The sequence below is a fragment of the Haliotis rufescens genome, unplaced genomic scaffold, assembly GCF_023055435.1.
Source record: "Haliotis rufescens isolate VD_foot unplaced genomic scaffold, xgHalRufe1.0.p SCAF_26, whole genome shotgun sequence".
In the NCBI taxonomy this organism is placed as follows: domain Eukaryota; kingdom Metazoa; phylum Mollusca; class Gastropoda; order Lepetellida; family Haliotidae; genus Haliotis; species Haliotis rufescens.
The window spans coordinates 3215037-3460000 of record NW_025963957.1 but is presented as its reverse complement, the minus strand read 5'-3'; the positions used below and the strand labels follow the sequence as shown (position 1 = coordinate 3460000).

General features: G+C 41.2%; 2 protein-coding genes and 1 long non-coding RNA gene across 10 annotated transcripts; 1 reads left to right on the top strand and 2 right to left on the bottom strand.

The window, feature by feature from the left end:
* The first annotated feature begins 1564 nt into the window (after window positions 1-1564).
* On the top strand, window positions 1565-36884 carry LOC124115242 (cyclic AMP-responsive element-binding protein 3-like protein 1). Of its 3 annotated transcripts, none has more exons than XM_046476160.2 (10): window positions 1565-1971; window positions 26083-26254; window positions 29717-29998; window positions 30834-31015; window positions 31863-32006; window positions 32375-32433; window positions 32684-32752; window positions 33103-33199; window positions 34241-34430; window positions 35269-36884. In XM_046476160.2, exons 1-10 carry the CDS (start codon window positions 1873-1875, stop codon window positions 35649-35651), a joined length of 1677 nt encoding a protein of 558 aa, XP_046332116.2. In that variant the 5' UTR covers window positions 1565-1872; the 3' UTR covers window positions 35652-36884. The 3 variants fall into 3 exon arrangements, with proteins under 3 accessions (XP_046332116.2, XP_046332115.2, XP_046332114.2); XM_046476159.2 differs by having other exon boundaries at window positions 30819-31006; XM_046476158.2 differs by having other exon boundaries at window positions 30819-31015.
* A 12602-nt stretch (window positions 36885-49486) lies between these two features.
* On the bottom strand, window positions 49487-228300 carry LOC124115238 (diacylglycerol kinase zeta-like). 6 transcript variants are annotated; one of them, XM_048402440.1, is made up of 29 exons: window positions 226408-228300; window positions 163851-163956; window positions 148722-148805; window positions 136424-136498; window positions 113522-113578; window positions 109807-109875; window positions 103493-103525; window positions 101913-102065; window positions 101122-101366; window positions 99685-99859; window positions 92653-92723; window positions 85889-86031; window positions 85352-85407; window positions 83896-84032; window positions 82592-82700; window positions 81597-81796; window positions 80133-80254; window positions 78291-78370; window positions 75247-75328; window positions 74477-74729; window positions 72258-72338; window positions 70281-70361; window positions 65050-65171; window positions 64573-64610; window positions 63580-63700; window positions 63303-63339; window positions 62055-62154; window positions 60712-60779; window positions 49487-52852 (listed from the first exon to the last, which is right to left on the bottom strand). In XM_048402440.1, the coding sequence occupies exons 1-29, from the start codon at window positions 227232-227234 to the stop codon at window positions 52822-52824; spliced, it is 3756 nt and encodes a 1251-aa protein (XP_048258397.1). In that variant the 5' UTR covers window positions 227235-228300; the 3' UTR covers window positions 49487-52821. The 6 variants fall into 6 exon arrangements, with proteins under 6 accessions (XP_048258397.1, XP_048258396.1, XP_048258398.1 ...); XM_048402439.1 differs by having other exon boundaries at window positions 60716-60779; window positions 226408-228299; XM_048402441.1 differs by having other exon boundaries at window positions 60716-60779; window positions 80133-80233; window positions 226408-228296.
* LOC125383703 lies at window positions 205917-209001 on the bottom strand. Its single transcript, XR_007222867.1, has 3 exons — window positions 208607-209001; window positions 207169-207225; window positions 205917-206063 (listed from the first exon to the last, which is right to left on the bottom strand). It is a non-coding gene; the product is annotated as an uncharacterized LOC125383703 (long non-coding RNA).
* Window positions 228301-244964: the final 16664 nt, after the last annotated feature.

Below are 244964 nucleotides of genomic sequence, written 5' to 3'. Positions count from 1 at the left end.
GACGGGCGAACTCTTTAACCACTAGACTACCCCACAGCCCCGATACATACATGTAGTATATTTTAGTATACTTTGCAGTTATAACTAAGAAGGATCTATGACCACCTTTCATTAGATTAAGAGCCAATCTGTCTCTGATACACGGTGCGGATTCGTGTATGAGCAGAGTCTGCGTGCGAGCGTCCATGTGTAATTATCGACAGGGTAAATGGGGACGTTCCTCTCTGTCATGAGCTGTAACATGCTGGGTTCTGGGACGCGTGTAACGCAATGCCTACATATATACGCTACTAATGAGAACATGATGCACGTAGTCTAATAATACTGTGTCCTTTGCAGTACGACCATATACTGTTTCTTTAACGCCGCACTCAGCAATATGACGGCACTCTGTAAATAATCGAGTCGGGACCAGAACATCCAGTGATTGACATCATGAGCATCGATCTACGTAATTGGGATACCATGACATGCATCAACCAAGTCAGCGAGTCTGACCACCCAATCCCGTTAGTAGCCTCTTACGACAAGCATGGGTTGCTGAAGAACAATTCTAATCCGGATCTTCACTGGGTGTAGGAATAATATAACACACCATCGCATTGTATCTGTAATCAGCATTGCCGTTACTAAGTGTCGTGAAAAAAGATAAGACCTGAATATTTATTGTGGTGCCCCTGATCCGTCCTAACAGACTGCTAATGTCGGTCAGGGACTGGCATGCACATTAGACACGGGCATACATAGTGAATGAATAATTATTAAAAATCGCCCACCCCATGACACTGTCTGTAAGTTATATACGGCTCCACCTTTGATAGAGATATATATTTATCTTTCCGTGGTTCTCATATGTCAAGTGTATATTAAAATATACCTGACATATCTGATTATTCCATCAAAAGTTGAGTCGTATATCTATCAAACACAAAATGTACAAATGTGCTCCGTTACAGTTGAGTCGTATATCTATCAAACACAAAATGTTCAAATGTGCTCCGTCAAAGTTGAGTCGTATACATTTAACAAACACTAAGTGTATATTTTGTTAATAAAACATTAGTCAATGAATATATTTAAACCAGTTTCGGTATGTTCAGTTGTCATACATACATATACCAACAGTGACATTGGGAGAGGGACGTTGGAAATCACATTTTACTGGAAGTGAAAGCCACGATCTTACAGGAAAGCGACAACTGTGAATAAGATCATTCCACTCTTGAAAGAACAGCAGTGGGGCAGTGAACAAGTTAACTTTCGGAAACACTCTCTCAACAAAGTGTGCAGCGCGTCCTTATCTGAGCAGGGGGCGCCTGGGCTCTGACCGCAAAGTGAACATGTGGTTCTCCAAACCAAAACACTGAACATGTGATTGTGGAGTAGAAATACTATTGTTACTAAATATAGCCCTGTTATGTCATGTGACCGGGTTTATTTGAATAGGTTTCCCGCGATCCCGCTCTCTGATTGGCTGAAATATGTTGAATACTAACGTGTCTTACGGGTCTTGGTAGCTTGATATGCATATGCATTAGCTCTGTTATTTACGGAAACTCCACAGTTAAATTAAATTACAGCTAGCTCGTAGTACTGTTTGTTCAGAGCTATATCCACAGAATCATGCATAAACCACCGGTTGGTGAAGTCTGATCAATGCGGCCACAGGTTGTCGGGCTCAGCCAATAACTGGTGTTTCGGCGACAGTCTGCCTCCGCGGATGTATATTCTCAAGTGTGTGCTTCGGTTCTGCCTTTCAATTCGCCCAGCGAGCACGAGAGAGGACGGTGGAATTTTGTTTGAGAGGGTTTTGCCGGCACCGACTATCCCTTGAGGCTCCAAGACCAGTGGTCACCTCAGGGACTTCCGACCATGGACGTTCTCTACGGAACTGATCACAAACTTGGCGATATGGAGGATTCGGACATGACAGATTTTCTTGACAGCGATATGTTCAACACCCATTCTATGGTAAGCTATGATGAAATCGGGCATGGGTTTATGAGACACTTCCATATGTTTTCTTCAAACGTCGTTTTGGGGGGTAAATTTGGCACCGAAACACTCCAGAATCGCCCAGGTGGTATTCTTGTACATTACGGGTATTAGTTTATGTCAGTAGTTTTGTGTTGTTTGAAACGAGAAATTGTGTTGAAAACATGGGCCATGTGATAGCTCGACGACAAGCCAGTGCGAGTTGGGGAACGCCCATGTGTTTACAAAGCGGCTTGCATGCATGACCGTCTTCCTATTGTATTGGACGTGATTCCAAAGGGGTTGTCATCCCCCTTTCATCAATGGGGTTTACATACCCCGTCTTTCACGCAGGGCGTTGTCCCTCATATATAAATGCATATCTAAAAAAGCAACCCACAGATTTCTCCGGTCACGCAATTGAGTACTTTGAGTGTGAAAGCACCCGTCTATCATAAATAGACCCATACAAACTCGCTTCGATAAGAAGTCTATTATAAGAGTAATCGAAAATGATGCCGCTCATTATGTGCAATTTGAAAAATGAGCAATTGATCACATGTCATATCACGCTGGTTTTATGTTGAATTAAATGTAACTGTATGTGTAATAAATTCTGGGATAATTATCCGAAGGTATTTTGATTGATATGTGACACGGAAAATAATGATAGTTTTCAGCGAATGATATAAAATAATGATTAATGTAATAAACTTTCCCTAGTTTTCATCTCAGGGTCGGAATAATTGATTATAAACACAGTCTTCACCATGTTCACAACGGTGTTGTTGTTTTTTTAGCTACAGTTGGCAATATTGTAAATAATTCATCACTTTCCATTGTGTCCCACTTACTCCCATGTGCTGTAATTAACATGCAGACTTTCTAATTGTTTTGTTAATTACTAGAGCAGACAAATAATAGAGGATGTAAAGAGTTGATCAAACAAACACACCACTGACTTCTGGGTGTTATTTTAAAACACCAGTAATACTTTTTTGTTAATGCAACAATATGTTTAACTATACTATAGAATATACAGCTTCATAAGAATAGGATGTGGGACTTTTTTGGTTCAATTTTGTTATGTTATAATATGAACTGGGAAAGGTTTCAGTTGAGGAAGACTGTTTACAAGTTACAACAAGTTCCTGATCAGGGAATTAGATGTAGGAAGCATCTCCACACTGTCGTGGAGTTTAACCCTGTAATCAGTGTCATCTTGTTATCACCGGGGTCACAACTACAGCAGTGTCTGACCAACTGATAGTTAGCAAGATTAACTCCATAACACTATTGTATTGAGGGGACTTAACATAGGGTTGGCAATACAAGTACCAGACTTTGAAACCCAGAGCAGTATAAACTTTGAACTTGTTGCAATAACTGTTGTGAATGGAAAGTTTGTGGTGATCTAATCTGGAGTCTTATCATAAGTCCATGTCAACACCTCCCACCCACAACCCCTCTTTCAAATACACCTTCCCCCCCATTTGAAATTTCTTAATTTGTCATTTCCAGTAAGGTAAGTTGTAAGGTGTATATTATCTACACAGTAAGTGAAAATAAAGTTTTCAAAACATACTATAAATGTCATGGAGTGTTTGTAGAACCAATAAAAACATCAACACGTTAATCTAACCTTACACAAACAAGTTGTTGTCAAGCTTGACCCACTGAAAGTTAAGTACTGCTAGACAATCACTGTTGTTAATAGACATGGAAACAGTAAATTGTCTCATACCTATCTATATTGTAACATACAATAATGTTTATCTTTTCATTGTCCACTGTTATCAGCTCTGAAGTGTAACAGTTGGCCTGGAGGCTATAATGTCGTAACACATGGGTGGAGACTGTCCTTAATACCTGACCCCTCAGGGTGGAGTGGTGATTGATCCTTTTGTGTGTATCCTTACTGTCTATCTTGCCAGAATGGTATGGTGCCTTTAAAGCTATTGTTTAGTGATTATATGCAATTTATGGCTGGAATGTAACAGCCTCTATAGACTGTCCACTGTTAATTACCTGTCTGCAGTGACCATTTCATTGGCTGGACTACTGACCACTGTCATAAAACAATACAGGAATAGGGGATTTATATAAAGGATGCTGCCTGCTTAAGGGACTTTCTTTTAGTGCTGTGGTGGACTGAAAGGTGCAATGGATATCAATATGGATTTTGACAGTGATACAGACTCGATTCACATGGTGGTATGTAGACGTAGAAATAAGCATCTTACGTGAGATGCAAACTGCAATATTTAACAGAATATTGCATTGTGGCTTTTTGAAGTTGGAGAGATTGAAATATTAAATATATTCCATCAACATTTTTGGTCCCTCCTTGAATGGTTTAAGTAGTGCATTTTTTAAATTGGCAAACCTGATTTTTACATTGTTTCACATTTAACATATTGTATGTTTAAATGAAATTCATATTATTTCATATTTGGTGTGCCATGTCAATACATATTAGGTGTTGTTAAAATACCCATATTATCTATCATAACACTGAGAAGAGGGAAAAGCTCTCACAACTCGATGCCTACCATACATAAATATATAGGGACTGGAAAAGTACATTCTATACCTGTGCGACTAAAAAAATATATTCCACAATATTCATAGTCACGACTTCTTTTATCTCATTTTTTTTTAAAACAATTTAACAGAAACGTCAATGGAAGTTTTGTAAATATCACTGATAAAATTTATAAAAACCCAACATTTTAACTAAAGTTAGAGGTAGTTTTCATAAAGAACACTGTGTGGGATAACAGTTTAAATAAATATTCTAGTTTCGATCCAGTGTATTAGACAGCAAGAATACAAATATTGTTGAAATCATTCTGTCGTGTGACTTTAAATATTAACTCACTCACTCACTCACTCATTCTGTCGGTTGTAACTTGTGTAGGGGGTTTAGGCTGCATTGTGTATTGAACACTTCATCGATTTCATCTTACCTGGGACGTCTCTAGCGGAGAGGTCATAAAAAATACAGTGGCATTGTTAATTAGTGGACAGTGCTGAATAGGGATATAGCTGGTGCGTTGAGTATCGACCACGGTTCAGGACATGTGCTGAGAAAGGCTGGCACACCACGCTCTGACATTGTTTACAGTCGTCTCATAAGAATTGGTCCCTTTCATATTTCATAGGAATAGAGACATTGTTTAATGAAAGAATATTTCACTATTCTTGTGTAGTTTACAGCTGCAACTTTGTACTGCTCTGTTTCTTCTATCCAACATTTAGGAAACCAGTGAATGTTTGATAGTAGAGCCTGGATTTTGTAGTTGTAGGTTTAATGTTTGATTATATTGGTATATACTTCTGTGTCTTGGGAATAAAATGCATTTTTTAACAGTTATGCATTACATACTGCCAAATGGATCATATAAAAGGAGTGTTTTATTTATCCAACCCCAAACATGTAGTGTCTCGGTGTGTGGAAGTTCAGAAATCAAGGGGCCCCTAAGTAGACCCTCAGCACAACACTTAGACTTGCTCCAAGGCTGTACTGAAAGAAAAGTCCATGGATGTGTAGTAATTCTATCCTCCTAATAGGCAAGTCTAAATATATGGACAGTAAGGACTCCAGTCTCTTATAGGGAAAACTTGTTTTTATTATTTACATAATCTAGCAATTATGATTTATGATTTAATCTACTAATATTGCCTTAGAGACTTGTGCAAGTCTACACAACACTGGATATACAGTTGTCCAGAGGTCAAGATGTTGGAACTACCCTTCTATCGGAGTTGACAGAAGGGCTTGTCTAGTTCTGGAGAAACCAACAGGTTTCTGTCCAATGTCAAGGCTGTCTCCTTCAGCTGTTTTCACTTTCTCCCATACCATGCCTGTATCCCGGTCTGGCTGCATCGTGACTTGTAAATCTGCTGGCCAAGCAAGTCAGGGAATCGTGGTTTACTAGCTTGGAGACAGTGTCAGGTTACATCTGTTCCCAAATATCTACCAATAAGAATGTCACATTTCAAGATTGCATTATAGGATTGGTTGAAGCTGAACCAACACAGTGTAAAAAGTGGGTAGTATTGGGTGTAGGAATTTTTTTAAGCGTGGGAATAAGCTTGCAAGATTGAATGATGTAATTCTCAAGGCTACAAACTTTGTGATAACAAGGGGTCATCATGGAGCATATATTGACTATTATTACCAGTATTGTGTACATATTTATAACACCCTAGTATTGTGTACATGTTCATAATGCCCTAGTATGAATACATATTCATAACACACTAGTATTGTATTCATATTCAGAACAACATAGTGGTGTATATCATAATGCTCTAGTATTGTAAACAAATTTATTATTCCTAGTGTTGTATATATTGTAGCATTACCCCAAATATCTAGTTATTTTATGAGCTGTGCACTAGTAGGATATAAGGTGTCTTATTACCCCAGTACAGCCCACATCAAAATTTCATAAATGAAATAGATACCTCTTAATGTTATTTCCAAAGTTGCCTGTTTCTAATTATTGGGCTTTTCCCATATTGGGCATTTGTCATCGTATCCATTTCATGTTTTCAATCTCAGCTTCAAATTTCTCAAGTTGAGTGAAAAGTTACTCCTGAGGGGTCTTTGTTGATCCGCTGAGGAAGGCCACAGGTCACAAGGTCAGAGGTCGACAGACATGGTCAGTGCTAGTGTTTGTTGGAATGGCCTCTCTGCAGCTGACACAGATGCTGATAGCTTATCCAGAAAGTCATAAATATAAGAGTTGAATCAATGGAGCCCCAACAGCTGTGAGGATGGTAGAGGTGTGGACATTGTGGTCCAGCCCTCTTATGGGGCACATACTGTTGCAAGAATATCAATGTCAACATACGACATCTTTGGAAAGAATGTTACTCACAGACTGTAGAATTACATTGAATATGTTGTACAAAACACCCTCATAGGCCAGGGTGCAAACATTGTACATGCATTATAAATTTGGCACATGTAGGTTGCAGTACAATCATGATTGAAAGTGGTTGAAATGGCTGATCAAAACATACTGGAATTGCATCAGAAAGAACACCAAGCTTGACAACAATATGTTTCTGCTTGAATGCAAAGGAAAGAAACACCAAGACAGTTGTCATTTTCTTTTTAAACAAGTAAAGAAATACAGTTTGCAGGAATTTTTATGAGCGACAGTCGTCTGGGAACAGAGTTGGAAGTAAGTGCCTGCCCCTAGGCCTGTTGCAGGTAGAGCTCGAGTCAGCCCATAGTTTCACATTTGTATGGGTGCTTATAGCCTGCAGTAAATTAACGTGTGGATTTACTTGTCACAATCAGCTGCAGTTTTTTTAAGTACGGCCTGAATGGTTGAGTCAGGTTCTGCAGCTTCTCAGGTCTGTGGGTCTTGATGGCAGCCTGGCAGTCTTGTAACTTTCAAACACTGCCTGGGAAGCAGTTTTTGTGTTCAGACATTTTACAGTGGTCTTTCTGTTAGGAAAATGGTGGACTATTTGGAACCAACGTATGAAATATGTTTACTCATTTATTCATTTATTATTGACTAGAACAACAGTTTGAGCAGTGTCTTCAGACATCAGTGTAATTCTGGCAAATAAATGTAGTGTGGAGCTAAAAGGAAATAATATACATAATACGAGATTATTCCCTCTCAGAATAATATAGCTGAATAAGATGAATAGTGACTACTGGTTCCTATGTAACAAGGATGAAAATGCCACCAAGGTGTCAAATCAGGAAGCTCAACAGGTTGTCCTGGTTAAATTAATATCAAATAAAAGTTAAATTTAATTCCCAGAATCGGCAACATCTTTAATTTAGAACAGCTGCAAACTTAGACACGATCCCAGCTAACAACCGGGCAGTAATTAGTGCAGGATTTGGTATACTGACCATAGGAACAAACCAGCTGTTGCTTGCCGGAACTACTTTCACTCTGACCTCATGAATATTCATGAGATGGGTCACTCAGCACACAACCTGTTAACAGTTTTCTCCAGAATATTGGTGTTGATATTGCCTTCCAAGACTGCTGGAGGCAACAGACATGCAAAATAAAATCTGTTATCAAGTTGTGTATTTCTTTTAAAAAGTAAGAATGAATTAAAAAAAATTGCGAGTATATTTTTCATGAATGTTTACATTTCTCTGGGTTTGGGGTGGTATGATATGTGACTCAAACTTTGAAATTTTTCTTTTATTAAACGCATGTAAATTACATGTAGTTTAGTGACCTAAGATTTAGAGACCGCTTCTAATGACATTGAGTGCAGAGTCGGATCAAAACATGAACAGTTGTGTTCAATCACGTTTCATGTTAAGTAATAATGCATGTCAAGATGTCATTCACCAATACCTATCAATATAGGAACAATATATATTGGAAAGTCAAATTCTAATTAATCCAAACTTTCATTTTGTTTATTACCTGAAAATCCCATGACAATGTACAGAGATTAGGTGTATTGCTATGCTGTTTAAGAAAATTAACTTGGCATGAACTGATAAGAATGTGATATTTTCCTAACCACTATGGCTGTATTGTATGCACCTGTCAAGATCGTGGTTACAAAGTAGACACTTTATAACTGTTCGATCAATGTTCTAAAATGGGTACGTCTTCTTTAATTTTATCTTCTTCGAGGAGTTGAATGAGATTGTACCTTGAGGGGTGGACCGCTCACTGAGATAACGACTATCTTTGTCCATGCATTTAGCCTAAAGCATTAATAAACCCTGTTTCATTAAGTTTTCACGACAAGTTGTATTTTATTGATCCTCTTGACAAAAAAGTAACATATAAATTGTCAGTTTTGATTTTGATTTTGCGTATGCTTATGATATCTGCTTGATTTACAGATTAAATTAACAGGCTGTAGATATTGAAGTGTTTGTTTTAATGTCGGCAAGGTTGAAGTCTTTATTCTCAAACAACCATCTGAGAAAGTGTTCATTTGTTAAGCCATATTTAAGAAAAATGAAATTGAAATTCAATGTTTCTTATAACGTAAGCTTTAGAATTATACTGTAGTATTATTGAAGCTGTTGATTTTTTATCAAGCAGTTGAATATAAAGTTATGCAGTAAGGTTAGGTTCACCAAGAACTTGGGTTGTTTGAACCACAGCAATTTATGTCTATATACTACTCAGCCTTTAATTGTGAAATTTGTGTAAATAAAGAAATATGAATGTTCCTGAGTAAGGTGGAGTAACATACCCTTTGGTTGTGTAGTTACAGGGTGCACAGTTGGCCGATCTGATTATGCCGATTCAGGTATTTAGCCAAAATCTTGAAGCAAGGGATTCAACCAGTGTTCTATATTGTTTGTTGTAGTTAACATATTTGATTGATATATTTAATTTGTTTTCCTATGGTCAACAAGGGCACCAAGTCAGATCGTCAAAGTGTCATCAGCTTATTTGTGTGATCCAGTGAAGTAAACAAAGACTGTTTGTAGTGAGAGTGATGAAGGCTAGTTATGACCACACTACAAATAATTGGACAACAAGCTGTTTACTGTACATCTGCACCTATATCAGAAGACATTTATATTTATTTGAACAAGCAGTCCTTGTTTGATGGGGAAGTAGCTCTCTTGTTTACAAATCATGAGCTGATTGTTATGTAGTTGCTGAATTAACAAGCCCTTTACTTCGCCTTTTGAACTAGAAGATAAGTAATTTTGGAATAATTCATACCTGGTTTTATTTTTAATATAATGATTGTAATGTGGGTGAGTGAGTATGGTTTTACACCGCTTTTAGCAATATTCCAGCAATATCACGGCGGGTACTCTAGAAATGGGCTTCACACATTGTACCCACGTCAGAAATCAAACCCGGGTCTTCAGCGTGACGAGCAAACGCTTTAACCACTAGGCTACCCAACCGCCCCTGTAATGGGGTATGCAGAGTTTTTAGTTATTGTATGTTGAGATAGATAATGATGTTGAAGAGGAAAAGTCCAACAAATAAACATGTTGATTAAGTGACCTTTTAACTGATTCATTGTTGTTGGGTTGTATGATTGATTAGCATGTCAAATAATGAAATGTTATGAAGACAAGTCGCTTATTTGATGTGTTTGGTAGATATACTGTCATACTACATTCAAGACTAAAAAGTAAAATAAAATATATTCTGTGACCAAGGATATATATATATATATAACATACTGTCCCCATACATGAGGTATGGTATACCACACGCTAGCATGTCATATCCAGATGACATATGATATATTATCCCCATAGAAACATAGTATATTATAGTACATCGTGGGATATATAATATATGAGCTAGGGTATTATATATGACATACTATCGGTTGTTTATCGGTGTCCGACAGCAGATTTGTATGAGAATGATAGAAAGTACTAGCTGACAGAACGAGTTTTGATCACGCAGATCATCAGATAGTTGATGTGTAGAGAGCTGGTCTCATGGCAGGGACATTGTGACAAGCGCATGTATTGGTCTAGTCATTCCTGGGGCATATGTGCATGTGGTATGGGCTGTAGGTTGGCGTGATTGACAGATGACATGGATCACAGCTAGACAGATTAACTGTGTGTTTGTTTCCTCATGATTTATTACACTGTTCTTGTTTCACCTGAAGAAATGTGAGTTAAATGACCTTTGATTTTGATGTCAGGAAATATTGGGTTTGCTTTTACAGTTGTATTCTCTTTCTGTTTGTCATTGTATTAGGCAAAAAAAGAGAAGGCTTGTTCTCAGACACCACCCGCATCTTCATAAGGTCTGCCGCACGTTTTGTTTTTATTTCCATTTTAAAAAAAATACAAAAATCCTAATACTTAAACACAATGCAAAAAAATATATGAAAATGGAAACTAAAACGAAATGAGCAATGAACTTTATGCTGATGTGGGCAGTGCCTGAGAACTAAGACTATTAGCCTTATGGGTGAGCGTTTTTCATATATTTATAGAAAATCTTGCCCAATGAAATACAAAGAATAAGACATTTTAATGCATCTTTGCATTTTGACTGAACATTAAAACTCGGAACTCAAATCTTAGAGTGTGGGATATTAAAATGTTTGGATGGTTTAGACAAGTGCCTTTATAAGCGTTGTTTTTCATGTGGAATGCAAGACACTTGCATTCCACATTTATAACATCAATAATTCCTTTGAATATCCTATCTCTGTTAAATTCCTTATTTAGCTTTCAATACACTATAAAATCTTAAGATTTTTCAACAGACGTTCTCGTTACTGCCAACTATCTAATTAGTTTTAAGGTAAACGCTATCTTAAGTAAACAATACATTTTCTGTATTTATAACATTAATTTTCATTTGTTCATATGACAGACAGTGTAATATATCAAGGGTATAAATCTTCATGTACACCAGTTGGTGAATATGTGCTCAGTTAACAAACCAGCATGTTTGTTATTTATTATATGATTGGACATACGCAGTACCTTACATGTAAACAGGTCAAAGGCTTGTTTATCTGCCTCGATACTCAATCTTATCATGATTAGATGGGTAGTTATCAAGATATGAACTGTGGTCCATCTGTGGAGCCTGCTTGGGCATGACCTGAGAGGACCTGAGGTGGAGGGCCTGAGGTGCAGGGCCTGACCTGAGGCAGGGCAATGAATCAAGACGTGATGCATTTTACCCTTGAGGGGATCAGTCTGATGTCTGGATTAGCGTGAAATATGGATACAGCACAGCAGGCATTGCTCGTAAACATACCGGGGGTTGCTCACACAGAAAGATAATTTTTCAAATATTTTTTATCAATTTTAGTTTATTGTTATCATGATTATAGCGTGAATATAAAGTTGATAGATGCCAAAAGTTATCTTAAGATCATCAGTACCTCCAAAAATAATTTTGCATTTGAAATTGTCTCAAAATAATCTGTGTCTCACAATCATCCTTTTTTTTTTACAAATATTAAATTTGTATAAGTATTATCATTAAACTAGACACAGATTTCATTTGCAAGTGAGTGAATATAGGTTTTATGATGCTTTTAGAAATATTCCAGCAATGTGACGGTTAGGGACACCAGAAATGATCTTCACATTGTATCCATGTGGGGAATTGAACCTGGGTTTTCAGCATGACAACGCTTTAACCACGAGGCTACCCCACTGCTGATTTCCTTTGTGGAAGAGTCTGTTTGAGTGCATGTCACAGTGGGCACAGAAGACGTGAACCATGTAGGCCATCAGCAAGGATGAATCATTGTGACACATAAACCCCACAAGGTGATTTTCTTACAGTTGCCTGTAGATGGAGATATCCAGACACTTAAACTGTGACATCAGGGCTTCTCCATCAGTGCTGCAGAGTAGGAAATTGGTTTGGGTGTCGTTCTGCCAAAATCAACATTCCTTATAAGTACCTCCATTTGCAAAGGAGTGTTTATTTGGATGGGGGATGTAGATGGTTAGTCTTGGAAATGGAAAATTTCAAAATCTCTTTGCTTAATTGTCTTTTAATATATGCAAAGGGATCCCAGAGATTCTTGTCGCTATTTGAAACTTAAAATGGTCCGGATTTGCCAAATGACTTTGCAATGTATTTAAGGGATTGTTTCAGGGTCTGTAGAGCAGACAGGGTCATGGATTGAGGGGTGTAGTAATGGGAGGGAAAGGGATGGTATTCAGAAGTGTTCTGACCAGTGTGTAAGTGAGGCTGACATGGACTGCCAGGTACTCTGGAGTTTGCCCTCCTCTCAGGCCCCATGTTGTGTAACGGCATGACACAGTGCACAGGTCAGGGGTCGAAGATTGCAGCGGGATGTTGTGTCTGCAGTGCCTGCACCAGGTGACCCTTGCAGCGCCACCTACAGGCTTGGAGCAGAACTCAAAACAAAGACTCGGAGGAAGTGTGGGCTGGGGTGGGTAGGGATGGGGGGGTGGGGGGAAGTAGTGAGTAAAGAGAGTAGTTTCCTCTTTTTACTGTAGATTTATGCTCATGTTCACCAGAAATTTATCATACAATGAATATTTTTCCCTTGGTGTTATTACTGTTATTAGTCTGTTACCATGGTTACACTTGTATATAGGTTGGTGCCAAAACACATGTTTATCTTAAGAAAGACACATGTTCTCTCTCTGTATGAATCATTTGGTGTCTCCTGTGGCAATCAGCTGTAGATAGTCATGATAATGACATAAATAGATGGCAGTTGTGGGTTGATAGCAAGAACAGGATGACAATATGCATACTTGAAGGAGGCTATTTTCATTTGTTTATCAGCACATTATCTTTAAGACTATTAAGTTTTACTCAAGTATTTAGTGTTTGGATTAAATAGCATCACTCTCACTCACTCACTCATTCACTCGTATCTACTTGTCTATTCATGACATCTAGGACAGAAACTGATCATATTGTCTGGTTAGATATATCTGATAGATATGTCATACTCAACTGGTTAACAAAGCAAGTTAACACATTCACAGTTGTCATTGTTACAGAGAAATAATTGACGTTGATGAAAACACTTTTCGAGTGAATGAAGGATATGTGTGACTAGAATGTATTGCCATGATTTCTGATTTACTGATTTCCGGTTAAGCTGCTGCTTCTAACATAAATTGCAAGATATTTTGGTCACATGGCAGTGCCCCCTGGTGACGTTATCTCGCACTTAAGACTTAATCGCAGACTCTACAATCCAACTGTCACTGTGCTTCTCCTCTAGGACAGATTTCCTTCTTGTTGAGAATTGTGATAAGTGTCACCACACCGACAGTGTTTGGCTAACCAGCAGTCTGTTTGGTAACAAATTGATCACAAATGCCTTTTACTATCATTAATTTTATAGTTTAAAATCTAAACATGTGAGTCAATATGAGTTTGACAGTTTACAATTGGGGCAGAGTGACCAGTCAGGGTAAAGCGCGCCCCATGATATAGCGCCCTGTTTGTTGTATATTTCCTGGGGTATTGATCTGAGAGTTAGGAATATCACCTCTGAGTGGGGAAACAACTACATTCCAGTGGTGATACGTGATTTTGTGAGATACGAAGAGGTCATTGACGTTGATCGTTCATTGTTCACAATATCAATCACTGCATTGTCGTTGATTATTTACAGTGGAATATTGCTGAGTGTACATTAAACAACAGACAAATATGTCGTATTATTGTTACTTGTGCTGTTACTATATACTCTGACATTGTACTTCATTATTATCGTTACTGTATAATAATGTCATAATGTATAATGTGTTTAGTTTGTTTCTGTTCCCACTCCCTGGTGGGTGTACATGTACATAAAACATTTCTATATATATGAGAACTAGCTATTTGAAGTTGTAAATGCAGATAGTGATTTTCGGCATGAGTTATTGAGTACTGTGTTAATCAGGTACAATAATAGAACATTTGCCAGATAGTTTTGTTTCCCTGTGCAGGATGATCACCCCAGGAATGTGGACGTGCATGCACACACGTACTTTCTCCTTCACCTGGCATGCAGGGAGGGAGCAGGTGTGTTTGTAATGAGTGTTGGCCCTAATCTCATATATTTCAAACTTCCAGAATGGCATGCATCTGAAAAATCTCATACATAATGATTTCTAAATAATTCCAGCAGGGATAAAGGGGTCACGCATAAACGATGGAAATTAGGATTGTTTATGAATATGTGGAAACGCTCATTACTGCTGATGTGCAGTGATGTCACATGCTATTTCAATGAAAACATCCTCTGAGTTGAATAGGATTTACATTGAAGAAATACCCGCATAAGGCTTTGGTGTTCTCTATAGAAACTAGAATGTTGTACAAATAATGAGATACATTGAGAATGTAAGAAAAAACTTGCATTGTGGAGTTCTGATTGAAATAATCCCCAGGCTTGTTTAATGGTAATATTGCTAATTTTATTATTGCCTTTCTTGAAAATGTGTGATGATTTCTGTCTAGAAAATTGTGATTGTTGTAGATGATCTGTAGTCAGTTTTACAATAAGATTATGTTAAGGACATTTATTTTTTTGTATTAAGTCGGGTAGCCTAGTGGTTAAAGTATTATATTGTTTGTTGTGCTGAAGTCCCAGGCTCTCTCTCTCTCTCTCTCTCTCTCTCTCTCTCTCTCTCTCTCTCTCTCTCTCTCTCTCTCTCTCTGTGGATAGTTTACATCTTTTCGGTGATGATAAATTTATGCAACATCAAAGGTGGAGATATAGATATATAGGTATGACGTATGTGAAAACGTGAATATTCGCATAACAGCCCTGTGGAATATGTCTCTTTGTTGCCCTGCAACAGGTGTTGAAGAGTGGGAGGGAATTAAAAGTTGAAGTTCGGAACTGATAGCAGTACCGGTTCATGAATATTCATGAGGCATAATACTAGCATCATTTTTGCTGATTGGGCACTTTGCTATTTGCTGTGTTATAACGTGGCTGTGTGTAGTACACAAGTTTTAATCCACGGGAAGTCATGTTCAAGACCAACAAAACCACAACATGCTTTGAAACATGACTAACAATCATGAATAAAATTCTACATCATTGTAACCATGGTAACATTTGTAAATTGGGAATTAACTATAACACTAAGTGGATGTTGATGCTTCAAAAGATTCTTGGTTACAGACATGTTTGAATTCTTGTTTCAATATATACTACTCAAAAGAAGTTAAAGAACACCCGATTCTTCCACATTACTGTAGTTAATCTGTCTTGGCATGATAGATTGAAGACTGTAATAAGAAAGAAATGGGTGTTCTTTAGCGTCTTTTTGGGTAGAGGCGCCGCTATTAGCTGTGCAGAGCTGCGTCCCTTGGGCACGCCAGAAACCTTTGATTGTGGGTTCAAATCCCGGTTCCCCCCAATTATGTTTCTAGGTTTGTCAGCACCATACCCGTGCTCATGTGTTTCACCGAAGTGGTAAACATCCGAGACCTGCATCACTTCGGGCTTTCCTCCCCCATGAAGCTGACACGCCATGATATAACTGGAATAATGTTAAAAGCGGCGTTAAATCCAACTCACTCACTCACTCACTCACTCACTCTTTTGGATGGTATAGTTTTTGAGGCTTAATTATCATGACTTGTATCTCTATCTGGTGAAAAAGTAAATTAATTCCCTGACCAAAATATGTTGAGGTTTGGACCTCAGCATAAGAGATTGAGAGGAGACAAAGAAGGGCTTAGATCTGACCTCCTGGTGATAACTGCAGATAGGATTACACACAACATGCGGGGCCACACTTGTTGATGGAACCAGCAACACATGTCTTGGACTAGTGGAGATGCTATCTCAGGGTCTTTTACAATGTGTTGAGGGTTTGGAATAAGGATTTCCTTTGTTGTGCTGATTTCATGTTTGTGTTGTCATTGAAGAGTTTTGTTATCAGCCGAACTAGAATTGCTGGCCCTGGAATGGGGTGGGTTTGGATGGGTTTGGATAGGAGGTTGACATGGCAGGATGATAGTTGATGGTGTACCTGATACATCATGACTTGGCACATGGTATATCTTGGCATATGGAATATGATGGTTTATCATTACATTGGTATAGCATGGTATATCATGGAATTATGGAATACAATGTTTTACTATTACATTGGTATATCATGGTTTATGGAATGTGGGACATCATGGAATATATGGCATCTTCTGGTATATACATGGTATAATGGTATATATCATGGTATGATGGTGTGCTGGTATATATCATGGCATTGTGGTATATATCATGGTATGATGGTGTATACATGGTATGCTGGTATATATCATGGTATGATGGTGTGCTGGTATATATCATGGCATGATGGTATATATCATGGTATGCTGGTATATCATGGTATTCACTACTCATGTCTTGGTCTTTCATGTTGATAGTAGGTGTTCTGTGATGGCTAGGCATCCATAATGACAATGACAGATCGTGTTTACACTTGGAACTGGAGCATAAGAATAGCATCTGAGAATTAGTGTCACACCTGGAGTCCATCACTTGTAGTGGATGGCAGGCTTGGTGTATTTAGGTTGTTTACGTTTACTGGGGGAAAAGAGATCATCTATACATGTTGAGTACCCAGGTCAGGTAGACAAGATTCTGGATTGTTTGTTTCTTGTTGTTGAAGCCACATTCGGCAAGCTTCATCATCGGGGTACGATGACATACAATCAACCAAGTGGGTGACACACAATCAACCAAGTGACCGTGTCTGACCACCAAATCTATCAAGTCGCCATGTACAAGAAGCATTGGTTGCTGAGACCTATTCTAACCTGGAGTCCCCATGGACTTGAAATATGGGAGGATGTTAGAGGCGTGGGTTTATTATTGTCCATTGGTTAAAGTTTTTTTTGTTACAACAGGAAGTCAAAAAGACTAAGTGGGTGGCTGGGATAGAAGGGGTACATATAACAAAGATCTTTTCAATTCAAATTGCACAATTGTGTGTGCTTATATTGTCTGTTTGCACAATCAACTGTGGGATGGTCTCTGTGAAAACCCTGACGATATCAAGGATGTATGCAAACATACCCGGGTGTTGAGTTGTGACGAGTATTATGGAGATGAAACCGGGTAGACGGTTGAGGTGCATCCTGGTTTGAACTGTTATCTGTCAGTTTGACCCAGTTTGTGCTTGTTGTTTGGGATTAGGGGAATGTAGGATTCACGATGGCCATCCATCTGTACTTTCACTGACCTGAATTCTGAAGATACCAACCGGCTGATATACTGATTGTAAACATGGACATTGCTTACAGCTTTGCAAAGCATAACACCTTTATTTGAACAAAATAGATCGAAATATAAGTTGTTGTGTGTCACTAAACAATTTCTGTTCATCTTATATGTGCTTATAAAGATGACATTGTTAGAATGTACCTCATTGATGCTTAGTACTGAGTGGCATACTGATTTTTCATGGAATGTCACACAATAAATTACTTAGGTTAACTTATCTTAACCCCATATATACTGAAGTGAGTGAGTGGTTTATTGTGTCGTTCTTTGGAACATTCTAGGAAAATCATGGCGGGCGGTGCAAGAATGGATTTCACACATTGTCCCTTGTGGGGAATTGAAACCAAATCTTTGGCATGGCACTTTTAAATCATTCCAAACAAATGCCTCTATTTGTAAATGTGCCTATATTTATTTCCATGAGTATATGTCTTCATTCCTGGGGATGTTTTAGTGGAAGGGGATATTCTTATGGTCCCCAATTGGTTGAGCTTATGGGAGGGGGTGTAATGAGGGATGGAGTTGGCAGAGGGGGGGGGGGGGGGGGGAGAGGGATGGGGCATAAGGACAATTGATGCTGAAGGCAATGATCACAAGAAGATGAGATAAGACACTTGCTTGAGGTGAGAGTTTAGTGTCTGCAGGCTGAGGTGCCCCGAGATGAGGATACAATAAGGACAGAATATATAATTGTAGGGCTGTTTACAGGTGACATCTTTGATAGGATTGTTTCAACATTGCTCAATATCTGACGTTATTGCAGTCATAGTGTACGATTAATTGTGTAAAAACGTTTCAACTTGAATGCATTGATAGTGGGACCTTTAAATAGCCTAAGATTAACCTGTGGGCCCCAGAAGCTGTTTTTGTGCCTCCCAAATGGACTTGATGAGTGTTTAGATCTGTGCGACTGAGTATAAGTCACACACTGTGAACCCAGGGTCTGTTGACTCTCCGGTTCTTCTTTACTGTAGGTAAACTCCTGTTTACCCAGACTCTTATTTGGGGGGGGGATGAAGGAGGGGGGACGTGACTCTCTATCAACCATACAGTCCATCTACCAGGGTGGGAGTAGGTGGACATTATTTAGATAGGCGGAGTTCAGTGGAAGAGAGTTAATTTATCATGACATGTTAACACTGAAATAAATCATTAATACTAGATACTACCATTGACATATGTCTTAGTTTTACGTGAAGAAATTTGGAATTGATGCAAGGGGTAAATTGGGAATTTTGTGACACATTTAAATATGTAAGGGGAATCCCCCCACCCCCCACCCCCAACCCTCATTTGAGGAGTGAACAATTGACAGGGTTATCTGTACAGGAAGGAGTGTGGTTAGCCTTGCTCCAAGGCTGTACTGAAAGAAAAGTCTGTGGATGTGTAGTAATTCTTTCCTCCTAATAAGCAAGTCTACATATGTGACTCCTATCTCTTATAGGGACAACTTGTTCTTATTATTTACATAATCTAGAAATTATGATTGAAACTACTAATTATTGTCTTAGAGACTTGTGCAAGTCTAGAGTGTGGTGTAAGAGAGGGTATGCATTCATGGTGGGTGGGGACAGGGGTGGGGAGAAGGAATGAGGAAGTAGGGACAACTTATTGAATGACCTGTTAGGACTGTTAGGTTTTTAGAAAAGAAAATCTATGGTTGGCATATTTAGGGTTAAAACCAGACTACATATGCTTGCATATGACTGAGTGTGGGAACTGGGTCAAAAACTTGTTGCTAGGGAGACCCACTTGTTGCTATGCATTTTCATCCACATGACTGAAAACAATGGAACCCTGTAAGGCCCATAATCATCAACACAATAGGATTGTTTTACTGGTGGAAAATTTGGCGTGAATGACATTGTAAAAAATATACACATTTATTGATATAGGCGGGAAAAAACTGTTAGGCAAACAACAGGACATGATTGTTTGTGTTTACTATAGACAAATATATTTCTGCAATGTTAAGTTTGTTGTATTGAACATGACCTCTGGCAAGCTTTAGTAGCATGTGGAACATGTAAGTTCTTTGACTGAGAGTTTATTTGCCACAGCCCCAAGACTGAAAACAAACCCTGATTGTAACTCAAGTCAGCTGTTGGACTGATGCAATCTGGCTGGGCTGCATTGTCAGGTCACATGTACATGATGTAGGGCAGCCTGAACTCTGAAACAGGCAAATGATGTGCGTTATATATTGAAATAGTCAAGTGATATATTCCAGGAACTAGTTATATATTGAAATAGTCAAGTGATATATTCCAGGAACTAGTTATATATTGAAATAGCCAAGTGATATATTCCAGGAACTAGTTATATATTGAAATAGTCAAGTGATGTATTCCACTAACTAGTTACATATTAAAACAGTCAAATGATATGTTCCTGTAACTAGTTATATATTGAAACAAAAACAATTATGCATTCCATTAACTAGTTAAATTTTGGAACAGTCAAATGATATATTCCAGTAACTATATATATATAGATATACAGATATATATAATGTCTGAAATAGAAATTCAGTTTCACTTGGTAAATGTTCTTAAGCCTTAAAAGTGATGAGTACAAGTTTAAAAAGAATGTTTAGTGTGTGTTGAGTTCTAGGGCTAAAGTCATAAACCGTTCACTGTCAGGTGTCAGTAATGGCAGAATGTCAGATCCTGATTGTTCCCCGACTTCCTGATAGATCATGACTAACACCCTCTTTTGTTGTTGAACAACATGACAATGGATGATGACACCGGTATAATATATACACCATATGGAATATGTACATCATATCAACCATGGGAAATAATATTGACATGGGAAATGACATCACAGTCCCTGAATGTCTGATCTAGATGCTTGTTGTGCAGCAAATATACCTACACCTTGCTGACCCAATGATCTCAGGGTAAAACAAAAGTAATCCTACTGTCCTTTGTATGTTGCTAGATAATAAATTTTATACTTCATCTTAGATAAGAATATAACAGGAAAAACAATATTTAACCTGCACTATTTTTCACAGACTCCTGTTAACCTTGAGCAAAATATGTTCTCATTGTATTCTTTCCCTAGAGGTTGTAATAGTTGATAATGTTACATTTACCATAACCATTCATGGTCATTTTGAGATCATAATTGATTATACGTCATCTTCATTTTCCTAATTCTAAGATAAGAGATAGCTGAAATGAGATATGTTCAATTATTCAGCCATGTTGCTAGGCTGAGCTTGTAGCTGGGAGATTTTGTGAATAGCGACAGTTGTGTTAGGCGCTTTTATGCTTGTCACTATCATACAAGACGGACAGTATATTATCATGAATGTAGCATGTACATATATCAACTTGTTACTATTTGTTTAGTGTAGCCACACAACAACGCGTCCAGCAAGCTTTAGGTGATGGCGTGCAAGATCCATCGAGTCAATTAATAAAATAGCCTTGCTCTAATAGGAGATTGAATAAGGGTGGGGTGGGGTGACAGATTTAAACTTAACTGCGAAAGTGTTATCCCAAATATAACATTTGTTGCAGATTAATTTTAGTCATATAAAACAAAGAAGTGTTCTTTAACTTCTTTTGAGTAGTATATAATATCCCATATATTGCTACTGGTCAATAAAATATATAAAAAAATATTAAAAAATGGTCTTTCCTAGAAACTAAAGACGAATAAAGAAATGTATACACTCTTGCACATTTCCTTTCCCGCATAGAAATACGTAGATTATTCTGTTTTCTAGCTTATAAATGAGATGAGAGGAAGACATTTTTCAAAACAACATCCGGTGTCTTGTGAAATACGCAAACATACTTGGTTGAAACACGCAATCCTGCTGGACAAAACGGGTCGGTTGACCTCATCGTACATGAACATTAATTGTATCTGACATTGTTAAGGAAATAAGCAAAGTAAATTCCTCCCTGGGATGATCTCGATTGTACACATTATTGGATTTCCTGAAGACGTTTCCTTGTGCGGGGACGTCAACACCCCGCTGGTGCGCGTGTAGGCCACAGGAAGGTGGTCAGTTAGACAACAAGTGATGCTGTTGACTCATGGTACATAACCATTGTTGTATATTCAGGTATTACTTAATACTGCACCAAGATATATACTACTCAACATTGCTAAGGATCAAAAGAGTCATCTTTAGTAAAAATTGTGGTCCTTAGCAAATGTTGAGTAGTATAGTTGTGTGAGGGACCGGAATCAAAACACTAGCATTAGTGTTAGTTTGGTTATTATTTAACATAAAAATTAAGTTAAAAATACGAAAGGCTGCTTTGTGTTAAATGATAATTTCTGTTTACTGTATATGTTGAAACAAAGACAAGTGAATAATCACCAGACTAGTTTTTAGTCATGTTTTTATGTTGTATTATTCATAACTCATTTAAATAGTGTTATATTAAAAATATTCAAAAAGTGTTCATTATTCATTTATACTACCCAAAGGACCATGTCTGACTGCAGATGGCTATTGTGGTCCTTGGCGAATGTTGAGAAGGATATTTGAAACCGACTAAATTGCTTGATTGAGTAATGCCGAATTTAGCACCAGCAGTTTTCTGCATTTGCTCATCATGCCAAAGACCCAGGTTTGCTTCCCCAAATGGGTACAATGTGTGAAGCCCATTTCTAGTGTCCCCCCGCCATGGTATTGTTGGAATATTGCTTAAAGGGGCGTAAAACCACACCACTCATTTCAATTATTTCAATTTGAACGACTATTCACTAAAGTGATCCAGTTTGCTTCTGTTTGAAGATAAGTAATAATAGGGGGACTGAACTGGCCTGTTACCATGGCAACTATTCTGGACAAGGCACACTAATTGTTGATAGCAACAGCGTCGGTCACACCTTGTAGCCACTCAATCCTTAGTGGCCGTTGTTGCCAGCAGTGAGTGAGTGAGTGAGTGAGTGAGTGAGTGAGTTTGGTTTTATGCCACATTTTAGCATTTTACCAGTAATATCACGGCGAGGGTCACCAGGAACGGGTTTCACACATTGTACCCATGTTGGGAACTGAACCCAGGTCTTCGGCGTGATGAGCGAACGCTTTAACCACTAGGCTACCCGACCGCCCTCAGTGAAGAGGACAGGGAACTGATGGTGACCCACAATCCCCATTGGTAAACATCAATAACATGAGGCATGAGAGGTGGATAAACAGCTTTGCCAACACATTTCATGGTTTAATATCAAGTTTAATCCTTAGGAGGTTAAATCAACACTATGCAGTGACCTTATATAGTGAAAACACAGCGTCTCCATGCCTGGAAGCAATCAATAGTGTACCAACAGTCATGTCTGTGTAATTTCAGTATTTACCGTGTAGAATGACTTCATTTGAACTGCTATCTGAGTCTTGTTATGCCTGCTTTTTAAACATTAAACCCTCTGTGAAATTTATGAGGTTGATATTAAATAAAAGATATACATGGACATATTGTTAATTAAAGCAATTTCAAAGGAAGCGTTTTTATGCCTGTTAATTGTGATCGATACAATGTTTACTTTGCCTGTTTACTTTGAATCCATTGACAAAGTCTTAGTTTGCACATGTATGGTAAATCATGGATATGTTTGCTTGACCTGGCTATGTATTAAGGAGAAGGGGTAGTCTAGCGGTTAAAGTGTTTGCTCATTTCGCCATGTGCTCTGGTTTCATTCCCCACGTCAATGATTAACCCTCAATTTTTTTTTCTTCATTGTCGATCCTACATAATAGCAAGCCTGTTTCCAACAACATTCTCACTGCCAGGGTCTCATCCCACAGCGGGATTTTAGCGCTAAGACAGTTGTAAATATGTAAGTGCTATGAATGTCTGAACTCCCTTACATTCACTTTGACCAATGGTAGTACTAGCATTACAAATTCTTTGTAGGGTCGGCCATGTCCCACAGAGTGATCTTAATGCTAAGATGATCGTAACTCCCATGCTTTAACACTGACTTATGAAGTCGCAGCACTAAGATCACAATATAACATCTTCATAATTACCAGGCTCCAGAGCCCTGGTCTACAAAGCAATCTTAGCGCAACAACGATCGTAGCCAATGTCGAAGCATCTTAGCGCTACGATCGCTTTTTGGAACAGGGCCCTTGGCCCTGAGATTTATGAATATCTTATATGGCGGTGTGAGGTTTACTGTGTACAATGACTCTGTAATTGGGGAATAGGGGGCAGTCACGTTTCTCAAGGAAACAAACTTGCAACAAGTTCACCAACAAACATCTGAGGGTTGGCCCTACTGCCATTGATCATTAGCGCCGACTCACAATGTCAAGAACCTGACCCAGTCAAAAGCTTTTACCTACCAACACACATGGAGAAACATGCACACGCTTTGTCGTAGACACTTTACACTTTTTCATTTATTTCCTGCTTCTGTCGTGACAAAATCTGACTTGAAACTTGAGATCTGGTTAGAGGTGAAGAGCCTTTGCAGCAGATGCTAGTCTCCCAGAAACTTTCATTTGGGAAGCAGATACTTCAGGGGTCCATGTTGTCAAATTACTATGTTTATAGTTAAAAAAAAGGTGTGTGTGTGGTGTGTGTGTGGCGTGGCGTGGCGTGGCGTGGCACGGTGTGTGTGTGTGGTGTGTGATGTGTGTGTGTGTGCGTGTGTGTGTCATGGCGTGGCGTGGCCCGGTGTGTGTTTGGTGGGCAGGGCATGGAGTGTGTCTGAATGCCAATTTTCCCTCCATATGATGTGGTTTTGGTGTGCCAAAGCAGTGGTTTGTTGCAAGAGCAATGATCCACAATGTCAGGATTCAAACTCGTAGTCGGAGCAGTCACACACTCAGTTTGTTGTGATCTGCGTGATTTACTTTGTTTGATTCCAATGAAATGGCCGGTTTTAATCATTACGAAGCACACTTGAATGAGTCTTGTTTGTAATTTGTGTAGCTGTTTCTATTTAAAGTGAGTACATATTCCATAGTCTGGTTTTCGTTGGTAGGTCTGTGAATCACTTTGACTTTTCTCCCACATTAAACTGACAGACATGTAGAAATGAAAACCTGTTTCGTAAGCGGCATTAAACCCAGGTCACTCACTCCCCCGCTCACACATCCATCGAGCATGACTTGCCCTACATCTGACATATGTAACATGGAACTCGAGACATGCAAATAGCAAGGGAACTCATTTCCGCCTCAAGTGGTCTCCGCCTGCTGTAGAGTTGGAAGGAAACCTTTTTCCTGTCCAACAAAGTTGCAAGTGTCTCACAATGTGCAACATACCACTGTCACTAGTCGGTCCCAGAGGGCCATAAACAATAGTCAAACACTCTGCCATTGTTTGCATTCTATAACCAGGCTCGGGATTTGGGAACATTTTAAAAGTTTAAGAATTGGCTGAAAAAGTCAACAGATGCTGGAGGGCATGTGTGTCAGTGTGATGCTAGAGGACTAGGTCACGGTGACACCGGGGCTGCATGTTGATGGGGAATTGAAAACACCATGGGTGCATTGGAGAAACCCAAGCTCGTTGTTATGTGCATTTTAGAAACTCAAACTTGTACACCACTCCTGATAAGGTGTTTTTGAGGGAAAATCGCTTTGTCAATGTGATGAAGACTTTGTGTTTATTTCGGTTTGTAACTTCAACAATGAATTCCACTGGTGATGTTTGGGAATATATAAGTAATAATTACAGAATGGTACGGATGTATTCTGAATTGCATTTGTACTCATACTATAGGTTCATTTTGTTACACTGGCCCTTCTCCTACATTAAGCTGACATGCTGTGACACAACTGGAATAATGTTCGTAGTGGCATTGAACCCAACTCACTCACTCATTTTGTGTACTGATATTGTGTGTTTACTTTGTTGTTCAGGCTTTTCGCACTCATATCGACCTCTCATGCTGTGGTATACCGTTCTAAACGTTGTTAAGCTCCCGCCCTCACTCACTTATTTTGTTCTATTTATACTATGGGGTTATTCTGTTTTACTGATACTGTGGGTTTGTTCTGTTTTACTGATACTGTGGGTTTGTTCTGTTTTACTGATACTGTGGGTTTGTTCTGTTTTACTGATACTGTGGGTTTGTTCTGTTTTACTGATACTGTCTATTTTCGGCAGACCTATTTAGGTTCTTGTGTTACACTTGAGTCATCCCATCAAATATAGAATAAAAGCAAGTGAATATGCTGTGTTACTAAAAAATGCTAATTTTGAACATATTTTTGTTTTATTTGTTGATGCTTTTATTTTTATCAAGAACTTTAGAAAAGAAGAGAATTGCTAAGTGAGCCCTGACAGATGTAACCTTCCTATTGGCACACTGACAAAGAAAGTATTGTGAAGAAAAACAAAAACAAATTGGCCTGGTGTAATATTGATAATGTTGCACATTTATGTACATGATGTATGTTTGTTCCAGGCCCCAGACAACTACATGGACAATGATTGGCTCAGCTCTTTCTTTGACGACCCAGTACTTAATGACAAGATGATCACCGATGCCGCCCAACCCCCGTGCATCAAGTCCGAACACAGCTACTCCCTGAATGACCAATCTCCAGGATCACCGCTCGGACTTGCTAAGATTGAAGGTGTGTGCACTCGGCCGTTAGATAGGATGATATGAATTGTTAAGGGGAACTAATTAACAGCAGAAATGTAATGAAAGTACCTGTTTTGACAAAGGGGACAGAATATAGGTATGGAAAAAATGGTGAGAATCTGTTGATTCTATTTCCGGGGCAACAGGTTTGAGTGATTTGAATGTTGGTAATGGTCTGGCCTCAGTAAGATATGATGTCCGCATTGTCTAGTGCGGAAGAGACTTGGAGTAATACTGGGCTAAGTGTTTGTGGGTTAACATGGACTGGATAATCCAACTTCGTCAAATACAGGACCTGTTAGCTTTCTCACCTAGACACAGTTTGTGTATTGAGTCAGAATAAACAGAGATGAGGATTGCGTGAAGGAAGAAGACCCCAAACTAGAGGAGAAATACTCTAATTGTTGGCCCAAGTTCAAGACAACTTTAACCTCATTCCTCCTTCAAGATATGACATTTTTGTGAATGTATATATATTATATTTTCATGAAAATGACATTGTTCTGTCAAGCGTTGCCTTCATGTCTGTTACATGTGTGTTTTACTCATTACCCTATCTAGGGCATGTGATAAAATCAATATGCACCAGCAGTTACATAAAGTGTATATGTGACAGTAAATATGTTCCCCTTGAACATTTGTTCTGAAGGAATCAAGTACCAGGAGTATTGGTCCCTGTGGAACAATATACCCGTGATCAGGACTATTTCCTTCCCTCAATTTCTACATATAAATATTTAGTCCCTCCAGAATGTTTATACCTAGGACCAATTCATCAGTCACGTATACATAGCTGCTGTAGGCTTGTTAGTCTGTCTCCCAGACCCTAAACAATAAATTAACAAAATGAATCCAACTCATGTCAAGTCTAGATTGCCTTACCTGAAATTAAGCACTGTTCTGGGCTCCATTTGGATTTTATGTTTTTATTTGTAGAATTCATGAAATGTATTTTTAATAAGATAAATATATTTCTGGGACTAAATGGGTCTACAGGATGGTGTGTAATGTTACTCTATTCTCACAGTTCCCGACATGGGTACAATGTGTGAAGCCCATTTCTGGTGTTCCCCGGCATGATATTGCTGGAATATTGCCAAAAGTGGCGTAAAACCATACTCACTCACTCACTCACTATTCTCACAGTCCCACATTTCCAAATATTCTGAAGATTTGATGACATTTGTCTTCTGAATTTCCTCCATATAGTATTCCATTGTTGCAGACAGTACACATGGTGCCGATTCCAATTTCCTATCTACAAGTGTGAATGTAAAAATGTCGTTGAATCTAAATAACATCTGCAAAGATTCTGTTCCCAATATTCAGCATATGGCTCTACCTGAATGTTTAAGTGAAAATTCACATGGTCAGCAATTTTTGATTATCAATGTTAGACAGGATGCAGTTAGCAGTGGATAAAAATCTTTGAATACACGCTATTACCTGTATTAAGTGACAGCTGTGTACAGTGTTTATCATTATTGATTTTAATGGCTTCCTGCAAGTTAGATCAGTTTACTCAAACAATACTAGCACTTTACCTGTAGCTGACACTAGGTGTTGTCATATACTGCCCAGCTTTCCAGAGGGATGGACTATTCAGAACAGAGTCACAGTGGCCTAGTCATCAGTGTCAGAATTCGTTTTACAGAGTTACATCCCTTGTTCTTGCCAAAAAACTCTGATCATGGGTTCAAATCCTGTTCAACTTGATTATGTTACTAGGTGAATCACTTGACACGTCTTGATATAACTGAAATAATGTTCAGAGCTCACTCACTCACTGTAACTGAAGAGGACCTAGTGGGATTGATTGCTTGCAGTCAGGGTCAACACATCTTACAGTTTTAGTCCACGAGTCCTTATAATAAAACGTATATCAAAACCCCTTAAAAATGGCACATTTCTACTAGTTCTTATGATACCTTAACTATTGGGCAATTTGGCAAGGACTATAGGACTAGTGCCAATGTTTAACACTGGTGATATAACAGGAATACTGTTAAAAGGAATACTGTTTGTAGCAGTATACAGTAGGTTTGTATCCCTATGAACAGTTGAGTGGTGTGTAGTACTGGACTGTTGGAGATAGATGTATAGAGCCCATTGATTGGTAGTATTGATTTTGAACAGATGGATAAGGTAATAACAATACAAGCTAGTTATTGAACGCATAAAGCCTTGATGCATATGTGGTCCTGTCTAATTTGGAAATTCCTTCATATATATAAAGATTACTGGGTGTAATATATGTATTTATATGTTACCAAAGTATTTCTGACCAGTTATTTCTATCTGGTAATGTAATAAATGACAAGTGGCGGAAATGTTAGAATCGGTCAATTCAAAAGATCCATGAGTGATTCAGTATAACAATACAACATGCTGCACCTATATCCGCAAGAAATGTATGTGTGTTTCTATTCTGCTAATTTTATGTCACATTTATCACAGATATACAGTTTAATCTTTCCCCACCCCCGTACAAGTTGTGTAGGTGAGGTTGGGATGCAACAGGTGGCGGCGGTGTCTGCCATGTTTGTTTGCTGATTGTATGTACCTAACAACTGCTTTTAGCTTTCATGAATAGATATAGACGCCTAATTGGAGATAATTAATGAATCATGTTTAATTTAATGTTTCATTGGGTATATTTTACTAACAGATGTTTGACTTCAGAATATGACTATTAATTACTTTATAAAAAAACATTTTAAAATAAATTAGATTACTATGGTATTAAATTCCAATCTGTCACAAAATTAATAATCAGAAGAAATAAATTAATTAATAAATCCATTTAAATTCTTTTGTCTTGGTGTTGGTTTCAAGGACTTCTCTGGGAAAATGTGTATAACTTCTGTGAATGTTACAAGAAATAACAGCTGGTATTAAAGCATTCTGTGACCTAGCTATTCTAGCCGGACTGCCATATCTCACATTGCTATGACACAGTTGTCACAAGCAGGTGTGGAGATTAAGTCCTGGGGTGTGGGTAGTTAACTGGTTACAGCACTCGCTTGTCATGTGACTACACGTTTGATTCTCAACATGAGTGCTATTGAAAAAGCTTGTTAATGTCGCAGCCTGTACGAGGCAGAACAGGTACCCATTAACCCCCAGTTAGTCGCCTGATCCTGTTAGTCGCCTCCTACGAGGAGCATAGTTGCCTTTTACAGGGTTTTTTCTTCAAATGTTTACATTATGATCCTTTTTAATATGCAATATGCACCTGTTTCAAATGAAAAAGTATATTAATATTTAAGGGTGGTGGGGTAGTCTAGTGGTTAACACATTTGCACAAAATACAATCAAAATGGGTTTGATTCCCCACATGGGTAAAATGTATAAAACCCATGCTTGTTGTTCCCAGCCTTAATATAGCTGAATTAATCCCAAAAGTGGCATAAAAACTCACTCGCTATAAACATTTATCCTTTTTTTTCAGACATTGATTCCGACTTCATGGGTTCCCCAAATGCCCTTGACCTTTCACAGAAGTCCTTCGGCAGCGCTGGCAGTCCATCTGTGATTGTTAAACAAGAAAGCATGGACAATGACCCCTTACTTACGTCAGCCCCTAACACATGCACCACCACCTCCTTTACCAAGCAGCCAACCATTGTCCTGGCCACGCCAACGTCCACCATCGCCCCTGATCAGCCCGTGTTTCCACAGATCACAGTCAAGCAGGAGCCACCCGACACGTTCGACATCTCCGAGCAAACTGGTAGGCATCATAAAAGTTCTGTGTAACATGGATGGCGCTTGATGTTCACTTGGTTTCTGTCACCTATGAAATGAGGGGCGGTCGGGTAGCCTAGTGGTTAAAGCGTTCGCTCGTCACGCCGAAGACCCGGGTTCGATTCCCGACATGGGTACAATGTGTGAAGCCCATTTCTGGTGTCCCCCGCCGTGATATTGCTGGAATATTGCTAAAAGCGGCGTAAAACAATACTCACTCACTCACTCATTTATGAAATGGAGAAAACAAAGACTAGGGGGGCAGTTTATGGAGCTTATGGGATCCTGTGATCTGATTGGTCAATATTCATATCTGAAATAATCAGTAAATATTGATAGCTGTTGTGGTTAGTCAATATTTATATGTGACGAGTGTTAATAATGATACCTGAAATTGAAAATTTATTATTTATACCTATTGTGTACAGTTGATTGGAAATTTATTATTATTTATTTATTGTAAATCAATGTTGTATGAATATAGTTTTTTAATATTGGTAGCTATTGTTTTTAGTCAATATTGAAATACAATGATGTTGAATATGTTGATAATCATATTCCGGATGTTAATGTTGCTATATTTGTTTTAGTTAATGTTGCTATAATGGTTGTAGTTGATAATTCTATAATTGTTGTAGTTAATGTTGCTATAATTGTTGTAGTTGATAATTCTATAATTGTTGTAGTTAATGTTGCTATAATTGTTGTAGTTGATAATGCTATAATTGTTGTAGTTAATGTTGCTATAATTGTTGTAGTTGATAATGCTATAATTGTTGTAGTTGATAATGCTATAATTGATGTAGTTGATGTTGTTACAGTAACAATGGAGCAGATTATTCTCCCCCCAACACCCCCAAGTAGTGCTAGCAGTGACAGCGAAGGCAGCCAGAGTCCCCAGCGATCAGCGCCCTCTAGCCCCATCCGCGGGATCAGCTCATCCCGCCAGACTCATCACGTCACCTCAGCCAAGGCGCTGTCACAGCCTCTCTTTGTAAATCCAGTAAGTTACTGTAAGCTAAGTGTACATGCAGCAAATAAATAGCACCGCTTCCCTCCCCAAACTCCCATGAGTGATCTTTATCATAACGTCGGACATCTTGAATGTTGAAGGCATGAAATCCTTGCTACTATTTTGTCGCTGATGATAATATTGCATAATAGATTCTTGAGTAACCTAGTGGTTACAGCATTGGCTTGTGATGCTGGAGACCTGGGTTCGATTCCAGTGCCCTCCGCCATGAGATGGCAGGAATATTGCTAAAAGTGGAGTAAATCCCACTCCCTCACTCACTCCGTGATCCTTCTGTATAACGCATGCATTGTTGCAAATTGCCCAATACTATGCATCTACTAATGCCATTTGCATGTGAATGAATTCCTGACAGCATGAGAGTACTGCCCTGATAATGTGGAGAATGTACTACCTTCCTGCCAACAACTGCTATTTATTTGCATACATGCATCTTAGTTCACAGTTTAACTTAACAGTATCCACCTTTCGTCTTTGACCTTTGTAATGCATGCCTCTCATTTGTAATTATCAATATTGTTTATGGTAAAAATTGTCAGACATTGTTTAAATATTTAATTTAACAACATTATTTAATGATTTATACTTCCATAAAGAATATTTGGGGTTTTTGCTTTTACTTTATCTATTTCCATCAGTATTTATTTTGTAATGCATGGTCATACAATTTCACCAGTAAAAAGAATTCAAGTATACTCTAAACTTAATGTTACTTTAAAATGATGATGTTTAAAGTATCAATTCAAATCATGAGTATTATCTTGGAAAAAAGTTCTTTTGTTAAACTTTGTTGTTGACAAAGCATATATTATTTCAGATACCTCAGTCGGGAGTACTGATCCTCTCTGAGGAGGAGAAACGCACCCTCGTTTCAGAGGGTTACCCTATCCCTGGTAAACTGCCACTCACAAAACAAGAGGAAAAGAATCTGAAGAAAATCCGTCGAAAAATAAAAAATAAGGTACATCTTTGCTAAAATTATTAAATGTCTCTCTGGAAAGCAAAGGATTAAAATAATTAAACTATCAGGTTAATTTTAGAAATTGTAATCAATCTGTTTGAAACCACCTTCAAATTAATTGACTCGATTATTTGCAGGCCACTGTCATATAGCTGAAATATTGCTGAATGTGGTGTCAAACAACAAAGAAACAAAATGGTCATGCTGTGTGCCTGGCCTAGACTTGATTATCTATGAGCAGCTGTGTATAGCTGACCTAAGGCTGATTGCAAGCAGCTGCGTCATACACTTTCATTATTCTTTGTTTCTATGGTTTGGGATATATGTTTTAAACAAAATGATGTTTTCATTGATAACACTTTTCCCAGATCTCAGCCCAGGAAAGCAGAAGAAAAAAGAAGGAATACTTAGAAGCATTAGAAAAAAGGTTTGTTTGAAGTTTTTCATTCATTGTATTTCTTGTATTTATAAAATGGAATTATTAACAAATCTGCTCAAGTTTTGTCGCTTTAGCCAGAGAAAGAAGGATTTGAAATAGGAGCAATTACTTTGAAACTCTGACAATCGTGTATGCCAAGATCGATACTTTGGCAAGATTTGCCAATGTTGAAACAGAAACACTTACTTGTATGTTTGTAACGTTTGTGGCGATTCATAAACATATTTCTTTTTCACAGGGTTGAATCGTTTAACCAGGAAAATACTGACCTGCGGAAAAAGGTTGATTCACTAGAGAATAACAACAGGTAAGTTGTTGTATAATGTATAGAAGTTTGTACTGTATTGTGGTGACTGGCTGGATATATGCACTAGGTTGAATGGCTAGGACATATGCATAATGTGTTGAATGGCGAGACGTGTACTATGTGTTGAATGAGCAAGCAAGTGATGGATTTTGCTAACTGGACGGAACAGTGTTTGGTTTCTTCATTTTCAGTGGAATTAAAAACTAATTTGTAAGATGTTATTTGCAAAACTTTACAAAAATGATACCTTTTTGGTTTTTTTTGCACAATTCTGCTTTGGTTTCATCATTGCCTGATTTTTCTTTTGTTGATTAATGGCAGGTATTTTATATATATTGTTTATCTTCCAGGTCACTGCTGGGTCAGCTGCACAAGTTACAAGCACTTGTTTCTAAGATGCCACGCCCATCAGCAGCATCTGCAACACAGACAGGAACTGTTCTCATGGTTAGTAAGAGTTACCTCCCTTCTCCACTTGCCTTAACCATTCCTGTCATAGAAGACATAACCGGATCTCATGTGATGAGTTTGTTTTAGGACCTATCTTGAAATTTCGCTAAATGAATTATGTATCAACTTATTGTATCATAATCTCACACTGCACTGTTGTCCTTTTGGACTGAAAACTTATGCACAATTTCTTTTAAATGCACATTAAATTTTACAAAGTTACCTTCTGTAAAATTTACAATTCTCTCTAGATTGACATGTTTGAAAAGCAGAGTTCTTATATCTAACAACAGATTTAAGGAAGTCTGCGAAATATTACCATGGCAACTCAAAGATATGAAGAATTTATGTCCATAATTGTCATATATTAATGTAATTTGACTTTTTTATAGTATTCTTTAGTTCTAAAGAGTTCCCATGGTGATATTGCTAGTTAATGTGAATATTTTGGGTACAAGGTGAATTCCATCCTATTTGTCCAATGGTGGGCTTTGCTCCCTGCAAACATGGTATATATGAATCAACCAATCAAATGTTTCTTTCCAGCAGAGTAACTGAACACAGTAATAAAAAATGTTATTTGGGGTTTTATTGAAGAAGAAAATCTTTTGGTATTGTAAAGTCTTTTGAAATTTAATTTGAAAGTTTGGACTAGAAAAATGTCAAATCATCAGTCTGACAACATGTCCGACTTATCAGACATAATGCCATTATATAGAGTTACTGCTGCTAGAATTGGTAAAGCCAGGACTGTGTTCTATTGGAGGCTCTTGCAGGTAACAGAATGTGATTGTGTTGGTTCATTATGGTGATGGGACATGTTACAAGGGAGCTGCAGCCATTATCAGACAAATGGGACAATCAGTCCAAATTCAAAACTCAAACTACACAAGCGTGGTCATTTTCTAATAATTCATACCTTTACCAAAAGTTTTCATCCAAATTTTCTTGGAAATCATTAATGTAAGAAACTACACCAGGAAATTAAGTTGCAAGCAGACACAAGTATCTGACTGTCGGCCATCTTGTCTGCTGCAGGTCCTTGTTTTGTGCTTTGCTGTTTTCCTGGGCAGCTGGTCTCCCACTTCTCTCAACATTGGTTATTCTCCGGGGGCTCGGGCAGTCAGTCCCGTTTTCCTGCAAAAACCAGATCACATCCGCCCGACACCTGACCATGGGCCGAGTATTGGCAATGCCAAGGTCAATGGCGACTATGCCACACCCAATAGTGAGTTATTCTGCATGTGTGACGTATTTGTCATGATGGGAGATAAGAAATGGATGATTTCTCAAAACCTCAAAGTCCTAAAATTGATTACCCCTTGTAAATTGTCATCAGTCGGAAAAAGATGGTTCAGTGTTGTGTGGCAATGATAAATCAGTAAGGCATACCAGTAACGTCAACATTGATTGCCTCATCTGGACCTTCTAATAAACATTTCGGTAAAAGTAAATTGCTAAAAATCATTGAATAAACATTTATATACTACTAAAAAGAAGCTAAGCACATCCGATGTTTGTTATGACTGTTTAATCTGTCGTACCATAGCAGATTAATTATAGTCAATTGAAAAAATTGTGTGTTCTTTAACATCGTTTGAGTGGTATGATTTAGATGCCCTCAGGTTTTACGTCTGCATCCATCTTATCTCCCACTGAATATTTTGGTGGAAGATGTACAGGTTGATTTGGTGATGGTAAATATCGACTGTTAGTTTCATGTGTTCCTCCTCAATCTTGTCTTTCCTTAGCATTGGGTCATGTGTTCATCAGACACAAGGAAACGATGTACTTGTTTCATAGGTGATTGATCATATATGTCAGTCCATACCAAAGCTTAAAATTATGATTAGCAAAAAGATCATTCCTACAGCAGGTGTGTTATTATTGTTGCAAATTTTTTCTTGAATATAAATTTTGAAGGTTATATCTGTAAACATGTCCGAGAACATATGACCCTACAACACTAACAGTTTCAATACTAATAGTCTTGTATCTAGAATAAGGCTTAGCCTCTCGTGTTGGAATCTTAAACAATCTCTATAATTCAATTTTTCTCCCAACAGTGAAATCGCGAATGCTGTTATCTGTGAAAGATGATCAAGAAGAAATGTTGAGCGAGGATGTCCGTGCCTTTTATCCGTGGGACCGCTCATGGTGCTACTCCGGACATCGGGCAGAGGAAGAACACGGCGAGACCAACAAGCCAGCCATCAACAATGCCTCTCCCGAGGGGGACTACACACGCCAAGAGGAAGTCGAGGTTGAAGCTTCACAGAGTCCAGACCTGCCCGTTCTCTCCCTGCCTCGGTCCAGCATTAGCCGAGCTAATGAAACGTACGAGGAAGACTACCAGGCCATAATGCACCCTGATATCGCAGTGGCTCCGGTTGACCTTCGGTCCATCGAGCCCAGGGGCAATCTGACCGCCGAGATGGAGACTGCCTAATAACAACTTTCGTGACGACTGCAGTACTTGATTACTGCCAAGGACGATGTATGTACAGTATACATACACAATTTGTCTCATAATGGTGGCGGGCTCGTTTATCCTTGAGGACCAAAATGATGGCATCTAATGAATGTTATGTATTCATACACTTCATTGTCAATTATTTAATGAACCAGTACTATGCTATGAACTGTGATTCTGTGGGCATTCACGATGTCAGAATATACTAGAATGTTTTAGTGGCATTTAGAAGATATTTGGAAAAAAGATCTGTTCCTTTTAAAAAGGTAGATTCAATACTTTCAAAATTGTCCACTTATTAACACATATTTATTTAAGAAATCCAAACAGTTCAAACATAAATGTTTTCAATTTATGCTACATACATAGTATGGAATTGTTTTGATTGGTCGTAAAGTCAACAGTATCTGTGAGCCTCCTTCCATGAGAGTGGACGGAAGGGAGACAACCAGGTTTATTGTTGATCAGTCATATTCTCCCTACTAAACATCGCTCATGTTACACTGTCATTGGCGTTTTAGAAAGCATCATCGCCCTCTTTTTACCCATGCATGCATCCTAGTTATGTAGAAATACTCACATCGTGGTAAGAATGTTATGAACAAACTGCATCCACATTTTCATTTTTTTTAAATCGTTAATCATGGCAAATATTACGTTTTTAGTTTCATTTCATTCTCATTCATTTCTTCAATGAATGAAGCGTTTGTTTTGTTTACTTGTGACGGAGCGTCGCAGTCACAATGTGCTAGTAATGGAAGCAAGTATTAGGCCTGTTTCCATGGAAACCAAATTTGATAATTTTATTTTTGAATGTTTTTGTACATAGTATGAATCTGTGATTTGAAGGGGTAGACGGTTAGATACCCCGTCAATGTGAGGGGCCCTTGAGGGAATATGCATATATAAATAACTGTAACTCCAAGTTCCCCTTGCATAGCTGGACTTGGGGTCTCTGCAGGGGGTCCCGGCCATGCTGTCGGAAAACCTAGTCAGTGTAAATATTTATATCTCTTAGACAAAGACAGAGAACTATTTTTGTTGACCATTTTCTGGTTGTGGGAATATCTGCAAGGGCCAAATTAATGGTACATATGCCTGTTGTTGATTATATCTCCAAATGAAATTCTCATTGTTTTACAGAGATCTGTAAATTGACTCCAAATCATAAAATAAAGAAATAAATATATATATATATATATACATAAATATATGTCTGTTTTTGATTTACTGGATTCTAGAGCATTGAGCATCTCCAGACTCATTAAGTCTAGTGAGCAGTTTCATGTTGATATAGACTCATTAAGTCTAGTGAGCAGTTTCATGTTGAAATACTCATTAAGTCTAGTGAACAATTTCATGTTGAAATATACCCGAAAGAATTTCCCCATGTTCCATCCACATGACATATACCACAACCCTTAATTCCATCTACATGACATACAACATCCCTGTATTCCATCCACATGACATATACCACAACCCTTAATTCCATCTACATGACATACAACGTCCCTGTATTCCATCTACATGACATACCACAACCCTTAATTCCATCTACATGACATACAACATCCCTGTATTACATCTACATGACATACAACGTCCCTGTATTCCATCTACATGACATACAACATCCCTGTATTCCATCCACATGACATACAACATCCCTGTATTACATCTACATGACATACCACAACCCTTAATTCCATCTACATGACATACAACATCCCTGTATTCCATCTACATGACATACAACATCCCTGTATTACATCTACATGACATACCACAACCCTTAATTCCATCTACATGACATACAACATCCCTGTATTCCATCTACATGACATACCACAACCCTTAATTCCATCTACATGACATACAACATCCCTGTATTACATCTACATGACATACAACGTCCCTGTATTCCATCTACATGACATACAACATCCCTGTATTCCATCTACATGACATACAACATCCCTGTATTCCATCTACATGACATACCACAACCCTTAATTCCATCTACATGACATACAACATCCCTGTATTCCATCTACATGACATACCACAACCCTTAATTCCATCTACATGACATACAACATCCCTGTATTCCATCTACATGACATACCACAACCCTTAATTCCATCTACATGACATACAACATCCCTGTATTCCATCTACATGACATACCACAACCCTGTATTCAATCTACATGACATACCACAACCCTTAATTCCATCTACATGACATACAACATCCCTGTATTACATCTACATGACATACCACAACCCTTAATTCCATCTACATGACATACAACATCCCTGTATTCCATCTACATGACATACCACAACCCTTAATTCCATCTACATGACATACAACATCCCTGTATTACATCTACATGACATACCACAACCCTTAATTCCATCTACATGACATACAACATCCCTGTATTCCATCTACATGACATACCACAACCCTTAATTCCATCTACATGACATACAACATCCCTGTATTCCATCTACATGACATACCACAACCCTTTATTCCATCTACATGACATACAACATCCCTGTATTCCATCTACATGACATACCACAACCCTTAATTCCATCTACATGACATACAACATCCCTGTATTCCATCTACATGACATACCACAACCCTGTATTCCATCTACATGACATACCTCATCCCTGTATTCCATCTGCATGACATACCACATCCCTGTATTCCATCTACATGACATAACACATCCCTGTATTACATCTACATGACATACCACAACCCTTAATTCCATCTACATGACATACAACATCCCTGTATTCCATCTACATGACATACCACATCCCTGTATTCCATCTACATGACATACCACATCCCTGTATTACATCTACATGACATACAACATCCCTGTATTACATCTACATGACATACCACAACCCTTAATTCCATCTACATGACATACCACATCCCTGTATTACATCTACATGGCATACCACAACCCTTAATTCCATCTACATGACATACAACATCCCTGTATTCCATCTACATGACATACCACATCCCTGTATTCCATCTTCATGACATACCACATCCCTGTATTACATCTACATGACATACCACAACCCTTAATTCCATCTACATGACATACAACATCCCTGTATTCCATCTACATGACATACCACATCCCTGTATTCCATCTACATGACATACCACATCCCTGTATTACATCTACATGACATACCACATCCCTGTATTACATCTACATGACATACCACAACCCTTAATTCCATCTACATGACATACCACATCCCTGTATTACATCTACATGGCATACCACAACCCTTAATTCCATCTACATGACATACAACATCCCTGTATTCCATCTACATGACATACCACATCCCTGTATTCCATCTTCATGACATACCACATCCCTGTATTCCATCTACATGACATACCACATCCCTGTATTCCATCTTCATGACATACAACATCCCTGTATTCCATCTACATGACATACCACATCCCTGTATTACATCTACATGGCATACCACAACCCTTTATTCCATCTACATGACATACCACAACCCTTTATTCCATCTTTCTGGTGTCCCCCGCCGTGATTGCTGGAATATTGCTAAAAGCGGCGTAAAACCATACTCACTCACTCACTTTATTCCTTCTATATGACATACCTCATCCCTTTATTCCTTCTACATGACATACCACATCCCTGTATTCAATCTACATGACATACAACATCCCTGTATTCCATCCACATTACATACCACATCCATGTATTCCATCTACATGACATACCACATCCCTGTATCCCATCCACATTACATATACCACATCCCTGTATTCAATCTACATGACATACCACATCCCTGTATTCCATCTACATGACATACCACATCCCTGTATTACATCTACATGACATACCACAAGCCTTTATTCCATCTACATGACATACCACATCCCTGTATTACATCTACATGACATACCACATCCCTGTATTCCATCTACATGACATACCACATCCCTGTATTACATCTACATGACATACCACATCCCTTTATTCTTTCTACATGACATACCACATCCCTGTATTCGATCTACACGACATACCACATCCCTGCATTACATCTACATGGCATACCACATCCCTGTATTCCATCTACATGACATACCACATCCCTGTATTACATCTACATGGCATATACCACAGCAGTGCCTCCCATCTACATGACAATGTAATGTCTCCACCCCAGGGGGTCGGTGAGGGAGGACGGGGAGTGGCAAGCTCTGTTTCATCAGATCATCCCTAACACCAGATGGCGCTGCAAAACCCACCTTCTTCAAGGACTTGCACGTCTAAACACCACCAAGCTGTTGCCTCTGACGCACATCGCTGTAGTGGGTTTAACGAGACTACATCGGATACAGTGTATATAATGTCACCGGAATTGATCAGTAATCAATTGTCCCAGGGTCCAGTAGCTACATGTATTCAGCTTGTCATCTTCATCACTCACAGCTGTCTGTGACAAGCATTAAACCCTCAGACACAACACTAAAACACCCAACACCTAGACTTTATGGAGGTCAACTTCTATATTATAGGAACACAACGGAGTATATGCTTACTCCTTCATCAGGTGAATGAGGATGTATTGTCAATACTTCATGTAACAAAGGCATGTTTTTATTAAGTACACGTTATGCGGTTTTCAAAATAGAAACGTGTTCAAAATAGTATTCAACTATGAACAGTTCAAATTATTCCATATCTCTCATCAATTTAGGTTAGACCGCCTCCGTGGTCTAATGGTGGAGCGTCCGCCCGGAGAGCGGAAGGTCCGGAGTTCGATCCCCGGCCGCGTCATACCAAAAGACCTTAAAAGATAGTACTTGTTGTTACCCTGTCTGGCGCTCGGCATTAAGGGGCTAAAACAAGTACTGGTCGGCTCGGAGTCAGTATACTGTGTCTGAGTGGGGTATTCATGTTAAACTTGCGGCATTGTATCTCAGTGAGCTAGCACTATAAATCGGCATCAGTCCGGTCTAGTACAAGCAGCCACACACACACACACACACGTGCATGCACGTCGCTATATCAGAGCAATACTCTTGGACGCGACGTTAAACCCCATTTCACCTCACCTCAATTTAGGTTAGATATTCAGTCAAAAACTGACACGTCAAATTACACACGGACCATGCTTAAGAAACGTATATATCATGCTGCAACTACCGTTCTCATAGATATCCATTAAAAGTGATGTATTTGCACTAGACACAGTGATGGAATAGCATGTCCAGAAACGTCCCGCACATCGTTTTTGCAATTGTGAGTGAGTATGGTTTAACGCCGATTTTAACAATATTCCAGCAATATCACGGCGGGGGACACCAGAAATGCATGGGCTTCACTCATTTTACCCATGTAAGGAATCGCACCCGGGTCTTCGGCGTGACCACAAGGCTACCCGACCGCCCCGAGACAGAGACAGAGACAGTTCCTACCCACGTAACGGTACAAACTGGTAAAGTAGAGTGGGGCTTAACGTAGCGTCAAGCATATTGCACCGTATTCGACGTAATAATCGCCCCGCTCTAATAAGCACCCACGGTGATATTTGCTAATATATTGGCTAGTGAACAATCCCAATTAGCACCCCTTCCGATTGATCAATGTACACAAGACTTATTTAAATTAAGTTCTGGAAAAATATACTGTCGTACATAAACATTTCAAGCTGTCAGCATAAACCACGAAATTTACGATCTTTCAACTCTGTTGTTTTTTACCAAAATAATATTCTAATAAGAGCCCCTATTTCTAATTTTGAGAGCGCCCTGAATGCTTATTATGTCGAATACGGTAAGTGGTTGAATTAATGCCCACTAATTTGAGTTACATCAGAGAGAGTAGGGATAGTGAGTGGGAGTGTCACAGGTCGTCTCTGTTCCACCTCTATGCTGACAAACCAAGGCTCATGGCGAATGCGAATACCGATGGCTGTGACCTACTCATGCTATATGCCATCTTCATTATGCGCAGTGTGTTCATGCGTATGAATGTAATGGTATGAGTGCATTGTTTTGAGTGAGTTGGTTTAGCGCTTCTTTGAACAGTATTCCTTTCAAATCAGTCAATTTAATGTGTGAGGAAAGCCCGAATTGATGCAGGTCTGCGACGTTCACAACTTTGATGAAACCAACGAGCACGTGTACGGTGCTAACCAACCTAGAAACATAACTGCCTGGATTCGAACCCACGATGATGAGGTTTCTGGCGTGACTAAGCAACTCTGCTCGGTGAATTGCGGCAGCTTAAACGACGGGGCTACCTGTCACAGTTTTGAAAAAAATACTGGGTCACAGCTGACATCGCACCATCAAGATACCACCAACTTGGAATATGTTAATATACACAGCTTGGTAATGACGCAGGACAAGTCTATCCCACAAGGCCTGAAACTGTTTCTCCGCAGATTGGCATAGTCTCGACTTCCTAACTGGTTTTGCACATTGTATACTCACCGACAAAAGAAACACGAAAACCACACATATTGGTTAATATATAAAGAATTCCTCATTTTCAAGAGATTTTAGATTTTAGATTGGCTCGATGCACAAACGACATTCATGAACGCATCACATTTGACGTCATAGATCCATGACTCGAGATGCACCATTTGTCTCGTGCAGGATTAGCGTGATATGTTTTGAAATCACGTGCAGCATATCGTGATAAGAATACAGACACTCTGAGGTAACACTTGACTGATTGTGAGTTTTGTCATTAAGTAGTACACATGGAAACAGGTCTTCTTACGAGGGCTGGCTGAAAAGTTCTGAGCCTAACTGTGAAAGACCCGTACCAAGTCGATGGTTTTTATTTATTTCTCCACATAGTCCACTTCCAGGTTTACACAGTTTTGCCAGCTGGATGCTGGTCAAGAAGAAATTTTCTTCACCCACCCTAAAAAAAGACATTCACAGCGGAAATGACGTCATCATTACTAGGAAAATGGCGACCGGCTAGTTCCTTTTTCATTTTGGGAACCAGGTGGAAGTCTGACGGGGCCAAATCGGGTGAATAAGGGGGATGGTCAATGAGTTCGAAGCCACAATCATGCATCGCTGACATGGCAACCACCGATTTGTGAACAGGAGCATTGTCTTGGTGGAACAGGACTACTTTAGTGAGCATTCCCCGTCGCTTAGCTTTGATAGCTTCAGGCAACTCTCTCAGTAGGTCAGCATAATATCTTCCATTGATAGTCTGGCCTTTTTCAAGATAGTCAATCTGCAGAATACCCTTGGAATGCCAAAAGACTGAAGCCATCACCTTTCCAGCAGAAAGAACCGACTTGGCTTTTTGGGGGGCTGGTGATTCCGGATGCTTCCATTGTTTAGACTGAATTTTGGTTTCTGGTTGAAAGTGATGAATCCAGGTCTCATTCATAGTTACAAATCGGGCCACAAAATCATCGGGATCTGCTTCAAAACGGCATCACGGGACGTCAGGAATCTGACACGTTTCTGATCCGCTGTCAAGAGCTTTGGCACCCATCTTGCAGAAACTTTTGTCATTCCCAACTCGTTGGTGATAATGTGCTCAACCCACTCTGGAGAGATGCCCAAAACACTGGCAATATGTCGAGTGGTCAATCGTTGATCAGCCATCACCATGTCATGCACCCGGGTAATGTTTTCCGGAATGGTTGCTGTTGAAGGCCTTCCTGGACGCGGGTCATCGTCAAGGCTCTCTCTGCCACGCTTGAATTCCGCAGCCCACTTCTTTACAGTGGAAAAGGAAGGGGCATCATCCCCGAAAGTGGAGACCATGCCAGCATGTATCTGTGTTGGAGTTAGCACTTTCAGTTTGCAGGTACTTGATGACTGCCCTATAGCCAGTTTTTTCCATTTCTGGTGATTTCAATGGGTAGGTTCACAAGATGGTCTGGTACAAAGACAATAATAACACTACAGTTGCAGTTCTTATGTCTATGATTCATTAAATGATTGTACTTGTTGGTGGCAAAAGTTTGTTTTAATCCGATTGAGATATCCCACTTAGGCTTAGAATTTTTCAGCCAGCCCTCGTAACGTATATGAGTGAGTGAGTTGGGTTTAATGCCGCTTTAACAGTATTACAGTTATATCGCGGCTTGTCAGCTTAACGTGGGAGGAAAGCCCGAAGTGATGCAGGTCTCAGACGTTTACACATCGGTGAAACCCACGACAAACCTAGAAACATAATCGGGGCGAACCGGATTGGAACCCACAACCATAGGATTCTGGCATACCCAAGGGACGAATCGCGGCGCCTTATACGTCTGGGCCACCCCTGCCTCCTCTTAACGTATATACGTCTCTATATGTTTCTATGGTTTGCGTTTCTTTTGGCGGTGGGTATATTTTGATTTTTGTTAGAGTACATTTAGTACAGCGAAAGATACCAAGGGAAAATATCTGTAGTACAACCCCGACCAACCAGACTTATTCAAAGTCAGTATACAAATCTAAATAAATCAATGACATTTATTCTTAACATTCATGGCCGAAAATATGGGCTAAAGATTATTTTCCCTGTTTACATTAGCTGTCTCGAGATTGAATCTACTTGACAGGCACTCCCTCAAAGAGCCTGTCATCTGTTATCCCCTCGATTGGACTGACACCAGTACTGCCAACACCTGGTGTCCAATATGTCCGTTAGGGAGCACCATGTGTACAACGAACAAACAACCCAGGTAGAGACGTATAGGTAATCAACGGTAGCCTCGAGCTGTGTATTGACTACCTCTTGACAAAACGGGAACAGCTGGGTTGGTTGGTTTGTCGTTTAACGCCACACTCAGCAATATTCCAGCTATATGACGGCGTTCTGTAAATAATCGAGTCTGGACCAGACAATCCAGTGATTGATATCATGAGCATCGATCCTTTGGGATCGATGACATGCTTCAACCAAGTCGGCGAGCCTGACCACCCGATCCCGATAGTCGCCTCTTACGACCAGCATGGTCGCATTTTACGGCACGTATGGGTTGCTGAAGACCTATTCTACCCCGGATCTTTACGGGTCGGGAATAGCTGGGAGAGAGAGACCGGCGTGTGTTACAAGATTTGTGCTGTCAACAAGGCCAGCTCAAACGTCAATGCTGATGTCATACCAAGAGATGTTTAAATATTGTACTTGTTTTTACCCAGCCCGGCGTTCGGAATTACGGGGATAAAACAAGGATTGATTTGCTCGGGACATTGTGTCTGAGCGGAGTATCCACATTAAACCCTTAATGTACAGGCATGACAAAACATTGTGTCAATCAATTAATCATCTCTTTTTACAGTTTGTATTTTTGTTGTTTAACGAGGGCAGTCGGGTAGCCTAGTGGTTAAAGCGTTCGCTCGTCACGCCGAATACCCGGGTTTGATTCCCGACATGGGTACAATGTGTGAAGCCCATTTCTGGTGTCCCCCGTCGTGATAAGGCTGGAATATTGCTAAAAGCGGCGTAAATCCATACTCACTCACTCAGTGTTGTTTAACGCCGCACTCAGCAATATTAAAGCTATGTGACAGCGGCCTTTAAATAATCGAGTCTGGACCAGACAATCCAGTGATTGACATCATGAGCATCGATCCACATAATAGGGATACGATGACATGCATCAACCAAGTCAGCGAGCCTGACCACCCGATCCCATTAGTCGCCTTATTCAGTGTGAAGGCGACTAGAACATTTATGAAATAAATCGGTAGTGGTTTGTTTGTATTTGTTTAACGCCTCACTCGGCAATATACAAGCTGTATGATAGCAGTTCGTAACTAACTGAGTCTGGACCAGACATTCCAGTGATTGTAAAACGAACCATGTTGATGTGGTACGATCACACGCTGTCGACCAAGGTGGAGAGACTGACCAGTAAGTCGCCCCTGACGACCAGCATACTATACCAATTCAAACCTGGAATCCCCAAATGGCATAGTGTCATTAAGCACCAAACATAGCGTTTCTAAAGTTATACTCTACAAAAAAGGAAACGCAAAAGTGATTTTAGATGTATATTTAATATATCATATAAATAATCAACAGATGGTAATCGATTGTTCACATATCATTGTCATTGACATTGGCAAACACGGAATGTAGATTTTCAAGGTGAAGGTCATCTGTTCTCAATATCTTGTATGGCCACCATTAGAGTCCAAAACTGACTGGATCCAGGTCCAGTGGATGCAATCATATCCCGATATGTGGCCTGGGGAATGTTTACCCACTTTGCCTGCATCAATTTTCTAATATTTTAATACCATGAGTTTGATCCTATCTGATTAACTTAGGATGTGTAGTAAAGACATTACAAGCATGTAATATAAAAACATACTGGGTCAAAGACTTGATCACATATAGATTTTATCATGAATTTCATGAATCAGTCTTTTTCACTTATTTTAGCCAAACCTATGTATTCAGAATGTCAAAAGTCAAGAACATACGAGTACAAGCGCAATGAAGAAGAATAAACAAGTTATCAGCCATTTGAATAAATCTTACAAGTTTCAAATGTTTCTGTAAATTATAAAGTTCACATTTCCAGGGGGCCAAAATGGCCCTTATGGCACCCGATCCTTTCAACAGTGTACCACAATGGACAACAATGAATGTATAATGTATAACATTGTATGGCATTGATGTGTGGTTTTCCAATTGCTTCCCCAAGGCTAAAACTTTCACGTTGATCCTTTCATAAAAATCATTCACATAAGTAAATGAATTGTTTCTACAAAAGTGGTTAAACTACAGATGCAGACACATCTTCTGGTCTTAGAATAGGTCTTCAGCGGCCCATGTTTGTTGTAAGAAGCGACTAACGGGTGATGCATGTCATTGTATCCCAATTGCGTAGATTGATGCTCATGATGTCAGTCACTGTCAATGTTATGTATAAAATTTGAGATCATCTTAGTGCTAAGGTTGCTTTGTGCAAGTGGGTCTAGGTCTTGTGTTGATAGACCTAGGATTATAATCAGTATTTATCTGACATTTACTAACATGACAACAAATCCTTAGCTTTGTGGTTTTACATCACTGATGCTGATCTATCGAAGCCCCAGTATAATCTCCAAATCTTCCAATTCTGAGAGTTGCAACACGGTAAGATGAATTACCTTTTCCCTGTACATAACTCTCTCTCTCTCTCTCATTGCCATCTTCAACATTGCATAAGGAACTGTCGTGCGTTCGGCCATGCGCAACCCTGCTCCCTCTCAGTAACCTAGATGTCATTCCCCAATGATCTTTTCCCTCCCTCCAGTAGGTGATTTCTCTCCCTCCCCTAGATATTGACTCTGCCCTAGATGTTTTCCCTCCCTCCCCTAGATATTGACTCTGCCCTAGATGTTTTCCCTCCCTCCCCCAGATATTCACTCTTCCCTAGATGTTTTCCCTCCCTCCCCTAGATATTGACTCTGCCCTAGATGTTTTCCCTCCCTCCCCTAGATATCCACTCTGCCCTAGATGTTTTCCCTCCCTTCCCCAGATATTCACTCTTCCCTAGATGTTTTCCCTCCCTCCCCTAGATATTGACTCTGCCCTAGATGTTTTCCCTCCCTCCCCTAGATATTGACTCTGCCCTAGATGTTTTCCCTCCCTCCCCTAGATATTGACTCTGCCCTAGATGTTTTCCCACCCTCCCCCAGATATCCACTCTGCCCTAGATGTTTTCCCTCCCTCCCCTAGATATTGACTCTGCCCTAGATGTTTTCCCTCCCTCCCCCAGATATCCACTCTGCCCTAGATGTTTTCCCTCCCTCCCCTAGATATTGACTCTGCCCTAGATGTTTTCCCTCCCTCCCCCAGATATCCACTCTGCCCTAGATGATTTCCCTCCCTCCCCCAGATATTGACTCTGCCCTAGATGTTTTCCCTCCCTCCCCTAGATATTGACTCTGCCCTAGATGTTTTCCCTCCTTCCCCTAGATATTGACTCTGCCCTAGATGTTTTCCCTCCCTCCCCTAGATATTGACTCTGCCCTAGATGTTTTCCCTCCCTCCCCTAGATATTGACTCTGCCCTAGATGTTTTCCCCCCCTTCCCCTAGATATTGACTCTGCCCTAGATGTTTTCCCTCCCTCCCCTAGATATTGACTCTGCCCTAGATGTTTTCCCTCCCTCCCCTAGATATTGACTCTGCCCTAGATGTTTTCCCTCCTTCCCCTAGATATTGACTCTGCCCTAGATGTTTTCCCTCCCTCCCCTAGATATTGACTCTGCCCTAGATGTTTTCCCTCCCTCCCCTAGATGTTTTCCCTCCCTCCCCTAGATATAGATTTCACACAACAGATGTCCTTCTGCCCAAGGTGTCCTCCGTCCCCTAGATGTTTTCCCTCCCTCTCCCAAATGATTTCACACAACAGATGTCCTTCTGGCCAAGGTGTCCTCCGTCCCCTAGATGTTTTCCCTCCCTCTCCCAAATGATTTCACACAACAGATGTCCTTCTGGCCAAGGTGTCCTCCGTCCCCTAGATGTTTTCCCTCCCTCTCCCAAATGATTTCACACAACAGATGTCCTTCTGGCCAAGGTGTCCTCCCTCCCCTAGATGTTTTCCCTCCCTCTCCCAAATGATTTCACACAACAGATGTCCTTCTGGCCAAGGTGTCCTCCGTCCCCTAGATGTTTTCCCTCCCTCTCCCAAATGATTTCACACAACAGATGTCATTCTGGCCAAGGTGTCCTCCGTCCCCTAGATGTTTTCCCTCCCTCTCCCAAATGATTTCACACAACAGATGTCCTTCTGGCCAAGGTGTCCTCCCTCCCCTAGATGTTTTCCCTCCCTCTCCCAAATGATTTCACACAACAGATGTCCTTCTGGGCAAGGTGTCCTCCGTCCCCTAGATGTTTTCCCTCCCTCTCCTAGATGTTTTCCCACAACAGATGTCCTTCTGCCCAAGGTGTCCTCCCTCCCCTACACAATAGATGTCCTTCCACTCCAAGGTGTCCTTCCTCCCCAAGATGTTTTCCCTCCCTCTCCTAGATGTTTTCCCTCCCTCTCCAAGATGTTTTCCCACAACAGATGTCCTTCCACCCCAAGGTGTCCTCCCTCTCCAAGATGTTTTCCCACAACAGATGTCCTTCCACCCCAAGGTGTCCTCCCTCTCCAAGATGTTTTCCCACAACAGATGTCCTTCCACCCCAAGATGTTTTCCCACAACAGATGTCCTTCCACCCCAAGGTGTCCTCCCACACCGAGATGTTTTCCCACAACAGATGTCCTTCCACCCCAAGATGTCCTCCCACATCGAGATGTTTTCCCACAACAGATGTCCTTCCACCCCAAGGTGTCCTCCCTCTCCAAGATGTTTTCCCACAACAGATGTCCTTCCACCCCAAGATGTCCTCCCTCTCCAAGATGTTTTCCCACAACAGATGTCCTTCCACCCCAAGGTGTCCTCCCTCTCCAAGATGTTTTCCCACAACAGATGTCCTTCCACCCCAAGGTGTCCTCCCACACCGAGATGTTTTCCCACAACAGATGTCCTTCCACCCCAAGGTGTCCTCCCACACCGAGATGTTTTCCCACAACAGATGTCCTTCCGCCCCAAGGTGTCCTCCCTCTCCAAGATGTTTTCCCACAACAGATGTCCTTCTGCCCCAAGGTGTCCTCAAACACCAAGATGTTTTACGGACAGGAAGGAGAGATACGTTTCACAATATCCCCTCACTTCTGAGGGTCCACCGAATTACCACAGCCAACCCCAAAGTCCACAAATATAACATAACAACAAAATCTTTGCAGAGGTTTATTTTTGTGAGGGATGGTTCTTATAGTGATTGAAACATATGGTCACCATGGCAACAACAACCAGGTGACCGAGGCCAGTGAGAAGCAGTTTGGCACATCCAGATAGGTGAAGTGAATCATCGGAGGAAGGCAAACACTGTGGTGGTCCTCCTAGTGCAAGTGTACTCTGTCCCTCACACACGCCAGGTGAGCTTCAGTATATAACACAATCAGTGCATCTCCAGAACTCTCTTACAAAAAATCTTTAAGAAATCATCACCCATGCCATTATAATGGGCACAAGAGCACAAAGAGAAATTGTTCTTGAAACTTTAACTAACCATGTCTGCCATTAGTACAAAAGTCAAATTGTTTCCCAAAATTGTAAAAATATTTCAGCACTAGTATGTAAACAAATTGAATATTTATTTACCTGTAAGTTTGTAATTCTGAATATTAATCACAACCATGTGTGCATGTTCCCACAGCCCTGTTCCATAAAGTGATCTTAGCGCTAAGACAACTGTAAATATCTCAGGACATAGCTCTAAGATGAACGTAACTCCCATGCTTCAACACAGACTTACGAAGGGCCCTGTTCCATAAAGTGATCTTAGCGCTAAGACAACTGTAAATATCTCAGGACATAGCGCTAAGATGAACGTAACTCCCATGCTTCAACATGGACTTACGAAGGGCCCTGTTCCTATGGCCTGATGTGTGGAACATGACCCTAGTATTTTAGTCCTAAGATACCATGAGTATATTCTATATCAACTGCTGTATCTCAAAGGGTTGATTTTCAGAAAACTTACATAAAAGCTAGGAACCTGTGCTCATACAACTGGCCTAGAGAATAAATATGGTATTATGCAAAATATTAATACTTTATGGTCAAATATGGGAGTTATATCCACTGTTCTAATTTTGTATAGTGAAATATAAATATTGTAATGTATAAATTAAAATTGTTCCGAATAACCACTTTTTTTAGTTTAAGATGTCTTAATTAAGAAATTCGTGAAAGAGTAAGATCATGATATTATCAAACATGGTAAGTACACAGGAATATTACAAATCTGATTAAATGTCGCTGCAATAACATATTTAGATGAAAAAATAATGTAATAAATACAAAATAGTTACATATGGTATTATGTGCCTCATGGAAATGTCAATTGCTCTGTACATAGTGGATACATCCAATCAGAAACCAGGACACATATGATTGAACCATCATTATCAACAATCATCCAATCAAATATCAGAAGACAAAAGGCTAAGCAACATGCAAGGGGTCACCATGGTACCAGCCCTAGATCTCAGATAGGTGACATATGATTGGTAGCATTCATTATTGGTGGATGCTGATTGGATAACTCTGGACCAATCACTGTTGAGGTCGTGGCTAGTGACAAGTGCGTGACTGTTTACCCAGCCAAATATGGAAGTGTAATAACAAAGTGCCAATGCCAATCATTCCAGATGACTGACACCCACCATCACATTATACATGATATATCACAAAGTAGAAATACGCATCTCAGATAAACAAATACACATTTTCCGCAGTTCATGCATTCAACCCTTCAGAAAATCCACTGAGTAGACAATCATTAATTGTACAAATAAAACCAAATCATTAATCAAAGTCAACAGAAACATTCTGTAATATATCTAATATTAGAAACCAGTAATAATTGCTTTTAAAAAAACTGTATCAATATGGTTATGTTATCCCAAATTCTTGCAGTCGAATCATAAACACTTATCAATACAAATTACATAATGCATGATTCAGAAAATCAAAAAATCGAAAATGTTGTTTCTAGACGAGGAAAATATCAAAATGGGAATATGATACTGTTTGGAAAAATATTTCTGATTTTCTTTCTAGACTGAATTATAATCAACTACTGCAAGACGAAGAATAACAAGTTGGGTAACACACATTTTGGCTATATTACACTTAACGAGGCACTTGGTAGTGTTAAAATCATTATTCAGACATTAACAGTGCGCTAGGTACTGTATTCCTAGAGAATGAGGAATTGTCTTCATAAAATCATGGACATTTCAGACAGAGAGCTGCCTTATAATATTACTTGGGGTGGGAATACGGCTCGCACATCAGATCGACGTGACAAAAACCCGACGAGAACATGTGACAAGACTACACTACAGGCGAAGCCTTACAGACACATCAGCATATATAAACAAGTGCGATGCCTCGTTGAAATAGATCAATTTTGTAATTTAAGAACCAATCAACTGGTTGTCAGTTCTGATATACTATACGTATAAAATAGTAAAACTGTCAATACGCCAACCAAGATACCCTGGATGAAACATTGGCTAGAATAACAAATACAGCATAAATGACAGTCAGCTGTTCCAGGAGCATTTAATAAAAATAGTTTTTTTTTAAATGTTAAAAAATGGGTAAATCTTAAGTATTGAAAACCGGTGTTGAAATTGAATAAAATGGAGCTCCTTAAAGTCTGATACAACTTGAAGTCTTGCACCTCATCATTTACCAAAACGTCCCATCCTGATTAATGCTGAGTCAGCTCTATTTAAACTGGCAGGGAATCATAAAAAAAGAAAAACAGGGTTTTACCTAAACACGAAATAAGAAAATTAATGATAAAAAAACCATGCATGTTTTAAGGTTATAACTTTCAAAGTATTCACTGTCACAGGTTATACATAACTGATAAACATGAATAAACATGAATAAACATGAATAAATATCAACAAACAAACAACCATCGGAATTCACCCCCGTGTCACTGCTTGGGGGAAAGATGTGGAATGTCTGTCGAACAAGTCATCCATTGACACCCAACACACAGTTGCACAAGTTGCACATTATACAAAATAAAACACACAACAGGGAGCTGTACAGTTTATAAAACAGATAAACACCAATCAAAATTGTCATAAGAACCCCATCAAGGGGCAACAAGGAATTTGATTGGTTCTCTAAATGTAGGCTAATGGAAAAATATATTGCATATGGAACAGTGTTTCTCTTATGGTCCACGTATAGGCAATCACAGTTGAAAAAGGGAGGATCACGTGATCCTACCAAATATGTTCTTACTCCATTTAACCTGCATTCAGCTGTCAATATTTAGGAACGAGCTGTACGAATGCCAGTTGAGAAATTCATCACTTGTCAGCACACACACATAACACTGGAAGAGCACTGTGCTCCACCAGTCATAGCAGGTTTGGTTGCCATCTTTGGTTGAATGACCTTGTTGTCATGGTGATGGGGTCATAACCTTGATAACAGAGGTCAAAAGTTGAAGGTCATACTGCTGTTTCCTGATCCTCAGACACAACTAACTGGAAGTGTTCTTGGTCTGAAACATGTCAATACGTCATATATATATATATATATATCTTTTCAAATGTCACTGATCTCATCAATTTATCATCTTTGGTTGTGATACCTAGCTTGCATGTTGTTTGTGCACTTTTAGAAGTTATGAAATTTATCAGATGTGTGGCGATCGCTGGTGCATTTCAACAGTTACAAGTTTGGGACTTATTACAACCCTAAATGATTAAACAGTGTCAATCAATGATACAGCTCTTTATTCACTATGAGGTGAGGTGAGGTGAGGTGAGGTGAGGTGAGGTGAGGTGAGTTGAGGTGGTGTTTAATGTTGCATCCAAGATTATAGTGATGTGCATGCATGTGTGTGTGTTTGGCTGCTTGTACTAGTCGGGACTAATGCCAATTTTATAGTGCTTGCCCCTTAATGCCGAGGCAGGTTAACACCAAGTATCTTCTTTTAACGTCTTTTGGTACGACGTGGCGAGGGTTCGAACCCCGGACCTTCCACTCTCCAGGCGGACGCTCTACCACTAGACCACAGAGGCAGTCTTATTCAGTATTAAGGCATAGGCACACTGACATTTATGACATAAATTGGTAGCGGCATTAGCTAAATGATGGCGGCCTCAATAAGACAATCCAATGGCTGATATTATGAGCAACAAACCATACCGTCAGGGTATGATGACAAGCAATCAGCCAAGACGCTGAGTCTGACCACTCGGTCTACTAAGTCACCTCTTACGACCAGATCCCCCGGAGATGGTATGTAAGTCCATGTCATTCACAGTATATTTATTACTACCACGTTTTTAATCGCAGAATATATGTTCTTTTAATTCGGCTAAATTGACAATAATCGCCAACCAATGAAGGGATGGTGTAAATCCTGCTGGGGTCCATGCAGGTAGCAAAAGTACTGTAAGTCCCCATGGACCTTAGCGTGGTGATCTATCTTCAGTTGTTGGCGATCTATAGCCTGTTTTTATATATTTTTACATGCTCTCTAACTAGTTGTATGTAAATCTGTGATATTCTAGTTATTTTACTGCCCTTCGTCGGCAGAATTTTATACAGTTTAAAATATATTGTTAATGTCAAATTTTGTTTCGTCACGATATGGCTGAAATATTGCCGACGTGACGTTAAACTTTAACTCACTCACTCTTACAACCATCATAGGTTGCTGACGATGTATCCTAACCCAGGGTCCCAGTGGGGCAGCTATCACATAGAACTAAGCTGGCAACTGGTTGCCGTTGTCAGGGTATGAAATGACACACAGTCAGGCAAGGCAAACAAACTTGTGTTTCCGTGTTGTAAGTACAGGGATATAAAAAACATATATTTGCATCTTTTTCTAAATTGCAAAATTGGTCACAGAAACATTATGACCATGTGATTTAACATTTCCATGAACAAGAGAAATGGATGAGTTATCAGAAACACCATTACATCTTGGTATAGCCTTATGTGACAGGTGAGTGTGGTCAGCAGTCATTGTAGCCAACCAATACCCACTGCAGGCAACCAATACCCACTGCAGTCAACCAATACCCACTGCAGGCAACTGATACTCATTGTACCCAACCAATACCCATTGTAGCCAAATAATCTTATTGCAGGTAACTCATACCCATTGCAGGCAACCGATACCCACTACAGCCAACCAATACCCAATACAGCCAAGCAATACCCACTACAGCCAACCAATACCCACTACAGCTAAGCAATACTTATTGCAAGCAAGCAATACTCACTGCAGCCAACCAATACCCACTACAGCCAAGCAATACTTATTGCAAGCAAGCAATACCCACTACAGCCAACCAATACCCACTACAGCCAAGCAATACTTATTGCAAGCAAGCAATACCCACTACAGCCAACCAATACTCACTGCAGCCAACCAATACCCACTACAGCCAAGCAATATTTATTGCAAGCAAGCAATACCCACTACAGCCAACCAATACCCACTACAGCCAAGCAATACTTATTGCAAGCAAGCAATACTCACTGCAGCCAACCAATACCCACTGCAGCCAACCAATGCTTATTGCAGCCAACCAATACCTACTGTAGCAAACCAATACCCATTGTAGCCAACCAATACCCACTGCAGCCAACCAATACCCACTGCAGTCATCATTATTGACAAGCATGGGCTACGGACATATTCCCAAGATTCCAACACGGGACAACACAGACTACATAACTACCAGATGTAGTGCTGACATGTGCAACTGGGTGCTGAAATTTGGTGATACCTTTTAGGATGCTTTGGGATATTTGAACACATAGGCTGGGAGATGACAGTGAAAATATAACTATAAACTAACAGACACACAGACAGATAGAATGAGGAAGAAGACCCAAGACTTAAGGTCATTAAGACTAAATAGAGATTTGTTAAAAGCTTAATGCCGCACTAAGCAATATTCGAGCTATAGGATGGCGGGCTGTAAATAATCAGTATGGACAAGTCAATCCAGTGATAGATATTGTGAGCAACGATCCATGACGTCGGGTTACGATGACACAGTCTACCGAGTCACCGAGTCTGACCATCCTATCCATTACTTCGCCTCTTACGACAAGCACAGGTTGCTGGGGATCTAGTCTGACCCCACGGGATCAAAATATACAAAACTATTTCTAGTTACACTGTCGCTAAATGTGTGTTGGCTACAACTAAATAATCATGCAAGAACTTGGTGTGCCACAAAATTAACATACCAAACTCAAACCAACAAATTATACAGCAAGAGCATAAGAAGGGGGAATAAACATAACGACATTTGAAATAGGGGCACTATAGTAAGAGGCGGACATTATTGGAACATGCTAACTGGCAAAGCTGGGAATCAAGCAGGAGATAGCAGTCCTGTCAACATAGTACTGTCTGATCCATGACCTCACTGCATGTAGTGTCATCTGTCATTGGTCTGTGCTCCAGTTGGTGTCTTTTCACCTGTGTCTATTACTAGGTCAGTCAGTCAGCAAGGTGGTGTCTTGTCATCTGTGTCTGGTACTAGGTCAGTCAGCGAAGTGGTGGCTTTTCATCTGTGTCTAGTACTGGGTCAGTCAGCAAGGTGGTGTCTTGTCATCTGTGTCTAGTACTGGGTCAGTCTGTCAGCAAGGTGGGGTCTTGTCATCTGTGTCTAGTACTGGGTCAGTCAGCAAGGCGGTGTCTTGTCATCTGTGTCTAGTACTGGGTCAGTCAGTCAGCAAGGTGGTGTCTTGTCATCTGTGTCTGGTACTAGGTCAGTCAGTTAGCAAGGTGGTGTCTTGTCACCTGTGTCTAGTACTAGGTCAATCAGCAAGGTGGTGTCTTGTCATCTGTGTCTGGTACTGGGTCAGTCAGTCAGCAAGGTGGTGTCTTGTCACCTGTGTCTGGTACTAGGTCAGTCAGTTAGCAAGGTAGTGTCTTGTCATCTGTGTCTAGTACTAGGTCAATCAGCAAGGTGGTGTCTTGTCATCTGTGTCTGGTACTGGGTCAGTCAGCAAGGTGGTGTCTTGTCATCTGTGTCTGGTACTAGGTCAGTCAGTCAGCAAGGTGGTGTCTTGTCATCTGTGTCTGGTACTAGGTCAGTCAGTCAGCAAGGTGGTGTCTTGTCATCTGTGTCTGGTACTAGGTCAGTCAGTCAGCAAGGTGGTGTCTTGTCATCTGTGTCTAGTACTGGGTCAGTCAGTCAGCAAGGTGGTGTCTTGTCATCTGTGTCTGGTACTAGGTCAGTCAGTCAGCAAGGTGGTGTCTTGTCACCTGTGTCTGGTACTGGGTCAGTCAGAAAGGTGGAGTCTTGTCATCTGTGTCTAGTACTAGGTCAATCAGTCAGCAAGGTGGTGTCTTGTCATCTGTGTCTAGTACTAGGTCAGTCAGTCAGCAAGGTAGTGTCTTGTCATTTGTGTCTGGTACTAGGTCAGTCAGTCAGCAAGGTAGTGACTTGTCATCTGTGTCTGGTACTAGGTCAGTCAGTCAGCAAGGTAGTGTCTTGTCACCTGTGTCTAGTACTAGGTCAGTCAGTCAGCAAGGTAGTGTCTTGTCACCTGTGTCTAGTACTAGGTCAGTCAGTCAGCAAGGTAGTGTCTTGTCATCTGTGTCTGGTACTAGGTCAGTCAGTCAGCAAGGTGGTGTCTTGTCACCTGTGTCTAGTACTAGGTCAGTCAGCAAGGCGGTGTCTTGTCATCTGTGTGACTGGTACTAGGTCAGTCAGTCAGCAAGGTGGTGTCTTGTCACCTGTGTCTAGTACTAGGTCAGTCAGTCAGCAAGGTAGTGTCTTGTCATCTGTGTCTGGTACTAGGTCAGTCAGTCAGCAAAGTGGTGTCTTGTCACCTGTGTCTGGTACTAGATCAGTCAGTGAGCAAGGTGGTGTCTTGTCACCTGTGTCTGGTACTAGGTCAGTCAGTCAGCAAGGTGGTGTCTTGTCATCTGTGTCTAGTACTGGGTCAGTCAGTCAGCAAGGTGGTGTCTTGTCATCTGTGTCTAGTACTAGGTCAGTCAGTCAGCAAGGTGGTGTCTTGTCACCTGTGTCTAGTACTAGGTCAGTCAGTCAGCAAGGTAGTGTCTTGTCACCTGTGTCTAGTACTAGGTCAGTCAGTCAGCAAGGTGGTGTCTTGTCATCTGTGTCTAGTACTGGGTCAGTCAGTCAGCAAGGTGGTGTCTTGTCACCTGTGTCTAGTACTAGGTCAGTCAGTCAGCAAGGTAGTGTCTTGTCACCTGTGTCTAGTACTAGGTCAGTCAGTCAGCAAGGTGGAGTCTTGTCATCTGTGTCTAGTACTAGGTCAATCAGTCAGCAAGGTGGTGTCTTGTCATCTGTGTCTAGTACTAGGTCAGTCAGTCAGCAAGGTAGTGTCTTGTCATCTGTATCTGGTACCAGGTCAGTCAGTCAGCAAGGTAGTGTCTTGTCATCTGTGTCTGGTACTAGGTCAGTCAGTCAGCAAGGTGGTGTCTTGTCATCTGTGTCTAGTACTAGGTCAATCAGTCAGCAAGGTAGTGTCTTGTCATCTGTGTCTGGTACTAGGTCAGTCAGTCAGCAAGGTAGTGTCTTGTCATCTGTGTCTGGTACTAGGTCAGTCAGCAAGGTGGTGTTTTGTCATCTGTGTCTGGTACTGGGTCAGTCAGAAAGGTGGAGTCTTGTCATCTGTGTCTAGTACTACGTCAATCAGCAAGGTGGTGTCTTGTCACCTGTGTCTGGTACTGGGTCAGTCAGAAAGGTGGTGTCTTGTCATCTGTGTCTAGTACTGGGTCAGTCAGTCAGCAAGGTGGTGTCTTGTCATCTGTGTCTGGTACTAGGTCAGTCAGTCAGCAAGGTAGTGTCTTGTCACCTGTGTCTAGTACTAGGTCAGTCAGTCAGCAAGGTGGTGTCTTGTCACCTGTGTCTGGTACTGGGTCAGTCAGAAAGGTGGTGTCTTGTCATCTGTGTCTAGTACTGGGTCAGTCAGTCAGCAAGGTGGTGTCTTGTCATCTGTGTCTGGTACTAGGTCAGTCAGTAAGCAAGGTAGTGTCTTGTCACCTGTGTCTAGTACTAGGTCAGTCAGTCAGCAAGGTGGTGTCTTGTCACCTGTGTCTGGTACTGGGTCAGTCAGAAAGGTGGTGTCTTGTCATCTGTGTCTAGTACTGGGTCAGTCAGTCAGCAAGGTGGTGTCTTGTCATCTGTGTCTGGTACTAGGTCAGTCAGTCAGCAAGGTAGTGTCTTGTCACCTGTGTCTAGTACTAGGTCAGTCAGTCAGCAAGGTAGTGTCTTGTCATCTGTGTCTGGTACTAGGTCAGTCAGTCAGCAAGGTGGTGTCTTGTCACCTGTGTCTAGTACTAGGTCAGTCAGCAAGGCGGTGTCTTGTCATCTGTGTGACTGGTACTAGGTCAGTCAGTCAGCAAGGTGGTGTCTTGTCACCTGTGTCTAGTACTAGGTCAGTCAGTCAGCAAGGTAGTGTCTTGTCATCTGTGTCTGGTACTAGGTCAGTCAGTCAGCAAAGTGGTGTCTTGTCACCTGTGTCTGGTACTAGATCAGTCAGTGAGCAAGGTGGTGTCTTGTCACCTGTGTCTGGTACTAGGTCAGTCAGTCAGCAAGGTGGTGTCTTGTCATCTGTGTCTAGTACTGGGTCAGTCAGTCAGCAAGGTGGTGTCTTGTCATCTGTGTCTAGTACTAGGTCAGTCAGTCAGCAAGGTGGTGTCTTGTCATCTGTGTCTAGTACTAGGTCAGTCAGTCAGCAAGGTAGTGTCTTGTCACCTGTGTCTAGTACTAGGTCAGTCAGTCAGCAAGGTGGTGTCTTGTCATCTGTGTCTAGTACTGGGTCAGTCAGTCAGCAAGGTGGTGTCTTGTCACCTGTGTCTAGTACTAGGTCAGTCAGTCAGCAAGGTAGTGTCTTGTCACCTGTGTCTAGTACTAGGTCAGTCAGTCAGCAAGGTGGAGTCTTGTCATCTGTGTCTAGTACTAGGTCAATCAGTCAGCAAGGTGGTGTCTTGTCATCTGTGTCTAGTACTAGGTCAGTCAGTCAGCAAGGTAGTGTCTTGTCATCTGTGTCTGGTACTAGGTCAGTCAGTCAGCAAGGTAGTGTCTTGTCATCTGTGTCTGGTACTAGGTCAGTCAGTCAGCAAGGTGGTGTCTTGTCATCTGTGTCTAGTACTAGGTCAATCAGTCAGCAAGGTAGTGTCTTGTCATCTGTGTCTTGTACTAGGTCAGTCAGTCAGCAAGGTAGTGTCTTGTCATCTGTGTCTGGTACTAGGTCAGTCAGCAAGGTGGTGTCTTGTCATCTGTGTCTGGTACTGGGTCAGTCAGAAAGGTGGAGTCTTGTCATCTGTGTCTAGTACTACGTCAATCAGCAAGGTGGTGTCTTGTCACCTGTGTCTGGTACTGGGTCAGTCAGAAAGGTGGTGTCTTGTCATCTGTGTCTAGTACTGGGTCAGTCAGTCAGCAAGGTGGTGTCTTGTCATCTGTGTCTGGTACTAGGTCAGTCAGTCAGCAAGGTAGTGTCTTGTCACCTGTGTCTAGTACTAGGTCAGTCAGTCAGCAAGGTGGTGTCTTGTCACCTGTGTCTGGTACTGGGTCAGTCAGAAAGGTGGTGTCTTGTCATCTGTGTCTAGTACTGGGTCAGTCAGTCAGCAAGGTGGTGTCTTGTCATCTGTGTCTGGTACTAGGTCAGTCAGTCAGCAAGGTAGTGTCTTGTCACCTGTGTCTAGTACTAGGTCAGTCAGTCAGCAAGGTGGAGTCTTGTCATCTGTGTCTGGTACTAGGTCAGTCAGTCAGCAAGGTGGTGTCTTGTCACCTGTGTCTAGTACTAGGTCAATCAGCAAGGTGGTGTCTTGTCACCTGTGTCTAGTACTAGGTCGGCCAGCAAGGTAGTGTCTTGTCACCTGTGTCTAGTACTAGGTTGGCCAGCAAGGTGGTGTCTTGTCATCTGTGTCTAGTACTGGGTCAGTCAGTCAGCAAGGTGGAGTCTTGTCATCTGTGTGTAGTACTAGGTCAATCAGCAAGGTAGTGTCTTGTCATCTGTGTCTAGTACTAGGTCAATCAGCAAGGTGGAGTCTTGCATCTGTGTCTAGTACTGGGTCAGTCAGTCAGCAAGGTGGTGTCTTGTCATATGTGTCTAGTACTGGGTCAGTCAGTCAGGAAGGTGGTCTTGTCATCTGTGTCTAGTAACGGGTCAGTCAGTCAGGAAGGTGGTCTTGTCATCCGTGTCTAGTACTAGGTCGGCCAGCAAGGTAGTTCTTGTCACCTGTGTCTAGTACTGGGTCTGTCAGCAAGGTAGTGTCTTGTCACCTGTGTCTAGTACTGGGTCTGTCAGCAAGGTAGTGTCTTGTCAACTGGGTCTAGTACTGGGTCTGTCAGCAAGGCAAGGTGGTGTGAAGGCAACAGAAAAGTGCAGAGTGAGAACACTTACTTACTCTGGAGGTAGGCCGCCAGGTCCTTGTCTTCGGCCTTCTGGGCCTGCTGCTGGGGTGTGTTGCCCTGTTCAGAGTGAGTGAGTGAGTCAGTGGGCTTAAAACTGCTTTTAACAATATTCCTGTTATATCATGACATCATCAGTATAGATACAGATTTATACCATGATTTTGAAAATAACTTGATTCTAATTGGTCAATCAGAGGTTATCTATTCACAATAACCACCCTCTGATTGAAACTGCCGATGTGACAGCCGTGAAAGCTGATATTTACAGAATATGAATTGAGTGTTCTGTTCCAAATTTATTTTGGTGCAGTTAAATCTACAGGCAACCTAGCTCTACACTAAAAACACAGTATGTTTATCTCCTAATTAATACATCTTTCATTCCAACTAGGCATGTCAGTATCAGAAATATAAGTTGTTTTAGTAATAATATTCATTCTAACAGTTTATTGTAAAATATATGAGTTGCACCTTTCACCCTTTCACTAACCTATAACCAATTCTTTGTATGTGAGACACTACCTACTGGGCTAACCCAAGACTGAGAAGGAAGTAGGACTTTGGATGAGTGCGTGAATTTGATTTAATGCCATTTTTAACAGTATTCCAGTTATACCACAGTCTGTCAGCTGTGGGAGAAAAGCCGAAGTGCGCAGATATTTATCACTTTAGTGAAACCTACAAGCACGGGTATTGTGCTTATCAACCAAGAAATATAATTGTGGTGATTCGCTTGTCCAAGGGATGCAACTCTGCACAGCGAATTACAGCACCTTGAGACGACTGGGCCACATGTACTCGCAGATGGACCTTGAGAACTGCCACTATCAAACATAAAGGAGACTTGCCAACCTGGGCTCTTTCAACAAGGCAATCTTAGAGTTAGACTATTGTTACTCTCATAATTTAACATATCTTAGACCATCTTAGCAATAAGATCACTTATCACCCAGGATGCCGTTGTACAAAACTGTCGTAAGTTCGCTCTGTACAACGGCACCCTGGGTCATAAAGTGATCTTAGTGCGATGATGATCGTAAGCCATGTTAAAGTATGGGAGTTAAGATTGTCTTAGCACCAAGATCGATTTGTGGAATACAGCCCTGGGCCATAAGCTGCCATCTCGACTCTTGAAACCCAACCTAAATGATACGCCTGGCGAAAGGCACCCCCCACACTAAACAGGATATTCTGACCATTTCCTGGCAATCTTGTTACAATGTTACAGTTACATCCCAATTATTTTGACCATGTTACAGTTATGTAACCTGACTCTAGACTTGGACTAGACCATGTCTCTAACCCTGCACTGTCGGTGAAGCTATAGCTCACCTGATAGTCTGTCCTGGTGAGGGAGGCACCTGCGTCCACTAACATGTGACATATCGTCCTCCGCTGGTACCACGCCGCCTTGTGGAGGGCAGTCTGACCTCTGCAACAGGTCAAGCACTTAGCATCTCTCTAGTCATGTACTGTATTTGATGACTTACATTATCTCTTTAATTGTGAAATGCAAACCTCAGCCATTTTCCAGCAATATCACAACTGTCTGTGACATGCATCAACGAAGTCGCCTCTCACAACAAGCATAGTTGCCTTTGACGGCAAGCATGGGTTGCTGAAGACCTATTCTACCCCGGATCTTCACGGGGGAGGCAAGCATGCATTGCTGAAGACCTTTTCTACCACGGATCTTAACGGTGGAGGCAAGCATGGGTTGCTGAAGACCTATTCTACCCTGGATCTTCACAGGGGAGGCAAGCATGGGTTGCTGAAGACCTATTCTACCCTGGATCTTTACGTGTCAACTGGCTGTGCAGTGGGCCACACTTACATGTTAATTATGTTTGCTATAGCATTATTGGCCACCACAGTGGTACATGGAGGTTACAGGTTGATTGAAGCTGTGTCAAATATCACAATCATCAGCAAAACATAAATCATCATTGGGCAAAGAACATACTGCATGTGAAATGTCATTAAGATACATGCAGAAATGGCAGAGTTAGGTGCAAAAATGACTTTCTATTAAATTTAGTTGCCATGTTGTCCATATTTAAATCAGATCCGAATACTGTGAGCATATTTAAGAGTTACCATTACTGGGATAATTTACACAAAATTCCGCTTCACAAACAAGAGGTTTTAGAGGAGACGATGAAAACACTAGAAAAGTGGGTGTCATTTGTGAAGGTCAAAATATGTGAAAAATGTATCATATGTTATCCCACACAGCTAATACTTTATACAGTTTACCCCTGCACAGCATAAACCTACTACATATGCAATATCATAATGATCCATGCAGAAATGGCTGACTAAGGGTTAAAATTGACATTGTATATTGACACATGGCTGGCAAGAAAAAACATGTTTAAAATCAGACCAGAATTATTTAAGCAACTATCAGAAACACCACAGCTGGGAGCGCCCATGCAAAGTCTCGGCTTCACTGCGTTATAGTTTCAGATGAAATATCGGTAAGTAAAATGTAACAACGGAAATCAGTCCATGACATACGTTCTTTTGACATTTAGCCAGGTGAGCTTAACATGCACATATTAACACTTGGCAACTTACTTCTCATGGTCAATCATATCTAATATCACAGGTGGTGCTGCAAGACACAAGAAAAGAATAAGAAATCAGTTTCATTTCAAATTGAAAGTACTACAAAACACTCAAGCAGTAGTATCTTAACACTGAATAAATCAAGTCATAGTTTTCACTGGATAATAATTGGATCTATGAACCTGCATACAATAGTTACTCTATAAAACATGTAAACAAACATCTCTACAATTGGAATGGTCACGTTAAAGATGATTGACTTAGGGTAATCACATCATGGCGTTACCGTTCTCAATTAAGAACTTGACAATTCCTTTGTGACCGAAGCGGGCAGCGTGGTGAAGCGCGGTCATCCCGTACTGGTCAGTGGCTAGAAGCTCTCCGCCACGCTGGTATATCTCCAGCAACTGCAACACAAACACAAAACACTCATTGTTTCCATTTCCGAGTTTCATCTCCCTATGTCATAACAACACCTTCACTTGGAATCATTTCCTTTGATTGTTGTTTAACGCCGCACTCAACAACATTTTCTTGAAATCTTTGCGAGTTTGAAAATGTATATTTTAGATAAGTAAAACACTCTTGAACTGGACATATGAACAAGAAAATGCATTGGATTTTAATGGTGTCAGATCTGTTGACTTCCATGCAACCAAATTCTATGTTTAGCAGTTGTGACTCCAGCTAAAAATAAACAAATTTCTACATTCTACTCCTCATTTTGATCTCTAAAAACTTGGCATAAGCCCATCAAATAACATGGCAACTGTTCTGGCCATGGTGCTTCACTTGTAACAGCAACAGATCTGAGCCTGAATCATATATCTTACAAGTCTGGCTCCAAAAGAGTGAGTGAGTGAGTGAGTTGGGTTTAACGCCGCTTTTAACAGTATTCCAGTTATATCAGGGCGTGTCAGCTTAATGTGGGAGGAATGCCCGAAGTGATGCAGGTCTTAGACGTTTACCACTTCGGTGAAACCCACGAGCACGGGTATGGTGCTGACAAACCTAGAAACATAATCGGGGCGAACCGGGATTTCTAACCCACAATCATAGGTTTTTGGCGTGCCAAAGGGGGATGCAACTCTGCACAGCGAATCGGGGCGCCTTAGACGACTGGGCCACCCGTGCCCCCTGGCTCCAAAAGAAATACTGATTCCTACAATATTGTAGTGCATAGTGCATGGAATATAATGCTAGGAGCCAGATGGCTGGAAAATATCAAACTTTGAGGGCTGACCAGGAAGGTGAGCTACAGAGAGATCACATGACCTACCTTCTGAATCTCCCCTCGCTTAGAGGCATCAATGAGAGCTGAAAATGAGAGCAAAAATTAAAAAAATAATAAATAATAATTGTGTCTTATCATGCATCTTTCTAGGACCCTTCTGCTAGCGTGAGGGGTTCAAGACATAAATAAGGCTGTAAGGCTACAATGAATTAATTCTGACATTTTCATCCAAGTGTTTCAGTTGTCAAGCAGAGGCATTACGGTATATATTTGTTTTCAAACCAACTGTTCAAGGCATCTTTGTACATTAGGTGTCGCTGTTGTGTCACATGGTGCACAAATATCTGGTAGAGCAATGCACAACTGTACATGGTGTATTTTATCTAGGAAATACAAAAGTGAATACACATAGCAACTTTCCGTCCTGAGAAATTTGGGAAATATACAATCACGTGAGGTATTTACAGTAGGATGTTTGAGGATGAAAATAAATTAGTCTGGCATTGTATTTAACTAATTTACATTTGTCTAGCGGTGTAATGGTGTGGGTTCTTCCCTCAGCGGCTGCGGTGGCACTCGACACCGTCGTGAAGTGAATATGCTTCGCTTCCGCCACAGGGGAGTTGGGGGATCCTGGCTCTGAACTGAAAAAACCGTCACTGAACATTGAAAACACACATTGTCTTATGTTAATGGATAAACACAAAACAGTGAATTAATAATAGGAGTTAACAAACAATTTAAAATATCACATTAAGAAATGGTAAAAGTTCTAAAGGTATGAGATACTGTATGAAAAATCAAGAAACATTAATGTTTGACAACAGTCAATAGAAACAATTCTAAAAATTAATAGTTTATTTTGACGCACTTTCATGTTCAAATTGGTCTCATTCTTATTAGAAATGAACAACCTTTAGTTTATGTATTGTAAATCTTGACACATATATGGGCATATGACACAGAGGAGTATTGAAGCTAGTCATGTTCATGCCGTTCAAGCAGAAATAGAGCCACAAACACGAGGCATGCAGAACACGTCACCAAAATCAAAATACAACTACACAGAAATTACAGGAAATGTATGAGAAACTTTACAAGATCCAACTTGAGAAGCAAAATACAGCAGACAGGAATATGATAGCAGCACAGGTCTACAGACGGCAGAAGCATGTCAGAGCAGGAGGGTCAAGTAGCGCGCATACCATAAACAATTACTTGCTTGACATGTCAACATTTCATTGAAATTAAGAAATGGTTGTGAAGCTTGATTTGGAATCTAATTTCTTTTTGACAAAATATCAAATAAAACTTCACTTTCCAGTTCTATGGATCAAAGTATACAAGAACATTTCCCACAAGGAAACTATTGGGGTGATGGCGGAGGGGGAGTTTTCATTTGATAAAGTTTGTTGGACAATGGAGCAATGGACAACAGATAGGAAGAGGCACTAGGAAGAGGCACTAGAACCTCCTTAGATGTGAGTAAATCTGGTGGAAATTGTCATGAAAGTTATCATATGTGTTCATGGTATGAGAAGTTGACTTTGTTCATTTCAAAACTTGCATGTTTTCGACTGATGACAACCCAAAATCTATAGGGTATAGTTGTGTCAAAAAGGTTGATTGAAAGGTTTTCAGGAAATGATGTCCTAATATTTGAACGTGAGGAAGTCCCTCAGGTCACGAAGTTGCTCATGGCTACGAATTTCTCCTGAAATAAGAAAAATGAACACTTCTCTCATTTTACCCATGTAGCAGTAAGGATATGTTAGTTGTCCACCGTTTGAACATAGTCAATAACTTTCTCACCGATATCTCAAATTTTATTGTAAATAGTGTTTTTGTCATTTCCAGAGGGCCCAAAAAGGTTGTTATCTTACCTCGTCCTTTATTGCCTAAACACCCTAACTTATTCCTGATATTACTGCATTGTCTCTTGTGACCACCATTACAGTTGTAAAGGTAGGCAGAGACACTGTTTTCAATAATTACTGTAAATCGTGAAATTTATGCGAGCATGAATTAAATGCAAAAAATGGTAGTGGTCTTTGCTCGCATTGATTATACATATATTATATCTCGAAATGACTATCAACAAAAAGATGGCCTTACTTCACATTTTGGATAGCAGATACACCAACTTGGACATAAAAGTAAATTTATATTGAGTTTCAGTTTTTGCTTGGGGCCAGGAGTCGCATTAATATGGAAATGCATTATTACAAGATTTACAGTAGTTGTTTTCAATAATGTTGAAATGTTTCCTTGATTCTGCTGACAAAGCATCTTTACAGCCCACACCCTGGATGCAGTAAGCCATGCCACCTCAAGCCGTGTGTCAACCACAACAACGTCAACACTTGTGTATGTGGAGAATCTCAAACCGAAGCAAATCTTCTATGTCCCATAGATGTGCATGTTGATGTGTTCTCAAGTGAGTGAGTGACTTGGGTTTAGTGCTGCTTTCAGTAATGCAGTCCTATAAGGTCCTGAAGGATCTACACCCCTCCTCTGTATATATCCTACCAGTGGTTGGTTGGTTGGTTTGTTGTTTAACGCCGCACTCAGCAATATTCCAGCTATATGACGGCGGTCTGTAAATAATCAAGTCTGGACCAGACAATCCAGTGATTAATATCATGAGCATCGATCCACGCAATTGGGATCGATGACATGCATCAACCAAGTCAGTGAGCCTGACCACTAGATCCCGTTAGTCGCCTTTTCCGACAAGCATAGTCACCTTTTACGGCAAGCATAGGTTGCTGAAGACCTATTCTACCCCGGAATCTTCACGGGTCGTATCCTACCAGTGATAATAATCGACGTGACATAGGGTGTCATACCGGTAACAATATGAACAGACTGTGGCACATAAACAGTGAAAAGCAGAACATTAGACCACTGGACCACCCACACCCCTTAAGTACGACTCTGCATTGAACTCAGATACACTATAATCCATATAATGAGTGAGTATGATTTTACACTGCTTTTAGCAATATTCCAGCACTATCACAGTGGGGGACACCAGAAATGGGCTTCAAACATTGTACCCATGTGGGGAAACGAACCTGGGTCTTCAGCGTTATGAGCGATTGCTTTAACCACTGGGCTACTCCACTAACCTACATGATGAAGGCTGGGGGACAGGTCTCCCTTACAGACCCAGAACATATATTTAATAAAACACTTCCCATTCCATTCCCAACCCCTCTAGGAGACAGTACCCATTAAATTAAAGAGACTTGAGGGTTCCTTAATACTGATTCCTTAAAGAGTTATCTATATTTACACCTATACCTTATTTCGGGTCAAGTCTAGGGGTCAAGAGATATTCAGCTATTTACCCAAAGTTTGCTATCTGTTTCAAATTAAGTTTTACTCATGGGAAACAATTAAAATTAATTGCAACAAAAAGAGATTTGAACCATTTATCAGCGGATTGTGGCATGGCCAAGGGAGGCAACTCTGTACCTTAGACTACTGGGCTACTGTAGCATTAGTTCAAGATGCATAGTTCTAGGATTGGGAATTGGCAGAACTAGTGATTGAGGGACACCAGAAATGGTAAGCCTGTGGAGAATTTAACTCAGGCTTTTGGTGTGATGAGCAAACAATGTTGCTTGTCTTTTTTATAACACTACACTCAGCAATATTCTAACTACATGCGGACAGCCTGTATATAATCCAGACAATCCAGTGCTCGAAATTGTGAGCAACAATCCACACCATGGGGATATGATGTCAATCAACCAAGCCACCGAATCTGACCACCCGATCCAGTTGGTTGCCTTCCAAGACCTGCATAGGTTGGTGGGACCTATTCTATGCCGAAATACCTACAGGGGATAACAAGCCTGAGGTACTGGAGACATTCATTCTGACCCCTAATCCTTACAGGATGTACACTGATGGAGCCTTGTTCAAGTCCAGGACCCAATGCCCATCGCCTCTTGTGATGGGCAACAAATACGTAACTGGCTATCCTGCCCCAACAAGTGAGGGTGGACATTTATACTGCAGTAGATACAGTTCCAGATATATCACAGCGGCCATTAAATAATCTAGTCTGACTCAAACAAACCCGTGGCTGACAGCATGAGCAATTATCAATGCTGTCAGGAAGGTGGCACATTGTAACCACTTGGCTCTTACAAGCATGGGCTACTGTATTGAGGAATCCCATGGGGACATTGGACAATCCAGCCAATCAGATGGGAGTCATGGATATATCAGTTAATCAGATGAGACTAATGGATGTATCAGCCAATCAGACTGGAGTCATGGATATATCAGCCGATCAGATGCTTCTATTAACCAATGACATATAGACTAATTCTAAAATAAGAGATATTGGTAGGTTCATAAACTTTGGTAGCAGTTTGAGGACAAGTATTTATGCCTCGTCCACACACTACCAAAAGTACTACCCATACACTGCGGCCATTGTGACCATCTAATCTCCATTTCATCAACGTTTTCTGAAACACTTGTGAAGAAGATACTGTTTGATGCCACAGTCAGCAATATTCCAGCTACATAACAGCAGCCTGTTAGTGTTCAAGTCTGGACCAGGCAAACCAGTCGTTGAAAAAATGAGCAACTACTGAGGCAGTCAGGGTATGACATCCCACCATCAGCCAGGGACGCCATTGTAGCCACCTAATCCTCACTGAGTCTGTTGTGTCTGTTTGTTTGCACTCAGCAATATCAAGCTATATGACAGCTGCCTGTAAGTAAACTCAGGACTAGTCAATCCAGTGATTGATATAATGAACAACGATCAAAGCAGGGGACACACATTCCATTAAGTAACCTGGAATCCCCATAGAGTTTGACTTAAACGACAATGACAGGGTACTGGAACAGACTCAGCCCTGGAGAGACACACTGACTTGTGGGTAATGCTGGATTCTGGGTAATGCTGAATTATGGGTAACACTGGGAACAACACAGAGATGAAAGTATCCACATCATGAGAAGAGGGGTCAAAGGTTACAATAGGAAAGTCGACAACATGGGGGGAGAGGTTTCACAATATTCTCAATGACACAGTTACTTCTAAAATTCTTCATTTCAGCACGGTAAAAACAAGAAGTTCTACCATTTACCGTGGATCATAAACTAACTTTGCCTCTTAAGAACTTTCATTGGCTAAAATCAAAATCTCAGTAGAAATAATAAAGATACAGATTTTGTTATAATATCTACAAGACTGTTAACTGAAACAAAAATTCCTACACTATGCAAACACTAGACAGGCATTCTAAAATTAAATTCTGTACATTAGTGTGATAATTAAAGAAACCGACAAGGCAATTAATTTTAGATAACACATTCTAATGGGCACTAGTTACTTTCACCACCGTAAAAGTAGACAATATAATCTCTATAGGAAACCGTGCAACATGAGATATGACATTGTGTATTGTAAGCACCGTACACACACCACCTACATCAACATGGGTGCCTACAGAGTACCATTTCTCCGCACAAGTCTGTACATGCCATCCCATGCCTATCACAATATCATCTCAGCTACTGAGGAATAACCAAAAAAGTTTCAAGATTGATAAAAATTATCATTTCAAATAAATGCCTTATTAGAAATATTGATAAATTATGTCTAGTTGTTTTTTCATTATATTTTTTTTTTATCAAAGATGGTACTGTATATAGTTCATGGTGTGGTATGACACGAAGTGAGAGAGAACTGTGGGAAGGTAGCCATTTTGTTTTGTGCGGACCTGTTATTGGAGCCTGGCGGGGGCGGTACAAGTAGGTTCTCTGTGCTTTCCGGGCGTTGCAAGGGCAATATTTCAGGGCATCTGAGCACATCAGTAAAAGGCAATATCAGTGAATGTGTTCAAGTGATAAACACACTTATTAATCAATCATGAGCCAACAAAAGCAGTCAACATTCAAAAACAAAACACACTGTGCAGTTTGCTCTGTGAATTACACAGTCATAGATTTGAACATTTCTCCATTCTATTTTACTTCTTTGATGTTGATAATAAATGTTCTTTCATTATTAGAAATTAAAATACTGTCGCTGAAGGCAGTTAATTAATTGAAAGTAAACACATCAACTAAACATGGCAAATTAAATAATGAAATTAAATATCTCAAATATACACTGCACTTTCTGAAACCCTTTATTGAAGTTCAGCGATTTATAATTCAAGAAAATATAATCATTGCCATCCTAACCATCCCAAATCCTTAAAATGTTTACATTGTAAAATTGAAATCATTGAATACGTTTTTTCTAAAAATGATTCAGAGGGAATAACTTCTAACACTAATCAACATGACCTATTGACCCATACATTTGTTATTTCACACTCAGCTAAGGCCACAACAAAATAATTATTTGTATTTAAGAAATCTTTGAATCATAATATATTTACATGCAGGTTTTCCAATCACTCTCTAAGCCTCAGCAAGAACTTAACTTCTTATCCAAATTATTCCGTCTATTTATGAGATATTTACATACCAAAACCGAACATATAAGCCATCTTCAGTCTTGGAAAGCAATAATTATTGTCATACAAAAGTTTTCAATAATAAAAAATAAATTCCTCCTTATCCACACTTTTAGAAGACGATTTGTGGAACAAATAATAAAACTTGTTGTGGCCTTATATCTAGGTTATCTCTAAGTGGAGGACTGAACTTTGAAATTACAAGAGTGAGTGAGTGAGTGAGTAGAGTTTCATGCCGCGTTTGGCAATATTCCAGCCCTATGACGGCAGGGGAGACCAGAAGGGACTGATATATTGTACCCATGTGGGGAATTGAGTGAGTGAGTGAGTATGGTTTTACGCCACTTTTAGCAATATTCCAGCAATATCACGGCGGGGGACACCAGAAATGGGCTTCACACATTGTACCCATGTCGGGAATCGAACCCGGGTCTTCGGCGTGACGAGCGAACGCTTTAACCACTAGGCTACCCGACCGCCCCTGTGGGGAATTGAACACTGGTCTTCAGCAGCCAATGTTTTAACCACTGGGCTGCCCCACCTCCCTTGAGCAAGCAAGGGCAGGCGATACAGACATATAGTGGAACACAGAGACTATATAAACTTTAATTTACACATGAAAAACAGATGGAAATATTAAAGAAGAAAAGATTATACTTAATTTAGAAAAAATGCTTTGAGTAAAGAATTCAGACATAAAAATGCTTTCAACTTTAGGAGATTGTATAAATGATGGAATCATTCAATTAATAGCTAGCATTGCATAACATGTATTGTTGAGAAGTGGGCGAGGGAATTATTGGTAAAGAAAGCAAACAGCAGTCTGAATACTAAGAGGTAGCTTAGCCCCTCAAAGTCTTAGCATGAACTCAAAACAGAAACAAAATATCAATTAAATAATGAATTCATAAATCTATTAAAATCAAATGAAAATAATTTATATTCATTTTTCATTATTGTTATTAATCAAATTACATTATAAGTCTACCTGTATCTCCCTATGAATATGATAATCAAAAATTAAATAATTTCAGGAGCTAGAAATTTAGTTTTGATCGGGTTAAATGTTACTGAAAATATATTTGGAGACTGGGCTCTATGCTTGACATGTGTATTTCTAGTCTAGGAGAGTGAACTATTCATGTGTTTGTGAGTGTGAGGAGGAGTTATCTCCCCTGGACCAGACTTGAGAGGTGCTAAACTGGCAGAAAATAAGCTGCAAATATCATGGACCTGGATTTTGCCGTGTAGCGGCTACGGTCAAAGCTCTTCATTCTCTCGGAGTGGGAATATGAGATTTTCTTGTTTTTCCTCCTGTTTAGATGGAAAGAAGGAGTGATTCTGATCAAAGATGTCAAGGTGGAGCAGGAAAACTAGTACTTAAAGACCTTCGACAGATTTGAAGTCCTTTGCCAATAGATTGATACACTGATTACGATAAGAAAATATATTAGTAGCTATAAAAAATAATGCAATAGTAACATCTGACATTAGGATTGTTATGATGTTGATTGGATGAATTAGATGAACTAGATTGGTTTCTTGGCTTACTGACAGTCAACTCCGCATATAATCAAGTGAGTGAGTGAGTTGGGTTTAATACTGCTTTGACTTGGGTGAGTGAGTGAGTGAGTATGGTTTTATGCCGCTTTTAGCAATATCACAGCAGGGGACACCAGACATCACACATTGTACCCATGTGGGGAATAGAACCTGGGTCTTCGGCGTGACGAGCGAAAACTTTAATCACTAGGCTACCCCACAGCCATGCTTGGACTCGGAACAGTATTTCAGTGATATCAAGTCATGCCAGCTTAATGTGAGGGGGAAGTGAAACCCTTAGAATCACTTTAAAAAAACCTAGAATCACTTTAGGGTGAATCTGGACGAGGGGATGTTTAGTAAGTACAGTAAACTACGGTTATAACAAACTCAAATAGGTCACTAAATTTAGTTTGCTATAATCGTAGTTCATTTTCAGCATATATACAGCAAAAGGCTGGGACTAAAAAACAAACAGTTTGTTATATCCGTCAGTTCGCTATAAGCGTGTTCGTTATAAACGTAGTTAACTGTATGTGAGGGTCAGCGGCCTTGAACAGAATTTATTCATGTCGTGACATGTCAGGACATGTCGAAGTGATTCAAGTTGTAGACTTTTACCACTTGGTGAAACCCAGGGGTTTCCAAAGATATTAATCTGGGAACACAGCCAAGGGACATAACTCTTCATTGCAAATTATTGGATCCTAGACCACTGAGTCAGGAGCCCACTTGTGAAGTGATCGTAGCACTACAACTGTTGAAAGTCTGTAGGACAGTCCTCGCTCATGATCACTTTGTGAAACAGGATCCAGATTTATTAAGGTGATTTCAATGTAAATAAATACAAATAAAGATGAATTTTACTTACTTTTATCCCTTTTAGAAGTATAGAAATTTAATGGAAGGGACACCAGGAATTGACTCGCAAACAACATCTCAAGTGACCTCACCCAGAAGAGCAAACACTCAACCACAAGGCTAACCTACTGCCCTCCATCTTCCCGAGGCAAGCTTGTCCACTAGCCTATATCAAAGCCTAGTTTCTACCCTTGCCACATGAAGACCACTTTTCCTAGCTCGACCCTGGTGCCACCTCGCATAGATCACGAATTGTGCCTCTTGTGATGAAAACGCGATATCCAATCAGATCGCAGTTCTTATCTTAGCTTCATATGCCACGATATAATCGATCAGATAACGAAAACATTTACGATTTCATCCAACACAAAAACATAGGCAATAGTTGGGGGGTTTAAGGATGAAAAAACATTCGTGTCCACAAAGACAGGCAGCGTTAAATCACACAAACATGTACCAGTCATGGATGTTGATTTTGTGAAACGTTCTCTGATTGGACTATCGATCTGTGAGATAGTCCAATCATATTTAGCACAGGAAAGTGGGCTTGATGTGGCAACGGTGGAACAAGACTTTGATAAAAACACTAGTGGATTCTCTTGGCTCGGGAAGCTGACTGCCCTGAGGAGAGTCTGACTATATCCGAAGTTGACTGAATATCCTTGTTTTATTGTCATGATCTGATACTGAACCACAAGCCTAACAATATTTCAAGTGTTCTGTAAACCAAGAAACAAGTCTGTTGTTGTCAACACCTATCATTAGATTCTGATGCTATATCCACAGTATGCTTTTTCAGTGTATGAATGCATATATAGATACCGATGAGCTAACATGTTGGCACTAAAATCAATCATGACAAATACGAAATAAAACTGCAGCTAGAAACTGGTACACAGCTAAGGTGAACTCAACCCTCGTGTGAGAAAATAAATAACGAAATGTGTTGTATGTGAAGCCAGTAAAAACATTCCAAATATATAAAATAAATTTAAATGATTTATATTATGGCAGCCATTAAGAAAATCTCAGCTAAGTTGGCAACTCACTGGCAACTCTGTCGTGGCGACTTGGGTGGTGTGACTGGCAGAGAGAATTTGAAAATGAGATCACCATCTTTTGACGTCTTGGAGTTATTGTTCTCAGTGACTTCTAATGACTTTTCTCCATTCGTGGCCTTGACCAATGAGGTTGGTGAGAGGTCAGGGTCGAGTATATACAGGTCTTCTGATGAAATGTCAGTGATGTAATGAAGATTCTCCTGTGCCCGGTCAATCCGAAAAAATCTTTCTGCAGTAGTTGCTGCAAAACAATATTCCCAAACAATTTTGTATGTGATACAAATTTAGATGAAAATCAAGAGACCAAGAGATCAATTATTAATACCAAATGATCTATTCAAATAATATAATAAAATTCACAAACAATACAATGAAATAAAAAATATATAATATTTGTTACTTAGATTTTATTATTACAAAACCGTAATGAAAAATTCATTATCCGTAAATAGTAATTTAAACTACTTTTGTCAGGAGAGTGTGTCCATTGTTGTTAATTCTTACAAACAAATTCCCCACAAAATAAAAATATTACTTGTTTAAAAAAGGTAGCAGTGACTTATTAAGTGAATAGTGAGTTCAACCTATGTTTGTGGGGACAGTTTGTCATTCAGCAATAATTTGTAGCCTTATGAAAATTCACCTGACAAAAATATTTTATTGTTTTAAGAAAGGTTACAGTGTTTCTATAAACCAATAATCATTTTTTTTTGTGGCCTTTGTGTACAGAGTGATTCTGAGAAGGAAGATTCACTCACAGTCTAAGAAGCACCATTTCTTCGAGAGTTTCTGCAGTGACTGGGTAGATGTGGGTGATGCCTCCTCACCATTGTGGAAATCCTGAAACAGTCAACAGTGGTTACCATGGTGACGCATGGAATGGATATGACCTCGACCGTCATCACCTTGGCGGAACCACTATAAGATGATTGTAAAGGGGGATGAGGGATCACAATGGGTATACATGTTAGGGCAAGTATTTACTGGGTGACCGCCAGCACACCTGGGTGAGTCAATTTATCTTTATATTCCTGTGACAAGGATTGGTGCTTACACTATCAACCACTAGTCTGCCTACAACAAGCCTGATCACACTGGGCAGGCAAACATGACTGCTGCAATATGGCTAATAACTCACTCACTCACTCTAAAGGTAATATAGCTGACAACTCACTCACTCACTCTCAAGGTAATATAGCTGACAACTCACTCACTCACTCTCAAGGTAAAATAGCTGACAACTTACTCACTGTAATTAGGGGTGAAACGATACAGCAAGGTCACGATATGATACGTATCATGATTCATAGGTCAGGATACAATACGTATCGTGATACACATATTTAATCGAATGGATACTTTTTGACAATAAATATTTCAAACTGGTTCAAAAGGAAATGCTAGCTGTAGACACATGTTCGTAATGGCTATATTTAGTGGTGAACTTGAAACGCTATTTACAACGCATTTTCCTATGTCTGAATCATAAAAACGCCAGGGGTCATGAAATGAGTAGTAAGTCATAGCAAGTGTATGTCTAGTATCGATACAAAGAAAAAAGAATTGCGTATCATATTGTTACATGAAAACTCAAGATTCATCAGTGCACCGATGTATCGTTTCACCGCTAACTGTAATATGGCTGACAACTCACTCACTCTCACTGTAATATGGCTGACAACTCACTCGCTCACTCTCACTGTAATATGGCCGACAACTCACTCGCTCACTCTCACTGTAATATGGCCGACAACTCACTCCCTCACTCTCACTGTAATATGGCTGACAACTCACTCACTCACTCTCACTGTAATATGGCTGACAACTCCCTCACTCTCACTGTAATATGGCTGACAACTCACTCACTCACTCTCACTGTAATATGGCTGATAACTCCCTCACTCACTCTCACTGTAATATGGCTGACAACTCCCTCACTCACTCTCACTGTAATATGGCTGACAACTCACTCACTCACTCTCACTGTAATATGGCTGACAACTCACTTACTCACTCACTCTCACTGTAATATGGCTGACAACTCACTCACTCACTCTCACTGTAATATGGCTGACAACTCACTCGCTCACTCTCACTGTAATATGGCTGACAACTCCCTCACTCACTCTCACTGTAATATGGCTAACAACTCCCTCACTCTCACTGTAATATGGCTGACAACTCACTCACTCACTCTCACTGTAATATGGCTAACAACTCACTCACTCTCACTGTAATATGGCTGACAACTCACTCACTCACTCTCACTGTAATATGGCTGACAACTCACTCACTCACTCTCACTGTAATATGGCTGACAACTCACTCACTCACTCTCACTGTAATATGGCTGACAACTCACTCACTCTCACTGTAATATGGCTGACAACTCCCTCACTCTCACTGTAATATGGCTGACAACTCACTCACTCACTCTCACTGTAATATGGCTGATAACTCCCTCACTCACTCTCACTGTAATATGGCTGACAACTCCCTCACTCACTCTCACTGTAATATGGCTGACAACTCACTCACTCACTCTCACTGTAATATGGCTGACAACTCACTCACTCACTCACTCTCACTGTAATATGGCTGACAACTCACTCACTCACTCTCACTGTAATATGGCTGACAACTCACTCGCTCACTCTCACTGTAATATGGCTGACAACTCCCTCACTCACTCTCACTGTAATATGGCTAACAACTCACTCACTCTCACTGTAATATGGCTGACAACTCCCTCACTCACTCTCACTGTAATATGGCTAACAACTCACTCACTCTCACTGTAATATGGCTGACAACTCACTCTCAATGTAATATGGCTGACAACTCACTCGCTCACTCTCACTGTAATATGGCTGAAAACTCACTCACTCACTCTCACTGTAATATGGCCGACAACTCACTCACTCTCACTGTAATATGGCTGACAACTCCCTCTCTCACAGTAATATGGCTGACAACTCACTCACTCACTCTCACTGTAATATGGCTGACAACTCCCTCATTCACTCTCACTGTAATATGGCTGACAACTCACTCACTCACTCTCACTGTAATATGGCTAACAACTCACTCACTCTCACTGTAATATGGCTGACAACTCACTCACTGTAATATGACTGATAAAGCACTGTAATATGGCTAACTCGCTCACTCTCACACACACATTAACAACTTTTCAGCAATAACTTATACTTGAATTTGAAATTACTTTGATTGAGGTAAGTTTATTTCTTGGACCTGTAGGAACTATGGGTTAGAATTGGTCTCTAGCAAACTACACTTCTCATAAGAGACAACTTAATAGATTGGGCGGTCAGATTTGGTGACTTTGTCAATCATCTGTCAACCATACCAATTTGATGTTGTTCATAGTATCAGTCACTAGTTGGGTCCAGACTAATATTTACAGACAACCATCTCATAGCTGGATAAACAACAAACAAACAAACAAACACACCCTAATCATCAACAGGACCCGTGAAGATCCAGGGTAGAATAGGTCTTCAGCAACCCATGCTCGTCGTAAAGGGCGACTAACGGGATCTGGTGGTCAGGCTTGCTGACTTGGTTGATGCATGTCATTGTATCCCACTTGCGTTGATAGATGCTCATGATGTCAATCACTGGATTGTCTGTTCCAGACTCGATTATTTACAGACCGCCTTCATATAGCTGGAATATTGCTGAGTGCGGCGTTAAACAACAAACAAACAAATTATCATCACCAGGTATTTTTAAACAACAAACGAAATGAAACAATTGTTTTTGTCAGACAATGACCTACCAGGTTCAGCTTGTTGATTTGTTCTCTAACCTGTTCCAGGTCGGCGTTGTTGTCCACGATGATCAACCCTACTGGAATAGCTGGCAAAACAAACAGTCCACATGCCGTGGTAACAAGGGAACACCACATACAGGTAGGTACGTTACGTGAACTTACGTCAACCATAACCACCAGCTCCGCCTACAGTTACATCTTAAACTCATCACAAAGAAGGCTCACTTTATTATCATTGATGTGAGAATACTTAGGTCTTTACTTATATTTGTCTGTAGTGTGCTTTTAAGCACGTGTTGATATTAAATTTCGACGGGTAAAAGTTATATTGAGTTAGTCAAAGAGTAAATAACACATGTATGATAAAATTGTTATAGCATAGTTGTTTTAGCGTAAGTGAAAAGCACATGCATGGGTATTAAAGGACTATAAAAACCATAAGCCAAGAATGTATTTCATGATTATGTTTGAAAATTACTGTGGTTGCATATTATCATTCAAAAATGAAAAATGTGTAGGTGACTTTGATTACAGGGTAACTGATGAAGGTATGTCCAATGCTTACTAGGTCTAGTGCCTAATATACACCAACAAGTGACAGGGTTGCAGCCCAGAGTCTAGTGCAAACTGGATGAGGCTAGACATGCATGTGATGGGGGTCACGAGTTGGCTCAAGGTCAAGGTCAGGGTCAGGGTCAGGGTCAGGTCAGGGGTCAGTCCCAATGTCCATGCAGAACCCAGGTCACATTGTTTTCATTGGTATGTACAAAAAAGTGAGAAATGAAATACTTGTTTTTATTGCAATGAGAACTGGTGTAAGAAGTGCAATGCTTTTGAGCAAACTTTTATTTACTAGTTTGTACTTTTTAAATGGGTCTTATATTATTTGGAAGTTATCCCCCTGACCATAGTTGTCTTGACTGCACTACCAACACAATCCTCTTACAAAAACCAATAGACTGACAGCCATGGTTCTCCTTGGAGAACATGTTACACCATGTTGTTAGATATGGATATATAATTCACACAAAAATACACCTTGTGTTTACAGATGTCAATGCCCAATAACCAAATTAATAATTTGTTAAGCCTTAATGTGTTAGACTGCACTCATTACACAGGTCCAAAGTGATGTCACATTGTCAGAGTATGGTAAGACATTTATCTGAAACTAATATACAATAATTTTGTGTTACTTCAAGATACGAAATATCTGCTATGGAGAGACCATAAGGCAAAATATTGCACAAAGTTGGCAATATTGATAGTTGGAATTATACATAATTTTTGTATCCCAAACAGAAAATTTGTCATCAATGTGCCCTGGCAATGTAACACGTTGCCCTGACAATGTAACACGTTGCCCCGGCAATGTAACACGTTGCCCCGGCAATGTAACATGTTGCCCTGGCAATGTAACACGTTGCCCTGACAATGTAACACGCTGCCCAGACAATGTAACACGTTGCCCCGGCAATGTAACACGTTGCCCCGGCAATGTAACATGTTGCCCTGACAATGTAACACGTTGCCCCGACAATGTAACACGTTGCCCTGACAATGTACCACGCTGCCCAGACAATGTAACACGTTGCCCCGGCAATGTAACACGTTGCCCCGGCAATGTAACACGTTGCCCCGACAATGTAACACGCTGCCCAGACAATGTAACATGTTGCCCCGGCAATGTAACACGTTGCCCCGGCAATGTAACATGTTGCCCTGACACAGGTCACTGTTGGCTATATGGTGAGTCACAATGTATGTATGGCTAGCTAGAGGATTGAGGAGGCCAAGCTGCAACCAGTGTCATCTTCTCATCATGCACTTTGTCAAGTGACAACTTACAAGCTTCCCGGAGTTTGTCTTTGTCGTAGTGCATGGCCTCGTACGTTGCCATGCCGATTCGACTCACTTGGAGTCGTAACCGTTCGGGAACCGAAGGTGGACTGAAAAACGCAAAGTCAGGACTATAGATGGGCTAAAACAGTCTGAGGGGAACCCTGGGGTGAGGTGCTGCTGAAACCAAGGGGTTAGTGGGTCAGGTTTCACACAAACTCCTAAAACACATTACTGTATTGGACGTTTGTAGCAACATGCATAAAAACTGCCCCATATTATAAATATTCAACAAGGATTTAATGTGAAACCTTTTCTAAAATTCACATATAATTCAATACCTTAATGTATAATTCAGTATTAAAAGCCTTTTAATTGATCAAGGTATCTATGCGAAGCCGAAACATTAGTTTACATGAAAATCTGAATTTGTAAATTTAAAATTTCTAACCTCTGAGAATGCCAAGGCAAATCCATTTATCCATTTGTGTCCTTTATTAGGTAACAAGATGTTCCTCCCCTCTATCATATCGAGTGACACACACACACAAGCACACACAAGCACACACACACACACACACACGTACGTACGTACGTACGTACGTGCATGCACGTCGCTATAAAAGTGCAATAATCTTGGGCGCGATGTTAAACCCCATTTCACCTCCCCCTCTCATTGCCACAAGACCATGACTTGATTCAGTGATTAAAACAATGACTACTGGTGGATTTAAGGCAAAACGAAATGACGTACAAAACTTGATTTTCATTCTAACTAAATTGTGCATCTACAAAAACAACTCTAGCTTTCCATACTTGAATGGTCTCAAGACAATGTTAACAAATTCCTATAATTTCAACAAGTTCACTGCCGATTCAGCATGCCAACATGGAAAGATTATGACCCTCTGGTCCTCAGGTCACAATTTGTTTACACAGGGAAGATTTATCCATTGTCCAATGTTCACACAGCCCTAATAATATATACGTAACATAATTATATTGTCCATCAATTTGTCTTTGAAATGTGTCTGTGTGCCTGTACCATCAAAAAGAATTATAGGGATAAGAAAAAACATATGACTACACCCCAAAGAGGAAGCACATATGGACATGGAGAAACATGGTGTGTTCAAGCCAAGAGGCATTAACAATGGTCAATATCCCTGACATTGTAGCTTTTACACATCTTGGTTGCTTAAAACGTCAAATACAGTAAGCACTTTGTTACAGCTACACATTACTGCAATTCAAACAAGACTCTGAATTGAGAATAAGAAATGGAAAAAGCTCTTTGAGAGTAAAAAATAATCCATCATTCAGAATTAAACTATGACAGAGAAGTACTGACTTCATTACTTAGAATCCATAGCAAGACTGCAATAAGATCCTACAATGTTTCACTGCCCTTAAAAATGTAGTGCAACTTGCAACCCATGGTTTGATGGTCTACTGCAGATGTTAAGTACATACTCATTGGTTATTGGCATTGATCCTCGTCTCTTGGGCTTCATGATCATATTGGCCTGATTGCGAAATCGTATTGAGACGACGGATGGGCGGAGTCGACAAGGTTCGCCATCTAGTTGCATAGGCATGGACTTGTGTGTGGTCAGCTTGACCTCTCGACACTGTATCAAACGTTCACCGTGACCACCCACGTACAATGTTGCCTGGATCGAAAACACAGAGATGGTCAGATAACTAGGATGCCGCTTGGATCAGGGCTACATTAGTGTTGTTGGAGGGCCTGCATTTACGGACCTTTTAGAAAGTCGATCCATATCACGAGGGACTAGAATGGGCTTCACGTATTGTACCCTGAAGGAATATTCCAGGCATATCACAACAAGGGACTGGGAGAGTGGGGTAGCCTCGATTCCCCACATAGATACAATATATGAGGCCCATTTCTGGTGTACCCCGCCGTGATATTCCTGAAATATTGCTGAAAGCGGCGTAAAACCACACCAACTCACTCAACAAAGGGCTACAAGAATGGGCTTATTGCACCCTTGTTGGGAATAAAACGTGGTCTCAGATATGAGAAGCCAATGAGTTAAGCACTGGCCAACTTACCACCACCGATTAAGATGCATCAGTGCCTCATGATCTTTTTTGCACACACGCGGGTGGTTGGGATAAATGCTACAGTTTGTTCGTTTTGTTCGTTGTTTAATGCCGCACTCAGCAATATTCCAGCTATATGACGCCGGTCTGTAAATAATCAAGTCCGGACCAGACAATCCCCTCATTGACATCATGAGCATCGATCCCAACAAGTGGGATACAATGACATGCATCAACCAGTCAGCAAGCCTGACCACCCGATCTTGTTAGTCGCCTCTTATGACAAGCAGGCTGCTGAAGCCCTATTCTTTACCCGGATCTTCACGGGTCGTAAATGCTACAGCGTCCCATTAATCCCCACCCAACAGTTGCCATGACGATGCGCTGTTGCTACTGACCAGGGAGGAGTATGTGAAGCCCACCACCTCCAGGTAGCCATCGTCGTGTCGTTGTGGCTCAAAGCCCACCGTGGTCGGGTTGCCCCAGGGGAGAGTGCCGCTAGCATAACTAGAACAGGAAGAGATCACACCATGGATCACATCTGTATCATAGACTGTATGACATCATTATAGCAGATATAGTACATCATTGTAACACATTGTATCACATAATTGTTACAGAGAACATCACATGATAATTGTAACAGTGTATAATATAATTGTAACATTGTATAAAATAATTTTAACAGTGTATAACGTAATCGTAACAGACTGTATCATATCATAGTAACAGAGTGTGAGTGTGTCAGTTTGATTTTACACAGCTTTTAGCAATATTCCAGCAATATCACGGCGGGGGACACCAGAAATGGGCTTCACACATTGTACCCATGTTGGGAATCGAACCCAGGTCTCCAGCATGATGAGTGAATGCTTTAACCACAAGGCGGCCTGACCGCCCCTCATATAGTAACAGAATGTATAACATAATTGTAAAAGAGTGTATCACATTATTGTAAAAGACTCTCACATCATAGTTACAGAGTATCACATAGTAAGAGATAGTATCACATCATTATCACAAATTGTATCACACACCATAGTCACGATAGTATCACATCGTTTCATATAACTGTAACATATATCCCATATCACCCCCACCCCCGGCTCTGTACATACCGTGGAATGTTGAGGAAGAGTAGACAGTGGAACTCCCCCCCCCCCCCCCGCTCTGTACATACCGTGGAATGTTGAGGAAGAGTAGACAGTGAAACCCTCCCCTCCCCCGCTCTGTACATACCGTGGAATGTTGAGGAAGAGTAGACAGTGGAGCTCCCCCCCCCCCGCTCTGCACATACCGTGGAATGTTGAGGAAGAGTAGACAGTGGAACTCCCCCCCCCGCTCTGTACATACCGTGGAATGTTGAGGAAGAGTAGACAGTGGAACTCCCCCCCCCCCCCCGCTCTGTACATACCGTGGAATGTTGAGGAAGAGTAGACAGTGGAGCTCCCCCCCCCCGCTCTGCACATACCGTGGAATGTTGAGGAAGAGTAGACAGTGGAACTCCCCCCCCCCCGCTCTGTACATACCGTGGAATGTTGAGGAAGAGTAGACAGTGGAGCTCCCCCCCCACCGCTCTGCACATACCGTGGAATGTTGAGGAAGAGTAGACAGTGGAACTCCCCCCCCCCCGCTCTGTACATACCGTGGAATGTTGAGGAAGAGTAGACAGTGGAACTCCCCCCCCCCGCTCTGTACATACCGTGGAATGTTGAGGAAGAGTAGACAGTGGAGCTTCATGTCCTGAATCTTCTGTGTGAGGTCCACCCCGTCACACTCCACCTTGATGTGGCCGGAGAAACCCTTCCAGCTCCTCTTCAACAGGTCTCTCCCCCCGGCCTGCACAGAGTCACATGCACAACTAGAGTCTACATAAGGAACATTGGTCAACTGGCCTTGAGGTGTTTGTGTGTTACTTTATGCCCAGTCAGCAATATTCCAGCTACACAACTGAGGCCTGAAACTCGTGGAATCTGTGCCAGACAAGCAGCAGTAGATGAGCAATGAGCAATGTCCACACCCTCCTACCCACAGCTCCATGCCACCAGCCTAGTACCTCGTGTGGCCAGCAACATGTGATTATTCATTACATTTACACAGTCCATTTCATTTTGGATGAGTCTAAACATTTAGATACACATCTGTCATAGAAAGTTAACTTTCATATTCGAGAACGTAAAACACTATTTCCATTTGCGTAGTTATCCTTTGTTTACATTGGTTGTTCAGCTCCAAGTGCTGTCATAGAAGCCCTACAGAGTACTAGCGACACGGTCACTTTCATGTATAAAGATATATGGCCATTCTCCTCACAGTTGCTGTTGTAGCAAGACATCTTTATAATTATTCAAGACAATCTGTAAAATGCACTGAAAGGTTGTACTGCATTGATTTCCGTATTAGCACGCTTGTTCAGAAACTAGAAAAAAGACATGTAATATGCAAATTAGCCTGTGGCTGTAGTGTGATGCCAAGTCATCACTGCGTGGGAGTGTGCAAAGGTTTCAATGCAATCAGGACAGATGATGACACACAATCAGTCTAGTCACACCTTCAATCCTTCAAATTCTCACTAGCTGCCTTAAGCAAGCAAGGGCTACAGCAGCTCTTCTGTCTAGGGCCCGTTCCACAAAATGATCATAACTCCCATCCTTCAACATACACATACGAGTCGTAGAGCTACGATCACTTCGTGGAGGGGGGCTCAGGAACTTCATAGGGGTCGTTATGGTCAGAGCTGAAAGGGAGATTGTAACTCCCATCCTTCAACATTCGCTTACGACAGTCGTAGTCCTATGATCACTTCGTGGAAGGGGCCTCAGGAATCTTCATAGGGGTCGTTATGGTCAGAGCTAAAAGGGAGATTGGAACTCCCATCCTTCAACATTCACTTACGACAGTCGTAGTCCTACGATCACCTTGTGGAAGGGGGCTCAGGAATCTTCATAGGGGTCGTTATGGTCAGAGCTACACGGGCATCATGATACTTACACCATCAGCTCCCAACTGCTAGTTTACCTCCTACACTGTCTGCGATTACAGAAGTCAAATACAAGTGTACCTCCGATGATTAACATTTTATACTGACTAAATAACAGAGTTTTACAAGTACAATACGTTTTGCCTGGATGAAAGTTTTATTAATAGATATCACTTACCCCTGCATAGAATATTTTGTTTCGTAACCTGCTATTGAACTTCTCAGGGTTCGCCTCTGAAATAAAAAAATGAGATGGATTAATTGTTGCCATTCATAATTTTACTCATGCTTGTATTAATGAGCTACAACTGTTTGGTTCTTTTCATACTAACTTTCTTGGTTAGGTTACAAACAGTATAAAACAGACTAAACTAACAAGCACCACCAGAACAAGGTGAAAGACAAGGTTTACTCAGAACAAGAGAGTGAGTGAGTGAGTTTGGTTTTACGCCGCTTTTAGCAATATTTTAGCAATATCACGGCGGGGGACACCAGAAATGGGCTTCACACATTGTACCCACGTCGGGATTCGAACCCGGGTCTTTGTCGTGGCGAGCGAACGCTTTAACCACTAGGCTACCCGACCGCCTTAAGAACAACAGAACGAAGCCATGTTTGTAATGTCTGACGGTACCATGGGATTCGTAATAGGTGAAAGACAACTGAGGTTTACTCAGTGCGAGGGATGACAGGGATAGTGATTGAGATGTCGTACCCCGAGATTCGTGGAACTCCAAGGACACATGAGCGTCAGCACCAAGACTGAAGTAGTTGTTGAAGATTTCGAGGGGCAGCGTGTCTGCTCCTCCCTCCTCATCTGGCTCGGCAGCTGTGTTAGGGGTCACACTGATGTTCCACCTGTAACAGGGAGGAGCGAGTGAGTGACCATTCTAAAGCCTTGTGGATGCTAGTTAGTCATTTAGTACACAACAAAATGATTATTCAGAATTTCACTCTCTTCCAACTAGCCACAACCACAATATAGAATAATGCAAGTTACTGTCCTGAGGTCATTGAATGACATACCTTAGCAATATATGAGTATGTTTGTTATTGAATACACTATATTTCAGCAATACTTCTGCAATAGGATTACAGCCTGCAAATAACCGAGTATGGGTCAGACATTCCAGTGACTGATATCGTGGGCAATGAACCGTGCTGTTGGGAAAGAATGACACACAATTAAGCAAGTCACTGAGTCTGACCACCAATTGGTCACATCTACTGACCGGCACAGATTTTGGTGGACCAGTTCTAACCCAGGATCAAGATCAGCATGGGGTAGTGAAGTAAAGAATGTTATTCTTTTATGGTGTAGTAAGCAATATTATCTATAATTCCGTCCTGGAATCCCCCAAGGGTTTATCTCAGCAAAAACCCACAAAAGGGTGAGTCAGTCACGTGGAGCTGAATACCTCATAGCAATGCTTCAGAATGTCAGCTTCAGAATGTGGGGAGAAGATTTGAATGTTGGTTGTCGACTTTGATCAAATTCATGAATCCACAAGCACGGGTACAGACCTTTGAAACCATTATCAAGGGGAAAATAAGGGATTCAAACCTATGACCAGGGGATCCTGCCAGTTATATGCTGAGACCACTCAGCCATCCACCTGTGACCCAATAATGCGTCAGTAATGGAAACACTCAATTGAAGCACCTGGATGAGAGATTGAAGCATCAGTAAAATCTCCAGAATCTTCCAGTGATGATTTACCTGCCCCTGTACATAACCATTATCTACTGTCTACATACAGGAACATATGTATCTATTGTCATACCACCAATAACAGTCATACTACCCGGATGGGAGATAACAGTCATACTACCTGGATGGGAGATAACAGTCATACTACCTGGATGGGAGATAACAGTCATACTGCCTGGATGGGAGATAACAGTCATACTACCTGGATGGGAGATAACAGTCATACTACCTGGATGGGAGATAACAGTCATACTACCCGGATGGGAGATAACAGTCATACTACCTGGATGGGAGATAACAGTCATACTGCCTGGATGGGAGATAACAGTCATACTACCTGGATGGGAGATAACAGTCATACTACCTGGCTGGGAGATAACAGTCATACTACCCGGATGGGAGATAACAGTCATACTACCTGGATGGGAGATAACAGTCATACTACCTGGATGGGAGATAACAGTCATACTGCCTGGATGGGAGATAACAGTCATACTGCCTGGATGGGAGATAACAGTCATACTACCTGGATGGGAGATAACAGTCATACTACCCGGATGGGAGATAACAGTCATACTACCTGGATGGGAGATAACAGTCATACTACCCGGATGGGAGATAACAGTCATACTACCTGGATGGGAGATAACAGTCATACTGCCTGGATGGGAGATAACAGTCATACTACCCGGATGGGAGATAACAGTCATACTACCTGGATGGGAGATAACAGTCATACTACCTGGATGGGAGATAACAGTCATACTACCTGGATGGGAGATAACAGTCATACTGCCTGGATGGGAGATAACAGTCATACTGCTTGGTTGGGAGATAACAGTCACACTACCTGGTTGGGAGTAACAGTCATACTACCTGGATGGGAGATAACAGTCATACTGCCTGGATGAGAGATAACAGCCATACTGCCTGGATGGGAGATAACAGCCATACTGCCTGGATGGGAGATAACAGTCATACTACCTGGATGGGAGATAACAGCCATACTGCCTGGATGGGAGATAACAAGCATACTGCCTGGATGGGAGATAACAGCCATACTACCTGGACGGGAGATAACAGCCATACTGCCTGGATGAGAGATAACAGCCATACTACCTGGATGGGAGATAATAGTCATACTGCCTGGATGGGAGATAACAGCCATACTGCCTGGATAGGTGATAATAGTCATACTACCTGGATGGGAGATAACAGTCATACTACCTGGATGGGAGATAATAGTCATACTGCCTGGATGGGAGATAACAGCCATACTGCCTGGATAGGTGATAATAGTCATACTACCTGGATGGGAGATAACAGTCATACTACCTGGATGGGAGATAACAGTCATACTACCTGGATGGGAGATAACAGTCATACTACCTGGATGGGAGATAACAGTCATACTGCCTGGATGGGAGATAACAGTCATACTGCTTGGTTGGGAGATAACAGTCACACTACCTGGTTGGGAGTAACAGTCATACTACCTGGATGGGAGATAACAGTCATACTGCCTGGATGAGAGATAACAGCCATACTGCCTGGATGGGAGATAACAGCCATACTGCCTGGATGGGAGATAACAGTCATACTACCTGGATGGGAGATAACAGCCATACTGCCTGGATGGGAGATAACAAGCATACTGCCTGGATGGGAGATAACAGCCATACTACCTGGACGGGAGATAACAGCCATACTGCCTGGATGGGAGATAACAAGCATACTGCCTGGATGGGAGATAACAGCCATACTACCTGGACGGGAGATAACAGCCATACTGCCTGGATGAGAGATAACAGCCATACTACCTGGATGGGAGATAATAGTCATACTGCCTGGATGGGAGATAACAGCCATACTGCCTGGATAGGTGATAATAGTCATACTGCCTGGATGGGAGATAACAAGCATACTACCTGGATGGGAGATAACAAGCATACTGCCTGGACGGGAGATAACAGCCATACTGCCTGGATGGGAGATAACAAGCATACTACCTGGATGGGAGATAACAAGCATACTACCTGGATGGGAGATAACAAGCATACTACCTGGATGGGAGATAACAGCCATACTGCCTGGACGGGAGATAACAGCCATACTGCCTGGATGGGAGATAACAGCCATACTGCCTGGATGGGAGATAACAGTCATACTACCTGGATGGGAGATAACAGCCATACTGCCTGGATGGGAGATAACAAGCATACTGCCTGGATGGGAGATAACAGCCATACTACCTGGACGGGAGATAACAGCCATACTGCCTGGATGGAAGATAACAAGCATACTACCTGGACGGGAGATAACAGCCATACTGCCTGGATGGGAGATAACAGCCATACTGCCTGGATGGAAGATAACAAGCATACTACCTGGACGGGAGATAACAGCCATACTGCCTGGATGGGAGATAACAAGCATACTGCCTGGATGGGAGATAACAGCCATACTACCTGGACGGGAGATAACAGCCATACTACCTGGACGGGAGATAACAGCCATACTGCCTGGATGGAAGATAACAAGCATACTACCTGGACGGGAGATAACAGCCATACTGCCTGGATGGGAGATAACAGCCATACTACCTGGACGGGAGATAACAGCCATACTGCCTGGATGGAAGATAACAAGCATACTACCTGGACGGGAGATAACAGCCATACTGCCTGGATGGGAGATAACAGCCATACTGCCTGGATGGAAGATAACAAGCATACTACCTGGACGGGAGATAACAGCCATACTGCCTGGATGGGAGATAACAAGCATACTGCCTGGATGGGAGATAACAGCCATACTACCTGGACGGGAGATAACAGCCATACTACCTGGACGGGAGATAACAGCCATACTGCCTGGATGGAAGATAACAAGCATACTACCTGGACGGGAGATAACAGCCATACTGCCTGGATGGGAGATAACAGCCATACTACCTGGATGGAAGATAACAAGCATACTACCTGGACGGGAGATAACAGCCATACTGCCTGGATGGGAGATAACAGCCATACTGCCTGGATGGAAGATAACAAGCATACTACCTGGATGGGAGATAACAGCCATACTACCTGGACGGGAGATAACAGCCATACTACCTGGACGGGAGATAACAGCCATACTGCCTGGATGGAAGATAACAAGCATACTACCTGGACGGGAGATAACAGCCATACTGCCTGGATGGGAGATAACAGCCATACTACCTGGATGGAAGATAACAAGCATACTACCTGGACGGGAGATAACAGCCATACTGCCTGGATGGGAGATAACAGCCATACTGCCTGGATGGAAGATAACAAGCATACTACCTGGACGGGAGATAACAGCCATACTGCCTGGATGGGAGATAACAAGCATACTGCCTGGATGGGAGATAACAGCCATACTACCTGGACGGGAGATAACAGCCATACTACCTGGACGGGAGATAACAGCCATACTGCCTGGATGGAAGATAACAAGCATACTACCTGGACGGGAGATAACAGCCATACTGCCTGGATGGGAGATAACAAGCATACTGCCTGGATGGGAGATAACAGCCATACTACCTGGACGGGAGATAACAGCCATACTGCCTGGATGGAAGATAACAAGCATACTACCTGGACGAGAGATAACAGCCATACTGCCTGGATGGGAGATAACAGCCATACTGCCTGGATGGAAGATAACAAGCATACTACCTGGATGGGAGATAACAGCCATACTACCTGGACGGGAGATAACAGCCATACTGCCTGGATGGGAGATAACAGCCATACTGCCTGGATGGGAGATAACAGTCATACTGCCTGGATGGGAGATAACAAGCATACTGCCTGGATCGGAGATAACAAGCATACTACCTGGATGGGAGATAACAGCCATACTGCCTGGACGGGAGATAACAGCCATACTGCCTGGATGGGAGATAACAGCCATACTGCCTGGATGGGAGATAACAGTCATACTACCTGGATGGGAGATAACAGCCATACTGCCTGGATGGGAGATAACAGCCATACTGCCTGGATGGGAGATAACAGTCATACTACCTGGACGGGAGATAACAGCCATACTGCCTGGATAGGAGATAACAGCCATACTGCCTGGATGGGCGATAATAGTCATACTGCCTGTATGGGAGATAACAGCCATACTGCCTTGATGGCAATTAACAGCCATACTGCCTGTCCGGGAGATAACAGCGATATTTCCTGGCCAGAAGATAACAGCCATGCTGCCTTAGATCGAAGATAACAGCCATACTACCTGGTTGGGAGATAACAGTCACACTACCTGGTTGGGAGATAACAGTCATACTGCCTGGATGGGAGATAACAGCAATACTGCCTGTCTGGGAGATAACAGCGATATTTCCTGGCCAGAAGATAACAGCCATGCTGCCTTAGATCGAAGATAACAGCCATACTACCTGGTTGGGAGATAACAGTCACACTACCTGGTTGGGAGATAACAGTCATACTGCCTGGCTGGGAGATAACAGCCATACTACCTGGATGGGAGATAACAGTCATACTGCCTGGCTGGGAGATAACAGTCATACTACCTGGATGGGAGATAACAGTCATACTGCCTGGCTGGGAGAGAACAGCCATACTACTTGGATGGGAGATAACAGTCATACTGCCTGGCTGGGAGAGAACAGCCATACTACTTGGATGGAAGATAACAGTCATACTACCTGGCTGGGAGAGAACAGCCATACTACCTGGATAGGAGATAACAGCCATACTGCCTGGATGGGAGATAACAGCCATACTACCTGGATGGGAGATAACAGTCATACTGCCTGGATGGGAGATAACAGCCATACTACTTGGATGGGAGATAACAGTCATACTGCCTGGCTGGGAGAGAACAGCCATACTACCTGGATAGGAGATAACAGCAATACTACCTGGATGGGAGATAACAGCCATACTACCTGGATGGGAGATAACAGCCATACTGCCTGGATGGGAGATAACAGCCATACTGCCTGGATGGGAGATAACAGCCATACTACCTGGATGGGAGATAACAGCCATACTGCCTGGATGGGAGATAACAGCCATACTGCCTGGATGAGAGATAACAGCAATACTACCTGGCTGGGAGATAACAGCCATACTGCCTGGATGGGAGATAACAGCCATACTGCCTGGATAGGTGATAATAGTCATACTGCCTGGATGGGAGATAACAAGCATACTACCTGGATGGGCGATAACAGCCATACTGCCTGGATGGGAGGTAACAGCCATACTGCCTGTCCGGGAGATAACAGCGATATTCCCTTGCCAGAAGATAACAGCCATGCTGCCTTGGATCGAAGATAACAGCCATACTACCTGGATGGGAAATAACAGTCATACTGACTGGATGGGAGATAACAAGCATGCTACCTGGATGGGCGATAATAGTCATACTGCCTGGATGGGAGATAACAGCCATACTGCTTGGATGGGAGATAACAGCCATACTGCCTGTCCGAGAGATAACAGCGATATTTCCTGGCCCGAAGATAACAGCCATGCTGCCTTGGATCGAAGATAACAGCCATACTACCTGGATGGGAGATAACAGTCATACTGACTGGATGGGAGATAACAGCCATACTACCTGGATGGGAGATAACAGCAATACTACCTGGATGGGAGATAACAGTCATACTACCTGGATGAGAGATAACAGCAATACTACCTGGCCAGGAGATAACAGCAATACTACCTGGATGAGAGATAACAAGGATAACTTACCGGTCTAGCTGAACCACCTGGCCATCTTCAACATTGCATAAGATTTTAGAAATTGGTTCATCGGTGTAGCCCTGTAACATAGCAGATCAAACATTCAGTTAAACATCCGAAACTGTGGGTGAGTGAAGGTTGTTTTAGACAGATCACAGGCAGAAATAATAAACAAATCATGCATGAATCATGCACACACTGGTAGCCAAATTGTAATCAAATACTGGTTTCCAGTCTACCCTATTAATTTGGTATTTTAAATCTGTTTAATATCAAAAGCAATATCTGTATTTTGTGGTATTGTAAACTGTTTACATGATCACCAGTTGTATAATAATTGTCTTATAGTGAGATTGTAAAATTATGTCAAGAAAATTAATACTAATATATCACTGGATTTTAAAAAGAATTAGGCAAATGGGACCATGAAAACATGCATCAGCTCGTAAGCACACAAAGCTGGTAGACATGGACGATTTTGCTCTTGATAGCATACATTGGATCACATGAATATTCATGAGTTCTGTGATTTACAATACATGTAGTACAAGCGTGGTCTATCCGACCACCACCAGCTGCTTCAAATTGGACAAGGAGACAAATTTATTAGTAATGTACTCATCAAGGAATACATTTATTTCGGGAGGCCCTTTCCCAGGTTGATTGTAAACAATGTTTATTTGGTCACATACATGTAGTTTGAACAACCGCCAAAATATAACAAAAGTGCCCACCCGCACTATATGTTCAACCGCCATTGCCTGAGAACCAATTCTTTTATTTTTTTAAGCCTTATAAACAATATGATTGGACATTAGGATACCTGATACCAAAGGTCAAACAGCAGTGTCACCATGCCGCCACACTGAATCCTTGAGAACATCGACAATGATGTGCCGATGTATCAGAAGTTGAAGACATGATGAGACAAGGTGTTAATAAAGGCCTGAGTTTTATGTTGAAAGTATGAAAAGTATCACTATGTAAAGTGTGATCTGAGTGTATATAAGAAATATATGACAAGTGTGAGGTGTCTATCGTACGATAAAACACTGCAGGGAGAATAAACCATGAGGGGCACAGCTCACATTTGATTATCCAGAAATGACATCATGATAGAATAATGTTTAATTGTGAAATAAACCACGCTTTGTTCTTCAATGTTCTTTGCGATTTATCTCGTATCTTATATTTTACCATACAGAACAGTAACAACCCTAATAACAGCCTTACTAATGAGTTTCCATCACAAAACAATTCTATCCACATGCTGACATATAGTCATGGAAACGAACAAAAGAACAATGAAAAATATGGGAAATAAGCTTTACTGTACATTTGAAATAGCGTGTATACAAAGTCAAGACATGTAGAAAACAAATGTTGAGTTGTATTTGTGTGCATGTTTCCATTGGTATCCAAGGCTGGGAACCCATGATAGCATATGATCTTACAGTGGCTAAAACTAGGTGTTCCCTCATTCATTTCCATCAGTATACATGTACCTTCATCTGTTAATTGGATGCTCCAACTGTCTGCTATTTTCCTGACAACCCATCATCAGTGTTCAAACTACAAGGGACATTATCTTCGTTATAGGTTCATTGAGGTTCTTATGGAGTTCATGTCAATTAGCGCTCATCTTCGGATTAGTGTCCCCTGGATTAATTGGACTAATATACTCAGGTATCCCAACTAATCAGTGATGTCAGGGGGGACAGCAGATATGTATTCAGTCAAACAGTGTCCACTACTGTACATGACAAAATGGACTCTCCACTAATGAGGTCAAAATACTTAGTACCAGTTTGAAGCTAGGAGCCAATATAATACATACTACTCAAAAGAAACTAAGGACCACCTGATACTTTCATATTACTATAGTTAATCTGTCAGGCCATGAAGACCCTCATTCTCCATGGCTGCAGCCTTGGTCTTCTTTCTTTATAATTTGTGTTTTTCATGTTTGACCTCAAAGTTTTGATGGCAACGCTGATGTAATTATGTAACAGGGAGCGGTATTTACAGAAGTCAGTGGGGCCTGTGTACCAATACCTTTCAAGTTAGTGGAATAAAATATGTTTAAACTATAACACCATGTCCTGCAAAATTAATTTGTTTTTCATTCACTACAAGTAAATAAATTTTAAAGTGAAAGAACTCATAAGCTTAGCCACTGATAATATTGGATTTGACCGCCTCCTTGGTCAAGTGGTAGAGTGTCCGCTCAGAGAGCGGAGGGTCCAGGGTTCGATCCCCGCCCACGTCACACCAAAAGACGTCAAAAGATGGTACTTGTAACCCTGTCTGGCACTCGGCCTTAGGGGCTTAAACAAGGACTGGTCGGCTCGGAGTCAGTATACTGTGTCTGTGTGGGGTATTCATGTTAAACTGCGGCATGGTATTTCAGTGGGGTAGCTCTATAAAATCGGCATCAGTCCAGACGAGTACAAGCAGCCACACACACACACGTGCCTGCACATCGCTATATAAGTGCAATAATCTTGAAGGCGACACTAAACCCCATTTCACCTCACCACAAAATATTTTATATTAAGGTATTTGTGTTAATTTCTGCTCCATAACCTTCCTATAGTTTACTATTACTATATAAAACATGCAACTGACACTGCCCTTATTCACAAAATACCTGGTGAAAGTTTCAAACATTTTCAAAATGAAAGAATAAAAGAGAATAGAACAGTAAAGATGTCAATATTTGTTTTAAGACGGTTTCAGAGGTTGTCAATGTTGATTTGCATCTTAGCATAATTTCAGACACATATCGTTGTAAAATTTCATAACAGAGAAAAAAAATCTGAACTTTAAGACAAGAAATTAAAAAAAACTGTAAGTAGGAGAAATTAAGGCAATCATATACAGGAGGGAACTTTTACGTAACAATTACAGCCATAAATGATCTTGACATCCTAATACAGACTTGCCAAACCCCTGAATCTGCAGCACACACCCATTTTTATATCCCTGGTTAGGATAATGTAATAGCCATCAAATAAATGTTTTCATCGGAGAAAAATAATGTTAAGATTTCCTTCACCATTGCTTGGAAGCCATTTTGTTTTGAATCATTTATGATCAATACCACATGTAGATATCTACATACTGCAAAACTAGCCAAATTACAAAAAAAATCACGGAAAATAAGCAAAGAATAATATCACAATTCAGAACAGACTAATTATGTTTCTGGTTTGATGGAGGAGCCCACCATTACAAAATGAAATAAAACAGCGTAAACTAATTTCTGTATGAGGTAACTAAAAGTAAGCTCATTTCAAACCCATTTCCCTAATGTCTAATAATCAACAAGCATATAAACAAAATCCAGATTTCTAAAGTTTGTAACTTTTCTCAAATCAACAATGAAAAAATGGAATTTTCTAAACCACCATAACCCCAATCACTAGAAGATTTATATTTTGACAAGTGCCTGAGTGAGTGAGTGAGTGAGTGAGTGAGTGAGTGAGTGAGTGAGTGAGTGAGGTTTTACGCCATTTTTAGCAATATTCCAGCAATATCACAGCGGGGGACACCAGAAATGGGCTTCACACATAGTACCCATGTCAGGAATCGAACCCGGGACTTCGGCATGACGAGCGAACTCTTTAACCACTAGGCTACCCGACAGCCCTAAATATAATGAAGTGCAATGGGTAAGTGAAACATATTTTGAGACATGCCCCACCAAGGTTTTCACATGCAGTGTTCTACATTGGTGAGGGAGTAAGAGAGGATGGAGCATATGGGGAATGGAACCCGGGTCTTCTGTGTGATGAGTGAACACTTTAACCACTATGCTACCTCACCACCCCTCTCTACATTAGTGAGTGAGTGAGTGAGTATGGGGAATTGAACCCGGTCGTCTGCATAATGAGGGAACACTTTAATCACTAGGCTACCTCACCGTCCCGCTCTACATTGGTTAGTGAGTGAGTATGGGGAATTGAACCCAGGCCTTCTGCATAATTAGTGAACAGTTTAACCACTAGGCTACCTCACTGTCTCGCTCTACATTGGTGAGTGAGTGAGTGAGTATGGGGAATTGAACCCGGTCGTCTGCATAATGAGGGAACACTTTAATCACTAGGCTACCTCACCGTCCCTCCCTACATTGGTGAGTGAGTGAGTATGGGGAATTGAACCCGGTCGTCTGCATAATTAGTGAACAGTTTAACCACTAGGCTACCTCACTGTCTCACTCTACATTGGTGAGTGAGTGAGTGAGTATGGGGAATTGAACCCGGTCGTCTGCATAATGAGGGAACACTTTAACCACTAGGCTACCTCGCCGTCTCGCTCTACATTGGTGAGTGAGTGAGTATGGGGAATTGAACCCAGGCGTTCTGCATAATTAGTGAACACTTTAACCACTAGGCTACCTCACCGTCTTGCTCAATCACTCACCAATGAAGAGAGAGTATTGAGCATATGGAGAATCGAACCCGGGTCTTCTATATGAAACACTGTATGACAAGTGCCCCAACAGGATGTTCCTGTAGTGCACTAGGTAGGTGAAACACTGTATGACAAGTGCCCCCAACAGGATGGTCCTGTAGTGCACTAGGTAGGTGAAACACTGTATGACAAGTGTCTCAACAGGATGTTCCTGTAGTGCACTAGGTAGGTGAAACACTGTATGCCAAGTGTCCCCTAAAGGATGTTCCTGTAGTGACTAGGTAGGTGAAACACTGTGTGACAAGTGCCCCAACAGGATGTTCCTGTAGTGCACTAGGTAGGTGAAACACTGTATGACAAGTGCCCCAACAGGATGGTCCTGCAGTGCACTAGGTAGGTGAAACACTGTATGACAAGTGTCCCCAACAGGATGTTCCTGTAGTGCACTAGGTAGATGAAACACTGTATGACAAGTGCCCCCAACAGGTTGTTCCTGTAATGCACTAGGTAGATGAAACACTGTATGACAAGTGCCCCAACAGGATGTTCCTGTAGTGCACTAGGTAGGTGAAACACTGTATGACAAGTGCCCCAACAGGATGTTCCTGTAATGCACTAGGTAGGTGAAACACTGTATGACAAGTGCCCCCAACAGGATGGTCCTGCAGTGCACTAGGTAGGTGAAACACTGTATGACAAGTGTCCCCAACAGGATGTTCCTGTAGTGCACTAGGTAGATGAAACACTGTATGACAAGTGCCCCCAACAGGATGTTCCTGTAGTGACTAGGTAGGTGAAACACTGTATGCCAAGCGCCCCCAAAAGGATGTTCCTGTAGTGACTAGGTAGGTGAAACACTGTATGACAAGTGTCCCCAACAGGATGTTCCTGTAGTGCACTAGGTAGGTGAAACACTGTATGACAAGTGTCCCCAACAGGATGTTCCTGTAGTGACTAGGTAGGTGAAACACTGTATGACAAGTGTCCCCAACAGGATGTTCCTGTAGTGACTAGGTAGGTGAAACACTGTATGACAAGTGCCCCCAACAGGATGTTCCTGTAGTGACTAGGTAGGTGAAACACTGTATGCCAAGCGCCCCCAAAAGGATGTTCCTGTAGTGACTAGGTAGGTGAAACACTGTATGACAAGTGTCCCCAACAGGATGTTCCTGTAGTGCACTAGGTAGGTGAAACACTGTATGACAAGTGTCCCCAACAGGATGTTCCTGTAGTGACTAGGTAGGTGAAACACTGTATGACAAGTGTCCCCAACAGGATGTTCCTGTAGTGACTAGGTAGGTGAAACACTGTATGACAAGTGCCCCCAACAGGATGTTCCTGTAGTGACTAGGTAGGTGAAACACTGTATGACAAGTGTCCCCAACAGGATGTTCCTGTAGTGACTAGGTAGGTGAAACACTGTATGCCAAGCGCCCCCAAAAGGATGTTCCTGTAGTGACTAGGTAGGTGAAACACTGTATGACAAGTGTCCCCAACAGGATGTTCCTGTAGTGCACTAGGTAGGTGAAACACTGTATGACAAGTGTCCCCAACAGGATGGTCCTGTAGTGACTAGGTAGGTGAAACACTGTATGACAAGTGTCCCCAACAGGATGTTCCTGTAGTGACTAGGTAGGTGAAACACTGTATGACAAGTGTCCCCAACAGGATGTTCCTGTAGTGACTAGGTAGGTGAAACACTGTATGACAAGTGTCCCCAACAGGATGTTCCTGTAGTGCACTAGGTAGGTGAAACACTGTATGACAAGTGTCCCCAACAGGATGGTCCTGTAGTGACTAGGTAGGTGAAACACTGTATGACAAGTGTCCCCAACAGGATGTTCCTGTAGTGACTAGGTAGGTGAAACACTGTATGACAAGTGTCCCCAACAGGATGTTCCTGTAGTGACTAGGTAGGTGAAACACTGTATGACAAGTGTCCCCAACAGGATGTTCCTGTAGTGACTAGGTAGGTGAAACACTGTATGACAAGTGTCCCCAACAGGATGTTCCTGTAGTGCACTAGGTAGGTGAAACACTGTATGACAAGTGTCCCCAACAGGATGGTCCTGTAGTGCACTAGGTAGGTGAAACACTGTATGACAAGTGTCCCCAACAGGATGTTCCTGTAGTGACTAGGTAGGTGAAACACTGTATGACAAGTGTCCCCAACAGGATGTTCCTGTAGTGACTAGGTAGGTGAAACACTGTATGACAAGTGCCCCCAACAGGATGTTCCTGTAGTGACTAGGTAGGTGAAACACTGTATGACAAGTGTCCCCAACAGGATGTTCCTGTAGTGACTAGGTAGGTGAAACACTGTATGACAAGTGCCCCCAACAGGATGTTCCTGTAGTGACTAGGTAGGTGAAACACTGTATGACAAGTGCCCCCAACAGGATGTTCCTGTAGTGCTCTCGGTAGGTGAAACACTGTATGACAAGTGCCCCCAACAGGATGTTCCTGTAGTGACTAGGTAGGTGAAACACTGTATGACAAGTGTCCCCAACAGGATGTTCCTGTAGTGCTCTCGGTAGGTGAAACACTGTATGACAAGTGTCCCCAACAGGATGTTCCTGTAGTGACTAGGTAGGTGAAACACTCGCTGATAGAAGTGAGACTTACCCCTCCCCAGTTGAGTGTTCTGGCCAGGTCGTTGCCGGTGCCGATGGGGAGGATGGCGACAGGGGGTGGGGGCGAGATCCCCAGGGAGTCCAGCATGGACAGGATCCAGTCCACCGTACCGTCTCCCCCACAGGCCAACAGGCGAAGGTTAGGCACTTTCTTGAACAATTCCAGACTGAAATACAGAGCATGGGTCAACTGAGTGACAGTTTATATACATTTTACATGACTGATGTCAAACTTAAATTGAAGAATCAATTGTTAAAAGCTGGCTGCAACTATGAATCTTATGGCTGGAAGGGAAATAAAACAAGTTTTTTTATATATTATTTTCCTGCATTAAATTTTGGCCCAAATATATTGGAAACCAACAAATGAAAATAACACCGATAGGCCAAAATAATGCTGCTCATTGTCACAGAACCTGGATAGAAATTAAGCCATTGATATAACTCTCCGTGTTCTAGTGGTAGAGCTTCCGCCCAGAGAAGGGGAAGGATCGGGGTTCGATCCCCGTCATGTCATACCAAAAGCATAGGGTTTGCCTCACAACTATTAGATATGTTGGAAGTGAAAATGAGAATATGATGGCATATTTGAAAAATTTAAAAAGATTTTATAGCGTGATTACGTCCAAAACTTAAATGAATGGCTGTGATTGAATGGATGTAAGGTATTCAATGGAATTATGGACAGCACACATTGTACCCATGTAGGAATGAGCAAACACTTTAAACACGAGGCTACCCCACCGCCTCCAACACCAAGCCAACACACTGTGATATAAATGAAATAATGTCCAAAACAATGAACATGAACCACTCTGATAAACCCACAAGCACAAGTATTGTTTCAAAAGACCATACCCGTGAAGATCCGGGGTAGAGTTGGTCTTCAGCAACCACTGCTTGCCATAAGAGGCGACAATGCTTGTAGTAAGAGGTGACTAACGGGATCGGGTGGTCAGACCCGCCGACTTGGTTCATGCATGTTATCGTATCCCAATTGCATAGATCGATGCTCCTAATGTCAATCACTGGATTGTCGGGTCCAGACTCAATTATTTACGGACCACCGTCATATAGCTGATGAGTGGGGCGTTAAACAGCAAACAAAAAACAAACAAATAAAAAGACCAAGGATTCCAATTGGGCCGAATCGGGAGTTCAAACCCACTGAGGTGCTGCCATGGCTAGGTGCTGCAACCATAACTACTGGGTGCCTCTGCCTCGTGGTGCAACATGGGGCCTGCCATATGCTTTGGCTTAAAAAATAAAATGCGACTAAATGATGATGCCGTGGTGACTGACAATCCAAATGGGTTTTTTTTAGTCTTAAAAAGAAAAATGTAGCTAGGCACAAATTGAACCACAAGACTCCGCATGAGAATGTTCTATTGGAGCTATTTCTGCCAATTTGAAATAAAATGTTTCTCACCCAAACTGTGGTCCTCCTTGTGTCAAGTCAAACACTTGCCGCGGGTTCAGGAGCCAGCTGAACTTGTGGAAGAGTTTTGCCCCCTGATTGCCACCACTCTTGGGGTTTATAAAAACCAGGAGCGGCTTTAAAAGCGGTGATGGAATCGGTTTGATCAGAAATGGTTTTTGTTCATCTTTACTTCGCCTTTTCTTCAAGGATGCTTTCCTTTTCTTACTAGCCCGAAGTGAAGATTTGAAGGAACCCTGTCGCAGACGGAAAGTATTTATTTCAAACAATGCTCAAGATTATATAAAATAGTTTTTTTCTTGTTTCAAAGCACAACCACATTTCTTGGGAATATTGGTCAAATATCGGTTGAGGGCAACAACGATAAAGATAATCAATATTCTCTGTTCACTAGCACTGATGAGACATTCTAACTTATAACATACCATCCCAACTAAGCCCGCACAAAAAAACATTGGTTGTTCAAAGGAAAGAAAAGCTCAACACTTGTCAACTTTCTGGTACGTACATTTTATGTAAACCCATATGGCAAACAGAAAGCCAACATCGATAATTATTTTCTCATCATCTTTATATGTGATGTGGAGGGATGGGATTCAAGTACTACGGGCACACATAATGACCAGGGGCTATATTCAAGGACTGACCAGAAAGTACTCAACACAAACATTTGATTTCATACCACAAATGTTTAGTCTGACCACATAACACGCCAAAGAAATCAGTATGGTCAACACAAAAGAATCAGAGTCAGAAGTAATCCAGGCTGTAGACAAACTCACTTTCTTGGGAAGTTTAATAATCCAAGATGGCGGGATGATGATGCCAGCATGAATCCCCAGAGTGCATTGTTCTTCTATCTGCTGCATCATGAAGCAGGTGGTCTTGTTGTGGTAGGCGGCCTTACACCACGAACAGCTGATTGCTATGATATCCTGCAACAAACCATCATGGGGAATCAGAGTCACCAACAACTTGGGGTTCAACGTCGCCTCCGAGATTATTGCACTAATATAGCCACGTGCATGTGTGTTGTTGCTTGTACTAGTCCGGACTAATGCCGATTTATAGTGCAAGCCCACTCAGATACCATGCCGCAGATTATCATAAATACCCTACTCAGTCACAGTATACTGACTCTGAGCCAACCAGTCCTTGTTTTAGCCCCCAAATGCCGAGCGCCAGGCAGGGTAACAACAAGTACCATCTACCGTCTTTCGGTATGATGCGGCCGGGGATCCAAACGCCAGACCTTTCGCTATACGGGGGGACGCTCTACCACAAGATGACTGAGGCGGCCTACACATCTCGTCCCATCAAGCATGAGGTCTTCTTCAAGCCTTTTCACAAGGCTAAAAAAGTAAATTCTTGACACTCAAGAGATTCATGTTGTTTCTCTTCTTCAAGGCCATATGACCCACATGACATGGACGTACATGTAACACAGCTGGGGTGACATGTGACCTCTAAGATAGAACATACAAAGTAAATATTTAGTAAAAGTACAATTGGTCTCTTTATCCTTAAATGTACAGTTAGAAAGGTAGGATATTATCAAATGACAAATTGTTAAATGTATCTCTAAGATCTTCATCTTGAGATATTCTTACCTTATTCCTTGCCTATACTAACAGTTCCATTTGTACCTCTGAATACTTAAATCCAAATATTCAACTCTACATACCAGTGTTTCAATATTACTTTTTGAGTTATGAAGTTATATTTTGCAACATGAAATTATTAGAGAAAAGTAGTAAAGGGAAATATTGGGATTGAACTCCGAAAGATGCATCACGACACATGACTCCCCCTTCCAAGGTGAGACCATCAGAGATCAGATTAAAAAGAAATTAAACTAGGCTGTTATTTCCTGGTTTACAGACATATTCTTGTGTACAAATCTTGGTCAGTAGGTGGGAAAAATGTAAAAGACAAATTTCATATAGCCGTTTTCCTTCTGCAAAATGTTTTCTGAAAGCTGCCATGAGTGCAGAGATAGTTTTTGACCTAATGTATCCAATTTTAATGTTTTGCAGCATAATCTGTTTTATGCAAAAACTATAGTGGTAACCATGGAAGTTTGTCTTTGGAAGAGTTATTTAAATAAACAGTGCTTTCAAGTACAATTTTTTCAACTTTTGGTGGAATCAGAAAACTAATTTTGAAATCAAGTCTCACCTTATTTGAAAATCTCCCATCCTACGTAACCAATAAAATATTGACATCAGGAAACGTGCCTACTCTCAAAAAGAGATTTGTTCTAAAATTTGAGGAAAAAAACCCTAATCATTTTCATTTATGTCTTGAGATGGGGGACTGCTGACATAATGCTGAAGGTGGAAATCAATGTCTCCTCTCTCACCTTGTTCTGGAAGGCGAACCTCTGCTGGAAGGACTGAAACAAAGACGCCAATATGTCATTGCCATCTTATTGATTTTTCTCAAGAATTTCTCAGATTGTCTCATTTTAAGCAATAATAAATACCACAAACAGGTTAATGAATCCAAAACAACTGAAAGGAAAAATTGTATCAAATAACAAACTGAAAAAATTAAGCTCTGAAGGAAGTGTAGGATGTGTGTAAATCTGGGTCAGCAGCTCTTCCATGTAGTCCAGGGTGACTGTGGTCTGGACATGATCAAGTCTGGACAAGCAACTCAGGGACTTAAAGAGTGGCCAATTCTCCCAACCATTGAGTCACAATGCTCCCAACCATTGAGTCACAATGCTCCCAACCATTGAGGCACAATGCTCCCCACCATTGAGGCACAATGCTCCACACCATTGAGGCACAATGCTCCCCACCATTGAGTCACAATGCTCCCCACTATTGAGGCACAATGCTCCCCACTATTGAGGCACAATGACCAGACAAACTAGTGACTTAACGCATGGGCAATGGTCTACACCATTGAGTAACAATGCTCCCAACCATTGAGGCACAATGCTCCCAACCATTGAGGCACAATGCTCCCAACCATTGAGGCACAATGCTCCCCACCATTGAGGCACAATGCTCCACACCATTGAGGCACAATGCTCCCCACCATTGAGTCACAATGCTCCCCACCATTGAGTCACAATGCTCCCCACAATTGAGGCACAATGCTCCCCACTATTGAGGCACAATGACCAGACAAACAAGTGACTTAACGCATGGGCAATGGTCTACACCATTGAGGCACAATGCTCCCAACCATTGAGTCACAATGCTCCCCACCATTGAGGCACAATGCTCCCCACCATTGAGTCACAATGCTCCCCACCATTGAGTCACAATGCTCCCAACCATTGAGTCACAATGCTCCCCACCATTGAGTCACAATGCTTCCCACCATTGAGGCACAATGCTTCCCACCATTGAGGCACAATGACCAGACAAACTAGTGACTTAACGCATGGGCAATGGTCTACACCATTGAGTCACAATGCTTCCCACCATTGAGTAACAATGCTCCCCACCATTGAGGCACAATGCTCCCAACCATTGAGGCACAATGCTCCCCACCACTGAGGCACAATGCTCCACACCATAGAGGCACAATGCTCTCCACCATTGAGGCACAATGCTCCCAACCATTGAGGCACAATGCTCCCAACCATTGAGGCACAATGCTCCCAACCATTGAGGCACAATGCTCCCCACCATTGAGGCACAATGCTCCACACCATTGAGTCACAATGCTCCCCACCATTGAGGCACAATGCTCCCCACCATTGAGTCACAATGCTCCCCACCATTGAGGCACCATGCTTCCCACCATTGAGTCACAATGCTCCCCACCATTGAGGCACAATGCTCCACACCATTGAGGCACAATCCTTCCCACCATTGAGTCACAATGCTCACCATCATTGAGGCACAATGCTTCCCACCATTGAGGCACAATGCTCCACACCATAGAGGCACAATGCACCCAACCATTGAGGCACAATGCTCCCAACCATTGAGGCACAATGCTCTCCACCATTGAGGCACAATGCTCCACACCATTGAGGCACAATGCTCCCAACCATTAAGGCACAATGCTTCCCACCATTGAGGCACAATGCTCCCCACCATTGAGTCACAATGCTTCCCACCATTGAGGCACAATGACCAGACAAACTAGTGACTTAACGCATGGGCAATGGTCTACACCATTGAGTAACAATGCTCCCAACCATTGAGGCACAATGCTCCCAACCATTGAGGCACAATGCTCCCCACCATTGAGGCACAATGCTCCACACCATTGAGGCACAATGCTCCCCACCATTGAGTCACAATGCTCCCCACCATTGAGTCACAATGCTCCCCACCATTGAGGCACAATGCTCCCCACTATTGAGGCACAATGACCAGACAAACTAGTGACTTAACGCATGGGCAATGGTCTACACCATTGAGGCACAATGCTCCCCACCATTGAGTCACAATGCTCCCCACCATTGAGTCACAATGCTCCCAACCATTGAGTCACAATGCTCCCCACCATTGAGTCACAATGCTTCCCACCATTGAGGCACAATGCTTCCCACCATTGAGGCACAATGACCAGACAAACTAGTGACTTAACGCATGGGCAATGGTCTACACCATTGAGTCACAATGCTTCCCACCATTGAGTAACAATGCTCCCCACCATTGAGGCACAATGCTCCCCACCATTGAGTCACAATGCTCCCAACCATTGAGGCACAATGCTCCCCACCATTGAGGCACAATGTTCCCCACCATTGAGGCACAAAGCTCCCAACCATTGAGGCACAATGCTCCCCACCATTGAGTCACAATGCTCCCCACCATTGAGTCACAATCCTCCCCACCATTGAGTCACAATGCTCCCCACCATTGAGTCACAATGCTCCCCACCATTGAGTCACAATGCTCCCCACCATTGAGGCACAATGCTCCCCACCATTGAGGCACAATGCTCCACACCATTGAGGCACAATGCTCCCAACCATTGAGGCACAATGCTCCCCACCATTGAGGCACAATGCTCTCAACCATTGAGGCACAATGCTCCCCACCATTTAGTCACAATGTTCCCCACCATTGAGTCACAATGCTCCCCACCATTGAATCACAATGCTTCCCACCATTGAGGCACAATGCTCCCCACCATTGAGGCACAATGCTCCCCACCATTGAGGCACAATGCTCCCCACCATTGAGGCACAATGCTCCCTAACATTGAGGCACAATGACCAAACTAGTGTGTGGCCAATGCTCCCCACCATTGAGGCACAATGACCAAACTAGTGTGTGGCCAATGCTCCCCACCATTGAGGCACAATGCTCCCCACCATTGAGGCACAATGCTCCCCACCATTGAGGCACAATGACTAAACTAGTGTGTGGCCAATGCTTCCCACCATTGAGTCACAATGCTCCCCACCATTGAGGCACAATGCTCCCCACCATTGAGGCACAATGTTCCCCACCATTGAGGCACAATGCTCCCCACCATTGAGGCACAATGACCAAACTAGTGTGTGGCCAATGCTCCCCACCATTGAGGCACAATGACCAAACTAGTGTGTGGCCAATGCTCCCAACCATTGAGGCACAATGCTCCCCACCATTGAGGCACAATGCTCCCAACCATAGAGGCACAATGCTCCCCACCATAGAGGCACAATGCTTCCCACCATAGAGGCACAATGCTCCCCACCATTGAGTCACAATGCTCCACACCATTGAGGCACAATGCTCCCCACCATTGAGGCACAATGCTCCCCACCATTGAGGCACAATGCTCCCCACCATTGAGGCACAATGCTCCCCACCATTGAGGCACAATGCTCCCCACCAAACTAGTGACTTAACGCATGACCAATGCAATTGGAACCTGAAAGCATCTGAAATTGAACCTATTCATTTATCATCATTAAATTCTGCATTTTGCCAAACTACTCCAACACTTCCTGTCGTCACAGAGCACAAAAAATGGCTGACACTAGCTGAGAGGAAAAACAGGTGTTTTAATCTTGTCTTGAATGAATCTCATTCTATGTCAGAAGTTAATGTGCATCGAAAGTAAAACATTATTCCCCTTGGATACAGATTATTCATCTTTGGCAAAAATGTATTTTGTATACATAAACGATGTATTTTGATGGGAGTCGATATGAAACCTTATCAGCCATAGAGCTAGATAAAAGATTTCACCCATAAATCTAGTATTTGCTCTATAAGTGTTGACATAAGTGCTAATAAACAGTAGGCAATTCATCTGTGGCTGATTGTGACTCACACAATATTAATTTATATTTGACCGAAATTCTCCAAAACTGCTGTGCACCTCTTCTATTGCCAACTGCCGTCAAATCTGATAGTATTTCTTTTCATTTGCATAGTAAATGCATTTGATAACAATGGGGAAGCTATGCTACCAATATAATTTTAATTTCATTACATGCTTCTTATCCAAATAAATAGGAGGGCCTCTGACTGTGGTGTGAGTGTGTGTGAATATGAGTTGAGAGGAGTGGTGGTGGAGAGGAAGAGGTGTGGCGGTGGAGAGGAAGAGGAGCAGCGGTGGAGAGGAAGAGGAGTGGTGGTGGAGAGGAAGAGGAGAGGCGGTCAAGAGGAAGAGGTGTGGCGGTGGAGAGGAAGAGGAGTGGCGGTGGAGAGGAAGAGGAGTGGTGGTGGAGAGGAAGAGGAGTGACGGTGGAGAGGAAGAGGAGTGGTGGTGGAGAGGAAGAGGAGAGGCGGTTGAGAGGAAGAGGTGTGGCGGTGGAGAGGAAGAGGAGCAGCGGTGGCGAGGAAGAGGAGTGGTGGTGGAGAGGAAGAGGAGAGGCGGTCGAGAGGAAGAGGTGTGGCGGTGGAGAGGAAGAGGAGCAGCGGTGGAGAGGAAGAGGAGTGGTGGTGGAGAGGAAGAGGAGTGGCGGTGGAGAGGAAGAGGAGTGGCGGTGGTGAGGAAGAGGAGTGGCGGTGGAGAGGAAGAGGATCGGTGGGTGAGAGGAAGAGGAGTGGTGGTGGAGAGGAAGAGGAGAGGCGGTGGAGAGGAGGAGGAGTGGCGGTGGTGACGAAGAGGAGCGGCGGTGGTGAAGAAGAGGAGTGGCGGTGGTGAGGAAGAGGAGTGGCGGTGGTGAAGAAGAGGAGAGGCGGTGGAGAGGAAGAGGAGTGGCGGTGGTGAGGAAGAGGAGTGGCGGTGGTGAAGAAGAGGAGTGGCGGTGGTGAGGAAGAGGAGTGGCGGTGGAGAGGAAGAGGATCGGTGGGTGAGAGGAAGAGGAGAGGCGGTGGAGAGGAGGAGGAGTGGCGGTGGAGAGTAAGAGGATCGGTGGGTGAGAGGAAGAGGTGTGGCGATAGAGAGGAAGAGGATCGGCGGTGGAGCGGAAGAGGATCAGCGGTGGAGAGGAAGAGGTGTGGCGGTGGAGAGTAAGAGGAGCTGCAGTGGAGAGTAAGAGGAGCGGCGGTGGAGAGGAAGAGATGTGGCGTTGGAGAGGAAGAGGAGTGGCGATGGAGAGGAAGAGGAGTGGCGATGGAGAGGAAGAGGAGCGGTTGTGGAGAGGAAGAGGAGGTCAGGAGAAGAGAAGGTGGGGACGAATATGACTTTAAGGAGGGTCATGAAAAAATATGTCTGTTGGAGGTCTTGATAGATATGGTCATTTATTGTGTTGAAACTATTTCTGGTGTAAATATCTTCTGGCACATCAAAGATTATAATGTGAGTGAGGTAATTGCAACTATATTCTAATTTCTAAATCTATCAAATCTTTCAAGAAATGGACATTTTTCATACAAGAAATGTACAACTAGTGGAGAGAGTCATAAACATTTGTACATTATGGATAACAACTTCTTTATGTTTTGTGGGGCGGTGGGGTCTGGTAGCCTAGTGGTTAAAGCGTTCGCTTGTCACGCCAAAGATCCAGGTTCGAATCCCGGCATGGGTACAATGTGTGAAGCCCATTTCTGGTGTCCCCCACCGTGATATTGCTGGAATATTGCTAAAAGTGGCATAAAACTAAACTCACCCACTCACTCTTTATGTTTTGTCCCAACATTTCAGGGCTACTTCTTGCTCTTCATCAGGTGACTACTGATTGATTGATTGTTTAACGCCGCACTCGGCAATATTCAAGCTATATGACGGGGTTTGTAAATAATCAAATCTGAACCAGACAATCCAGTGATAGACATCATGAGCATCAATCCACGCAACTGGGATACGATGACATGCATCAACCAACTCAGCGAGTCTGACCACTCGATCCCATTCATCACCTCATACGACAAGCATAGTCACCTTTTACAGCAAACATAGGTTGCTGAAGACCAATTCTGCCCTGGATCTTCACGGGTATGAGTAAGTGTATTGAGTTAATATGATGGTATTTTTACACAAGATAGGAATAAGGTACAAAGATAAAAATATAACAAGGAACCACCAAATGGAGAGAGCCAATCAAATACAATGATGGTGGAGTGAAGGTTGAGTGAGGGCTTGGCTGTTATAACAAAGAGCTGATACGGTGACAGTGTAACAAGAAGGCAATGAAGATGTCCACGGGCATGGAGTTAGAGCACATCAGTTGTTATCAATAACAGTGTCACATATTCATGAATTCATTCTAAACTCTTAGAAAAGACTTGTTTGTACATTAGTTTGGAACCAGTAAATAAATGAGTGAGCTTCCATATTGTAAAGGGATGCCCTTCTTGAATGCCACTGACAGCTCACCTTGCCACATTGTTTGCACTTGCCCTCCTGCCGACGCCGATGTACCCAGTGGTGTCGCATGAATGTTTGCTGAAATTCAAAATAGAAACAAGCATGAAATACTCCTATCCCCCATGTGTGCAAGGCATTGGCCCTCTGGAAATGAGCACTACCACCATTTTCAGTCTTAGTCAAAGTTCGCCGCCATGGAAACTCAAAAAATATATTTTGTCCAAACTTCAAAACTATCAAAAGGCACTAGTTCACTGCTAGACTGATCTGTGTACCAAGTTTGGTTAAGATTTCTCTCATGGTTTTTGAATTCTGCTTCAGAAACGAAACAAGACAGATGACGGATGGACATCACCCATTCGTATGTCTTCCTTCCACTTCGTGGCGGGGGAAAATAATCAGTCATCCATTACTAACATGCTCAGGCCATACTTCAAATTTTTGTAGTTTCTTTCTAATCCATTAGAGATACAGTGGATGGACAAATACAAATAAATATAAAACTGTCATCTTTTTCTTTCTCATCGTGTTTTTGGCTATAGTTGCTTGAATGAGTAAACTACATAAAGTATTGCCAAAGTAATAAATACATAACAATAAAGTTGAAGTATTGATGATGATGATGATGATGAATTTAGTTATCACTAAGACATTTAAAATAAAAATGGAGGACTCAAAAAAGAAATATATTAGAAAAATTACTTTAAAAAAAAAAGTTAACTTAAAAGAGAGGCCGGTTTAACGGTTAATGGCTAAATTGGAGCTGCAGGTTACAGCCAGCCGGAGATACAACACACGGAGCGACGTGTTCACTGCAAGAAGTTAGTATGCTAATGGAAGACTACTTGCTGTACCGCTGGGATTGGACGCACTCTGCTTCAAACTGACACACTACGTTTGACAACTGACATCAAATATTTAAAGCAGCTTTTTATCTTAAGATCTAACATTCTACATATGGTGACTCATCGTAAAGATGTGTGTTTAAAAAATAATTTACAGGGAATACTAGAAATTACTAACCAGAATTCTTTGGATTTGTGCTCGATTGGTTTTGTGTCTGACCAAAGTAGCCAACCCCAGGCCCCCTTGCCCTTAATTAGTTGTTTGTTTGTTGTTTAACGTTGCACTCAGCAATATTCCAGCTATATGACAGCAGTATGTAGATAATTGAGTCTGGACAAGACAATCCAGCAATTGACATCGTAAGCATCGATCCACATAACTGGGATACGGTGACATGCATCAACCAAGTCAGTGAACCTGACCATCTGATCCTGTTTGTCGCCTTTTATGGCAAGCATGGCATGCAGAAGACCTGTTCTACCCCGGATCTTCACGGGTCCCCTTAATTAGAGTAAGATGGGTTAAATTCTGCTTTGAATAAGTCACAGTGTCCGATTGTTGCCCAGAGTGATGTAGGTAGATATTATCAGAGATACCCTTGAGCCAACTGCATACCCCATCAGAGTGAAACATGCAATCGTTGATTCAAACAGTGAACTAGGCTGCTATACTAAATGATCTCTTTGTGTTGCTTCGTGACAATTTATATTTCTTAAGGAACTAAAGTAGCCATTAAAGTCAGAAATGATAAAGTTGGATAAATACCAGTTTCTTCTAATACCACTGCAAGGGCTCCCTTAAACATGAAGTATAAAACCCAGGATCTTTCAATGCAGCTGCAAGAGTTCCCTTTAACTTGCGTGTCGCATGCCCTGTGCCTAGTGTCGCATGCCCTGTGCCGGATGCCTAGTGTCCAATGCCCTGTGCCTAGTGTCCAGTGCCCAATGCCCAATGCCCAATGCCCTGTGTCTAGTGCCCAGTGCCTGGTGTCCAGTGTCCAATGACCTGTGCCTAGTGTCCAGTGCCCAATGACCTGTGCCTAGTGTCCAGTGCCCAATGACCTGTGCCTAGTGTCCAGTGTCCAATGACCTGTGCCTAGTGTCCAGTGCCCAATACCCTGTGTCTAGTGTCCAGTGCCTGTTGTCCAGTGTCCAATACCCTGTGCCTAGTGTCCAATTACCTGTGCCTGGTGTCCAATGCCCAATGCCCTGTGTCTAGTGCCCAGTGCCTGGTGTCCAGTGTCCAATGCCCTGTGCCTAGTGTCCAGTGCCCAATGACCTGTGCCTAGTGTCCAATGCCCAATGCCCTGTGTCTAGTGCCCAGTGCCTGGTGTCCAGTGTCCAATGACCTGTGCCTAGTGTCCAATGCCCAATGTCCTGTGCCTAGTGTCCAGTGCCCTGTGTCTAGTGTCCAGTGCCTGGTGTCCAGTGTCCAATGCCCTGTGTCTAGTGTCCAATTACCTGTGCCTGGTGTCCAATGCCCAATGCCCTGTGTCTAGTGCCCAGTGCCTGGTGTCCAGTGTCCAATGCCCTGTGCCTAGTGTCCAGTGCCCAATGACCTGTGCCTAGTGTCCAGTGCCCAATGCCCTGTGTCTAGTGTCCAATTACCTGTGTCTAGTGTCCAGTGCCCAATGCCCTGTGCCTAGTGCCAGTGCCCTATGTCTAGTGCCCAGTGTCCAGTGCCCTGTGCCTAGTGTCCAGTGCCCAATGCCCTGTGTCTAGTGTCCAATGACCTGTGCCTGGTGTCCAGTGCCCAATGCCCTGTGTCTAGTGTCCAATGCCCTGTGCCTGGTGTCCAGTGCCCAATGCCCTGTGCCTAGTGTCCAGTGCCCAATGCCCTGTGCCTAGTGTCCAATGACCTGTGCCTCGTGTCCAGTGCCTAGTGTCCAGTGCCCAATGCCCTGTGCCCAGTGTCCAATGACCTGTGCCCTGTGTCCAGTGCCCTGTGCCGGATGCCTAGTGTCCAGTGCCTAGTGTCCATTGCCCAATGCCCTGTGCCCAGTGTCCAATGACTTGTGTCTAGTGTCCAGTGCCCAATGCCTTGTGCCTAGTGTCCAGTGCCCAATGCCTTGTGTCTAGTGTCCAGTGCCCAATGCCCTGTGCCTTGTGCCGGATGCCTAGTGTCCAGTGCCCAATGCCTTGTGTCTAGTGTCCAGTGCCCAATGCCCTGTGCCCAGTGTCCAATGACTTGTGTCTAGTGTCCAGTGCCCAATGCCTTGTGCCTAGTGTCCAGTGCCCAATGCCCTGTGCCCTGTGCCGGATGCCTAGTGTCCAGTGCCCAATGACCTGTGCCTAGTGTCCAGTGCCCAATGCCCTGTGCCTCGTGTCCAGTGCCTAGTGTCCAGTGCCCAATGCCCTGTGCCCAGTGTCCAATGACCTGTGCCTAGTGTCCAGTGCCCTGTGCCGGATGCCTAGTGTCCAGTGCCTAGTGTCCAGTGCCCAATGCCCTGTGCCCAGTGTCCAAGGACTTGTGTCTAGTGTCCAGTGCCCAATGCCTTGTGCCTAGTGTCCAGTGCCCAATGCCTTGTGTCTAGTGTCCAGTGCCCAATGCCCTGTGCCTTGTGCCGGATGCCTAGTGTCCAGTGCCCAATGCCTTGTGTCTAGTGTCCAGTGCCCAATGCCCTGTGCCCAGTGTCCAATGACTTGTGTCTAGTGTCCAGTGCCCAATGCCTTGTGCCTAGTGTCCAGTGCCCAATGCCCTGTGCCCAGTGCCCAGTGCCCGGTGCCCAGTCCCCAATGCCCTGTGCCCTGTGCCGGATGCCTAGTGTCCAGTGCCCAATGACCTGTGCCTAGTGTCCAGTGCCCTGTGCCGGATGCCTAGTGTCCAGTGCCTAGTGTCCAGTCCCCAATGCCCTATGCCTAGTGTCTCAGCATCTTACCTCTCTGTAATTGCGTACACCTGCTTCCCGGAAGGTTGGCTTGCATCTCAGGTTTTTCTGAAAACATCAAGAAAATTGAGATATAGAAGCCGTGTCACAGCTTGACGTCAGACAAACTAAAAACTCTCCTTTCAACTCTTACCATAATCAGTCTGAAGGGTATTTTTTCAAACTTAACCATTTTTTGCAGGAGAATTTAACTCAACTTCCTACCGAAATGTCTTTAAACCAATCACTATAAAAAAAAAGGTTTAAGTTTTTATGTTATTTTATCACGCCCTTTAATATCACATCGCAAAATATTACCAATGAATTCATTTCAATCACTTGCTGTGAATAGCAATAAAATTGTTGATGTAGCAGAAAGCAATATTCACTCACTCACTCACTCAACATATTTCAACAGAACATGACACTAAATTCCTGTTAAAAGCTCTGCAGTTACATTTCCAACATTAACGTGTTAAACAAATCCTCTTTTATCAGAGACATTCAAGCATACATAAACTTGTCAATATATTCAACTTAATATCCCAACTACAGAACCATTTCAACAAAACACAAATCGTGTATTGACCTTCACCTGCTCAATGCATTCTATCAAGCATATGTTTTTTCCTCAAGGCCTACCAGTCACACAATAAGTCAATACATGACAAGTAAATTATCAACATCAATCACAGAATACCTAATCCACTGATTCCGACCCAAGATATAACAAACAATGAATTCATTGATAATTTTGGACATCAAAACATGCATAAATCAACCACGTACTGGAAAGCTACACCCATTTTTCAAGTATGATACACAAGAAAATCATTTAACCTTTGTCATCCTGGACGGCAAAGAAAACAATGGTTGTCAAATTAAACCTCAAGCCATCAGCCTCATGCACGAGTTTGACAGCGAGGCTTAATGGATTTTCAGAACATGTGATGAGGAATGCCAGCGAAGCCCCTTCACCATCCTCTGTGTGTGTGACTGTACCATACACAGGAGTGAGTGAGTGAGTGAGTGAGTGAGTGAGTGGGTGGGTGGGTGGGTGGGTGAGTGAGTGAGTGAGTGAGTGAGTGAGTGAGTGAGTGGGTGGGTGGGTGGGTGAGTGTGTGGATGTGAGGGTGTGTGTGTGATTATGGCTTTACGTCGCTTTTAGCAATATTCTAGCAATCTCACGGTAGGGGACACCAGAAATGGGCTTCACACGTTGTACCCATGTGGGGAATTGAACCTGGATCTTTGGCATGACAAGTGAATGCTTTAACCACTAGGCTACCCGACCACCCCTTACCATATACAGGAACACAGGGAAGCTATGTGAAGTCCTGGCAGACAATGTGGGAAAATATTATTATATATTCCAATTTTTTTATAGTTCATACTTTCTTAATTTCAGATGCATTTTAACATTATATTGTAACCTTGCATTCAATGCAACAATGTAGAATTAAGCATTCAGGGCTCTTTTTCTTTACTGGTCATTATCCACGTAGGAATTTTTACTCACACTTTTTTCAGATTTAAGACCGAATATCAACATCTGAGCAGGTCCAGATACATCCCTGGTAACATGAAATAATTGTGACCTCATATGCTATTGTTCGTTTGTTTGTTGTTTAACGCCGCACTCAGTAATATTCCAGCTATATGATGCAGTCTGTAAATAATCGAGTCTGGACCAGACAATCCAGTGACTGACATCATGAGCATCAGTCCATGCAATTGGGATATGATGACATGCATCAACCAAGTCAGCGAGCCTGACCACCCGATCCCGTTAGTCTGTTAATTAAGTTACACTGACATACTCTTTGTCCTCTCCAGCAAAGACTTTCTCTGAAATTTAAGGATATCATTTCCCCCCCCAAAAAAAATAAAAAATAAAATCCCAAAAGATGAGTGTGGATTACACAAAATACCATATAGTAGGCATAATGCAATAATAAATCTAGCTCCTGATTGAATTGGATTAATGATATTAAAACACAATACACTGTATTGCGTGCCACAAATCTATTAAATCATCATGCGAGAATTCCACAAGGGATTAAATATGATTGCCATGGTTACAGCAATGAAAACAATTTTTTATATACCTAAAATATTTAAATTACGTATAATCATGTAACTATTTCCATAGTGTGAGTTTAAAAATATAATTTTGTTTGTATTATTTTTAAAACCTCAAATCAACACAGAAATATATATTGAATGATGAATAAATATTGTTTATGCGGCATCAGCAAGTTTACAACTATTCGAAGCATGAACCGGTTGATACAAGTTCCAGCATGTGTATATAAGCAACAACATTGATGAAGAAAACCTGCAAACAGGAAAGAAAACAGGTCTGGTCTCTCGATGATAAGCCGACAGACTGCATGTTAGTATGTATGTGCTCAGTGAACGTTGCCCAGTGTGGTGTAGAAGCCATCCAGGTCTCATAAGGTCGAGACAGAAGCCTTCATACCTCTGTACTATTAATGTGTAACACACTTTCAGTGCTCTTATACCTATCCCAGAGTCGTGCAGTAATATGTCTGCGACTTTGTCAACATCCATTTGATAATTAATAAATGCCAATCTGCAAATTACAATGACACAGTTTTTCATCATTTATGTGATTTGTACAGCCATGCTCAGCAACAACACATTTCTGGAGCACAAACAAACATTGACCATTCCTGGAAAATATGTACACATTTAGCACTAATCCGATAATACTACACGTTAAATCCACACGCAAGACACACCCTAGCCAATTCGGTAGAGCAACCTTATTTTTGTCAATAGCCAATAATTGAAGCCTGGATTAATTTGTTTGATGTTTTTTTCCCTCATTTACTTGTTCACAACACGTATATGTCGGTGGCTCCATGCTTGACCAATACTCATGGCCTCTGTGGAGGGTGTTTACATGTAATCCAAGGCCTCGTCAAAACATCCGAACATAGCCCTACTTTAACATCGAGGTTCAGCAGAGCTGCTGCATGAATATTGATGCAAAGTAGTGGTTGACTGAGAACAGCTCAATGACAAAGACTGATGTCTTGTAGACAAACTATAATGACACACCATTGTAGCTTATGTGGATATATACTGTACAAATAAGATAGGGATTCTTTTTTAGGGGAAGGGAGGGGGTGGGGGTGAAGGAGGACATTTGTTGTTGTGAACATGAAGCACAAAATTTTATAAAAATATCCCCCAAAATACTCATGATCCCTAACTTGTTTTGTTTAAGTTAATTGTCTGAATAAATGTTTCACTTGACAAGTATCTGTATTAATTAAACCAGCTTTATCGAAAACATTTGTATGCCAGCAACTTGATCCATGCCACTTTGTTAACATAACTTCTTTCTCGTTTAATGATGATGTATTCCATGAATATCACAGCAGCCTGTAAATGAACGAGATTGGGCTGACATACCAGGGGTTGATAACTTCATAACCAAAAAATTAATGTCCAACAATTGTACCTTTTCTGACCGGCATCTCCACAGGGAGACACACTTCAAGTACTGGGGACCTTTTCTGACTGGCATCTCCACAGGGAGACAAACTTCAAGTACTGGGGACCTTTTCTGACTGGCATCTCCACAGGGAGACAAACTTCAAGTACTGGGGACCTTTTCTGACTGGCATCTCCACAGGGAGACAAACTTCAAGTTCTGGGGACCTTTTCTGACTGGCATTTCCACAGGGAGACAAACTTCAAGTACTGGGGACCTTTTCTGACTGGCATTTCCACAGGGAGACAAACTTCAAGTTCTGGGGACCTTTTCTGACTGGCATTTCCACAGGGAGACAAACTTCAAGTACTGGGGACCTTTTCTGACCGGCATCTCCACAGGGAAACAAACTTCAAGTACTGGGGACCTTTTCTGACTGGCATCTCCACAGGGAGACAAACTTCAAGTACTGGGGACCTTTTCTGACTGGCATTTCCACAGGGAGACAAACTTCAAGTACTGGGGACCTTTTCTGACCGGCATTTCCACAGGGAAACAAACTTCAAGTACTGGGGACCTTTTCTGACTGGCATCTCCACAGGGAGACACACTTCAAGTACTGGGGACCTATTCTGACTGGCATCTCCACAGAGAGACAAACTTCAAGTTCTGGGGACCTTTTCTGACTGGCATTTCCACAGGGAGACAAACTTCAAGTACTGGGGACCTTTTCTGACCGGCATCTCCACAGGGAGACAAACTTCAAGTTCTGGGGACCTTTTCTGACCGGCATCTCCACAGGGAGACACACTTCAAGTACTGGGGACCTTTTCTGACTGGCATCTCCACAGGGAAACAAACTTCAAGTACTGGGGACCTTTTCTGACCGGCATCTCCACAGGGAAACAAACTTGAAGTACTCAGGAAATCTTTGACCTCAAGCCTCACCAATTTGAGCTTTCTGGGTGGCTACATAAGAAATCAACAAATCTGGGGTATCATCATTTGACGGAACAATCAAGTTTCAGCATATTGATGCAAAGGTCAACGGCCAAATTTTGAAATATTGCAACCCCTAAAATGGGAACATAAGCCCAGTTGAGCCCCACTACCTGCTATTACATATACCAAATGATCGTGTCGTAACCACAAATAGTGTTTTTTAATACAGCTGTCATAGTGGCAATAAAGGAAATCAGATTGGAACCCTTGAAGAGATTGGGGGGATTCATTGGTAGGGACAAGCATGTAGTTTCAACTTCTTTGGTCCAGTTGATTCTGAGGTGAGATGATGTTTATACAGACGCAGATGCTGGACTCGGGACAAGCAGGCCATGACAAAAGCTCACTTCATTTTCAATCAAGTGCTCACTCTACTTTCAATCAGGTGAGCTACAAATTAATAATCACAAATGGATAAGAAACATCATCATCATCATCATCATCATCATCATCATCATGACCTTCATGAGGAGCTGGGGGCACGGGTGGCCCAGTCGTCTGAGGCGTCGCGTTTCGCTGTGCAGAGTTGCATCCCTTAGGCACGACAGAAACCTATGATTGTGGGTTCAAATCCTAGTTCGCCCCGATTATGTTTCTAGGTTTGTCAGCACCATACCCGTGCTCATGGGTGTCACTGAAGTGGTAAACGTCTGAGACCTGCATCACTGCGGGCTTTCCTCCCACATTAAGCTGACACACCGTGATATGATTGGAATACTGTTAAAAGCATTGTTAAACCCAACTCACTCACTCACTCATGAGGAGCTGCAGAGCAGACGTAGGCAGATCAGCATGCTGTAACTTCCCTTAGTTCTACATTAATTTGTCCACTAGTATTAACATCTCATAATTACTTTCCTGAAAATGCCATAGTGTATTTTTATGTGCACATAGAACAGTCTTATGCCTGATGTTTTCCCATCTTAATATCTGAGTGCCATCAACTGCATCGGCGTCCTTGAATGACAAAACATTTCAGGACCCATCCAAAGCTGCTAAAATGCTGTCTGATATTCATGGATTGTTTAATTAGAGATCGATTTGCCAATTCGTTCTCGCAGGAAAATATAACCATTATATCCCTTGTCAGCATTTTGTTTGATGATATTAACAGGAAACATATGTTATATTCTGTTGTATATGATGGATGAGAGTTTCAATGCTGTTAACATGTTAGTCAGAATGTATTCTAAAAAACTGCATAAAATCATTCCAATCTGCTCACACCTCAAATCCTTTGAAAATGCAACTGTGTCATACTATTTGTAATTTAAAACTTTACAGAATTTAAATGTGGCCATCGGAATATCTATTTTTTAGTTAGCATGACATTGCGTGGGTGTGTCCGAATAGCAGAGGAAAGTCAAATGCTAAATCTGTTTGAAATGGAAGTTCACCATCTACACAAAGTAACATCCATCTATGATATTGAGTAATTTCTCTCATCCTTTTGATCGATGGGTGTAAAAAAAAAAGTTCCCTTTCAAAATTAGCCAAAACACCCACGTATGTTATGGTGTTGACAAACTAAAAACATTATCAAGGCGAATCTCGGGTTTCAATGGACCGTCCCAGGTTTCTGAAAGGGACACAAGGGTGTGGAGTGACCGGTCACCTGCGATGAAAAAGCTGTGTTGTGGACTTATATGTGGCAGGTGCTACGAGGAAGACAGGGCATACTTTCCCTTTTTGCGAACACCTGGTGTCTTCACTGCCATGTTATTGCTCAAATATTGCAGAGTATGGCATTAACAACATTCACTCACTTAAAACTCAGACGAAATCTGAGATGAATAAGGTAGTGACCATTTGATATTCGGGGGTGGGGGGAGAGGCTGGGACTTTGTATTAGAGATGCTGAGATTAGACATTTTTTCTGCTTTAGCTGCTGAACAGATATTTTTTATTTAAGACTATGAGCCTTAATTTTCTTCGAAGAAAGACACCTTGCGACAAATTAATTTTTGTGGCAGGCAATTTCATATTTGTTTCAAAGGTCTGAAGCATAATTATTTCTTCAAGAATTTTCAGGGACAATATATTTGTTTGAAAACATCCCCACTCCACCATCCCCAAGATTATCAAATGGCGGGTCCATGACGTCATATCTATTGCAGGAACACTACATGCATTCATCTAAGCCATCATACAGGAGTTGTCTCCTCTCTTAGAGTCAGTGTATCGCAGACTAGTGGGCGAGTGAGTGAGTGAGTGAGTGAGTGAGTGAGTGAGTTGGGCGTAATACCACTTCGAACAGTATTCCAGTCATGTCACAGCGTGCCCGCTTGATGTGGGAGGAAAGCCTGAAGTGATGCAGGTCTACCACGTTTACCACTTTGGTGAAACCCATGAGCAGGGGATGGAGGAATCTAAGATCAATGTTTGTCGTCCTCTGTAAAATTTTACGTTCTCAACATCTCTGTAACTACAAGGCCTTTAAGCTAAAACTTTGCAGTGATGATCCCAGCATTGAAAGATAGTGTTTGTCGTTCATTGATCTGTCATTTGACTGCAGCGGTGGTTCGATCCCTGGCCATGTCATACCAAAAGACGCTAAGAGATGGCTCTTGGCATTATGGGAATAAAACAAGGACTGGTCGCTGTTATTAATCAGCTGTCAGGGAATCCAAGTCACTCTAGTGTCCTTCTCACTGCAATCAGTTGACCTTCAGAACCACTATGCCTTCTGCTCAGCCTTAACATATAAAACTATTAGAATTTACTTGCAATTAAAATTCTTTGGCTTCAGTGACCTACATCCTGCAAGAGCTGTCAAGAGGCTTTCCACTGACACTAGTTTATAAACAATGCCCATGCTATCATCTTGACCTGAATGTGGAGAGCTTTGTAGGGAGAATGCTGAAGATGCAGTGTTGAAGTAGATGACGTTCCAACACTCAGGTTTCTTTGCTCATGTCAAATCTGCCATCTGCTCGTTGTGATACTAGGGATAGCAATAACAAATCCAGGCAGCCATTACTTCTCGCCCGTCTTACTAGATATACACAGTGCCCAAGACCATTGCCACCAGTCAAACCACTTCTCTATTGGTGTGTTCAAAATCAAGATTCTGTATTGAATACGGCCAAAAGTCCATGCAGCCATCACCTCCGTGGTCTGAATCAGCAGTGTCGGGAACCATTGCCTCCAGTGATAACACAGAGACGTGTTCACTATTAGCACGTTCAAAATCAAGAATTTGTGGGAAGCATTGATTTACAAGGGACTATATATTCTTGAGTGGGGGCAGGGTGAAATGGGGTTTAACGACGTGTCCAAGATTATTGCACTTATATAGTGATGTGCATGCACGTGTGAGCGACTGGTTGTACAAGTCCGGATTAATGCCGATTTTATAGTGCTAGCCCACCGAGATACCATGCCGCAGTTAAACATGAATACCCCACTCAGACACAGTATACTGACTCCAAGCCAACAAGTCCTTGTTTTAGCCCCTAAATGCTGAGCACCAGGCAGGGTAACAACAAGTTCCATCTTTTAATGTCTTTTGGTATGACACAGGTGGGGATCGAACCCAGACCTTCCGATCTCTGGCCAGACGCTCTACCACTAGACGACGAGTACAAGGGACTCTCTGTAACAAGTGTTTGGGGTTCGCGGCATGAACAAGGGGGTCCAAGTCTAGCGACGTGGCATGTGGCACTTGATTTCCAAGATCCTTACTGATGTTATACATCACTACACTTGCTCAGAAGCCGCAAGCCTACCATAGATGAGGATTTCAATAAGATTAAGATTAAAGAAAATCAACTATGGACACCCTGAACTTTAATTCCGGTAATGCTAAGAGCCAGACAGAGTACAACTTGTAACATCTTTTAACATCTTTTGGTATAATTCGGCCAGGGATCAAACCAATGATGCATACAAGATCAATGAATGACTGACAGTATCTTACAATCCTGGGATCATCACTGCCAAATTTCAGCTTATAGGCCTTGTAGATTCAGAGGAGATGCTGACGTACATTTTACAGAGGACGACAAACATTGATCTTAGATTCCGCCATCCCTGCTCATGGGCGTTACTAAAGTGGTAAACGTGGGAGACCTGCTTCACTTCAGGCTTTCCTCCCACATTTAGCTGGCACGCTGTGACATAACGGGAATACTGTTCAAAGTGGCATTAGGCCCAACTCACTCACTAATCTTCGCCCAGGTGAGCTTTACCTGATTCCACAATGATGCCAAAACCGTAAAATTTCCCACTTTTGATATGAAACGAAATGTGAAAAAATATTTTTGACAGTGGGAACGGGAAAAAGTGATTGAGCTGGTTTTGAGATGAAAAACATGAGGAAAGCTGACACGTTAGCGAACATAAATCTGCATCCATGTATCGAGGAGCTGACGTCTATAAAACATTCATGAACGTACTGGTTTGGTTCAGACATGGGGAGTGATCCCACCACTCAAATGTATTTATGAACAATACACAAAAAACATATATCTAACCCTTTTATTAATTTTCATCTTATCCCTGCATTCATAGAGTGCATTTAATCAAATATTAACCAAGTTTACCTCTTCATATGCAAATATGACATGTTCATGAGTGATAAATAATGTGCATATAGTTATCTGGTCCCCAAAACACGACAGAAGCCAAGGGAAGGTTATTTCGGAACACCTCATGGGGTTTACTGACATCAGAAGTGACAAAACCTCCCACTTACAACAATGCCTGTAATAGGAGAATCACACCTAGATTCACATAGCAAGGAAAGATAAAACATTAATGTTGGTCACAGATTAAAGCAATGTCGGTCACAGAGAGTCCTTGGATGGGTGATCATATTTGGCACTTTGGCTCCTGAGTTTCTAGGGCTTCGTCCTGCCCCACACTGATGCACATGTAACACATGCGGTGTCTCCTTGGGAAAGTGACTTTGTTCGAATTGTGCCTCTGTTTACCCAGCAGTGAATGGGTACCCGGTAGGATGAGATGGCAATGTGGTTGTTGACCTTCTAGCGCCTAACAGGCAGCTTGGGTTGTATACTCCCCAGGGAGCTGAGAATGATTGTTGAGTGCTCACTGATCCATTGCCTGGGGTAATAAATGTCTAAGCGCTTAGAGTATGCCTACGCATGGAGTACAGCGCCATATAAATAGACTATTAATATTATTATTGAAAATAATCAGTATTTTTCCATAGCACTCTCTCTCTACACACACTCCCTCAGTTGTAAAGACGACATGACATCACTCTGGAATTCTATGATGTCATGATACAATGGATGACATTGCACGATAACTGAAACCTGTCCAGCCACATCCAAGTTGTCCTGATAAATATTGATCAACAAGGAGAGATCAGCATTTTTGAAAGGGAGGGGTCTAAAATAGCAAAATGCACTCTCAGATAATTGTACTGCCTACAAAAATGGAGGGGGGGGGGGGGGGGGGGAGCGGACCTTCCGCCTATGATCAAATTTAACACTGTAATCTTTGTAAAAAATAGTGTTCTCCAATCTAATACGTTGAATAAGGTAATATATACTTGATTGTACTGAAAGCCTGCATGATGGCCCATCAGGACAAAGACATGCTGGACAGTGGAAGCGACTGTCATTAAATCAATGGAGCAATATTAATGCCTCATTCCCTCGGGAAGCTTAATTTGAACTTTCATTACTGAGTGTCCTTCGATTCATCCCTTGTCCAAGGCCTGATTACGTTCCTTCCCAGACTGCAGGCCCCTTCAATCCACGTAGTGTGTAGACATTACCAGAACACCCCCCTGTCTTTGTACACGACAGACTTATACTGAAGTCATTACAGGAAATGAGAGAAAATAGCACAACCGAGAATTTGATTTCCACAACCAAGTTACCCATAATGCCTGAATAATATCGCCTATTTACACGTTATATGGAGACAAGGAGATAAACTGTGTCTCCAGTCTAAGAGACACGATCGCCGAGTCACTGCCCTTTATGACGAGGGAAACAAATTGAAAGAAATAGACAATAAAATGAAAAAAACATATTCCTATCAATGTAAAGAAACTTCGTTAGTGGGCTGACGCACGTTGTCGTTAACTATGAATAACAACGGACGAAGTCCACTATGACAATCCCACAGAAATACTGCGTTCCTTCAAACAAATTACTGATGGCTAAAAGCTTTCCTTTAAATAGACCATTTCCTTAAATTAATTAAACAAAAAAAGTCTGATGAGAAACTGCTTAAAGAGCTATGAAATGTGGGATAGTAGTACTGAAACAAGAGTGATGCATTATGGGGGCCTGCATTATCAAGCAATAAATTTCCCGAGTCCTTTTTGTTAGTCGTCCTAACCATACTTGTGTTTTATCATAACTAGGACAAATATCTGGAAATACATTAGCGGCTCCTTTACTAAAATCATAAAATCCATCTAGTTTTTTCAGGACAGAAATCACAAAAGAGAGAGATTAATGTGTTCCGATCAGTGATGACGACCTTGAAGCAGTCTGTCAATATCACTGTGAAGAAAACCATTTAAACCAACAATTACCACTCAACCACATGGTGATTGATTTCTGAATTATCTTCAACAACATTATCAATATAAAAATACAGTGCACAAATGAGGGAGTTAAAATTTAATGTCCCATCAGCAATATGTTAAATATAGAAAATAAAATATAAAAATCACAAAGCAAATGTAAACAAATTTGTTTTGGTTAACCCTGCAAGTGATACTTTTTGAATACTATGGAAAGATAAGATTTATGGTAATCAGTTGTTGAGACAGCTGCTATACCCAGATAAACACATCTGAATCTTATTATGATGCGAGACATCTTGCTAAAATTTCAGATCCATCCTTTCGTCCAGTCCAGAAAAGAAGTTGCCAGACATATGCATCTAGTGGTTAAAGAGTTCGCTCGTCACGCCGAAGACCCGGGTTCGATTCCCCACATGGGTACAATGTGTGAAGCTCATTTCTGGTGTCCCCCGCTGTGATTTTGCCGGAATATTGCTAAAAGCGATGTAAAACCATACTCACTCACTCACTCATGAGGCAAGGAGTTAACCAACTTGCTAAAAAATCCAGTTCCCACCCTTGCTGAAGTAGACTGGAACTTCTGGGCTCAATTGTAGCCCCACCAGTGGCTATTACGAGTTATGCCCCTTTTATGTCCCTCCTACTGACCAATCAGATTAAACCTCTCATATCACTTGCATTTGCTTCAAACAAAACGACGGCACCCAGTCAAGATTGGTAATCAAGATCTATATTGTCATAAAACAGGTTTATTCGCAAAGTGCATGAGATCACTTGAGCAGCTTGATGAAAAACATGAAAAGACTTACAAAATATCTGTCGACGCCAAGTTGGCAGTGCACATACTTTGCAAATCCTGCAGTCGACCAAAATCTGCATGTTGAAAGCCATGTTGTTTGCGAACCGATGTCCAGTTCATCATGCGATTTTGATTGCACTGTGCATAGACTCATTAGTCCAGCCAAAATGTAACTTCGGCATGGGTGGTAACTGGACTGTAGTAGTCAGTTAACGCCCCTGCCTTGGAAGATGGACAACAAGCAATACATCACCTATCTTGGATCTGGAGGCATGGGCTGCCCAGTCGACTAAATCCAGGATTCCAAGGCACTCATTATTTTTGGCATATAGATCTCCTGATTATAATCGTTAGCAAGACAGAGAATTGTAGAGGCCTTGAACCTGATTGGCGGATGAGAAATTTCACCTGATGCCATCACCTATGGAGGTATGCTCAGATCTTCATGTGGAGATGTACCACATGAATGAGATCGGTGACAACTGAATGTAAATCAAAAGTTTCCTTATGTAGCCTTAGAGTACCCTGATCTATTTTTAGCTGATAGGTGTGTTTGGAATGCACTTTTGTTTTAAAAAACAGTACCCTCACTCAATGCTTGGTAATCCTATTTTCAGTAAATCTTGAAAGAAACTTAATTTTAATATTCCAATGTTGATCTAACCCAGTTAACAAAGACCCTACTTTGGATGGAGAAAGGTACAATATAGCATCAAGAAAGGAACAAGACAGGATAAATTCGGATGACTATATTGACGCAGTAGACTTGGATGAAGGCCATGTGTCACTCTGAACCCCAGCATTTGCTGGTGCAAACATTTGCAGAAGTAATCACAGGTTGTCAATCCCCAATGAACCTCAAGAAGTTGTCAGTGCTGGCAAGTTTAGTGACAAGTGCAGGGCTGGGAGCAGACCAACCTTTTTAAGTTTACCATGTATGCTAGGACAAATATCTAATATATAATGAGTTTGTTAAAACTATGATCCTTAATACTGGCATATGTATATCTAAACTTGACCATATACACAAGATCTGAATAGATAATTGAAAAATTATAAAAATAAAAACCAATTTGAACCAGAGTCATGAGCTCTTGCCAACGACATGTGACATTGGTTTCAGTATATTTGGATGACTTTTCAGTTAGGACCTTCATTCATATACAATTATTGTATTTAGAAAGTTTTTCACGAGTTATAGTGAGTCAGTGAGTTGGGTTTAACGCCGCTTTTAACAGTATTCCAGTTTCATCACGGCGTGTCAGCTTAATGTAGGAGGAAAGCCCCAAGTGATGCAGGTCTCAGACGTTTACCACTTTGGTGAAACCCACGAGCACGGGTATGGTGCTGACAAACCTAGAAACATAATCGGGGCGCACCAGTATTCGAACCCACAATCATAGGTTTCTGGCGTGCCCAAGGGACGCAACTCTGCAAAGCGAATCGCGGCGCCTTAGACGACTGGGCCACCCGTGCCCCCCTCACGAGTCATAATTTGACTTTTGACAGAAATAAATTGACTTTTATGACATGGTACTGCGGCTTTGGATATTTTCCCTTCAAAGGACTTTCCAGAAACCAATTTGGGACAAATGTCATCAATGATTTATATTTTCTTGAAAAATTATGACAGAACTGCAAACAAACACTTTCAAATAAGCTCTACTACTCCTAACCAGCTGTCCGTCCGGAGAGCGGAAGGTCCAGAGTGCGATCCCCGTCCGCGTCATACCAAAAGACTTTAAAAGATGGTACTTGTTGTTACGCTGTCTGGCGCTCGGCATTAAAGGGCTAAAACAAGGACTGGTCAGCTTGGAGTCAGTATACTGTGTCTGAGTGGGGTATTCATGTAAAAATGCGGCATGGAATCTCAGTGTGGTAGCACTATAAATCGGCATCAGTCCAGACTAGTACAAGCAGCCACACACACACGTGCATGCACATCGCCATATAAGTGCAATAATCTTGGATCGATGTTAAACCCAATTTCACCTCACCTCACCTAACCAGCTGAGGAAACAATTTGGCCGGATGTTAAATTTTACATGTCCACAGCTGTGAATTGTCATCCTCAAACTTCCACCATGAAACCTTTCAGAGAACAGACAAGACTGTTTCCAGGAACTCCAGGAATATTATACAATTTCAAGTTGTGTTCACAGCTGGGCTTGCCACTTTCGTAAACATAATGATAAAAACACCTATGGCGAAACACAATTACTTCTCCAGCCAGTTACAAAACAGAATACTTTATGCAGTGATTTTGTCATGCTGATATGATTATATTATCTGTACGCGGCTATCTATATATACTCTCAGCAGTTGCTCAAGATCGAAGTCACTTGCTCCTAATTACCAAGTTTTCGATGTCTTGTTATTGAATGTTGAGAAACTTTGTGAATTGTGCATGACTTGGCGCTAAAACACGTGTCATCATTACCCTTGAACATCAATAATAGAAGTCCTCATCATGGGTCTACGTAGTAATAGCATTGGAAATTGTGTTAGCTTCTCCACAGACCTGTTTTACACACTTCCGCACCATCTTCCACTATATCATCTCTGTCCTGCTTCTGCTTCAGTATATATCACCTCCCTACAACACCTTTGATGTACCGCCTTCATCCTGTCTGCTCCAGTATATATCACCTCCCTACAACACCTCTGATATACCGCCTTCATCCTGTCTGCTCCAGTATATATCACCTCCCTACAACACCTCTGATATATGGCCTTCATCCTGTCTGCTCCAGTACATATCATCTCCCTACAACACCTCTAATATACCGCCTTCATCCTGTCTGCTCCAGTATATATCACCTCCCTACAACTACTCTGATATATCGCCTTCATCCTGTCTGCTCCAGTCTATATCACCTCCCTACAACATCTTTGATATACCGCCTTCATCCTGTCTGCTCCAGTCTATATCACCTCCCTACAACACCTTTGATATACAGTCTTCATCCTGTCTGCTCCAGTCTATATCACCTCCCTACAACACCTTTGATATACAGTCTTCATCCTGTCTGCTCCAGTCTATATCACCTCCCTACAACACCTTTGATATACCGCCTTCATCCTGTACGTCTGCTCCAGTATATATCACCTCCCTACAACACCTTTGATATACCGCCTTCATCCTGTCTGCTCCAGTCTATATCACCTCCCTACAACACCTTTGATATACCGCCTTCATCCAGTCTGCTCCAGTATATATCACCTCCCTACAACACCTTTGATATACCACCTTCATCCTGTCTGCTCCAGTCTATATCACCTCCCTACAACACCTTTGATATACAGTCTTCATCCTGTCTGCTCCAGTCTATATCACCTCCCTACAACACCTTTGATATACCGCCTTCATCCTGTACGTCTGCTCCAGTCTATATCACCTCCCTACAACATCTTTGATATACCGCTTTCATCCTGTCTGCTCCAGTATATATCACCTCCCTACAACACCTCTGATATACGGCCTTCATCCTGTCTGTTCCAGTCTATATCACCTCCCTACAACACCTTTGATATATGGCCTTCATCCTGTCTGCTCCAGTATATATCACCTCCCTACAACACCTTTGATATACTGCCTTCATCCTGTCTGCTCCAGTATATATCACCTCCCTACAACACCTTTGATATACCGCCTTCATCCAGTCTGCTCCAGTATATATCACCTCCCTACAACACCTTTGATATACTGCCTTCATCCTGTCTGCTCCAGTCTATATCACCTCCCTACAACACCTTTGATATACCGCCTTCATCCTGTCTGCTCCAGTATATATCACCTCCCTTCAACACCTTTGATATACCGCCTTCATCCTGTCTGCTCCAGTATATATCACCTCCCTACAACAACTTTGATATACCACCTTCATCCTGTCTGCTCCAGACTATATCACCTCCCTACAACACCTTTGATATACCGCCTTCATCCTGTCTGCTCCAGTCTATATCACCTCCCTACAACACCTTTGATATACAGTCTTCATCCTCTACGTCTGCTCCAGTCTATATCACCTCCCTACAACACCTTTGATATACCGCCTTCATCCTGTCTGCTCCAGTATATATCACCTCCCTTCAACACCTTTGATATACCGCTTATGCAAACTGGACATATGCAGTATGTTTGTATTACTAGAGTGAATGTGTGAGTGAGAAGTATGTTATTTTCCATAAAATATCTAAAATGTACTGATACGCTGTGATAAATGTCATGGGCTTTCTGATACCCATTTTTATGTAACAGGTACTTCTTTTTATAAACAATAAAAAGAAAAGAATCTCACAGATGACAAACAACACAACACCTTAAGCCTTTTCACATTCCCCATATACCTGACAACGTGGCGCGGGATAGAGACACAGCTTTATGGTGCTTCTTTTAATCTCACAGAGAGACAAGCCAAATGCATTCTTCATCACATCACTATTACATTTTCCATTTTTCCATTTATATTCATTAGGCTAATCAGTTAATGTAAAAAGAACAGGATCATTATTCTGTTATTGTTAAAACCTTTTTGGTTAACGAACCCTTGCTCCCACATCTTCTTCACTATTCTACTTCAGTCTAAAAGATCTCACATCACTCACGGACAATTACATCTCTGTCACATTCTATATTTACTGCCTTCAGCATGTTCAACACTTGATAACATGCACAGAGTTTAATTGTGAACATTTTTCAAAGCCCAGGCAGACACTCACGTACAGCTTTAATAGCCACTCTCTTCAAACTACCAACATAAACTAGAAATAACCCTTCATGTACGATACATGCCACCTACAATAGCTAACATATAGTTACTGAAATTAAGTTTGGTTGTTGTTAAATTGTCTTTGGATAAAAACAGAAAGGAGTCTGTGGAATCTGTCCCTGAAACTGAACAAATGTAGATTTTGGTATTGTAGACTTGCTTGGGGTCAGATGGGTATTTTGGTTACTGGGTCTGAATGAGAGATGACATCAATATAAGAATTCTAAATTTTGAAATAGATGGTGTGTGAGTGAGTATGGTTTTACGCCGCTTTTAGCAATATTCCAGCAATATCATGGCGGGGGACACCAGAAATGGGCTTCACACATTGTACCCATGTGGGGAATCGAACCCGGGTCTTCGGCGTGACGAGCGAACGCTTTAACCACTAGACTACCTGACCCCCCCGAAATAGATGTTGAGACCAAGAGGACACACATGGATTATTGTGACATGCTATTAAACACCCTTTTCTCAGGTGTAAAAATTGTGCTGTACCGAATGCCACCATCATGCCTTGCTTTATGTACATCAGATGCAACTTGTCTGCCAGGCTGTTTTTTGTTTGTTTGTTGTTTAATGCCGCACTCAGCTATATTCCAGCTATATGATAGCGGTCTGTAAATAATCGAGTCTGGACCATACAATCCAGTGATTGATATCATAAGCATCGATCCACGCAATTTGGATTAGATGACCTGCCCGTCTGTGCCAAAGCATTAGAACATACTGCCATAACATGTCTTTGGGATCTTTCAGATTTCAGTTTAACAGTTGGACTATTTACTGCCCTCTGGCTTCAGAATAGAGGCTAAAGGCCATACAAGGCTTCAAATATTACGCAGAGCTCCAGATAAGCTATTGGTGTTGTGGGTATTTTTCCCATGCATTTCAAAATCATTGGTTATCAGTAATTCTATCTGGGTATTCAAATTTCTGTTACCCACTAGTTTTTACACATGTGGGTATTTAAGTTAAATATTTCAAAACATTATTCATCTAGTCCCTGCAAACTGGTGTCGTGTGGGTTCGAGATCTTTATAAGACGATACTTCCACAAGAAATTGTGATGGCAAATGATCATGATGTAACTGTCATCGTGGAGTTTGGCAAGGTTGATTTGCTAATCGAATACGCAGGGTTACTTCACAATATTTTGATGATACGCACAAGTTTTATTTTTGTAGCGTATCTGTAATGTTCGTTGCTTATTTGATACGCTTGGATTTTATTTTACTGCGTATTTCTGCATTTCTGATGCGTATTTTACACAGATACGCAGCTTATCTGGAGCTCTGTATTACGAGTACTGAACATGCAATCTACTCAACAGAACTGTCACATTCCATTTGTTCCTCTACAGCCACAACAAACCCCTTGATTAAACGTTTACCACTTTGGTGAAACCCACAAGCTGGGTATGGTGCCAACAAACCCCTTGATTAAACGTTTACCACTTTGGTAAAACCCACAAGCTGGGTATGGTGCCAACAAACCCCTTGATTAAACGTTTACCACTTTGGTGAAACCCACAAGCTGGGTATGGTGCCAACAAACCCCTTGATTAAACGTTTACCACTTTGGTGAAACCCACAAGCTGGGTATGGTGCCAACAAACCCCTTGATTAAACGTTTACCACTTTGGTGAAACCCACAAACCTGGGTATGGTGCCAACAAACCCCTTGATTAAACATTTACGACTTTGGTGAAACCCACAAGCTGGGTATGGTGCCAACAAACCCCTTGATTAAACGTTTACCACTTTGGTGAAACCCACAAGCTGGGTATGGTGCCAACAAACCCCTTGATTAAACGTTTACCACTTTGGTGAAACCCACAAACCTGGGTATGGTGCCAACAAACCCCTTGATTAAACGTTTACCACTTTGGTGAAACCCACAAGCTGGGTATGGTGCCAACAAACCCCTTGATTAAACATTTACCACTTTGGTGAAACCCACAAGCTGGGTATGGTGCCAACAAACCCCTTGATTAAACGTTTACCACTTTGGTGAAACCCACAAGCTGGGTATGGTGCCAACAAACCCCTTGATTAAATGTTTACCACTTTGGTGAAACCCACAAGCTGGGTATGGTGCCAACAGACCCCTTGATTAAACGTTTACCACTTTGGTGAAACCCACAAGCTGGGTATGGTGCCAACAAACCCCTTGATTAAACGTTTACCACTTTGGTGAAACCCACAAGCTGGGTATGGTGCCAACAAACCCCTTGATTAAACGTTTACCACTTTGGTGAAACCCACAAGCTGGGTATGGTGCCAACAAACCCCTTGATTAAACGTTTACCACTTTGGTGAAACCCACAAGCTGGGTATGGTGCCAACAAACCCCTTGATTAAACGTTTACCACTTTGGTGAAACCCACAAGCTGGGTATGGTGCCAACAAACCCCTTGATTAAACGTTTACCACTTTGGTGAAACCCACAAACCTGGGTACGGTCCCAACAAACCCAAAAACATAATCACGGTGAACTGGGATTCGAACCCATGGTCTTAGGTTTCTGGTGTGCCCAAGGGACATAACTCTGCACAGTGAACTGTTTCGCCTTAGCTGCCTGGGTGACCGTTGCCCCCTGTCTTTCAATATTGGATATGGAAAGGGTTTTGTCGCTTTATTTATTTACGCTGAGGGGCTTCACGGTAAGAGTACAGGATCTCAACAACTTCACAATAAACAACTAAATGGACCAGGTGGTCAGGCTTTCTGATTTGGTTGTCTTCATGTCATTGTAGCCCAAATGAGTGGATCATTGTCCATCATATCAATCACCACATTGTCTGGCCCAGGCTTGATTATTTACAGACTGCTGCCATACAGCTGGAATATTGCTGGACATATACAGACAAACAAATACTTAGTTTGCCCCCAAAACATAATTCTGGAATCAAGTCATACATTTTGCGATCATACTGAACAGAAGGCATGGAACACTGAGGCAATATGAAATAAGCTGATATTTGATGATAGTTTCATAACACGACTTCATATTTCAAACCGATATAGAGGAACCCTTTGCACTTCCTGCCGCCTGCTCATTTGTCATACGAGATAACGAGACTATGATGTCACTTCCTTGACACTCGTTAGTCTTTGACAGCTTTCAGCTCCGATTAAATCACCATGCAAAGCACTTCCCTCTTGTTTTGCCATCGTTCAGCCATCACATCAACCATAATACAAACTGTGCATTTCATGATTCATGGAATCCCATTCTAAAGACAAACTGAACATCTAATCGGGTAATTTCTATACATTGCACAAGTCAAGCATTACCAGATCCTGACTCTGCAGTGTATGGGTCATCAGGTCATGGGGATGAATTATTCACTCAGATATTTCGGGATTACAGGAATGTGTCCGTATCTCACAAGCATGTCTGGATGGGTTTGAACAATATGCCTGTCTTGATAAGATGCCTTTGTAGAATTACCAGCGCAGCATCAAGGTTGATGCCAGCAAGCCCTGACACGACAGACATCTTTCAGAAATCATCAAAGACGTGATCATGACAAATTGGAGCCTCTGCCCCAAGATGGAGTCAGTCATGTGTATGTCGAGAGATAAAACCGGGTATCAAGTCAGGACTCGTAGAAAACTTCAATGTGGTTCAACAGGAATATCTTGAGAACATAATCAGCAACATGCCTCTTGTGTTTCAGTGTCATGTGACATGGAGCAGACGGCTTGGAGCAGACGGCTTAAAACAGTCACATCACATATCATCAAGCGTCACATATTTCTGGATGAAATGTTACAAGAGTTGCATGTGAATCCCAAAGCAGTTAAATGAAATCTCATAAAAACAGAACCCTTTAACTTATGTAAATAACTGTATTACGAACCACAAAAGTGACTGATGATGTCACATCACATGTCATCAAACACTACATATTTCAGGATGAAAACATTAAAAGAACTCCATGTAAATCTCAGAGTTAAGTCAAATTTTATAAGAAACACAACCCTTTGATTTGATTTTTAAAAACTGTTGCACGAAAAACAATTGCAATAGTGGCTGTCACATCATATATAATCAAGCGCCACATATTTCTGGATAAAAACAGTGAAAGGGCTACATGTGATTCCCAAAGTTTTATGAAATCTTATAAAAAAAACCCTGTATATTTATTTCAAAAACTTTTTTTGTGTATTACGAAAACAATTTCAATAGTGACACAGAAACAGATATGCAATGAAACTGTATTGTTGGAAGACAGGCACAATAACCCAGTAAAATGTTCAAGACACAGAGCAAACAGGTCAAACCCAATGCTTGTTCACAGTATCTTAGAGGACAGGTGCATAGTCCAACTTGTTGTTGCTCTGGTTAAATGTTGTTTCCCACTGGATTAATTCATTGTTAAACAACCATACAACATTATTTTTTTCCCTCACTTACTTCTAGAATTCTGATCAATCACAATTCACCCATAGTTCCATTTTTTCACATTTTGGCTTCACTTTTTTAAGTTTATGTTTCACGGGTTTAGTCACGCTTTTCCACACAAGGTCAGTCGAAATAAAAATAAATGTCAATTATTTATTTATATGAAAATCATTCAGCCTTGGAGTCAAAACTGCAGCTGGCGTCTTGAATCACTGATAGTGATGTAGACATGGAATTTATATATAACATTTTATAGTGTATAAGAGGGTCTGTACTACTAGCAGGGAGACATAATAAAGATATATATTTGTATGTTTAATATATTTGTAAGACTGGCTGCTTTTCAGTAGGGGTGGCAGGCTCGGGAAACGAAAAATAATAGAGGAAATCATTCTTAGACTCTTTTCGTTCAGAATGTCCTCATCTATTTAAACATAGGGTCATCTGACACTTTCATTCCAGTGATTGACAGGAGTGAGACACTAAGACTAGGCGCATGAACATGAAAACCGGGTTTTGTAGTAAGGATTTGCATCTATAAATATAGAATTTCACAATAAGTAAAAGTAAATCGAATATTTATCTGTTGCTTTGTTCTTTTTAACTAAAAAATGTATCAATTCTGTACAAAAAGAACCTTTGTCTTTGGTGGTGGGGTAGCTTAGTGGTTAAAGCAATTGTTCGTCACACCGAGGACTCGGGTTTGTCTCCCCACATGTGTACAATGCGTGAAGACCATTTCTGGTGTCCACCGCCGTGACACCGCTTGAATATTACTTCAAGCGGCCTAAAACCATACTCACTCACTTTGGAGTGAAGTGTAAAAGTTTATACCTCCAGTTTCCCATTGACAATCGTCACGTTATGGCTGTAATATTGCCGATGTAAGTAGTATTTATAATTATTCTCCCTGCAGTGTTTTATTGTACAATACACAACTCCCACTCGTCGTTTATTCCTTTTATAAGGTATCAACATTATGTACAGCCTCTTTAAGGATGTTAACAAAATGACTCTCTAAAAAGAATATGACCTCGGCAATGTCGGACAACTCCATTTTATGAACAGGGGGGTTAAATTCGGTCTTTTCCGCATATTCTCATAATTTGCATGTCAATTATCTGTACCTTTTCTCCCAATACTGAATGTCACATCTCTCCCACTTTTGGATGCAATTGTTCGACCTTTGTGTTTATCCACGTTGCCCACCTACTTCTACAGGGAACAGCTCACTAGACACTTCCCTCTCAATAGTGAGTGAGTGAGTATGGTTTTACGCCGCTTTTAGCAATATTCCAGCAATATCACGGCGGGGGACACCAGAAATGGGCTTCACACATTGTACCCATGTCGGGAATCGAACCCGGGTCATCGGCATGACGAGCGAACGCTTTAACCACTAGGCTACCCGACCACCCCTCCCTCTCAATAATAACGTTGTCCAATTTACAACGTCATCAAGTGGCAAGCGCATGTTTGAATCTCCAGAAATGATGTCATGATAGAACAATGTTTTATAGTAAAATAAACCAGCTTCATTCTTCGTTGTTCTTTGTGATTTATCACGTAGCTATCCTATATTTGGTCATCATATATTTTTTCAAACCAACAGGCCATAGAAAACAAAAGTCTGATCTCAGTGTAAAGAGAACAGGTATCCTGTTGTCTAAGACAATGAAATTAGCCAAGCAGAGTTGCGTCCCTTTGAAGTCTGGATCTGTTGGTTGTGAGTCTGAATCCCAGACTTGACCCCATTTGATCAATAGTCTGCCAGCAACATTGCTTGTGGCGTCATCATAGTGTAAAGTGCCAAAGGCATGCTTCTTCCAAAAAACGAAGCAAGCAAGCAAGCCATGATGTAAAAGGAAAATTGCTCAACATGGTATTCAATACAACTCACTCACTCACTCTCTCATTCACTCACGAGTATAAATGTTCAGAAGCTCACCTGCTCTAACACAGGAACACAGGCTGTGTGGGCAACGACCTTGCACGCTATGCACTTCTTCCTGGGGCCAGTTTTCTGAAAAATTATACAGCATATATGATTTTCATTCTGTCATACATATTTGAAAAAGAACATAAACTGACAAAGCCATTTTCATATCCGGTCTTGATACACAGATGCCATTGTTGGTTCATCCATGAAATGTTTCAACTTTCCCAGCCGCGGGTTCATGTGGTTTAATGATGTATGACTGACACGATGCTCACAGGAAACACAGTATAAACAAGACGCAGACTATTTTCAATTCTCACATAAGGTAAATTGTCTTATTAGCCTGAACTTGCAAATGCTCAAGTTGCTCTAGGGAATTTTGTTTGTTTGTTGGCTTGTTTTTTGTTTAACACAGCACTCAAAAATATTCCAGCTATATGATGGGGTCAGTAAATAATTGTGTCTGGACCAGACATCGATCCCCGCATTTGGGATACAAGGACATGCATCAACCAAAGTCAGCGAGCCTGACCATCCGATCCCATTAGTCACCTATTACAAGCATTGTCGCCTTTTACGACAAGCATGGGTTGTTGAAGACCTATTCTACCCCACATCTCCACGGTTCCTCTAGAGAATACTGACACTGCACACTGCACTACACCAAGAAACAAGACCAACCAACATTGTTAGGACGTATGTTCACTTAACTGATGATCACCAAAGTGTCCATCAATTCACACCATTGTAGACTACACATTTATACAATGCTTGCTTTCTCATATGGCTTGACAAGGTCGATCCACATTGACATTATCCTAGTACTTACAGATGGTAAGCTTAATACATGTTGGTCTCCTCTGAGCTACCAGTATTTGCACTGTGTGGCTTCTAAAATTGCTAGCACCAGGAAAGGCTTGAGGTTCATGGGCGATTCTCAACCTGTTCTCATGCAGCCCCTCCACGACTTCAAACAATACTCATCACTAGGGAACTACCGGTATTGCTTTTGTGCTTGCTTCTGCAATAGTTAGCACTAGCAGTGCTAGGGTTTCCATGTGACCAACAACATGACCTCTAAAAGACTCTACTTCAACAACCGCCTGGTAGAGAGTCTGCCCGGAGCTGAAGGTTTGGAGTTTGATCCCCAGCCGGATCATACCAAAAGACTTTAAAGGAGGTACTTGTTATTATCCTGTCTGGCGCTTGGGATTAAGGGGCTAAAACAAGGACTGGTCGGCTCAGATTCTGTATACTGTGTCTGAGTGGGGTATTCATGTTAAACTGCAGCCACACACACACAAGTGCATGCACGTCGCTATATAAGTACAATAATCTTTGATGCGACGTTTAACCCGATTTCACCCCACCTCTACTTCAACAAAGACTTCAAACAGTTAAAACTGCCGATATGTCTGAAGAAATCTGAGGAAACCTGGAACTTGTATCACCCAAGTGCTCATCAATTAGGACTACTACAAGATGCACTGTGATTGCTGTCCTACCTATATTCCAGCAATATCACGGTGGGCGACACTAGAAATGGGCTTCACACATTGTACCCATGTCAGAAATCGAACACAGGTCTTCGGCGTGACAAGCAAACACTTTAACCACTAGGCTACCAGACCACCCCCACATGTGTGTGTGAGTGAGTGAGTGAGTGAGTGAGTGATGATGGTATAGCAATATTCCAGCAATATCACGTTGGGCGACACCAGAAATGGGGTTCACACATTGTACCCATGTCAGAAATCGAAGCCCGGTTTGGTGTGACAAGCAAACACTTTGACCACAAGACTACCCGCCCGCCCCCACGTGTGTCTGTGTGCATGCATGCGGGTGTGTGCGTGTGGAATGGAACACTAGAAGTAGGAGATCATTCATTCATAAGTTAAGGAACTTGAAATGGTTTGAATACGATAATGAATTTTAAATTGAAAAGAATATACCGTATATCGCTGTGTATAAGGCGAGTTTTTCGTACCTAAAATAAGGGGGCTAAGAAGGGGGGTCGTCTTATACACGGAGTCGAAGATCTCACATTTTTTCCCACTGGCGATGTCAACCGGCGTCCGATAGCCAGCCCAGCATTTGACAATAAAACTTCGCATTTCGTCCTCAATAACTGTTCCAATAACTATTTCCATACATAAACATGATTTGTATCTCTTTTCCTTGAATAAAGTTTAATAATTTCTGCAAATAAAGTTGAAATGACCCTCGCCTCGATGCAGATTGACACGGTAAAACAATCAACATCCGCGAGTAGAGAGCCGGAAGTACCGGTAAGCATTTGCATATTGCACATGTGACCTAACATGTGATAACCGGTGAAGCTGAAATCAATTCCCGCTGTTTTTACAGTTGTATTAACAAGTGTTGGAGACGGTGTGTACAAGTGATTGTGGAATAAACACGCTGAATGTGAAGCAAACATAAGCCTAGTTAGTTACAACATAGTTAATTGGCGATTAAATTACTCACCATTGTCTCTTATATGTTATTACTTCATAAATGAATTTTATTTTACGGGCCCCAATTTTGTGTCGTACCGTGTAAACACAAAATGGCGACGTGTGCTGGAGTTACACACGCGACCTATCGTTGTAGAAAAAAAACAACGCAAGATAAACATATTTTTATTGCATATATAAGGTTTGTGGGCGCACTTGTGATGTGTGCGAAATACGCATCAGTCGGAAAGCGCACGTTAAATCTCCAAAGTAACTAACTAACTTCTGATGTCCGTGTGCGAAATACGCTACAGTCGGAAAGCGCACGTTAATCTTCTATATCAGTCAGACTTGTGATATGTTTCATTCCCGGTCGCCTTATACACGGAGTATAGGATTTGGGGTTGATTTTTAAGGCGTGTACAGGGGGGTCGTCTTATACATGGGGTCGCTTTATACACAGCGATATACGGTACTACCAAAGGATAGGTGAGGTGAGGTGAAATGGGGTTTACTGTTGCGTTCAAGATTATTGTACTTACATAGCGATGTGTGCGGCTGCTTATATTAGTCTGGGGGTGAAATGGGGTTTAATGACTTGTCCAAGATTATTGCACTTATATAGTGATGTGCATGCACGTGTGAGCGACTGGTTGTACTAGTCCGGACTAATGCCGATTTTATAGTGCCAGACTACTGAGATACCATGCCGCAGTTTAACATGAATACCCCACTCAGAAATAGTATACCGACTCCAAGCCAACCAGTCCTAGTTTAAGCTCCTTAATGCTGAGCACCAGGCAGGGTAACAACAATTACCATCTTCTAACATCTTTTTGAATAATGCAGCCTTTATCGAACCCTGGACCCTCCACCCTCAGAATGGATGCTCTACCACTAGACCAGTTGTCACAGTGAAAAATATTTTCAGTATCAGGTGATATGAGTAACAAATACCATCCCAGTGCATGACACAATAATTTTGTTATTGGTGTACTTTAGACGTAGTACAATGACCAGCAGTGCATTGATACCTGGTAGGATGAGATGGCAATTTGGTTAACCTTCTAGTGCCTAACAGGAAGCTTGGGTTGTATACTCCCCAGGGAGCTGAGAATGATTGCTGATTGCACATTGATCCATTGACCGGGGTAATAATGCTTAGAGCATGCTTATGCATGGAGTACAGCGTCATATAAATGGACAGTACTATTATTATTAATATTATTAATGAGGGACCACTGTAGGGAGCTTGAGGAAATACAATGCACATCGACATAGCGTGAACATCACAACTGTTTGATATCGGCTAGTATTGAGAGTGCGTTTGGTTTAACACCATTTTGAACAGTGTTCCAGTTATATCACAGAGTGTCAGCTTAATGTGGGAGGAAAGCCTGAAGTGATGCAGGTCTCGGACGTTTACCACTTCGATAAAACCCACGAGCATGGGTATGGTGCTGACAAACCCATTAAAAGAATCAGGGCAAACCAAGATTTGAACCAACACCAACATGCTTCTGGCATGCCCTAGGGACCAAACTCTGCAAAGAAAATTGCAGCCTTAGATGACTGGGCCACCTGTGCCCCTAATATCAGCTAATGTAGTAAGAATAGTGTTGAGGACAGGTGTGTCAACTACCAAAGCAAACAATTTTTGCAGTCACAAAATATAAATATACTATCAAAGCCAATATGTTTCTTTAACAAAATATGCAAAAATAGAACGTTCATTATGTAATTCCCAAAACAGCAACCTTGAACGACTAAACATAGAGATGAGGAATATTTTGGTACCACCAGACTCCTTGACACCTGATTTACCGGGCCTTGAGGGCATTGTACCAAAAGGGAAATGCAATTTTTGTATTTCAATTGTGGGAATTTCTCTGCAGCTTAATCAAGTGATCTATCTACAGACAGGCAACTAAAACAATTACCACTTGGCCAGGGCCTGGGGTTAACATACATGCCTCTTCTCATCTATGTTTAATCATCGTGTTTTTGTCCAACGGCTGTGGTCTGGTCAGGCAGTACAGAGGACAGTGTTCTACAATTGTTACAATGAAGGTCTGTAACCATGTTCTGAAATGTGGTTCTGTATCATTGTGTCCAGTATATTGTCAGTCATACATTGTTCTAGGGACTGTTACAATGAAGGTCTGTAACCATGTTCTGAAATGTGGTTCTGTATCATTGTGTCCAGTATATTGTCAGTCATACATTGTTCTAGGGACTGTTACAATGAAGGTCTGTAACCATGTTCTGAAATGTGGTTCTGTATCATTGTGTCCAGTATATTGTCAGTCATACATTGTTCTAGGGACTGTTACAATGAAGGTCTGTAACCATGTTCTGAAATGTGGTTCTGTATCATTGTGTCCAGTATATTGTCAGTCATACATTGTTCTAGGGACTGTTACAATGAAGGTCTGTAACCATGTTCTGAAATGTGGTTCTGTATCATTGTGTCCAGTATATTGTCAGCCATACATTGTTCTAGGGACTGTTACAATGTAGGTCTGTAACCATGTTCTGAAATGTGGTTCTGTATCATTGTGTCCAGTATATTGTCAGTCATACATTGTTCTAGGGACTGTTACAATGAAGGTCTGTAACCATGTTCTGAAATGTGGTTCTGTATCATTGTGTCCAGTATATTGTCAGTCATACATTGTTCTAGGGACTGTTACAATGTAGGTGTGTAACCATGTTCTGAAATGTGGTTCTGTATCATTGTGTCCAGTATATTGTCAGTCATACATTGTTCTAGGGACTGTTACAATGTAGGTCTGTAACCATGTTCTGAAATGTGGTTCTGTATCATTGTGTCCAGTATATTGTCAGTCATACATTGTTCTAGGGACTGTTACAATGTAGGTCTGTAACCATGTTTTGAAATGTGGTTCTGTATCATTGTGTCCAGTATATTGTCAGTCATACATTGTTCTAGGGACTGTTACAATGTAGGTCTGTAACCATGTTCTGAAATGTGGTTCTGTCCTTGAGTCCAGTATATTGTCAGTCATACATTGTTCTAGGGACTGTTACAATGTAGGTCTGTAACCATGTTCTGAAATGTGGTTCTGTATCATTGTGTCCAGTATATTGTCAGTCATTCATTGTTCTAGGGACTGTTACAATGTAGGTCTGTAACCATGTTCTGAAATGTGGTTCTGTATGCTTGAGTCCAGTATATTGTCAGTCATACATTGTTCTAGGGACTGTTACAATGTAGGTCTGTAACCATGTTCTGAAATGTGGTTCTGTCCTTGAGTCCAGTATATTGTCAGCCATGCATTGTTCTAGGGACTGTTACAATGAAGGTCTGTAACCATGTTCTGAAATGTGGTTCTGTATCATTGTGTCCAGTATATTGTCAGTCATACATTGTTCTAGGGACTGTTACAATGTAGGTCTGTAACCATGTTCTGAAATGTGGTTCTGTCCTTGAGTCCAGTATATTGTCAGCCATGCATTGTTCTAGGGACTGTTACAATGAAGGTCTGTAACCATGTTCTGAAATGTGGTTCTGTATCATTGTGTCCAGTATATTGTCAGTCATACATTGTTCTAGGGACTGTTACAATGAAGGTCTGTAACCATGTTCTGAAATGTGGTTCTGTATCATTGTGTCCAGTATATTGTCAGTCATACATTGTTCTAGGGACTGTTACAATGAAGGTCTGTAACCATGTTCTGAAATGTGGTTCTGTATCATTGTGTCCAGTATATTGTCAGTCATACATTGTTCTAGGGACTGTTACAATGTAGGTCTGTAACCATGTTCTGAAATGTGGTTCTGTATCATTGTGTCCAGTATATTGTCAGTCATACATTGTTCTAGGGACTGTTACAATGTAGGTCTGTAACCATGTTCTGAAATGTGGTTCTGTATCATTGTGTCCAGTATATTGTCAGTCATACATTGTTCTAGGGACTGTTACAATGTAGGTCTGTAACCATGTTCTGAAATGTGGTTCTGTCCTTGAGTCCAGCATATTGTCAGTCATACATTGTTCTAGGGACTGTTACAATGTAGGTCTGTAACCATGTTCTGAAATGTGGTTCTGTATCATTGTGTCCAGCATATTGTCAGTCATACATTGTTCTAGGGACTGTTACAATGTAGGTCTGTAACCATGTTCTGAAATGTGGTTCTGTATCATTGAGTCCAGCATATTGTCAGTCATACATTGTTCTAGGGACTGTTACAATGTAGGTCTGTAACCATGTTCTGAAATGTGGTTCTGTATCATTGTGTCCAGTATATTGTCAGTCATACATTGTTCTAGGGACTGTTACAATGTAGGTCTGTAACCATGTTCTGAAATGTGGTTCTGTATCATTGTGTCCAGTATATTGTCAGTCATACATTGTTCTAGGGACTGTTACAATGTAGGTCTGTAACCATGTTCTGAAATGTGGTTCTGTCCTTGAGTCCAGTATATTGTCAGTCATACATTGTTCTAGGGACTGTTACAATGTAGGTGTGTAACCATGTTCTGAAATGTGGTTCTGTATCATTGTGTCCAGTATATTGTCAGTCATACATTGTTCTAGGGACTGTTACAATGTAGGTGTGTAACCATGTTCTGAAATGTGGTTCTGTATCATTGTGTCCAGCATATTGTCAGTCATACATTGTTCTAGGGACTGTTACAATGTAGGTCTGTAACCATGTTCTGAAATGTGGTTCTGTATCATTGTGTCCAGTATATTGTCAGTCATACATTGTTCTAGGGACTGTTACAATGTAGGTGTGTAACCATGTTCTGAAATGTGGTTCTGTCCTTGAGTCCAGTATATTGTCAGTCATACATTGTTCTAGTGCCTGTTACAATGTAGGTCTGTAACCATGTTCTGAAATGTGTTTTTGTCCTTGTGTCCAGTATATTGTCAGTCATACATTGTTCTAGACAGTACATTGTCCTTAGTATACTGACATTGAGATGACCAGTCCCCTTAATTCATGCCACGCGCCAGGAAGGCTAACAAAATGTAACCTGTTATTTTCGACTACAATTCCCGTTTTAATAAAACAAAAGAACACAAATTCCAACAAGCTGCTGTCCACCTACAGTCTTAACAGAATGAAATATCTCAAATTCCAGCAGTATATAATAATTCTGCTTTCAGACAAAAATATATTGAATACACTTACTCCTGGGATCTACATCAATAAAAATAGCCTGTCCTCATCAATGTTTCAAAAGCACATTCCTGAGAACAAATTGTGTATTTTTACAAAAATAATTCGCCAACATCAGCTTGGTTCACACATTATTTTGAATGGAGTTCATCTGAGTCAACACTAATTGAAAATAGTATTTTGAAACACTGTCAAGTCTTGCTGTTTTATAAAGTTTAAGTGTACAGTATCTTGACTTTTGCCACTAGCCCAAAGATATCAATTCCAGGTTTCCGTTAAGGTGCCAACAGTTGGCACACATAATGAGCAAATTGATTGGTAGATAATAAGTGCTGTCCTTCTTCAGAGCTCTCCATAGATGGAGGAAACATAGGTTCTTCATTAAACATGCGCAGGAAATGAAATGCCGAGGGAAAAAACTGTTGTAATGGTCCCTTTGAGAATTGAAGTAATTAGTTCTTGACACGGAAACAACATATAGACACATGACGATTTCATCGCAGATTGAGGTCATACTCCCTCCGGCTCCCAGCTAAAACACTTAACTCTCTAAGGGTGGTAAAGGCAAAAAATAATTTGATGAAAAACAAGAAAAACTTCAGTCTCCTGATCCATGGTTACGTCAGAGAAGAATATATAAGAAATGTTCTCAGCTTGTTGAGGTGGCACTCAGTGGTTAGTTTGCATGTCTGAATCAGGTTCTTCCTCGAATTCTAGAACCATGAATTATGATGCATGCAGGACAGAAAGGACTGGAGTCTCCATCTTGAACAAAGCTGTCACTTTTCCAAACAACACCTTATTAGTCATAATGTTTACCAGAGAGAGAAGTTTGCAATGTCTTAATGAAATATCGAGAGAATAAACTATGAGGAAGTACAGTACTTGGGACAGATATACAGTAATTCTGAGTTTTATTATATTTTAAGAGACAAACTGAAAAAAACCCGTAAGAAATATCAATCCTACAGATAAATTTAACATAATTAATTTGTGACTTCATGAACATTGGATGACGTCATGTCATATTTTTCTCAACAATGAAACACTAAAGTGCATTGAGAATCACTAAAATGCACAAGTGCAATTATTGGAAATGATCACTCTACCCTTCTGAGTGCTAAAGGGAAATAGTTTTCTGCTGATGGAGAGTAAGTACGGCACATCAGTTCTATAGTGCTATGTTTTTAACACTGTCACCTCACAGAATAACACTACTCAGATTTTCATAGGGATACTCTGGTATTTCATACGACATGGTTCACAATGAATAGTGCACTTCTTCTTGAACCACTGGTTGACCAGGTCGCCATCATACACAATGAATAGTGCACTTCTTCTTGAACCACTGGTTGACCAGGTCGCCATCATACACAATGAATAGTGCACTTCTTCTTGAACCACTGGTTGACCAGGTCGCCATCATACACAATGAATAGTGCACTTCTTCTTGAACCACTGGTTGACCAGGTCGCCATCATACACAATGAATAGTGCACTTCTTCTTAAACCACTGGTTGACTGGGTCGCCATGATATACAATGAATAGTGCACTTCTTCTTGAACCACTGGTTGACCAGGTCGCCATCATACACAATGAATAGTGCACTTCTTCTTGAACCACTGGTTGACCAGGTCGCCATGATATACAATGAATAGTGCACTTCTTCTTGAACCACTGGTTGACCAGGTCGCCATGATATACAATGAATAGTGCACTTCTTCTTGAACCACTGGTTGACCAGGTCGCCATCATACACAATGAATAGTGCACTTCTTCTTGAACCACTGGTTGACCAGGTCGCCATCATACACAATGAATAGTGCACTTCTTCTTGAACAACTGGTTGACCGGGTCTTCATGATATACAATGAATAGTGCTGAATGTTGTGTAAAACAATATATATGACTGTAAATATTCAAGTCTGGACCAGACAATCCAGTGATTGACATCATGAGCATCGAACAACCCAATTGGGATACATTGACATGTGTCAACCAAGTTAGCAAGTCGGATCACCCAATCCTGTTGGTCTCCTCTTTTAAAAGCACTTGTTGCTGAAGACCAATTCTAACCTGGATCTTCATGTGGGACAAGCATGGGGTACTGGGCACATATTCTGCCCTGGAATCGAGAAAAAACCCACAACAGGCTGTTTGAAAATCTTTTCGTTGTGTGAATTCATAACTTTGGGACTTAGACATGCCAGAAAGCTATGATTGTGGGTTCGAATCTCAAGTCACCCTGATAATGTTTCTAGGTTTGTCAGCACCATACCCGTGCTCGTGGTTTCACCGAAGTGGTAAACGCCAAGACCTGCTACACTTCGGGATTTCCTCCCATATTAAGCTGGCACGCCGTGATATAACTGGAATACTGATAAAAGCGGTGTTAAACCCAACTCACTCACTCATCCACTCCTGTGTTTGTCCAATTTATTTGTGTGAAAATAGTGCTGCATAGTGCAGTGCACCTACAAACATTAAACTCTTATTGCAAACACAAGGAGTGTCAAACCCTGGACTGAATGGTATCTTAGTGACTACCTTGTTTACTCTCACCCATACAGAACCCTGTGACAGTGTCTCGTCCAAACGAGCTGAGCGACAAGCGAAAAGATGACTCATAATCTACGAGATAAAAGCCAATTATGAAAACCCTGATTTACACGTCTGTAACAACAAGAATCCCAGACGAAAATATTCTGATTATGGTCTAAATGATATCCAATACAGTCTTCCAGACAACTGATAATTAATCCAAGTTGGATGGCCATTCTCATCTGGTTCATAGGTGAATCATTTCTGTTGCTATAACTCTCCGATCGAGCTATTTATACAACTGTGGATGAAACATGTGTTTCCCAGTATAAATTCTGTCTAGATCAACAGTGAAATAGTATAAATAAGAAAAGACCAATTAGATCCCTTGATGGCCATCTTGAACTGGCAGATATGTTTAACTATGGCAATTAGTTGTACAGCAGCTAGCATGAGTAAAGATCTGCTTGATATTGACAAGAGGACACCAACACTTGCACTGGTGATCAACTTTTCCAGCATTTGACAACACAGAGAACTACAGCCAATCATTCGGCTTGTGCCGAAACCAAGGCTGGGTTATTTGGTCTGCGTGGGCTGCCCTACTGAACAAATCTGCACTGTAATCAAGGATGCTTTACACGGCAATTAACGGCTATTATCCAGCACATGCTCATTGAGATGAAGACCACCTGCCAGATGGCGCCGTCAGGATAATATATATCCCATAATGCACCACAGTGCTCTTGCTGTATTAGCTTGGAGGGGAATCCAGCTTGTAACTAATATTTCGCCAACTCCAAACCTTTTTTTCCTGTGATAGATGTATTGAACAAATGACTGAACATATAACTTGTCTGTAGATTGTTTTTAGTCTGACAATGCACCGCTGTAATAAAATCAAGAGAGCTTCTTTTCTTGACACTGATTGATAAGACCTTTCGAAATGAAATATTATAACACTCTTGTCAGTATTGGAATGCATTTTTTGGGAACAACTCTCTAGAGTCTATACACAAAATGAAAGGAATTCCAAGCTGTAAAAGACATCCTCAAATGCCACAGAAATTCTGCAAAATGGAATATAATTTTGATGGCAATGTATAAAATGTGTTGACACAACTGACTACATAATTTTGCATCGTGCTAAACATGGCATCACCAATGATTGCTACCGATTGATAATATCTCTGTGTATACATTATGAGGACAGACAGATGAACAGACTGATGGACAAACAGATGAACAGCAGATGGACAGACAGATGAACAGACTGATGGACAAACAGATGAACAGACTGATGGACAGACAGATGAACAGACTGATGGACAGACAGATGAACAGACTGATGGACAAGCAGATGAACAGACTGATGGACAAACAAATGAACAGACAGATGGACAGACTGATGGACAGACAGATGAACAGACTGATGGACAGACAGATGAACAGACTGATAAATAGACTGATGGACAGACTGGTGAACAGACAGATGTACAGACAGATGAACAGACAGATGGACAGACAGATGAACAGACTGATGGACAGACAGATTGAGAGACTGATGGACAGACATGTGAACATACTGATAGACAGACAGGTGAACAGACTGATGGGCAGACAGGTGAACAGACAGATGAACAGACTTATGAACAAACAGATGGACAGACTGATGAACAGACAGATGGACAGAGATGAACAGACTGATGGACAGACAGATGGTCAGACTGATGAACAGACAGATGGACAGAGTGATGAAAAGACAGATGGACAGAGTGATAAACAGACAGATGGACAGACAGGTGAACATACTGATGGGCAGACAGGTGAACAGACAGATGAACCGACTTATGAACAGACAGATGGACAGACTGATGAACAGACAGATGGACAGAGATGAACAGACTGATGGACAGACAGATGGACATACAGGTGAACATACTGATGGACAGACAGGTGAACAGACTGATGGACAGACAGATGGTCAGACTGATGAACAGACAGATGGACAGAGTGATGAAAAGACAGATGGACAGAGTGATGAACAGACAGATGGACAGACTGATGGACAGACAGGTGAACAGACTGATGGACAGAGACATGAACGTGACTGTTGGACAGATAAACTGATATTTCGATAGATAGATGATAACTTACCAGACAATCAGGTTCCATTGCATAACAGTAGTCTCCTGAGGCATTGGTCTCCACCCATAGATGCTCGCTGTTGACTGCCTGTTCCTGTAATGCAAAAGCAAACCAGATGTAAGCTTTCATCACCCAAGCAATCACTGTTGGTATCTTGTTTGTAATGTAAATGCAGACTGTTAGAGATAGCCTTAAATCACCTACGGATGGTTATTGTTGACTGCCTCTTCCTGTAATGTAAAACAGGTCAGTTGGTGCTGGAGTCAGTCAGTGTTGGAGTCAGTAGTAACAGAGAATGGGACAGTAGACACAAGTTGGTAGGTCAGTGGTTGGTTCAGTAGTCGTCAGTCCATTGTGGGTAGGTCAGCCAGTTGCAGGCACTATTTTTCAGTAGGTATCAATGGATCTAGTTTTCAGCAGCCATCAGTGAGTGGGTTATTAAGTCTCATTAGTTTACCAGTTTACAGAGGATGCAGTGGGTGTGTCAGATGATGCAGTGGGTGTGTCGGAAGATGCAGTGGGTGTGTCAGGGGATGCAGTGGGTGCGTCAGGGGATGCAGTGGGTGCGTCAGGGGATGCAGTGGGTGTGTCGAAAGATGCAGTGGGTGTGTCGGAGGATGCAGAGGGTGTGTCGGAGGATGCAGTTTTCTGTCGGAGGATGCAGTGGGTGTGTCAGAGGATGCAGTTTGTGTCGGAGGATGCAGTGGGTGTGTCAGAGGATGCAGTGGGTGTGTCGGAGGATGCAGTGGGTATGTCAGAGGATGCAGTGGGTGTGTCGGAGGATGCAGTTTGTGTCCGAGGATGCAGTGGGTGTGTCGGAGGATGCAGTTTGTGTCGAAGGATGCAGTAGGTGTGTCGGAGGATGCAGTTTGTGTCGGAGGATGCAGTGGGTGTATCAGAGGATGCAGTGGGTGTGTTGGAGGATGCAGTTTGTCGCGTGTGTCGGAGGATGCAGTGGGTGTGTCGGAGGATGCAGTGGGTGTCGGAGGATGCAGTGGGTGTGTCGGCAGATGCAGTGGGTGTCGGAGGATGCAGTGGGTGTGTCAGGAAAAGGGTCTGTTGGCGTGAAGTGGTTGTTTAAAAAGGCATCAGTGATTGCTTCAATAAACATCTGATGTTAGTGAGGTGTCAAGAATATCAAGAACGTCAATAAGTACAGTATGATACACAAGTATTGATGAGTTGCAAGTAACAACTGATGATGAAATCTCCAAACAAATCAGACAAATCCAGGAGGCACCATGAATAGATCAAGCATTGATTCAGCTTAAAATTCTGGTCAAATAAAATCACCTTTGAAATGCACCCGATGCCAAATTTGGATTCCCAAGTGAGAGACAAAAAAGCTCTCTTACGCGAGCATTTAATTTCTAAAGTGCACTAGGCTGAAATGTTTTTCTTCTTTAAGGAAAAATAAAGAGCCAATTCCTGTAAGCAGTTAACGGAGGCTCCAGCACTGTAAGCATCTCATAGACATTAAAGGGCAGAAGCTGGAAATGACGCCATAGCAGTGATGAATGTTGAGTAGAATTTAAATTCCTACGAGAAAACGTGCAATGCGTTTTACTAAAAATGTCATAAAAACACTTAATTACAACCCGAGAGAAACAGCTAGCTTGTAATTACAGCAGTGAGACTCTTTTTTTTAAAAGATCTTTGGAAAAAAAAAGTTGTTCCATTTATTCATTAAGTCTCCATGAGGTCAGGAATTAATACCTAGGGCCCTGCCCAACATAGCTATCACAGTGCTCTAACTATGATAAGTTAAGCCCAAGAGGTGTAGCACTAGAGACCAGACAGTGACCGTGGGTTTACAGATCATGCCATTTCTTGTACAAACCATCTGTAACGTCATGAGGAGGTGAGGTGAAATATGGTTTAACGTCTCGTCCAAAATTATTGCGCTTATATAGTGACCTGCATGTGGCTGCTTGTACTAGTCCAGACTGATGCCGATTGATAGTGCTAGCCCACTGAGATACCATGCCGTAGATTAACATGAATACCCCACTCAGACACAGTTTTCTGACTCCGAGCCGACCAAGTCCTTGTTTTAGCCCCTTAATGCCAATCACCAGACAGGGTACCAACAAGTACCATCTTTTAACGTCTTTTTGTATGACGCTGCCAGTGATAGAACCCCTGACCTTTCGTTTTCCGGGTGGACTCTCTACCACAAGACCATAGAGCCAGTCGTGTAACGCCATGAAACATGGACAACGTTATTTGCGACATTGCAAATGTCACAGTCAGTGTCCTGCTTCATCTGAATTGTCAAAATACCTTTGCCCAACGCCTGTGGGTGTCGGGCGAGTAATATACGTTTTCTAGCATGCCCGTGGACAAGTGGAGCACACAAAATGAACTAGATCAAGTTTCACGAGAATGTAATCATGTGATCATGTTACAATATTTCATTGGCTAATATTTTGCTGGTGTCCCAGACTGGCAATCTAATTTGCATACAGTTACATCAGTTACGTCAACCAATGGGATTAATACACTTCGATGTCAGGCAGGTCAACAACATGAGAACCAGGCTTGTTTCATTGACAAATTGTAGTAACACTTCCAAATACGGCACATGCTTCTTGGAAATGGAATGACGGACAGTTGACTACATTTTTTGGAATTTTGATGCTTCATTTGCTTTGATGAAATATTTTGTTTGACTACGCCAGTCACCATCGAGGTTCACGCGCTCTTGATAAGTTAAACTACAACAAATATGACTTTTCATGGGTCAAAGTATGGCATTTATGATATATGTATCCATTCCCTGGCAACTAAATTTCGTTTCAAGGCGTCAATGGTGGTAATCTGACCATGGTTGCTTTAAATAATGGTGAATTGTGCGATCTACCTATCACTTCACACATGATTTCTCCGAAATGAATGTAAACAAATATTGAATGAAATTTTGAATAAAATAAATAAATCATATTACAAACCTAAGTGCAGATATACAATGAACACGTTTATAATCATATAATAATGGGATTAAATTGTGTACTTAAGTTCCGATTTGTTGACTGGTATTTCTGGTATAACGTGCTTGCAGTGATCAGCTGATGTTTGTTATAGATGGGGGAAAAATGGTGTCACTGTAAAACTTGAGTTTATTAAATATGTAAGTCATTTTGGGAGCCATGTGTAACCGCGCACTATAACCGAGTTAGTGCTATATTGAGGGGTGCAATAGCGAGGGAACACTGTATCTCTGATTCTCAGTTCTGAAGATATAACATTTCACTGAATTTATTAGCTTAATTTTGGGCAAGTACATTTTAAAGAAGGGCAAGTAAGAATGTTGGTCATACTTGCCCTTGATCAAGTAACATTTTCATAAATTTTCAACCCCTGCCGACACTGCTCAGGGTTCAAATTCCTTGCATAACAGTGCAACAGTTAAAGTCATAAGGGCACACAGTTTAAAGGGCACCTTAGAAATAAATTTAAAAAAAATGAAATACCTTATGGCGTATATTACACACCAGTGACAATCATTGAACACATGAACACAATTAATTCAGTCAGATTCATAAAATAACCCCGGGCATTCAGGAATCAAAGAGGATGTTATGAATTTCAAGAAGGAGACAAATGTATACGATTACAATGTTATTAGCTACTCATATTGAAATCACATGCACTGGATACGAAGCAGGATAAAAGCATACTTTTTGTTGGCACACTTTAAATCCAAAGGGTTCACCTAAACATCTTTGTGAGCGCCCTGCAGCACATCTGAACACAAACATTCATATCTCCGCTGTATGAAGTGTCTGTTTGTCTCACCTCTCCTGCTACAGGTTTTGGCCTGATGAGGGTGTTTGTCTGTAACTGAGTCACAGAGATGCTCTATTTGTAACACAATCGCTAACAGTGACAGACAGCTAAGGGAATTAACTCAGGCGGAATTGACAGAAAGTAGTGACCAATTTTGAGTTATCCTGTCAAGCGACACTGAGGATCTAGTGTTGGGTCAGTAACGAATGAATCCCAATTCTGGCTGATGTAGCAATGCAGACCCTGTTTGAGACAATCTCTGGCTGAAAATGGTCATTGAAATGGTCCAATAATTGCAGCCCAAGGACAGCAATGCTTTTCAAGACTTCCATTCAAGATTCATGTGATGAAAAACAGGCAACCAAGAATATAGCTCCCAAGGAAACAAGTCTCTGAGATCTTTGCTTCTACCACAACATATTTAGTTGAATCATTCAATTTTCATCTTATGAGAATGACTATGTTGTTCCATGATATTTTGTGGGGTGGTGGTTAGCCTTGTGGTTAAAGCATTTGCTCGTCATGCCGAAGACCCGGGTTCAATTCCCGACATGGGTACAATGTGTGAAGCCCATTTCTGTGTGATATTGCTGGAATAATGCCAAAGTGGCTTCATACCTCTTACTCACCAACATAATTAGTGCCTATTTGTAGGAAGTGCCATTGTTTGTTATAAAGAGTATTATAGGTTATAATAGGTCAATTACTCAATAAAGGTCAGTTCTGTCTGAAACTCAGTGGGGAGTTAAGATTGCCAGGCCTCCTACAACCGAGTGCTTGTCATCGAAGATTACTAAATGGATCAAGTGTTTCCAACTCAGTGGGGGGCACCGGTGGCCCAGTCGTCTCAGGTGCTACGATTCGCTGGGCAGAGTTGCATCCCTTGGGCATGCCAGAAACCTATGATTGTGGGTTCGAATCCCAGTTCACCCTGATCATGTTCCTAGTATCGTCACCACCCTCCCCGTGCTCGTGGGTTTCAACGAAGTTGTAAACGTCTGAGATCTGCATCACTTCGGGCTTTCCTCCCACATTAAGCTGACACGCCACGATATAACTTGAATGCTGTTAAAAGCGGCGTTTAACCCAACTCACTCACTCCAACTAAGTGACTTGGTAGATTGTGTGTCATTGAACCCAATGTGGGATGTTACTCCTAATATCAATCACTGTTATGTCTTGTAAGGACCAGACAAACCAGTGATTGACATTATCAAAAGATATACAAGACAACCAAAGGAGCTGTAACCATAGTTAAGAAAGACAATATGAAACATTCTGAAAATGTTCCTGGTGAGATCCAAGTTGCCAAAAGTTCATTATTACTAAGTAATGGCACGTTTTTAAATGTCACAACTGAGATAAACAGCATAATTCACTTCAGAATTCAACGTACAGTACGGGAAAATCCTTGCCAAGGATTTTGTTTCAATTATTACTAGCTCTGAATGTGAATTCCACTAAATCAAGACTCTGAATTCTGCCACTGTGGTGTCTGCATATTGGATTGTTTGGGGAACTGTGGTGTTACAGGACTGCAATGTTTTATCGGGTGTGGAAAATCAATGCCCAACTTGCCCAACTTGCCCAACTCATTACATAAGATCGCTGGACAACTAAAAAATCAGCTTCAGTTTTCAGGACTTGATTTCGCTATATAAAACATGCACCAGTGCAAGCTACTGTTGAAAAATGCAACTAATATATATGTCCACATACACCAAATGCATGTAAAAAAACAAACAAACTAAATTATTGTGTGACTGAGCCTTACTTGTCCGGGGGCACGGGTGGCCCAGTTGTCTAAGGCACCGCAATTCGCTGTGCAGAGTTGCATCCCTTGGCACGCCAGAAACCTATGATTGTGGGTTCGAATCCCGGTTCGCCCCGATTATGTTTCTAGGTTTGTCAGCACCATACCCGTGCTCGTGAGTTTCACCGAAGTGGTAAACGTCTGAGACCTGCAACACTTCGGGCTTTCCTCCCACATTAAGCTGACACGCCGCGATATGACTGGAATACTGTTAAAAGCGGCGTTAAACCCAACTCACTCACTTACTTGTCCACAGGACATCAATCTTTGAACACCCAGTGCCTCTTAGCCTTATTTACAACACTACATCACTAACCTGTGTTATGTATAATTCTTGACACAGTCATCAGAGACCTTACTTATTTTGACGTGATTATGCATCTCTGTTCAAAATGTATGGGACCAGAGTGCAAAATGGTTTTGTCTGGTGCAACTAGCTGTTCATGTCAACATGCACCTGGTGCAAGTAAAATCAAGTTCCTTACGTTATGTTTGATTACAGCCTGTGTCTTGTGATGAAACACCATTTTGGGTCAATAATCGGGTCAAATGTTTGTTTCTGGACAAGGTAAAACATTTGATATTTCCATACCCCTGTATAATACTTACTATCACAGCTTGACAAAATTGAAATTTTGTTAGAACAGGGAACCCTTTTTGAATAATTTAGAGTGAGTGCCATATTAAACTTGTCCAAAACATGCACAGAACTATCATCTTGAAAAAGTATGCAGGCAAACGCCTACCTATATGTAACATGATATAAAAGTATTTCAAAATAAACCAATGACCCTGCAGCTACTGTATTCAAGAACTCTTTCAATCAGGTGGATGACAGGAGAAAGAAAAGTAATGTTAATAACAAGACAAAAATGTTTTCCAGACAAAGTCACATATCAAATTTTGGGGCTATGTTCTCAATCAACTTTCCCCTTAGTTCCTACAGTAAAGATACTGTTTGTTTGGTTGTTGTTTAATGCGCAACTCAGCAATATTCCAGCTATATGATGGCGGTCTCTAAATAATCGAGTCAAATTCCATGACAGGAAATAATCGTGACTACTCACTAAACCTATTTTCTCAAATATAAAGTTACAATGACAGTTTGACTAAATATGACAGACATAATGTTTCCCCAATAAGGGACTTGAAGAAACTGGAATTTGGACTTAAATTATCCCGGATTGGTCCACCATACAGGGGTGCAGGCGGTGGACCCAGGGGGGAATTAGGGCTCTTGGCATTGCAAAGGAAATGAAGGAATGAGGATTGTTGGCCAGACAAGGGCCGTTAGCACTAGAAAGGATCAAAAGTACGAGGGTGTTGGCACTAGCAAGGATCAAAAGAACAAGGGCTGTTAGCACTAGAAAGAATCAAAAGTACGAGGGTGTTGGCACTAGCAAGGATCAAAAGAACAAGGGCTGTTAGCACTAGAAAGGATCAAAAGTACGAGGGTGTTGGCACTAGCAAGGATCAAAAGAACAAGGGCTGTTAGCACTGGAAAGGATCAAAAGTACGAGGGGGTTGGCATTAGCAAGGATCAAAAGAACGACAGGGTTGGTACTGAACAGGATCTACAACCTCCATTATTCCATACGGGAATAACGTTAACTCACATAACAGATCCAACCACATGATGTCATGGAGACTTCCAGGGATGAGGAAGACAAACTGCTAACAAGTTGGTAACAAACTGAATGAAATGGCACCCGGTATTTATCAAGGACCCTGGTACAAGTTTGAAGTGATTACTGCAGTGAAACAAAACCTCTCCAGCCTTATCGTAGACTCACCCAGGGGTCTCAATAGCCTTGAGGCGGCACTGCATGTGAGCACTGGCTCCCACAGTGCTGACAACGCAATACACAACTCCCAAAGAATATTTAAATGAATCACATCCTTTTGAGAATTGTATGAAAATAAGTCAACGATTTTTTGGCAGACAGATGAATATTACCCTCGTCATTGGTCTGTCAATTCCTTTGCACTAAGCCAATGAATTCATTTCATGAAGCTCTCTTAGCTTCAGTTGTCCATACATGCTAAACATGGACATGCCCGTCCATCTATTCAACGTTGTTTATTTGTCTGTCAGAATAAATACTGGCTGAAGACATTGACGGGAAAAAGTGTCATGATTGGGGTAAATCAGAACTTCGAATAACAGACATCAGCAAACTGTATTTGAAAATCTGTTTAAGATACTGGGCAAGATCTGACTTAATGAAACAGTTTTTGGGTCTTTTCAATCTTGATTAAAATACTTTTACTGATTCTTCCCGAGGTTTTGTTGGCACTGACGAATTGATTGCCTGTACTGAACAAAAACCCAACACATAAAGTAATTGATTTATAGAGTTTGGGGCCTGCGAGAAGATAGGCTTTCTTGACATGTAATGACAAGCAGCATAGTCTCTTAAACCCTTTCACCCACGCAGGCTACAGTTCAAGACCTGTGTCACATTTCCTACAGACACCCAGGACAGGCTATCGCCTTCCATCAGCACCTTACTAGACTTCCCCGACACACACGTCTTCCCCATCTTCATCTGGGTAACCCCTTCACCTCTTTGTCACCATCTCAGCTGCATCGCTCTCACCCCTTCCAACCCCTATCGTCCTCCAGGCCCATGACTCCGGACTCTAGGTTCCCTTTGACCTCACGTCAGATCTTATCCTTATTCAACACATGAATCTGTCTGCCATTTCACTAAAGTAATTTTCTTCCTGAAGTATGATGACTTTATTTCCTTCTTGTTATTGAATTTGATTTAAATATAAATAAATTGCAAGTTATTTCATGGCATTTGATTCTTTTTGCCTTTGTGTTTCCATAAACCAAGCAAAAAAAAGGCCACGCCCACTAACAGATTACAGTTTCCTGATTGGATGATAATAGAATTCAATTATTTGTCTGAATGATGTCACTGATTCGGTACTGTCTATATCTTGTTCGTGTTGATGATTAAATAAAGTCTGCGAAGTTATTATTGTTGAAGTATTTTTATATAAAATTGATTTCAATATATGTTTGCCAGAGTGCACAGTGTTTAAACAGTGTAAATCTGTGTTTCTTCATTAAATTCAGAGGGCGCAGCCTATGTTTCATGACATTGTGGACAGTTGTTTGTTGTTTTAAGTAGCACTCAGCAGTAGTCAAACAACATGACGTTGGCCCGTAAACAACAGAGTCTGTAACAGACAAACCAGAGATAGATATTTGATGCATGTCTCTGTATCCCTCATGATACTCATGATGTCAATCTCTGAACTGTCTGGTCCATACTTGATTATTTACAGTCCGCAGGAATAACGATGATTGCAGCATTACACAACAAACAAACAAACCCTAATAATCAACAGGTATTTTCATAACAATTTCATAACACAAAAGCATTGACCGAAATAAAATTGATATGGCCTTTTCTGAGGATGACAAACCCTGATTGCTCGATTCCACTGGGAACGTTATCTGTTACTCGTTAAAGAATCTGACTGACCAGTCCTCATCTCGTAAAGACCCACACAAGTCGGCCGGTTGGCCTGTACAGATATGATGACACCCCACCCTGTAAGGGGAGGTCACTTGCTTCTCTGGGGCACGGCCGCAATTCACTGTGCAGAGTTGCGTTCCTTGGGCACGCCAGAAACCTATGATGGTGGGTTCGAATCCCGGTTCACCCCGATTATGTTTCAAGATTTGTCAGCACCATACCTGTGCTTGTGGTAAACGTCTGAGTCCTGCATCTCTTCAGGCTTTCCTCCCACATTAAGCCGACTGGCCGTGATATAACTGGAATACTGTTAAAACTGGCGTTAAACCCAACTCACTCGCTTGCTTGACACATCACAAAACTACAGTTTGCTGTTCGAAGTTCCACACTGAGAGTGGTGGCAGTCACATCTAAGGTATCCATTTGATTTTCTGGGGTGTGGGGATTTTGTTTTGAGACTAACTATTTTTTCCAGCTACATCTGCAAAACCAAATACTTATTTAATTTTAACTACAAGCATTCAGCTTGCAACAACATATTTTTCATGTCTGTCAGTTTCCTGTTTACCAACAGTCAGAAGCACTATTATTTTTCTCAAAAACTTTTGGGGGGACAACTTATTTTTTTCAAGAAAATCCCCCCCCCATACACACACACACCCATATCAACTGGTCAGTCTCTTTTGTTCTCTGAAAGGAGGCATGGAAGAATTATTATTTTTCTTCACAAAACATTCTTTTTCAATAATTTCTGGACCAAATTAGTTTTTTACAAAAAAATCCCAAACCATGGGGGGTTGTTAGCCTTTGTCATCAAGCTGATTGAAGGAAATCTACATTGTAATTGTAGCTATATTGGAATAGTATTGCAAAAGTGTTGTTTTTTCCCCACTGTAAAAGCCAACAAGCTCTGGTAGTGTGCTGGCAAATCAAGGGTCATGACCCGGGACCATCTGAAGCCTCCCCTTCAACAGGCAGAACCCTGTAGCTGCACAACATCCTTTGGAACCGACTCGCCCACCTATGTCTCAGATTTCATTGGGAAATCACCACAAAGTACATTACTATCAATCAAAGACAAACACTGCATAATCAATCAAGGAAAAAGTCTATAAGTTCAAAGATTCTTGAATTTCCATTCTCTGGGGTGACACTGTCATGCAATTCCCTCTTGAACATTTCAGTTGTGTCTGAATATAGTCGAGGACTGTGATACATCTTCCACTCCATCTCTCACTACCCATCATGCCCTTCTGTCCAGTAGATTAACAAATATATACATGCCCCATCACCAGACATGTCAATGTCATGCCAGGAGATGGGTAATGTCTATGTCATGCCAGGAGATGGGTAATGTCATTGTCATGCCAGGAGATGGGTAATGTCATTGTCATGCCAGTACATAGGTAATGTCTATGTCATGCCAGGAGATGGGTAATGTCAATGTCATGCCAGGAGATGGGTAATGTCATTGTCATGCCAGGAGATGGGTAATTTCATTGTCATGCCAGGAGATGGGTAATGTCATTGTCATGCCAGAAGATGGGTAATGTCATTGTCATGCCAGGAGATGGGTAATGTCATTGTCATGCCAAGAGATGGGTAATGTCAATGTCATGCCAGGAGATGGGTAATGTCATTGTCATGCCAGGAGATGGGTAATGTCAATGTCATGCCAGGAGATGGGTAATGTCAATGTCATGCCAGGAGATGGGTAATGTCAATGTCATGCCAGGAGATTGGTAATGTCAATGTCATGCCAGGAGATGGGTAATGTCAATGTCATGCCAGGAGATGGGTAATATCAATGTCATGCCAGGAGATGGGTAATGTCAATGTCATGCCAGGAGATGGGTAATGTCATTGTCATGCCAGGATATGGGTAATGTCAATGTCATGCCAGGAGATGGGTAATGTCAATGTCATGCCAGGAGATGGGTAATGTCAATGTCATGACAGAAGATGGGTTTATTCAATGTCATGCCAGGAGATGGGTAATGTCAATGTCATGACAGAAGATGAGTTTATTCAATGTCATGACAGAAGATGGGTTTATTCAATGTCATGACAGAAGATGAGTTTAATCAATGTCATGACAGAACATGGGTTTAATCAATGTCATGACATAAGATGGGTTTAATCAATGTCATGACAGAAGATGGGTTTATTCAATGTCATGACAGAAGATGGGCTTAATCAATGTCATGACAGAAAATGAGTTTATTCAATGTCATGACAGAAGATGGGTTTATTCAATGTCATGACAGAAGATGGGTTTATTCAATGTCATGACAGAAGATGGGTTTATTCAATGTCATGACAGAAGATGGGTTTATTCAATGTCATGACAGAATATGGGTTTATTCAATGTCATGACAGAATATGGGTTTATTCACTGTCATGACAGTAGATGGGTCAAGAAGATATACAAAGTTCCTCAAGTTTGTCCATTTTCCAAAGGTTACAGAAACCTGATTTATTTTACTGATTTGTGTCAAGTAAAATAATCTGCTCAGTTGACTCAAGTTTTTGTGGACATACCTATAGGATATCATGTAATGTCCACAACAAAATATTTCACTTTTACACAATTTCTTCTATGGGAGGCTCGGAACACTCCAATCAACTCTCATACTTCCCTTCCAATTTATTTTAAAAAGAAGAAATCTGTTCCACATTAAGATAAATACATACCTCGACTCCCCATGCTTCCTTACAGGCTTAGATGGAAATGGGAAACTTGGGATTCCCACAGCAAACAAATGTAATAATCTTTTTGTTCAATTATAGCAAGTAAAAGCTGGTATTTTACATTAATCTTCTCAAAGTTATCAGTTGGAGCTGAAACTTGGTGTTTTCTAGAACTAAACCAATCACCTTTCTGATCACTGAGCAGCATTATATATCGCAACATGAACCTACTGCCTCCATGAGATTAATTCAAGAGTTTAACAGTTGCGTTACAGATACAATACTTGATTTATGTCTTGTTATTAATTAAAGTAAGTGATTGTGGTTACATTGATCAATAGACTTGGTTTGATTTCAAGATATTTGTTTGTCAACATGCACCCAACATGATTAAAGTTCCAACTTAAATTCTCTGGGGAACTGTTATCTCGATTTTTTTCATACTTTGATTTAAAAGAATAAACAAGAGAGACATTTCAGATTTTGTTCCGTTCTTCAAAAACTTATCTGAATATCTTCCCATGAATACATTCATTCTTCACAATAAAAAGAAATAACGCTTTTCAGAAATATTTTGTCCACCTTTAAATTTTACTATTTGTTAATCGGAAAACTATTTCTTAAAGAAATATACAAAATTTCTGAAGAAAAATCAATATATGGATGAATTAAGAATTGACTTCAATATGTTTTGCTTTTCTTGAAGTATAGAAGTGAAAGATTGTGTGTATAAAGTGTGCACACTGTTTTTTACATCTATAACCAACATAACACAATATATATTAAAGTCAATTCTCATAAATTAATGTCAACAATAAAACGTTTTAGATTGCTTATACAATCATCAACACTCAAAACTGTCGACAACAATAAGAAATTAATGCCATTGTTTACAGCAATAATCCAAACCAAGCCCCTCCCTTGTTACCGTCAGTCAATCAGGACACGGCAGTCCTTTACCGGGCACAGCCTAATCTTTTTCAGTTTATGGAAAAAAAATGCCAAACGATTTGCTTGGTGAACCAATCAATGTCACTTATTTATTGAGAACATATGTGAAAATGTCCATGCAAACCAAACTCAGGATCACCAGCAGACAGTTTGACCATATATAAAACATAATAAGTTTGGCCTGTTGCGTCTTTACCGTCCAGTCAACGTTGGAGCGGTGGACAGTTGGACCATAAATATAACATAATATGTGTGGCATGTTGCGTCCTTACCGTCCAGTCAACGTTGGAGCGGTGGACAGTTGGACCATAAATATAACATAATATGTGTGGCATGTTGCGTCCTTACCGTCCAGTCAACGTTGGAGCGGTGGACAGTTGGACCATAAATATAACATAATATGTGTGGCATGTTGCGTCCTTACCGTTCAGTCAACGTTGGAGCGGTGGACAGTTGGACCATAAATATAACATAATATGTGTGGCATGTTGCTTCCTTACCGTCCAGTCAACGTTGGAGCGGTGGACAGTTGGACCATAAATATAACATAATATGTGTGGCATGTTGCGTCCTTACCGTTCAGTCAACGTTGGAGCGGTGGACAGTTGGACCATAAATATAACATAATATGTGTGGCATGTTGCGTCCTTACCGTCCAGTCAACGTTGGAGCGGTGGACAGTTGGACCATAAATATAACATAATATGTGTGGCATGTTGCTTCCTTACCGTCCAGTCAACGTTGGAGCGGTGGACAGTTGGACCATAAATATAACATAATATGTGTGGCATGTTGCGTCCTTACCGTCCAGTCAACGTTGGAGCGGTGGACAGTTGGACCATAAATATAACATAATATGTGTGGCATGTTGCGTCCTTACCGTCCAGTCAACGTTGGAGCGGTGGACAGTTGGACCATAAATATAACATAATATGTGTGGCATGTTGCATTCTTACCGTTCAGTCAACGTTGGAGCGGTGGACAGTTGGACCATAAATATAACATAATATGTGTGGCATGTTGCTTCCTTACCGTCCAGTCAACGTTGGAGCGGTGGACAGTTGGACCATAAATATAACATAATATGTGTGGCATGTTGCGTCCTTACCGTTCAGTCAACGTTGGAGCGGTGGACAGTTGGACCATAAATATAACATAATATGTGTGGCATGTTGCGTCCTTACCGTCCAGTCAACGTTGGAGCGGTGGACAGTTGGACCATAAATATAACATAATATGTGTGGCATGTTGCGTCCTTACCGTCCAGTCAACGTTGGAGCGGTGGACAGTTGGACCATAAATATAACATAATATGTGTGGCATGTTGCGTCCTTACCGTCCAGTCAACGTTGGAGCGGTGGACAGTTGGACCATAAATATAACATAATATGTGTGGCATGTTGCTTCCTTACCGTCCAGTCAACGTTGGAGCGGTGGACAGTTGGACCATAAATATAACATAATATGTGTGGCATGTTGCGTCCTTACCGTTCAGTCAACGTTGGAGCGGTGGACAGTTGGACCATAAATATAACATAATATGTGTGGCATGTTGCGTCCTTACCGCCCAGTCAACGTTGGAGCGGTGGACAGTTGGACCATAAATATAACATAATATGTGTGGCATGTTGCTTCCTTACCGTCCAGTCAACGTTGGAGCGGTGGACAGTTGGTCCATAAATATAACATAATATGTGTGGCATGTTGCGTCCTTACCGTCCAGTCAACGTTGGAGCGGTGGACAGTTGGACCATAAATATAACATAATATGTGTGGCATGTTGCGTCCTTACCGTCCAGTCAACGTTGGAGCGGTGGACAGTTGGACCATAAATATAACATAATATGTGTGGCATGTTGCGTCCTTACCGTCCAGTCAACGTTGGAGCGGTGGACAGTTGGACCATAAATATAACATAATATGTGTGGCATGTTGCGTCTTTACCGTCCAGTCAACGTTGGAGCGGTGGACAGTTTGACCATATATATAACATAATATGTGTGGCATGTTGCGTCCTTACCGTCCAGTCAACGTTGGAGCGGTGGACAGTTGGACCATAAATATAACATAATATGTGTGGCATGTTGCGTCCTTACCGTCCAGTCAACGTTGGAGCGGTGGACAGTTGGACCATAAATATAACATAATATGTGTGGCATGTTGCGTCCTTACCGTCCAGTCAACGTTGGAGCGGTGGACAGTTGGACCATAAATATAACATAATATGTGTGGCATGTTGCGTCCTTACCGTCCAGTCAACGTTGGAGCGGTGGACAGTTGGACCATATATAAAACATGATATGTGTGGCATGTTGCTTCCTTACCGTCCAGTCAACGTTGGAGCGGTGGACAGTTGGACCATAAATATAACATAATATGTGTGGCATGTTGCGTCCTTACCGTCCAGTCAACGTTGGAGCGTAGCTCTCTCTTCTTGTAGCCATACTCCGCATGACTCGGATGCAGGTAGTTTGTATGACTGAAGGTACTCTTGGCAATTGCTTTTCTGGAAAAAAACAAAATAATAATCACTTGTCATTTTCAACAAGCACATCAAAAAGATTAAAAGAATCTGATACCGGGCGCCAATTCACACTAACTAGGAGAATCAATCACCAAACCACGTTCAACACAACAACTGTGATACAGATGTAATCCCTTTTTCTTCTGAACTTTTTCTACTTCTTCTCAACATGATCAATTACTGACCATTTTTTCCCAGCCTGTTCAACAATGGGTGTCTCCAAGGCCTTGGACAATGAGACAGAATCAATGGGCATGGGACAGTATTTTTGTGCAATCGCATTACGGGCTAACCCATCTGTAAATAAAAATTCTAAAATTAACATCTTTTTAAGTACAATGCATAGTTTCGTAATGTGAGCATTGTTCGTCAACAAAGGTGTTTACTTCCATCAAGAATTACATTTCAATCATGCATTAAAGTGGCAACGACCAAATTAACTTGATAATACAACTAGATAATGACACACTTGGCAGTCAATACCAGAAAACATTTTCATCTCATGGTACAGGAATTCCAATACTTTGTTCCAGAGGGCAAAATAGTTATACAATGAACCACTTAAATAAACAGCCTATTAATAATTCAACTAAGATACAACTACAAAATGATGCATTTGGCATTCAATACCAGAATACGTTTCCATCTCATGGTACAGAAATTCCACCACATCGTTCCAGAAAGTAAACGAATAATTACAATGAACTACTTAAAATATCCAGGCAACTAACAACAGATGTTTAGATTGTCTCACATTACTTTGATCTCTTAGATCGCACACTGCTACCAGTCATGAGTGAAAACACCAGGTGTTAAATAATACCATAGACGTCCACTCCTAAATCAGCATTGATGCCTAGTATTGGAACAGATGGCAGAATGTTCCTATGTCCCCGTGAGGAAACAGTTTCAGTGAAAACACAAACCCTGATGTTGAGCCAGAGGAAACATTTCTTCCCCATGGAAGTGTTTCAGATGGTCTTATGATAAAAATATGTTTTACAAATCAGTAGGTGATGCAACAGACGTTAGACTGCCTTGGATTACCCACAATTCCTGTTTTAACTTCCGCCTTCCACTTCTCCGAAGTCATTTAGCAAAGTTTATGGAGTGCTGATGTTACACAAAATCTGGACCTGTGAAAATCTGGGTTAGAATTGGTTTTCAGCAACCCAGGAACATATTGGTTGGTCAGGCTCGCTGACTTGGTTGATGCATGTCATCATATCCCAATTGTGTAGATCGATGCATATGATGTCAATCTGTGGATTGTCTGGTCCAGACTTGATTATTTACAGAACACCATCATTTAGCTGGAATATTGCTGAGTGCAGTGTTAACCCCCTGGATGCCAGAGGGACATATATGTCCCTCCTCTACAGCCCTCACTTTGAAGTCGAATAAAATTCAAAATACATCACCCACACAACTACACTTTACAGTTTTGAATAAGGTGTGAAATTCCCTGTTCTGTGATATCATCCACTGGCATTTTAGGCCAAGCAAAAGTACTGAACATGACCTCTGAAAATTAGGTACATCGTAAATGTCGCCATTTTTTACACATAACTAAATCACCACTGGGGGTTAAACAACAAACAAACAAACAAACAAACAAACAAACAAACAAACAAACAAACACTCTTCGTGGCGGGGGTAATAAATACGTTGGTTGAAGTTTACTGTCAAGCCATGAACCGTACACAAAACCCTGTTTCATCAATAAGGAATAAATATGTGCAAATGCCTTCCTAGGCAAGACCTGAGAGACCGTTTCAGAACAGACAAGCTCTCTTTCACAATAACTCAACAATTTTGGGTCCCTCAAGTGTAATCAAACACATTCCATAGCATTTCTGAAGAAACATAGTAACAAAAGAATTCTTAACTCTTGTGTTTTCATCAAATGTTATATCTGACCATCTTTACAGCAAGGCTTGGCGCATGCACATTTCCTTCACCCAGGACAGATAATCCATACGACCTCCCAGTTTATTGGATATTCTCTATTTGCACCATAAACTGAAGTGCTGATGTTGACTGTGTCGTGTCCGTGGTAAACTATGGGCTACAAAGTGGGTGGTGTTGGAGGACAGCCCACAGCGACAACATTTACAACTTCGGTGCAACCCAGCAGTAAATGGGTACGCAGGAGTATGAGATGAGAAGTGACCGGTAACATTTTAGGGGATGCTACAACAGGTACAGTCTTTGTTCTAGAAATACTCAAAAGTAATAATATTGCCAAACTATTTCTTACCAAAAAATATTCCACCCTGGAACTGCTTTTGAGAATATAGAAAGAGCTATTGGGAATCACTGAATCTCTATCTGAGCAGTGCAAGCCTATTGCACATTTATTAAGTAATTGAAAGTAGTTAATTCTTTTTTATTAGTCATTGTCATTTTATGAAAGCAAAAACAAGTAAAATGCATGACTATAATTCCTTCAGAAAAAGTCAACTGACGTCAGCCTTATGTTCAGATCCTGCAATAATACGGTACAAGGAAATTCCTGTGAATCCTGATGTAATCCATCTTCCTTTCATTCTCCTCCCTCCCTCCTTCCTTCTCATATATTATTCACGAAAAAAACCCACAAAAACCTCCTCGCCATCCTACATCTGAGGGAGGATTCGGAGACGATGTATTGATTTTTAATAAACATGTCATTATCCCACTTAGCTGTACAAGAAACTTCCATAAGACTCTTAATAAGAAACAACAACCTTCCCTGTAAGTCTCAACATGAGAATCTCCCTCACCGTCAGTGGTATAAGCTCTGATCAACCCGACCCCGAGCCTCATTAACCAGGCTAGAGCAGAACATGGCAAGAAGACACAGCACACCACACAGAACAATGGTTCATCTGACCAGACAGAAAGGGAAACATTAATTTAACCACAAAGAGAAACATTAGTTGAACCAGAAGGAGAAACATTAATTTAACCAGACAGAGCAACATTTCATTCGATTAGAAAGGTAAACGTTTAATTGAATCAGAGGAGCATTTCATTGAATCAGAGGAACATTTCATTGAACCAGAAGAACATTTCATTGAACCAGGGGAACATTTCATTGAACCAGAGGAACATTTCATTGAACCAGAGGAACATTTCATTCCACCAGACAGAGAAACATTTCTTTCAACCACACAAATGACGCTTCATTAAATCAGAACCCTCATCAGTGAAAATCAGAATTGGTCTTCAGCAGCCCATGCTTGTCGTAAGAGGCGACTAACACGGTCAGATGTCAGGCTCACTGACTTGGTTGATGCATGTCCTTGTATACCAAATGTGTAGATCAATGCTCAACATGTCAATAACTGGATTGTCTGGTCCAGACTCAATTAGTTGGATTATTACTGATTGTGGCATCAAAGAAAATACAAACATTAAGCCAGACATTTCCTTAAACTAAAAAAGGAACATAACATGGAAAGGGTTAACTTTGCTTTCATGACATATGTCAGTGTTATTGTGCTCGCCCATTGAGATACCCATGCCATAGTTTTACATGGATTCCCCACTGTGACAGACACAGTATACTCTGAGCCGACCAGTCCTTGTTTGTTCCCCTTTATGCAAAGTGCCAGGCAGGGTAACAACAAGTAGAATTTCTTAAACATCTCTTGCTATGACATGGCCGTGGATCGAAACACTGACCCTCAAGTCTTTGGGCTGACGCTCTATCCACTACACCATGTAGGTGGTCTTATGTGTCTCCACAGGTGTAATGAGGTCAGAACAGCTCCCAACCTCCCCATAGGGATTTCAGGGTCAGAACTGGTCCAAAGACCCACATGCTAACTAGAACTGGGATAGTACACCGATGTATTGGTGGATCACAATTTTCCACTGCTCGATATAAGTAGTGATCACAGTCACACACAAAGTAAAAAATATCCATTCTTGCGTTAAATGTTCGCTTCAATAACTGTTACAGCAAACACTAATTAGTAGTGAAAATTAGAAGTGAAAATTAGTAGTGAAAATTAGAAGTGAAAATGGAAATATTTTACTCCATTGCGCAATACTTGACACTGCCAAATGTAAATTGTCAGTGGGCCAGGTACTTGGCCATTCTATGAAAAGGAGGGTCATGCACCACAAATAACAGCATATACAAGGATTGTAAAACGAATCGGATCGTGAGCAAGGTATCGTGTTATGTATCGGATCTCACAGTTGGAGTATTGTCCCAGCCCTAAGTTGCAACTAAAGTGAGAATCAGGTCGTCACAATGCGTGACCTGGCTCATGGTGGGTAAACATGGCAGTTACCGTTGTTCATGCTGTCAGACTCTGGTTCACCTGGTGCCAAACAAATACAGACAGCTGGGATAAATCAGGAACATTAATGAAAGCAGCACAAAAATAACATTCACTCACTCACTCACTCACTCACTCACTCACTCACTCATTGAAACAGCTGACTCATTAAAGCGAAGGTTAATACAGTAAACCTACAACACGTTACACACAATTTCACTTGCAAATTTGCACCGGCAGCCTATTTCAAATTTGTCGCGATCAAACAGACACCGATTCTCCACCACAGGAAGTGAACACCACAGAGGAAGTCCTAGCAAGAGTAGTGATGATCAACATGATAGCTTCCTGTTCAGGCGTGGGCCTCTACTGTCCATGTTAATCAGTCATAATAGCAAGCTCTCAATACTATCAATCCCAGAATCAATGTGGGCTGATACTGCAGGAATTGACGGTGTTGTCACTAAGACCCTGATTACCCCGATTACTTGTGCTGTTAAATGATGATGTGTAGATGATGAATGTGGCTGGATTCTGTGTCCCACATACCGAGGATGTATTATAGAATTAGTTCATGCTGTCAATAAGATTGATTCTCAGATGTTTTCTGTGACGATCTGCCTGAGGCGGCAGAGTGGGTGATGGATAGGTTTTAGTGACAGAAATGTAATGCTGAAGAGGTATTGATGGAGTTGATACTGTTACTGTTGTGGCCTGTTGTTTCTAGGACTGACGTCTGAAGCAACAGCAGGTTCAGCTGGGTACTCCTCTGCTTCCTACAGCCTATCAGTCAAATCACTGTGTATAATGGTAGGGGAATTCTAAAGTGGCGCCAGTTTACTTGGTTGGTAAGACTCAGTACCGACATAAGCTGCCATGGTTGACAAGACTCAGTACTGTCACAAGCTGCCATGGTTGACAAGACTCAGTACTGTCACAAGCTGCCATGGTTGACAAGACTCAGTACTGTCACAAGCTGCCATGGTTGACAAGACTCAGTACTGTCACAAGCTGCCATGGTTGACAAGACTCAGTACTGTCACAAGCTGCCATGGTTGACAAGACTCAGTACTGTCACAAGCTGCCATGGTTGACAAGATGAAGTACTGTCACAAGCTGCCATGGTTGACAAGACTCAGTACTGTCACAAGCTGCCATGGTTGACAAGACTCAGTACTGTCACAAGCTGCCATGGTTGACAAGATGAAGTAATAAACATCGCGACTTTCTCATTGTGTTGTCAAAGGTAGGCGATCTTGGAACGATCAGCAACCCACAGCTTAACTGCAGCAGGCAACTTCAAAGGTTAACCTCTCCTCAACATCTTGGAACAAGTAGGGAAATGAACTCACTGATAAAAATGTCCAAGTCAGTATTCCCGTTTCCTAATGACTTGGACACGCTGGATGTAAAATGAGCCAACCTAGAATACCAACAGAGACTCCATGAATAATCTGATCCATACGCCTCAGGATTTAGCGAGAAAAATTTGAATTACATTAAATCTTATGACAACAGCGATTCAGTTCTTGTTGTTTGTGTAGCAAATCAAGTCTCACTGAATGTTTCCAAGCCACGTGTGAGGTTTTGCAAAATGGGTACACTAGCACTTACAGTTTTAACAATTAGTTCTATTTTTTGTCTTTCCTTTCAGCGAAACAGCTGTGACAGATTGATCGTACCACATATTACCCTGCAATATCAATATGTTCTCATGTGACCAAAGTTCTCAAAACATTTTGGTTCAATACGTTAATCAGTTAGGAAATATTTTTTCATAATTAAGAAAAACACTTGGTATAGATGCCCCGTTCAGTTGAAAAAGATAAACCATAGCAACTTCTGTGTAGTGTGCATCTAGAGTGTATCTAGTGTGCATCTAGCGTGAAGCTAGTGTGCATCTAGTGTAGTTTGCATCTAGAGTGTGTCTAGTGTGCATCTAGTGTGGAACTAGTGTGCATCTAGTGTAGTGTGCATCTAGAGTGTGTCTAGTGTGCATCTAGAGTGTGTCTAGTGTGCATCTTGAGTGTGTCTAGTGTGCATCTAGCGTGAAGCTAGTGTGCATCTAGAGTGTGTCTAGTGTGCATCTAGAGTGTGTCTAGTGTGCATCTAGAGTGTCTAGTGTGCATCTAGTGTCTAGTGTGCATCTAGCGTGAAGCTAGTGTGCATCTAGAGTGTGTCTAGTGTGCATCTAGAGTGTATCTAGTGTGCATCTAGCGTGAAGCTAGTGTGCATCTAGAGTGTGTCTAGTGTGCATCTAGTGTTGAGCTAGTGTGCATCTAGTGTAGTGTGCATCTAGAGTGTATATTGTGTATCTAGTGTGCATCTAGTATAGTGTGCATCTAGAGTGTATCTAGTGTGCATCTAGTGTTCATTGAGTGTAGTGTGCATCTAGAGTGTATCTAGTGTGTATCTAGTGTGCATCTAGTGTGTATCTAGCACTGTGTAAATAACTTTGTTTCTAGGTAAAGAAGGCAAGGTTGGGTGGCCATCTAAAAGTAATGAGAGACAATTTGCTCTGAACAGTTGTCTCCCTTAGATGTGCAAGGATTCGCTCAGTGTGGTCTCAAATGCCAGGTTCATCCTGATTATGATTGGTTTGTCAGCAACACAAAGAGCTCATTGGTCACTGCAGCTAATTAACTTTATACAGCAGCTTTAATTAGGGTTTTAATAATTTCTCACTTAATGCTGGCAGATAAACTGCCTCTTATGTTCATTGTGAGTGTTAAAATCTTCAGGGGGCGGATGGGTTACGTTAGTGGTTAAAGACTTTGATCATCACGCCAAAGGCCTGGATTTGATTCCTACATGGGTACAATGTATGAATCGCTTTATGGTGTCCCTCGGTGTGATATAGGTGGAATATTACTACTCAGCACTATGAGAGTTTGAACATCTACACGCAAATAAAATAACATTGTGTAACACCATGTACACATGATATGTGACTCAGGAAATGTGTTCATACAGACAGCTTCAATCAGACTGGTAACTCAGGATGCTTGTCTGTTACATAAACCTATTTCCACAATACTCCAGTATATGACAATGGCCTGTAAATAATAAAATCTGGACCAGACAATCTGTCAAGTGATATGAGCAACCATCCACATTATCGGAGTCTTACCATCCGATCTTATGACAGGCATAGGTTGCTGTGGACGTTCTGTAACCTGGGATCCAAAGGGACTGTAACTCAAGATAAACAGGTTGCACTGTACCAAAACACATTACTAGAATTGATCCGAGGAAGATAAACCAGTGACATACCGTCAAAAACAAACATATCCACAGTGATATATGACATTATAAATGCAGCCTACTGTGTCAAGGGAAATCAACAAGTGCGAGATGAATAATTGATATAACTCAATGAGGATGAGTGGGTGACACAGGACAGTGATGACATCAAACAGTTGACATTTTGAAAATGACTTGATGATTATGCTTGATAGACTTCTTCATCAAAGAGGGGCTGCTAAATACAGCATGTCACACACATGATTGAACAATGGTGACATAGAGTCCTGAATGTGACAACTGCTTCTGAGAGAGTGAAGGTTAAATGTACCAAGTTGTAAGTTCAAACATCTGTCCGTGACGTCTGCTTTCGAGGCAGCCATCTTGACAGTGTAGCATATCCCATGAGGCCTTGGAGCACATGTTGTGGAAGAGGTTACTTACACCACAGTCTCCTCCAAACACGATCATGGTCTGATTAATACAAACTTAACATTCACAAATCAAATTATGGCTTTAACAACAGTGATGTAGGTATAATTACTTAGAACCAAAACATTCCTTGAAAGAGACAAAAGTCTTTGACGAAAAGTCTGACAGAACATAGGCCTTTTTTTAGTTGAATGGAGACAATCAACTCACACATATCACCCCATCCTACAACTTTCAACTCTTTGAAGTTTTAGTTGAAAACTAAACAGAATTTGAGCACATAGAGTAAACAAGGTTAAAAACCAAAAGGGACATCTGAAATATGTTGGATTAACACAATTACCATGCATTATTGAAAGGACTGTAAACAACCAGTATGTGTTCTGTACCGGTGATTGGCTAATTACATGCACGTTGTCCGATTCCCTGCGGATTGCAACGGACACTGAGTTTAACTACTTCTTTTATTGTGGAAGAAAATATAGATTTTTAGGTTTGTTTGGATGAAAAATCAGTGCGCTGAAGCTGGTAATTCATAATACGATTCGATAATTGTGTGAATTATACATGGTAATATGTAGCAAAACAGTTGGGACTTTGAAACAGTTTGTTGTCGTTGTTTGTTCAGTGTATCCATGTTTGTTATATAACTTTATTCTGCCACAAGTCTATCCGCAAGGATAGTGACTTGTCTTCTACATATTGCATTGGTGCATTTTCCCTGGTAAAGCCAACCAAATACAAACCATCATGACTGCTATTAATGTCAACATGAATTTGTCAAGATAGAGACTGTAAAGTTTAAAGTCATTTCAATGTCCAATGAATTCAACAAGGTCTTATCATCTGAACGTCCCAACATCCCCAAGTCCTATGACCTCAAGGTCCTAACATCTCCAAGTCCTATGACTTCAAGGTCCTAACATCCCCAAGTCCTATGACTTCAATGTCCTAACATCCCCAAGTCCTAAGACTTCAAGGTCCTAACATCCCCAAGTCCTAAGACTTCAAGGTCCTAACATCCCCAAGTCCTAAGACTTCAAGGTCCTAACATCTCCAAGTCCTAAGACTTCAAGGTCCTAACATCTCCAAGTCCTAAGACTTCAAGGTCCTAACATCTCCAAGTCCTATGACTTCAAGGTCCTTACATCCCCAAGTCCTAAGACTTCAAGGTCCTAACATCTCCAAGTCCTAAGACTTCAAGGTCCTAACATCCCCAAGTCCTATGACTTCAAGGTCCTAACATCCCCAAGTCCTATGACTTCAAGGTCCTAACATCCCCAAGTCCTAAGACTTCAAGGTCCTAACATCTCCAAGTCCTATGACTTCAAGGTCCTAACATCCCCAAGTCCTATGACTTCAAGGTCCTAACATCCCCAAGTCCTAAGACTTCAAGGTCCAAACATCCCCAAGTCCTATGACTTCAAGGTCCTAACATCCCCAAGTCCTATGACTTCAAGGTCCTAACATCCCCGTCCTATGACTTCAAGGTCCTTACATCCCCAAGTCCTAAGACTTCAAGGTCCTAACATCTCCAAGTCCTAAGACTTCAAGGTCCTAACATCCCCAAATCCTATGACTTCAAGGTCCAAACATCAAGTTAAGAGATCATGACGATCTCAACAGTATATTGTTCCAGGGTCCCCGCACAGAATGATTCAGACTATCGGATCTGTGGAGGTATGAGCAGGATGTACTGTAGAAGTTCACCCTTTTCGTCAAGGCTTATCTTCTTGACATGCAGAAAAATTCCTACAAACCCATCCCATATTTCATAACTGTATTACATATATAAGATTGGATCACAATGTTCTGATTTCCTGCAACGGCCACAATGAAATAAGTGTACGTCAATCCAGCTGCATCTCTTGTATGCTGCAACACTACCACGTGAGCTGGTAAATCAATTTCTTCAGTCACTTTCTTTTGTCCAACACCAGAGGAAAGATGATGACAGGAGACAACATGGAACAAGAAAGATGTATCAGGAACGTGTGACAGTGTGAGTGACTGACCTGGGATTACAAGTCTGAGGTAAAATTGCACAAAGATTCAGTCAAGTCACAACTGAGAGTTGTCTCCCCTTCTCTCCATTCTCAACCCGAAACCATAGTGGGCCTAGCTTGCAAGGCAGGAGTACTGCTGTGTGGCATCAGGCAATAAATGTTTACTTCTTTACCCAAATTGTGGGAATGACATGCTTGCCCTTTTCATGAACGACCCGTGAAGATTCCGGGCTAGAATAGGTCTTCAGCAACCCTTACTTGCCGTAAAAGGCGATGAACGGGATCGGGTGGTCAGGCTCACTGACTTGGTTGATACATGTCATCGATCCCAATTGCGTGGGTCGATGCTCATGATGTCAATCACTGGATTGTCTGGTCCAGACTCGATTATTTTACAGACCGCCGTCATATAGCTGGAATATTGCTGAGTGCAGCGTTAAACAACAACAACAAAAATTTTTTTTTTTTCGTGAACACCTGTGTCATCACTGCTTTTCAATGGTCCCGTCATATGATTTTCACAATATATTTGTGCTTGTCAAATGGAATCTGTTTCAGCAGTTAATCAAGACTGGTTATTCTATTGCATTGTCATTTTATTTTTGCTTTGTGCAAGTAGACCACATATAGATATTGGTCTGCAGATTATAACAGAGAACAATAGACTCAATGGTACCAACTTCCTTGCCATGAATCCCCAAGAGCATTTGCATTCAGTCCACTGAAGCAGCTAGAGGCAGCTAATCATTGATTCCCTCATCCTGGACAAGGATGTATGAAGGCCCAAACAGAAAACACAGCTGCTAATCAAATGAAGATTTTCTGGACTGCCATTCTCTGCCCCGATCCTAATCCTTACCTACTGATACCCCAGTCAACCTTCCAGCACAAAGCCTTCAGTGAGTGCATTGTGCATCAACACAGCTTCCTTAAAGTAATTTCATGATTGGTTCGTGTTAACATGGAAGAAACGACAGATGTGTAGCAATATTCCAGCTATACGACGGCAGTCTGATAATAATCCAGTGATTCATATCATGAGCATAGATCCACACAATTGGAATATGATGACATGCATCAACCAAGTCAGGGAGCCTGACCAAATGATCCCGTTAGTTGCCTCTTACAACAAGCATAGTCGCCTTTTACGGCAAGCATGGGTTGCTGAAGACCTATTCTACCCCGGATCTTGACGGGTCTCCATGAAAGGGGGGAGGGGGAGGAGGGGGGAATGATACAGAGTGTAAATGATACGACCAAGTCTAAATCAGTATCTACTAGAAATGACTGAATGCTGTTTTAAGTTGTATGTGGAGACAGACAGATATATCTGTAGCCTGTAAAGTGAATGACCCTGGACTGGACATGCCCAACCTGTGGTCAGAGGTGTCAATGTGAGTATTTGTTGTTGGTCACTCATCCAAGTACTGCCAGTAAGTGAGTGTATCCTTTTTTGGAATCAAACTTGGGCCTTCGGTGTGACAAGTAACCACAAGGCCACCCTACTGCCATCATGTACTGATGACCTAGCTATTCTCACCAAGATTCCCTAATGGGGAAAGTAACCACAAGGCTACCCTACTGCCCATCATGTACTGATGACCTAGCTATTCTCACCAAGATTCCCTAATGGGGCAAGTAACCACAAGGCTACCCTACTGCCCATCATGTACTGATGACCTAGCTATTCTCACCAAGATTCCCTAATGGGGCAAGTAACCAGTACATTTAACAAGCAAGCTGGGCATGGTTCTACAGTTGGCACAAACATGATTGTAACTCTCATACTTAATCACAGTCTTAATTGCAAGACTTACGATAGTCATTCACTGTTATCACTTTGTGGAACAGAGCCCTAGACGTTGGAGATTGTTCATTTACAAGTTAAGGAACTTGAAATAGTTTTAGTTCTTACATGAGCTTTAAATTGAAAAAATAAATTATCAAAGGAGAGGTGAGCTGAAATGGGGTTTAACGTCACATCTAAGATTATTGGACTTATAAAGCGATGTGAATGCACGTGTGTGTGTGTGTGTGTGTGTGTGTGTGTGTGTGTGTGTGTGTGTGTGTGTGTGTGTGTGTGTGTGTGTGTCTGCTTGTACTAGTCTGGACTAATGCAGATTTTATAGTGCTAGCCCACTGAGATACCATGCCACAGTTTAACATGAATACCCCACTGAGACACAGTATACTGACTCTGAGCCGACCAGTCCTTGTTTTAGCCCCTTAATGCTGAGCGCCAGGCACAGTAACAACAAGTACCATATTTTAACGTCTTTTGGTATGACGCGGCTGGGGATCGAACCTCAGACCTTCCGCTCTTGACGAGACCACAGAGGTGGTCTGTCAAAGGAGAGAAGACAAACACTCTAAAAGGCAGAAAGATCAACAATGAACAACCTTTTACATCTAAAGAACCTGCTGACCAGGACTCTATTCCAGTAAGCTGTCTTAGTGCTAAGACGATGACAATGCAAGGTCAGTAGGTGATGTCCCAACAAGGCCTCCATACTTATGGACCACTATTTCACCCATGTGCAGTGCTGCTACACCAGTGAGGGTGGAGCTGGCCGTAGTCAATCTAGCCACTATTGGCTGGACAGGTGGGACCAGGCTGCTGTTGTGTAGCTTACTTTGAAGCTAATGGCTTGCTATGACTAGCCACCTGCGAGGCAGACTAAACAAAACGACCTGTGCACGCCTAATCAACATTATTAACCCTCTTTTGAAGGGAAATGTGATCCTAATAGCTTGACAAAGTCTGCACCAATTACACCAATGACGGACATCACGAGAGTTAACACTTTGTGCAGGCTTCAACTGGATCAACATGAGTCGTAAATGCCATTTCAGCGCACTACATCACCATTGAAACTGTAGTATGTGGAAGTGTATGTAATGAAAGGCCACCAAAGAGTAAAATTGCCATACATTGAAGAATTTTGACGCTTGACCATCATAATATACACATGCAGTGATCCCTCCCTACAGCGCTACCTTTGTGATCCAAATAATTGATGAGCGTTATAGATGATGAGCGGTGTAACCAAGGTGGATTCGTTGGGGTAGAAAACCAGCACAGGAGTACATGCTCTGCCTACCTAACATGATCTACGATGTGCGTTTCAGAGATCGAAAAAAGATTAGAATAGTAGTTGTTTAATATTCATCATGTTAAAACAGATTTATCGAGTGTTGTGCGCTTTAAAAAAAACCCACATTGATCCCAGTGAATTCAGGTGAATAAAAATATGAAATTTGATATAAAACATCACTTGACATGATGATGTACCATTTAAATTGTATTTCCTGCTCTCAAAGGGCCTTATTTTAAATGCAGATATTAAGATTACCATGTGTAGCGTAAAACTTGAGTTTAAAAATGTGAGTAAATTTTGGGAGCCGCGGACAATAACCGAGTTAGCGCTATATTGAAGTGGGCAATAGTGAGGACCCTCTGTCCTGCTACTCAAATGTGACAAACATGTTTTTTTACATTATTTTCTACTATGACTTCCACAACACACTAATCTATTACCTTCTTTCACCTTGCAGAAATAGGGCGGACTTCAATTCAAAAGCCTCAAATGGCCCTTTGATGCAGTTAAGCTCAAACACACTTTTCAAACCTTGTTCAGCTTGTTACTGTTTTGTTGGAACTTGGATGGATCAAAAGTATTTAAATATAACAAGTAGTTTTAAACTTGTAGGGACCTTAAACTTCTGATCCCTGTGTTGAGGTTTAAAACAACAAGGTCATTGCCTTAATAATAATAATAATAATAATGATAATGATAATGATAATAATAATAATAATAATGGATCAGTGTGCAGTATAATTTTCATTCTCAGCTCCCCGGGAAGTACAACCCAAGCTGCCTGTGAGATCCCAGACGGTTAACAGTCACATTACTATCTCATCCTACTAGGTACCCATTCACTGCTGGGTGAGCAGAGCGATATTTCAAACAAAGTCACTTGCTTGAAGAGATGCCCCAAGTGCTACATGTGTTCCAGTGTGGGGCAGGGCCGAAGGCCTGGACACACTCAGGAGTCAAGCTCTTGGACATGATCACCCATCCAACCACTCTCCGTGACAAGCCTGGACACACTCAGGAGTCAAGCTCCTGGACATGATCACCCATCCAACCACGCTCCGTGACAAGCCTTGACACACTCAGGAGTCAAGCTCCTGGACATGATCACCCATCCAACCACTCTCTGTGACAAGCCTGGACACACTCAGGAGTCAAGCTCTTGGACATGATCACCCATCCAACCACTCTCCGTGACAAGCCTGGACACACTCAGGAGTCAAGCTCCTGGACATGATCACCCATCCAACCACGCTCCGCAACAAGCCTGGACACACTCAGGAGTCAAGCTCCTGGACATGATCACCCATCCAACCACGCTCCGTGACAAGCCTGGACACACTCAGGAGTCAAGCTCCTGGACATGATCACCCATCCAACCACGCTCCGTGACAAGCCTGGACACACTCAGGAGTCAAGCTCTTGGACATGATCACCCATCCAACCACGCTCCGTGACAAGCCTGGACACACTCAAGAGTCAAGCTCCTGGACATGATCACCCATCCAACCACGCTCCGTGACAAGCCTGGACACACTCAGGAGTCAAGCTCCTGGACATGATCACCCATCCAACCATGCTCCGTGACAAGCCTGGACACACTCAGGAGTCAAGCTCCTGGACATGATCACCCATCCAACCACTCTCCGTGACAAGCCTGGACACACTCAGGAGTCAAGCTCCTGGACATGATCACCCATCCAACCACTCTCCGTGACAAGCCTGGACACACTCAGGAGTCAAGCTCCTGGACATGATCACCCATCCAACCACGCTCCGTGACAAGCCTGGACACACTCAGGAGTCAAGCGCTCCCAAGCACCACCCATCCAACCACTCTCTGTTACAAGCCTTGCATCACCTGACTTGTGGCCTGTGCACTTCACACAGGACCATGTGCCATACATAAGGCCACACTTTTAAAATCTTTTGGTTTTTTTCGCGGATTTATTCCAGCTTTTCCACACAAAGTCGGTCGAAAAAACCCAATTTAATAAATAGCTGTGTCGATCATTTATTCATTTATATGAACATCATTCAGTCTTGGAGTTAAAACTGCAGCTGGCTTCTTGAATCACGGATAGTGATGTAGACATGGAATTTATATATAATATTTTATCTTGTATAAGAGGGTCTAGATTACTAGTGGGTGACGTAATAAAAATAACTATGTTAATGTTTAATTTATTTCTTTTCCAGCTGTTTTTCAGTAGGGGCAGGGGGCCCGTGTAACAAAAAGTAAAAAATGTGAGGCCTTATGAACAGGCATTTAAAAAGTAATATCCATAATCAATATATTGTCCTCTGGACTTCCTTCTCCATAGATGACCTCCGGTTAACCTTGACCCAATTACATTTGTCTTGGCATATTAAACTAAGTAGTCTCTGAAATCTGTGAAGGTGTTCTTTCACCATTACAGATGAATTTCACAAAAGAAATTTCACCACACATCTCAATTTGTCCAGGCCAATTTTTTTTAACACATGCTAAAAGGCAGGAGGCAGAATAATATCAGTGTTTATCAGTGTTTATTTGAGGTGATTATTACCTTAAATAAACTCTGCAAACAGGAGCAAATTTAATAATTTTCTATCATAAAACATTTGAAAAGTGAGTGAGTGAGTGAGTCTGGTTTAACGCCGCTTTTAACAGTATTCCAGTCATATCACGGCATGTCAGCTTAACGTGGGAGGAAAGCCCGAAGTGATGCAGGTCTTAGACGTTTACCACTTCGGTGAAACCCACGAGCACGGGTATGGTGCTGACAAACCTAGAAACATAATCGGGATGAACCGGGATTCGAACCCACAATCATAGGTTTCTGGCATGCCTAAGGGACGCAACCATGCACAGCGAATCGCGGCGCCTTAGACAACTGGGCCACCCGTGCCCCCCACATTTGAAAAGAATAAGTACATTTCATTTTACCAATGTTAGAGTACACTCATCAATAAAACAACAAATCAAAACGGTCTTGGCATAAAATGGTGACTTGAGATTATTTTCCCCCACGTCTCTCTTGAAATAATAGTTGAAACAATATATGTGACAGAAGGGGAGAAAAGGGACCTAGGGGGAGAAAAGGGACCTAAGGGGAGAAAAGGGACCTAATGGGAGAAAAGGGATGTTTCGGGTACTAGGATACAATATGCTGTGACATCATAAAAAGGGACGTTTCATGCCAACATTCTTTCATAAAAAAAGGCCATCTGTATGGACTGTACAAAAATATCTTATTTTTCTCTTAATAGTTTGTAATGTAATTAAAACATTACTTCAAAACATTCAACTCCATGTCTACCCTCAATTAATGAAACAGTATATCTTAAAACTGCAATTATTACAAAAACAGTTATAAGTCTACAAATGGAACTTTGCAGAAAATGAGTCCACATGTTTGATGCCATGTGTATCTGTAATAAATATAAATTGAAGCTTGCGAATTGTATTTTGTGTTCCTAAGATACTGTAGTTTTAAAATATAATGAGAAATCAAAATGTGATTTTTCGCCCATAAGATTCCTTATCTCATGGACGGTCACACATATTAATTTCCAAAAAAAGATCACTCAAACACAGGATCTTAATTCATTTTTACATTATTTAAGAGTGTGCTTCCCATAGAAAAAGAAATCTGTGATCATAAAAGAAGTGTCCATGTTCCCCAGCCACAGAGTGGAGCAGAATCTTTCCCATCCCCATGTAGTGGCATATGGCGAGACGGCCATGGCCTTTACTGTAGACAGGCTACGTACACAACTTGATGCCATAAGTAAAGGTTCTATCATGGCCAGGAGATGAATGTAAAACACACCGTCAGCTAAACACATTTTCTATGACTGGTTCAGGTTGCAAATAGGTACGACAGGATGATTGTTTCAGCAACAAAGCCGGAATTTCAGCAATAAAACATGATGAAATCACAGACATAAAAGACATAGACAGTGAAAATTGAACATAGCAGCAAACATTGCATGTCTTTATCTATTCCGAAAGCTGTATAATTTTTGCCTTGACTTTTCCACCGACTTTATCTATTTTTTAGCTGTTTAATTTTGCCTTGTCCAATCCACAGTGCTGTTCTTCAAGTATACGGAGACAATCTATATCTTTCTTCCACTTTTGTTGGACAGTTTTAATCAAGGTAAATGAGTCGGTTGTGTCAGGTGTTTGAAGGAGGAGATGTTTTATCTCGCCATGTCTATACTGAATCATGTCACATCTTCCCATGCAGTCCATTAACTTCAGTGTTTTTCCTGATTTTCTATCTCACTTCAGGCCGATGAACACTATCAAGCATGTAAGCTATGGATCATTGTATAAACTTGTATGATTACTGGTCTAGTATGGAATGATTTTGCTTCAATATAACCATTACTTACATAAATGAGTGAGTGAGTGAGTTTGGGGTTGGTATGAGTGAGTGAGTGAGTGAGTTTTGGGTTGGTATGAGTGAGTGAGTGAGTTTTGGGTTGGTATGAGTGAGTGAGTTTTGGGTTGGTATGAGTGAGTGAGTGAGAGAGTTTTGGGTTGGTATGAGTGAGTGAGTGAGTAAGTGAGTTTTGAGTTGGTATGAGTGAGTGAGTGAGTGAGTGAGTGAGTGAGTGAGTGAGTGAGAGTGAGTTATGGGTTGGTATAAGTGAGTTTTGGGTTGGTATGAGTGAGCGGGTTGTGGGTTGGAGTGAGTGAGTGAGTGAGTGATTGAGTGAGTTTTGGGTTGGTATGAGTGAGTGAGTGAGTGGGTTTTGGGTTGGTAAAGGTGAGTTCGTGAGTCAGTTTTGCATAACAGTTCTAGTTCATTAGTATCATGGAGTATTAGCTTGATGTGGGAGGAAAGTGGTGATGCTAGCATCGAAATGGAAAATCCAGTCTCTTGTCTATCTTGCAGCATCGTACCTTCGGATGACATGACTCTTTAAAACCAAACAACGTCTTAAGATCGAGAAGACATTTCTGTGATGGGAACGACATCTCCACTCTGACACGAGAGTACAGGTGGCTTCTGGGATTGCAGAATACAGTTAACATTTATCCCGACATGAAATGTTCCATTGATAAACACACTTAATCAGTGTTGGAAATACCACTCCAACCTTTACGTTTTCAGTACGAGAATGTGGGGCACTGGTCTGCTCGAGTCTGTCAGAGGGAGCCACCGCAAGCTCATCAAGGTCGCGGATTCTCGTGAGACTAATTATCCCCAACACAAACTGATACACATGCTGTCCGACATTTTTCATCTTCCTACATGACATTTTTACACATACACTCACACACCGCAAGTAGACTTCTGATATTTTCAACGTATAGTTTTTCTCATCACAAATCCCAGTAGACATGTCGAGATGTCTACCTTTGTTCTTGAATGTTTTATCCGGTGAAAGAAAATTTGTGTACTTATGACTCTGGTTACATGGTCTTTCAATGTCACAATTAAGACACTATTTCACAGACAAAGACTTAAAAAAGCTCTTGACATCATCCTGGAAGGCAGGAAGGACTTAATTTTTTTATAACTTTAAAATTTTTACAAATGTGTCACTCAGTTTGTTGTTTATGTATATGAAACACAACTATGATGTCACTGTATTGTTGGGGGCACGGGTGGCCCAAGGCGCCAGGATTTGCTGTGCAGAGTTGCGTCCCTTGGGCATGCCAGAAACCTATGAATCTCGGTTCGACCCAATTATGTCTCTAGGTTTGTCAGCACCATACCCGTGCTCGTGGGTTTCACCCGAGTGGTAAATGTCTGAGACCTGCATCACTTCGGGCTTTCCTCCCACATTAAGCTGACACACTGCGATATAACTGAAATACTGTTAAAGCGGTGTTAAACCCAACTCACTCACTCACGGTATTGTTTCAACTGTAGATTATCTGTTGTCAATGGACAGTTTACTGACCTACTTTCAGCAATGCAAATTTAAAGCTCATGCATTAATGTTAAGCATGTTACTTATGAGTGAACTGGCTACAACAATCAAATCTCACAAAATGCACGTGCAGTACAACTATTCATGATAATTCAAATGCAGCACAGAAAAGGAAACACGAAGTTAAAGATTCTCATACAATATGAACATACTGCATGAAATGTCCATCGGCATATTTGTGCTGTATTTATTTTCATTTATTTATTGATCAATGTGAACTTTCCACTGTTACTGCCCTATTAAAGTCTGATAACGTATGCACAACTGGACATACGTTATAAATAATGATACTCGTTAGCATGATTCACACATTATTTGAAACAAATTTCCAGTTACTTGTGCATTATCCACAACTTGATCACTTGCTGATCACTTGCTTGATAGAGGTACGAACACCTGTACACAACTGTTGCATGGAAAGGAGAACGGAGCTCAAATCCATAAGTCGTCCCTATCCTCATTATGCTTCTACAGCTTCTAAGTGCCACATAACGATCTCTAAAAACACCACGAGGCTTGATGAACCCAGATGGAAAGGAGAACAAATTATCCTCATGAGAATTACATTTTTCACTTCCCTGTTTTTTAAGTCAATCAATAACGGGTGTTAAAGGTGCTCAGGTACATTGCCATGTTACTTATGAAATACGCTATTACCCTGTGACCAGTCGCCATTACTCAAAACCCCATACAACTTGGCTTACAAGAACAATACTGAAGACACAATAGCCAGTTTGCACAAACACCTCACTAACGTCCAAGTACAGATCTATATTGTCCCGAAATGTAATTCACCAGAAAAAGTAATTCTGTTACATATGGCAATAGTGGGTCAATATTCACTCTTGGGAAATACCAGACTATTCTCCCACCATGAGACAGCAGGAATATTGCTGATTGTGACATTAAACAACAAACCAACCTTAACTCCCACACAACTCAACAAATTATTACAGGTCACAGTTACTTGATGTTCAGTTGCTAGGTACCATGTAATATGTCTTAACATTACATTGTGACTTAATATAATGCCATACACCCATATAACCCAAAATGAAGCAAGTCTAGATTTTCTCACATGTTCAGGACACTGAAACTCCAATCACACTGGGGCTCCTTTTCAATTTAAACGTACTTTAATATGTTCAGAGACTAAGCAATAGTCTAGAGTAACGGATGCTCTAGCTAGCGCCTTTGAGTTGCTTTCGTCTACCACCAGGGGAAAACATGGCATGCTCTGGTGGGTTTCATCAAGCAGCACTTAGAGGCGGTGTGGACGTGCTCAGGCAAGGCATAATGCTGTTGTCTTCCATAGGTTCCCTCATCTATCATTGAAGTCTCCTGATGTCCAAACAACAGATGAACTGTTAGCGACTGCACCAGAGACTGAATAGGGAACTGTGATGTGTGTCAATCAGAGAAGTGACATGGCACATAGCACCACACACCTTCACATATTCCCAAATAGTATCACACACCTTCACATAGCACCACACACCTTCACATATTCTCACAAAGTATCACACACCTTCACACATTCTCACATAGCACCACACACCTTCACATATTCTCACATAGCACCATACACCTTCACATATTCTCACATAGCACCATACACCTTCACATATTCTCACATAGTATCACAAACCTTCACATATTCTCATATAACACCATACACCTTCACATATTTTCACATAGCACCACACACCTTCACATAGTATCACACACCTTCACATAGCACCACCCACCTTCACATATTCTCACATAGTATCACACACCTTCACATAGCACCACACACCTTCACATAGTATCACATAGCACCACACACCTTCACATATTCTCACATAGCATCTCCCACCTTCACATATTCTCACATAGTATCACACACCTTCACATAGCACCACACACCTTCACATAGTATCACATAGTATCACACACCTTCACATAGCACCACACACCTTCACATATCACCACACACCTTTACATATTCTCACATAGCATCTCCCACCTTCACATAGTATCACATAGTATCACACACCTTCACACATTCTCGCATAGCACCACACACCTTCACATATTCTCACATAGCACCATACACCTTCACATATTCTCACATAGTATCACACACCTTCACATATTTTCATATAGCACCATACACCTTCACATATTTTCACATAGCACCACACACCTTCACATATTCTCACAAAGCACCACCCACCTTCACATATTCTCACATAGTGTCATACACCTTCACATATTCTCACATAGCACCATACACCTTCACATATTCTCACATATTCTCACACACCATCACATATTTTCACATTGCGTAACACACCTTCACATATTCTTACATAGTATCACACACCTTCACATATTCTCACCTGGCATCATACACCTTCACATATTCTCAAATAGTATCACACACCTTCACATATTCTCACATAGTATCACACACCTTCACATATTCTCACATAGTATCACACACCTTCACATATTCTCAAATAGTATCACACACCTTCACATATTCTCACATAGTATCACACACCTTCACATATTCTCACATAGTATCACACACCTTCACATATTCTCACCTGGCATCACACACCTTCACATATTCTCACATAGAATCACACATCACATATGTGCACCAGGGTTTCACAAAAGAGGGCAATGAGGGCTGACACAACCTGATACAATTGAAATACTGTTCAAAGCAGCATTAAACCAAACTCACTCACTCACTCACTCACATCAGATGACTGTCCTGCACTGAAGCAAGTACACCTCTCCCACAAGGGAAATCCTTTCACTGACAGTTACAACAAGGGAAACTCTGCAGGGCACTGTCCACGTAAAGACAAAATATCTTCAGCTCAATTTGACACATAAATACCAAGACATGCATCACGGACACCAAAAGATTGTAGCTGAGGACAGGAAGGTCACTCTTAAGACACCCTGTTGTTGGTTTACGGAAACAACATGGACACATGGGGAATATTAGCCTTTTCTATATGCGTGATATATGCCAGATATACAACACATCTCTCCCACATTTCCACTTCAGACTAAGCTGTTCCACATCCCCTGGACTGACTGACAGCCAGCCAGCACCAGCGCAGACGACATCCCTCGTGGGGCAACATTCAGGATCCAGGGTCCGCCATCACAAGGAGGCTGATGAGGACAAGTTGATTGAAACGTAAACTGAGGATATAAAGTCAGCCTGATGCCATCTAGCCCACGGAAATGCACAAATAATGTTTCAGCCTCATGTACAAATTCATTATGTATACAAAGATGGAAAATCTTAACACACGGAAACTGAGAGAACATTTCCTGTACAAGGAAAAGACCAGAAATTGCAACTGTATGAGAGTAAACAGACTCCTTCCCTAGCCTGTCACACAGTTCCTCAACCATATTATTTCCCCTTCAGCCCAGCCCTTTCTGTAATGCCATAGCCCTAAAAGAAACAAGTCTAGATTTTTCCATAGGTCTATCTCACTGGGGCTCCTTTTCATTTTAAATGGCGCTGCTTATTTCTATCAAAATGACATAATATCAGAAATGAATCCTGAATAATAATAATAATAATAATAATAATAATTAAAGCGACAAAAAGCCCTTTCTATATCCAATAGAAATTGGATTGATTGTACGATTCCCAACTATATCATGAGCATGTGTTTATAAATCACTATCAAATAGTAATGATACCAGGTGTTTGCAAAAAGGTGAGAGTATCCTGCCCCACCAGTGGCACCCTTCACAAACACAGGCAAAGGCAAGTCAATTGTTCACCTGAAAAAAACACGGGAACATGAGGTACATGTCAAAATAGGGAATTGCTTCGGACATCATTTTTGTCACTGATGCGTCAAATTTTGAAATGTCCTCCACAAATGTCTACCATAAAACATTTTGAAAGCTTTACTGAGACCTTGAACGTTGTAACCATGATCAAACAGCTTCTGAGCAAGACTTGTACGACGTTTAAAAACATCTTTCACAGGTGGGTGGGAAGGAGGGGCATGATATGCTAATATTAAAAAATGATAATATCTTCACTTCAAGAGGGAGTTGTACACAACCATATTATTCTATAAAGGTCATACAGAATGCTGCAAGAGTTCAGGAACGAACATCAACATAAACCACTCCCATCTGACAGGGACAGAAGCTGCCTGTGTAACGGTAACTGTCGACGATGATCTGTTCAACATGGAAACAGTTCCGTCCAGAACAAATATTGCCACTGTAAATGTATTGCGGAAAATTTTCCCAGTTAAAACTTTTCCATGGGAATAATTCCCCTGGAGACAACGGACCAATTTCACCACAGGAACAGTATCTCTGACACTAGCACCAAACTAGCCTTGCTCTAAGGCTCTACTGAATGATAAGTCCATGGATGTATATTCATTTTACCCTTGTAATAGGAAAGTCTAGAAAAGGCGATGGTTGAGTACTCTTTAATGAGGATAACTTGTTCTTATTATTAATATAATCTATGAATTGTAGTTTAAACTAATAATCATTTCCTTAGCTATAGAGACTTGTGCAAGTCTAGCACCTAACATAAATTAGGACTCATTCAAGCACAACAAGCTGATATGTAATTAATGAGATATCAACTTTGCGCAGGAGTTGTTTGAAACTGTATTATCAATAAAGGTCAAGTGGAAGGCTGCAAGCATCTAGAGCTGTCAAACACAGACACCGTGATATTTGCCATGTGAATAGATTTGTCTTTGTGGGCAATTCCGACCCTTCACAGTCTCATAAAACTGGCTCATATCACAACCTTGTGTCACAGAAGACACAAATATCATTGGATGGTGCTTCCAGTAGAACTGTCATAAGATGTCTTTATTACTGACAAAACTGCTGAACCAGCATCTTTGTCATATTTTATTGAATTGGTTCGATTTGACTTTTGACTTGTATGACATTGGTTTTTTTCTGTGTTTTGTATCCAACAGATCTTATTATGTAACCTGTGTCCTTAAAAACCCATTGAACTTCATAAAAAGGGTTGTTAAACTAAAATGATAACATCAAGATATTCCTAATGCCCTTGTAGCTAACCTGGTCTATGTGTAACATTATTCTAAATAGAAATGACCATCTAAATAATTTGTTGTTCAATGCCACAGTCATCAATATTCCAGCTATATGACGGCGGTCTGTAAATAACTGGGACCAGACAATCCAGTGACTGACACCATGAGCATCAATCCATGCAATTGGCATCAACCGACATGCATCAATCAAGTCAACAAGCCTGACCACCTAATCCTGTTAGTCGCCTTACAGTAAGCATGTGTTGCTGAAGGCCTGCATGGGGCTCTCCTCCAAGGTTACTGCAGGCCTGTGGGTTTCAACTCTGCACAGTGAACTGAGGATGCCAAGAGGACTGAGCCTCTTCAGTTACTGAGCATTAGCCCTCAAACATACATCCATAGCCAAAAGAGCAGAAATCCAGAGCCAAAAGAGCAATATTTCTGACATTGACAATTTTTGCCCAAACCATATTTCATTCCTGACACAGATTCATTCAAAGTTACTGTCATGAAATTTGCATACAGGTAACCAAATTCAATCAAATGAATTATAATTGGTACATTTACCCCTATTTCAAAAGCCCAAACGACCACAACAAAAACTCAATCTAAAATTCTTTAACTTATCAAATCAGCAATCAAGCTGTTTATGCCATAAAGGTGAATCTCTGGACCAGCGCAAAGTCCCAATGTGGAATGCAATAAGCCAAGAACAGAAGGAACCCTCTCCTGTTTGTCGAGGTCCACTTGAGAATTGTCAGCACTTGTGACAACCATCGAGGCGGCGGCACACCACGGCAAACCTACACATTAGCTCATTACTCTGGCCATTCATCTGACTCCCACACTGTCATAGCGGGCATTTGAGCAAATAGCCTTGCCATGGAGGGGAATAAAAAATCCCTCCATTTAATTATGTCTGTCTGCTTCCTTGTAGTGGGTCCACTGTCAAACACATCGATCTTTGGAACTCTACCCTGTAATAGTTTCCTCTTGGATGGAGTTTCTTCATTAGGATCTTCATGGACCCTGGAGGGAATATACAGAGAGGTTCTACCTACCTCAATAGTGATGGAGCACCAGCCAAACTCTGCAAATGAAAACTATAACCTTCCTCAAATAATCAATACCGTGACGGAAGTTTTATTTCCTCCGACAAGCATTGAACAATTTTATGGCTCTCTGAATGCCACCTCTGTCTGCCATGTTACATGTCCGGCCATCGTCGGTCTAATACACAGTGTACTGATGTTTCTTAAGTGGAATCATATCAGGCCAGACATATGCTATCTGGGATCCAGGCACGTCAGTTGAATCCAGCCATCTGCTAAGCCAAATGGAAGGCTGTCCATCTGTGTCCATGAGGTACTTAGGTGTAATGACTTCTGGAAGTACTTGTCACACATTGTCCATGGTAGGACTGAATAAAAGTCAAGTTATTTCCCACTTATGCAACTTGACAGGCTTTGAGATTTTCTACCACATAGCTGATAAATCAGCTACCATAAATAAATCATGGTTAGTCAGCTATGTGGTAGAAAATCTCAAAGTTACATAATGATGCTAGTTTGAAACATATAGCATTTGGCGAAACTTATCTCTGAACATAGCAAAGGACAACAACCGCATTATCTGAAAATATCAAAGAAATTTTGGGGAAAATTTCTTCGATTTCCTACAACAGAAATGTGCTGTAAGACAGTTCAGCAGACTTTCTGTTGGCTGGGAGTGGTGGAGTAGCCCAGTGGGTAAAGTGTTGGCTCATCACACTGTAGATCAGGTTCAATTCCCCACATGAGAACAATGTGTGAAGCCCATATCTGGTGTTGTACACACGTTGAAATGGTGGGAACGCTGCTGATAACTCACTCACTCACTAAAGGTCAGATCTCCATCACTAAACCTCCTCCCCTTGTTCTACACGTGCAGACAATGACATGAGATAGTCATTCCGTTCGTGAATGTCACCTTAAACCACTTATGAGTGCAAATCATTTCTATTCATATAATCCACGAAGTGGCCTTAACAATATTGATCAGAATCTTCAACGTGATTTATACAATCTTAACAGCTCTCCATCAAATCCTGAAAGTTGTTCCCTTTTTAACCATTATCGTTTATCATAATTCAAACATGGATGACGGCGCCCAGATGTGGTAGGATATTTCTCCCACCCGGACCTCCACCATATTACTGTCTTAATTCCAATAACGCAAACACAGACATTTCTCAATCCTACTGCAAAATTTCACAAGGTGTACACGAACATTAATTCACAAATTACAATGATTTATTTTGGGTGAAATAGTTGTGTGAACAGTTGTTGTAACGTGACAAGCAAGTGACGCCATAACATGATAACTGTTCATATCAGTCATTTTCCAAGATGGCTGACAATAATAATGCAAACGCAAACATCAGAATGCTGATCACATTAGGTACAATTCTATTCCAACTATTTTGTTAAAAAACGATCACACCTACCAATATCTGTCCACAAATGTTCCTATGACACAAATTGGACGAACAGAATAATTAAGAACCCATTAGACACCAGTTTTTGCATGAACAACAGTGTCGTAAATCTGGGGTGATTGTTAACACTGAACGGTTATAAACTATCAACAGCACTAATTCCTAGCAAGAATCATTAAGATGTTGAGAACAGTTCATTAACAGCCACATCAACTGATTATGGAGACTAAAGCACACAAAGTACTCACATAAACATCCCTTGGCTGGTACCGGGAAGTACGGAATGATTTCAGGGGCTCCAGCATCTGAGCTGTTGCAACATTTCTGCACTCAAAATTTAAATTTCTTTTATATTGACTCTTTCATTTGCATAGTTAAAGCACAAATCATCCTATTATATCACTTGATCTCTTCAAAGACTTCAATTAGGATTTTTCTGTGTGTACTTCCCTGTTAAAAGCGTGCAAGGATACTTTGAGTTTTTTTTCTTCTTTCTAATAACCCATGGAAATTCATTTTTTAAATTTATAACTTGGGATAAATTCACTACATGTGTCAACAGTGGGTCGAATGCAATATCAGCTGATCCTGGCATGACAAAGGCCCACAACTCTGCAAGTTCTGCTGCATACGATGTCTCATATCAACCATTTTGTTCTATGGACAATATTGTCCAAACCTTATTAATTTTGTTTACACAAAGTTTACATGAGATATGGCTTTTAAATTGGAAGAGTGACCACAAAGCGGACGTTCATTAGTGCATGACTGACATAATTTGACGTTCATATGTTTTTCAGAAGACTGTATTCTTGAAATGACATAAACACTGACTGACTACTTCCACAGACCTGGGAAAACCCCTCTAAATTCCCTACATTTAGCATACATTGAGAAACATCACTAAGTTTGACTGCATGATCGCTCACGAATATTCTTGCTACAACTAATCTTCGTGAAAAAATACGTACAAATGCACATCCACTGTCGTAGTATCGACTTCATCCGTGTCTAGACTGACAGCGACAGTCTACAGCAATCTATGAATTTACCTTAGTATCTTTTTGATACATCTTTAATATTAATCTTCCAACTGATCAGTGATGACCAACACATGTAACCGCCACAGGTTCATTAACAACTTTAGAAATCTCTCCTGTCACGTTTATCATGTCGGCCTTGTACTTGATGTAAATGTATTACGATGCGCTGTCATTTTGACTGACTTACTGAGATAATTCTTTGCAGACCTTTCTCACCCAATGATGATATTATTTGAATACATTTCTTGTAAACAAACTACAACAGCTAGAAGTTCATGTAAAGCAAGTTGAGCATACATATGCTCATGTCACCTCTGTTTGGGGAACTATTTTATTCTGCAATACAGCTGGTTGTTGTTTGGCTGTCAGTGTAAACATGAAGTCACATGTTATGATCTACCACTACATCCCTCAAGGTATAAAATATTGACATTAAACTTATAAGAATTGACTTTCACTTCGCTCCGACGTTCATACGTTTGGCCCTAACTCTATGAAGGTTCATACTCCAAAGAACTCACACAAGGTGAAAGTCTTAAATGAATCAGTTTGCCAATCAGGAATTCACATCATATCATCTGCAGTGATACTTAACAATGCTATGCACCTGAACATTTCTCTGAGCACTTGGAGAAATGGACACCTTCAAAATTTCTGCGCTCTGACAACAAACTTTTGCTTAAATTCCTACAACCAGATTGAAATCATTCGGTCAGAGATCTTACAAGTTTGGGGCTGCCACTCTATGGAACCAACTGCTGCAGAACTGAAACTTCAATAGTGGACTGAAAAAGCATCTGTTCCATAAATACTCTAGCCTCACATGAGGTGAGGTGAAATTGGGTTTAACGTCGCGTCCAAGATTATTGCACTTATATAGCGACGTGCATGCACGTGTATGTGTGTGTGTGGCTGCTTGTACTAGTCCGGACTGATGCCGATTTATAGTGCTAGCTCACTGAGATACCATGCCGCAGTTTAACATGAATACCCCACTCAGACACAGTATACTGACTCCGAGCCGACCAGTCCTTGTTTTAGCCCCTTAATGCCGAGCGCCAGACAGGGTAACAACAAGTACAATCTTTTAACGTCTTTTTGTATGACGCGGCCCGGGATCGAACCCTGGACCTTCCGCTCTCCGGGCGGACGCTCTACCACAAGACCACGAAGGTGGTCCTAGCCTCACATGAAATGTGTCTTAATACCATGCCAGTTTTATGAACTTTGTTGCGATGTGAGCATCCACATGTGAATGGAATTTGGGGCAATACAAATCCACTTCTTACTATTAAGAAACGCTGCTTCTCTGAAGGCAAGGTAGAGCTTAAATTGTTGAATCAAGACCACATATAGGATGCACCCAGTGCAGCACGAGCGTCTTGTAATTAAGACTTAATACAAAGGTTTCAGGGAAAGCTCTGTGAGGAGGGATTTCCATTGACTTCCAGCTAATTAATCCCCGATCTCCCATCAATACCCTGTAGTTCTGAACAATTAGCTAAAGCCAGTCTCATTTCATGTCATTTACACAAGAGTCAATGGACTTAGAACGGGTTTCCTGAAGGGGGTATGAACAAGGCATGAACCGACTCCTTCGTACAAAACATACAGCTTGCCAGCTACCTTATTACACAACTCAATACGATGCATTAGCACAATATCATTAAAAGCAACAAAACCCTTTCCATGGCCATAAGACATCTCTGCTAAAAGCAGAGTTGATTGTATGAGTCCGACTTTAACATGGGCTTGTGTTTGTGAACTACAATCAAAAAGTGATGACACCAGGTGTTCGCGATGGTTTCTGGATGCAGGAGAGTCATGATGAGAATAATCCAACTCCAAACACCATCATCAGTGTAATTCATGACGTATAACATGAAGAAGAATTAGTAAGTCCTAACTGTGAAGATCCGGGTTAGAAGAGGTCTTCAGCAACCCATGCTTGCCGTAAGAGGCGACTAACGGGATTGGGTGGTCAGACTCACTGACTTGGTTGATGCATGTCATCATATCCCAAGTGGATTGATGCTCATGATGTTAATCACTATATTGTCTGGTCCAGACTTGATTATTTACAGACCGCCGTCATTTTGCTGGAATATTGCCGAGTGTGGTGCTGAACATAAAAAAAACAGAACAAACTAGTAAGTCCAAAAGTGAGAAGTAGACTTACTCTTGGCCCAACTTGATGTTTATAAATTGCTGTTGGGACAGTGGTTGGTGCAAGCTGTTTGGTAAAACACAACTTCCATGAAAAACAAAACAAAAGCCGATTGAAGAAGAAACATTGCAGCGTCCAGGCATTCACTTATAAAAGAAGATTTCAAAACCAAATCAAATTGATTTTACAAACTGCAGTCAATACTTTAAATTTTACAATATATCATCATAGAGACACAGGGGCCCATACAAGCAAAATCATCTACATGTATATGCAGTGGCAACAGAGTGAGAGTGAGTGAGTGAGTGAGTGAGTGAGTGAGTGAGTGAGTGAGTGAGTGAGTGAGTGAGTGCGTGGGTGGGTGGATGGGTGGGTGGGTGAGTGAGTGAGTGAGTGAGTGAGTGAGTGGTGAGTGAGTGAGTGAGTGAGTGAGTGAGTGAGTGGGGTTTACCACTCCTTTGAGCAGTATTTCAGTCATATCACGGCATGTCAGTTTAAAGTGGGAGAAAAGAAAAGTTGAAAGTGATGCAGATCTCAGATATCGACAGTCTTTGATGAAATCACAAGCATGGGTATTCTGCTGACAAACCCAAACAAAGAATCAGAGCAAATCTGGGATTCAAACCCACACTTCCTGGCATATCCAAGGGAGGCAACTCTGAAGAGAAAATTGCAGCATCGCAACAAACAATTACAACTTGCACCCATTCTATAAAAATGACTGCCAATCCAATATAAATGATGTACTTTAAAACACTTAAACCCACCCACACATCAACCCGAACCAATTCAAAATCGGTGCCCTCATTTAGTCATCAGGCATCATTATACGACCATTACATGCTGCAGTCTCTCACAAACAAAGGTCATGAATCAAAAGCTGTAAAGAAAACAGCTAAGTACCTTCGATGGATCTCGATCACTTTAGTCATGCTTGTGTGACACGACACATCAGCATGACCTCGTGACGTCACACATGGAACATCTCCACGTGACAAAGCTTCATGTTTCTCTTCCCCTCCGCCGTCCCTGATACACATCTACATAACGTAGATAATGGCTTTGTTTGAAGACCCTCCAGACCTGGCCCCTCATCCATGCAGATGATTGCTCATCAAATTGCCTGTTAAGTAGCGACCCTGTCTTCCTACCCAAACACACAGGTGTATAATAGCATTCACTTTACTTCCTTCGATACCAGGATAAAAGGGCAAGGTAATCTCTACAGTAATGGCTTCTATGATACGAGAGAACAGATGGCATGAGATATCTAAAAAACTTGATATCAATATGCTTCAGATTGAAATAAAAAATATATTGATATATCAATATAGAAAGAACAAAACAGCTCTTCCATTGTTCATCATATCTAAGCCAACAGCTCTAAGATGGGTTCAATAAATGGTCCTGGAAAGACTCTTATATAAGGCTGCCCAAGTCCTATATTCCTTTCAATTCACTACACGTGGGCGAATCTCATTAGCAACCTGTGGGGCGGTCGGGTAGCCTAGTGGTTAAAGCGTTCGCTCGTCACGCCGAAGATCCGGGTTCGAATCCCGACATGGGTACAATGTGTGAAGCCCATTTCTGGTGTCCTCCGCTGTGATATTGCTGGAATATTGCTAAAAGCGACGTAAAACCAAACTCACTCACTCATTAGCAACCCGTGAAGATCCTGGGACAGTGGTTGGTGCAAGCTGTTTGGTAAAACACAACTTCCATGAAAAACAAAACAAAAGCTGATTGAAGAAGAAACATTGCAGCGTCAAGGCATTTACTTATAAAAGAAGATTTCAAAACCAAATCAAATTGGTCTTCAGCCACCCAATCTTGCTGTAAAAGGTGACTATGCTTGTCGTAAGAGGCGACTAGCAGGATCGGGTGGTCAGGCTTGCTGACTTGATTGATGCATGTCATATTCCAATTGCGTGGATTGATGCTTATGATGTCAATCACCGGACTGCCTGGTCCAGACTTGATTAGTAACAGACGGCTGTCGTATAGCTGGAATATTCGTGCGGTGTTAAAAAACAAACAAATAAAACAAATATCTCATCGGCATGTTGCAATCTTGAAAAAACGCAGCTGTTTAATATGGCGTCACTTGCTTCCGACAATAAGCTGACCGTATGCACACTTCGAGTTACCATACTGAGAGCCTCTAGGCGATCACAAGATAGATGGTATTGTCACACACAGATATTTAACTTAAAATATGTATTTGTAACTGTTACTCCTAATAATAAATTTGTTTTATGTGTAGATAATGGCGATCAGAAGACCATTCAGCTCATAAAATCTTGCGCCCATTGCACAAAGCGAGCTTTAATAGCAACTCTGGTGGTCATAATCCCACACTTTTAACATACGCTTTATGTGACAATCAATCATTAAATCATAGCAGTTACAGGCTGCTTCGTGGAACGGGCCCTGATCACCCCACGACTGACAGACGTAACTCATATTTCAGCCGCGTAACAGTGATCTGTATTGTGGAAGGCTTAAAGGCTGATATATACTACTCAAAACAAATTAAAGAACACCCACAATTGGAAGGCTGTGTGTTAAACCCACCAGCCATGACAGAGTAACTATAGTCAGAAAGAATTGGTGCTTTTTAACTTCTTTTGAGTAGTATATGTCCCCATAAGGTTTCCGGTGAGAAATTCTTTGTAAATTATCTCAAGTTAATCTTACGCTAATCATATATCCCTCTGGTTTCAACCAAGGAACCTGCTACGCAATCTGTCTCCACATAAGAAATTAATCATCTTTCCAGTTCCCATATTCTGTTCAATATATCAGAAATTCATAAACATTTTTTTTTTTTTTAAATCCTTCTGGATTATTTTGTCTGAAAGATTGCTTTACAAAACATAATGGAATGTTTGATGTGCTGATTACAATATCTACAACATCACATACTCTATGTTAGATAAAAACAATACTTGACCTTAAGAATAGAAGGTTGGGGTAAACCAGTGATAGTATGAGCACCAACCAAGTACTAACCACACCTTATAGCCTTGGAGCGAGTGAGTATGGTTTTACGCCACTTTCAGCAATATTCCAGCAATATCATGGCGGACAACACCAGAAATGGGCCTCACACATTATACCCATGTGGGGAATCGAACCTGGGTCTTCGGCGTGACGAGCGAACGCTTTAACGGCTACCCCACCACCCCTTGTAGCTACTGATCATCGTGTACAACAAGTACCAGGTACTGGAACATTGGGATGTCATAAACAGCACCTTTATATTCATTGCTGAATGGCAGTAAAATAAAAAACATATCTAATACAAAACAGAACTGATTACCAAACTTGTCTCCATTTTGATCACCCAATCCCCATCTGATAACACTGTATGACATACAGGTGTTCTTCTTTCCGTTGACGCCACAACACCAAAGTAACTTACGACTCATTGATCTTCGGTGTGGCCAAATTAACATGACATCAGATACAAAAGTGCACTAATTTCAAAGCTGGTTATGCAAGTTTCATGTTAACAACGTGCACAATTATCTTTCTTAAAATATTGTGCCAATGAAAGCTGCCCTCGGTCCTTTGATTCTCCTGTATCCAGTAAGCAATACATAATGGAGTGTCTGGCAAGTGATCTGTGCTGACAGTCTGGCGAGAAGATTCGTCAGATGGAAACACAACAATCGGCCAGTGGGACCTGCTATCTCTAAATACATTGTGTGTAATTTCCTGGTGGCTCTGGACTTGCGTTCCTGATGTCAGATAGCAACAAACACTCGATCTGCGATGCATGATACCGGGTCTGATTAAGATTCTGGGATTCAAACCTGGCACACCTAATTAAGGGAGTATTTCTGAATAGAAACATTGCATCTGTGACCCTTAATGATGAACAGGGAGGACGCCATTAGATCCCCATAACGACGTTAAAAGAGATCTTCAAAAACAAATTTTCTAACACATGTTAAATAGTAATACAAAGAACACATTTACAAAAAATCATATGTGATTTCATCGTTATCAAAAAAGCAACAAACAACTGTCCTGCTGCCACAACCATTCAGTATGCATATTGAAATCCCAGCTTTCGTCCGAGCTGTAGGTGTGATGTCATAGTAGACATGACAGCCATTTTGTTTTGTTTACAGTGCATTAATCTACATGACAATGAAGTGACTTTCTGAAAATCTCAGGGGGCACGGGTGGCCCAGTCGTCTAAGGCGCCGCGATTCGCTGTGCAGAGTTGCGTCTCATGGGCACGCCAGAAACCTATGATTGTGGGTTCGAATCCCGGTTCGCCCCGATTATGTTTCTAGGTTTGTTAGCACCATACCCATGCTCGTGGGTTTCACCGAAGTGGTAAACATCTAATACCTGCATCATTTCGGGCTTTCCTCCTACATTAAGCTGACACGGAGTGATATGACTGGAATACTGTTAAAAGCGGCGTTAAACACAACTCACTCACTCAGAAAATTGAAGACGCGAAATGGGGTATTGTGTTGCATGGGGTGTCCTATTGTGTTGCTTGGGGTGTCCTATTGTGTTGCATGGGGTGTCCTATTGTGGTGCTTTGGGTGTCCTATTGTGTTGCATGGGGTGTCCTAGTTCATCAAACCGAAGCACCAGGTGTCATTTCTTCAAACTTCCAAACGAAAAGGCCGATGTGAGTTATCAGCGAGGAGGAAAATGGAAACTGACTGGACATACCATTTTGTATTCCTTGCATTTTGAGGCATCTGTCTGTGAGAGAGGTCCCCATAAACTAAAAGAACTGGTTGTGAAAATAAATTTTGCATACATTGTTAAAACTAATCCCGGACTGACTACCATTGTACAACAATTACAGAGGGACATGCACATTGGTCAGATCACATGCTAAGGCAATATATTTGTTTTGGTGTACATAGATTCACATATTCAGTTCATAATCTTGCAAACTTGAAATCCTGTCTGATTCTGCAGGTAAGGCCTCTCTTATTTTATTCACAAAACATGCAGAATGAACTCTTCTACGTTTTTAAGATGTCTTTGGTAACCTGGGCTTCTTAAGTATACACAGTATCTGTAAGCCTCGATATCAACGACCATAAAACAAGTTAATCAATACACGCAACCAAGTACATTATGTATACCCTTTTAAAATATAAAAACAGGATCGATCCTTTAAAGGAAGAAGTCTTAGTCATGAAAAATAAAAAAAACATATCAACTTGGGAATGATTTTATGATAAATGTCAATGTGAAAAAAAATGTTGTCAAGATTATTTTAACTAACCACAATCCCACACGATATGGAAGAATATGTGTAAGGTCACGGAGTGGAAATTCAATGTTTTCATTGTGGCATTGTCTGCTGATGCCATGGCGAACACGAGTAATCTACCAAACACAACGTCAGGTCATGTGATGACAAATCTGCTCATCAACTCTTGGTAGTTTCTGGAATACGAGTAGCTTCTTACCCTTCAAGATACTTGTTTCAATATTCTTGATAAATTATTTAGTTCCATATTTAAAGTTTACTGTAAACGACTGCACTAGCATCCCTCCACATTATGAAAACAGGACGGCCATCTTCACGCCTACACGTCTGCCTACTCTGCAGATAACAATGAGAGAGAAAAAGATTTTTTCTCCCAATTCAATTAAATATCTTCTCATTTGAAACGAGCTTTTGAGTCTAAGTCAGACAAATGCTGTGGAAATATATACTCATACTAAATATTGCATACTGTTTATTAAGAAATCAATATATTTGCATGGTGATTCACCATTATCAGCATGTATATACACACATCATACCTACTTAGTTCTAATCATTTCAAGGTAATGGTTGATTGTGCCACAATCTCCCCTCAAATCATGAATATTTCATCACCACTGCAGGAAAGCTTGGATTTGTCCCGACTTGGAGACACATTGTCAGAACCCAAACGGAGACAAAGTGCCACTTCCTTTGCTTATAATCACCTCCGGCAGTTGATGTATATGTGAAATTTGAAACTAGACAAACCTACGAAGTAAAGACAATTAATGGATAACAACTTCTTTATTTAGTGTAAATGTGGCGTTTCAGTATAGATCCTGATATTGCCTTTACAGTAAACAAAGAAGTTGTTATCTATAAATTGTCTCTACTTTGTCAACCGCCTATCAGACAATTTAGTCAAACCTTGTGAAGCTTGTGAAGCATAGGGGGACAATGGAAGGTACGCAATGTGGTGTCTCCTTGGGCAAGTGACTTTCTTCGAAATAATAATCTGTTCACCCGGCAGTTCATGGGTACCGGGTAGGATGAGATGGCAATGTGGGTGTTAACCTTCTAGCGCCTCACCGGCTGCTTGGGTTGTATACTGCCTAGGGAGCTGAGAATGATGGTTGGGTGCACACTGATCCATTAGCCGGGGTAATAATTATGTGGCGCTTTGAGCATGCCCCTTTTGTGTGGATATAGCACAATGGAAAAGGGATGATTATTATTATTATTTTTATTATTGTTATTGTTATTATTATTCTAAAAAAAACTACATGACAAATGACTTGACACCAATGTGAGAGATTGGGATGTTTGTCTATTGAAATACCTGAACTTGTCCTATCAAAAGTTGGGTTAATGAAAGTTACCTCACAGAATCTGACTTGACCCTTCCTACATTGATATTCTTCTACCCACCCATCACAACCCTGCTGGGGTTCTGGTAGGAATTGGTCCCCAGTAACCAATGGTAACGAACATATTGGTCAGACTTGGGGACTTGGTTGATTGTGTGTTATCTTATCCAGATGGTGTGTATCGTTGCTCATAATGTCAGTCACTGGATTATCTGATACAGACTCAATTATTTACAGACTGCCATAATAGCTGGACTATTGCTGAGTGCAAACACACGAACTCAATGATGCATAGTCCACCAAGCCAAGCATGACCACTACCGTCCCAAACAGCAACTGTTCCAACCTTGTATACAATCTCATATTATGCAACTGAAGAACTTTCAATATTTTGGGACGTTGAATATGAAATGGATAGAGTTATCATCAAAAGGCTGCAAGATATCAGTCAAAGGCAGGCCACTGCAACTTGATAATGCCCTCATTTTCTTAATGATGGCAATTATCAATCATCTTATCATGCGACATCAAGCTAATCTGCATACTAATGAAAACAAACATGGCGTCTGATAATTGGAACCTTGACTCAGATGACTGACCGAGTGCCTCACGGGACATTTGCTGCAACCATTTGATGATAACTCTATCCATTTTGAAGTTAGTTAGGCATTACTTAGAAGTTGATGGATTTTCCTAATGATGGCAGTTATCAGGCATGTTATCATGAGACATCACAGTTAATCTGCATACTAATGAAAACAAACATTGTTGAGTCTGACAGTTGATGGCAGGCCTTGGGCTTCTGCAAATGATATAATCATACCTCCATGTCAGAATGATAAGATCTGATTGGTCCACCTGATCTTTATAAAATACTATGAAACCGCCTTGGAGGGAAATAAATTTCTCAGCGGGGGAATAAATCTCTTATACCCCACCATGTACAAGTCACACTGCACATGGATTTCTGAGAGGCAGAATAAATCCCTCATACCCCCGCTTCGAAGCAAAAAACTGCATGCCTTTTTCTGCGACATAATGCATAGTTAACCTCAGCTCAATTGAATAGCTGTTGTCACTCAATATCGAATTTGTTTTAATTCTTTACAATGTCATATTAAATCATGTCGGGAAGATAAATTCGTTGTAGCAGGATCACAAGGGGTACATGAGGTTTTATGCGACCCTAGTTGGGTTTTACAAAACCTAACACGGGAAACCTAAAACCCCACGTAACCCTCGTGATCCTGCTACAACTTAAAATGCCCTGGAAAAAAACGTTATCCTCACATTAGTACATATCTGACTGCATGACTTGGATATTAATTCCAAATGATGCCCTAATCTGATACTGAGGTCATGATGATGGTAGGTTAATATACTGACCATGCCTCAATTAGATTAAAGCTTATTGACTAATCATTCCTTTGTCAAGGTCTTCATTGGTCTTCATTGCAAGGTAGGACCTTAATGTTCTTTCAGAGCGGTTAGCACTTTATTGTCGTGCCTTCCTATAATTGAACCACGTTCAGTAGTTGGAATGGTGAATGATGATGCTTTGTGTAATGTATGTAAAAGATGCCTACTGTTATATACCCCTTATTGTATATAAGAAAGATGTTTTCTCTCATATACCACAGACAAGTGCCTGCCCCTTGCCTCATAACTTGCGGCCATTTGATGATAACTCTATCCATTTTGAGTTGTTTGATAGGCATTACTTAGGAGTTGACGGATGACAAAGTAGACACAATTTATGGATAACTTCTTTATTTCCCGTATAGGCGATTAGATCAATATACCCTTACTAAGCAATGCATGAGGATCTATACTGAAAATAAAGAAGTTGCTGTCCATAAATTGTGTCTTCTTGTCTATTCATTTTAACATGGAGGCAGGCCTAACTTGACCTTCAGTTGCTTTATCAGATTGTATACAAGGTTGAACAGTAGCTGTTTGTGACGGTAGAAGTCATGCTTTGACTTGGGCGTCCCTGAGTGGGAGGTGGAATATGTAACTTTCATTAACCCAACATTTGATAGAAGGACAACTTCAGGTACTTCAACATCTAGTTTCAGAAAATAAAAACAGTAAAAATATAGTTGATAAATCTTCATAAAAAAATAAGATAAAGGATCCCAGAGACTTTCCAAGTAATCTAGACTTGACATCTATTATAGACTTGCTTTGGCTGCATTGGATTTATTTATTTTTACTGTCTGTATGATAGATTGTTCAACGTGGATTAAACGATTTGAAGAGCAAGAACATCCAAGAGCATCTGCTCGTGTGCCCCCACCAACCTGAGTGGGAGTGACAGCTTGTGTGGAGAGGCCTGCATGGATAGGCTTATGTAATGTCAGTGGAGCTCTAGATGCACATCAGCTTGTTACCTGCTAAACCCATTGACTTGTTCACAAGTCTACATCAAACAGGGATGGACAGTGTCCTTGAGCTGAGCTAAGTGGTTTACTGGTGTGTATGGAGGATGCCAACATCTGCTGGACGTGTCATAAATCTCATATCGCTTGGAGGTTAAACATAGTGGTCAGTATGAAGTGTGGTGGTCAGTGTGAAGTGTGGGTCAATATTTAGAACAGCATGGTACTAGATATGTTGGACATTTTATATCCCTCAGAGGAAATGGCAGCGGTTAGGATGATGCACTGGTCAATAGAAACTCGGACAGTATGGAAGCAGAGTCGTGTCATAAATCTAATAATCCATCAGGAAACGTAGTGGTCAGGGTGAAGCACTGGTCAATATACAATGAGACAGCTTGTAGAATCAAGTCATAAATCTTATATTTCATGGAGGAAAATGTACTGGTCTGCATGAAGCACTGGTCAATATGAAACGTGTATCATGTAATAGGATGTCATAAATTTTAAGGCCCACGTGTAGCGGTCATGCACTGTTCAATATGGAATGACTGTGAGGCCGGTACTCAAGCCATGTCATGAATCCGTTATTCCTTGAAGGAGGTGAGGTGAACAGAAATGGGATTTAGCGTCGCGTAAAAGATTATTGCACTTATATAGCGACGTGCATGCAAATGTGTGTGTGTGTGTGTGTTTGTGTGTGTGTCTGCTTGTACTAGTCCGAACTAATGCCGATTTATAGTGCTAGCACACTGAGATACTCTGAGCCGACCAGTCCTTGTTTTTGCCCCTTAATGCCGAGCGCCTGACTGGGTAACAACAAGTACCATCTTTTAACGTCTTTTGGTATGGTGCAGCCGGGGATTGAAACCCGGACCTTCCTCTCTCTGGGCAGATGCTCTACCACTAGTCCACAGAGGCGGTCGTCCTTGAAGGACAATATAAAGGGGTCAGTATGAGGGAATAACTTGTAGGGGAGACATTGATTGGAGAGATTAGTATCAACATATCAACTCAAATGTATCAATTAAAAATAAACTTAATTATGCTGCATATGTACAGACAAAGTGTTCCCATGTAGACTGCAATCAATAAATTTTTATGCTAACTATAGCTGATAAATTATTCTGTTAAAAATTGAATTTTCTGCCTTCTTATTGTCAATCGTAGCCATGGTAATATTAACAAATATAAACGTTTCTCTCATAGTGAAATATTAATAAAGCATAAATATTCATAAATATTGTGTCTCAATATTAAAAACATCCCCAGGGATGTGGCTGGGTTTAACATTTCATGACATATGTTTATCTCAGTGTGTAGACTCATACAAAATGACACAGATGAAAAACACATGAATGGACGATGTGCCGATGTGACAGAGGTACTCGGCTGGCTGCAAGGAACTCTGGGTTGGAGAGTGATTGGCTTCATACGCCCAAGACACATATATATATTGTAATCTAGGTTTTGATAAACACTGACTTCTAATCTAATCAAGCTGACAATAAGTATTTTTAACTCAGCCATTAGCAAAACACACAAGCTTTCTCTCCAATTTGATTTGTTTAAAAAAACAAGACTGAAGCCAGTTTACTCTGCGCAGCACTTGCATTGCTGGCTTCACTGTGCGGAGCTCCATTGTTTTGGTTTGAGAAGTGAATCAGGCATGTGACATCAGACTCATAAATATGTCATGCATGATACAAAAACACCGAGAATCGGCGATGTACGCTTGCTTTAACCACTGTGGATGATACCCACAATATTGTGCAGACAAACCAAGGCTCCTGATCGTGGTGAACCTGGCAATCCAACCCACAAAGGTTCTGGCAAGTAAGAGGGCGGCATCTCTACACAGCAAACAGTAGCACCAGGGCTGGGACGGGTAACTCGGGTTCTCAGGACAGGCTGGTACTGAGTAGGACCTAGGTACCCACAGTACTACCCAGGCCCGGGGTAGTCACGTGATATATTGTTTAAATACAATAACAAAAGTCGCTATGTTTGCATTCCTTTCTGACTATGCACGCATTGTTTCTGACTTTTATACGTTTGAGTAAAGATTTGACCAGTCAACTTTAGTGTATGCATGATCTGATTGTTTTATACATGTATGTAAACAGCATTTGCCAGCACTCCAGCAAAATAATTCCCAATCAGACCTGATGTACCCAACTCTTCAGACATACAGTTAGATACCCGGGAGGGTTGGGCAATAGAGGGTCGAGTATCCGGGTAATAAATTTGGACTCGTCCCAGCCCAAAGTAACACTTAGTCTACAGTGCTGTCCGTGCCTCTTTGGGATGAAGTCACTGGAAGAGCCTCATCACTTCTGCTTCAAAATCTGAAGCTTGCCACCAACCCAGATAGCAGTCAGACGTTGGGCCAACGTTGGGCCAACGTTATCACTTACGTTGGGCCAACGTTGGCTATCAACGTTGGCCCAACGTCATTTTGACCGGCGGCCCAACGTTGGGCCAACGTTGGCCGAACATCGTTGGTCCAACGTTGACCCAACGTTGGGCCAACGTTTCTTTGCCAACGTTGGGCCAACGTTGACCCAACGTTGTGCCAACGATGTTCAGCCAACGTGGGCCCAACGTTGGGCCGCCGGTCAAAATGACGTTGGGCCAACGTTGATAGCCAACATTGGCCCAACGTTGATGGCCAACGTTGGATTACGTCTGTTTTATTCCTCACTATACCTCCCAGGCAGCCTGAAATGTTTGTACCAAGGTAGTTAAGACATCAGGTAACAAGCAATACATTCTGCAAGTTAGATTCACTCTGAACTCTTTCCATGAAAGAACATGCCAATGAAATGCGCTCTCTCTTCTGGCAGGGTACCTCGGCATACATAATTTGAAATAGGGCCAAGAAAAAATTCAAAATGTTTCAAATTACACGTGCAATTTGGTGCTATAATATTTACTTTCCAAAACCATTTTCAAGACTATGTGCAAATTGTTCACAAATGTTTCAACACTATTAAAAGGTAAATGATTTTCCCACAAGTTTGCAAATTAAAAACCATCAGACAATAAGCCTGCCACAAATTGAAAATTTAATTTTTCTTGGCCTTACCCCATACATTCAGCATTAGGGCTACGCTGAGACAAGCAAAATAGTCCATGCATCGGATGTCCTATTATCAATATACTTGATCTATTAAAAAATATGATAACAGCAACAAAATGACAATAGAATTCTGGTTTCGGTGACCTTTATTTATTTGTTACATGACAAATCAGAACTTGGGCTGAGTGGTTGAGGAGCCTTTTCAATCCTGAGATGTCAGAAGAACTTATCACAGGGATGATCTTCAACTGTATCCACGGTCTCTCCGTGTGCCTTGGTAACTGAATAAAACAATGACACAATTATAATAATGATAAGGCAAGGGACATTTTTTACATACAAAATGGTTGCCTTCCCCTAAATAATAATTTGATGTATGAAAAAAAGTCTCAGCAGTGCTACCTCCACCCATCCAAGTCATAAAACTGTTAAAAACTGCTAAAACTGGGAAGGTAGCTAAGCTTAGACAGTAATACCATGATGCTCTTAAATCATAGATAGGCAGAAAAGCTATTAACACTAAATGAACAAGAGTAACGACTCATTCATTTTTCAAAGTTTAAAACATAGAAAAAGCATAATTATCAAAAAAACTTTGCACTGCACATCAAGTTATAGGTCTCACAAATGTTGAAGAAAATAATTCTAAGTTCAAAACATGAAACAAATCATATTTTTTTCTGAAAATACACATATCAAAATCAACATTTTCACTGTACCTCTTTTATTAGTATAGAAAGTGTTTCTTAAATTTGAAAAGGATCCATGCAGCAGTTCTCAAGTTAAAGGTCGCACAATGTTGAATTAAAAAACAAACATTTTAAGTTCAAAACATGTACAAAAATTATATTTTTTAATAAAATACACATATCAAAATCAACCTTTGCTGTGCATCCCATTTTTGATTATAAAAGTGTTCTTTAAATTTGGACAGAATCCATGTTCTCTAGTAGATCTCAAGTTATAGGTAGCACAGTTGTTGAAATAAAAAATATTTTAAGTTCAAATCATAACAAAAGCTATATTTTCTTAGAAAATACAATAATCAAAACCAAACTTCACACTGCACCTCTCCTGTGGGTGTAGAAACTGTACCCATAATTGGAAAAGAATCCATGAAGTAGTGTTCAAGTGATAGGTCGCACAAAGGTTGAAATAAAAAGAAATATTTGAAGTTAAAAACATTTAAAGAATCTTATTTTTTCAGAAAATATACATATCAAAATCAAACTTTGCACTGCACTCACACAAAAAAATGTCTTTGGAAGGAAGGACGGACAGATAAACTTGATCACCCGCCCTTTTAGATTGGGGGTGTAATTAAATAAGAATCATCTAAATTTTTATTATTGAAGATGTTTGAATATATTATTGCATCATGTATACCTTTCTGGCTGTGATGTGATGTAAACAAATATGCTTCCACAATACTGTAAACTCCACCTGAAAGAAAAAAACCCTCAAAGTATCACATTCTCAAATAAATCAGTAGAGATAAATCTGATTTACTAACAGTATGATGTGATTGGTGTTATTTTGGGCAAATAGTTTTATCAGCCAATAGAAATCAACTGTAATTATTCAAAAGCAATAACTTTACCTTTCTGCTGTACCTCACAAACTTGTGATCAAGTAAAAAATAATGCAAAATAGCAGGCATATGTTGGCAAAGTTTCTAAAATCTGATGTGAAAAATAAACAAATAAATGAAAAATATATATTGCCAAATAAAGAGTTCCAATGTTGGAAGCATGAATGTTGAATAAGATTATGAATTGACCTTCCAATAAGTAATAGAAGTGTTAACACTGGTATTAAATTAAAATCGTGATTTTAGATTCTATTTTATTTTTAAAGTATAAATATGAATATTTTCCATATAAATATGCCATGATATCTAAGTTCTAACATTTACAAAGATAGTAACGTTGGAAAAATTAACAAAATGCGACATCGGAGACAACACCAGATGAAGCTGAAACAGCTCTGTAAATATTTATTGAAATATATTATTCTCAATCGGAAATGATTTCATGACTATTTCGTACCCAATCTAATCCAATACGTTCCCTTCGTTCTAACCATTACTCCCCCGCGGTATGCACAAATAAAAAAGCGATTGTGCCATTATCAATCCCTTTCAAATAACAACAAACACAATCCCACGGCCACTGATTTGTGATCGAAAACTGAACTCGCGATGTTGCCGACAACAGGAAAAAGCTCTGTACACTGATCAGTAGGAGTCTGCATGGTATTATTTTATCATGTACACGGAATGATTTGAGTTTTGGAAGCCTCGTTCTGAATTGTTCAGTAAAGTTGATCTTTTTGACCGTAAAATTGCACAAGCGTGAACGAAATTGACCTTTTCAGTTGAGTTTGCTTGTTATTTTTAAACTTCCACGAGAATAGAAACAACCAGTATTCATTTACAAATACCACAGTCAGTGTTTGTTTAGGTAGTCACGTGGTCGCTCGCTGTCCGGTGACCACCAACTGTTAGAAACAGCTGAGATCGACACTCCATCTGAACTTACGCGACACGGTGCACATTTCTTTGCACTAACTTGTCCTCACGATCATGACAAACTTTATGATACGGACAAGCGCGACTTTTTGGGGGGTATGCTAGTAATAGTAAGCTATATATTTGCAAGCAATCAGAGTGACATATATTCCTAATTGGCTTCGGGTCATGAAGTTTGTGGTGTTTTCAATTTCTGGAAAATAATTACTCGTGTTGATATTTCTGAATGAACAATGGTTGTTTTATTCTCGGGTACTGTTTGTACATCATATTAGATATTGATTAAACACTTACCTCTATATATTCGAGGAAAACAGTATTCCGATGATCGAACGTGTGCTTGTGTCTCGTCGTCTGCTCGTTGAGAGGCGCAAAAAACGCAGCGCCCTCTCTGTGAAGCTGTCAATTACGAGTAGCGCCCCTTGGAAATAATTTCCGAAATGCGACCTAACGTTGTAACAACGTTGGGCCAACGTATAAAATCCGACCGCGACACTGCCAACCATTGCCGACGTTGGGCCAACGTCTGAATGCTATCTGGGAAAGCACATAAAGAAATTTAACAGTTTAATATCATTTTTGTGAAATATTCTTCGGGAAGATCAAGGACTCCAGGTCAAAAAGGGCAAACAAATCAGTCAAAAGGGTTTTAAAAGACCCTTTAATTAGCTTATTTGTAATATTCCCTTGGTACATGTCCCTTGTCTAAATATGATGTTCCTTCTGAGAAGGTTAGTCAGACAAGGAGGTTGATCTGGCGATCTATCTGTTGCCATGAAGAGGGACTCAAAGTATAACTAAAGATGAAATTTCCAATATTTCAATATCAGTTGAAATGGAGCACATTCTCCCCTGTCTGTATAGATGCGGGGGAGATATGGAAGACAGGCTCTTCATAAGATAAACATGGTGCACAAAGGTATCGAGGATTCAATCATGAGAGGACCTAAGTGTTTCATCAGTGTAAACTCAGATACCACAGAATATGACCAACTCAACCACATCCATTCCATCGAATTATCACGGTATGCCGGAAACTACAGGCCTCGCAACACAGGAATCTAAACAGCCATTGCAGACATGGGGAAACTTAAGTACCTCGCTTTTCATGATGAGTTCATGGTGATCAATGCCCTTCGATTGGCTGATTTTGTCCGGACAGAAGTAGATTTTATCTGCAATGGTTTGCCACACTGAGGGCCCTTCATCAAGCCACATGCTGGAACATCTTGTGTACATTGATTGTACTGCCTCACATCACACCGCCCTGACCTTCATCTTGGGAAGGAGACAGGAACTGTCATGGTGATAATGTGACTTCAATACAGATGAAAACATCCATTGTTTCAATGAGACTTTCATCTTCCTTCTTGCCACTATTGACCCGTGAAGATCCGGGGCAGAATAGGTCTTCAGCAACACATGCTTGTCTCCACCGTGAAGATCTGGGGTAGAATAGGTCTTCAGCAACCCATGCTTGCCTCCCCCGTGAAGATCCGGGGTAGAATAGGTCTTCAGCAACCCATGCTTGCCTCCCCCGTGAAGATCCGGGGTAGAATAGGTCTTCAGCAACACATGATTGTCTCCCCCGTGAAGATCCGGGGGAGAATAGGTCTTCAGCAACACATGCTTGCCTTCCCCGTGAAGATCCGGGGTAGAATAGGTCTTCAGCAACACATTCTTGTCTCCCCCGTGAAGATCTGGGGCAGAATAGGTCTTCAGCAAGTCATGCTTGTCTCCCCAGTGAAGATCCGGCGTAGAATAGGTCTTCATGCTTGCTGTAAAAGGCAACTAACGGCATCGGGTGGTCAGGCTCACTGACTTGGATGATGATGTCATCATATCCCAATTGCAAAGATCGATACTCAGGATGTCCGTCACTGGATTGTCTGGATTTACAGACCGCCGTCATATAGCTGGAATATTGCTGAGTGCGGGGTTAAACATCAAAGAAACAAACAAACAAATCAGGTCACTACTTTCATCACCTGGATCGGGATGATATTGTCCCAAACATTAATTTGTGCATCATGAGGACTGAATCATCCAGGAAGTAGCATGAAAATCAATACTGATGGATTAAATGGTCAATATATATTCATAATGAAATGGTCAGTATACAACCATGTATGATGAAATGCTTAATATTGATGAATATAACTGTCCATAAAGCTCCATTCAATATGAAACAGTCAATATAGATTTATATTACAAGAAATGGTCGATATAGATCCATTAATGACGGAACTGTCAATATTGATGGATATAATATCAATAGATATTAATATTTTGATAAAAATAGTCAATATTGATTAGTATAACATGATACAATCAATATTGATCAGTGTAACATGATATATTTAAGATAGATAAATATGACATAATATATTCAATATTGATAAAATGACATGATACATTCAATACTGATCAATATATCATGAGTCAATATTGATAAATAAAACATGATACAGTCAATACTTATCAATATAACATGATACAGTCAATACTTATCAATATAACATGATACAATCAACATTGATCAATACATGATACATTCAATACTGATCAATATAACATGATTCATTCAATACTGATCAATATAACATGATACAGTCAATATTGATCAATGTAACATGATACATTCAATACTGATCAATATAACATGATTCATTCAATACTGATCAATATAACATGATACAGTCAATATTGATCGATATAACATGATACAGTCAATATTGATCGATATAACATGATACAGTCAATATTGATCAATACATGATACAGTCAATACTGATCAATATAACATGATACAGTCAATATTGATCAATATAACATGATACATTCAATACTTATCAATATAACATGATACAATCAACATTGATCAATACATGATACATTCAATACTGATCAATATAACATGATTCATTCAATACTGATCAATATAACATGATACAGTCAATATTGATCAATGTAACATGATACATTCAATACTGATCAATATAACATGATTCATTCAATACTGATCAATATAACATGATACAGTCAATATTGATCGATATAACATGATACAGTCAATATTGATCGATATAACATGATACAGTCAATATTGATCAATACATGATACAGTCAATACTGATCAATATAACATGATACAGTCAATATTGATCAATGTAACATGATACAGTCAATATTGATCAATATAACATGATACAGTCATTATTAATCAATGTGACATGATACAGTCAATATTGATCAATATAACATGATACAGTCAATATTGATCAATATAACATGATACAGTCAATACTGATCAATATAACATGATACAATCAATATTGATCAATATAACATGATACAGTCATTATTAATCAATGTGACATGATACATTCAAAATTGATCAATATAATATTGTCCTTTAAAGCTCCAAATAAGATGAAACTGTCAACAAAGACTCCTATCACATGAAAGAGTCACACTAGTTCCACACAACATGAAACATTCACCATTGATCAGGATCATTGACAAGGATTTCAAATCTGTGACATAATTGGAGAAAGCTGATACGGCTTAGTTTCCCTTCTTATTTCTACTGAATTTTATGTTCAGTGAGCTTGGCAAACATAAATATTGATGCCGCCTTTCTATGGAGAGCAATGCAAATCTTCTATAAGAATCACACTCCTCATCTCCTGCCCAACAGATAGAGCAGTTCGTACATGCTATGTCAACAGTCTTTCAAATGCTGAAAACTCCAGGAAAACATCCGGGAGCTTATTAATATGTTGTAGCTGTTTCTGGCTGCAGGGTGTGTGTTGTTCTAGCCAGTGTCTTTCTGCATGGGAAGATAATTGATATTTCATGTTTTTCGCCATATGTATTTTCCTTCATCAACATTGATCTGAATATCAAGAGAGCTCTTGTTGCTACAGCCCTTACCTTGATGTTGAATTCTATCAAATTTCATTTGTCTTCGTCTCACAAGATCAACGGGTAAAGGAATATGATTAGAACCGGTTGTGTGTGCGAGTGAGTGAGTGAGTTGGGGATCAAACCCAGAACTGTCTGACAAATACAATGAGCCACCCATCACAGTTACAATACAATGCATAGTGTAGCCCATGCATAAATAGACTTGTCTTGTACTTGTTGACCATTTTCTAGGCCAATCTGTAAGTCATTATTGTAATCAGCCCTGTGCAAGGCCTGATATTTCCATGACAGTTAATATTTTCTTGTGTGGATTACATACTTCTTAGCAGAAAAGAGCAGCGCAGAATGGGTCTATATTGCCAAGTAACTATTACGGAGCAGTGTCTGAAATAATTATGAAACCTAACAAGACAGTCTGGCAGGTGACCCATAGAAGTGTTGCCTGCCCATCTTCAAAGTAACCTGCCAGTAATTCAAACATTATAAATATTGAAAAATCACGAAAAATAAGAGACAAATTGCATCTTGATTCAGTTGAAATAATGCTTAAAGTGAGTGAGTGAGTTTGGTTTTACGCCTCTTTTAGCAATATTCCAGCAATATCACGGCGGAGGACACCAGAAATGGGCTTCACACATTGTACCCATGTCGGGAATCGAACCCGGGTCTTCGGCGTGATGAGCGAACGCTTAAACCACTAGGCTACCCGACTGCCCCAATAATGCTTAAAATTACTTGAGAATCTACAAGACATTATAATATAACTGAATACATAAACTGGCTGAAAATAGTCTGCCAGACAGTTGGGCAGGTGGTAGAGAATTTCATGCATCCCGACAGAGGTCACCAGCCATGGGCAGGCGGGTCGGCAGTTATTTCCGACACTGTTATAGAGAAAGTTTTAGTATCATTGATGTTTCATCTTTGTTCACTTGTGTCAATCTCTGTAAACAAATTTAACTGTATGGTTTTATCTTAATGGTCTTAATAAATATGTTTGTTTTAATTGTCTATGTACCTTCAATGGTTATTAAGGTGAATACGGTAATTCACAGAGTGTCTGTTTGTTTGGGAGGAAACCCATGAGTCCACAAGCAAAGGTATGGTGCTGAAAATCAAGGATCATACAGACGGATCGTGGGATTTGTTCACTGGATCCTGACATGCCTAAGGGACATAAATCTGTATAGCAAATTGTGGCACCGGTGTTGAAGTGGCCACCTTCTTCCCCCGAAACTGTTAACATGCGTGGTGCTTCTGGAATAGTTTTCCATTAGACATTCGCTTGATACTATCCATATTGCAATAGTTTTTTATGATTTATCAATAGATTATGAGTTATTTCTTTTTGTCGTTGCCTTTTTCATAACAAATTGCCCCATAAAACCGGCATATTTATACAAAAACAAAATGTTCATGACAGCTGTCGCTTCAATGTCCTGTTAGGTACTAAATTTCCTCCATTTAATTTATAAGTTACCCTTGAAATTACAGGGAAAAAACCCAGAGTTATGAGGAGGAAAAAACTTCAGCTTGTATCATAACATAGAATAGTAATTCAATATGTAGCATACAGAAACCAGACATTCATAATTCATAAATGGTCCCAGCACCTGACATGTTTATCTGGGATGATGGGAGGGTTCCCTGCATAGAGGCTGGCTGCTCAAACAACCACAGCAGCAACATGTGTAGTCCTGCACAATGACCGTGGAATATATTTATTTTATGAAAAAACAAAATCTAGAAATGCATACAAAGCAAGTCTAGCCTGTTCAAGCTAGCTCTATTCCACACAGCATAGGGAATTTTTAGAGTCAAGAAGGATATTGTGTAACATATGATTTCAGAGTGAGTGTGAGTGAGTGAGTTGGGTTTAACGCCGCTTTTAACAGTATTCCAGTTATATCACGGCGTGTCAGCTTAATGTGGGAGGAAAGACCGAAGTGATGCAGGTCTCAGATGTTTACCACTTCGGTGAAACCCACGAGCACGGGTATGGTGCTGACAAACCTAGAAACATAATTGGGGCGAACCGGGATTGGAACCCACAATCATAGGTTTCTGGCGTGCCCAAGGGACGCAACTCTGCACAGCGAATCGCGGCGCCTCAGACGACTGGGCCACCCGTGCCCCCTGATTTCAGAGACTAAATGTTAGTCTACGACATGTGATGCCGAGTTGGTGCTCTTACTGCCAAGATGTCAGGGGCAACGTTACGCAACATCTTTGAATTACAGTAAACCACGGTTATAACGAACTCAAAGGGACCACTAATTTTAGTTTGTAATAACAGTTGTTCGTTAAAAGCATATATACATCATATACACAGCAAATGGCTGGGACAAAAAAAAAATCAGTTTGTATATCCGTCAGTTCATTTTAAGCGTGTTCTTTACAAACATGGTCTAGTGTATAGGGTTTATGGGTCTGCTAACCTTATACAAATAACCACTTTTAATAAGGTCAATATGCCAAAACCACTCTTGACAAGGTCAATATGCCAAAACCACTCTTGACAAGGTCTATACGCCAAAACCACTCTTGACAAGGTCAATATGCGAAAACAAGGAGGACCAGATCCCTGGGGTGACCTAACTGGACCGAGGCTGCCGAAGGAATCTGGTTCTAAGGTCCTTGTTTTCGAATATTGATCTCATAAAAAGAAATAATTTGTTTTGTTATACAAAAATTCACATTAAAGTTATGAAGCCTTTAAGCCATCCCCTGATTCATAAAAGTAACTTAGCTGCGAACCAAAAAATGTTAGTATACCAGATGCCATCTTGTTTTCGAGCAGACGAGTCAATATTCAGCACGTGATAGGTCAATATTGATCATGTGACGAGTCAATATTCGAGGTGAGTGTCAGTCACATGATTTGGGGGTCTACATGGAAATACATTGTTTTGTCACATGGTACAGATTAACCAATGGAATTGCAAGATTCGTAATAGAGGTATGACTGCTCTTGGAAAAGGAGAATGACATTATTTTTATTTATATTTAAACTTGACTGGTTTGAAGAAAATTGGAAGGGATTTTTCACATAAATTTCAACAGCAACACATCTTATTTCAACCAACCCGAGGTTGCTATATTGCTGAAATAATGCCGTTGTGATGTTATGTTAACTCACTCATTCACTGCTAAGGGTAATAAGAAACTCTAAAAAGAAAGGTGTTGATGGGGTTATCAAACAAAATTTTATAAGGGAACCTGAAATTATTTTCTGGAAATGTCTGCAATCCTAAGTATCTTTAGCTTGGACTCTTCCATTATAGATATTCACAAACATGATGCTAAGTTCTGTCTGGGGTGATCGCCTCCGTGGTGTCGTGGATAGAGTGTCTGCCCAGACAGCAGGTCGGTGGTTCAATCGCCAAAAGACGTGTCATATAAAAGATGTTAAAGAATGTTACTTGTTGTTACCCTGGCACTCGATAAAGCAAGCACTGGATGTCTGGGAAACAGCATACTGTGTCTGAGTGGGTTCCATGTTAAACTGCAGCATGGTATCTCTGTGAGCCAGCATAAGTCTGGACTTGCCGAAACAGTCACAAACACATGTGTATGCACGTCACTATATGAGTGAAATAATCTTAAATGCAACGTTAAGCCCCTTTTAAACCCACCCCTTCTGTCTGGGGAGAATAGAGTCCCGATATTTGCTGATTGGCAGATCCTTCCAAACCTGCACTGGTCACGTTTCGTTCAATTTAGATGAAAGGAACCAGTGGTTCTCCTGTTACACGTGGCATGGCAGACAAAATCATCGTCACTGAAAACATCATTTTGAAAGAAACAAGCAACTACTAAACTGAAAAGGACCCCGAGAGAGATGGGAGAAACCTATCGAAAATCCAGACTTGCTTTATGTAGCGCTACAGCATTACAGTGAGGGCTGGGCAGACTAATATCTTCCGCTAGTCTCTGAAATGAACATATTTTACAGAAAAAACAGTTGTTTAATTATAGTTATAAAATATGATAAAAACGAGCCCAGAGACTTTCTTCATTTTCAGATACTGCAGTAATCTAGACTTGCCAAACATAAACCTGCATGCGCTGTATTGGATATCTTTGTTTCAGGGTCTGTATGATGGACTTAAGGACTTAAGGACTGGGTGGAAGGGAAAATAATATGGTTCAGGGACTATGAGACATCATGTGACTTCTGCCAATGTGATTAAATCAGAGAAATGATTTTACAAGATATCACCCAACTTTAACCCCCTTTTCACCTGATCCCATCAATCCGGGGATGATATCTCTATATTTGCCGACCACATCTCACCAATTTCGAAGAATGGAACCACTGGTTACAGTCGGAATGGCACCACATGGGTCTCTGTAAACAAACGCCCCTGCCTCTTCCCCTCTCCCCCGCCATGTCGTTCATTCATCACACTCTTACAGCAATTTGTTTTATTTGTGTTGGAGGTAGGAGAAATTAGCAACTCTTCAACTGACAAAAACATCTGCCTGATTTAAATACTTGATGGATGAATTTTTTAAACACAGGTGCTGCATTGTCGTGACATGTACCACTTAGCTACTTAGCTGTAAAACAAACAATGCATATCACAAACTAACATAAAAACAGTCCAGACTATTGATCAGCAATGGGAAGCTTGTGGGAAGCTTTCTATACAGTTGTTACTTAACGGAAATCTTCGCTAAGAAAACAATTTGTACTTAACAAAAGGTTTAGGTTAATTGAATCTGGGTTCTCTAAGTGTACTTCTTATCAATTCAGGAAAAAAATGAGAATGTCAGGAATTCAGAAATTTGTACGGAACATGGGAATACAAAAAGAGATATTTTCACTTAATACTCAGTATTAGCTTTCTCTAGAATATACTCAAAAATATACGACATTACTACATGATATCGAGTTATATGATTGGAGGAAAGTTCAAAGATGATTTTTTTACAAAAGGTTGCTGTACCATTAATAATTTAACATTTAGCTTTTTTTGTCTATATCAACATACATAGCTATGATCATAAATGGGGGATTTTGTTTCAGAAAGAGATAAACTAAGTTAATGAAATAAAAGTAAATTTAAAAAACTAAATACGTCATTTCATCTTTGTAAAATAAGAATAGAATATCAAACAAAATCTTCATAACCTCGAAAATAACACGGCTTTTAAGCAAGGCATATCACACTTCTTGAGGGTGTTAAATTAACCGAAGTCAATAATCACTGAATGTTTAATTGAGCATGCGTTGGCTAATGACAACCATATGTTCTCGACTCGTTAGGTGAAACAACGTGAACACAGCCAATCCAACTTACTCTCTCACTCACTCACAACAGCGAAGTGTCACCTAACACGAAGTGTCTCCAACATGACAAATGTTCCTCAACATGTCTCACTCACTCACTCAGTCACACACATCTCTCTCACAACAGCGAAGGGACAACTAACACCAATTGTCTCCAATACTGCAAATATTCCTTTACATTTTGATTCCTCATACCCAAACCTGAAAAAATCTTCAAACAAAATCCATCTGTTTGGTTTCCAACAGTTGTCCTTGGCATTGATGGGCATCCGAGCATCTTACTCCCCCGCCCACACAGTCAGACCAACATAGCAGAACTCACGACTCCTCCGCCCACACAGTCAGACCACCATGGCACAACTCACTACTCCTCCACCCACACAGTCAGACCAACATGGCAGAACTCACTACTCCTCCACCCACACAGTGAGGCCAACATGGCAGAACTCACTACTCCCCCGCCCACACAGTCAGACCAACATGGCAGAACTCACTACTCCTCCACCCACACAGTCAGACCAACATGGCACAACTCACTACTCCCCCGCCCACACAGTCAGACCAACATGGCAGAACTCACTACTCCCCCGCCCACACAGTCAGACCAACATGGCAGAACTCAATACACCTCCACCCACACAGTCAGACCAACATGGCACAACTCACTACTCCTCCACCCACACAGTGAGGCCAACATGGCACAACTCACTACTCCCCCGCCCTCACAGTCAGACCAACATTGCACAACTCACTACTCCTCCACCCACACAGTCAGACCAACATGGCACAACTCACTACTCCTCCACCCACACAGTCAGACCAACATGGCACAACTCACTACTCCCCTTCCCACAGTCAGACCAACATGGCACAACTCACTACTCCCCCGCCCACATAGTGAGGACAACATGGCAGAACTCTCTACTCCCTCGCCCACAGTCAGACCAACATGGCAGAACTCACTACTCCCCCGCCATCACAGTCAGTCCAACATGGCACAACTCACTTCTTCTCCACCCAGACAGTCAGACCAACATGGCAGAACTCACTACTTCTCCGCCCAGACAGTCAGACCAACATGGCACAACTCACTACTCCTCCACCCACACAGTCAGACCATCATGGCACAACTCACTACTCCCCCGCCAACACAGTCAGACCAACATGGCACAACTCACTACACCTCCACCCACACAGTCAGACCAACATGGCACAACTCACTACTCCCCTGCCCACACAGTCAGACCAACATGGCACAACTCACTACTCCCCCGCCTACATAGTGAGGCCAACATGGCAGAACTCTCTACTCCCTTGCCCACAGTCAGACCAACATGGCAGAACTCACTACTCCCCCGCCATCACAGTCAGTCCAACATGGCACAACTCACTACTCCTCCACCCACACAGTCAGACTAACATGGCACAACTCACTACTCCTCCACCCACACAGTCAGACCAACATGGCACAACTCACTACTCCCCTTCCCACACAGTCAGACCAACATGGCACAACTCACTACTCCTCCACCCTCACAGTCAGACCAACATGGCACAACTCACTACTCCTCCACCCACACAGTCAGACCAACATGGCAGAACTCACTACTCCCCTTCCCACACAGTCAGACCAACATGGCACAACTCACTACTCCCCCGCCCTCACAGTCAGACCAACATGGCACAACTCACTACTCCCCTTCCCACAGTCAGACCAACATGGCACAACTCACTACTCCTCCGCCCACACAGTCAGACCAACATGGCACAACTCACTACTCCCCTTCCCACAGTCAGACCAACATGGCACAACTCACTACTCCCCCGCCCACACAGTCAGACCAACATGGCACAACTCACTACTCCCCCGCCCCAAAGTCAGACCAACATGGCACAACTCACTACTCCCCCGCCCACACAGTCAGACCAACATGGCAGAACTCACTACACCTCCACCCACACAGTTAGGCCAACATGGCAGAACTCTCTACTCCCCCGCCCACACAGTCAGACCAACATGGCACAACTCACACAACAATTGAATAGTTATTCTATAACAAGCCATTATCTCTTCAAACATTTCACAGAGGTATCAAATTCTAGCAGATTCAACCCGGCTTAATTCAATATGCTTCCAAATGTATTCATGTTTTGTGTTCCCCATCACCCTAATGGCGGAACTATTGTGTCTCTCTGATACTCTACTTCATTAAATTTCATGTCAGACTGTTTCAACAATAAAAAACACAGAAGGCTCCATCACATCTAATAGCAATGATGCATTGTGGGAACTAAAATTTGAATAAAATGTTGTTTTCAAATAAAAGCTTTCATTTGAACGTGCATTGTAATAGATAAAAATATATTTGAAACAAAAACAGAGAAATCCATTTGATGAGTTGTGTGTGCTGGTACATGGATGCAGCGCTAATGTTCATCCATGAAAGTAGCTATTGCAGGTGTCTCATATACAAAAGTTCTCACAGCATAGAGGGGAATCAGACTGAAGTCTCTCTTAAAATGGTCATGGGCACTGCTGATAGAGAATTTGTCCTTTGAATAATTTTTTTCCCAATATGCGGATAAGATAAGATAAGATAGATAAGATAATATTTATTGAAGAAACGTTCCATTACGGGACAGATGCAATTTTAAAAGACAAGACATTATGATTCATATATACATATATACAGACATACATAATTTACATTCCTGTAGACACATACAAAACCAAAACAATCAATATTACATATTTGATGATATTATTATACATAAAATGTCAACGGTTGACTATGAAGGAGTATTTATTGTTTGATAGGATAGATAGGGAAACAAATGGAGTTGATATTGACTGCTTCATTATTTGACAGGATGTAGTGAAATAATTTGTCTTCATGACTGTGGACATTTACATTTACATTTTGTATGGATAATTTTCCAAAGAGTATATTTCTTTCTTGAGTGTGTTTAATACAATACCGTGAATTAAGTAGTGTTTTTCGTCATCAATGGTTAAACATGTAGAGCATAGCCATCTGATGTAGTGGGGTTGGTTGCTTTGTATGTCTTCCAAGTTCAATATTTAATTTATGGTTACTTAATCTTAGTTTAGAAAAGTGCACTCGATATTTTCTTACTTTACAGTGATTGAGATTGGGTTCTAATTTTATTTCATTTTTAACTATCCTGTATGTCCTAAGTTTGTTTCCTGTGCTGTGCCTCTTGTTGCATTTACATCTTGAAGAGATTCCTTGAAGAGGGAGTTGAATTTAGATTTGATTGTCTCTTTGAATATTGGTGATAGGAAAGCTGAAGTACTCAAATTAAGTTTTCCTAAAAATAGATTAAGCTGGTAAACCCATCCTAATCGTTTATTCACCAAATATGTACTTTCTGTAAAAGAGTTCTGAAGTATTATGTTTTTGGAAGAACAAACACGGTGATAAAAATTTGCTATTTTGATTAATACTGTGTAGATAAGAGGGTAGAGTCCTAGTTCTGCTCGGCTTGCCCAGTTGTGTGTTTTTTTGTTGACACCTAACATGGATTTACAAAATTTGAGCTGCAGTTTCTCAGGGATAAATGAATCAAAGTTGTTCAGGAGGATTGATTTTACACCCCAGATTTCACTATTATATAAAATTACTGGCTCAATTAATGTTTTAAATAGTTTGCAAGCAAGAGCTATGGGTATATCTTGGTTAAAAATGTGGACTGAAGCTTGTGGTGGGCCCCTAGGCCTTTTTTCAAGAGAGGTTTAGCACTGTTTTTAAGTTTACCATTTGCTTCGAATTATATCCTAAATAATGATAACTATCCGTAACTAGTATTTTTGTATCACCCATGGTCCTAGTATTCTTTTCTTCTGTTTTAATTGATTTTCCAAACACTACAACATTTGTTTTGTCACTATTAATCTTTAGGTTATTTGTGGCACAAAATACTCTTAGTCCATCAAGTATCACTTGTAGTTTTTGGGGGGAATCGGCAAATAGAACTAAATCATCGGCAAATGACAAATGTTGAAACCATTAAGTGTTATATTATTGCTATCAGATTTGATATAATGTGGAAGATCATTGAGGAATATATTAAATAATGTGGGAGACACAATGCATCCTTGTCGTACCCCAATGTTGGATTTAAAGGATTGTGAAATGCCCTTGTCAGTTTTCACTTTATGAGAGATATCACTGTATAGTGATGATATTATTTTAAATATATTTCCTGAGATTTTATTTGATAATACCTTTGTTAGGAGTAGTGATCTGTCAACTGAATCAAAGGCCTTTTGAAAATCTACAAAGCAAGTGTATAGTTTTTTCTTATAACTTTTTGTAGAATCTATTATGCATGCCTTTGTATGTAAAGAAACAAATTATTTCTCAAAGTAATACCACTTTCATATTCCTAAATATTTTTCACATTCCCAAATGTTTCACATTCTTCATAACATTCCAAGAAAATCAACGAACTAAATCAGCTAATTACAAGAGAGAAACTGAGGCTCATAAAAATCAGTTTCATATGCGATGAAAATCACTGGAGGAATATAAATGGTTTTCACTTGATGAGCACAAAGAAAGGTGTCTAAGCCAATTCCATCCCCTCAACCTCTCCCCTCTCAGTTACCCCTCCCCCAGCACCTTCCCCCACTGCCCCAGGGCACTCTTCCTCCAAATGTGTCCCAGCTGCCTGGCATGGTTTCCCCACAAGATGGCAACACTTGAGTGTTTGAACTTACATCAAAGTGGCCTACCATCCAACACATCATGTGTCTTCACTACACCAACCTTCCCTGACTGCCTAATAGATCGGTGTTGTTCAAATCGTGAATTAATATTTGATGCTATCATTGTTTAGTTCCACAGCTGATACATCTTTCAACACTGGTTCAGTGTGCGTGGTTACCGCGGACGGAATGTGTACGATACAATGTGCTAGCCTTATACTGACAACTAAATTCCTCTTCAGCACCACTGAGGATGTTAATTATTTAGCAACCAGTTTATTCATTGGATACACACAATAACAATTTTCTCACGACCAAATTATGAAGTTTTTCAATCTAAATCTGATGGGTCTAGCCCATTGGTCTGATGAATCGTAACATAATGAGACCAAACCATATTGTTCTAACTACATTGTGAAATCCCTGACCTAAATACATGCATTGCTATCTAGAGTACAAATATATATCCTTTATCTTCAACCTTTCATGAAATACAGTTGGCATTAATATTTCACTTCAGAGAGGTCCTGATCAGGGCACTGATCCACAAAGTGATCTTACTGCATAAGACCATGTTAAAGTATGTGAGTAACGATCACCTTAGCGCCAATATCGCTTGGGATAGCCAAGTACAAGATGATGATGAAGTGATTGAGAGGATGTTGTTTTATGGAGCAGCAAGGATTTATGTTTGTTTGTTTGTGTGTTTGTTGTTTAATGCCACACTTAGCAATATTCCAGCTATATGATGGCGGTCTGTAAATAACAGACAATCCAGTGACTGACATCATGAGCATTGATCCATTCAATTGGCCTATGTGTACAGTCTGGACCAGGCAACCAATGGCCTGTGAATACAGTCTGGACCAGGCAACCTAGTGGTTGATATTGTGAGCAGCAACCCACTCCATTGACTGTGATGTCACAAACACAAACATCCATCTTCACTTGCACCTATTGGGGATATTCCTTCTAATTCCAACTAATACTGTCCAAAGGTGAACAGATCGTTATAGCAATCGACTATCCTCAATGAGTGAGTGATATAGTTTTACGTCAATTTTAGCACATTGAGGGACACCAGAAATGGGCTTCACATATTGTGGCTGTGTGGGAAATCGAACCTGGGTCGTCGTTATGAAGCGCAAACACATTAACCGCAAGGCTACCCCATTGCCCAATCTCCTCTGTGACAAGTTCATAGGGGAAATGTTTAGCCAAGACTAACATTTGTTTTATATAAAAATATATGTATATATATATGTACTAAATAAAATCCAAATAGACCCAGAAAAAGTCTTAATTTTCTTGAGCTGATGCAAACTAGACTTGCCAAATGATTCTAGACTTGAGTTTTCTCCTTTTTCAAATTATTCTCAAGGATCTGTTTAGTCTTACATTGAGACATTCTGATCCTTTAAAACACATTTAGTACTGTTCACTGGTTAAGAATACAATTAGGAGTTTTAAAATTTGAGAAATGGAACTTACATTCTGTAGTTAAACTGATTGGCAAATTAAATGTACTGATGAGAAAAACCCAGCCAAGGAATCTTAAGTGGCTCATACCAATACCTCCTGGTGAAATAACTCTCCTTGGAGAGCCAAAATAATCGCTTCAAAAGTTGATATATTTACCCTTTGATATTCCAGGGCAAAGTAGGGCATAAACCTCTTGGTTGTCATGAGTGAATGAGTAACAATTTTACATCACTCAAAGCAATATTCCAAATCATGGCAGGACAAAGTAAAAATCAAACAATAGTTCTCAAGAAAAAAACAGAGTGAAAAGCGAACACATTCTGGTTTAGATCTGATCAAAGTTTTCTTATGTTTATCTGGACACACAGGAAAGAGTGAGTGAGTGAGATGGGTTTAACGCCGTTTAACAGTACTCCAGTTATATCGCGGCGTGTCCGCTTAGTGTGGGAGGAAAGCCCGAAGAGATACCAGGTCTCAGACGTTGTGGCAACCATATTACCCTCCCTACAACCGTGTACTCAGTTACCCCGATCAAACCCTTGTGGCAACCATATTACCCTCCCTACAACTGTGTACTCAGTTACCCCGATCAAACAGTTGTGGCAACCATATTACCCTCCCTACAACTGTGTACTCAGTTACCCCGATCAAACCCTTGTGGCAACCATATTACACTCCCTACAACTGTGTACTCAGTTACCCCGATCAAACCCTTGTGGCAACCATAATACTCTCCCTACAACCGTGTACTCAGTTACCCCGATCAAACCCTTGTGGCAACCATATCACCCTCCCTACAACTGTGTACTCAGTTACCCCGATCAAACCCTTGTGGCAACCATATTACACTCCCTACAACTGTTTACTCAGTTACCCCGATCAAACCCCTGAGGCAACCATATTACCCTCCCTACAACTGTGTACTCAGTTACCCCGATCAAACCCTTGTGGCAACCATATTACACTCCCTATAACTGTGTACTCAGTTACCCCGATCAAACCCTTGTGGCAACCATACTACCCTACCTACAAGTGTGTACTCAGTTACCCTGATCAAACAGTTGTGGCAACCATATTACCCTCCCTACAACTGTGTACTCAGTTACCCCGATCAAACAGTTGTGGCAACCATATTACACTCCCTACAACTGTGTACTCAGTTACCCCGATCAAACCCCCGAAGCAACCATATTACCCTCCCTACAACCGTGTACTCAGTTACCCTGATCAAACCCTTGTGGCAACCATATTACCCTACCTACAACCATGTACTCAGTTACCCCGATCAAACCCTTGTGGCAACCATATTACCCTCCCTACAACCGTGTACTCAGTAACCCCGATCAAACCCCTGAAGCAACCATATTACCCTCCCTACAACTGTGTACTCAGTCACCGCGATCAAACCCTTGTGGCAACCATATTACCCTCCCTACAACTGTGTACTCAGTTACCCCGATCAAACCCTTGTGGCAACCATATTACACTCCCTACAACTGTGTACTCAGTTACCCCGATCAAACCCTTGTGGCAACCATATTACCCTCCCTACAACTGTGTACTCAGTTACCCCAATCAAATCCGAGGGGTACCTAAATATTACCTGACGCCCCTACACAAACCTCTGTTACCCCAATCAAATCCGGGGGGTACCTAAATGTCGCCCAGTCCCTCCCTCCCGATGTACTGCACTACCCCTGACCTACAATGCCTCCACCTACGACAAGTCAGTACAAACATAGCCCAGATCATCAAGAAATAGACACCCAGTTCTTTTCTTCTCAACATGATCCTCTAACATTGGCCCATGAGAACGAGGAGCCCTGCAGTGATGAAACATGATTCTGAGTAGGCTGAACGAGACACAGCTCATTGACACACACATTACACACATTGCCATGATGCATCTGTGACCAGCATTACCAACTGCACACCAATGACTAGCTACAGGGACGTTCAACAATGTGAATACGTTAAAACCTCTTCTCTACCCACATTCAACAACTACCAGTGTGTATTTATTATTGAAGCAGCAAATCTAATAAAGTTGGGACATTGTGAATAATAAAAGAATCACATTTATAACTATTTGCTTGGAATAGGAGCCCAAAGGCCGAAAGCAACTAAACGATTTTCTTAATATCAATAATGAAAGCGACACTGCATTATGATCATTGTCGAACTATATCATCTCAACACGGCAAGTACAGTAGGGTGAACAGTTTCCATCAAAATCATTAAGGACTCAGTTGCAATAAAAAGATTAAACACCCAATATGAAGAAATTTTGAAAGACGTGTCAAAATTTGAAGACAAACACGCCATCAATACTAATTAATGTGACGGAAAAGCGACACCACTTTGTCAAACATGTCATTTTTTTTTTTTAGCTTTACAACTTATAGATTGACATATATTCCCTGCAGTGACCTCAAATTTTTATAACCTACTTTGAATATAAAAGATATAAGAAAAAGTCTCATTCCTTTGGGCAATTCTTTGAGAATATCAAATTTAAAAAAAAGGGGAATTTAGAGTCTCTGAACTGCCAGTTAGAATTAACAGTAATTGAGCTCATTTTTTTCTTCTACAATTTTATAATGAGTGTTCCTAAAAGAAATGGACATTTTTAATACATGTTAAGAGAAGACTTACTTGTTATTGGTTATGGCCTTGTATGAACTGTTATCCTCAGTGGGGAGACTTATATCAACTGAACTAGATCGCATTTGTTTAGGAACATCCAGTGAGCTTTCATCTAGTGATGCTTTTCGGGGACTTTCCTGTTGGGGAACTTGTAAAGGCATATATGCTGCATCCATAGACGATGACCGCTGTTTAATGACCGGCACCTCCAACATGACAGCTGTTCGATACAATTTATCCGAGTCCAAGCTACTGTTTCTGGAATTAACTTCAACAATTTGGGGGAATTCCTCCTTGCTACCTGATGTCCCTTCGGTGTCACTTGAAAAAATGTCAGCGGAATTGTCATCATCATCGTCCCCAACATCATAATCGTCAAACAACGACGAACTGTCACTGGATATTTCACCATTTTCCAACCTTTCAGCATCCGCCTTTTCCTTTTCTTTCATCAAATTTTCCATATGTAAACAATGTAAACAAACTTTAGGAATATCCAAAGACGCTCTTCTCCTCTCATACCTGGGCACACGCAAACTTTGACTACATTCTTTGTCAGAAATATTTTCATCGGATGATCCCCCGTTCCAGGGAGGGGAAGAGTCAAAGGAATGTGACCGTCTGCCATGCATGTTGACCGGCACTTGAAGTAATTCATCCCCATGTAGGCTACTTGAGTCAAAACTTGACGATCTTCCTCTTTGAGGCTCGATTGGAACTTGAAGGTTTGCGGTACTGCAGTCTACAGATGTAGACCGTTTTTGTCTAGGTAGACAAAGTTTGGGAATCTCAAACGAAGGAGATCGCGACCGGGATCTTTTGAAAAAGTTCAACATGATCTCTGTTGGGGGAATATCACTCAGTGACTCAAAATGTCAGTTAGTTTGGCGAGTTTGGCCATTGCATGAGTTCACTTCCTCCCTTCTCAAGAGCCATGCATATTGGAATGACAAAAATCCACAAGATCAAACTTGTGACACATACAACAATTAGACATAGGAAAGCAGTTCGATGTAAGCCGAGTTTGGAACATTTAGGTGACAACACTGACCGCTGTATGTGCACCGCTGTGACAACATGGTGCTGGACACGTCCACGACGCTGTGTAGAAAAGGGAAGAATCTAATTAGCTCTTCGTTAATGTTTAATGAATTAACACCTGCCTGGTCTTAGCAACTTCTTAGCTGAAACAAATGAGGAACTGAGAGGTAGAACATCCCGGCCTCGACGACACTTGTTCCCATCAATAAGAGATGGAACTTCTACCACAGTACATTGATGTCATCCCAGAGGTGTGCACACGACTTGCACTGACAAAGTTCCCAATAGGGAGTTCGAACCACCAATCAGAACTGCCCTAAACCCTGTGTTGCCTCTGACTGTTCACTGAAGGCTGTCAAGACCGTGGGCTCTCCGCAGCTCTGATCACCGCAGTGCCTCCAGTCAGTATTGGCCAACAATTGATCCAGCAGTAGTAAGCATGCCACTGACATACTCCACACACATGGCTATTATCCAACTGACTGAAGGCCAGGCGGGGGAGGGAGAGCAGAGGAAATATTAACCATTCTACAGCTTCCGTCAGTGTGGTCAGTTGTCTGTGGAATGCTATCTCCTGCCACTTAATACCATGCCTCATCAACCATATGCCGCCTTTTTAACAGGCTATTATACACCAAAATATCAACACACAGACACACACACTAGTTTTCAATCACTCCATTTAGGATTTACAACTGTCATGTTATCAGTGAGAACAGCAGGGGGTGAAACAGAAGAGCTTCCAGGATATTGCTATCTCTCAATGATGACAGCTTGTTGATGGAGTGAACTTGTAAGGGAGGGGAAGGGAAGAGCTGTTCTAAGTCCCATGTACATCCACAGGGATGAAAACAATATACCTCAATGACTATTAAGTAGAAAAGAAATAACTGATCGTACTTTATCAACCAGCGACACAAATATATTCTTTGTTGTTAAATCTATTTACATCATTAATTTCACAATGAATTATTCTGAAATTATTTGGTACTTCTTAATCTATATCGCCATCAATCAGGCAATAAATTCTAAATGTATTTACACAAATAATTGGTTCCTAAGCTAATGTTCACGATATCCATTACATCTTGATGGAAAGATGTGATCAGTTTTACCATAATTGGAAGACCTACCTACATATTCCTGTAAGACTTTCTGAAAGGCATTAATTATCTGTCGGCTATTTATGTAAGACGGAGCATGGTCGCACAGTGCTTATTACTCAACAGACCACATTAAGTTATCACATCAAACAACAGAGGCAGTAGTTTAGTTGTCCATGTACATTTTTCTCTCATAACTTCAGAAACAATACGAGTATTTTTTTGTTTTGTGTCTTGAAGTATAATAACCAGGGCTGAGAATCCAGTGCGTGGTGATCACTGATCCGAGAGTCAGACTGTCAGTTATGTCTCAGAAAATAGCAATGATGGCATTCACATAGAGGGAAATAGATTTTGTGACATATTAATTAACGTGAAGGCGGATATAGCTGGTATACACATGACTGCTCTTTCATAATGTTTTCATTCAAATGTTAATTTTCTCGTGGGAGAACCTCAGGCTAATCATCAAAGGTTCTTCTTCTTACAGATGTTTCTCATGAAAAAGGGCATGATTTTATTCATTTTATTCTAACTTGTCTTCAACAGTTAGGTTAGAAATAATTATTTTTGTCAATATTTGATAATGCAATTAAAAACTAAACTTAATCATGCAAACAAACTTATAATAATCTTCAAACTCCCTCAACAATATATTTGATTGAATTGCTCTTAAAAATGATAATGAAAATTTTAACAAAATTCAACTTAAATGCTCTGATATCAAAATGTTCCTTGATAAAGAGTATTATCTCCACAATCAATTAATAACGATTCTATTCCAACGTTGTCCCCCTAACTCTGGAGGCAGCACGGTGGAATGGCAGTGTTTAGCCCTGCAGTGGTTGTAGGGTTGCCAGGCATAGTCATATCCTTCAGTGTAAAGAGAGGGAGAGTGCCAGGAGAATCAATGAATCTACCTGTAGATCCACCATCAAAACAAGGAGGAATCACTGATCCAATTCCAATGAAATGTTGTAACAAAGACTCATAATTCTCCCTGTGAAATGAAATTGGAATCCTTCTTGTTCGATGGTCTTAATTAAAGCCACGACAACAAGCAGGTGAGAGTTGGATCCAAGACAAACAGGTCATAATTCACCCCACGACAAACGAACTCGATCCTGTTCAACTTCATGAGCGACTGTCACTTCTGTTTATCACTGTGCTAATTATCAGGAGCTTCACAAGGACTGCCTGCCATGGTTACTCTCCATTCTCTTCACAACGGCTTTGTTGGAAGTGTATGATGGGTTCTGTCATATGGATACAGCGTATCCACATTGGGTGAGAGGTATTGCAGGATGAAGCACGCACTGTCTGACTCGGAGTTTCACTATACCACAACACCATTTGTAGGCTGCGTCTGCCGTAGTACTTGTTCTACCACTGGCCGTGCCTGGGGAAGATCACATACACTTGTGCCATTGGATGTGAACTTATAGCTCAATGACGAGGAGGCCTCTCCTCCCTCAAACCTGTCATGTCAAGACTGACATCACGAATCTCAAATACATGGCAAAGTTGTTTTTTAAATGGCAGTATTGATTTATCAATTTCACCTTGGAAAAATAATCTAGCATCTATCGTGATGCCAGTTTGTATAGAGGGTTGTTTTTCATCATATATGTGAACATATCTCTCCTATTAAATATACTGAGTTCATTATTCTTGCTTATTCCATCAGTCTCAAAGCCAAGCCATGATTTTCATAGACTATTTCTTACATGAATGAGATGAAGATTTTATTCACTTATTAACCATATCAAAATAATAAAATAAAATTGGAAAGGAAATATAACCTGACGGGAAGTATTGTAAAATTGACAGATCACCAAAACAAAAATAGGATTTATATTTCACAACCTTTCACATAAGAATTACAATATGAAGCGGAGATTTTGAAATCAATAAAAGTGGGAGACAAAAACATGGATTAATGAAGCAAGTGACAATAGCAACAATGAAAATGTCAAATCTCAGACATCTCGGGGGATTCCTAATGCATTAATTTTGCACATTGTATGACAGGCAAATTGCTCAATGTCAGGCTGATTGTTATTCCTTTCATTTGAAAGTGACAAAGTTGAACATTTCCTATTCAGAAGGGAACCTGTGGAGACTTTCACTGTACGTTTTTCTACCATTGTAAGTTTAATGCCAAAATGGGTGAGATGGGGTGAAGTCAGGTGGGATGAGGTGGGGTGGGGTGAGGTGAGGTGGGGTGAAGTCAGGTGGGGTGAGGTGAGAAGAGGTGAAGTCAGGTGGGGTGAGGTGGGGTGGGATGAAGTCAGGTGGGGTGAGGTGAGGTGGGGTGAAGTCAGGTGGGGTGAGGTGGGAAGAGGTGAAGTCAGGTGGGGTGAGGTGGGGTGGGGTGAAGACAGATGGGGTGAGGTGAGATGGGGTGAAGTCAGGTGGGGTGTGGTGAGGTGGGGTGGGGTGAAGTCAGGCGGGATGAGGTGAGATGAGATTGGGTGAAGTCAGGTGGGGTGAGGTGAGGTGGGGTGGGGTGAAGTCAGGCGGGATGAGGTGAGGTGGGGTGAAGTCAGGTGGGGTGAGGTGAGGTGGGGTGGGGTGAGGTGAGGTGGGGTGGGGTGAAGTCAGGTGGAGTCAGGTGAGAAGGGGTGAAGTCAGGTGGGGTGAGGTGGGGTGGGGTGAAGACAGATGGGGTGAGGTGAGATGGGGTGAAGTCAGGTGGGGTGAGGTGAGGTGGGGTGAAGTCAGATGAGGTGAGATGAGATGGGGTGAAGTCAGGTGGGGTGAGGTGAGGTGGGGTGGGGTGAAGTCTGGTGGGATGAGGTGGATGGGGTGAAGTCAGGTGGGGTGAGGTGAGGTGGGGTGGGGTGGGGTGGGGTGAAGTCAGGTGGGATGAGGTGGGCTGCTGCGTTGAAGAAGGGCTGACTGTGGCGTTAAACGACATAATTCACTCATGCACTTTCATTGACTTATACAGCAATAGTTGCTGACCTTCCAACACTTTGTTTTCATATTGTTTCATATTTATTTATGGCAAAGTCTGACAAACAACTATAGACCCACTGCTGGAAGAAATATCAAAATTGTCAATTAATATTGATTTTCTATCTTAGTGATGTTTTGGTTTCTCATAAAGCTTTCTCCAAACCCTCACGTCGCTCCTTGACCTTTTAAAGCACATTACCTATTTTATCTAGGATCTGCTGATGAAACTATCTTTCTACAATAAAATACATCTATGAAAGACATCACCTGATAGAATATGTTTCAATGAAAATAGTTCAAAGACATTTCAGCCAGGGTATCAGAACATGTTTATATTGACAAAATATTGAGAAATTGCTGTAGAGGACATTGTCAGATGTCGGCACTTGTAGGGGACATTGTTAGATGTCGGCAACCGTAGGGGACATTGTCAGATGTCGGCAACTGTAGGAGACATTGTTAGATGTCGGCAACTGTAGGCGACATTGTTAGATGTCGGCAACTGTAGGAGACATTGTCAGATATTGGCAACTGTGGGAGACATTGTCAGATGTCGGCAACTGTAGGAGACATTGTCAGATGTCGGCAACTGTAGGAGACATTGTCAGATGTCGGCAACTGTAGGAGACATTGTCAGATGTCGGCAACTGTAGGAGACATTGTCAGATGTCGGCAACTGTAGGAGACATTGTTAGATGTCGGCAACTGTAGGAGACATTGTTAGATGTCGGCAACTGTAGGAGACATTGTCAGATGTCGGCAACTGTAGGAGACATTGTCAGATGTCGGCAACTGTAGGAGACATTGCTAGATGTCGGCAACTGTAGGGGACATTCTCTTTTAACGTCTTTTGATATGACATGGCCGGGGATCAAACCAACAACCTTCCGCTCTCCGGGCGGACACTCTACCACTGGACCACAGAGGCAGTCATGTAAACCAAGAACTGCTGTCACTCCACTGGTGTGCTCACCTGTCGTACAGGTAACAAATTGTAATTAAGCAACCCAGCAATAATGGCCTGTAGATGACAGGTAGCCTGATTCATATCATAACAAAATGTGTAATAACTAACATCAATCACACAATGTTTTAGCCTGCTCTGTTATTAACTTTAGCAACAATTCCATACAGATGAAAATGTGAGCAATACTCACACCAGTAAGATTTGTTTACTAATTAGTGAACCAAATATTTATCTATCACCAATATGCCTGTACACCTTGAATGACCCACCGAGCTTTCTCCCCTTCAAAACTAACAGAACTGTTGATGCTGTCAATAAATGTATCAACATTTTACAGAAGTATGCGTGACTCTCTCCAGAGTTTTGTAAACAAATTACTTTCTATGCTCATTGTTAATGTTCATATTTTTCTGGTAACCCTTCCCTGAAAGTCATGAATCTCTGTCATCATGACAACAGCTGGGTGAACATCTGCTTGTTTATTTAAACAAATCTGATTGTATGGATTGGCTATTAGGTTTCCATTATAAACTAATCAAGTATTATTCCAGTTTCATGGATGAGCTGGCTCTAAATGTAAAGTTTGAAGAAATGTCTTTATGTCTCTTCTTAAATTTTTACATCAGATTTTTTTAATTTCAAGATGATTAATAAGGAAATTAACCTCAAATCAATTTATCGTTTATTAGTTAAATTTCCTTGCTTACACTCTGTTTAACAGAAAATAAAACTTAAAAAGTAAATCAAATTGGCCTGGCCATATAACTAGTGCAAAAATATATATTTCGAAGTGACGCGTAAGAAAGAGGCTTATGGACGTCAACTTCTTTATTAGGAGGACAAACATTTCGGAGTAAACGCTCCCTTCTTCATCACCTGATGAATGAGGAAGCATATACAAAACAACATTTCAGAGTACATGCGCCTGATGAAGGAGGAAGCATACACAAAACAACATTTCAGAGTACATGCACCCGATGAATGAGAAAGAATGTGCGAAACATTGTGTTCCTTATAATAAAGAAGCTGACATCCATAACTTCTCCCTTACAAGCATATACCGGTAGCTCCCTGGATAGTGACAAGATGAAGAGCAATAGCAGCATACATGGTTCCTGAACACCAATCAAACAATCAATCAGGTCAATCTGTTTGTCAATACCAGAGTCACTTCCATGAGCAGCCAGGATGCCAGATGTTCACTGACCTTGACCAATAATTACAATGCCATTTAATTACTGGACCGATTCCAAACAAGTGTCCCCCAGCACGCAGCCAGAAGGTTCTCAGGATGGCTCTCAATGGCTGGTTGGGGTCACAGGGTACATGGGATGTTTGGTTCTCTAACACTCAGGCTCCAGGGCTCCAGGCTCCAGGCTCTGGTCCTAGGCAAATCAGCTGTTTCTTATGTCATAGTGTAAGACATTTCTTGCAGCACTATACCTGTCACAGATCTGTCCTGGTGCTGTCAGATTCTGTGTGTGTAAATAAGATGCAACAACAACCAGGACCACTGTTTGTTTGGCCAAGATTAACGAGTTTTAAATACCTCGGAGGTTTGTGTAGCCCATTAAGCTACTGCTGCCTTCCAGCTGTCTGTATGTATTACAGGATTCTGCAGACAAAACCATGCTGGTAAACAAGTGGCAGATTCTGCTGTGAGAAAATAATCTGTGTGACGCTTCTAGTGTATGCCGCTTCTAGTGTATGCCGCTTCTAGTGTATGACGTAATGTGTGCCAAAGTGTTGGGACATAACATGGGGTTGTCCTTGATGTGAACTCCATGTAATTGCATTTCTGGAACCCAGATCCCTGGAGCCCAAACCCCATTACTACACCCAAACCCCCTTAATACACCCAAACCCCCATTACTACACCCAAACCCGATTACTACACCCAAACCCCCTTACTACAACCACATCCCCCTTAATACACCCAAACCCCCTTAATACACCCAAACCCCCTTACTACACCCAAACCCGATTACTACACCAAAACCCCCTTACTACAACCACATCCCCCTTAATACACCCAAACCCCCTTAATACACCCAAACCCCCATTACTACACCCAAACCCGATTACTACACCCAAACCCCCTTACTACACCCAAATCCCCTTAATACACCCAAACCCCCATTACTACACACAAACCCCATTACTACACACAAACCCCCTTACTACACCTAAACCCCCATTACTACACACAAACCCCCTTACTACACCCAAACCCGATTACTACACCAAAACCCCCTTACTACAACCACATCCCCCTTAATACACCCAAACCCCCTTAATACACCCAAACCCCCATTACTACACCCAAACCCGATTACTACACCCAAACCCCCTTACTACACCCAAATCCCCTTAATACACCCAAACCCCCATTACTACACACAAACCCCATTACTACACACAAACCCCCTTACTACACCTAAACCCCCATTACTACACACAAACCCCCTTACTACACACAAACCCCCTTACTACACCCAAACCCCCTTAATACACCCAAACCCCCATTACTACACCCAAACCCCCATTACTACACCCAAACCCCCTTACTACAACCACATCCCCCATAACTACACCCAAACCCCCATTACTACACCCAAACCCCTTTACTACACCCAAACCCCCATTACTACACCCAAACCCCATTACTACACCCAAACCCCTTTACTACAACCACATCCCCCTTACTACACCCAAACCCCCTTACTACACCCAAACCCCTTTACTACAACCACATCCCCCATTACTACACCCAAACCCCCTTACTACACCCAAACCCCCATTACTACACCTAAACCCCCATTACTACAACCACATCCCCCATTTAAACTACACCCAAACCCCAATTACTACACTCAAACCCCCTTACTACATCCAAACCCCTTACTACACCCAAACCCCATTAAGACACCCAAACCCCCAATACTACACCCAAACCCCCATTACCACATCCAAACCCCCATTACTACACCAAAACCACATTACTACACCTAAACCCCCATTACTACACCCAAACCCCCTTACTACACCCAAAGCCCCAATACTACACCCAAACCGCCATTACTACACCCAAACCCCCATTACTACACCCACATCCCCCATTACTACACCCAAACCCCCATTACTACAACCACATCCCCCATTACTACACCCAAACCCCCATTACTACACCCAAACCCCCATTACTACAACCACATCCCCCATTACTACACCCAAACCCCATTACTACAACCACATCCCCCGTTACTACATCCAAACCCCCATTACTACATCCAAACCCCCTTACTACACCCAAACCTCCATTACTACAACCACATCCCCCATTACTACACCCAAACCCCATTACTACAACCACATCCCCCATTACTACACCCAAACCCAATTACTACACCCAAACCCTCTTACTACACACAAACCCCTTTACTACACCCAAACCCCCTTACTACACCCAAACCCCCTTACTACACCCAAACCCCTTTACTACACCCAAACCCCCTTACTACACCCAAACCCCCTTACTACACCCAAACCCCCATTACTACACCCAAACCCCCTTACTACACCCAAACCCCCATTACTACACCCAAACCCCCATTACTACACCCAAACCCCCTTACTACACCCAAACCCCCTTACTACACCCAAACCCCTTTACTACACCCAAACTGAGCCCTGGTCTTCGGTGAGAGGAGTGAACACTTTTACCACAGGGATACCCTACCGCATCCCCCGTAATATTTCACGATAAAGTCAACTTCTATATATATATATTATAGTGGTGAAGAGATTCAGCTAGGTTACGATACAATACGTATCACGATGCAAGGAACTTCTTGACTTTTATTATTTTAGAGCAGGTTCAGTAGCTGTAGACACATTTGCATAGTGGCTATTTCTAGTAGTGAACCTGAAAAGCTAATTACAACATATTTTGCAAAATCTGACTGACACAAATGTTGGGGGTCATCAACGAGTAGTAAGTAATTTATTTAACAAGTGTATCATCTTGTAAAAAAAACAAAAAACAAAACATATCGAGTATCGTATCGTCGCAAAGAAACTCATGATGCACTGGTGCACTGATGTATTGTTTCACTCCTAATAGATATCTACATTTCAATAAATCAGCTATGTAAAGAACTCCAAATCACTTAAGGATATGAATTTAAAAGATGCTGAGAGAGCCTCTTTGTTTCCATAACAACCCGAACAGACAGAACAATATTTATGTCAAACAACATTAAAGGTATTGTGTGAGTGCAAGACATTTCAAACAATGTTCAACCCAGCAACTACAGTTGCAATCAAACAAAACAATAATTTCACACCCTATCACATAATGGCAAATTTCTTCTTCACACATGAGAAACTGAAGTCAATCACTAGCAAGGCTGTTGTGTGTGAGCTCACCATCTAAAAAAACATGGAAGCATTGATACAAAGGGTCTGCTGTTGATATCTTTCCACCTCCATGTTTGCGCTAAGTCATATACCACAATAGTTACGATCTGGAAATACCACCATACTGTTGGACTTGCTTACGAAGCAATTATCACGCAAGCATCACAGACATGTTTCAGTGTAACTGTGCACATTGAAAATATTTCCTTTACAATGAAACATCACCCCTAAATTGAAAACCCCACGAACAGGCAATCCTCTGAAAAATAGACCCTTGAAATCAATTTTAATGTTGAGAGCTTTGTTTTTATTAGGCTAAGCATATCTGAAATCTTTTGATTGATCCTGTGATAACAATCTCAACAATGTTTTCGCAATGTCAAGGTCATATTTCTCTCTGTGACAGAAAAATGACTGTGAATTATAGGATTGTAGCTTCAAGGCACAGGTTTCATCCCTTGGCAGCACTAGCAACAAGCATGGTTGTAATTCGGGATAAGTTCAGTTTTTATTCCCACACACACTGCATTGTGAGGTGTTCTATAAACAAAGCCAAGCCTCATTATTATCCACTTCCAGGGACTTCAACAACAACATGCATCTGTCACGAAATCTCTTTTCACATAAAAAGACTATTCTTCTGAAAAGTATATTTCCTTTTAAATTATAATATATCTATGCTTGATCCAGATTATGCCGAATATAATGTACATTTCCCACTGAAACTGGGGTGGTGGTCAGGTAGCCTTGGGGTTAAAGCGTTCGCCCGCCACGCCAAAGACCAGGATTCGATTATTGAAATGGGTAACAATGTGTGAAGCCCATTTCTGGTGTTCCCCTCCGTGATATTGCTGGAAACTGGCTCTTATACAACTCATGTTTATAAAATATATAAAATTTTAAGATCAGATCTTATTATCCCAAAGACAATGTATTTTCAACCATACATTTATGTTCATAAATGGCAAAGAATTGAAAACAAATAACAATTTCACAACAGAATGTGCATACAGTGTTTATTTTTTGCATTGTCCTTAATCAGTTGTCAGGCAAGCATCAGCAATCAGGCCAGTTCTGGTGGGAAAGTGGCAATGTCTTTGCAATATTCTCCATCAACATCTGATTAGAACAGAGGGCTGTTAACCAGGACAGTAAACAGAGTACATGATATAATTCAATAAACTCTGGTTTTAAAGTTAGTTCAAGAGAGTTCACTTGGCACATGACGTGAGACAACTCCATAGATGATTTATAGCCTTGAAAACAGCAGCTAGCCTTGTGTAAATAAAATATTCAGGTTTCCTAACAACTATCAAACACATATCATTTTGAAAAATGAATCATGTGCTGAGGAATTAGGGAGACTGTCAACATCCACTTCAGCTCCCATAATGAGACAAGGTGAATAGTTTGGTGAAACTTCAGCACAAGAGCACCATGGTTCAAGATTTAATAAAGGCATTTTGTGACAGGGATGTGTTATGTTGTCAGGAAAATAACATGTTAATGTGAGGTTCCTTCATTCATCTGACAAGAATGATCATATGGTGTCACTCGTGGTATGTGAGGGTGTTACTGGGAATACGTGTGGGTGACACTAGGAACAAGTGTGGGTGACACTGGCGACAAGTGTGTGTGACACCGGGGACAAGTGTGTGTGACACTGGCATCAAATGTGGGTGACACTGACAAGTGTGGGTGACACTGGCGACAAGTGTGTGTGACACTGGCGACAAGTGTGTGTGACACTGCGACAAGTGTGGGTGACACTGGTGACAAGTGTGTGTGACACTGCGACAAGTGTGTGTAACATTGGCAACAAGTGTGTGTGACACTGGCGACAAGTGTGGGTGACACTGGCAACAAGTGTGGGTGACACTGGCGACAAGTGTGTGTGACACTGGCGACAAGTGTGTGTGACACTGGCGACAAGTGTGTGTGACACTGGCAACAAGTGTGTGTGACACTGGCAACAAGTGTGTGTGACACTGGCAACAAGTGTGTGTGACACTGGCAACAAGTGTGTGTGACACTGGCAACAAGTGTGGGTGATACTAGGAACAAGTGTGTGTGACACTGGCAACAAGTGTGTGTGACACTGGCAACAAGTGTGTGTGACACTGGCAACAAGTGTGTGTGACACTGGCAACAAGTGTGGGTGACACCGTCAACAAGTGTGTGTGACACTGGCAACAAGTGTGGGTGACACCGTCAACAAGTGTGTGTGACACTAGCAACAAGTGTGTGTGACACTGGCAACAAGTGTGTGTGACACTAGCAACAAGTGTGTGTGACACTGGCAACAAGTGTCCGTGACACTGGCAACAAGTGTGTGTGACACCGGCAACAAGTGTGTGTGACACTGGCAACAAGTGTGTGTGACACTGGCGACTCGTGTGTGTGACACTGGCAACAAGTGTGGGTGACACTAGCAACAAGTGTGTGTGACACCGGCAACAAGTGTGGGTGACACTGGCGACAAGTGTGTGTGACACTGGCAACAAGTGTGGGTGACACTGGCAACAAGTGTGTGTGACACTGGCAACAAGTGTGTGTGACACCGGCAACAAGTGTGTGTGACACCGGCAACAAGTGTGTGTGACACTGGCAACAAGTGTGTGTGACACTGGCAACAAGTGTGGGTGACACTGGCAACAAGTGTGTGTGACACTGGCAACAAGTGTGTGTGACACTGGCAACAAGTGTGTGTGACACTGGCAACAAGTGTGGGTGACACTAGCAACAAGTGTGTGTGACACTGGCAACAAGTGTGTGTGACACTGGCAACAAGTGGGTGTGATACTGGCAACAAGTGTGTGTGACACTGGCAACAAGTGTGTGTGACACTGGCAACAAGTGTGTGTGACACTGGCAACAAGTGTGTGTAACATTGGCAACAAGTGTGTGTGACACTGGCAACAAGTGTGGGTGTGACACTGGCAACAAGTGTGTGACACCGGCAACAAGTGTGGGTGTGACACTGGCAACAAGTGTGTGTGACACTGGCAACAAGTGGGTGTGACACTGGCAACAAGTGTGGGTGACACTGGCAACAAGTGTGGGTGACACTGGCAACAAGTGGGTGTGACACTGGCAACAAGTGTGGGTGACACTAGCAACAAGTGGGTGTGACACTGGCAACAAGTGTGTGTGACACTGGCAACAAGTGTGTGTGACACTGGCGACAAGTGTGTGTGACACTGGCAACAAGTGTGGGTGACACTGGCAACAAGTGTGGGTGACACTGGCAACAAGTGTGTGTGACACTGGCGACAAGTGTGTGTGACACTGGCAACAAGTGTGGGTGACACTGGCAACAAGTGTGGGTGACACTGGCGACAAGTGTGTGTGACACTGGCAACAAGTGTGTGTGACACTGGCAACAAGTGTGTGTGACACTGGCGACAAGTGTGGGTGACACTGGCAACAAGTGTGGGTGACACTAGCAACAAGTGTGTGTGACACTAGCAACAAGTGTGTGTGACACTGGCAACAAGTGTGTGACACTGGCAACAAGTGTGTGTGACACTGGCAACAAGTGGGTGTGACACTAGCAACAAGTGGGTGTGACACTGGCAACAAGTGTGGGTGACACTGGCGACAAGTGTGTGTGACACTGGCAACAAGTGTGGGTGACACTGGCAAGAAGTGTGTGTGACACTGGCAACAAGTGTGGGTGACACTAGCAACAAGTGTGTGTAACATTGGCAACAAGTGTGTGTGACACTAGCAACAAGTGTGGGTGACACTAGCAACAAGTGTGTGTGACACTGGCAACAAGTGTGTGTGACACTGGCAACAAGTGTGTGTGACACTAGCGACAAGTGTGGGTGACACTGGCAACAAGTGTGTGTGACACTGGCAACAAGTGTGTGTGACACTGGCAACAAGTGTGTGTGACACTGGCAACAAGTGTGTGTGACACTGGCAACAAGTGTGGGTGACACTGGCAACAAGTGGGTGTGACACTGGCAACAAGTGTGGGTGTGACACTGGCAACAAGTGTGTGTGACACTGGCAACAAGTGGGTGTGACACTGGCAACAAGTGTGGGTGTGACACTGGCAACAAGTGTGTGTGACACTGGCAACAAGTGTGGGTGACACTGGCAACAAGTGTGTGTGACACTGGCAACAAGTGGGTGTGACACTGGCAACAAGTGTGGGTGTGACACTGGCAACAAGTGGGTGTGACACTGGCAACAAGTGGGTGTGACACTGGCAACAAGTGTGGGTGTGACACTGGCAACAAGTGTGTGTGACACTGGCAACAAGTGGGTGTGACACTGGCAACAAGTGTGTGTGACACTGGCAACAAGTGGGTGTGACACTGGCAACAAGTGTGGGTGTGACACTGGCAACAAGTGTGTGTGACACTGGCAACAAGTGGGTGTGACACTGGCAACAAGTGTGGGTGACACTGGCAACAAGTGTGGGTCATTTTTCGCCTGTAATGGATAACTGGGCACAATATTTTTAAAGACATATTTATCACTTTTGCACAACACAACATCATTAACACAGCAGGACACAACTCAACCTGCATGTTTGTTGCACAAATAATTTCACTAACTATTGCTGTCATAAAACAAAATTGATTTATGCAAAATAACAGAATAGAACAACTTTGTGAAAAGACTTCGAAAATTTCGGTAAAATCATGACAGGGACAAAAAACAATTTTTTGAACTACTTAACAAGCTCGCGGAAAAAATGACAAAAACTATAAATAGAGCATAGAGTCCTTCATCTCGCGGAAAAAATGACAAAAACTATAAATAGAGCATAGAGTCCTTCATAAGGAACAACTTTACTGGTTGATTGGGCGGAGAGTTGCCTTGAAATGAACGTGTAAACACGCTGTGAAATTACATCTATTGAAACCTCTTTAGCTTTGTCAGATGTTAATTTTGGTTGACGGGTAGAGCTTAAAAAAACCATGAATTTTCCCAGGGTTCAGAGCAGCGTGAAAGGAAAACGTCCACAAGCAAATTGCGACCCAACTGATTTCAGTATCTGTACAGAGGGAATTCATTGAAATGACAGCCTCATGAATGCTAGATAGCTATATAGAACTTCTCCCAGACTGCGATGTCTCAACGACGTGTAAGGAAAAGAGATCGATTCCAACACTGAGCCTTAATTACAGAAATCATTTGATTTCTTAAAAAGTTTTAAACTTGATTTTTACAGGGCTAATCATGAATGATTTGATTTCCTGAAAAAACTCAAGAAGCACATTTAATATAAGATTAATCAAGGTTCCTAATAACTGAAAGACGGTTTTATCGAAGTATTTTTGCTCGGAATTCTCCGAATTGATGTAATGAGGTAAGAAGCAAAAGAAGGTCTAAAATTAGAGGTCGACCTCCTTTGAATAAAACAAGCTGGTAAAACCTGTGACCAATCATTAGGCTGATAGAAACATCTTGTGAACCATAGCAGCTGAAAATGGGCAGATTGACAAACATCATCACGTATATAAATCATGATAATAATCTCAGGCTCAAAGAAAAAATCTATCATTCGAAATAAGTACTGACGATATCAGCCCAATGGATGACAAGGAACACCTGTATTAATTATATACCCACACAAAGAAGCTGGGCAATAAACCCACCGGCAGTTTACAGAAATATTAACTCCAAATCATTGAAATCAGGAGTTATATTTGTGGCTTGAATGAATAATCAATAATTTTTAGAAAAATGACACCAGATGTTAAAAATATTAATATTTTCGAACATAAAATGCCAAGGAGGGTCGACCACCTGCTGGACTTCCTGTCAGGAAACAAATCTAGATTCTTTTTGTTTTTTGTCCTATATGGTGAGTGAGTCAGTTTGGGTTTTACATCGCATAATATTTCAGCAATATCACAATAGAGGAAAACAGAAAAGGCTTCATGTGGGGAATCAAACCCAGACCTTTGGTGTGATGAGCAAACGTTTTAATCACTAAGCTACCTCACCACATATTCATCATTGAGTGAGTGAGTGAGTGAGTTGGGTTTAACGCCGCTTTTAACAGTACTCCAGTTATATACCGGCGTGTCAGTTTGATGTTGGAGGAAAGCCCGAAGTCATGCAGGTCTTAAACATTTACCGCCTTGGTGAAACCCACGAGCACGGCTATGGTGCTGGCAAACATAGAAACATAATTGGGTGAACCGGGATTCGAACCAACGATCATAGATTTCTGGAGTGCCCAAAGGACGCAACTCTGCACAGCGAATATTTTAATATTTCTGTATTTCTGTTTAGTGTTGACTTGATGGGGAATTATTCCCAAGGGCAATTATAGATCGTTTAGGAGTCATGTTTACCATCATCAGCTTTTCATTTCATTGGCATGCAGGAGACAACAATCTGCCGTTATCAAATATCGACAATGTATGTTTAGATCTTAAGTCAATATATTTACAGTGATGACATGAAATAGCAACTGTTTTAAATGGTATATCCAGTTTGTTGGCAAAATATATATTATTTACATTCCGCTGCTTTCGTCCATTTTGCCGTCTTATTGCCGTCTGAGGTGTGTACCATATCAGAGGCCGGGTCTCTGACCGTATGAAATGAAATCTTATCAATATGGACTTTTCAATAAATTAGAAGTGACAGTTCATTATACAATGACTATTGCTCCAGGTTCATCTTCTTGTTTAATTAGAAACAATTAAGTCATTTATTTCACGCAGCAGGCGGCATGTTTGCCATGTGCACCAACCAGAAAATGTTTACGAGTAACCGGAAGTTGAAAATTGACATTCACAATGTTTAAGAGTTCAATTTTTCTGGACAAATTTGGAAGCAAATGTATCGTAGTATATTCTAAAATATCCAAATTCAACTTGCTGTTTGACCACTAGAAAAAGTGCAAAATTCATGATGGCTATTCTTGCACGAGGGTACGTTCATGAAAACTCTTCCACCGGTGCCGTCACCGGCTAGGCAAATCTCATCTAAAATATGATCGTTTCTGATCTGAAATTTGTACATTATTATATTGTATAAGCTTTTATGTATATTCATTCAGTTTTTGTTTTGCTGTCATTCCAAAATCCAAATTTGCTTGTGTTTTGAAACTTTGCCCGTGATTGCCATTTTTTCTCTTAATTTCTGCATGGACGCACGTACATGTAGATTAAAGTGTTTGCTTTCTGCTAGGATTTAATTCTTAAACAATATGTTTAATGACTTGGAGTTGTAGATCATGGAATAACCTTTTCATGCGCTACCAAAGTGTTTAGTTTGTAAAAACAAACACTCGTTTTGCCAATCGGGGATAAAAAAAATGTTGTGCACTCCACCATTGTCAGCTGATGCAAAGCTCCATGTAGTGACATAGGAGTCAGTTATGCACAGTAAGAGATAGCATGCAATGTTGAGAGTATGCAAATCTGTGTTTCGATTGACAACTTTTGATGATTGAATAAACTAGCGTGTAAGTTTTTTATTGACATTTTTAGGTACCGTAGATAAATTTATTCAAGCAATACGACATTTTTTATTTTTATAGGTGAAAATGAGAGTGTTAATGCACATAAAACTTTTGAAAGATTTACGCAATTTTCAATCGATCTGATTGAATGTTGATGCGATATCTACGACAACTATGAGAGAATATCGCGGAATCGTGGCCTAAATCAATCCTTGATCACTACTACAGTAGGACTGCATGACTTGCATATTCACCATCCTTTGATACAGAGTTCACTGTTTTATTCCACATGACATCAAGCCAAGGTGACCAGATAGCTATGACACTTCACTTACTTACTTACTTTGGAGATTCAACGTGCGTTTTCCGACTGATGCGTATTTCGCACACGGTTCAGGGAGGAAACTCCTTTTATAGTCTGATGTAGATGGTTGTTTGTTTGTTTAACGCTGTACTGAGCAATATTCTAGATGTATGATGGCAGTCTGTAAATAATCGAGTCTGGACCAGACAATCCAGTGATTAACATCTTGAGCACGCAGTTGGGATCCATGCAATGGGGATACGATGACATGAATCAACTGAGTCAGCAAGTCTGACCACTCGATCCTGTTAGTTGCATACTTGCTTGGAA

Excerpts from the sequence above, each read along its gene's own strand:
- LOC124115242 (XM_046476158.2), top strand. The coding sequence starts at position 1,873 with ATGGACGTTCTCTACGGAACTGATCACAAACTTGGCGATATGGAGGAT. Across the intron at positions 32,753-33,102 it reads TCACTAGAGAATAACAACAG|GTCACTGCTGGGTCAGCTGC; the intron begins GTAAGTTGTTGT and ends TTTATCTTCCAG. Across the intron at positions 33,200-34,240 it reads AGACAGGAACTGTTCTCATG|GTCCTTGTTTTGTGCTTTGC; the intron begins GTTAGTAAGAGT and ends TGTCTGCTGCAG.
- LOC124115238 (XM_048402439.1), bottom strand. The coding sequence starts at position 227,234 with ATGTTGAACTTTTTCAAAAGATCCCGGTCGCGATCTCCTTCGTTTGAG. Across the intron at positions 86,032-92,652 it reads CAGGTGGTTCAGCTAGACCG|GTGGAACATCAGTGTGACCC; the intron begins GTAAGTTATCCT and ends TCCCTGTTACAG. Across the intron at positions 63,340-63,579 it reads CAAGTTCTTAATTGAGAACG|CACCACCTGTGATATTAGAT; the intron begins GTAACGCCATGA and ends TGTGTCTTGCAG.